Below are 288358 nucleotides of genomic sequence, written 5' to 3' on the forward strand. Positions count from 1 at the left end.
TGCTTTTGGATATTGAAGTGTCCAATGCATATTGAGAACCCAAGGTTTAGGGGCTTCCAGAGTGCACATGAAGAATAACTGAGGCGTGTAGGGACCTCTAGTACTTGTTTAAGGTCCTTATAGAATTTGAAACAGCTTAAAATGATGGATTTGCTTTGACATGACTCTGTATGCTGAAAACAATTATTTTTGTTATACTTACATTAACGTCTATTGTCGCCCCATGGCAAGAGCCCCTTTAAAAAAACCTGGTAATTATCAGTGTGGGGCTCTTGCATAGAGAGTTTAAATGACTGATAGCCAGGGCACTGTGTCCTTTTAGAGTTGGTATTTATATACCAATTTCTGGGGAGCTCCAGAGGCGAATTGGGACAGCATGGGACACGGAATAGGAAGTAGCAGGCACAATGCGTTCCTTTGATTATTGTTTTTAAAAGGTTTTAGTCTCTTTAAGAAACAGGAGAAGAAAAGGAAAAGTAGAGGTGTTGTTTGTAATAACCAGTCACGTTCTTTTATTTTCAAACCTGCTTTAGAAAAATGGCAATTAGAATTTGATTGATTGCTTCGGGCAACATGTCTCTCCATTTCTCCTCTTTCATAGAATACCTCTAAGTGTAGATACATGTAGTTTGAAATCCTATAATTCAATGTTTTATTTTTTCGTATGTACAATATGATTGAAAATGTAAATTCGAAAATTTATATAACAGCCGAATGAATACATATATATATATATATATATATATATATATATATATGTGCGTGTGTGTGTGTGCGCGTGTGTATGTATGTATGTATATGTATATATATATATATATATATATAGTGTTTATCTCACAAATGTATGTACACCCCTCATATTTTAGTAAATATTTTATTATATCTTTTCATGTGACAACACTGAAGAAATTACACTTTGCTACAATGTAAATTAGTGAGTGTACAGCTTGAATAACAGTGTAAATTTGCTGTTCCCTCAAAATAACTCAACACCCAGCCATTAATGTCTAAACCGCTGGCAACAAAAGTGAGTACACCCCTAAAATGTTCAAATTGGGCCCAAAGTGTCAATATTATAAGTGGCCACCATTATTTTACAGCACTGCCTTAACCCTCTTGGGCATGGAGTTCACCAGAGCTTCACAGGAGTCCTCTTCCACATAACGACATCACGGAGCCGGTGGATGTTAGAGACCTCGCTCTCCTCCACCTTCCCTTTGAGGATGCCCCACAGATGCACATATGGTTTAGGTCTGGAGACATGCTTGGCCAGTCCATCACCTTTACCCTCAGGTACTTTAGCAAGGCGATGGTCATCTTGGAGGTGTGTATGGGGTCATTATCATGTTGGAATACTGCCCTGCTTCCCAGTCTCCGAAAGGAAGGGATCATGCTCTGCTTCAGTGTGTCACAGTACATGTTGGCAATTATGGTTCCCTCAATGAACAGTAGCTCCCCAGTGCTGGCAGCACTCATGTAGCCCCAGACCATGACATTCCCACCACCTTGCTTGACTGTAGGCAAGACACACTTGTCTTTGTACTCCTCACCTGGTTGCTGCCACACACGCTTGACACCATCTGAATCAAATAAGGTTAACTTGATCTCATCAGACCACAGGACATGGTTCCAGTAATCCATGTCCTTAGTCTGATTGTCTTCAGTAAATTATTTGCGGGCTTTCTTGTGCATCATCTTCAGAAAAGGCTTCCTTCTGAGATGACAGCCCTGCAGATCAATTTGATGCAGTGTGTGACGTATGGTTTGAGCACTGACAGGCTGACCCCCCACTCCTTTAACCGCTGCAGCAATGCTGGCAGCACTCATAAGTATATTTCCTAAAGACAACCCCTGGATATGACGCTGAGCACGTGCACTCAACATCTTTGGTCGACCACAGCAAGGCCTGTTCTGAGTGGAACCTGTCCTGTTAAACCACTGTATGTTCTTGGCCGCTGTGCTGCAGCTCAGTTTCAGGGTCTTGCCAATCTTCTTATAACCTAGGCCATCTTTATGTAGAGCAACAATTATTTTTTTCAGATCCTCAGAGAGTTCTTTGCCATGAGGTGTGATGTTGAACTTCCAGTGACCAATATGAGAGAGTGAGAGCTATAACACCAAATTTAACATGCCTGCTCCCCATTAGCACCTGAGACCTTGTAACACTAACGAGTCACATGACACCGGGGAGGGGAAATGGCTAATTTGGCCCAATTTGGACATTTTGACTTAGGGGTGTACTCACTTTTGTTGCCAGCAGTTTAGACATTATTGGCTGTGTGTTGAGTTATTTTGAGGGGACAGCAAAGTTATACTGTTATACAAGCTGTACACTCACTACTTTACATTGTAGCAAAGTGTAATTTCTTCAGGGTTGACACATCAAAAGATATAATAAAATATTTACAAAAATGTGAGGGGTGTGCTCACTTTTGTGAGATACTGTGTATATGTATATATATATATATATATATATATATATATATATATATATATATAGCAATATGCCCTAGATCATTTTATGCATGAACTTTGATAGGGTGTTGTAGGCACATATTTACTGCTGTTTCAATTCACAGCACTATATTGTAAATTGATGTCTTATTTTGTGCACTCTTCCAATTTTTGTTTTGTATCTATTCAGAATCCTAACTACCAAGGCTTCAGCTCTCTACAATGGGTAGAATAATATTTAATAAAAACCAAAAAGTGCAGCGCTGAAATCAGTATACAATTATATAGCTGAAAAGCTCATATAAAGAAAACAAAAAAGGAGAGGGGATAATGTCCAAATGAATAGTCCCAATATTAAGTGCAGAGATGTGAATCCACGTGCAAAATAACTTTCTTCCAGTGACACCAGGGAAAAGTGTAGGAAGGGGACACCCTTGTGCTCAGGTATAACAAGCAGCTTACCGAAATTCCGTGGCTGCTCAATTTAATGAGACAGCCTCTCCCAGCTAGTAGTAAACCAGTAGGTCAACCGATATCAAGCTCAGGTGCTTCGAAAGACTCCAAAAGCCGAAAGCCGTTTCCGGTGTGTTGTTAAACCGATCACATTAATATGTGGCACACTTGGAACTTCTCATATACTCCATTGAACGTAAAGCCATATGTAGAAAGAAACAGAGGCCCATAGCGTAATCCCGTAAACCAATAGGTAAATTTATTAAAAAAACTACTTACAATTTAAAAGACAAAAACAGGCATGTAGTATGTGCCGGTCATGGATTTAACCGCGGCGTCTGGGCGCCCAGAAGAAGTCTTTCTTATGACGAAACGTTGGCGATCCCAGACATAAACGTCCACACGCCCCCCAACGAAGCCGGCTGTTTATCCATATGCTGATCTGGAGACTTGCGGGACGCCGCGGTTAGATCCATGACCGGCACATACTACATGCCTGTTTTTGTCTTTTAAATTGTAAGTAGTTTTTTTAATAAATTTACCTATTGGTTTACGGGATTACGCTATGGGCCTCTGTTTCTTTCTACATATGGCTTTACGTTCAATGGAGTATATGAGAAGTTCCAAGTGTGCCACATATTAATGTGATCGGTTTAACAACACACCGGAAACGGCTTTCGGCTTTTGGAGTCTTTCGAAGCACCTGAGCTTGATATCGGTTGACCTACTGGTTTACTACTAGCTGGGAGAGGCTGTCTCATTAAATTGAGCAGCCACGGAATTTCGGTAAGCTGCTTGTTATACCTGAGCACAAGGGTGTCCCCTTCCTACACTTTTCCCTGGTGTCACTGGAAGAAAGTTATTTTGCACGTGGATTCACATCTCTGCACTTAATATTGGGACTATTCATTTGGACATTATCCCCTCTCCTTTTTTGTTTTCTTTATATGAGCTTTTCAGCTATATAATTGTATACTGATTTCAGCGCTGCACTTTTTGGTTTTTATTGTATTTTTTGAATCACTGTTAGTTGATTTTGTGCCAGCTGCTCACTATTGTTCTTAATCATTTGGTTTTCTGTCACATCTAGCGCGGAAATTTCTCTTCTATTTATATTACATAGAATAATATTTAGTATATACGTAAAAAATCTTCCTTTATCAAATAGTCCAAAGCCCACCACACATGTTTAGTCTAAAGCTCAGCACGTGTTAGAATCTTTTTGTAAAATCTCCTGTATATCTACCAACAACTATCTAGTGTATACAAATTGATTGGATAAAAATGGATTGGACAGAGTTAGGTCTTCTAATTTTCGTAAATCTAAAGTTGATTTTACAAAGAATGTCCGATTTTAACCGGTATGGTGACCCCAAGATTACCCAAAGAAAAATCAGGCCAATATGAAATTCCTTGAGAATTGTCCTTTGGTATCTTTTCTAATTGTAAAACTATGTGGAATCCATCAAACCAAAGAAGCTGTACCTAGGTATTGTGGGTGGAATAAATAAATACTGTATACACTTTAAAAACTGGAGCAGTGACCAGTCCAAGCTGGTTTTACATTTCTCTAGTACAGGCTGGGACAGCTCTTTATTCTCTGTATTAACTTTGTATTCATCAACCTATTGCTTTCCAGCTATTTAGTAATACAACTGGCCATATATTGAAGTGGATCACTTGAAAGATCAAAATTACCAGATCTTATTTAGCAAATGTTGGCTAAACTTCACTCATTGAACTACTTCGATATTTGCTTGACAAAAAATATCTCCCTTTTTTTATTTATTTAGAGGGTGTGAATAGAACAGTTTATTTAATGTTGTGGGTTTGTTTTTTTAAATGCTTTTCTATTGTTACTTGTGCACTGTTGCTTTAACTGTTTTATTTGACTTTGTTTCCACTGTCTGTTTTTTTATTTCTGTAAAAAAAAAAAAGGAAAAGATCGGGTATTAAAAAGCTGTTTTTAGCACAAGAACGGGTCCAGAATAGTGGAAAAGAACCTCTATAGCCCTCAGGAGTACACCCAAACACCAAAAGCCACTTTAATTTCTCTTTACCAATTTGTCTTCTAAAGCCTAGTACACACTACTAGTTTTCTTTTTCGTTCAACCCAGCAGGGCTGAAAAAAAAAAAAAAAAGACAGCTCGGGAGGAGCCACTGTACTAACTATCCTATGTTAGTACAGCAATCTCCCCTTCTGTTCTATTGTGCTCTGACTGGGGGACGCCCCCCCAGCAGAACACTCCAGTCAGCGCTCTCAGCTATTGGCTGAGAGCACCGATCGGCAGACCTTTTTTGGTCATGCCAGCTTCTGTTGGAACGACTGAGGTCCACACGGGCCGAATGTCGGCCGGTTTCTATTGATATAACCAGCCGATGCCATCTGACATTTGGCCTGGGTGAACTAGGCTTTAGGCTGGCCATACATTAGTCTTTTTTTTTTTTTGTTCATTCAACCAGTAAGGTAAACAAAAAAAAAAAGATGGCTCTATTACCCAATCCACACACACAATGTGGATGGGGGAATTCTTTCCGCTGAGTTATTATATTCTGACAGCGAGGAGACTTCACTGCTGTCAGAATACTCTGATCAGTGCTGCGGGCTATATCCAGGGATCGATTGGGAAAAACCCATCAAGCTGGCGGTACTGAAGTCAATCGGTAAATCAACTTCCATACAACCAGCCTGCCCATGCATGGATAGAAATTCGGCTGTTCCCTTCCGCACTGGCCAAATTTAAATCCATGTATGGCCGGCTTAAGGGTGCATTCACATTTGCAAATGCACATGCTTGATGATTAGTTGCGAGAGCCTCAGGGGGGGTCCCTGCGATTACCTGCAAGTAAGCAGACCCAATGAAAGCAATAATAAACTGCCAGCTTTCACAGCTAATCATGTGAATGTCAATGCACCCTAATGCATATTTTTAAAATGACAAAATTGCACCAAAATTTCATGATTTTCACCAAAACATTCAGGGAAATTAAAACCCAACCCTGCTATGCAAATGCATTCTCCTGCATTCCGCTTATTGGGATGAGGATGGCAGTGAGGTTGTCACATGATTCTGCCACAGTTATTTGTATTACTGTATGTTCATCTTGCTCCACATATGATGATTTCACAAATCGGTGCACCAGCTAAAAAAAATTTAAATGTGCTGTAATCTACAGTCAAAATAAAAAGTTTGGGATTCCCTGGTCATGTTACATATTTTGTTGATTTCATAAGCAAAAGGTTCTTTTACATTGATGTTAAAATTGCAGTACATGCAACATGACCCAAGAATATTCCTAAACTAAACAGCAAGGAAGAGTGGGAAAGATCTTCTTAGCAAAAACGCTTTGGACGCTGTGATTTCTGTCTTTATATTTTCCAATGCATGTTGTAAACTCAGAATATAAACAGTTATTGTGTGCCTTAAATTATAGCACTGTGTCACATTTTAGGGCGTTGCTTGCAGAAATAAACATCTTAATGCTAAAAATCAGCAAAATATGTCATGTGATCATGGGGTACCCAAAATTTCGCCATGTACTGACACAGTCACCATACTCTATACCCGTTTATTGTGGTGGGATAATAAATATTTGACTGTTTATTATTTCAGTCCTTAAATCGTAACTCCGCTTTTGTTGAAAAAAACATTCCCATCTGGGTGATCTATGTACATTGCAAGAATTATAACAGCCTTTGTTGCAGATTCCTACCTGTTTGTTTCTCTGTGCTGAGTGGGTCTAATGGAAGTGGTTTCATAATTATCTATCAGCTGTGGCAGCTGCGGGGCTCTAATGAGGAAAGCTGCTGGGTCTGCATCCCTTTAGACATGTTCTTATTGGGAGTATCTCACCAAAAATGACATTTATGTTGCAGGGGATGCCTGAAATCTGACTTGTATCTTAGGCAGACTTCTGGGAAAATTGGTGAGCCAATAACACAAGCAGGAAATTATGTTTCTGGGGTGTGGTCAGTACACATTTTGTGACTCCAGGTAGCCATATTGCTTTGCATTTTCAGAAAATGACAGAGCTGCAGATTAAAAAGGAAGGGTCATTTTTAATAAGATTCAATTACAATATGACTTGTGTCACAATTGTATATGCTATATTATTTTTTCTTTATTTGCTATTTTTTTTCCCCACAAAAGTGGAGTTACCCTTTAAATCACCTCTGTTCATCTTACATTAGCCAATATGCTATACTACATTGTAAAATGACTGTCGCATTGCAATACTCAGAAATACAGTAAATACATGACTTCTGCTCAGTTAAAATAATTTAAGCGTTTTGTGTTTATTTTTATATTCTGTATAATACTCGCTCTTAGGGATAGCGATTACAATCATTTGTTTGTTGAGCAGAATAGAATACGGTACATTATTTGAATAGGTTTTCCTATGTAACCTTTTCACCCGTTTTTTTTTTTTTTCCTTTGCTTTATATTTAAGTCTTGTTTTCTCAAATTTTTGTAAATGTCTTAGTTCCCTAGAGCAATGTTTTATTTAAATTGTTGAGTATTTCAGTGAAGTGGCTCTTTTTACTCATTTTATCTTCCCTAACAGATAAATGTGCAGACCACCGTGAAAAAAAAAAAAAAAATTCTGAAAAACAATAAACCTATTTTTTAAGAATGTTTGTTTATTTTTTTTCTGCTTTCGCTTAGCTGTGTTGTTTTCTTAATATGCCTTAAAAAAATTGTTATATAGTAAATGCAATCTAAGGGTTAGCTCACATGGGTGTTAACTTGCCTTTGTGATGTGTTTGACAGATTTTTTTATTTTGATATCTATCAGTACAAAGCTCTATGAGGGTTCATTCTTTTACATAAACTTTGCTCTCTAAAGAGCGAGCCACATTTGGATCTCTCTTCAGAGAGCATTTGACAAGCGGAGTTGTTGTACCACCTGCTTTAACCTCTTCAACCTTGCGGTTGCAGGGGGGTATAATTCCTGCTGCGGCCATGAAGCAGAGCATTGTGGCCGCAGCATGTGTATGCCGCTGGCCGGCCACTGCCTCTGCAGCTAAAGGGAGTAGCGGTTGGGGGGCATTAAAAACACAACTCAATCATGGGGTTTTTCTGCCCTCCCAACTGCTAGTGTGAATTAGCCATTACACATCGCCTTCCAGAATCATAGAAAAATTATATCAGCTGCTCACAAAGCCTCCCAATGCTATAAGGTTGTTCAGAAGCATTTGAGAAGTATTCTCTTTGACTTCTGTTACAGACATGGGGAAGTGTCCACCGGCTCCGACGCTCGGCACCTTCCATTCCAAGCACAGAGATGCAAAGCAATGCAAGCAGTTGTGTCAAATAAGCAAGCAACCGTTTCATGAATACAGTCCATGCATTTACATTTACAACAAAGAAAATGGCCTCTGCCCCCACCTATAACTGGCCTTCATAGCAAAGAACACATGGAAGGGCAACGCACATGAAACAAACAAAGATAAAATTCCCAGTTCAATTTGCCAACCAGTCTGCTTACCAACCAAATTGGCCTGTCTAACAGTTTGCGTCAATACAGGGGTTTAGTTAGCACACATTTGCAAACGCATGTGAAAGCTGCAGGGCCACGTCAAGGCTCCCTGTTACCTGCAGTCCTAACTCTAATGAATTTTAAAGAGTCTCCACAGTGGGAGCACATGCAAGCTAATGGATAGATAGGGGGCAGGTGAGCCTGGAGGTAGCCCATCCCTCCTGAAAGGTAATTGGGGGCATAATGGAAGCCCAGCTGATAGTATTACAGCAAAGGCACCCAGTATGTCCACTCACCAGTACACATATACAACAAAGAAAATGGCCTCTGCCCCCACCTATAACTGGCCTTCATAGCAAAGAACACATGGAAGGGCAACGCACATGAAACAAACAAAGATAAAATTCCCAGTTCAATTTGCCAACCAGTCTGCTTACCAACCAAATTGGCCTGTCTAACAGTTTGCGTCAATACAGGGGTTTAGTTAGCACACATTTGCAAACGCATGTGAAAGCTGCAGGGCCACGTCAAGGCTCCCTGTTACCTGCAGTCCTAACTCTAATGAATTTTAAAGAGTCTCCACAGTGGGAGCACATGCAAGCTAATGGATAGATAGGGGGCAGGTGAGCCTGGAGGTGGCCCATCCCTCCTGAAAGGTAATTGGGGGCATAATGGAAGCCCAGCTGATAGTATTACAGCAAAGGCACCCAGTATGTCCACTCACCAGTACACATATACAACAAAGAAAATGGTCTCTGCCCCCACCTATAACTGGCCTTCATAGCAAAGAACACATGGAAGGGCAACGCACATGAAACAAACAAAGATAAAATTCCCAGTTCAATTTGCCAACCAGTCTGCTTACCAACCAAATTGGCCTGTCTAACAGTTTGCGTCAATACAGGGGTTTAGTTAGCACACATTTGCAAACGCATGTGAAAGCTGCAGGGCCACGTCAAGGCTCCCTGTTACCTGCAGTCCTAACTCTAATGAATTTTAAAGAGTCTCCACAGTGGGAGCACATGCAAGCTAATGGATAGATAGGGGGCAGGTGAGCCTGGAGGTGGCCCATCCCTCCTGAAAGGTAATTGGGGGCATAATGGAAGCCCAGCTGATAGTATTACAGCAAAGGCACCCAGTATGTCCACTCACCAGTACACATATACAACAAAGAAAATGGCCTCTGCCCCCACCTATAACTGGCCTTCATAGCAAAGAACACATGGAAGGGCAACGCACATGAAACAAACAAAGATAAAATTCCCAGTTCAATTTGCCAACCAGTCTGCTTACCAACCAAATTGGCCTGTCTAACAGTTTGCGTCAATACAGGGGTTTAGTTAGCACACATTTGCAAACGCATGTGAAAGCTGCAGGGCCACGTCAAGGCTCCCTGTTACCTGCAGTCCTAACTCTAATGAATTTTAAAGAGTCTCCACAGTGGGAGCACATGCAAGCTAATGGATAGATAGGGGGCAGGTGAGCCTGGAGGTGGCCCATCCCTCCTGAAAGGTAATTGGGGGCATAATGGAAGCCCAGCTGATAGTATTACAGCAAAGGCACCCAGTATGTCCACTCACCAGTACACATATACAACAAAGAAAATGGCCTCTGCCCCCACCTATAACTGGCCTTCATAGCAAAGAACACAAGGAAGGGCAACGCACATGAAACAAACAAAGATAAAATTCCCAGTAAACCCCTGTATTGACGCAAACTGTTAGACAGGCCAATTTGGTTGGTAAGCAGACTGGTTGGCAAATTGAACTGGGAATTTTATCTTTGTTTGTTTCACATGCATTTACATTTGCAAGATTATTCAAAGTATTTGGAAAGTCTGGATTCATATGTGCATAAACGTGTGTTGCGTTAAGGCCACCCAGCGCGGTAACATGCTTGCATTTGTGCACTAACATTTTTATGGTCAATGGTACCCCAACCCCATATACAGTATAAAAATAACACACTTTTGCTACAGCGCACCACAATGTGCACAATTAAACATTTAGTGCATTATTTTTGTGTACCAGGCATACAAGGACTGCATTCTAAAAATCATGCAGCTATGTGTTTTCCTTGAGCGCAATGCATGCATTAACACATGCAAGGTGTGGATGGACCTTAATAAATGTTTTTGGGAACTTACGTGAACTAAGACATTTGTTATAAAGCTGTGATTGTGGAGGATACATTTCAGTATACAGTGGGTATAGAAAACAATCACTTCCTTTAAAATAATCACATTTTGTTGCTTTGCAGCCTGAAATTAAGACACAGTTTTTGGTTTATCCAGCTGTATTCACTCATTGCAACTTATAACATCCAAGTGAAAGATATAACATCAACATGTCAAAAAAAATTAAAAAAAGAGACACAGAGTTGGAAAAAGGATCACCCCCTTATGTTAGTATTTTGTTGGACCACATTTTACCTTAATTACAGCCTTTAGGGCTCTTTCACACGGTCCGCCTCCGTAGGCGGATCCATGCTGCTCAGCGGGGATCGATCCGCGATCCCCACTGAGCCGGCGGATGACAGCTCCGTCTCCGCTTGCAGTGCGGAGAGGGAGGTGTCACAGCCCCCGCTGCTCTCTATGGGGAATCGGATGAGAGCGGACCGCCTGTCCGCTCTCATCCGATCCCATCCGATCCCATCCCCAGGACGGATGGAAAATAGGGTTTCCATCCGTCCGGATTTCACGGACAGGATCGAATGCGGATGACAGCGGACATGTCACCGCTGACATCCGCTGCTCCATAGGGCTGAATGGGGCATCCGATCAGATCCGCCTAAAAAACAGGCGGATCTGATCGGACCGCCCGTGTGAAAGAGCCCTTAGTCAGTTGGGATATGTCTCTACTAACTATAATCTAGACTTTGCAAAATGTCCCCACTTTTCTTTGCAGAATTGCTCTAATTCAGTTCAATTCGATAGTAACTGTTTGAACATCTGTGGAGGGCAGTAGATTTTCCTCAAAAATTTGATGGAACTTTGCCCCATCCATCCAAACACCCTCAATATAGGATATTACCACCTCCATGCTTTACTCCATGCTTTAGGAATGGTGTTATTTGGATGGATTTCCACCAGACATATTGTTTGGTGTTAAGGCCAAATAATTCAATTTGAGAATCATCTGACCACCTTAAAAGCGCCTTGAAGATTCTGAGGCCACATGGAAAAAGGTGTTATGATCAGATGACAAAAAAATTCTGTAGGAAAATCTGCTTCTCAAGTGTGAAAGTATGTGAAAGTTACATATAAAAATGTGTTAAAAATACCCAAATAAATACAGTAACTCACAAAAGTGAGTACACCCCTTACATTTAAAAAAAAATGTATTATATCTTTTAATGTGACAACACTAAAGAAATGACACTTTGCTACAATGTAAAGTAGTGAGTGTGCCGCTTTTATAACAGTGTAAATTTGCTGTCCCCTCAAAATAACTCAAACAAACAGCCATTAATGTCTAAACCGCTGGCAACAAAAGTGAGTACACTCCTAAGTGAAAATGTCCAAATTGGGCCCAAAGTGTCTATACTTTGTGTGGCCACAATTATTTTCCAGCACTGCCTTAACCCTCTTGGGCGTGGAGTTCACCAGAGCTGGAGTCCTCTTTTACTCCTCCACAACGACATCATGGAGCTGGTGGATGTTAGAGACCTTGCGCTCCTCCACCTTCCATTTGAAGATGCCCCACAGATGCTCAATAGGGTTTAGGTCTGGAGACATGCTTGGCCAGTTCATCACCTTTACCCTCAGCTTCTTTAGCAAGGCAGTGGTCATCTTGGAGGTGAGTTTGGGGTCATTATCCTGTTGGATCATGCTCTGCTTCAGTATGTCACAGTAAATATTGGCATTCATGATTCCCTCAATAAACTGGAGCTCCCCAGTGCTGGACCATGACACTCCCACTGTAGGCAAGACGCACTTGTCTTTGTACACTTCACCTGGTTGCCATCACACACGCTTGACACCATCTGAACCAAATAAGTTTATCTTGGTCTCATCAGACCACAGGACATGGTTCCAGTAATCCATGTCCTTAGTTTGCTTGTCTTCAGCAAACTTTGCAGGCTTTCTTGTGCACCATCTTTAGCAGAGACTTCCTTCTGGGACAACAGCCATGCAGACCAATTTGATACAATGTGCGGCGTAAGGTCTGAGAACTGACAGGCTGACCCTCCACCCCTTCAACATTTGAAGCAATGCTGGCAGCACTCAATTGTCTATTTCCCAAAGACAACCTCTGGATATGATGCTGAGCATATGCACTCATCTTCTTTGGTCGACCGTGGTGAGGCCTGTTCTGAGTGGAACCTGTCCTGTTAAACCGCTGTATGGTCTTGGCCACCATGCTGTAGCTCAGTTTCAGGGTATTGGCAATCTTCCTATAGCCTAGGCCAGGGATCCTCAAACTACGGCCCTCCAGCTGTTGCGGAACTACACATCCCATGCGGCATTGTAAAACTCTGACATTCACAGGCATGACTAGGCATGATGGGAATTCTAGTTCCTGAACAACTGGAGGGCCATAGTTTGAAGACCCCTGGCCTAGGCCATCTTTATGTAGAGCAACAAATGTTTTTTTTATAGATCTGTTAGACTTCCAGTACGAAATAGAAATACATTTTTATTATTACAGGTCAAGAACTGTGAACTTTGAGGCCTAAAAGGACCTTGTCACTGATTCAGTCAAAATACCTTCAGTTTGAAGCACACATTGCGTCCATTGTTGAATTTGTTTTATTTACATGTACTTTGAGATGAGAAGCTATGTTGTCTGCCCCCAAAAGGAAATTGTGTTCGGTAAACTTTGAATATAATGCTCTGGAGAGGCAGGCGACTAAATTGCTTATCCCAGGTGGAACGGCCTTGGGGGGAAGGTTTACATACAACGGACCTCAAAAGATAAAAAGACATTTTTCCCCTGGTCATGAAAGGAGAGAAACCGGAGATCATGAAACATTATGTTCTGGCCATGAGATGTTTTAACACACAATGGCCAAAACTCAAATTCAGGGTCACACCTGTGTTCACCCATTCCCTAGCAAATAAACTATTGTTTCTACCCTGAGAAGTCAAACAAACGGAAAACAGCCTGGACAAAGACAAGAACTTGTAATTAATTTACCTACACACCAAGATGGGGGTAGAGATTGTGTCATACAGACAATTGTCCATTGGAAGCTCCATGGTGTCAAATAAACATTGTTCACTTAGACTGATTAGAACTGCATCTTCAAATGAATTTAATATAATCATAAGCTTATACAACATCCTTGTCCCATCATATACCAAAGGGGGTGTGGAACTTATGATTTTATGACAATCTTCTATTGAGAATTACATTATATCTATTATACAGTAGTGTATAATGGTCAGAATTTCTCCCATATTTTATAATCCAGTCCCAAATCATGATTGTATTGTTGTTAACATAATAATCCCTTAATGGATAATATTCTGATTGGAAATAACCCATGTGTAGAAAAGTTTACATATACAAGTTGTTGTGTAGCAATATATATATATATAATTGTCTATGTATCTATATAATTTTTACTGCTACTAAATGTAAAGTATCTGTGTAAATCAGTCATTTCCAATCAATATACATATCATATTAATAATATATCCTTATTAAATGGTGTTACCAGGTTCAATCCTTATCTAGATACATGATGGAGATATTAGATGGACATGTATAGAAGATGAGAGTATGGATAAATTATTATGTTGTTTTTATGATATTCTTAAATGGAGAAATTATCATATAGTTTTAAATATCCAATATATTGGTTAACCAGTAGAGGTGTTGCCCAATTACATCACCAGTTAATGGATAAGTTAGCCCAACCAATGGGGATAAAGTTACTCCTTCTGGGTTTGACTTATGGTAATTTTACAGCCCTTTTGTTCAATACAATATAAAAAGGGAACCCCAGATGAGAGAGAGACACATTACATTACACAACATTCATTACACATACAACACACATGCTACTCACATCCATATATATATATACTCATCTATACATACTCCATCTTGCGCCATCATTTATCTGAAACTTTGAAGGACGCCAAACGAAACTCCTCCCTAACTGGCCACCATTTTGGGAAGGCAGCCATCTTAAGGACTCTGGTAACGACCATTTAAGCTAGCAGCCATCTTAAGTGTGGTAAATATACCTTGTTGTTTATTTGATTATTATTAAACAATTGTTTATTTCTTTCCTTATATGTTTTATATTGCATATTTAAGGGTAAAAGATTACAACCCCAGCCGTATAAACCATGGTAGATTTTTCTCTAAAAAGCTGATTTTTGTTTTTATACATTTTTATTAATATCAGATTTAGCGCATATTGGCGTATTAGTCTCACGTTTTGCATGGCCTATTCCCGCTCCATCTGCAGTGGAGTGACTGTCGGCTGCGCAATTCGCAGACAATTGTGGTCTGATTATATAGTATACTTATCTATGGTTTATGCTACTACATCTGGGAAAAACGTAATCTTGCTATATTTTTACTTTCATTATTGAGAAACACATCATATTGCATTTATCGTTTTAAATTTGTATTTGATGTAAAGTTATCTCTTTGTGTTACCTCAAGTCTGATCATTTATTGTGAATACATGTCTTGTGAATAAATATTCTTATATATATTCCCTACTGTAGACTGTTTTCACTAAGATTGGTATATGCTTTTAAAAAGAAATTAATCGATTAAAAGAACTTGTTACATATTGATTTGTGGAAATAAGTTGAGATTCTCCTACCTTACAGATCTTTGCTTATTTACATAAATGGAGACACTGTTATATTCAGAGCAGTATAAATATTCTGACAGATCCTCAGAGAGTTCTTTGCCATGAGGTGCCATGTTGACCTTCCAGTGACCAGTATGAGTGAGAGCAATAACACCAAATTTAACACACCTGCTCCCCTTTCACACAGACCTTGTAACACTCACAAGTCACCAGGGAGGGAAAATGGCTAATTGAGCTCAATTTGGACATTTTCACGTAGGGGTGTACTCACTTTTGTTGCCAGCGGTTTAGACATTAATGACCGCATGTTGAGTTATTTTGAGGGGACAGAAAATTTACACTGTTATACAAGCTGTACACTCACTACTTTACCTTGTAGCAAAGTGTAATTTTTTCAGTGTTGTCACATGAAAAGATATACCGGTAATAAAATATTTACAAAAATGTGAGGGGTGTACTCACTTTTGTGAGATAATGTAAATTAAAAAAACAAACAATCACTCCTGCTACCCCACCTATATCCATAAAATATGTAACCAAACAACAAAGTGCCCAATTACTAGTAGAGCTGTGAATAAAAGTGTCCATGAAACATGTAAAGTGCTTGTCTAGAAATAAACTTATGCATATAATAAATCATCAAAAAGTGAATTTGCAAACAAGTCCTCAGTCTCCCCACACAGGTGCATTTGGGTATCAAAGTCCAACAGTGTGTCCTCTTCTACCAGACTGCAACACCACTGTGCTTCCAGTGATCGCCTTTCCTTGCCCCAATCCAGTGAAAACTCAGCTCAAGTTGCCTGTCATATTTCAAATAGGTAATACCGACTCAGAACAGCATCTAACCGATGTAACTCCAGATTACCAGGCACCTTTCCACCTCAAATTTGCTTCATATAAGGTAGGTATATATCATGCAAAGAAAAAATGCTGACTGTGTTGATGGGGGAAGTGATTTTCTTTCCTGCAATCCATGGTTGCAGGAAAGAATATTGCACCATCTCTTATATTACAGTGCCCCTAGCAATTACAGCCTCCACCATCACTGAGTGCCCCTGCCCTCCTCCCTCCTCTCTAACATGACAGTTCCCTATTCTAATGTCTGCCTCTCCTGCACAGGACCCTTACCTTTAGCAAGGCAGAGTCTATGATCAGTCCGTGTGTTCTCTCCTGGCTCCTACCCCCCACCAGACAATGTCATCCAATCAGCAGGGCAATGGGCTGTAGCTGCCCTTTATTCCAATCCGCAGCTGCTCCTGCCCCCTGCCCTGCTGATTGGATGGCATTGTTGGCCGGGTGGACGGGGGAGGACAAACAGGCATGGGCGCACAGCAGGAGGTGAGCAGTGACCACGATCCTGTGTTAGCCCTGTTCGGACCGCGGTCGTGGCTCATCTCCTTCTGTGTGGCCCTGCTCCAGGTGATTTCACCAGAAGTTCTAATCCCACCCCCACCCGCAACCTTCTGGGATATGTCTTAGGTCCCTGTAACATGCGCAGTGGGAAGCTGGCTGTAAAGCTGCAAGGAGTCACAGCCAGCTTCACACAGTTAACATGATGGCGCAGGGAAGATCAGCAAAAAATCAGCACAGGTGAGGATAGCACTGGATCCCTGGACAGGTAAGTGTCCCTTTACTAACAGTCAGTAGCTACAGTAATTTTAGCTGCTGACTTTTTTTTTTTTTTTTCCAAACGGTTAAGAACCTCTTTAAGTTGGCCATACACTGTTAAGTTTTTTTGTTCAGCCAACAGCTTTCACAATCCACGCAAGTGAGGTTCATGTTGGAACCAATGGCAGAATACATGGAATTTGGAGGATCTTAAAAAATCAATTTAAAGAATTAGGCTGCAAGTTGAAGGAAAAGACCTCCAAGATTACATTTTCTGGATTATTGTCTGGGCCATGCTCAATACAGGAAAGGTAGGGGGAGCTTAGAGAACTGAATGCATAAAGACCTGGTGCAGGATGGAAAGATTTTCTACAGCACTGGGCTGACTTTTATTGTGGTACAACCTTAATGCACTTAAAGTTAAAAGGGTCTACTGTGTTGGGGAGAGGTTTATGGGAAGGCTGTAGAAGTGTTTAAACTAGGATTGAGATGGAAGAAGTAATATAATGGGCAGACAAGTCAAATAGGGGTCAGCCACTAATGGAGGGTGGAATGAGGGAAGATGGGCAAAAGATATGTAAAACACAAGTGCAAAATGCAACAACGGATTAAGGTGTTTGTTCACCAATGCCAAAAGTCTGCCAAGAAAAATATGAGAGTTGGAAGCTTTGAAGAAAAATATGCATTAACTTGTTTTGCTTAAAGGATAAGTTCACCTTTTAACAAAAATCAATAAATGCACATTTCTCTTTTATTCATTGATGGACACAGCTCTCTATATTCAGAACTATAGGGTTATATTGCCCCCCTACGGGAGAAGGACACTAGGCAGAAAAAAGACTTGGCTACTCTTATGGGCAGTCCTAGGTGGTATACATCCCCCTCTCTTCTATAGGCCTCCAGTTTTTTTTTTCTTCCTAGTCAGGAGTAGAGACCTGGTTCCCTGCTGGGATCTCTGGTCCTAGCACTTTTCATTTTTACATTTTTTTTCCTGTTAAGACAGGGCTAGATAGCAATATAACCCTATGCTTCTGAATATAGAGAGCTGTGCCTGTCAATGAACTCAGAGAAATGGCTTTTACAGTAATTACAAAAATCCAATTTTTTTGTAGGTAAAAAAAATGTGCATTTGTTATTTTTTGTTTCTAAAGCCTCTAAAGCATGGCACCAATGATCAGCAGAGAACTGGAGAAAGTGCAGAGGAGGGCAACCAAACTGATAAGAAGCATGAAGGAGCTCAGCTACTGTATAAGAAAAGATTAGAGGAACTGAAATTATTCTCTCTTGAGAAGATGAGAATGAGAGGTGATATGATCAACATGTATAAGTGCTCCCTATAGTAAACTTGGTGTTCAGTTATTCACTTTAACCACTTAAGCCCCGGAGGATTTGGCTGCTCAAAGACCAGGCCCTATTTTGCGATCGGCACTGTGTGACTTTAACGGACAATTGCACGGTCGTGCGACGCTGTACCCAAATTAAAATTGACTTCCTTTTTTTCCCACAAACAGAGCTTTCTTTTTGTGGTATTTGATTACCTGTGCAATTTTTATTTTTTGCGCTATAAACAAAAAAATAGCGACAATTTTGAAAAAATAACAATATTTTTCAAATTTTTTTATATGAAATTCTCAAAAAAAAATGTAAAAATCTAAATTTTTTAGCATTTTAAGCCTATTTGTTTTCTGCTACATATGTTTGGTAAAAAAAATCGCAATAAGCGTATTTTGATTGGTTTGCGCAAAAGTTATTGCATTTACTAACTACGGGAAAGATTTATTTCATTTTTATTGTTTTTTTTTTTTACTAGTAATGGCGGCGATCTGCGATTTTTCTTTTGCAGGACTGCGACATTGCGGCAGACAGATCGGACCCCTAACTGACATTTTAGACACTTTTGGGAGTACCAGTGACATTACTACAGTAATCAATGCTATAAATATGCTCTGTTACTGTAAAAATGACACTGGCAGGGAAGTGGTTAACTTTATTGGTGATCAGTGGGTTAAATGTATCCCTAGGGGCGTGATTCTAACTGTGGGGGCGTGGCTTGTGATGTAACCACAGAGACATATACGATCCTACATAGCAGGATCATATAGTCTCTGCACTTACATCAGGGAGAATGACAGACGGCTGTGTTTACATCAGCTGTCTGCCTTTCTCCCTCTTCTGCGGGAGATCGCGAGTGACCGGCGGACATCGGAGCCGGCGGTCACTCGCGCGGGGATCTCAGTGAACGAGCGGGGGCGGGAGTGCACCTCCGGCGGGGCGCGCTCGCCCCCCACAGGCGGCTGAGCGAGTGACGTACCCCTACGTCACTTTGCCCAGCAGCGTCTGCCTGACGCAGTATATCTGCGGTGGGCGGTCGTTATGTGGTTAAGGTAATCAGAAGAGACAAGGGGGCACTACTTACATCCAGAGGAAAAGAGATTTAACTTCCAGATATGGAAAAGCTTCTTCACAGTAAGAGCTGTGAAAATGTGGAATAAACTCCCTCAAGAGTTGGTTCAAGCCAGCTTAGTAGATTGTCTTAAAAAAGGCCTGGATGCATTCCTGAATACACAAAATATAATTGGACATTAACATACAGTATATGAGTTATAACCCAGGGATTGTTGATCTAGGGCAGTGTTGGCAAACCTTGGCACCCCAGATGTTTTGGAACTACATTCCCCATGAGGCTCATGCACTCTGCAGTGTAGATGAGCATCATGGGAAATATAGTTCCAAAACATCTGGGGTGCCAAGGTTCACCATCACTGATCTAGGGAATATCCCCTTGCCTTAGGGGGGATCAGGAAGGATTTTTTTTTTCCTGCTGGAACAAATTGGACCATGCTTAATGTAGGAGTTTTTTTTTTGCCTTCCTCTCGAGTACAGGGTTCTGTATATGGAGGTTTTCTATTGATTTATTCTGGTAATTTTTTTTTCTAGTGGTTGAATTATATGGAGGGTGTTTTTTTTTTCAACCTAACTATGTAACCATGTAGCAGATGGCAATACAAATGTGTAGTACAGTAGGGAGAGCCTAGAACTTCTGTTGGGTGTTTGCTGCTGTTTGGGCCCTCCTAGGGAAAATTCTCTTCACTTCTTTTCCATGTGACCTCTGTAAAAGAGGAGAGGAAGTGAGGAGAAATCTTTTAAGCAGAGGTCTGAAGGGAACTTTCCTAACACGTTCATCCAGTGCATGTGCTGCTAAACCCCTGTTTTGCTGTGTGATTGATTAGGTCAGACAGCAAGTCTGTTTTATCAGGGTAAATAATACTGTAGACTCTATGTAGCCAGGGCCAGGACAAGGTGTGGGCAGGAGGGACAGCTGCCCTGGGCACTGTGGTATCATGTAAGGTGAGAGGGCACCATACGGAGAGGATTTGTGTTGAAAGGGGGAATATGGGGAAGACAGGGGCTACATATTATTGTACAAGAGAAAATGGAGGGGGAGGGGTGCTAAGAGTGGTGATTTATGTTGGGGGGGGGATTTGTGCTAGGAGGAGGGATCTTGGGGGCATTTGTGCTGGGAGAGGGGGTTTGAAGTAGGGGAAGATGTGTACCAGTAGAGAAAATTTCAGGGGTAGAGGATTTGTGCTAGGAGGGATGTATTTTTTTTTCTTTTTTGGAGGGGGGAGGGCATTTGAGCTGGGGGGATTTGGGGGATGGGTGGGGCAAAGATTTGTACTGAGAGGAAGGATTTCAGCAGGGGGGCAGATTTGTATTGGGAGAAGGGGGATTTATGCTTAGGGGGTAGGTATGCAGATTAGTGCTCATTGTTTTTGTCTTTGTATTCATGGTGACACATAATGCAACTTGGGGGGGGGGGGGGGGCACAGTTTGGCATGTTTGCCCTAGGCTCTAGATGACCTTGTCCGGGCACTATATGTAGCACTAATGAGTATGAAGGGCACTACTTTGTACATTTTTTCAGATCAACATTTTTGACTTTTTTTCTAGCTGCATTTTATACTTAGCAAATGACAAAGTTGGTCCTATCTAACAGCACTTCTAGCAGAAATCTTATTAAACATAATACGTATCTGCCTCAGTCAATTTTTATAACGCATATCTTGCTGTAGGGTGGCCACTTTTTGCTCCAAGAGCCAGAGGGCTGGTTCTTGCTGCACTGTACTTCAGAAATATTAAATGTCATTGCTACAGTGATTCCTTGTTTCTCTTTAATAATCTAACATGTTGATTTCTTGGCCAACTTAATTAAAGTAGAGTTGACAGGAATTGTACAATACAACTGCTTTGGTGTTCACATTTAGTGTTAGTATTTTACATGTAAAAGGTATAAGAAATTTTTGCTACAGGTTACATTTGAGTTGTTTGCTAAGAAAATCCGTCATCTGTGGTCAGTGATTTGTCCAGCAGGTGGCGTAGCTGTCCTAGTTGTTTCAAAGTTCTCATTTGGTTTCTCTTATATGTGCTTACAGCATACAGTGTGTGTACTTCAGAACACATAAGCAAAATCACGATTAGGTAACTCTTAAAAAATATATTTATGTTACTGACACTAGTGCTGAGAACTCCCCAACCAGTGCAAATTAACTAAATATAACTTTCAGTAATTTTAAATCATAACTCCATGGGACTGTCGGTTGTGGTCCACCTCTCTATTCTAATCCAGGAGGATTTCACTCCAGTGGGCTTGATTGATGATCCTGACTCAGACGCTAAAATGTACTCCACACCTTTCTTTGCAGAATCATTACTTCATCTGCTTGCACTCTTGGCGGTCTTTGAGCCTTCTGCTGTGGGATTTCTTTCTGATGAAGAATTTTAGAAATCCTTGACTGATGATGCTAGCCCTGAAGAGTTGCAGTGGACCCTGATTGTTTCCAGGCTTAGGGAGACCATTAGAGCATCTACAGTGGAGATCGAAAGTTTGGGCACCCCAGGTAAAAATTTGTATTAATGTGCATAAAGAAGCCAAGGAAAGATGGAAAAATCTCCAAAAGGCATCAAATTACAGATTAGACATTCTTATAATATGTCAACAAAAGTTAGATTTTATTTCCATCATTTACACTTTCAAAATAACAGAAAACAAAAAAATGGCATCTGCAAAAGTTTGGGCACCCTGCAGAGTTAATATCTTGTACTGCCCCCATTGGCAAGTCTCACAGCTTGTAAACGCTTTTTGCAGCCAGCCAAGAGTCTTTCAATTCTTGTTTGAGGTATCTTTGCCCATTCTTCCTTACAAAAGTCTTCCAGTTCTTTGAGATTTCTGGGCTGTCTGTCACGCACTGCTCTTTTAAGGTCTATCCATAGATTTTCAATTATGTTGAGGTCAGGAGATTGTGAAGGCCATGGCAAAACCTTCAGTTTATGCCTCTTGATGTAATCCCCCGTGGATTTCGAGGTGTGTTTAGGATCATTATCCATTTGTAGAAACCATCCTCTCTTTAACTTCAGCTTTTTCACAGATGGCATCAGGTTACCATCCAAAATTTGCTGAAATTTTATTGAATCCATTTTTCCTTCTACTCGTGAGATGTTCCCTGTGCCATTGGCTGCAATACAACCCCAAAGCATGATTGATCCACCCCCATGCTTAACAGTTGGACAGAGGTTCTTTTCATTAAATTCTGTGCCCCTTCTTCTCCAAACGTACCTTTGCTGATTCCGGCCAAAAAGTTCAATTTTAACCTCATCTGTCCACAGAACTTTTTTCCAAAATGCATCAGGCTTGTCTATATGTTCATTTGCAAAGTTCAAGTCTTCAAGTCAAGTGTCAAGTCTTCAAGTCAATGACACACCTGTATACACTCAAATATACAATAGAAAGGTGGAGTACATGATCGTGAATGAGCAGAACAGTGTGCACAGCTTCCTGCCATTGGTGCGTGGAAATCCGCACACTGTAGTTAACAATGAAACCCACATGTAGCAAAATTCGCATCTTAACACTACACAATGAAACCAGCGTGTAGAACCGTGAACGCTGCTCTAATCAGATTCGTGCTTGCATTCTCGCCACTACTACTGGCGCGCATCTTGCTCAGCAAGGCTCAGAGAACAATGCCTACTAGGATTATACTACTGTTCCCATAGACGTGAGGCTATTTGCAGGGAAAGAGCCATGCTGTTTCCACTATAGTGATCAGGCACAGTAGAAAGACATGAGCGTGTATCCTTTCATAAAGGCAGATAGATATCAAAATGATATTGACTTCACAGAGCAAACATATCCCCTCCGAGCGGACAAATCTGCACATTTTACAGGGGCCCCCACTGGTGGTCATATCCTTGCTGCTTGAACTCCGCACCGCAATACACATAGCTCTCTACCGGCAAACAGACGCGCGCATAGTGCATGGAGTGTTCGCCGGCAGAGGTGTCTATGTAGAGTGAACGCGTCTACACATCTAAGGGAAGGTTTTCACTGCCAGTAGTCTTTCCTCAATGCCGGTTCGTCCGCACACATTCTAATGAGCGTATTGCAAGCAAACCAACAACAGGAGCCATTATGACAAGCTAAATAAAACACATCCTGAAAAATGTCCACACTAGTCCTAATAACATTTCTACAACACAGTTAAAGACAGAGGTTTTCTTTATCAAATTAAACTTCAAACTCTTCACTCGCAGACTTGGGCTCTTCAGTGCAGGAGTTGACAGACTCTTTGCTTCGGCATGAGAGTCCTGGGGTTTATGGAAGTCTCCTTTAAGGCGGTTCCATATGCCTATTTTCACTCCACATCCCTACAACTCAAAATCCTGTTATCCTGGGACAATCTGGTTCAATCTCTGGACAAACTTATCTGCCCAACACCAAGGAACAGATTTTCACTCCACATCCCTACAACTCAAAATCCTGTTATCCTGGGACAATCTGGTTCAATCTCTGGACAAACTTATCTGCCCAACACCAAGGAACAGATTGTCTCTGGCCTGATGGTTCAGAAACCCAGCTGTAGTTTGGAAAATCCTTCCTTACGATTTCTCGTCGGTGCTGGGCTGAACACAGGAGGAATCCTCTTCTGATCAACATTCTGGAGCTTGCCACTGTGCATTCACCCAATGAGGATCCAGACAGACAATGCAACAGCAGTAGCATGCATCAACGATCAGAGAGAAACTTAAACTTGCAGTAAGAGAAGTAGAAAGCATTCTGCCGTGGGTAGAACTTTACATTCCAGGCTTGTCTGCTATTTACATCCTAGGTGTGGATGAATGACAGGCAGATTTATCTCCCAGTGACACCTGGATCCAGGAGCGGTGTTTCAAAGTTAAAAAACAAATGAGACCGGTTTGTTTACAGATATCATTATTATCTGGTCATACTGTTCCACAGACCACTAGCCTCACATTCTTTAATTAAGACCTTTGATTAGGATGTCTTTTGTCTGTGCTATCATTCCAATGGATTTGAATCTGGTTCTCTCAAAGGTTTAAAAAACATTGTTTGAACGATATCAGGGATATTTGCCTTTCTACGCTTACGTTGTCTTCCTTGTATCCATCATTTTGATGATGTGGGTCTCTGAACTGGCAGATTTGTCCTGTTCAGAACCATTTCTGGTCTTGTACAGGGACAAAGTAGTGTCAACCTTTCACCTCAACCAGGGCATTGTGCTTTTTTATCTTTCTTTAGCCCCAGTACATGAGAAGGAGTTTTCCCTTACTTCTCTAGATGTAGTTTGAGCTTCTGCTAGAAAGACTGACACACTATGGTTCCTGATGGTCCCAGCAAAGGAGAACCAGCTTATCATTTCACCATTTCTCTGTGATCAAGCAGATCATCATTCAAGCTTATGGTCTTAACCACTTTTATATCAGCACCGTTTTTTTAAATAGTGGCCTGTAACAATCGCCTTTAAACACACAGTCCTGCCACTATAAGCAAATCCCATTCTGCTGTGAAAAAGTTTTGTCACTTTCTGTTAGTACCAGAACTTGCAGTTGCATTAGACCCCTGAACATTGCCTTGGTCATTGAGACAACCTATTATAGTAAGTAGAGTAGGCCAATGGGAATGTGTGAGGGCAAGGTGGAGTTGCAAGTTTCACACTACCAGCAAGTGGCACAGCTTTGCCAATTAGAATGGCACAGAATTCAGCCATAGTGACCGTGAACCTTTGAGCAGTAAAGAGGTAAATGATCTAACAAGTTGTCTTTCACTCTGTCTTCTAAATCTCAACAGGTTTATGTTTGAATAAAGCATTTGGATTTGAACATTCCTAGCCAATATGTGCCCTTTAATGAACAGATTATTTTAAACTGCATGGTTTATGGCCTTCACATGATTAAGAGCACTGTTTTATAGATTATTATAGATTTAGGTTTGTTAAGCCTTTTTCATGTGATAAATGTTTTTTGTAAAGCAATAATTGTATACTCTCTCACCTGTGGTATTGTTTGTGGGAAAATATGCACATATCCAGGAAGGTTGAATATGAATGAACACACCAGACTTTCTTTTACAATGGCTGCTCTGGACCATTTACCAAAACATAAATGTCTTTGCTGTGTAAACAGTATTATCCGGCATCTCTGGTTTGAAGGGGAGCAATATGAGAAAGGCAGGGATTCCAAAGTATGTAAGGCTGGCCATAGATGGTGCAAATTTCCTTCCTGCAGCCACAGGTTGCAGGAAAGAAATTTGCAGGATTCCCCCATCAGCACAGACAGCTCTGACAGGTGAATCCCTCTTACCGAGACATTGTCTTCTACTGGCGGGGAAGACAGTGATTATTGCTATAGCAGCCACTTGCGATAATGGGAAATGAATCAGGCAGCCTGGTTGTACATTCAGCCTGCCCATTAATGGCTCGAATCACGGGCAGAGAGTGGAACCATATATGACCAGCCTAACTTTCAGGTAATATTTTGCACCCCTGCTCCTCTTTAGCTTACTGTCTTTGGCAGCCAAATCTATAGTGATCGGTTTCCTTTTTCCAAAACATATACAGACATCTCCTTTAACAGTAAGGTTTTACACTAATAACCGTGTCTGAGCTATATCCTGACTTTGCAGCTTGGACTTTTAGCTGAACTAGAAAAAACTAATTTCGTTGTTGAGGAATCAGCTGTCCTTCAGAAAATGCTAATTCCTTGTGAGTCACAGACCCAGGACAATCATTTAGAATATGAAAGTCAGACAAGAGTCAGTTCCTTATTTTTATGCTCTTCATAATCAATGACTCAGAATGTATGGAAGGTAATGCTCTAGCATTACAATTAGCTTTTTTAGACAGAAAGATCAGCAAGGGTAGCTTACATATTACAATTATGTGTTCACGTTCACATTTATATCTAAAAACTGTTAAAATACTAACATTTTGTGCAAATTAACCAACCTGAGGTAGCTATTTCTAAGATTTTGAGCTCTTATGTGGCGTACACACTATAAGAAAAACGGATTAACGATCATCCGATTTTCCTTGTTGTTTCACAGCAAATCTGAACCAATGAACGAAAATTCGTACGAAAATTCTCATACGACAAAGGTTCTTTTTGTTGTTTATGGCTTCTGATCATGAGCAGTCTTTCTTTTCTGATTTTTCTTGTACGAAAACGGTGCACATTAAAAGAAAAATGTTTCGTTCTGTTCCCGTATGAGAAAAAATTTGGTGTTTGTCCCTTTGGGATCGGCTGTCAAAAGTTGTTGTACACACTATACAAAAATCACACAAACGTTCCTCGGACAAAAATGTTCAAATAATTTTCTTTAAGTGTGTGCAAGCCTTTACAAATGCCCAGAGCTGTTGTATGAAATGTAATGCTTCCTCTGACTGCTAAGCTCAGGAGATTTGAAGTGAAATGTTGTGATTTCACTACTGTGCTGCTCACTGTTTTTAATACTGGTGGCTCTGACTTGAGGAAGCAAAACCCTTCCTCTACCAAATGGCTGCCTCCAGAGAGACAAAAGGGAGCATAAAGCGGGAAGCAGAGAGACCACAGGTAACACTGGTAACTATTCATTTTCCTCTCCCCTTCTTTTTTGAGCACAGCTTCCACAGTTTGGTTCCCCTTTCAAAAATGTATTTAAAATGATTGTAAAGTCTCATTTTTTTTCTATAAAAATAACAAACATGTTATATTTACCGTCTCTGTGCAGTGGTTTTACACAGAGCAGCCCAGATCCTTCTCTTCTCATGTCCCTCTTTGGTGCTCCTGGCCCCTCCCTCCTCTTGAGTGGTCCCACAGCAAGCAGCTTGCTATGGGGTCATCAGAACCGAGCTCCATTCAGACACGGAACTGCGGTTCGTCCCTGCCCCCTCTTTCTCCTCATTGGCTCACTGACTTTAATTTAGAGCAGTGGGAGCCAATAGCACTATGCTGCTGTCTCAGCCAATAAGGAGGGAGAGTCCCGGGCAGCCGAGTCTCTCCTGCAACATCGCTGGATAGAGATGGGCTCAGGTAAGTATTAGGGGGGCTGCTGCACACAGAAGGTTTTTTATCTTAATCCATAAAAAGCATAAAAAAATTCTGCCTTTACAATCACTTTAAACTAAAAAAAAACATGCAAGTCCTTAGATGCGGTAACTGCATCAGCTTTCTTTTAAGATCTTTATTCCCGATTTTCTTCTGGGGATCCTGCAAGTTACACACTTTCTTTCCTAGGGTGAAAATGCTCATTTACTGAACTGTATCTTTGCAAAAGCAGTGTTTTAAAACTAGGCTTCCAGCTCCTGCCTTTAATGGGACCTTTAAAAAGCACAGCTTTTTTTTTAGTTTTGGATAGAGTGGAGAGGGATTAGAAAGTTTGGCAGTTTTTAAAGCCGTCTGTGGTCCCCATTTGGGAGATTCACCCTCTTAATTTGTCCTGTTTACTATTATCATTCAAAGTGAAAGTAAAAAAAAAATCACCAGAAAAATTAGGAGAAAAATTCCAGTGGGGATACTAGTTATGGTGACCCACGGGTCCCTACGGAAGTCCCTTAGTTTGTAGGGATTTCATCTCACTTCCTGTTTGGCCATGAGACAGGAAGTGAAGGGAAATCTACGCAATGGGACATGGTGAAATGGTGATCTATCCAAAATAAAATAAAAAATAAAAAATGTTTGCCTATAGTTCTACTTTAACCACTTTACCACTAGAGGATTTTGCTGTCTTACGTCTGGGCCACTTTTTGCGATTCGGCGCTGTGCGACTTTAACGGACAATTGCGCAGTCGTGCGACGCTGTACCCAAACAAAATTTACGTCCTTTTTTTCCCACAAACAGAGCTTTCTTTTGGTGGTATTTGATCACCTGTGCGATTTTTACTTTTTGCGCTATAAACAAAAAAAGAGCGTTTATTTTGAAAAAATAACAATATTTTTAACATTTTTTTATATGGAATTCCCCCCCAAAAAAATGTAAAAATCAAAATGTTTTAAAATTTTTGGCCAATTTGTTTTCTGCTACCTATGTTTGGTAAAAAAAAATCACAATAAGTGTATTTTGATTGGTTTGCGCAAAAGTTATTGCGTTTACTAACTAAGGGAAAGATCTTTGTCATTTTTGGTGTTTTTTTTAACGCGTAATGGCGGCGATCTGCAATTTGTTTTGTGGGACTGCGACATTGCGGCGCACAGATCGGACCCTTGACTGACATTTTTGACACTTTTGGGGGTACCAGTGACATTACTGCAGTAATCAGTGCCGCTGCTCCTCCCCTGGCCCGACTCCCGCTGTGACTGAAAACAGCGGGAGGGCACCTCCGGCGGCGCGCGAGCACCGCCTACAGGGGGAGGAGTCTAGCGACGTACTAGGTAGCTAGACGATAACGAGCCACATTGCTGCAGTAGCAGCAATGTGAGCAGACGTTAAGTGGTTAATGGGGTACATCTGCATAATAAAAACTATACATAAAACCTTTTATTTTTTTATTAGATATCTACAATTCAAAATGTATTCTTGTACAAAGCACCTGAACTTGTTAAAAATGCAGAGAGGAAATAGCTAGTTAACAATGAAAGAATTGCTCTTTTTTACAGTTTATCACAAAATCTCAAAAATATATTTCATAAGCTTGCAACATAGCACAGACGGATGGAATGCATCACAAAACTCAACACATTTTGTGAAAATAATTTATTTAGGAATGGATTTTTACTGACAGGGTGCCTAAAACTGAAAATTAGACTACTGTTGGAACAACCCTGGATTCATCCACATTGGGTGGAAAAAAAACACCAGTACTTACAAATTAGCTGTAAAAGAAGATGAAAGCCCAAAAACGTTATGGATGGTGCCTGCCATGCCATTGCCATTGGATCCAGTATTGGATCACTCAACACTGGAATATAATTTTTCCAACTCCAACATATTTTTATGTATTTTTACATATTTCTAGTAGTATGAATAATAAACCAGGTTGCATAGTTCTCTCTGGTGGGATACCCAGGACACAGTTTACAATTTTCACAACTTTCCAAAATGTATGTGTCATTTTTACAGGTTTACCTTACAATATTTCCTTTAAATATTTTTCATGAACTGGACTAAACCTATTATACATAATGTTCTGTATGCAGTTCTATGGGAGGTTCAGCATTTATAACATGTTCAAGAAATTTACCATCAAAATGAAAAACCTATTGAAGCATGAATGTGAACAAACCCATGGAAGAACCAAGGATACCAAGAGAGAGGTTTTCCTGGCCTACATTTTATCCTATGGATCTATGAGGGACTCCAAACTTTTGGTTTTATTTCCCATAGAATTCAGGAGGACTCCATAGTGTGTAATTTGCATGGAATGTTGTGGTCATTCTCTTAGATCTGAGAATAGTTAGCGCTGGCCTCATGGTGTCTTGGGTTTTTCTGGAAGATGGAAGCATGATCCAGCTTTAGAAAAGTGATTTAGAACAGAAGGGAAAACTTGGGCATGCAACTTGGCTGTTTTTGCAATTCTTGTACATACATTTTCAATGACAAATAGTTCAACTTAATTCCTTGTGGCAAAAAACAATTGTGTCAAAAGGGCTCTACCAAACAGTATATCAAAAAGGGAAAAGTTTCTCTGGACCCCTGGGCATGTGTCTGATAGATTTTAGCAAAAGAGGAAGGCGCTGCATCCATGAGTTGTGTCTGTTCACACATCATAAGCTGAGTATAAATGTACCGAAAGTCAGCTGGCTCAGCAGGAACTGGTTGACTTTCAGTATGTGTGTACCACTGTCTGTTCAACAGAAGCCGGTCTGGCAACCAGCTTCCTTCAAGTGGTCATGCTGGAAAATCCAGCATTTAATCAGCATGATCTGTGTATTCTAACATGGGGGGAGTTCCAGGATACAAAGATACAGTGGGCGAGGAGATCTCTGCATCAATTTTGTTTGTGTTGATGCAGGGATCTGTGAGGTTTTCTATTCGTTCAGCCCACAGGTTGAATGAAAAAACTCAGCATGTATATCCTGCTATAGCCAGAACCTTTTCTAATTACTCTGATACATCTTTAAACTTGTTCTGATGCATGATGTGTGAAACTTTTGTTCAAACTAGGAGCCTTCTATAACTTGACTCATAAAATGACTATCACAGTCTGGTTCCATGAAGCCATATCTGCACATAAATCCTTAGCTGTGATTGAAGTAGTGGCATTGGCAGCAAGCCAAGCTTCTACCCATTCAGAGAGCATATCTACACACACAAGAACTTAACTGGATTGTTGACATTTTGGTAACTGACTGTAAATAATTTGCAACCTTTAAAAAGGGTACTTTAAAGGTCTCCCAGAGTAATGTACTTGACAGTTTCACACCCTTGAAAAGCTGTCCTACATCAGTTGAGAACCCTGGGACATTATATTGCATAGTATTAGTGAAGATCATCTGAGAAACCTCAGCTAGGTATGTATACAGCGTAAGAGGTGCAAAGAATCTGGCATCCTTATGGGCCCAAAGTCATTGTTTCTTTGCACTTTACTCTATACTTTTTCTGCATCATCTTTTAATCAGGCTTCAATTGCAAATTATTTAGGGCTGTTAGGTCTATTTGATCACTTTAGGTTTGAAATGGTTTAAGGCTGCTAATATTGCTGCAATGTCAGCTTTCACATTTCCAATTTAAAATTTTATCAGTGCCCTTATTATAGGCATCACATTTTACAATTTCTACCTTATTTGGAAGCAAAGACTTTAGGAGGCATTATAGGCTTTCCACTTTCCATTGGCCAAAACCACGATTTATTCCAAAAGCATACCATGAATCAGTTTTCTTTCCTGTATCGATTATGCAGGTGTGCATTAGAGCCATTACCTGCCATGTTTGCTGACTGATTTCTATGTAATGTCTCTCCTCTGTATAGAAATGGGACCTATCTACAGCAACAACTAAGTCAGCGTCCTTGATGAACCAATTCTTCACCCTCTCAGCTTCCTAATGAAAACAAAAAAACGAAACTGAAACTTGTCCATGGAGGCTGTAATCTTCTTTATTTCTTCAGGATCAAAAATAATCAGACAAGGACTTTGATGCCATTGAGTACAATCTAAAAAGTATTAGCCTAAACAAATTAGTTTGGTGGTACATACCAATGTTTTTGCTAGAAATAAAACAGTGGTTAGACACATTTTAAAAAATCATAAACTAAATTATATTACACAAAACCCTTTGTGCCGGTTCACACTACTCCGACTTGTCAGTCGTGCTCCATTCTGTGCAATGGGAACCGTTCTAATAGGAGCGACTCAAGTCGCTCCGACTTAGAAAATGGTTCCTGTACTACTTTTGGCCGAAGTGGGAGCGACTTGCATTGACTTTCATTATGTGAAGTCAGTGCAAGCCGCACTGAATAGTGTGAAACTACCTTATTGGTAGTTTATTGTTTATTTGTAACTTCTCTTTTCTGTTAAAAAAAAAAAAGGAATACACTCATATCAGGTAATACCATGTGGACTTTCTTTGTTATGGTATACCATTTCTTTTAGGGACATTCGACCAAAGATTATTATTAGTTCTATTATGGTTGAATTGAGCTATTTGAAATGGATTGAACAATAAATAATTTACCATAAGTTTTACCAGACCTTTTATTTAGACTATGTCATTCAAAGGATTTTTGTTGATTTCACTTAATTGGAACAGATATGTTAGATCCATTAATAAAGGTATTGCATCTTTTTTACTTAACCAACTAGTTTTTTATGCTTCCGAGTTGAACATGGATGAAAGGAATCCTTTGGTTAGAGTTATGAGTTAAGATTTAATTAAATGTTTTATTTCCACATTATAGTTCATAATTTGCAAGTCAATAAAAATCTATGTTGAATGTTTCAGCAAGTCTCCAAATTTAAATGTGCAAATGATTACAAACTACATCAATGGTACGATGTATAGTTAACTCACATTCCTGTATCCTTGCTGATGATTGGGACGAGGGTGCATCAAATCTGCACAGTTGCTTGTCTTCTTCCCACATGATTTCTGACTTCATGAAGGCTGCATTTATACTTTAGTAGTGTGTGAACATAAACACAAAAAACACTGCAGTAGTTTGTGAACATAAACACAAAATCACACGACATTTACATTTATGAAGTGCATGTCGCGTTTGTGACAAAATGTTACAAAATGTGAAAAGCTTAAAAAAGGTGCATGAGCTACTTTGTTGAACATAGGGCAGCCTGTTGAAATTAAGGGGCAGTCCTATACATGTAGCGTGACAACGCGACACCTAACATTGCACAACATAGAGGGAATGGGGCCTTACTTTAACCAACCTTAAACATACAAGATAAGCTCCTTATGGCAAAGGCACTCAGTTTATAGAACTTTTTCAATATTAATAGCCCAATAAATTCCACTTGCCTAAACCCATGAACACATGCAGCATAAACTCACTATTGTATATCAAATTAGTGCAGCGCTAAAAACAACTCAAATAATAAATATATCACATTGGTCATGGGTGCAGTGAAGAAAGACAAAACCAAAAAAAGAAAGTCCATATGAGTCATGAATCCCAAAAAATGGATCTTAGATGGAGAGTAAAAATCCAAAAGAAGGTTGAGTCCCAAGGTTTGGTGAACAGGAGGAAGACACCCGTGGTAGATGAATGAGAGATGGCTGCTTACCAGAGGGAGTGGCCACAAAGGCTATGGAAATAAACCACTCAGGATAAACTCTTTCCTCCACACACATAGGGATATGGACTGCTTGTAACCACTCTTGACATTCCAAGGTACAACACACTGTAGCAGTAAGGCTCATATACAGCTCCGGTGTAAAGTGTTAACCATATGGGAAGGAAGATAGAGGGAGACCATAGCGTAATCCAGCATTTGTAATCAAACAAGTGTATTAAAAAAACGGTCGGGCGGTTCCGGACACCACGTTCGTCACACCCCTCTCAACGCCGGCTCATCTTACTTCCGCTGGACGCCGCGATTTTATGCTGTTTTGCCTGTACATGTCTACTAAGATGTAAGGGGAACTTTTAATAAACTTGTTTGATTACAAATGCTGGATTACACTATGGTCTCCCTCTATCTTCCTTCCCATATGGTTAACACTTTACACCGGAGCTGTATATGAGCCTTACTGCTACAGTGTGTTGTACCTTGGAATGTCAAGAGTGGTTACAAGCGGTCCATATCCCTATGTGTGTGGAGGAAAGAGTTTATCCTGAGTGGTTTATTTCCATAGCCTTTGTGGCCTGTCCATTAAGTTGGGGGCCCACTCCCTCTGGTAAGCAGCCATCTCTCATTCATCTACCACGGGTGTCTTCCTCCTGTTCACCAAACCTTGGGACTCAACCTTCTTTTGGATTTTTACTCTCCATCTAAGATCCATTTTTTGGGATTCATGACTCATATGGACTTTCTTTTTTTGGTCTTGTCTTTCTTCACTGCACCCATGACCAATGTGATATATTTATTATTTGAGTTGTTTTTAGCGCTGCACTAATTTGATATACATTACTGTTTGGATTTCTATAGGTCCAGTGTTTCAGCTGCTAACATTTATTACCTATTTATCATTACTTTTCAACATTTAGCGCAGGTTCCCCCTTTGATTGTATAAACTCACTATTGATTTTCTAAATACTTTACAGTTTCCAAAGCTGCCATATATATTAGCTCTTTCCAAGAAGTTTGGATGCTGAACCTGAACCCCTTTGAAAAACATGGAGGTTGAATGTGCCCAATTAAAAAAGCCCATTTTTTGTGCTAATAGGCAATGGGGGTATCAAAAAATAGCATGGGGGGGGGGGGGGTACTGCCCTTGGTTGCATGCACCGATGAAGAACATATTTTAGAAAATTCCATTCAGCCAGGAGAAGTGATTTTTTTAAATGCTTAAAGGCAAACATTAGAAAAGCATGCTTTGGGAGTGCCTTAAATCTGCCTGTGAAGGAGATCTCTCTGTAATGTACAGAAAGTGCTGCAGCAGCACTGACATTTACAAATAAAAAAAAAAAGTTTAAAAATTGCAGGCAAATTATATTTCAAATTATTATTTTTTTTTTGTTGTTGTTGTTTAGTTTCAAAATATTTTTTATTTAAGGAAACACACACACAGCACACATACTCCTCCGATGATCTGTTATGTAACTTGGGGAGAACTCTGTGGGGGTCTGTGTGATGCTCTTTTTTTTGTAGTCATTAAACTGCATCCGTTTATTTCTTTGAAAATGTCACTTTTGTTGTAACACATCCTACAGGAAGAAAACAAAAAATGTACGTAAAATCACCCCCCTCCCAAAATACAGATCAGACCCTTGGTGTCTGGTAAAGATTTTAACAGGGTACCTCAAAATGTGTGAGGCCCTTAATCCAAATATGCAGCCTGTCTGGCCAGGAAGGGGTGGGATGAGCGTGCGCTCCCTCTCCTCACCTATGGATCCATACCAGGCCACATGCCCTCGACATGGCCCCATGCAAAGCACCTTGTCCCCATGTTTAGGAGGACAAAGGCCTCTTCCCCCCAACCTTGGCTGGTGGTTGTGGGTGTCTGCAGGTGGAAAGCTTATCGGAATCTGGAAGAATAAAAAGGAGGGTCCACCGTAGCCTGGTTTGACCATGTTCTTCTCATCTCGATTGCTGCTTGTCCAAGTGGTCAGTTTTTCTTCATGCAGAGACATCATTAAACTGTTCCTGCATGAAAGGATGTTTTGCTTTTCAGGAACAAAGACCTCTTGCTATAGAAGATAAAGCCTTATTTAACAAATGAGTGAGAAAAAGCAAATATGGATATTCAGAGGATTTACTTATACTGTAGGTCTAATAGATTAGCATAAAGAGGAAATACATTTCAGAAAAGGAGTAAGAGTTATACCAAAATACAGTATAAATGATACAATTAAAATATATCATATTCATAAAGGAAACTGTTAAGTTCAAATCTCAGAAATGTTAGCATAAGGTAACCTCCTCTTTTGGCCTTGACCAGAGCCAAAGAAGCACTTCTTTAAACAGTTGTCTGGATTGCACAAGCTTGATAAGAGTAAAAATATCCAAAAGAGTTGGGAAAAGTATAGTACATGTTCATATATATTAGGCAAATTGATACTGCACATGAAATTGCAGATAATGGCTCTAAAAAAAATGGAGACGAAAGCTTTGCATTGTACATTAGGATTTTGCTTTTCACTAAATAAAATCATAAATTCCAAACAGGTGTGGCCATTGGGCTGCATGTCTGTTGTGGCCAAAGTATTCAAGACAAGTTCATCAAAGATATAGATGAATAGATTTTGCATCTCATCCATGCATGCATTATACAATAAAAGTTCACTTTGGATACATATGGTAAAATGAGGCGATGTAAAGTAACATAAAACTGTAAGTCTAATAATGAATATCTTTATTTTCAACCGTTTATAGAAAAACATGCAAGCTTACAGTACTTTTAAAATCTGTTTGTTAAGCAGGCGCTTAAAGAGGAAGTAAAGTCAAAAAAAAAAAAAACGAGAAAAAAAAAGCCCTGTAAAGAGAAAGGCATAATGAGCTAGTATGCATTGCATACTAGCTCATTATGTAGTACTTACCTTAAAACGAAGCCCCCGCCGTGCCGCCACCTCAGTGACAGGACGGCGACATGTCCTGCCGTCCCTCTTCCGGGTTCGTGTCCTCCGGAGGCGCGATTACATCACTCCCGCGCATGCGCGCGGGAGCCGCCGTTCACGGCACTGAGCTCTGAAGGAACGGCACGGGTGGCCGTTCCCTCAGAGCGCCTGCGCCGATGATGTCATCGGCAGTTTGCGCTGTAAATATCTCCTAAACGGTGCAAGTTTGGGAGATATTTATAGCACCTATAGGTAAGCCTTAATATAGGCTTACCTATAGGTAAAAGTTATACAAGAGGGTTTACAACCTCTTTAAAGTGGAACAATCACTTGTCTTTCGAAGTTTACATCCATCATTAAAACACTAATGTTCATTTTGCTGTAAATATTGTTATATTGACCTAGACCGCTACCTACATCAACATGTCATGATACAAACTATTTTATGAGCTTTTGAATAGAAGACATTGCTCTTCATCTGTCATTTATAAATTAGCCTAGCATAAAAGGGTTAGTGCGCTTTTTCAATACAACCCATAAGCACCTACCCCGCCTTCCTCATCAAAACTCCCTATAAGATTACAGACCTAGTATTTAGAAATTGTGCTGAACTCGAATTCACACCCTGCCCAGGCAATGGTTTTCCTGGCAGCCTGAAATATTCCTGTGTTCTTCTAATAAGATTTGTCTGTATCTGACTAATCATAGAGATTAGAGTTTAACCTTGGCCAATATCATTTCTATTCGGATAAAGTGAGGGAAGGGCTGCAACTTGTGTTATATTTGTATTCCTCTCTATGGCCCTGTTGGGAAGATTCCCCTCGTGTTCTTCCCAGGATAGGAAGCGAAGAAAGGAAAATCCACAATGGGGACAATAAAAAGCTGCTGAAGTTTAAAGCCTTCCCCCAGGAATTGACTCTTCCTGGTGTAGTCCAAGCAAGTTTAAAGGCACATTCAAGAGGCGGCGGAATCGGAGGTTGGAGCACATGGTTGTGTAGTGAGAGTGCTCCGAGGCACCGGGAGGCTATTTAGATACTCACAGCGATGATACACAGGTATCAACAGGATCTAAAGCGTGGGAAGACTGCAGGGAGCCTGCCCGAACATCATGAGCATGAGGAAGAACCGCAATGGCCCAAGAAAATGAACAGCTTCATCACCCTGGCAGGGAGACACAGCCAAAACTGCACCGGCGCCATGGGCCCTGCTTGCACAGTGGCGTTGGCCAGTGAGAATCCCCACAGTGATGCAGCCTCAGAGGAAGTAATGGACAGAGGTACCCACTGTGTTTCCTCCACATAAAACAGTCCCCTAAAACAAAAAAGAAGGCTAGCAGCAGAGGGTGATCAGGCATCAGAGGGGTGTCAGCCAGAGGCAGATATGGAAAAGGAGCAGAGTGAGGAACACCTAGATGCCTTCCCCACAATAGGACAGCCTGTACTAGACACCACACTAAAAGATGATATGGCTAGCTTCAAGCGGTCCACGCACAGGGACCTAGATGACCTGGGAGACAGGGTGGACTATATGGAAAATAAAAGTTTACCCAAGCCCACAACAATTTAGTGGACGTGCACTTTGAAGTGAAAGATGAACTTGCGGCTAAAACTTAAAGTGGCAGACTTGGAGGATAGATCCCAGAGGCATATTGTTAAATTTTGAGGCATCCCAGAATCTATTAAAGCAGCAGACCTCGGCTCCTTTTTACAAAATTGATAATGGATGACCTCCCTTCGCGGTCTTCCAGTGACATTATTGATAGGGCTCATAGGCTTCCCAAACCAGTGCACCTGCCTGAAAGAGTTCCTAGAGACGTCATTGCGAGGATCCACTTTCATATAAAAGAACAGCTGATGCGTCTCTTAAGGCCGCAACCATCTCTACCTGACCCATATGGCGGCATTACCTTATATGCCGATCTGTCGCAAGCCACCATGAGGGCGAGGAGCAATTTGGTGTCTATCTCTAAAATCTTGTTTAATCACAAAATCACATATATATGGGGATTCCAGTCAAATTATTGGTGGATAGAAACAATGAAACCTTCACTATCACATCTCTGGAAAAAGGCTTGGAGTTCATATGTTCATGGGGCCTAATGCCAGGCAGTCATGGCAGTATCCTGGGTACTTCTTAGCATAGAAAGAACCCTATGCAGAGTGATAATACCTGAAACGACCGTTTCCGTCTGAGTGGTTCCAGAAGAGCCCTACTTTCATCCAATGGCGATTGTTCTACAATTAGTGCCTTGTACCGTTTTAATTCTAATCTCTGTATGGGATATGCCTTCTGATGTTCGACTGAACTATTGTGTTTCTTTTTTATTTCTTCTTCTCCACCATGTTTATTTACAGGGGAGTCCTGTATCCAGTTTCTTCAAGGCAAATTGCTGGATATTTCTACAGTTACAGACAGTTCCATTTTTTTTGGGGTTCCTTTAGTGTTTTAGAAATGCTACAGGCATGGATCTCATCCCTAAATAATTCGCTCCCATGTGAACCACTGGTTCCATAGATGAAACTGGGTGGACTGGTGTCTTTTTTTTTCAACCTCACTATGTAACTATTGCTGGAGCCCTCAACACCAGATGGCAGTGCAGTACTTCCTACCATCCTAATGTCACTTAAATTGTTATCCCTCAACTTACAAGGTCTGAATAGCCAGACCTCCTTCACATCCGTGCCTGACCTCACAAATGCGCTTCTGGAAGAATGGTCAAACATTCTCATAGACACACTCCTAAACCTTCCCAGAAAAGTTGAAGCTGTGAAAGCTGCAAAGGGTGGGCCAACTCAATACCGAACCCTGCGGACTAAGAGTGGGATGGCATTAAAGTTCATGTGCGTGTAAAGGCAGGTGTCCCAAAACTTTTGTTAATATAGTATATATATTTATACACCGTATCTCACACAAGTGAGTACACTTCTAACATTTTTGTAAATATTTTATTATATCTTTTCATGTGACAACACTGAAGAAATTACACTTTGCTACAATGTAAAGTAGTGAGTGTACAGCTTGAATAACAGTGTAAATTTGCTGTGCCCTCAAAATAACCCAACACACAGCCATTAATGTCTAAACCGCTGGCAACAAAAGTGAGTACACACCTAAATTAAAATGTCCGAATTGGGCCAAATTAGCCATTTTCCCTCCCCAGGGGCATGTGACTTGTTAGTGTTACAAGGTCTCAGATGTGAATGGGGAGCAGGTGTGTTAAATTTGGTGTTATCACTCTCACTCTCTCTTACTGGTCACTAGAAGTTCAAGGATGTGAAAAAAAAAGTTGTTGCTCTACATAAAAAAGGCCTAGGCTATAAGAAGATTGCTAAGACCCTGAAACTGAGCTGCAGCATGGTGGCCAAGACCATACAGCGGTTTAACAGGACAGGTTCCACTCAGAACAGGCCTCACCATGGTCGACCAAAGAAGTTGAGTGCACATGCTCAGCGTCATATCCAGAGGTTGTCTTTGGAAAATAGATGTATGAGTGCTGCCAGCATTGCTGCAAAGGTTGAAGGGGTGGGGGGTTAGCCTGTCAGTGCTCAGACCATACGCAGCACACTTCATCAAATTGGTCTGCATGGCTGTCGTCCCAGAAGGAAGCCTCTTTTAATGATAATGCACAAGAAAGCCCGTAAAATAGTTTGCTCAAAACAAGCAGACTAAGAACATGGATTACTGGAACCATGTCCTGTGGTCTGATGAGACCAAGATAAACCTATTTGGTTCAGATGGTGTCAAGTGTGTGTGGCGGCAACCAGATGAGGAGTGCAAAGACAAGTGTGTCCTGCCTACAGTCAAGAATGGTGGTGGAAGTGTCATGGTCTGGGGCTGCATGAGTGCTGCTGGCACTGGGGAGCTACAGTTCATTGAAGGAACCATGAATGCCAACATGTACTGCGACATACTGAAGCAGAGCATGATCCCCTCTTTACGGAGACTGGGCTGCAGGGCAGTATTTCAATATGATAACGACCCCAAACACACCTCCAAGAAGACAACTGCTTTGCTAAAGATGCTGAGGGTAAAGGTGATGGACTGGCCAAGCATGCCTCCTGACCTAAACCCTATTAAGCATCTGTGGGGCATCTTGAAATGGTAGGTGTAGCTCTCAGCTCTCTCAGCGCAGAGTCAATCATATAGGAGGCAAGAGTTAAGAACCATAGTGCAGGCCTGCTGATGGAGCTGATCCCGACGGCCTGCTGAGTCTCTGAGTGCGAGGGAAACCCCCAGAGAGGTTGTACGTTTATTTCTCAACATCAGATCTTCTTGAAAAGCACTGTCTTATTATCATCTATAAGTATGCAGCTCAATAGAACAGAGGGACTAATCTGAAAAAAGTGCGAGACTATGCTTACTTAAGCGAGAGGGGAAATCCCCTAGAACCCTCCTGCGTTGGATCATAAAATCAGCCTTCCTTGAAGCACTGTTAAATTATCACCCAGGAGTATATGGCTTAAGAGTCAATGAGACTGTTGAGAAAAAATGTGCGGGACTCTGTTTACCAAAGTATGAGGGGAAACCCCTATAGAATTGCACTACACTTGATCTCATTCCCAGCCCTTCATGAAAGCATCTGTATATTTTCATTTATGAGTTTACAGTTTAATGAGTCAGAGGGATGGTTCTGAAAATTGTGCGGGACACTGCTTACTTATGGTAGAGGGGAAACCCCCCAGGACTTTATTGCACAGGATTTCAATATCAGCCCTCCTTGGAAGTACTGCTAGATTATCTTTCATGAGTGTATAGCTTAAGAATTATCGGGACTGTTTGGAAAAAATGTGTGGGACTCTGCTTACTTAGGGAGGGGGGAAACCCCCCAGAATCCTCCTTTATTGGATATAATATACCGGCCCTCTCTGAAAGCAAAGACATATTGTCATCTATGAGTATAAGGTCTAAGAGAAGGCGGGTTTGTGTTGAAAAGGTTTGGGACTCTGTCTGTTTGAATGAGAGGGGAAACCCCCCAGAATCCTTATATGACCAATCTCAAATATCAGCTTTCTTAGAAAGCACTGCTACAGTATTTATTTACAAGTGTATGCTTAAGAGCTAGTTGAACGGTTCTGGAAAAAGTGTGGGACTCTACTCACTTGGGTGAGGGTGGAAACCCCCCAGATCTTACTTACGCGCATTGAGAAATGTGCGGGAATCTGAGTACTTAAGTGAGAGGGGAAACCACCAAAATTTTCATATGTTTGACTTCAGCAACAGCTTCCCCTGGTAGCACAGCTATATTATCATGCGTGAGTGTATAGCTTAAGAACTAGTGAGACTGTCGTGCAAAAAGTGTGGGACCTCGCTTACTTGAACCACAGAATAAATGTATATGATATTTAGTTCATACTGAAAATAGAGACATAAGAGGAAGCTATACTGAGGGCTTATTCCCCAGAGCCGAATCCACAATGAGAGGTAAACCGGCAAAGGAAGTGGCAGGGAAGCCTCCAAAAACCACAGCAAGCCCAGGAACAATTAAAAAATATATGACACCTGAGGGAAAAGGTCAAAACACACAGCCAGAGGATCAACCGGTTGTTAGACCCAAACAAAATACAGAGGGAACCAAGAAAACTAAGAATCAAAAGCATATAGGAGTAAGTGGAGAAGAAAGCTTACAAGTGTCAAGAGAAAGCAGTATAACAATAGAGGATGGAGACATGAATAGAGAAGATGAATTCAATGAAAAAGATTATCCACCATCAAAATCAGAAATGCGGGAAATGTTTGCCAGCCTTGAAAGATCCATCAAAGCCGAGATGGCCACATTACATGTCGATTTTGGGCATATTCTGGGCAGAGTAGAAGAAACAGAAGAAAAGGTGGAGTCCCAAGGAAAAGAACTAAAAAATCTAAAAGAACAAATGAGAAAAATGAAAATGGAGCAGAGAAATATGTTATACAAAATCGAAGACCAGGAGAATAGAAATCGAAGAAAAAATCTGAGAATAAGAGGATTACCAGAGAAAGGGCCAACAGAAAATTTAGAAGAAACCCTGGAGAAGTTATTTAACCCTCTGCTGGGAAAGGCGACCAAAGATAAAATTGAGTTTGAGAGAATTCATAGGTTGCGTAAACCAACCAACCTACCAAAAGAGAAAACAAGAGATGTGATTGTAAGATTCCATAAATATGAGACAAGGGCCCAGATCTGGGGGAAAATGAGAAGTAGACCGGAATTAAAATATGACGGGGAGGACATTCAGATTTTCCCAGACCTGGCAAAAGAGACAATTAATAGAAAACGCATTCTTAGACCAATGGTAGAAATATTAAAGAAAAAAGATATACAATACTTTTGGAACTTCCCAGCAGGCCTAGGAGTGAGAAGAGATGGGAGGACAGTACTCCTTAGATACCCAGAGGAAACCAAAGACTTTTGTGAAGCAGTAAACATCCCACTTATGGATATTCCAGGCTGGACCGACCAGGAGTGCCCAGAGGAAGAAGTTGATGAAGGAGAATTGAATCAGTGGAAACAGAAGAAAAAGATGAAAACAAAAGGATGAAAAAGGACTGGGGGGACCGGGGGGATTGGGGGAGGGGGGGGGAGGGCTGGCGGGAGAAGGGGAGGAGGGGAGGAGAAGCAAGTAAGAATAAAAAACGGGTGGCCCTTTGGAGATCAGCGGGCCGTCACCATTAGACCCTATGGTAGGGAAGATGGGAGGGAACGGTGACCACTAGCAGAGCTCGACCTCGGCCACAAGTCGATTGGAAAGGGAGGAAGGAGAATCGACAACCCTGATGGAGGGACCGGGAATAGTTGGGGGAGGGGAGGGTAGGGGTGGGAAGAGGAAAGGGGAAGAAAGAGGGAAAAAGAAGTTAATAGATCAAAACGTCTCCTATAAGAAAATACAAGAATTAAGAGAACCCACAAGACAAGAAAAATCAGAGGGATTAATGCCATCTCTTAGGGATCCCTGGTGTTGGTTGAACAGTTTTTATGGCCACTTTAGAGTTGAAGAGATGATAGAGAAAGACAGTAATGAAGATTAAGAAACAATGGTTATAGTTAACATATTATCTTACAATGTCCGAGGTTTAAACTCTCCAGAAAAAAGGAAAAAAATTTTAAAAGAAATTAGTTATTTGAAAGCAGATTTGACATTCTTACAGGAGACTCATTTATCTCATGCATCTAATATCAGATTGTATTCTAAGAGCCATCCTACCTGGTATTACGCGGACTCACCCGGGAGGAAGTCCAAGGGAGTAGCCATTGGCATTTCTAGGGGCCTTGGATTTGTTCTAGAGTCGAGAAAGGTAGACCCAGAGGGAAGATACCTCTTTTTAAGAGGAAAAATAGGAGATGAAGATTTGACCCTAGTAAATATATATAGCCCTAATGAGAGACAAGTAGACTTCCTAGGTAAAGTACTGGGAAAATTAATGGAGTTTAAAAAAGGAGGAGTCATACTGGCAGGGGACCTCAATCTCTGCCTTGACCCTAAAGTAGATACCACATCAAAAACCCTACGGATAAATAAAGTACAGGCAAAGAAAATAAAGGAAAAATTATTTACAAATCAACTGGCAGATATTTGGAGAATTCTCCATCCGAAAGATAGAGATTATACATGTTACTCAAGTGTACATGGAACATACTCAAGATTGGATTATATACTAATCGAACATAGGTGGATCGAAAGGGTAAGCGAGGCAGAGATTGGGGTCAAGACTTGGTCGGACCATACCCCCACTATGGTAAAAATAAAAATGGCGAAAGAGCGACCTAGCATGGATGCTTGGAAAATAAATGAGGAGATTTTTGGAGATAAAAAGTGGGAAAAAGAAATAGTGAAAGAGTTGGAATTCTATTTTCAAATAAACGATACAAAAGATGCACCAAAAGACATAGTATGGGAAGCTCATAAGGCTTATATGAGGGGCATATTTATCTCAAAGGGGACCCAAAGGAAAAAAGAAAGAATAAAAGATAAGATTAGGCTAATGACAGAAGTACATCAATTAGAGCAAAAACATAAAAATACACAAGATATATTAATAAATAATTTACTTGAGGTGAAGAGAGAAGAATTGAAAGATCTGCTAGAACAGGAAATAAAGCAGGAAATGAAAAGATGTATAAAAGAAAAATACATTGAAAGTAATAAGGTTGGGAAAAACCTAGCAAAAATCCTGAAAAAGAAGAAAGGAAAAAATTTTGTAGATAAAATTAAAAATAAAAATGGGGAAATAATTCAAACAACGACAGGAATAGCCAAAGAATTCCAAAACTACTATGCTAATCTTTATGCAGTAAAGAAAGGTGAGATATAGGGGAATGAAACAGAAAGGAGGGAGAAAATCAAAAAATACCTTGTAGACGCAGGACTGACAAAGATAGATGAGGAAAAGTTAACATTCTTAGAAAGACCAATCTCAGAACAAGAAATAGAGAGAGCCATTAAAGAAACGAGCCTAGGTAAAAGCCCAGGACCGGATGGGTTTACCATAGGTTATTATAAAAAATTTAAGGACATTTTAATCCCAAGATTTAAAGAATATATAAACGGAATAGGGACTCAGTACGAGATGAGTAGAGAGGCCCTGTCAGCATCAATCACAGTTATATGGAAAGAGGGAAAAGATCCGTTACTATGTTCTAGTTTTAGACCCATCTCCCTACTTAATGTTGATACTAAATTATTCACAATAATTTTGGCCACTAGAATGAAGAACTTAATGGGGGAGTGGATACACAATGATCAAGTAGGATTCATCCCGGGGAGACAGGGACGGGACAATGGGATAAAAACTATACTGTTGATAGACCATATGGTAAAAAGCAGAGCTCCCAGTCTACTCCTGTCAATAGATGCGGAAAAAGCATTTGACAGGGTAGACTGGGAGTTCATGATAAACACCCTAGTGGAGTTGGGAATAAAACCTAGAATGTTGGCCTGGATCAAAACTTTGTATAATCAACCAACTGCAAAGGTAAAGGTCAATGGAACTTTGTCAGACTCGTTTAAAATGCTCAATGGAACAAGACAAGGATGTCCCTTGTCTCCGATGTTATTTGTCTTATCTTTGGAATCACTACTGGCAACTATTAGAAATAGTGTGGACATCGGGGGCATAAAGGTGGGACAAGTGGAGCATAAGGTATCTGCCTTTGCAGATGATATCCTGCTTTACATAAGTAATCCGAGGATCACTTTGCCCAACATAATTAAAATAATGAAACAATATGGAGAACTATCCAATTTAAAAATTAATCAAAAAAAATCAGAAATATTAAATATTAATATCCCTAAACAAGAAGAGGAGATGTTAAAAAAAGAATTTCAGTTCAACTGGAGAAAAGATGAGATTAAATATTTAGGGATAAAATTAACCCCAACTCCAGAAAAACTCTACAAAACAAATTTTCTAGAACTTCTGAATGAAGTAAGATCAGAATTAAATAGATTATCCCCGAGAATCTTTTCCTGGATAGGGAGAATAAATACGATAAAAATGATAATCCTGCCCAAAATTATATATAAATTCCAGATGATTCCGATTTCATTACCTCAAGTATTTTTTAAAACACTTAAAAGATTAATATCCCGCTTTATTTGGAAATACAAAAAGCCAAGGGTAAAGTACACTACACTATGTAAAGGTAAGGGACAAGGGGGATTAGCCCTACCCGACTTTAAAAATTATTATTTTGCAGCAATACTCACAAGGGTGATAGAATGGACAAAAAAAAATAATGATAGAAATTGGGTGGTAATAGAAAGCACGATGAGTGGTACACACCTAGCAAAAGTTATATGGATACCTGAGAGATTCAGAAATCTGGACACTAACACGCATATAATCACAAGACATGCTATTAAGGTTTGGGATAATATACATAAAAAAGAAAATTGGAAACACAATTCACCACTGATCCCGTTACAGGGCACAAAATTTTTTGCACCAGGGGAAGAGAAGGAATTAGGTAAATGGAAAGAAGAAGGAGAAGCACAATTAGGGGATATAGTAGAGAAGGGGAAAATTATAACCTTGGCGGAGCTGAAACAAAGGAAAGAAAACTGGAAGATAAATGAGTGGAGGTACATCCAACTAAAGCACTTCACATTGTCACTACCGCAGCCATTGAGAGATATAAACGACCTCCGCCCTTTTGAGCAATTATGTCTTAAGGATAAGATGATAAATAATATTTCGAATGTGTATAAAATACTGTTAACAATAACAAAAGAGAGAGGAATATCATTAAAAGAAAAATGGGAAAGAGACCTCGGCCCGTGTAGTAACAACAAACAGTGGGATAAGAGCCTTCAATTAGTACATAAATCCGCGATAGACACCAACACGGAGGAGATGAACTATAAACTGATTACAAGGTGGTACAACACTCCTGATAAGATGGGAAGAATTCAGGTGGAGAGTTCAAGACTTTGCTGGAGGGGATGTCAGATGGTAGGGACTATAGCCCATATATGGTGGGAGTGCCCAAAAATTAAAGTATTCTGGAGTGAAGTTATAGAATTAATAAGTAAAATTACTAAAATAGATATTCCCTTGGATCCTTGGAAATGCATGTTTCATGGAACCCATATGTCAGTGAAGCAATATAAAAAAACATTACTCCCCCACTTATTAAACTCAGCTAAGAGCTTGATTCCCTTTAATTGGCAAAAAGAAGAGGCCCCCTCCAGGAAAGATTGGCTGTTAAAAGTAGAGAAAATAAGAAAGTTGGAGCAGCTGAGGACCTGGGAGGAGGAGGAACAGGGGAATGAAGAGGAGATTTGGGATGAGTGGCAAGAGTTTAAGGACACAAGGGAATACAGAGAAATAATAGGAGTCGAATGATAAGAAGAGACGGGGGGGGGGGGGAGTGATAAGGAAGGGAGGGGGGAAAAAAAAAAAGGGAAAAAAGGTAATATGTGTAAAATGTATATGAAAAAATTCTCCAGCGATTGGAGTATTGTAAATAATTTTTTACCTGGAAAATTTAATAAAGAAAAAAAAAAAAGAAGAAAAAAAAAGGAAAAAAAAAAAAAAAAAAGAACCATAGTGCAAATCGCTAAAAAAAATATTACAAATCACTCTGGGACTAGGACTAGTGGAGCTGTGTATGCAGAGGATTGTATTGTGAAATGCTTGTTTCTTACTTCTGAAATGTGAGTGGATTTTTATATGTAAATACATTTTATTAGTGATTTGCACTATGGCTTTCTCCTCTTGCCTCCTATATTATTGACTATGCGCTGAGAGCCACAGATTTGGAGTGTACGGCCAGTGGGAGCGGTGCCACTTATAACACTGTGCAAAGTGCATATAGAACTCCTTTAATTAGTAAGGTTCATTCAAGCAGGTGAGAAGATACCCATAGGTGGGGTGAAGGGCACTGAGGTAATCAGAGACAATTACTGAAGAGTTTCTGGTGTATGGGGCTGCACCCCTTTTTTTTTTACGGACATTGAATCATTTTTTGATGGATTGTATACATATTTAAAAGAAAAGATGAACTTACATTATTAATTTATTATACATAAATGATTTTTACACTGTTTTCAGATATTTATTTAAGCACTATAATTTGAATGCACTTTATTTAAGGAGAGCGCTGCACTCTTTTGTGTCATTATATACAGACCATTGGAAATATCTCCCAAAAAATACTCCACAGGTGGTACATAACCCCAGTGAGGCTCTATACATTTTACCCATAAGCTTCTCCATTGTGCTGAAGAAATTGCAACAAGGCAGGAAATCAAATCTATATCCTTTGGGAGTGCGATAAGCTCCAAGCATTCTGGAGAGATATATCTGAACTTATTTCACAGATTACAGGCCCAACCAAACCTATCATACCAGCCTTAACTCTTCTCAGCATAGGAGTGGACAGCTTCCCATTGAATATTTTTTTTGCTGCTTGTATTACTATAGAATAGAAGTCACAGTAGTTTATAATAGGGTAAATATTCAATGCCATTTTGAAAAATGATTAGCTTACAAAGAGCAAAGGGCATGGGGATAAATTGAGGGAACACTCAAAGTCCTTGTCACAAACTTGATACTTGATAAAAAGGGTCAGTTCAGACCTGGTGGGATTTAAGCTACTATTGCTGTAGGGAGTAATTATGTAATGAATAACTGGATTTTTGACTTACGGTAAAATCCTTTTCTCTGAAGTTCATTGACAAACGCATCTCCATATTCTTCTTAACCATTAGGTTATGCTGCCCCCTACAGGAGTAGGACACTAGGCAGGAAAAACTTTACCACGTCTATGGGGTAGTCCCTGAAGGCATATACCCACTCACTCTGCTATAGGATTCAGTTTTGTTGCAAGCAGAAGTAAAAAAAACCCAACCCCCTCAGAAATAGAGGTGCAGGTGCTGCGTCTGTCAATGAACTTCAGAGAAAAGGATTTTACGGTAAGTCAAAAATCCAGTTTTCTCTATTGTTCATTGACAGACGCAGCTTCATATTCTTCCTAACCATTGGGACGTCCCAAAACAGTATTTGCATGAGGGGTGGGAAAACAGAAGAAAGAACGTAATTCCCCAAAGGCTAAACTTAGCCAACCAGGTAACATGGAGCTTAACCAGGAACACCTGGAGCTCACCTAGAAACAACATACACCCTCAAAGAGAAAAAATTGCTCTTTTAAACAGCAGCCTGCAAAACCTTGCAGCCAAAAGAAACATCCGAGGATGCCAACACATCTACTTTGTAGAATTTAGTGAACGTGTGCACAAACAACAAAGTTGCCACCTTGCATATTTGTATTACTGATGCCGGATGGCAAAATGCCCAAGAGGCACTCAGCGCCCTAGCAGAATGCACCTTCACAGGGAAAGGTGGAACCTGACCCTTAAGTGAGTACGCCTGTACCACCATCTGCCTGATCCATGTGGAGATGGTCACAGCAGACGCAGCCAATCCCTTCTGAGGTCCTTCCCTGAGGACAAAAGGAGAGTCTGATTTCCTGAGAGACTCAGTTACCACCAGGCAAACCATAATTGCCCTAACCACAGCCAAAGAATGCAAGCCAAATTCCTTGGGATGCTTGGGCTTAGCACAGAGTGAAGGCAGCACAATGTCTTCATTCAATGGAAATCAGAAACCACCTTAGGAAGAAACGACTGATTAGGTCAAAGTACCACTTAATTTCTGTGGACCACCATAGAAGGAGAACGGCAGGACAGTGCCGCCAATTCAGACACTCTGCGGGCAGAGGTAATAGCCACCAAAAAGGCTACCTTCTGTGAAAGTGTAAGCAGAGGAATCTACCTAAGTTTTCAAAGGGAGGTTTTTGAAGAACAGACAATACCAAGTTACGATCCAATGGAGGTAACAGGGACAGTATAGGAGGAGCCACATGATGAACTCCCTGAATAAAAGTGTGAATCAAAGAATTTGTAGCTAAAGGGCATTGAACAAACACCTCCAAAGCCGACACCTGGCCTTTAATAGTACCCAAGACCAACCGCTGCTCAACCCCTCTTTGGAGGAAAACCAATATCCTAGCCACTGAAAAGGAGTGTGGATGCACCTTAATCGATTCACACCATGAGATGTACGATTTTCACCTCTATTCAGCACAGAAGCCTCGGCAAAAGTTTCAGTGGAGGAAATGCATAGATCGCCTGATACTGACCCCAAGGAGCCACCAGTGCATCTGTGGCGTCGGCCAGAGGACCCAGAGAACTGGCTACAAACCTCTGTACCTTCTGGTTAAGCTGAGAAACGAACAGGTCTACATCAGGTGTCCCCCACAACAGGTGAAACACCTCTGGGTGCAGGGATCATGATCCAACACCTAATGACTCAAGTAATCCGCTCCGGGTATATGCACGGCGGAGAGGGCTGGAACAAAATTTTCTGCCCATATTATGATCTCTGCCACCTCCTGGGCCGCCAGGACACTCTTGGTGCCCCCTTGATGATTGACATAAACCACGGCCATGGTATTGTCTGATTGATCTGAACTGGACAACCCTGCAGACGATTTGACCAGTGACTCAAGCAAAGCTTTATTGCTCTGAGTTCCAGAATATTGATTGAAAGTCTGGACTCTTTCAGAGTCCAGGTCCCCTGGACACACAGCTTTCCAAATACTCCACCCCTCCCCCCCCCCCAGCTGGATAGGCTGGCATCAGTGGGTACCACAGTCCAATACAATGGAAGGAAGGATTGGAGCCACCACAGAAGAGCACTTCTTGCATTTTGACTCAACCAAATCAGATTGTCCAAAGACTTTGGATCCTTGTTTCACTTGACAAGAATACCCCTTTGCAGAGGTCTCTTGTGAAACTGAGCAAACTGAACCGCCCCGAAGGTAGACACCATCAGGCCTAGAGCTCACATGCAAGTCCACAATGAGGACAGAGTGCTGAATAACAGCAACCAAATCGCCCTATGCAACTTTTTCAGCTTTACTGGGGGGAGAAACACCCTCGTAGAGGCTGAGTCCAGAGTCAGTCCCAGATAAACGATTTTGGAGGCTGGGACCAGAGCAGATTTTCTGAAATTCATGGTCCAACTGAACTCTTGCATAGTCCGTACAGTGATTGACAGATCACCCACCAGAACTGAGTGGGAGACTGCTCTTAAGAGGAGATTGTCCAGGTACCCTAGTACTGATATCCCCCGCTGTGACAGCAATGCCAATACTGGAGCCAAAATGTTGGTGAAGACCCTGGGGGCAGAGGCAAGACCAAAGGGTAACACCACAAATTGATAATGTTCCTCTCCTACAGCGAAGTGAAGAAAATGCTGGTGTCCAGAGTAAATAGGGATGTACAGATCTGTGTCCTCGATATCGATAGAGGCCAAAAAGTCCCCTTGGTGTAGGAACATCACTACCGCGCGAATGGACTCCATTCAAAACCTCTGCACCCGAAGTGATTCAAAGCCTTGAGCTCCAGAATTGGAAACACTTTCCCTTCTTTCCTAGGAACAGTAAACGGGTTTAAATAAAACCCTTGAAAGCCTTCCTGAGAGGGAACCAGCAGAATCACCCTTTGCGACAGCATATCTTGTACGCATCTCATAGATTCCTTAACCAAATATGAAGATAAGCGTAGATTGGATGGGAAGAATCTGTCTGATGGTCGGGACCTGAATTCGATCTTGTGACCTGATCAGAGCAGCTCATGGGCCCATTTGTCCTGAAGGGGGAGGTCGCGGACCACAGTTCCGCAAGGAGAAGCCGGCTAAAGTTCCACAAAAAGACCCCTATTAGACCTAAGGGTCACCCACCATAAATGACATAAATGGACATAGCCCCCTATAAAGGGAAAGAGAGTACCCACACACAACAAGGCCCCCACGGAGCCCCTCCGGTTCAAGGGGGCGCCAGCCAGTCCATATTTCCACCCCCCTGAGGGGGGAGGAGGGGGGACGCCCATCCGCTGATCTATGACCCCGGTAAGCAGATCAAACAGCCTGGTCAAAAGCTCGGTCAGCTTAGTCAGCAGCTCAGACAGCCAGCCACAAGTAGGCCCCAAAGCCGCGGCCTAAATTTGGGGCCCGATCCGGTCGGGAGTCTGCTGTCAGCTCTGTCAGCTTGATCAGCAGCTCGGACAGCTTGGTTAGGAGCTTGGATAGCCTGGTCAGTTGCCCGGACAGCTTGGTCAGTCACTCAGACAGCCAGCTCCGTCAGCTGGGAGTAGGCCGCAAGCCGCTGCCTCAATTTTTGGCCCGATCCGGCCGCATGAGGCATCTGCCGGTCAGCTTGGTCAGGCACCTCATCTCGGTCACCTCAATTAGGCACCTCATCTCAGTCAGCTAGGTCAGGCACTCGGTCAGCTTGGTCAGGTACTGGGACAGCCGCGAGTAGGCCGCAAAGCTGTGGACTAGATTTGCTGCCCAACCCAGACATGTGAGGTGCAGACCCGCGGATGAAGAAACATCCGCTCTCCCCCAAGCCTATAACCACTGCAGGGAGCCCAAAAGACATCCCTGCCCCAGTCACTAAACCCCGGGGTCGGGAACTTGCTCAAAAATCCCCATGTGCCATCCGGACAGCCCGTCAGCAACAACCACACCCACCCCCCCCCCCCCTTACTGGAGCAAGTGGCAAAGCCAGCTCCTACCTAACCCCGGGAGAGGGGGCACAGGGCTAGGTTGGGGCCAAAATACCACCGTGACTGTTAGAGGGGCTGGGGGAAATTGAAGGGAACCCTGGGGGTCCGACCATCTCGAGACCTCAAGAGCTGTGGTCGGACACTACTCACCATACCAATGACAATTGGGTGGGCGCCACTACCTCTCCACTCGGGGTGGGGGTGCTGACGGCCAAGGGGCATGCTGCGACTCAGGCCGAACCAGGTCATGTGCATCCTGGCGAGGTGTTTCACTCATGTCCCTGTCCATGTCATGGCGAAGCCTAGCGTGGGGCTATAACCAGCAAAAGCTCACTGGCTAGACTGGGAGACCTTAAGGATCTAGGATATCCAGTCCGAAACCCAGTCCGGATGTTGATTGCAGTTCTCTCAGAAACATAACTAGCTAAAAAATTTAAATTTTAACAAAGGTTCCCATTAAAATAAAAAACAAGCTAAGACGAAGTCCTAGCCTGGAGCCAGGTCCTACTCCTAAACTAGGCAGAAACAAACTGAATCCTATAGCAGAGTGAGTCGGTGTACGCCTTCAGGTACTGCCCCTTTGGCGTGGTAACGTTTTTCCTGCCTAGTGTCCTACTCCTGTAGGGGGCAGCATAACCCAACTGTTAAGAAGAATATGGAGCTGCACCTGTCAATCAATGATAGAGAAATCACTTTGTTAGCTATTAGGTCTATGTTTTTACTGCATACCTGGATAAGCACTTGGTGGCTTTAAGTTTAGTGATTGCTGGGACTCCAACTCCCCTCCCCCGAGGAAGGGCTTTGGCACTCTGCCACCTTTTTAAGCCACTAAGACAAGTGCTTATCCTACACATCACCATTGTTGTTATACTGAAATGTTTGGCACTACTTAGGCTAAATATATATATATATATATATATATATATATACACATACACACACACTGTATATATGTGTGTGTGTATACAGTATCTCACAAAAGTGAGTACATCCCTCGCATTTTTGTAAATATTTTATTATACCTTTTCATGTTTTAACACTGAAGAAATGAAACTTTGAACAATGTGAAGTGGTAAACCGCTGGCAACAAAAGTGCGTACACCCCTAAGTAACAATGTCCAAATTGGGCCCAAAGTGTCAATATTTTGTGTGGCCACCATTCTTTTCCAGCACTGCCTTAACCCTCTTAGGCATGGAGTTCACCAGAGATTCACAGAATGCCACTGGAGTCCTCTTCCACTCCTCCATGACGACATCACAGAGCTGGTGGATGTTAGAGACCTTGGCTCCTCCACCTTCCAATTGAGGATGCTCCACAGATGCCTAATAGGGTTTAGGTCTGGAGACCTGCTTGGCCAGTCCATCCCCTTTACCCTCAGCTTCTTTAGCAAGGCAGTGGTCATCTTGGATTTGTATTTGGGGTTGTTATCATGTTGGAATACTTCCCTGCGGCCCAGTCTCCGAAGGAGGGGATCAGGCTCTGCTTCAGTATGTCACAGTAAATGTTGGCATTCATGGTTCCCTCAAAGAACTGTAGCACCCCAGTGGAGGCAGCACTCATGCAAGCCAAGACCATGACACTCCCAACACCTTGCTTGACTGTAGGCAAGGCACACTTGTCTTTGTATTCCTCACCTGGTTGCCGCCACACACGCTTGACACCAACTGAACCAAATAAGGTTATCTTGGTCTTATCAGACCACAGGACATGGTTCCAGTAATCCATGTCCTTAGTCTGCTTGTCCTTGGCAAACTTTTTTGCGGGCTTTCTTGTGCATCATCTTTAGAAGAGGTTTCCTTCTAGGACAACCAATTTGATGCAGTGTGCGGCATATGGTCTGAGCACTGACAGGCTGCCCCCCACCACCTCTGCAGCTGGCAGCACTGATATGTCTATTTCCCAAAGACAGCCTCTGGATATGACGCGGAGCACGTGCACTCAACTTCTTTGGTCGACCATGGCGGGGCCTGTTCTGAGTGGAACCTGTTCCGTTAAACCGCTGTATGGTCTTGGCCACCGTGCTGCAGCTCAGTTTCAGGGTCTTGGTAATCTTCTTATATCCTAGGCCATCTTTATGTAGAGTAAGCATTCTTTTTTCAGATCCTCAGAGAGTTCTTTGCCATGAGGTGCCATGTTAGACTTTCAGTGACAAATATGAGAGAGTGAGAGCAATAACACTTTAACACACCTGCTCCCCATTCGCACCTGAGACCTTGTAACACTAACGGGTCACATGACCCTGGGGAGGGAAAATGGCTAATTAGGCCCAATCTGGACATTTCCACTTAGGGGTGTTTTGTTGCCAGCGGTTTAGACAGAACGGCTGTGTGTTGAGTTATTTTGAGGGGACAGCAAATTTACACTGTTATACAAGCTGTACACTCACTACTTTACATTGTAGCAAAGTGTCATTTTGTCAGTGTTGTCACATGAAAAGATATAATAAAATATTTACAAAAATGTTAGAAGTGTACTCACTTGTGTGAGATACGGTGTATAAATATATATACTATATTAACAAAAGTTTTGGGACACCTGCCTTTACACGCACATGAACTTTAATGCCATCCCACTCTTAGTCCGCAGGGTTCAGTATTGAGTTGGCCCACCCTTTGCAGCTTTCACAGCTTCAACTTTTCTGGGAAGGTTTAGGAGTGTGTCTATGAGAATGTTTGACCATTCTTCCAGAAGCGCATTTGTGAGGTCAGGCACTGATGTGAAGGAGGTCTGGCTTGCAGTCTCCACTCAAATTCATCTCATAGGTTTTCTATTGGGTTGAGATCAGGACACTGTGCAGACCAGTCAAGTTCCTCCACCCCAAACTCACTCATCCATGTCTTTATGGACCTTGTTTGTGTACTGGTGCGCAGTCATGCTGGAAAAGGAAGGGGCGGTCCCCAAATTGTTCCCACAAAGTTGGAAGCATGAAATTGTCCAAAATGTATTGTTATGCTGGCGCATACCCCTTCGCTATGACTAAGGGGCCAAGCCCAATCCCTGAAAAACAACCCCACATCATAAGCCTCCCTCCACAAAATGATTTAGACCAGTGCACAAAGTAAGGTCCATAAAGACATGGATGAGCAAGTTTGGGGTGGAAGAATTTGACTGGTCTGGACAGTTCTGACTTCAATCTGTTACAACACCTTTGGGAATAATTGAACGGAGACGGTGAGCCAGGCCTTCGCGTCCACATCAGTGCCTGACATCACAAATGTGCTTCTGGAAGAATGGTCAATTATTCCCACAAACACACTCCTAAACTTTAAGACAGCATTCCCAGAAGAGTTGAAGCTGTTATAGCTGCAAAGGGTGGGCCAACTCAATATTGAACCCTACGGACTAAGATTGGGGTGCCATTACATTTCATGATGCCTAGATGATAACCAATGTATATATACCAATGTAAAAACTACCAGCAAGTTAAGGGGTTTGGTGTACATTGCCTGAGCTACAGAGAGTCTTGTAAATCCTCCTAACAGCTGCTTTTTTGGATTTATAACAGCTTTAAAAGTTAGCCATGCAAAGAGGACAAAGAAAGTTATAATTTTTAAATATGTGGCTTTTTGCTGTCCCCTTTACCCTCCCTGCTCTACAACCAAAACTGTGAATGCCCTGCTGGCTGTCCTCCACTCACTGTTGTTCCTAGTGCTGCTTCGTTACCACAATGTTGACTACATTGTTTACCTATAGTCACAGTGATTTGTTGGACGCATATAGGAACAGACGTAAAGGCTTACGTTTAGGACAAATCATGACACCCTAGCAGCAAGATCTGGTATACCAGACAGATGTGAACTGAAGTAATAAGTGTAGCCGTTATTATGCTCTACTGAACGTGCAAAAATAAGGCGGAAGAGTCAATTTCTATCCAATGATCACCAAAATAGCCTGTTCAGTAGAGGACTTCCTTTAACCTTATGCAGCATTAGGTACCCTACTTGGACTTGTATATTACTAAAGATTCAAGGGTTTTTTGATCCCTAGAGTCAAACCTGATGCACAAAGGTGGACTAGTTGTTATGGCAAGTCCTAGAAACAGCCTAGGCCAGTGATGGCGAACCTTGGCACCCCAGATGATTTGGAACTACATTTCCCATGATGATCATGCACTCTGCAGTGTACATTTCCCATGATGATCATGCACTCTGCAGTGTAGCTGAGCATCATGGGAAATGTAGTTTCAAAACATCTGGGGTGCCAAGGTTTGCCATCACTGGCCTAGGCCATAGACAGTCATAGAATACAACAGATTTGGCATAGGAGCAGGGCTACCTTTTTTTTTTTACTCTTTTTGGAGAGCCTCTGAAAATGTTATAGTGGCACGGACAATGAATGTTAATTTTTAATGCTTGGATCATTCCAATCATGTAACATAAACTAAGTGGTAAGTAGAGTTTATATGTTTTCCATATGTCTCAGTGAGTGCTCTCTTATAATGATTTTCAGGTAATTGCACAAACTGGGAAAAAAAAAGACATTATCACCTGCCTATATACCACACCCACTCTTAGCTAGCCTCAGTTTTGTAGCAAGCAGTAGAGAGATCATAAAAAAATGGGAGGGACCGGTGTCCCATACTGTACACAAAGAAAAACATTTTACTGGTAAGTTAAAAATTGTATTTTATCAGTCGTGCATTACGGGACATGGGATTTTAAGTCATTACCATTGGGTAGGAGCCATGAACATCCACCTGACTGAACTTGACAAACGTGTGAATAGAAGCCCACATGGCAGCCTTGCATATCTGGGAAACAAATGCCTCATCCTAAAAACCCCATGAAGCATTAACAGATCTGGTGGAGTTAACAGGGAAGAAGCTTAAGGTTACATGCACACAGAAAGCTGTGCCTCTGTTAGAAGAAATTTTATTTTTTGCCTCTAAACACAGCTCAGTATTGGCTAGTGTGTTCATGCACATTGTGGCATTTACAGTATATTGGTATTGTAGAGCAGCATTTAAGGATGTAAAAAAAATGCCCCAAACCTGCATTCAGAATGAAGAGTGTCATGTCTTTGGAGTAAAGGGCTTTCCAGGGCTGGGCTAAAAATCTAACACGCCAAGGAGAGTTTGGCCCTGAGGGGGGGGGGCTCAGATGCATGGAGCGGTCTAAGGACTGAGTCTGTTTTTCCCATGCTGCCATAATGTTCAATTGGAATGGTCTTGAGTGAATTTGGGCATACAGCACAAGTGAAGACTTCCTCTGGACCTGAACAGCATGGGCATGAGAGAAGAGAGACAGGAGTTTTTGCCAAGGCAGGAAGCTTCTGGACAGGGCCATGTCTCAATCCCAGGTACTCTAATTTGTGACATGGGACAAGTGATGACTTTCTCAGACTGAGGAAGCAGCTGAAACGCTGCAGTGTCTGCACTGTCAGTTGAATGTTGGCTAATAAAGACACAAAAGGCTGGTCCTTTCAAAGCAGATCATCCAAGTACCCAACAATATGAATCCCCTGCGAACAGAGCCAAAACTGGGGGAAGGCATCAAGGCCATAGGGCAATAAGTTGGTAATGCTGATCACCCAATGCGAAACACAGATATCAATGAAGCAGAAAGATAGGAATGTGCAAGTAAGAATTTCAGATTTCTGTTGGGGCCAGAGAATCCCCCAGAAGGACAAAGTAAATGACCAATCTGGCAACTTCCATGTGAAACTACGGCATGTGTAGGAACAAGTTGTGAAGCCTCTGGATCCAGGATCCAGAATATGACTCCTCAATTTTGGTTTTGGAACCATAAAAAGGTTTGTGTAGAAGCATTGAAAGTGTGCATAGTTTGTATGTATAGCATTCTTGTTTAGTAAAGCACATTAATATACAACAGAGATTTATGCTTTCTTGCTTTTACTGTAAAGTGAACTTAAAAGACGCAAAGCAAAACAAGGAAAGAGAAAGCTGGTGTGGCAGACGGACCAGTCAAGTGGCTGATTGGGAAGAACTGTCAGAGGTAAGGGTGTTAGGGACCTGAGTGGAGAAACTCCCACACCCATTGGAGCTAAGTGCTGAGCTTGAGCTAGTGAGACTATCTGACTCTTTTACCCTAATCTTGTGATCTGCCCTATATGTAAAATATTTTCCCCGAAGGCTGCTATGAAGCCAGATAGTGCGGCGAAACTGAATAAGGAAGAGGCAGGACATGCAGCCTCAGTAAACTAAATGAAAAGGAGGTGGCACAGGTACGATAAGCACCAAGGCTCAAGGGCTCAGTAAGCACCTGGGCACACAGGTGCACTAGGTGCCACAAAGGAGAGGTTGCACAGGCCCACTAGCACTAGACACAGGCGTGCTAATACATGCAATGGCACCATTTTGCTTTTAAAAAATAGCACTCCTGGCTCTCAGCTGCAACCACCAGAAGGGAAGTGGTTGCTGACTCCCCACACCCCAAGGGGGTTTTGGAGAGAATTGATTTAATAAATACTTTTGTTTTTTTAATGAATTCTCTATTTTCCTCATCAGCCCAGAGCAGACGGCTATAGGAAATAGTAGCATGCTAACAAACAAATCAGACATCTTCCATTAAAAGGTAGACATTAGGTATGAAAGGCATATACAAATTCACATACTATGAGCTCTGAGTGATGAATATAAAGGAATAAACTTGATGACACGTAAGTAACCAGTGTTCTATTTCCTGATTTCCATTTTCTTCCACTGCCTATCACCCAGAGGTTTGATCTGTGTGTTAACTCTTATGGTCTCAGACTCTGTAGATGAACCAACGGGGTCCAGATTTAGAAGTGTTTTTCCATTTGTTCTCTCAGATTGGCCATTAACTGCTCCATCAGCTGTATGTCAGGATTTCTTCCACATAGCCGGTATTCAGGCCTTAACTGCACCAAAAAAGAGGTTAAGAGAGTTTTTGTATGTGTTACTGACATTGGGGTAATGTGCAGTAGGCTTACCTCAGGATCACCTGCAAGAGACACACCCTATGTATCACAGTGTTTACTGCAGTCAAAAAACTCTGTAGGAGGGACATTCCCAAAGTTCTGTAGAGAGGGACATTTCCAAAATATATGGTACAGTGTGCCTTCTGCTTAGTTGCATCTCCAACAGTGAGGTGGTATTTGGGGGTCAATTTTGTGTAGGATTTGTGGGGTCTTTTACCATTGTGCCATCATTTTGTATCCATTCTCTCGGCAAGTGTTAGGTAGAGAGGCTTTGTGGGCAAAAAGGAGTATTCTGGCTTTTTGGAGTTGTGTGAATGACCTCAGTAGGTCCTCCTCTAATTTCTGGAAGAAGGAATGGTCACATGATTGCATGTCTGAGGTTAGCATGGAATAGGAGAGATAGAGTATGTCTCAAAGGAGTTTTATCTAGACAGAAACATTCCAGAGGAGTGGATGTAAGGTCTGGTTGGGGAGAAAATTAATGTTAGGTGGTCAGGGTGGTTTTATTGATCCAGGTTTTTTCCCCTTTCAAAGATGTGAGAGAAATTAGGCCCTCAAGTCTCCCAGAAAGCTTGGTGGGAGTTTAACCAGAAGTGTCTGCAACAAATATAGTGAGTGTGGTAAAATATTATTTTCAGGATGACATTTTGCCCAAATCAGGTAAAAGCTTCCTTGTCCAATATCTAGAGGTCGGTCTTCATAGTTATTGCTAAGGGAATGAAGTGAAGCTCATAGATTCTCTCCAGGCACACAGGTACAGTGGATTTAAAAAGTCTACACACCCCGGTTAAAATGTCAGGTTTCTGTGATGTAAAAAAAAAAATGAGACACCCTTTTATAACTGGTGATGTAGCTGTGTTCAGAATTAAGCAATTACATTCAAACTCATGTTAAATAGGAGTCAGTACACACCTGTCATCATTTAAAGTGCCTCAGATTAACCCCAAATAAAGTTCAGCGGTTCTAGTAGGTCTTCCCTCACATTTTCTTAGACGCTTCTTTCAGCAAAATCCATGGCCTGCAGAGAGCTTCCAAAGCATCAGAGGAATCTCATTGTTAAAAGGGATCAGTCAGGAGAAGGGTAAAAAAGAATTTCCAAGGTATTAGATATACCATAAAACACAGTGAAGACAGTTATCATCAAGTGGAGAAAATATGGCACAACAGTGACATTACCAAGCACTGGATGTCCCTCCAAAATTGATGAAAAGACAAGAAGAAAACTGGTCAGGGAGGCTACCAAGAGGCCTACAGTAACATTAAAGGAGCTGCAGGAATATCTGGCAAGTACTGGCTGTGTGGTACATGTGACAACAATCTCCTGCATTCTTCATATGTCTGGGCTATGGGGTAGAGTGGCATGACGGAAGCCTTTTCTTATGAAAAAAAACATCCAAGCTTGAATACATTTTGCAAAAGAACATCTGAAGTCTCCCAAAAGCACGTAAAAAAATGTGTTATGGTCTGATGAAATCAAGGTTGTACTTTTTGGCCATAATTTCAAAAGATAGGTTTGGCGCAAAAACAACACTACACATCACCAAAAGAACACCATACCCACAGTGAAGCATGGTGGTGGCAGCATCATGCTTTAGGGCTGTTTTTCTTCAGCTGGAACAGGGGCCTTAGTCAAGGTAGAGGGAATTATGAACAGTTCCAAATACCAGTCAATATTGGCACAAAACTTTCAGGCTTCTGCTAGAAAGCTGAACACAAAGAAGAACTTCATCTTTTAGCATGACAACGACCCAAAGCATACATTGGAATGGCTTCACAAGACAAAATTAAAGTTTTGGCCCAGCCAGAGCCCAGACCTGAATCCGATTGAAAATCTGTGGGGTAATCTGAAGAGGGCTGTGCACAGGAGATGCCCTCGCAATCTGACAGTGTTTTTGCAAGAAAGAGTGGGCAACTATTGCCAAGTCAAGATGTGCCATGCTGATACTCATACCCAAAAAGAGTGCTGTATTAAAATCAAAAGGTGCTTCAACAAAGTATTAGTTTAAGGGTGTGCATACTTATGCAACCATATTATTTTATTTTTTTATTTTTACTTCCCTCCACCTAAAAGATTCTAGTTTGTTGTTCAACAGAGTTGTACAGTTTATAGGTCACATTAAAAACAAACAAAGAAAAAGTTCTGAAATGATTTATCTTTGTTTCATTTCTTTACATCACAGATACCTAACATTTTAACAGAGGTGTGTAGACTATTTATATCCACTGTATATTCATCCCGAGGTATTGAATATGCAATTTGGACCATTTATTTATTTATTTTTTTGGACCATTTAAATGGGAAGGTTCAACACTTGTATGTTGGAAAAAGTAGCTATAATATTCAATCGCTTCTGATTTGAAATATTAATTTTAAGATTGAAAAGCAAATTATAGTGATCTAGCTCTTGCGGTAAGGATGGGGTCAACACTGTGGGTGAGGAAAGGAAGAATATAAGGTTATCTGCATAATCAGCTAACTTATGTTGACCCAAGGTAGTTGAGAGGTCAGAGATCTCCTCCTTTGCTTCTATTATATGAAGAAAGCATTCCAAGCAGAGGAGAAAGATTAAAGGGGACAGGGGGTATCTCTGATGCGTGCTGTTGAAGATGGAAAAAGAGGCTTATGTTGATTTGTTGACTTTTACAATTGCTGTAGGGTTTGAAAAAAATGGATCGTATCCATTGTCTCATGTTGTCCCCCAGTCCTATGTGGGATAGTGTTGCATAAATGAAATCCCAGTTGACACTATTAAAATTGCATTAGGGACTCTCTGGGTGTTGTCCCTAGCCTCTTGTTCCGAGACAAATCCAGACTGGTCTCGAGACTCAGAATGTGGGAGATCAGTCTAGGGATCAAGATTTTGGTAAAGATCTTAAGATCTAAATTTAGGAGAGATATGGGGCAGTAGCTGGAGCAGAGCTGTGGGGCTTTCCCCTCTTTAAGTATAACAGTTATGAGGGCTCTTATGATTGGCTTTGCCTGATGGAATAAAATTACAAATTTGCCTGCCAGGACATCTTGGAAGATCCTATAGTAAGAAAGAGTATACCAATCCAGGCCTGTTGATTTCCCTGGTTTCATGCCTTTGATTGCTTGTGAAAATTTGACTGTCATAATAGATTTGTCTAGCTTCTAAACCACCTCAGTGGGTAAGGATGGCATTTTGGATTCCTGTAGGTCTGTTTTTATCATAAGTGCAGACTGCCGACTAGGATGGGCCTGGAGGTACTAAGTTATAAAGCTTGGCATAGTATGTTCAAAAGAGCACCATCATTTCTGGGAAGCTTCTAGCAACAGTGACATCATTGTTTCGTGGGTTATTACCCTGAATTCACAGCTAAAATTCTGTAGATAGGATCAGCAGGGTACTTTACCCCATACCGACTTTGCCCTCCATGATAGGCATACCCCCATGGGGGGCTTCAGTAACAGAACTCTGCTTCTGGCAGACCAAAACCCTGGACTGGTAAACACCCTGTGGCTAACTACAATTGTTGCACTACTTGGCATGGGGAGTGCCTAAAACAGAATTCATTGCATGTCAGCAACATTACAGGCTGGCCTAGCTTCTTCAGTCTGGTGGGGTCTTGAGCAAGGTCCCCCAAGTCTCTGCCCAGGAGTCATCTTGGTTGAAGAGATATCATATTAGACAGAGAGATAAAAACCTGCATAGAAGAAGATATGCTTCTTTCAGTAGAGAGACAGTACTCCATGTTGAAGAGATCCCATGCCCACGGGACTGAGAGTTGGGACAGCCGAGAGAGTCTGGGAAACTAGGAGAGCGAAGGCAACTAGGAGAAAATCTAGGGGACAGAAGGAATCTGAGTCTCAGAAGACTGAAAGAGCCTGGTGTGTCAGGAATACTTCTACCTAGAGGCCAGGAGTGGACCCATGCAGCAAGGTGCTGTAGCCAAGGCTGAGTGAGCCTAGAGAGCCAGATGGCTAGATATTTTTGTTACCAGTTTATGCTGCGTGCAACCGAAACCACTGTGTGGGCAGTATGTTAACTTTACATTTATCTTTTTTAGTTAAAGTGGGCTAACAGGTCCTTAAAACACAGTTCGGACTGGCATGGACTAAGCTAGCCAACCCACATTTCACAATATATAAATGTTTATATATAATATTCAATTATTCTGCAATAAATTATTATGAACACCAGTAAAACTTGAGTACCTGATGTTAAAATTTAAAGTGTACCTGTGCTTATTGGGTATACTTGATGAGGTTATACATATATGTCAGGGATGCTGTGTCCAGAGCACTGTTCCAAGCTCAAAATCTGCACCATGGGATCTCTCAAACCTCTCCAACTTTAGAGATGTGGTTAACCAACATGGGATCAACTTTGAGATACGAGCGCTTGATATATCAGAATAGAGGCAACCCCATCCGGTTCCATAAGATCCGGGGATGCTGGCTAGCTAGCCCTGGCTTGCCTCCATTGGACCTAATTCTTGATAGGCTATTGACTTAAAGTGGGAACTCAAAAACTCAGTGTGTCTTCATTCTGGGAGTGAGTTTAATTTAAAGTACTGGGGAAGAGCTATGATGAGAATGTCTTCCTAAACCATTTCTAGGGATGCATATACTGTGAGATAGAATGACGTCTCAGGTTCAATTTGTTTTATAAACCTGCTTTGGCTATGTACAAGACTGTTATTCTACTTTGTATTCTGTAAACGTATTGTATATTGTAAGACTTTGGAATGCGCATTGTTTATTGTACTGTTAAAAGTTGTTAATAAACTTTATTCTTATTTAAGAAAAAAAAAATTAAATTACACAGTACCTATGGTCAAAATGTAAAATCATATATTTATTTTTCACATTGTATATCAATTATTTTTTACCCTATTCTGATTAATCTGAATGATCTTAAAGTTTGTAAACTTACTTTGTGAAGAACCCTCACACATTTACTTCCTTGAATTCTGGCACTTATTCTTTATACCCTGTGAGTAGGTACTGCAGTGGCCATAAGGAAATGGTGTTGGACCACACACTGTCTATGTGAAGTTCCCAAATGGCTTCAGCACTCCTAGATGTTTTCCTATGGGTGAAGACAGCGTTGAAGCCATATGTCAGTTCCTTTAACTGTGGTACATAGAGTGTTCAGCAATATTTTCTTGTGGACATTTCACTGAGCTCCTAGTGCTTACATTAACAGACCGGCACCTGCTAGCAGGAGATTGAATCAACCAGAGGATAACACAGGGGCATCGAAGAGGTACTTTTCTATAAAGGTCATGTAGACACTGCAGTGTCACAGATTTCATAGAACCTGCCTTCTGAACTACAGAGGTGCTAAGAGGGAGAGTTTCAGGAGGAGGAGGCAGGAATTATTTCTTGCAGGCAACAAGGTACTATGGAATATATAGTCCTATGAAATTTAAAGTAAACATCGGAGGAGAAAATTCTACTCACCGGTTTCTGATCCAGTGAGATATTGCTGCTAATTTTGCACAGTCACTTGTCAAAGGTGGGGGCCCATGCTTGCACTCTGCAACTCCAATAATTCCTATTTACTAGCTAGTACTTGGAAGTTGATAGAAATGAAGGAGTTTGGAGAACACAGGAAGATTTTTGACATGCTGCCAGACGATCTAGGAAGTGATCTCCCGCTGGATAGGTGACAGTCAAGTACAATACTTGGGAGGTGGGGGGGTTAACCTGATTTAGGTAGATCAACATTACTTCTATCAATGGAGTTTATGTGTGTACACAGAAAAAGAAGTGTCATGAATAGTATTTTATAGTGTAAATGTCATGCGTTGACGTACAAACATTGATAGTGACTTTACAAACCTTTCGACTTTACCTGACAATATTTAGTATAATCTATGAGAATAAGCCATGCCCGCAAAGAAATAACACAAACTAGATGAACAACATCCTCTTTTTGCCACAATGAACTGTGAGCTTCCCTTTTAAAATTCTATTATAGAACAATGTGATCTAGACATGAGAAATATGATATTCCTGGATAACCACTTTATTTGCCATTTGTCACATGGTCTACGAATTTGATTCAATGCTCTCCTAATGAACATAGGTTCAGAGATTTATACACAATTACACCATCAAATCATGACAGCTAGGTAATAAGAAAAATCCAAGGTAATTTGGGGTAAGTCATGTATTGCAAAAAGTAAGTGGCGTGACATCTACATCAACAGATACGAAGTTAGATCTGTGTTAAGCCCCTAGCACCCATGTAATGGGGATTTATACAATCAGTGCAATTTTATAAGAAGTTATTAAAATTAATAATCTATGAACATCTGGATCCTAAACACAAAAAGAAGAAGCTATTTCTGCATTATAATAAGAGCAGTACCCAGTAGTGCTTTGTATACATAAATGCTATTTTTTCTAATTCTATTCCAGGTTTGCTGTGCATGGTTTTGGCCAATACACAAAGTTCAAGTATACCAGGAACTGCATGCCCATAATACACTTTATAATATACGCCTTCTATATATTTCACTTTCAGAGTTTGCAGTTTTTTCTCCAATTTAGCAGGTTCATTTGGAAACAACTTTGGCTTTGTAGTTACTAGCATTTGTTAATATACTTTGTCTCATGCTTGTAAAAGTGATTTTGCATCATACATACCCAGGTCCAAGACCTTTCCTAACCTTCCTTCAATCTCTCTTTACCTAGGTGCCTGAGAATTGTTTGATGTTTCATATCCCAAATGCTTCCAAAGTTCAACTCTTCATACTTTAATATTTTCTTTGCGAGAGGCCAGCTAAACAAATCAGAGCTGTTCTTTGTCAAAAAGTTATTTATTTTCTTCAGAATTAAAACTTCTGGTACAAGTTACTTTTCATCTTCATCTCCCTCACTCATGCTGCTTATAGAGATAGAGGCGGATGCAGCACCTTTGGGGGATAATGGAGGAGAGGGTTTATTCAGCATCCATGGTAAAGGTGGTGATGGGGAACGAGAGGGTGAACGTTCTCGAGTGGGGCTACTGGTAGGACTTTGTCTCGGAGATAGTGCTTGCAGCATCCGCCCACTCCGCTCCTGAAACATCTGCTTCTGGAAGAAAATAAACACTGTTAATAAAATGCATTCTGGGCATATTCGTTTGAAAAACAGCCCAGACTGTGCCCTTTTAATAATGGTCTTAATCTCTTCTAAACAGTTGATTGGTCAATAAACAGTTTGTGTTTGTTGACCAAAAGCTTCTGCTGAGCATTTCATAGGATTATTAATATTGCCTCTATTACCCTTGCACAAAAACACGCAAGATGCTTTTTTCATACCAGGTTACCAAGCTTTTTGAAGTACACGAAGGTATTCACAACACCTCCTTTGAAAAAATGAATATTTAATGTAATTTACAGTTTATAAAAAAATTTGAAACTGAATTTGTATTCAGGCTGCAAAAAGTCTTAAAATAAGAGGTTTCCTCTATGTTTGACAACCCAAATGCCCTGGCATACATGGTAATTTACCTGGAAAGGCTGACTCAATGGAATGGACAAGTCCTATGAATAACAAAATCTATGATTGTATAACATTTTTGTTTTTCAAACAGAACAATATCAAACTTAATTTTAATTATACATCTTACCCTCCCTCCTATTTTATGGTCTAATGGCTTTGAATCTAGTCCATGAACCTTGCTAGGACTCGTTTACATTTAATCTGGACCCATAACATAACCCCTATGTAATTTCGGAAAACCTACAGTCATACAGCAGGCACCAAATACACACATTAAGTATTCTAGCTGCTTTGCTTAAGAAATACATTTATTTGCCATCATGAACACTGCTGCCAGGCTCATCCACCTTACAAACCGCTCTGTGTCTGCTACCCCTCTTTGCCAATCCCTCCATTGTCTGCCACTCAACCTAGGAATTAAATTCAAGTTACTAACCATAATTTACAAAGCCACCCCCTCCTCAAAAAAAACTCCACTCCCTTGGTCTCCATGACTGTACTCTTCACTGGTTCTCATCCTACCTATCCCAACACACCTTCAGTGATACTTACAACTCTAGTACCTCCTCTCCTCTTCCTTTCTCTGTCAGGGTACCCAAAGGTTCTGTTCTTGAACCGCTTCTTTTCTCAATCTACACCTCCTCCCTGGGTCAGCTGATTACCTCCCATGGCTTTCAATATCATTTCTAAGCTGAAGACACCCAAATCTATCTCTCCACCCCTCTGCTCACTCCATCAGTCTCCTCACACATCACCAACTTACTAACAGACATATCAGCCTGGATGTCACATCACTTCCTCAAACTCAACCTATCCAAAACCGAGCTCATGATATTTCCTCCCCCACGTTCCTCTTCCCCAATTTCTCTGTCAAAATCAACGGCTCAACAATCAACCCGTCCCCCAATGCCAAGGTGTAATCCTGGACTCTGAATTATCCTTTCAGCCACACATCCAGTCACTGTCCAAAGCTTGCGCCTCAACCTCTGCAATATCTCCAAGATATGCCCCTTCCTAACCAATGACACCACAAAGCTTCTAATCCACTCCCTGGTCATCTCTTGTCTCGATGACTGCAACTCCCTTCTCATTGGCTTACTTTTAAAAAGGCTATCCCCTCTTCAGTCCATCATGAACGCTGCTACCACGCTTCCACCTTACAAACCGCTCTGTGTCTGCTACCCCTCTTTGCCAATCCCTCCATTGGCTGCCACTCAACCTACTTACTAACCAAGTTACTAAAAATAACTTACAAATCCATCTATAACTTGGCACCTAGCTACATCACTAACCTGGTCTCAAAAATACCAACCAACTCATTCTCTTCATTCCTCCCAGGACCTCCTGCTCGCTAGCTCCCTTGTCACCTCTTCCCATGCTCACCTCCAGGACTTCTCCCTAGCCTCTCCCATCCTCTGGAATGCTCTATACCAATCTGTCCAACTATCTCCTACTTTGCCCACTTTCAGAAAATCCCTGAAAACACATCTCTTCAGAGACACTTATCTGGCAACCACCTAACAACTGTACTTATTTGTTCCACAGTGTTACGGTCTACCCTCAGTTAGTAAAGCGCTGCGCAAACGGTCGGCGCAATATAAATCCTATATAATAATAATAAAAATTTGCATATCAGAAGCCCTTCCCAGTGAAGAAAGTATAAAAAATTAATGTAAACCAATGAGGGAGACCTCATTGGTTGGATATGCATATAACAATTTTACTTCTGGTGAGTAGGTATTTCATTTATCAGTGGTGGAAGATTACTCATCACAGCTCACGGTTCTTTAGAGGAGTTGGAATTCTCACAAATACGTCACCATTTTTAAGCACATTGGTGTTGATGGACAATATGCCTATTAGCACATATTAAATAGTGTTTGAGAGCGTAATTTATTTTATAGCAATATATACTTTTTACTGAAAAATGAATATGTTCTGTGAAATCTAAGCAACTCTGAACTCAATCACCACCATCAGCATTGCAAAGAATATCTGTCAGAAGAATCCCTATTTTATAATACATGTTATGTGGTATACATAATGGGTTAATAAACACCGTTTAATTTATAAATAAGTTGTATTTGCATAAAAAACAATAGTTAAAACTCATAAAAGGGATTCACCATTAAATTAAGTTGTAGCCATGAAAAAGAGCACATTCTCATAGGAAATTGAATAACCAAAGGGATGTCATATGTAAGAGGGCCAAATTCAGTGACACTGGATATTAAAGAAACAGCAAAAACCCAGAAAATGGATCAAGCAGACCAAATGAATATGGGGAGTAACTGGTGGCTTGTTTGGCCGTGGTCACATGACTGAACAGTTTAATGGGCATAGATATGATGGGGTTGATTTATTGAAACTGGAGAGTACAAAATCTGGTGCAGCTGTGCATGGTAGCCAATCAGTTTTCTAACTTCAGTTTGTTCAGTTAAGCTTTGACAAAAAAAACTGGAAGCTGATTGGTTTTTATGCAGAGCAGCACCTGATTTTGAACTTTCCAGTTCTAGTATGTCAACCCTGATGTGTTTTTGTAGAGTACTTAAGGCTACGTTCACATTTGGGCATAGCTGATCGCGGGCAGATTCACCGTGATTCTGCCCGCAATCCGGAAATCATTGCAAATCGCGGGACGCCTGTGCGATGCCCGTGATTTTCAATGGCACCCCAAACGCTGTGCGATGTTGCCGCGATTTCAACCTGCCGAATCGCGGTAACATTGTGCAAACAGAATCACGGGACGCATGACGCCCAAAAAAAGGTGCAAGAGCTTTTTTTGTGCGTCATGTGTCCCGCGATTCTGTTTGCGCAATGTTATCGCGATTTGGCAGGCGGAAATCGCGGGTAAATCGCACAGCGTTTGGGGTGCCAATGCAAATAATTTGCCACATAATTTCTTCCTGTTTTTTCCAGTATGTCTTTAGGTTATAACAGCAAACAAGCAAAATTAAAAGGGTGAATCAAAATAAATAAATAATTTCTATTTCCAGGCTTTTCCCTATTTTCAGCCAGTAATCCTGCAAATAACATACTTTCTATCTACACTAATTTTTCAATTGTAAGGCAGCCATAGTTGCCACACAGTTTGGACATCAATCACGTCTGCCTTTGTTCTCATCTCTATTACATAGTTGCTACATGGGCCTACGAACTCACACAATAAACCTTGTCTTCTTGTTATCTAATGTTTTTTTTAAGCTAACAGTAAATAACAAGGCATTTCTGGCAAGATCATCAAGTATTTTCTGTACTTGCTGAAAATTTGCTTAGCTTGAAAAGTACTCTTTTGCAATCTGTTGTTTATTTTGAATTTTTGTGGCCATGATTTCCATTTTACATATTCTGTTATATTCTTTGTAATGTTTAAATGAGAATAGTGTTCCTTTATTTTTATATTTTTAAAAGCTGTTTTCTTACTATTTACAGTGGGGATCGAAAGTTTGGGCACCCCAGGTAAAAATTTGTATTAATGTGCATAAAGAAGCCAAGGAAAGATGGTCAAATCTCCAAAATGCATCACATTACAGATTAGACATTCTTATAATATGTCAACAAGTGTTAGATTTTATTTCCATCATTTACACTTTCAAAATAACAGGAAACAAAAAAATGGCGTCTGCAAAAGTTTGGGCACCCTGCAGAGTTAATATCTTGTACTGCCCCATTTGGCAAGTATCACAGCTTGTAAACGCTTTTTGTAGCCAGCCAAGAGTCTTTCAATTCTTGTTTGAGGTATTTTTGCCCATTCTTCCTTACAAAAGTCTTCCAGTTCTTTGAGATTTCTGGGCTGTCTGTCACGCGTTGCTCTTTTAAGGTCTATCCATAGATTTTCAATTATGTTGAGGTCAGGAGATTGTGAAGGCCATGGCAAAACCTTCAGTTTACGCCTCTTGATGTAATCCCCCGTGGATTTCGAGGTGTGTTTAGGACCATTATCCATTTGTAGAAGCCATCCTCTCTTTAACTTCAGCTTTTTCACAGATGGCATCAAGTTACCATCCAAAATTTGCTGAAATTTTAATGAATCCATTTTTTCTTCTACTCGTCAGATGTTCCCTGTGCCACTGGCTGCAATACAACCCCAAAGCATGATTGATCCACCCCCATGCTTAACAATTGGACAGAGGTTCTTTTCATTAAATTCTGTGCCCCTTCTTCTCCAAACGTACCTTTGCTCATTCTGGCCAAAAAGTTAAATTTTAACCTCATCGGTCCACAGAACTTGTTTTCAAAATGAATCAGGCTTGTCTATATGTTCATTTGCAAAGTTCAAACACTGGTTTTTGTGGTGAGGACGTAGAAGAGGTTTTCTTCTGATGACTCTTCCATGAAGACCATATTTGTACAAGTATCTCCATAAAGTGGAATAGTGTACCACAACTCCAGTGCCTGCCAGATCTTTCTGGAGGGATTGTGCAGTGAAACGTGGGTTTTGAATTGTTTTTCTCACAATCCTGCGAGCTGTTCTGTCTTCCAGATCTTGCTTTAACTTCCACTGTTCCCGATGAGTGCCATTTCTTAATTACATTCCGAAAAGAGGATATTGACATCTGAAAACGCTTTGCTATCTTCTTATAGCCTTCTCCAGCTTTGTGAGCGTCAACTATTTTCAGTTTCAGTTTTCTAGACAACTGCTTAGAAGATCCCATGGTGCTGATGGTTGGGGCAAGGTCAGATGAGTCTGGGCATTTAAAACCTTTGAGATTGACATCACCTGGTCTTCCCAGACGATGATTGAGAACAATCCATGACACTGGCAGGTCTCAGCTTTGCAAAGGGGGCAGTGCATGCTATAAATTCTGCTGGGTGCCCAAACTTTTGCAGACCCTATTTTTTTGTTTTCTGTAATTTTGAAAGTGTCAATGATGGAAATAAAATCTAACTTTTGTTGACATATTATAAGAATGTCTTATCTGTAATTTGATGCCTTTTGGAGATTTTTCCATCTTTCCCTGGCTTCTTTATGCACATTAATACAAATTTTTACTTGGGGTGCCCAAACTTTCGATCCCCACTGTATAGCTTTTTTTAACTTTGGCCGCGAGCCACATAGGTTTTATTTAGACCTCACTTACAGAAAGATATTGATAAAATAGAACAAGTCCAGAGACCGGTAACAAAAATGGTGAAAGGTTTGGAGGATAAAACATATCGAGAGCGACTTCAGGAACTTTAAATGTAAAGTCTGGAGGAAAGAAGGGAAAAGGGAGACATGATTGAAACCTTTAAATACATCAAGGAAGTGAAAAAGGTTCAGGGAGGGCAGTTTTTTCAATATAAAAAAAATCAAGAACACAGGGATATGACCTTAAACTAACAGGAGAAAAGTTCAAAACAAATCTTAGAAAGTATTTTACTGATAGGGTGGTTGAAGCTTGGAATAAACTACCAGCAGGGGAGTGAGACAGTTAACAGTAAATGGCTTCAAACATGCTTGGGACAAACATAGATCTATACTCAGACAATGGAGTTACAGAGAAAAAAAAAAAGAGGCAGACTTAATGGACAACCCTGTCTTTTTCTATGTTTCTATTTTTAGCCTTTTAAAATTATTGCCCATGGGAATATATTTTGCAGTGTGTTCACATAGTGGGCATGAACAGCTGGCTACATAAATCAGTCCACAATAGGCACGTATGGGCATGATTTGCAATGGCCACAGTGGAAGGAACCTTTTGGTTTTTCTGGTAACCATGTTTGCAGCTGTTTAGGTTTTTTTTTTTAAATGGCTGTACACCAGCAAATCTCCCAAATTACTGGCCCTACGGTAGGTCACTGGTGGAACATGTGGTAAAACCTCCCTAAGATCTTTATCATCTAAAAGGATAGGCTCTAGACATGTGCATGATGAAAAAATTAGTTTAGTTAATCTAGTTAGTTTGTTTTGTTAAATTTGGTTGATTCGTTCAGTTTGTATTTGGGATTTATATTTGGAATTCGTATTCAGAATTAAATTTATGTCTTTTTCGAATTTTCTTCGAACTTACCATTTTTTTCTATTCAAAACGTTTGAATCGATACATTTTGAATTGGTCGAATGGAAAAAACTTTAGATTTTTTTTTGTATTTGAATGTGGCAAAGTGAACAAACAAAAGAAAAATCTTCATCGAATGATTACAATGACTCTTTAAATCACCTTTGGCTTAACAAAAACAGCATTATTTCAAAATGGTACTCTAATAACACACACAGTCTTTGATTTCAGAAATATGTTTACAGTTTGATCTCGACTGGAATTCAATATAAAATTTAAATTGGAATTTCAATTCAAATTTAGGAAATTTGGACGAATTTTGTGTAGTTATTCGGAGCATTTGGTAAACTTCCAAATCTCAGAATAACGAAAAATTTGTCCAAAAATGTATTTGGAATTAATTGAACCACACATGTCTATTAGGCTCTATGGATCTAGGGAGATTGCTTGTCCAATGCAATAGATGTTGGTTTTAATACATGATAGTTTCTAATTTTTCTATCTTCACTGTACTTATCTTTAGGTCTAGAAAATTGATGGCATCACTTTGTTATATATTTGGCATGTACTTCACAATTGAAATTCAAACTGTTTGAATGCTAAACTGCTATAATTCCACAGCACGGGCACATTATCTATGAATCTTTCCCAAAGCAAACTCCTAGATGTATGTTCCTGCATATTTACAGTTAATATATACTGAACAGTAGACTGGATTTTCAGATTCAATGTCGTCCCTGTCTTTTACGGCTTAGTTTTGATATGTCTGATTTGCAGGATGTTCTTTTTAGCTGATCACACACACTTCTACACTCTGTTGAAGGTCGGCTTCAAGGTGGACTTAACACTGTCTTCAGGTGTAAAAAAAAAAAAAAATCTGTTTGCACATACTATATGTGGATCCAAATGCAAATGCAGAGATTGATGCAAAAGCTACCTTTTTTAAAATATAGGAATTTTTCTGGTCACTATACTACAGACTTAATAATGTTTAACAAACTTTACTACAGTTATATTTTAATGAGAAATATCAAATAATTTTGTAGACATGTGACCACTGATCTTTTAGGTGCCATCGACAATGGCTTTGCGTGCCAACTGTGGCATATGTGCATTAGGTTGCTGACTCCTGATTTTGAAAGTATTTAAGGCAATAATGAAAAATACAAATTTAAGGGCAATACAAGGAATAAAACGTACCCAGGCGCCATCAGGACCAAATAACTCCAAAAAATTCCCGATAAACTCTCTAGATTTTTCTTCCCACTTTTGGATTAGATCATGGCTCTTTTCTTCCACCTTGTAGACAAATTCTTTTGATCTTTCTTCCACTGTTTTCACCTTTTCTTTCATTTTGTCCACTTGGTTTTGAAACCTGTATTTTTTTTCCTACGATGATGCAAATGTGAAAAAGCGCCCATCATACATTTTGCAATTTTAATAGCATCTTTTACCATTAAAAACATTAATTAGGTTTCAGGCTTGTGATTGTGCCTAGGCTTCAGAGGTGCAATCTAGGAGAAATAGGACATCAGTGTGCTGCAGGCAATAAGAAAGGATTTTTTTTTTTTTTTTAACAGAAAAGTTTTTATTTATAAGCAAAACAAAGGACATACAATACAAGGGAAGTCCAAAACAAGAAAAACAAAAACAAAAAACAAAAACAAAGAAAGCAAAAAAAACAAAAAAAAAAAAAAAACGTGGGGTCATCAAGGCAAATGGAAATCAGGGTAACATGATGAAGACAATCTCAAACGAGTAATAGGACTCCAATACAACAATTATCGCAATCCAAGAAGAGTCAGTGCTGAGAAGCGAGGGGGGGGGGCACCACTCAGAATCTTAAGGTACACAGTGCATAGCTATCAAAGGGCAAATGATTAGAGCGGAAGGGGAGGGGGCCAGACAAAGACAGGCATGGGGGGGCCGAAGGGCAGAAAAACCACCCCCAACAAGGGGGGCTTAGCGAGCCAGCCAGGGCTCCCATATCTTGTCAAACTTCTTAGGGCACTTTTTAGCCATGTAGGTTAGTTTATAAAGAGGGAGGGCCGCATCTACCATCTTCTTCCACTGGGAGACAGTAGGCGGATCAGCTGTCTTCCACTGGGCAAGTATGGTCTTCCTGGCATAAAAGGCAGCATAAAAGATCAGGAGCATAGTATGTTTACCGGCAGGGAGGTCGTCATCAATGCCCAAGAGGAGAACCTTAGGGTCCAGGGGGACATCCAAGGTCGTCATAGTGGACAGCTCACCCGCAACCACCCTCCAGAAATCCTGGACCAGAGGGCACGACCAAACCACGTGCATGAAGGAGCCCAAAGCTGTCTGGCACTTGGGACAGCGATCAGACCTAGCGGGATATATCCGGGCCAGCCTTTGCAGTGTAGTAAACCCTGTGCAGGAAGCGGAGTGGAGTATAATGGTCCCTGACCGAGATAACCCGGGGGATATAGGTCTGCAGGCCGTCTTCCCAGTCATCTGCCGTCAGGGAGGGGATATCCTCCTGCCATGCGTTACAGAGTCGAGTCAAAGCTACAGGGTTTTGAGTCGAGATCCTAAGGTAAAGTGAGGAAAGCAACCTATCAGCATTCTTGGAAATAAGAAAACGTTCTACTGTGTGGGTAGTCACCTGGGGCGGAGTGGGAAACTGCGTGGAGAATGCATGTCTGAGCTGAAGGTAGCGAAACAGCATAGAGGGGGGGCAAAGCAAAGTCGGATTTAAGCTCATCAAAAGAGCGCAGGCCACCCTCTTGCACGATATGGCCCAGATTCTTGATTCCATACCCGGCCCAAAGGGCTTTATCGGGAACGGAATTGAAGTGGGGCAGACGAGGGTTGCCCCAAAGAGGAGTATGGGGAGAAACGGCTCCACGGTCCGAGACCACCTCCGACACCTGTTTCCAGACCGCGACTGTGGTGCGCATCGGGGTAGTCGCAATAGGGTGTGCCTTAGGCCCTCTAAACACCAAGTTGCTGAGCGCCGCATAGGATCCCAATATAGCCGCCTCAAGGTTAACCGCAGGATTGGAACGAAGTTGGGCAAACCACCATCTCACAGTCACCAAGACCGCCGCCCAGTAGTATTGGCGGAATGAAGGCAGAGCCAGACCGCCTTGCGAGGGTGGCAGCTGAAGGGTAAATTTTGCAATATGTGGGACAGAGCCCAACCAAATGAACGCGGACAATATCGTATCCAATTTACGGAAGAAGGACAGGGGAATGGGAACCGGGGTGTTCCTGAAAATGTAAAGGAACTTCGGGAGAAAGGTCATTTTTATAAGATTAATCCTACCCAGGGGGGAGAGCGGGAGCGTCTTCCAAGCCTGGCAGCGAAGTGTAAGTTGGTGAAGTATAGGGTACAAATTATCTGCCAGGTAGGAGGAGAGATCCCTCCGTATCTTAATCCCCAGTTAACGAAATTTCGGACAACGGGAGGGAAGGCAAGAAAAGGATTTTTAATATCTGTCTCCTGCAGTTATCACTTACCTAGACTGTACATTTTAGCCCAGGGAGAGGCTGCATCAGGGGGCTGATCTGTGTGAGTGACCAAGAGTATAAAGTCTACTCTGCAGGCACTAATGTTTATATAATGTACCTATGGGCTAAGCATCTTAGTGCAGGAGTAGATGTTCATCTTGGAGGATGCCTAAACAAAGATGCTGCTGGCCTTCTGAAAAACAAAGGCATTGTCAGGGGATGTACTGTAATCTGTGTCAGAAGTAATAAATACCTGCAATGATGTACATCACTTAAGCTGGCCACACACTGTTATATTTTTATAAATTTTTTATAAACTATTTAAGAGTTCAAACTCTTGCATGGAGAATGCAAAACGAAGAGGACATACCCTCCTATGTACAGAAGTGACTTACATCTAGAATGGCAACACAGTTCAAAGCAGGATGTATTAGATTTTTTGTGTTCAGCCTGTGTATGAACACATTTCTCTGCTGGGTCATTGTATTCAGACAGTCGTGGCTGTCAGAATACCCAAACAGCTTGATTCAATCCTGTTTGGATGCAGCCGCTGTTCTGTCTAATTTTTTTGGGATGTATGACATCATTTGCCTAGGCATGGAAACCAGGAAGTAACTGAAGAAATGTAAAAAAAAAATTAAAAAAAAACAAGTAAATATAATATACCTTTTGTATCTATTTATTAATGCTAGTAGCATAAGGATTAAAAATAGTCAATATTGACTGAGAGATTGAAGTTCCACTTTAAGGAGGTCAGGCGGGAAGGTGCCAACAGAGCACCCACTAAGTTCGTCGGTATCCAGAGGAAATTTGAACTGTGTATGATCAGCTTTAGTGTCTTGCACTTAACATGGATACATATTCCTGATGTTTGCTTGCTTTAACAACTTCCTGCAAACCGACTTACCTGTACATCGGCTTGCAGAAATGGTTGTACCAGGATGATGCCTGCAGCTGCAGGCATCAACCCAGTACCAATTTTTAGATCCCGCGGTCAGCTTTCAGAAGATAACAGCTGATGCAGCTCAGCAGCCGCTCGGCTGTTATCCCAGCGAGCGGGAGAGGATGACCCCCGCCGCCTTACAAGGCTATGCCTGGGTCTCCCGTCCCACCGGGAGGCTCGAGCAACCAGCCGGAACATCCACTAGCTGGTTGGAGTCCCGAACAAAGCCGGATTCGGCTTTGATCGGGTCTCTGATCATGTAACCCAGAAGCAATGTCACAACAACCCTTTCCGGTTTACCCAGCTACCAATGGCGCTGATTTAAAAAAACTGTCAGTATTAAAAAAATTTAGATTTCTGTGTTTTGAATGTTTTAAAGTGGAGTGGAGGGGTCTGGGGTCTTTTAGACCCCAAATCCCTCCATAAAGAGTACTTGTCACTGCCTTTTACTGTCACAAGGGATGTTTACATTCTTTGTGACAGCAATAAAAGTGATCAGATTTTTTTTTTTAAAACCGTGTTAAAAATAAAAAAAATAAAAAAGAAATAGGAAAAAAAATACATTTTAAAGCACCCTTGTCCCCATGAGGTCACTCAAGAAAGAAATCGCATACGTAAGTTGCGCCCGCAAATGAAAACGGTGTTCAAATCACACATGCGAGGTATCGTTCCAATTGTCAGGAAGAGAGCAATAATTCAAGAAAAAGACCTCCTCTGTAACTCTAAACTGGTAACCGTTAAAAATTTGAAAGCATCGCCTAAATTTTTAAGTAACGTAGTTTGTCGCCAAACCATGAGTGTGCGCAATTTTAAACCGTAACATGCTAGGTATCTATTTACTCAGCGTGAATTCATCTTTCACAATTTACAGAAAAATTAGGCTAACTTTACTGTTTCGTTTTTTTTTAATTCAGTGAAATTTTATTTTTTGAAAGACCGCTGTGCAAATACTGCGTGACAAAAATATTGCAATGATCGCCATTTTATTCTCTAGAGTCTTTGCTAAAAAATATATATATATATAATGTTTGGGGGTTCTAAGTAATTTTCTAGCAAAAAATACTGATTTTAACTGGTAAACAACAAGTGTCAGAAATAGGCATGGTCCTTAAGTAGTTAACCTCTTGGTGTGGACAGCATGCAAACATGTGGCCTCTCGGCAGCTGGGCCTTGGTGATGGGTGGCCACATATTTGCGTGTAATATTGCAAAAACAGATGTGCCCAGAGCGTGCGCCCTGTGGGCTCCCGAAACAGTCAGCCAACGAAAGGTCCCGATTGCTGCTTTCTGATCATGTGACAGCCAATCGCGGTGGTCACATGATCATAAACCCCGCCCCGGCATCTTAAACCACTTAAAGGGCTGGAAGGCACCGGCGCCAAGGGGTTAAAATGATCTCATACTGTGTGTAAGCATACATAAAATGATTATATACAGTGAGGTTGAGCTGAGTGAATGAAGTGAAGCTTCAGTTTGTAAAAAATACATTTATCAGGTGCAAAAAAAAAAAAGCACAGCATTTTTGCTTACACGCTATAAGATGATGGAAATCAGCAGAGCTTCACCACATTCACTTACATTAGGTCTGTTTGCCTATAGTAAATCAGCTCCACTCCTAGATCTCATTGCAATATGTTACAGAAACAATAGTAGTCCTTCTTGACATGCTCTTTAAAAGAATTGGTCACCTAAAAAACATTGCCTGGATATGCAATGGTTCAGTAATTAGATAAAGTAATAAGGCTGCTAGGCTCTGTGTTGGTATTCTATTCATACATACCGTAGTAGTGTATTCATACATTCAGTCTAGGTGCTTCTTGAATAATTCTCACAGCATCCAGGCACAGGGTCAAAAGGTCTAACTTCGAGCAGTTTCTATGCAACTAATATGCTACTTCTTGAATAATTATTAGGGATTTTAAGTGCACCTAAACTGTCGCCCAGTGAAATAAAGGAAAACGGTTCACGAATTTGCATGCCAGGAACAGATGGTTTATTGTACATCAAGCAACAAGCATCAGTAAGTATCACATGAGGGCTTCTTTTTGGATTTAGAGCAACCTGCCATGCAGGGCTTGGGTCGGCAAGAATTTTGTGAGGTAGCTGAATTCCCTGGGAGCAGCAGTATACAGTGCCTTGCGAAAGTATTCGGCCCCCTTGAACTTTGCGACCTTTCGCCACATTTCAGGCTTCAAACATAAAGATATAAAACTGTAATTTTTTGTGAAGAATCAACAACAAGTGGAACACAATCGTGAAGTGGAATGAAATTTACTGGATATTTCAAACTTTGTTAAAAAATAAAAAACGGAAAAATTGGGCATGCAAAATTATTCAGCCCCTTTACTTTCAGTGCAGCAAACTCTCTCCAGAAGTTCAGTGAGGATCTCTGAATGATCCAATGTTGACCTAAATGACTAATGATGATAAATAGAATCCACCTGTGTGTAATCAAGTCTCCGTATAAATGCACCTGCACTGTGATAGTCTCAGAGGTCCGTTCAAAGCTCAGAGAGCATCATGAAGAAAAAGGAACACATGAGGCAGGTCCGAGATACTGTTGTGGAGAAGTTTAAAGCTGGATTTGGATACAAAAAGATTTCCCAAGCTTTAAACATCTCAAGGAGCACTGTGCAAGCAATAATATTGAAATGGAAGGAGTATCAGACCACTGCAAATCTGCCGTCCCTCTAAACTTTCAGCTCATACAAGGAGAAGACTGATCAGAGATGCAGCCAAGAGGCCCATGATCACTCTGGATGAACTGCAGAGATCTACAGCTGAGGTGGGAGACTCTGTCCATAGGACAACAATCAGTCGTATACTGCACAAATCTGGCCTTTATGGAAGAGTGGCAAGAAGAAAGCCATTTCTTAAAGATATCCATAAAAATAAGTTTGCCACAAGCCACCTGGGAGATACACCAAACATGTGGAAGAAGGTGCTCTGGTCAGATGAAACCAAAATCAAACTTTTTGGCAACAATGCAAAACATTATGTTTGGCGTAAAAGCAACACAGCTCATCACCCTCAACACACCATCCCCACTGTCAAACATGGCGGTGGCAGCATCATGGTTTAGGCCTGCTTTTCTTCAGCAGGGACAGGGAAGATGGTGAAAATTGATGGGAAGATGGATGGAGCCAAATACAGGACCATTCTGGAAGAAAACCTGATGGAGTCTGCAAAAGACCTGAGACTGGGACGGAGATTTGTCTTCCAACAAGACAATGATCCAAAACATAAAGCAAAATCTACAATGGAATGGTTCACAAATAAACATATCCAGGTGTTAGAATGGCCAAGTCAAAGTCCAGACCTGAATCCAATCGAGAATCTGTGGAAAGAACTGAAAACTGCTGTTCACAAACGCTCTCCATCCAACCTCACTGAGCTCAAGCTGTTTTGCAAGGAGGAATGGGGAAAAATTTCAGTCTCTCGATGTGCAAAACTGATAGAGACATACCCAAAGCGACTTACAGCTGTAATCGCAGCAAAAGGTGGCGCTACAAAGTATTAACTTAAGGGGGCTGAATAATTTTGCACGCCAAATTTTTCAGTTTTTTATTTGTTAAAAAAGTTTGAAATATCCAATAAATTTCGTTCCACTTCATGATTTTGTCCCACTTGTTGTTGATTCTTCACAAAAAATTACAGTTTTATATCTTTATGTTTGAAGCCTGAAATGTGGTAAAAGGTCGCAAAGTTCAAGGGGGCTGAATACTTTCGCAAGGCACTGTATGTATTCTACTAAAAACGAATGTAATCTCTAGCTATAGTATTTCCCCCAGCTGCTCACTCACTTATACTAGCAATATGGGTGCCAGGATCTGCAGAAGTAGGGCAGGATCCATGTGACATCAAGGTTCTGATTTACTCTTTGTAGTGGAGCAGTCAGAGCAGGGGGGTATCATGAAATCAGTGGGCCTGTGTGCAAAATCCAAAGTGAGCAGTGTCAAAGGAAAAGCTGAGTCGTGCCGCAGCAAAAAAGCGGGGGTGGCTTAAAGGGGTGTGGTTAGAGTCTGAGATTACTTACATAGTTCAGAATGTGTTAATGTTAAATAGGGAGTACATGGGTCCTGGCATCCCCTCCCTCAGCCCAGGTGTATAGAGTGGCAGTGGAAGTACCTGGGTCCTGGCGCTGCTGAGTTACTCCAATCAGCAGGACCAGGACCCAGGTTCTTCCACTGCCATTCTATACACGTGGGCTGGGGGGGTGTCTCTTGCCAAAGAAACATGTGCACCACTTCACTCAGCAGGGCCAAGACCCAGGTACTCCCACTGCCACTCTATACACCTGGGCTAGCTGGGGGGGGGGGGGGCTCTCTTACCAAAGAAACACGTGTGTGTGTGCAACTCCACTCAGCAGGGCCACCAGGTACTCACGAGTCTGCCATTCCCAGCTGCCACAGTTGCCATCAAGTCAGTACAGGCTGGAGCAGCTTCCAATCCAGTTCTCACATCGACACCCAGCTTTCTCTCTTCACAGCTCTGACCTTGCAATTTATAGAGTGCGCCAATGCTGGGACAAGGTCATCCAGTGCCCAGGGCAAACTCCTCACCCCCATATCCCCCTTACAACATATATCCCCCCAAAACCCCTCCATTCACAAATTCTCTTACCCCCAATCTCCCCTCTCAGCAAAAATCCCTCCTCTCAGCACAGACCCCCCTCCATCTCCCCCCTAACAGCAAAAATCCCCCCTTCTAGAAAAAAATCCTCACCCTCATAAACCCTTCCAGTACAAATCCAACCACTCAGCACAAATCCTCCCCCATCTCAGCCTCCCAGCACAAATCCACCATCTCAGCACAAATTCTCCCCCATCTACTCCTCCCAGCATAAAATTCTCCCTCTTACCAAAAATCCTCCCCATCTCCCCCTCCCAGCGTAAACCCCCTCTCTGCACAAAACCCCTCCCATCTCCCCCTCCCAGCATAAATCCTTACTATCAGCAAAAACCCTCTCCCATCTCAAATCCGTCCTCCTTACGCCCCCCCCCCCTCCCCCGTCAGCTCCTTCTCATTTTATGTTAGAGCAGCATGCTATGTTGTGACTTGTAGTGCCCTAGACTACAGGGGACTGAAGAATGGCAGCCCACTATACTGGGACTGGTAGTGCCCTCTGTGGGGGACTGAGGATTCTTCAGTCCCCCTACAGTCTAGTGCACTACAAGTCCCAGCATAGGAGGCTGCCATATCTCAGTCCCCCACAGAGGGCACTACAAGTCCCAGCAGAGCAGGCTGCCACCAGTCTCCAAACACAGCATGAGGAGACAGCAGCCTTCCACCCCCATATACTCTCTCCCTGGCTGCCATACACTGCGCCCCTCCCCACTCTCCCCTTACAATAGTGTCCTCCTGGAGGCCCCTCTCTGGAGTCTGGGCGGCATGCTGGGGCAGTGGGCGGGGGTTTCCCCATGTCATAAGACAGGTTCCACCTCCCGGACCCTGGACCTGCACACAAGGCTGCAGATCCCTCTGCCACCAGCCAGGCACCTCAGTAGCTGTGGGCAGCGGCAAGGGCCGGACTGGGCATCGGAAAATACAGCCACCCCATATACACTTCATGTAAGCAGAGTGTGACAGGGCACAGTGGGCCCCCCTGGCCTTGGGGGCCCGTGTGCACTGAACACATGGATGATACGGCACTGAGTCAGAGGGTACCTCTGCCTCACACAGATCCCAGGCACAGACAGCTAAAATAAAATAAATAAAAAATGAAGATTGAAAGCTATAAAAAGAGAAGACTTCTGCAGTCCCTGGGGCTTGTTTAGTACTAGTTCAGTGGCAGTTTAGAAATAAACTGTAAGATGAAGCAAAAGTAGCTGAGAAATCTGCTAGTGGTAACAGTGGTCCCAGGTGGGATTACCCCTCACTTTAAAGAGGCATCCTTTCACTTCCTGTTGTACCTTTGGTACAGGAAGAACTGCAAAATCTTCCACATGGGAACACAGACAGCCAGGGCTGCCTTGGGGGGGGGGGGGGTAACAACCCATACAAATGTATGAGGCCTAGGCATCCCGGGCTGCACCTACTATTAGTGCACTCGGGTTGATTTCCAGAGCCCAGTGCCAAAAAAAGTCCTGGCACTGAGCTCCAGGTACTGGCCTGACAGGGACGTGCTTGCGTGGGTACCCGGGACACCTGCCACCCGTGGTCCCACATGAGGCGATCGCCCTTCTGCAGCCAACACCAGCATCTCCCTACACTGACAGCTGCACACCACACAGAGCTCACTGAGGATCCTCCTTCCCCTCCTCTGCTTCAATGTTCTCATGTACACAGACAGGAGGAGGACTGCAAGAGCTGCGCTGATGATCTGAGGTCTGTGTATTGCTTATGGAGGATACAGTGGAGGGGGACACAGTAACGGGGAAGGGGGGAAGGTAACAAGGATGCACACATGGTGGAGTGATGGGGGGGTTAAAGGATATGCGCTAGGGGATGTTTTGGGAGGGGAGAGGACTTGTGCTAGAGTCCTCTCCACTCCCAAAGCACCCCAAGCACATATCCTCTTATCCCCCCCCTCTCCCCCAAATCAAAGAAATGCTGCCTACCACAGAGAAGCAATGGGCATGGGACATGCAAGAAGGTTCCCGCTCTGTCCTTATCCCAGGGGACCCTTTTGTCAACCCTCTCACGGTGTCCCTCTCTTTCCTCCTCCCACAGTGTCCCTCGCTGTCCTTATTCCAGGGGACCCTCTCTGTCTGTCTTTCTCCCACGGTGCCCCTCTCGGTCTTTCTTCTACGGCGCCCATTTCTTTCCTCCTTCCATGGTGCCCCTCTCTGTTCTCACCCCACGGCGTCCCTCTCTGTCCGCATCCCAGGGTGTCCCTCTCTGTCCCCATCCCGCAGCATCCCTCTTTTCCCTCAACCCACAGCTTCCATCTCTGCCCTCAAACCACTGTGTTCCTCTATGCCCTCATCCCAGGGGTTCCCTAATAAGCAACTATGATAGGGGCTCAGAAAAGTAAGGACTTGCTTACATTTGCAGTTTGGGTGCGGGAAAAAAAATCCCATAGTTGAGCCCTGTTTTTACCACCCCCAAGTGCACCCCCTTTAACTACAGAAGCAAGGGGTGTACACATGCCACAGCAGGAATTCTACACCCTGTATAGCAGGTGTAGCACCTGCCAAGTTAATGGGGCCGCTCTGCAAGCGCTTTGCAACCTTGTACAGTACATCGCCAGTGATGTACTGTACAATATGAAAATAGGTGGTGAGGAGGAGTTTTATCACCTCCTCACCACTTGCTTAAAACCCCTTTGATCCTACACTAGCATACTGCAACTGCATGCATTGCACACAGTTGCAGAGCATTTGCAGAGTGGCCCTATTAACTTGAATGGGTCAGGCTTGGCAGGCGGTACACCTGTTGAGTGTGGTTGGGTGTATAATTCCTGCTGCCGCTTGTGTACACCCTGGCCACTGCAGTTAAAGGGGGTGCGGTTGGGGGTGGGGGGTAGTAAAAACAGGCCCCCAAACTGCAAATGTTGTGTACACCCCTAGCCAGTGGGTGGATTTGGTGGGGCAGCCAGTAAGCAGGCCCTGGGGATTGTTGTTGGTCAGGGCCAGGGGGGAAGGGGGGTCCCAGGCTGTGTAAGGGGCCCCAAAATTTCGTATGGCTGCCCTGCAAGTCAGCAATATGATATATGACAGAGAATTTCCCAAAATCTACCCAAAACCCCAACATTTTTACCTGGTGCTCCACATTAATTACAGCATGCTACCTGGGTTCCAATTTTTTCACACAATTAACCTATTTAATAGAGCTTCAGTAAGTAAAGTTTAAAAATATGTGGTATTTTACATTTTGTGTTAAATGTGTTCTGTAATTGTATTTTGCTAAAGAGTACACCCACCTTCCCGCTAGTTTATCAGAAGTCTTAGCAGTCAGTAATTGTATTCTTAGGTACTTAGATGGCACAGTTTATTTCCACACATCACAGTTCTTTTTATATACCTTTTGAACACATATGAATAGCAGGTGTAATCTTATGACTTTCACTCTTTATAGAAATCAGTTTATTTCTAGACAATAGTTTGACTTGTATTGCTTACCTATGTTTATAAAGAAGAGAAATTAAAAAGGTAACATTACATTGGAACCTCCTCCAAAAAACTGTAACCAATGCTGTTAGCTAATATAATTAGTTTATTACCCCTAATATCCATCCAAGTATACCAAAACATAGACCGATTTCAAGATGTATACCTCTAATCCAAGTCATTGTATAGCTACTAACAAGTAGTCACAGTCAACTGAACTTGTCTTGTAATTTTAAAAGATGAACTTGTCCAAGCCACTTCAGTCTTATTAGATGTCAGAAGGTACCCCAGTATTTATATTCACACAGGCAGCACAGACACCTTATTCACGTCACCATGGATTGTTGTCCAAAAACAGGATGGGAGTTGTGAAAGTTGTATTAGATCTACATTTACTTTAAATCCACACAGTATTTACGTTCACATAGGTAGCACAGAAACTTTAGTCAGATCACCATGGATTGTGTAGATGTTGATTGTCCAAGAACAGGATAGGTCCTGTGAAAGTTGTGGAACCACCATGGTCTAGTTACATAATCCCATCCTTGGTGTCACAAAGTTTGCATAGGTGTTAATGCTTTGATTTACATTGCTTGTTGCATGAATTTCTTGACAAATTTCTTGACAGAAATGTTAACATAGCATTATATGTAGAAGGCAGATGGTGTTTAAAGCCCTGTTCCAGGATGGCTGCCCCAATTTGACGTAGATAGTCCCTTTCAATTCTGTATAAAATGTGAACCTCACTGGTTTCAAAAAAGCGTCCCTTTTCATTAAGATATAGGAAGACTGTGGAATTCTCCCATCCTGTGCTGGGCCATTCAATTACTAAGAGGTTATTTTGTCACCCCCATCCCCCTCCCCCCTAGTCTTTGTGTTTTCTTACTACACTGCTCTGTATATTCAAAGTTACTTTGCTCGTGTTTGGGTGTTGGGCCTTTTGTATGTACACACTTCAGTGTATTGCTGGCCCTGAAGAACACAGCAATATAATGTTAGTTAATACTGTGTTCTAACACTCCCCTAATACAAAAACACATGGAAATTTTAAGACACCACAAAGAATTCAAACATAAATAAAAAAATTGAATATGTATTACAAATACACATAAGATAAATTGTTTAAAATCTTCCTTTCCTTCCCTTGATAAGGCCTAGCGATTTCCACACTGCTGATCCCTTACAGTGTGTGCGGAATACAGTGTGTTTGCGGTGCCTCTCCAGGATTTAGGTGACATCACTAATGTGCCACAATGCTCCGGATGTGACCCTGCTGCAAGCTGGAAGTAGATGGGGGAGCACCAGCCTAGTGCATTACCTTAGGAATCCTTAATAATATAATAAAAATATATAGCAATATACTCACAAAGAAAATACAGTTAAGTGCATGTAAAATAACTTTTTTATATAATTTTATTAAATAGTCCTACGGTAATGCATTAGGCTGATGTGCCTCCTTTTTATGTTTGTTTTTTAGTACTGGTTTTCTCTGAATTGGAGAGGGCAGCCAAGCTGTTAAGTGGGTGCAGTGGAGGTTCTTGGTGGCTGCTATTTCCAGTGAACTTTATTGACAAGATTGAAGAGATGTGAATCTGAACCTCTTATAGACCAAACCACCTGGAAGGCCACCATTCCTGTAGCATGGTCTACAGGCTCAGACCTGTTCTTTGTTTTTTGGAAGTAGACGGGGTCACATCAAAGTAATGGAAAGAGCTCTACTTCTGTCCTCGCTGCATTCTTTTGGTGCCCTTGGGTGGTTTTGGAGCCAAGTTATTTCATGAATATTGCTTTTTTCCAATCATGTAATGGCTCTTCCTTTTTGGGAGTTAAAACCTGCAGTTTGTGGTCTGAAGCATTTGTTGCTATTGGTGTAATGGAGTGATTAGGGGAACCATCAGCATGCCAGGTGGTGAGAAACTTTGGAACTTATGGATGCCAAATGCTTTTTGAAACTTATGGTTTTCTTTAATAATGGTCTCTTATTATATACCTTTTAGTCTATTGCACTGACAGGAACTTTCGGTGATCTGTGTGTCCACTTCCAGCCCTCCTTGCTTGGAGTTGTGGCAATCTCTTGGACTTTCTGCCTTTAATGGCAGGCTGATAATGTTTATGCAAGATAATACACTGTGCAATGTAAGCATTATGGATAATTTATATAGTACAAAATGTGTTTATTATCTACAGCACATGTGTCAAACACAAGGCCCGTGGGCTGAATCCGGCCCTCCGGGCCATTTCATATGGCCTTCGCACCTCTCCTGCAGCTGCAGGAGAGCTCCAGCCCTTCTCCAGACCCTGTGCTTTCTGCTTTCCAGCAATGCCTCCAGCTTCTTCCCAGCAGCAGCACAAGGTCAGAGTGGTGCACAGTAATGTAAGGGAGGGTGGGGGACTCAACATCTGATGGTGGGGAGGCTCCTGACGTATTATGTAAGGGTATGGGATGCTCTGAACATCTAGTCCTACAGATACAACCGGCCCTTTTGAGGGTAATCGTATTGCTGATTCGGCCCTCGATTAAATTTAGTTTGCCACCCCTGATCTACAGTTATCTGTGTGTAAAGCTAAACAGCTACAGAAAGACTACCATCTAAGATAATTATTGAAATGCTTTGGTTTCCACATGTGACCTTCAGTCCAAATTTGACACGTTTAGGTGACAGTTATGTGGATAACTGAACATTCTCTAATGGCTACATGACTGCTAGAGCATTGTATCTGAGTAACAAATGTCAGCCATTGGATTTTAAACAGTATCTTATGTGTACTTGTGTTTATTTATGTTTAAATTCTTTATAGTGCATTAAAAGTCCCATTTTTTTGTATTGGGAGCGTGTGTTTTATATATAAGAGATGTGACAACCTTAGCCACGCGGAATTTTTTGCCAACACTCCAGCTACAAATGGGATGACTATAATCTGCGTTGTGCTTCTTCCCATTCATGTTCTCATTTTTTCACATGACCTGGACATTTTAACAAAAGCCCAGACACAAACTTTCAAAGCACTCCTGAAATGTTGTTGTTCTTTATTTGAACAGAAGTGAAGGCCTTCAAAATCTCTATTCCACATACGGTATGATACCGTTTTAACATATCTACCCTGGAGATTTGGCGGTAATTCGGGGAATTTATACCTATTCAGGCTTCCTGACACCAAGGATGGGGATTATGTAACTAGAACAGCGTAGTTCAACAACTTTACGCCTCCCATCCTGTTCTTGGTCAATCAACATCTACACATTCCATTATGATTGGATTGAGGTTTAGATAAAAATGCTGGAGTACCTTCCTGACATTCATTGGGACTAAAGAAGTGGCTTGGAGAAGCTGTGGAACGTTACAAAGCAAGTCCAGTGTGACTACTACTTAATGAGTTTTAAAATAATGCTATTTAACCATCTGTTAGGTATCTTTAGGTTATCTACACATAAGGTTATTAACTGTAAGCCAATTATGTTCTATTGTAAACTGAAGGGGATGCGTTTGAACATATGGCAAGAGGTAGAGAGCATAGGGTGTATCTCATAAATGTGATAATATTATTTTCATATTCCAGTAAACAGGCTTTTGACACAAAAGCTGCAAAGCTGAAAAGGAAATGACAGACAATGTTGTCCTGTTGGCTTTGCAGTGTTGCAGGATTGTGTGGCTGTAGAGAATTAATTTGGCAGGTAGAACATTTGAACTGTGTGTTCAGCTGTTTGGCTGGAATTCCACTTTAAATCCAGCACTAACTAAAGGATTTTTAACACAGAAACATTATTACAGGGAATAAGAAATGAATATTGGTATTAAACATGGAACTCATTCAGTCTTAAGAGGGGATTATAGTACTAATCTCCCTATAATCCATCAAACTGTTGTAGCAATTTATGATTTCAAATGACAATGAGGATTTATATTTGATATTGTATTCAATAGTCTGCCGTCCCTATTGTATAATTCTGGCCAATGAAATGGGAGATCTGTCATAAAGACAGTGTTTAAGGCTAGGGAAAAACGCTACTGATATAACCCACATTGCCAGCTGTTTTTATACTTACATTTATGAAACTAACATTTAGCTCTTTTGCAGTATATCCTCTCTGGAGGTTGCGTCTGGCATAAACATCATAATCACGGACGATTCTAGTGATTATGTCCGACGTTGAAATACCTTCTGTCCTCTGTGTTGGTACAAACATGCCTGTCACAAAGAAGAAAAGATAGCCAGTATCACAGCTTTTTCTATGACATAGCATGTCTTAACAAAACAAGGCAAACTACCGCCTGAAGAACACATTAGCTTTACTGGCATGACAATGATTTTATAAAATGTGTGCTCTATTTATGTTAAAGGTGAATAGAAGGAAAAAACACAAAAAAGTTATTAAGCTTTAAAGTGTAACTGCATATTTGGTGCAGTAACACTAAAAAAAAAAAAAAATCACCACGAGCCCATCGCCCAATCCTAAACTCACCTGTACCTAATCTAGCAAGATATGGCAGGCTAGATCATTAAACCACTTCTCAAAATCTTCCTGGCTGAGCTTACTATTCACATTCCTATGCAGCATATGAGCCTGTACTCTAATTAACTCCCCATAGGTATGATAAAAGTAGGCAAGGAATGGGGAAATTTTGACCAGCAGTTCTGGATCGGGGCAAGTGAGTATAAGATTGTGAGAAGGGCTGGGGATGGAGGACCAAGGTGAACTCAGGCAAGCCATACATGGTGCAAATTTCTTTCCTGCAACCATGGGCTGCTGGAAAGAAATTTGCATGATTCCCCCTATCAACACAGGCAGTGCTGACATGGGAAACAGTAATTGTCTCTTGGTGGGGAGGCGGGGGAAGCCAGTGATTATCGCTAGCAATTATAGCACCTGCTAGCGATAATTACAAGAGAATTCGGTAGGCTGGTTGTACCCAAGTTGATCGATCGATTAACTTGGTACATTCAGCCTGGCCATTAACAATTCGAACCGTGTATGGTCAGCCTTAAATTTTGAAGAGGAGCTACAGTCTCCAAACCCAAATTTTAATAAAACCTCTTCGTGATGCTTAATAATCTCTGCATTTAATTTGGATAGTCTCATATACCATGTAATATTTACTTGCCAAATCTGTATTTTGTTCTGGCGACAGCCATCACCTGCCCCTTCTGGTCTTGTGCCTGTGCAGTAATACCATGGTGATAGAAGCTTAGGTTGCCCAAAGACTAATGGGATGGATGACACTAATATCCCAGGAGTCTTTGGGATCTCCTGAATAAATCATTCTCTTAGTTGGCCGCAAACGGAGGTTCACAAAAATTGAATTCAAATATTTACTTTTGCAGGAAAAAAAAAAAAGTTAAATGTCCAAAGCTTACATATGTATGGGTGGCCTATTATCATAAGCTTTACTTGTAAAGAAAAAAAGGGTGAAGCAACGCTTTAAGTACAGCTACTGGCACAAGAAACACAGAAAGCCTAATTATCCACTGTTCCTGCCACAGTGGTCTGTGAAAAAAAAGTAAACCGACTCAAACCGAAACGTGGTAATGGCAAGTGAATAAAATCTAATACCGAGCCAATTAACTGACAATTTTTACTGTTCAAGAGATCTATAAAAAGTGAAATATATAAAACAGCAGCCTTTTTTTTACCAATCCTCTGAAATAAAAATGGTCTACATTGTACTACAGTCACAAGGCATTTTTAATTTTTTTCCCAGGAAATGTAATTCGCTTAGCGAATATGAAGACACAGATTTAAAAGACACATTGAAAAATGAGGCCCAACCTGAGTTCATATTCAGTTACTGTCCCCTCTTAGGTTTTTTTTTGTTCATCAGCATGTGGAATCCAGAAACAGCACTTCTAGCATGAAGTCAAGTAAAGATGTTATGGCTACAGCATTGGGTGGAGCCAAAAATGTGGGGTGAAATGTTTTCCCAACTATGACCCTCCAAGGATTTAAAAGTGTATGTATAGCTAACACTTTTTTGTGTGTATTGGATAGAGTAGGGAGGGGTTCAGACACCAATCATTTTATTTTTTTGTATCTGTGTCCTGCTGGTGAGATTTTCCTTCCCTTCCTCCCCTGGTGATTCAACAGAAAATGAAAATAAATCTCACCCAAGTGGGGGGAAATTCCCAACTCGTACAGCTCTCAACAGTCGACAGAGCATTTCTCCACCTTAGAAATTTTTCCTTAACTCTTGATCTAGTGACAACTCTGGTGACCATTTTGAATTTTCCCCTCTCTTTTTGTCTCTGGTGGGGATATAGCAATACAAATCCAACAGAGGGTCTAACCCTTCACCACTCTATCTAAAACTAAAAATTCCCTTTAACAACACTTTTGAAAGATGATTAAGCACGCTGGCAGCATTATGCAAATAGTTGCAGTTGGCTGGATTGTCACAGTTTTCAGTTCCTGAAAATGTGACCAAACTATAGCTTTTTGGGGGCAGACTGGTAGTGACTCTTTATTTTGGATGCAATACAAACTCATTGATAAATAATAATTTTTAAGGTAACGTGTCACAATGCGGTTTATGCTTCAATCTGGCCGTATTACAGATCACAGAACAAAATTTACCTGCCTCCTTTATGTGCTTGTATACATCATCAGAGCCAGCTGATGAATATGGGATGTCATCATGAGCCACAAAATCAATCTATGCAAAAGGGATAATATATTACTGTTCAATACAAATATTAGACAACAGCATTATACAACATTATTAATGCTCACTGCAGGACACAGAACTCATTAAAAACAATTGATTTGTAGCTCTTGGGTTTCACAGTACATTAGCTTCTTTCCATATTTGCGTAAATACCAAAATATATCAGCCGAACACCAAAATCTTAATTCGTAAAGTATAAAAAAGAGAGTTTTGCTGGAATATACAAAATTACATAAAGTATTATAATGCTCAAAACTGAATAATAGTATGGCAGAAGGCTGCTTAGTATAGATCTAACCTATAATTATCAGGTTAATGTACAGTAGGTCTAAACTCTAGATTAGGGGTAGGCAACCGTTTAGAGGTTGAGATCAATCTGGACAACATGGAGGAAAGCAAATATCCCCGGGTTGGTAGTGGGGAAGGATATTGGGTGGCACACTTTAAAAAAAAAAAAAAAAAATGATATACAAGTATATATATATACACATACACACACACACATTATCTCACAAAAGTGAGTACACCCCTCCCATTTTTGTAAATATTTTATTATATCTTTTCATGTGACAACACTGAACAAATGACACGTGCTACAATGTAAAGTAGTGAGTGTACAGCTTGTATAACAGTGTGAATTTGCTGTTCCCTCAAAATAACTCAACACACAGCCATTAATGTCTAAACCGCTAGCAACAAAAGTAAGTACATCCCTAAGTGAAAATGTCCAAATTGGGCCCAAAGTGTCAATATTTTGTGTGGCAACCATTATTTTCCAGCACTGCCTTAACCCTCATGGGCATGGAGTTCACCAGAACTTAACAGGTTGTCACTGCAGTCCTCTTCCACTCCTCCATAATGACATCATGGAGCTAGTGAATGTTAGAGACCTTGCACTTCTCTACCTTCTGTTTGAGGATGCCCCACTGATGCTCAATAGGTTGTAGGTCTGAAGACATGCTTGGCCAGTCCATCACCTTTACCCTAAGCTTCTTTAGCAAGGCAGTGGTCATCTTGGAGGTGTGTTTGGGGTCGTTATGTTGGAATAATGCAGTGCGGCCCAGTCTCCGAAGGGAGGGGATCATGCTTTGCTTCAGTATGTCACAGTACATGTTGGCATTCATGGTTCCCTCAATGAACTGTAGCTCCCCAGTGCCGGCAGCACTCATGCAGCCCCAGACCATGACACTCCCACCACCATGCTTGATTGTAGGCAAGACACACTTGTCTTTATACTCCTCACCTGGTTGCCGCCATGCACGCTTGACACCATGTGAACCAAATAAGAGGATGGACTGGCCAAGGATGTCTCAAGACCTAAACCCTATTGAGCATCAGTGTCTCCTCTGTCCCCTTCACTTTATACCTGCCAGCGTGTATACGGCAGAGCGAAGGTTACAGGAGACAGTATAGTGCTGGGTGGAAGGCAGGAGCTGCCAGAGTTCATAATACCAAGCTGGTGATTGGTTGCTAGGACCGCCTAGCAACCAATCACTCAGGCAGCTCCTGCCCCCGCCCTCCATCCATCACTATGCTGCCTCCCGCTCTCCGTTATGCAGTTCACTTCACATGAGTGCGTCAGAGGATGGGGAGAAGCAGAGCCATGGTCAGAATCCACTTGTTGGCTCCTCGCTGTCGACTGGCAGATCACAATCAACAGCTTTCAGGCCCCCGCTCTAGATTACTAAATATCATATAATCTATAAAAGGTTAAATTGGTTGCCAAAGTTGTGTTCAAACATTTTGTGTTACAGGATGACAACTACCAGTTGTGTTGTGTTTTGTCTCCTTATCACATGCACCCTTGGTGGAAACTACTAGCGGCTGTACAGACATGTAGACAGAGTTCACTGTTGCCACTATCAGCATGCTGATCCAGTGCAACAATGTGCTTTCAACAATGAAGTGAATGCACACAGACAGGAAATGATCAAATGAGGCTAAGAATCAAGAATAAATCTTGCTCTATGATATAACATAAGCCTAATTCTACTAGTATTCCTCAAAATGTATCAAACGTAAAAATCACAAAAACAATCAACCACAGCACAAAATAGTGATAATAAAATTCATCCATTAAAAGTCATTACATCCTTATACAAATATTGAAGAAATCATAATCAAAAAATTCCATGCAACATACAGTAAAAAATAATCCCAAAAATGTCAGTCCATAATAGGTACTCTTCATCCAAGGTGCTCTGTTCAAAAAACAATAACTGTAAAGTGCTGAAGTGCTCCAAACTGTCACTCCCAGTGAAAAGTACTCCACAAACCCTTTTGTGCCCTTACTCCCCAGATTGTGTGGACCCACAGCTAGTGTGCTTGATAACTGGTAAGGAAGATAATAGGAGGAACAGCTCTTCACACTCTTCCTATGTGGGCAATATGGTATGAAGTCTGTTTTTTGTGATTAAAAGAGGCTGCTGCATTTAGTAAAAAACGTATTCATCCTGGACACCACTATAACTGCTGAACTTCCAGCACAGAAGTCCCGGCTCTACTACACTGATCAATTATGGGAGTATAAATTGAAAACAAACTATACAATTATGCCACCATATTGTTTACTGACACAACAATTGTCAACTGCTTGCAAATTGATACTTCGGGGCCTACTTATTAAAAAAAAAAAAAAATTACTGTGTGAATGTTACAAACGTTTGCACAGGCGTCACTAAGAATACCCATAATTTTGTCTAATATGTTTATTTCCTATGATCAGGTCCATTTAGCGCACATAAGAGATTTTCAAGAAATACCTCAATCAGGAAAGTACCACATTATGGCCATTAGACGGAGCTAATTATCATAGAAAGTAAACATATCGGACACATTGCAGAGATTTCTTAGTGATTTCCCCCATGGTTTTACTTTATGCAGTAATAAGAATGTTTCTCAGGGACGCCAAAAAATCAAGATCCCAAATCTTTTTTTTTTGTTTTTTTTACAAATCAATATACAAATGAACTTACTAAAAAGGACTGTGCTGAAGATTTATGAAAACAACAAGATGTGTACTGTTCTTGCCTTCTTTTTAAATAGTGTACAGTTATTTCCTTTTTAAATAGTAAACACGCTAATTTAAACATTGCACCTTGAAAACATGTAATTGTTAAAGAAAAGCATTCTGCAAAATCAATGAAAAATGTATTGGAAATTTAGCAAAAATAGCCTTGACAGATGTTCAAGCACACCGATGGATTTAAAATCAAAGATTTTGAATAGTGCACTTAGTAGGCGTTTGGTTCATCTTCATTGTTCGTAAAGGGGTGTTGAAAGTATAATTAGAAAAATTGACCTTGGTTTTGTGGATTAAGGTGCCTGGTATTGAGATGATATTGTGAACTAAAGAAAGACTCAAGAATGTGTAGCAATTGATAGCAGTTGGCACAATACCCTAATACATGGTATACACAAAATATAAAATACAGTAGTGCAGCGCTATAAAAAATAAAAATCACATTAGTGTTTCATTCAGATAATAATCTTATACATACAATGTTTGAAAAGTGTGACGAAAATTGTAAAAACATGTAAGTGCATAAAAGTAATAAACCAAAAGTCCTAATGAAGAGCGAGAAGTTAAATTGAGCAATCTTCTCTGTGGGTGACAAGAGGAGAATAGATGTGAATCCCAACAGCCTCTGGGCTTCTCAGCAATAAGACCTTAAAAAAGGTGTTTAAAAGGGTAGGGGCTTACCAAAATTAAAAGACCCTTTATCAAAAGTGGTCAAACAGTGTTTTTTTACACTCCACAAGACCTCCAACTTCTCTCAAACACCTTGCCAAACAGTTGCAACGTTATATTTCCCACAGATCAAAGCACAATCAAACTCAATATAAGAATGATGCCATAACAGGAAAAAGAAACCAACGCTCTCCATAGTATGCAATCTTATTAAAGTAAATGCACTTACCATGGATGGGTAGTATACAGACACTACATATCCCATGCACAATCCGTTTGACAGAAACCAAGATAGCTGGTTCATGCATGTGCAGTGGCGTGTGTTCTGGCTCTATCCAAAGCGTTTCATCATATGTGACGTCATCAGGGGCTCAGTTTACCTTCTGCCTCTTTATTGGGGTTTATTACCTTTATGTACTTAAAGGTTTTTACAATTTTCTTCACAATTTTTAATAATTGAGATATTATTCTATTAAAATAAAAGACTTGAAGTTTGTCAGCAAGTCATTTGGTATTCCCCAGGTGTACCACTGTTTTACCTATGTTATATTAGTTACTTTGTATATACCACATTGTGTAACCAACTTTTCTTGTCAAACTTCAATAAAGTGTGGTTAAAAAAAAAATAAATAAAAGACTTTACCTTATGCTTCTCTAAGAATTCTGGTGTAAGAGTCCATGGGGCATCAGTGATCACTTCATCCACATAGCGACAGTGACGCAAAGCCTCGTAGCGCTCGCTCTCAGTCATTACTGTGAAACCTTTGTACTTGTGGGTTAGCTCATCACTGCAAACTGACAGGAACCATTAGAAAACTAATTCTGCAGTTATTTCTCAGAATGTTTTAAGGACTAGTAAATCTGCAACTCAAAATGCACCTTGTTCCCTGGGGAACAAAACACATTAATAAAAATGGAAGTAAGACTTCTTCAAAGCAGATCTTCAGCTTTAAGTGAAGTTTAAATAGGTTGTTTGGACCAAGCTAGCCCAAAAAAACTATTACCTTCACTACTAGATGTGCTTTTTGTGTGTGCTGTATAACCTGTATATAGCCTCAACTATATACAGTATACAGTGCAGTGTTCTGGCAGTAGGATGGGAACTGCCCATCCAGCTCCCAGAACAAAATCGAGTTGGGCCGAAGGCTGCGCTGCCAGTCACATGGAGCTTTGTAGCCTATGAATGATTGCAAAGCTTTTCCTGAAATCTGAGATTATGATGTCCTTTGCTCACCTCGCTGCCTCAGCTAATCAGAGAAAGCTTTGCATTTATTCAGAGAATATAAAGCTCTCTGTGAATGGCTGAGCAGTGCTCAGCCCAACTCAATTTTGTTCCGGGAGCAGGACAGGAAGATTACAACCCGCTGCTGGGACATAACTACATACAGGTTATACAGCACACATAGCAGGTACAACTAGTAGTAAAGGTAAGCGTTTGTTTGGACCAGCTTGGTCCAAATTAACTTTTTAAGCTTCACTAAAAGCTATAGATCAGCTTTTATATATATTTTACATACTGTAGGCCAGTGTGTAGCTTACCTCCCACTAGCAGGTAACTGTTTGGGAACAGGTTTTTCGCTTGCATAAGGGCTCTTGCATGACCTGAGTGGAAAAGATCAAATATTCCATCTGCATACACCCTGACAGGTCGGTCAACTGGAAAAGAGAAAGAAGAGACATTAGCTTGCTTCTTGGGAGCAATGTGATTTTCTCTTCAAAGTTTTAACATTTCAGAATACATCTACATCCCTACAGAAGATAAAAAAACAATATTCATTTATTGTGGTTCTTTGGAAGTTGCCAAGTAGAACCAATTAACTCATTTAATCTATAGATTTGCAGACTTACCCACTAATAGCAGTTTGAATAAAACTGCATTTACTGAGCCTCCCTGCTTAACAACTAGTGAAATTAAAAAATATAAGTCACACATAAACATATATACTGTAGTCTATTAAATTATGTTTAATTATTTAAAAATAGCCTTGCTCTGAGACCAGACTGTATTCTCCCAGTATTTCAAAGGCTTGTCTAAATGTTGTGCAGCAAACGCTAAACAGGCTTCACCATGCTTTTTCTTCAGCAATGGAGTCTTGCATGGTGCGCATGCATAGTGGCCTTGGCGGTTGAGTGCATTACTTATAGTTTTCTTTGAAACAATTCTACCTGCTAATTCCAGGCTTTTCAGAAGTTCTCCATAAGTGGTCCTTGGCTCTCGGACAACTCTTCAGAAAATTATTTTTACTCCTCTGTCAGAAATCTTGCGAGGAGCACCTGGTCATGGCTGGTTTATGGTGAAATGATCCGTTTTCCACTTTCCAGATTATGGCCCCCAACAGTGCTCACTGGAACATTCAGAAGTTTAGAAATCCTTCTGTAAACCAATGCCATCAGTATGTTTTGCAACAATAGGGTTGCAAAGGTCTTGTGAGAGCTCTCTGCTTTTACCCATCATGAGAGGTTTCCTGTGTGACACCTTGGTAATAAGAGACCTTTTTATAGGCCATCGGTTGAGACAGAACCAGCGGATTTTAATTTGCACCGACAAGGGGCAGGATTGCTTTCTAATTACTTATAGATTTCAGCTGGTGTCTTGGCTTTCAATGCCTTTTTGCACTTCCCTTTCTTATGTGTTCAATACTTTTTCCCTGTGTCATTCCATTTTACTACACATAACATTATTTCTAAATGTATTTGTTTTGCTTTCTTTGTGTGTATAGATTTCATGGGTTGTTACTGACATGTGGTGAAAATGTCATGTTATATATACACTGTATATAAAAAACAAAAACAGATAGCGTCACGCGCACGGGTCTTGAAAGGTGAACACACGATAATGATTTTATTTGACGTTTCGACGAGGCGCTAGCTCGTCTTCCTCAGGGTAACAAACAAGTGAAGCAACACAACATATATACCCTAAAACCCCTCCCATCATTATCACCCACATGTGATGACATCAACAAGTGCAAATGTCAAAGTTCCAGCTAAAAAAAATTATGGGAAAATGTCCAAATTCAGGGGAACAGAGAAACAACAAACATATCTGCAAAATAGACATAGAAAAGGGAACAAAATGCAGGCAGTAAAGAGAAAAAATAAAACTGCATGACAGAATATCATCCTACCTATGGCTGCCCATTTTGAGGCAGAGCTGGAGTGGGGGAGCATGATGGACATGTAATGTGTATAAGAAAAAGAACAAGGGGGCGCTGCAGAGCAGCCTGCAGCACCAGGAATTAAGATTGGGAGACCGGCACAAAAACAGACATGAACCCAGTGTAAAGTCACTAAATTAATGTGCTGAAGGTGGAAATAAACAGTTAAGTGATAAATTAAAAAAATTTGAACTCAGAACAGGGAAAGCACCAAAGGTGCCAACACCCATAGCATAGTAGTCCCACTGGACGGAAAGAAAATAAATAAGGAAGAGACTCCACAGATATGTAGCATGTTCCATCAGAAAGGAGATCACAGAAGAAGGAGAAGAAGGAGGCTGAGCCCATGACTGGGGGTGGGGGGGGGGGGCTCCAGAATGGACAGCAAGCAGGAAGAAGTGGTTGGAAACAAAAAGTGTGAGAGCCAGAATAAAGGAGAGCAGAAAATGTCTGCAAAAAGTGTACGGTCACATGATAAATATACATAAAGAGTGTAAATCGCAGTCAATCACCAGTACATATACTCTCATGTAAAGAAGGTAGTGTCAACGAAAAAATATCTATGTTTCCAATCCCATAATAAAAACAAATTAATATATTGGATAAAGTTCAGGCAGATTGCATGGCGTATGGGGCAACAGAGCAATCAGCATCTGAAGGACTGACCATAAACAGTGCAATCATGCCACCAATCATCTCCAAAGGATTACTGTCAAAAACAAGGGAACAAAACATGATTGTAAAGACTGTAAATGATGGTGATGTTTTTATGAGAGAAGGTATGGGGACAGCCAGTGAGGCCATCAAGAGGAGGGAAGATACATTGGCAAAGGTGGGGAACCTTCTAAGTAGGGATCAGGGAGAACCTTCTAAGTAGGGATCAAAGTCAGTCTGGATACAAAGTGTGAGGGACCCCAGGGGCAAGAAACACTCTCGATGAGACAGCCACACATAACTTGAGATCACTACTGCCAATCATCTCCCCAAAAAAGCTGCAAATAGAAAGGCAGTCAATCAATCATATGGTGCAGAATCAAGTTGTAGTGAGTCAGATCACAGGAAGCAATTGTAACTCAATTGTTCGCTAAGGCCTTTTGGCGCTGCAGTTTGTAAGTCATAAATCCAGCGGCATTTACGTTGCAGTAGTAGGCGATGGGAGATCGCCACCTCTGGTCAGTGAGGGAACGTGGTCAATCATCATGCATTTGAGAGTGAGTAGTGGATGATTCATTTAAAGGAAATGACGTGTGACCGGGGGTGTGTAACGGATCTTGAAGACAAGGCCTGTCGTATAGCTGATCCATGGTTATTAAAGCGAACTCTAAAGGGAGTAATTGTTTTCCCTACATAATACAAGCTGCATGGGCAGCGTAATAGATAGATCACATATTCTGAAGTGCATGTAAGTCTATGTTTGATAAAAATCCAATTTCCCAGACTGAGGGTGTAAAAAGTACTGCCCAACAAGCATGTCTACATGTGCTGCAGCCAGGACAGCGAAGGCAGCCCAATTTGGCTGATGGTAACCAGGAATGGGAAACTAGAGCAGGTGGCAGTTCAGTTCGGACCAGCAAGTCCTTAAGATTTCTCCCCCTGCGATAGCTCATAAGCGGTTGGGTTGACCCAGCGAACGATAAATTGGCATCACTAGAAGCAATGGGCCAATGGGCAGTCACAGCATCTTTGACCAGCCTGCTGCCACTTGAGTGGGAAAAAATCCTCGGTTCAAAATGTTCTTGTCTCTCGGCTTGTTGGTGTCAGTAACTGCAGCAAGAGCCTGCTGTTTTTGCTTCAGGAGTGCCTTCCTGGAATATCCATGTTCTGTGAAACGCTGAACCAGATCATCCAATTGTATTGCTGCAGTGTCAGGATTGGAGTTACTCGTAACCACTCTGCATTTGTGCAAACGGAATTCCCCTAATTAAAGATGGAGGATGTGCATGAAGGAGAGTATTCTTACCTGTGGATTTACGACACAGATGGGTCCCCAGAGTAGTTTGGTCATGTGAGGTAACTTTGTAGATGTTTAAATCCAGGAAAATAATATCAGAGGTAGAATGTGTCAGAGTCAATTTCACAGGATTGGGCAACCTATTAATTGCATTAATTCTCTGTATCAAGTCCTCTGTAGTCCACAAGAGTAGCAGGTCATCAATATAGCGCCAGTAATAAAGAGTGGACAGTGAAGGTAATAGATAGGTAATAGGTAACTTGTTCAAAGTAGTACATAAAAATATTTGCAAAAGAAGGTGACATATTTGAGCCCATAGCTGCCCCAGTGCATTGTAAATAAAAGGTATCTTCAAATTTGAAGTAATTCAATGTCAAAATGAGCCTTAATAGTTAGTGCAAGGAGAAAGCTGGTAGGTGGCCTTTCCAAACCAGAATGGCTTAATGCTTGATGTACCCGCTCAATGCCATCTTCATGTGGGATAACTGTGTAAAAGTTTTTGACATCCAAGGTGGCGACTACACAGTCGGGGGATCAGCTTAGTTGTTTTAAAGAGTCAATAACCATTCAGGAGTCCCTCGGATATGAAGGCATCTTTTGTACTAGTGGTTGTAGAAAAAAAAAAAAAAAACTGCAAGAGGTTGTAACACTGACCCCCTAGCAGAAATAATAGGACGTCCAGGTGGATGAGCTGAATATTTATATATTTATGGTAGAGTGTAAATAGTGAGGTACTGAGGAAAATTGGTGGTGAGAAACCCCAATTCATCCTTAATGATCCAGCTATGAAAAAAGCCTTCACGGAGCTGGTCATCGACTATACATTTGAAACGCAAGTGGGATGTGTCTGTCCTGGAGTTGTGCGAGTAATTCCTGCAGGTAATCGGATACATTTTGGATGACAATAGCACCCCCCCCCCCCCCCCCCGTCAGCAGGGCGAATCACAATGGATTGATTTGAGATCAAAGATTTAATCACATCACGTTCAGCCTTAGTAAGATTGGATTTGGAATGTTCGTACTGAAGGAGGAATTTCCAAAGCTTCGGCAGTGCTGTTTGGCCTGAAGGGAGTAGGTTGTGTTGCTGTGGGGGAGTCTTTATAGACCTCCTTAAATGCTCAAACTTATAAAGATCCACAAGGAAATCAAATTCATTGAATTTGTTGGTAGGAATAAAGGACAGACCCCTATTAAGGAGACTGATTTCTGCAGGGGATAGTTAGTGTTGACTCAGATTAAACACTACTGTGTCCTTCCTGCTCATGGTCGGCCCCTTAGGCGAGTGGCAACCCCTCCTTGTCTGAGGTTTCCTGATCCAGAGAGGGGAGGCAAACTGTGTGCGTGGCTGTTTGTTGGGAGCTGGGCACATGCCTAAAAAAAGACTACAGTTGGCTATCAGAAGTGGTGATATGTGTGGCACTGTCAGATTCAGAGGATGTGTTCCCAGAACTCACATCAACTGTATGTTGGGCCGTCTGGCCCTTCTATGGCTAGAAAATCTGGTAGTAGGGTCTATAGCCAGTTCACAGGTCCAACCATAGACTCGATTGTTGTTATAGTCCTCCCTAATCTTGGTACGTTTTTCATCTTTAAAGGCAATAATCATCCGTTGGTAATTGTTAATATTCTCAAGTTTTTTAAGCCAGTCAGTGTCAGAGCTTAGAATGGGAGTATGTCAGTTCCTCCCTCCTCTGTTCCTCAGATTGAACAGTTAACAATTGTTTCCCCCAAAAAGTCTACGGTAAGTAAGATTAAGTCAAAGCTACATTTATTCAGAATAGCACACCATTTATAGCAAAATTTGATATCAGTGCGACCGGTTTTAGGAATATTTTTGATCCTGAACCCCCGGAGGATGTGTTTCTGTTGAAAATATTTGCTAAGATGTTGACCATGTACTAGCAGATCAACTTCATGTTTTTTAAGTCTTGCTAGGACGCTGTATGAATCTTCAGGTTTATACAGGCGGGGGGTCTGTAGGGAGCCAAGAGCAAACAGGATGCGTGTAGCATCAGCTTCAGTATATGATAATTCCTTAGTGGTATCAATAAATTTGCTTGATCCTGAGGGTTCCTCTGCCATGGCTGAGGATGACAATAATACAAGTTGTTTCAAGGGGATATTGTGAGATTTCGAAAATATTAAAGTTCATCCGTGGTGCTGGTGACCAGAGAAAATTCTATGATATCCAATGGTTGCCCCCGCACACAAATCAGGGATCAAAAAATGGGCCCGGATGCATATATTATATATATATATATATATATATATATATATATATATATATATATATATACACACACACACACACACACATTTTAGGATTTTATAGATTACTAGGCTGGCTGTACAGTTTGCACAGGCGTGTGTTTACTGCACTGTACAAAATTAGTGACAAGAAGCTACAGTCCAACTCATGAGCAAAAGCAATCATATGAAAATAGACTAAGTGTAAACCACATTAACTTAGTGAATTTAGCGCAGTTGAAGTGCTATACCTGTATTGGCAAATCACCAATTGATTTTACATAATACAGTACAACATTGGAATTATTGTTTAGGATCGAGCAAAGAAGGAAATTGAATTCTTCTCTGACCTTAAGTCATTACTGCCCTCTTTCTCTCATTCTCTATCAGCATTTTTTCTGCCTCACCATATCCAAAGTTATATTCTTGACCCCTTGACAGTGAACTGTGACCTTTTTCCAGATTGATTTTTCTTGATGGCTTTTAAATATAAAGAAGCCAGATTACTGGAAGTGCTCTGGTCAAAAAAAATAAAAAAATGATATATATATATTAGTGATGCACCGAATGTTCGGCAACCGAAATTATTCGGCCGAAAATAGCCAAAAAAAGCACTTTCGGTGCTAAATACAAGAACAATGGAGTTCCCCTTGGGGTGGGACTTTTAAGGCACTATATAATATCAAGATACACAATTTATTTGAAAACTTTATTGAAGAAAGTAGATAAATACAAAAAAACGTTTTGTTAAAATACTTGGCAAGTTATACAGACATAATGTACACAGTGAAATGCACCACATATGAACCGCGGGTATTCACCCGATGCGTTTCGGAGAGGAACCCCGAACTCCTTCTTCAGGGGTGCCCGCAGGAGGTGGTCTAAAAATAATTAGTATGTAAGTAAAGTGTCAATCAAACAAAAACGTGTACATTGTAATACTTTCACAAAATTTCAAAGCACTTACATGTTCACTGTAAAGAATGGAGAAAACTTGCCTGCCTATAAAGGCTAAAAACAGGAGATCAATATGCCGAAAGGCGCCAACCTAGAATGCCGTGTAGAAATGCTCGATGTTGGACCCAAACTCTTTTGGGTCCAACATCGAGCATTTCTACACGGCATTCTAGGTTGGCGCCTTTCGGCATATTGATCTCCTGTTTTTAGCCTTTATAGGCAGGCAAGTTTTCTCCATTCTTTACAGTGAACATGTAAGTGCTTTGAAATTTTGTGAAAGTATTACAATGTACACGTTTTTGTTTGATTGACACTTTACTTACATACTAATTATTTTTAGACCACCTCCTGCGGGCACCCCTGAAGAAGGAGTTTGGGGTTCCTCTCCGAAACGCGTCGGGTGAATACCCGCGGTTCATATGTGGTGCATTTCACTGTGTACATTATGTCTGTATAACTTGCCAAGTATTTTAACAAAACATTTTTTTGTATTTATCTACTTTCTTCAATAAAGTTTTCAAATAAATTGTGTATCATGATATTATATAGTGCCTTAAAAGTCCCGCCCCAAGGGGAACTCCATTGTTCTTGTATTCCAATTTGGGATGTGGCACTCAGGGGACCACCCCACATGAATCAAATTTTTCTTTGACTTCGGTGCTAAATAGGCCGAATAAATTTTGCAGAACAATGAAGTTCTGTAGTAAATGATTTCTTTTTACCACTAGGAGGACAGTGCACACCTCGGGCTTTACCCGGCAGTTAAACTTCTCCACATATCCTCGTCACTTCCAGTTGCTCTCTTCTATACACAACAGAGGACGGCTCAAGTCTCGCGATGTTTCCTGAAGAAATCCTTTCTGTTTGGGCGGAAGTTGTGTTTGTAGCCTGAGAGTGATAGAGAGATGGATGCGGGGGGAAGGAGGTTGGAAGGACGCTGCTGGTTCGGCATCTCCCAGCTGAGCTGAGTCCCCAGGAGCAGAGAGAGCTGCTGGAGAAGAGCGGAGCATGCAGTGTGCGCATGTGTTGTGGGAGGATGAGGGGGAGCCTGGTAAGAGCGAGCACAGATACTGTGCATGAGCCCCTGTGTGTTTCATGTGTACAGTGATCGCTGTGTGTAATACTAGTACACTCCGGTTAGGAATAAATAACATTGAAGCCGACATGTGGGTATGATTTGTATTGGTCCAGACTGGCACAGTGTACTTACCTGACGGATCCCTGGGGAAGCTGGAAATGCCCCTCCTCCACTGATCACCGCAGTCTTCTGGGTCCAGTGCCTGAGCAGCTGCATAGTGACCACATGGAGAGGTTCGCTGGCCACCGCTACCATTTACAGAATATTTTGAAATTGTATTTTTGTTATTTGATTTATTTATCTGAAAAGCAACACAAAATAGTAAAAAGCAATTTTTTACCATTTAATTATTGTAATGGTGAAAAAATTGGCAAAATAAATGGAAAAAATGCAAAACACCGCGTTCGGTATTCGGCCTTCGGCCAAGCATTTCATTATTATTCGGCTTCGGCTTCGGCCAAGAATTTCATTTCGGTGCATCCCTATTATGTATATATTGTGCAAGAATAGGCAAATGTGACACGGGGTTCACAGAAATGCAGAGTGAGAGGCTCCAGAAGTTCTGTTCAGAGCTAAGAAAGTTGATCTTGCAGCTTACTCCATATTTTGTAATTCCCAGATTAGGGTCTGGAGTCCAGAGACTTCAGAGAGTTTTTAGAGACCGGCAGGCTGTGTTTGCAGGTTTGCACAGCCTTTATAATCATAGGCTTGGGCATGGTTCGAAGCTCTGCCTTCCCAAGGAGACTGAGGCTACAAGGAAGCAGCCAGGGTGTGCATGTTGATTTTGCAGCTTTTTTCTGGTTTTGTAATTCATGGAATAGGGTCTGGAGTCCAGAAGCTTCAGAGAGCTTTGGAAGGGAAGAAACTTCTAATTTTGTGCCCAGGTCTTATTGGAGACCAGCAGGCTGTGTGTGTGTAGGTTTGCACAGCCTTTACAATCATATCAGGAGGCCGTGAGGCTACAAGGGTTGCTGTCAGGTGGTCTGAAGGACCCAACCATAGGTCTAAGCTTGAGACCTGAGCAGTAATGCGTCAGGAGAGAATCAAGAGCCTAAGCATAATTTATGACGGTGGAAACCCCTGAGAGTGCAACTGTTTGTTTTGTTGGACTTTCCTTTTGTTTTTTTAATTAAAAGTGGGCTGCCAAGCCCTAAGTCTGGGTTCACATTTATGTAAAGCAAATAGGTGCAATTCTCATGTGGAGTTTTGCTGGAGATTAGTGCAAATTTGCGCTGCGATTTGTGCTAAAGACGGGATTGGGCACAGCTGTGATTGGGGATAAAATATGTAAAAAATCTACACAGAAAAAGCAGTATTCGCACACATCTGAACTCAAGATGTGATTTCATGTCAGCTCCGATTGATGTCTATGTAGAGGAAAATCCCACCACAACGCAGTAAACTCACACAGGACCCTTTTTGTTGCCGCATCGTATTCACGTAGCAATTGCAACACATGGTGTGAACCTGGACTAAAACAGATTTCCTGACTGGCATGGATCCACTACAAATGCAGATCGATCGATCGATCGATCGATAGATAGATAGATAGATAGATAGATAGATAGATAGATAGATAGATAGATAGATAGATAGATAGATAGATAGATAGATAGATAGATAGATAGATAGATAGATAGATAGATAGATAGATAGATAGATAGATACCTCCCTGAGCATTTTTGCCAGTCTTAATAAATAATTTCTGGAAGAATTATGACAAAGTATGCTAGGTGATGCATTTCTTAGTGGCACCCCATTTTTCTCTACATTCAGCTCTAAACACAAAGAATGACAGTCTGTGTACACTATTTTGATTTGCTATAATGCAGTGGTCCATTGAAGTATAATCATTGAGAAGAAAATTGCAGTATCAGCTGTGCTGTTGAAAAGAGACATTTCCATGGTACAATACAGTTTGTATTATCACAAAGCCAGGACTATTCTTCTTTTATATGCCTGTAATTTGTTTGTCACCTAACAAAGAAACTTCTTCCCAAATGAGAACTTGTGTATCATGTACGACTGCTATTCTTGGCTCTTTCTGCCATCTGTGTTCTCAGTCTGAGTACATCCCTGAGCCAAGTCGCATGTGTAGACTTCACACTCATCTCCCTCTAAGCTTTAAATCCTTCATAGATCTGATTCTCAAGTTCTGCATATGCTGGAAATGATGTTACCTTTTTCATGTAATAATACTAGTCTTTGCATACAGAAAGGATAGTCGCAATGAAAATGATTCAGGTTGCAGATTACCATTTCTTGAGCACGATGATGATTTGAAGAAATCAAAGCAATATGTATAAAATAACTATAACTGTTGCCAATAACAACCATTACAGATCATGCCTAGCCAAAACTTTCTTTCTTTTTTGGACAGGCTTGGGAAGGGAAAAGGGTAAGTCTGTAACCCCTTTAGGTTTTATTCTTGCATCTTGTCCCTGTGACAAGAAATGAGGGAAATGGTTGTAACTTATGGCACTTTTCCACTGCAAGTACCGGCTCAGCTCTACTCGGCCCTGCTTGGCCCAGTTTGCTTTTCCACTGCTGGTACCGCATGGTACGGTGTTGGAACGGTTCGATACGGTTTGGTATGGTTTGCTTTTCCACTAAAGTAGTACTAAAGTTAAGTGGGTGGGATAACAACGATTCTCTGACCAATCAGTGGCTAGTAGTGACTGCATGCAAAGGATTGTGGGATATGGTACCGGTATGGTACCTCTTGGAACCACAATCGAGGTGGTACTGTTTTAGAGAGCCATACCATTCGGTTCCATGCAGTGGAAAAGCGCCGCCGTACCGTACCGAACCGTTCCTACACCGTACCATGCGGTACCAGCAGTGGAAAAGCACAAAAGCGAACCGAACCGTTCAGTTCCATGCAGTGGAAAAGCGCCATTAGACAGGGGGATATGGACAGTAATGGAAACCTTATAGATGTACTAACACTTTTCCATTTTACAGAAAGCAGTGCTTTGTTGCAGTATTAGTCTAAATAAAAACCTGAAAAAAGTTCTTTCCCAGGTGAAAGCTGGGCTTGAGGGCAGAGGGGCATTTGCCCCTGGGCCAGTGCTCATATACAGTATGCTGGACTGGTGGCCCTGAGTGGATATTCAGGTACTCTGCAATTCTGTCATCAATCAGCATTGAGACCCCAGTCAGTATCACATGCTGGGCATTACATACAGTAACTATGGGATTCAATGTTGCTTGGCAAATGAACCAATCAAATTAAATGAAGGTGAGAAAGTAAAAAACCTGACTGCAGCACTCACTGATATTCACACAATTATTGAAAGACAACTAAAAAATTGTGTTGCACTTTTAGGAAAATTTATAATTCTATATATAGTTAGTGTGTAACAAACAAATCAAAAAAATAAAAACAACATAGTTCTATAAACGAAATTTCACAACTTCCAACGTCGGCTTATTTAGCTACCCTCTGTGTTCAGTCACATCACATGTCAGATCTGCAAAGGAAGCTGGTGCAGGAAGACCTCCCTCTGCCAGGACATAATCACAAGTCTGAATAGGGTGCAGGTAGCTATAGAATGTATAACAAAACAATAAAACAATAATAATGTCCTATAAACGAAATATCAAAGTCCACCATAAGTGTGCAAAATCTTCATGCAGCTGTTGTGCACCAACCACCAAGTGATTGTAATGCTACTTACCAAATCCTTAGACCACACAACTCAAGAGGCCTGAATGAGCATTTAGAACAGGGGTAATGAATTAAAATTCAAGGAGGTCCGGTCGCTAAAATTTTCATTGGGCTGAGGTCCGAATCTCAAGTCTGTGCTGACTCTGAACAAAATGTGCCCACCAGCTTGACCCTTAACATAAAATATGCCCATCAGCGTGCCCCTTAGCATAACATTTGCCCGTCAGCGTGACCCTTAACACAAAATAAGGGGCACGCTGATGGGCATATTTTATGTTAAGGGTCATGCCGATGGGCACATTTTATGTTAGGGGGCACCCTGATGGGCACATTTTATGATGGTGGGATTGCTGATGGGCAAAAAAAACTTGTAAATCAGCGTTGCTCTTAACATAAAATATGCCCATCAGTGTGTACCACAGCATAAATATGCACATCAGCATGCCCCTTAACATAAAATATGCCCATCAGCGTGACCCTTAACATAAAATATGCCCATCAGCGTGCCCCTTATTTTGTGTTAAGGGTCACGCTGATGGACAAATGTTATGCTAAGGGGCACGCTGATGGGCATATTTTATGTTAAGGGTCACGCTGGTGGGCACATTTTGTTCTGTCCATCAGAGTGCCCCTAACATAAAATGCGCCCATCAGCTTGCCCCTTATTTTATGTTAAGGGTCATGCTGATGGGCATATTTTATGTTAAGGGTCATGCTGATGGGCATATTTTATGTTAAGGGGCATGCTGATGTGCATATTTTTTGCTGTGGTACACACTGATGGGCATATTTTATGTTAAGGGGCACGCTGATGGGCACATTTTATGTTAACCTCCCTGGCGGTATGATTCTTTTGGATTTTAGGTGCTGAAAGCGGTACCATTATTTTAGGTGCTGAAAGCATGTAATTCTTGTGAATGAGCAGCCCAAACCAACTGTATACATTTATTATACATATTATATATATATATATATATATATATATATATATATATATATATATATATCTATATATATACATATACATATATATATATATATATACATATATTATGTATACATATATTATATATATGTATATATATATATATATATATATATATATATATATATATATATATACGTATATATATATATATATATATATATATATATACGTATATATATATATATATATATATATATATATATATATATATATATATATATATATATATAATGTATACAGTTGGTTTGGGCTGCTCATTCACAAGAATTACGTGTATATATATATATATATATATATATATATATACACGTGTATATATATATATATATATATATATATATATATATACATACATATATATGTATATATATATATATATATATATATATATATATATAATATGTGTGTGTATATATATATATATATATATATATATATATATATATATATATATATATATATATGTATATATATATATATACGTATATATATATATATATACTGTATATATATGTATATATATATATATATATATATATACATATATTTACATAAAAATTACAGTAAAACTGCAGGAAAGGGCACTGGGGGGCAATGTAATCTGATTTTATTTTATTTTGAACGATATCAGTGTGTTTGGTGCATTTTACATTCAAATTTGCCGCCGGTTCCACCCCCCGGCGGACGTCACGTCGCCGGAGACGGAAGCCGGGGCTCGCAGACGATCGGGAGAGAGCTCCGCCGCCGCACACCGCTCGCAGTCTTCGCTGGATCCCGGAGAAAAGGTAAGTAAAACCTCCTCCAGCATCCAGCGATCTTCTTAGCGCTACCCCGAGTGTGACTCGGGGTTACCGCTTTTGGCACTAAAATCTTACCCCGAGTCACACTCGGGAATACCGCTAGGAAGGTTAAGGGTCACGCTGATGGGCAAAACAAAACGTGTAAATCAGCGTTGCGCTCAACATAAAATATGCCCATTAGCGTGCCCCTTAACATAAAATGTGCCCATCAGCGAGTCCATTAACATAAAATATGCCCATCAGCGAGTCCATTAACATAAAATGTGCCCATCAGCGTGTCCCTTAACATAAAATATGCCCATCAGAGTGCCCCTTAACATAAAATATGCCCATCAGCGAGTCCATTAACATAAAATATGCCCATCAGCGAGTCCATTAACATAAAATATGCCCATCAGCGTGTCCCTTAGCATAAAATAAGGGGCACGCTGATGGGCACATTTTATGTCAAGGGAGCAATCTGATGGGCATATTTTGTTTCTTTTATGGGGCACTCTAATGAGCACAACAACACATGCCAGTCTGCACACTTCAGGGTTTTTTTTTTTTTAAATTGCATTATTCTCCTCTAAAAATGTGCTCCACATACCTGGAGCCAGCTGAGTCAAAAGCCGCGAACAGGGGGGCGGGGCGTGCACATAGTGTCCGATGTGAGGGAGCCGCAGTCAGGAGCAGAGGGCGGGGCGCGCGAGTGACGTCACGCCCTTACTCGCGGCCCGACAGGACACCGCGATGTCCATTAGTCAGTTGCAGGGGGCGGGGCGCGCGCGGGACGTCACTCCCCTACTCGCGGCTCGAGCGGGACGTCACTCCCCTACTCACGGCTCGAGCAGGCCGTCACTCCCCTACTCACGGCTCGCGCGGGATGTCACTCCCCTACTCGCGGCCCGACACAACAACGGCTGCTAGTGAGCCGGGAGCCGCAAGCGGTCCGGGCAGAAGCATCTCGCGGGCCGTCAATGGACCGCGGGCCGCCATTTAGTGACCGCTGATTTAGAAGATGACAGATCCAGCATGGATGGATAGCGCCAACTCTTTTTCTCTCACAGCTCATCAAGCCTCAAGACACACTCTCTCATGAATGGCATGCCCAAAAAGTGGTCACTGGTTCGCTTCTCATACACTATATTACCAAGTATTGGGACACCTGCCTTAACACGCACATGAACCTTATGGCATCCCAGTCATAGTCGATAGGGTTCAATATTGAGTTTGCCCACCCTTTGCAGCTATTACAGATTCAACTCTTCTAGGAAGGCTGTCCACAAGGTTTAGGAGTGTGTCTATTGGAATGTTTGACCATTCTTCCTAGAAGTGCATTTGTGAGGTCAGGCATGGATGTTGGAAATGTTGGAAAAGAAGGCCTTACTCGCAGTCTGGGCTCCAATTCATCCCAAAGGTGTTTTGTCGAGTTGAGGTCAGGACTCTGTGCAGGCCAGTCAAGTTCCTCCACCCCAAACTCACTCATCCATATCTTCATGAACCTTTGTGCACTGGTGCACAGTCATGTTGGAACAGGAATGGCCAACCCCAAACTGTTCCCACAAAGTTGGGAGCATGAAATGGTCTAAAATGTCTTGGTATGCTGACGCCTTAAGAGTTTCATTCACTGGAACTAAAGGGCCAAGCCCAACCCCTGAAAGACAACCCCACACCATAATCCCTCCTCCACTAAATAATTTGGACCTCTGCACAAAGCAAGGTCCATAAAGACATGAATGAGCGAGTTTGGGGTGGAGGAACCTGACTGGCCTGCACAGAGTCCTGACCCCAACCCGATAGAACATTTTTGGAAAAAATTAGAGTGGGGACTGCGAGCCAGGCCCTCTCATCCAACATCAGTGCCTGACCTCACAAATGCGCTTCTGGAGCTGTTGTAGCTGCAAATTGTAAGCCAACTCAATATTGAACCCTGCAGACTAAGACTGGGATACCATTCAAATTAATGTGTGTGTAAAGGCAGGCATCCCAATACTTTTGGTAATATAGTAAGTGTATACCGATCCCAGCAGCAAAAACATACCAAGAAAAGAGCAAGGAAATCCCACAGTGAAGTAATGTTTAAACATTTATTAATAAACAAAGTGGGTACTCACAAAACAGATAGTATGACAAACCTATCGCACAGCATCACGGACTCTCCGTGTGGGCGTGATAACGTCACTGCTAATCTCTGCCCATTTCGTCTAGCAGGACCTTTCCCAAGGGGCAACAGAGATTTGGTAAGAGACATTACAATCACTTGGTGGTTGGCGCACAGCAGCTGCATGAAGATTTTGATATTTCATTTATAGGACATGTTTATTTTTTTATTGTTTTGTTATACATTCTATAGCTACCTGCACCCTATTCAGACTTGTGATTATGTCCTGGCAGAGGGAGGTCTTCCTGCACCAGCTTCCTTTGCAGATCTCACATGTGATGTGACTGAACACAGAGAGTAACAAAATAAGCCAACGTTGGAAGTTTTTAAAAGGGTGTGTCAGAATAAACCATGTCCTTTAGAACACCTAGTGCTCACCATGCACACCAATCACTTAAAGCGGAGTTCCAGCCATTTACTCACCTGTCCAACGGTCCAGCGATGCGGCCGCCGGAAGCCTCGATCCTCTCCCTCGGCGCTGGCATCACTGCTGTGGGCACCCGGCTGTTACAGTTTGCGGCTTCACAGCCGGGTACCCACTGCGCATGCGCGAGTCGCGCTGCGCGCCGTGATTGGCCGGCAATCTTCTGGGACCTCTGACGTGTCCCAGAAGATTGCAGGGAGGGAGGGGGAGAGGAGAACTTCCGCTCAGGGCGCCGCGGCGCTCCGAGCGGAAGTGGGAGCGGGTACCTGTCAAAACTAGGTACCCGCTCCCCCCCCTAAAAAATGACATGCCAAATGTGGCATGTCGGGGGGTCAGGACTCCCTAAAGCGGAAGTTCCACTTTTGGGTGGAACTCCGCTTTAAGCACTATGAAAGCATGGTACACAGAAATCTGTCCATATTTATCAAAGGGCTAGTTGGTTGTGTTTGCCCCTCAGACCAAAGGCTTCCATTTCTCTTCAGTTATATCTCTTCCCCATGATATAAATTTTTTTTTAAACTGGTTAAACACAATTAGACTAGGTTTCAGATTTGATTTTTAAGACATGAAAATGTACAAACATGTGTGTAGTGCGAGTGTGGCTCAGGGGCTGACTGGCAACTTTCAGCCCAGGGGTCAAGTACAAACCAGAGGCCCGTGGTGCAGCAACTTGGCCCCCCTCCCACTTTCCCTCTTCCCGGCCTCCTCCTGACCCCCATTCCAGGCTGAAGCTCCACTCCAGGTACTCTATACTCACCGGCTGAATCCAGGTTCCTGACCTGGCCAGCAGACGGCAGTTAGGGGGGGCTGGGACAGCTCAGTTGGGGCTGGCGGGGGAAAAAAAAGTCTCCAGAAGGGCATGGAACCGGCCTCTGCTCAGAAATCGTTTACACCATCCATGCTGGGGGGAGAGCCCTGCGCTCTGTCCTTGACTTCAACCCACACTCATTAGGTCAGCAGCAGGTAATTTTTACTTCTCTTCACCAGGAATCCTTTAGGCATGTCTTTGGCAAAATCAGTGTATCCTTTTTTATGGAGCATCAGAGCGGCCCAGGGGGCAATTGCCCCCCTGCCCCCTGGCCAAGTCCTCCCCTGGTGTGACTAGATATAAACTGAATGAATTTCTTAGATAAGCCCTTGTACTACACAAAGAGGTTGATTTACTAAAACTGGACAGTACAAAATTTCATGCAGTTCTGCATGGCAGCCAATCAGCTTCTAACTGGACCATACACAGACCAACGTCGGGCAGATTAGAGCGAATACGGACATTTGGCAAAGATAAGAAATCGCTAGCTATGTAATTTCTTTGTGAATTGGTGGTTTTACTGATGCTCTAGACTAGGTCTAATTGGATGCTTGGAATATTAGGAAAGAATGGAATGCAATTAATTGAATGCATTTAAGACCAGTTATGTGGAATGCTTCCTGTAACACCTTCTTAGGACGTCATCACTACGAAACGTACGTAGTGGCATACAGGAAACAAGCTAATCTGTCTGTGAGGTGACAGTTGGAAGTGGGGAGAGTACACATGGACTGTGCTCGTACTGTCACAGAGTGGAGCCACATGGCAATGACATAATGTGTGTAAATCCAGGTGCAGGGTGAAATGCACAATGAAATTTGAGCGCATTATCTAATGTTGTATGTCACATATTGAAGCTAATAAAAGGTTAAAATAAAAGGTAAAAAATAAGGTTATAATAAAAGGTTTTACACTATTGGAGCTCTTTCTCCTCTAATTCTATGGCATAGAGTAAGAGTAAAGCAGAAGCCCTGGATGTTTAATCCCTTGGGGAAAAGCACATTGAGACATTGCTCTTAAATCAGAGGTCATGGCCATCTGGTGAGTTCTCCAGAGTGGTGGTGTTTCACGGTAGTGGATTTACAGTGCAATTTTTATAAATGGACACTTTCAATAATTTTTATGTGGACACATTTATTTGGACATTTTGATATTTTATAATATTTGATAATGTATGGATGCACTTGATGAATTGGGGATTGATATATGCACTGCAGCACTCTATATGTAAAAAGAGAGTGATTTGTTTTTATAACAAATTATTGGCTGATATGTATTAGTTTGTAGCATATATATGCAAAGGGGAGTGATTTATACAACCTGTGACCAACACAGACATGTGGCATAGGCATTTGTAGTTGAACGCAGCACCACTATATCACTAATTAAAGGGCAATGAAATATTTAGTGCTGCATACTAAGGTTTATTAAAGGGTAACTCCACTTTTGTTGAGAAAAAAAACATTCCCCTCTGGGTGATCTATGTACATTACAAGGATTGTAACAAACTTTGTTGCAGATTCCTACCTTTTGTTATTCTGAAGAAATCATTGTTTGTTCCTCTGTGCCAAGTAGGTCAAATGGGAGTGGTTTTGTAATTATCTGTCAGCTGTGGAAGCTGCAGAGCACTAATGAGGAAAACTGCTGGGCCTGCATCCCTTTTGATGTATTTCTATTGGGAGTATCTCACCAAAAATGAAATTTTTGTTGCATGGAATGCCTGAAATCTGACTTGTATCTTAGGCAGACTTCTGGGAAAATTGGTGAGCCAATCACACAAGCAGGAAGTGATGTTTCTGGGGTTTGGCCAGTACATATTCTGTGTATAAAACAGCTCCAGGTAGCCATATTGCATTGCATTTTCAGAAAATTACAACAGGTGCAGATTAAAAAGGAAAGTTAGAGGTTAACATTCAATTACAATATGATTTGTGTCGCAATTGTATACGCTATATTGTTTTTTTCTTTATTTGCAATTTTTTTTCCCCCACAAAAGTGGAGTTACCCTTTAACAGTTAACACTTTGTGTGTTTTTATACAGGAGCTGTCTTTAGAGTATGGGTATTGGTTAAGCTTCTAACTTCAGCTTGTTCAATTAGTCTTTGGGCTTAGGTTTCTATGCAAAGCTTCACCAGATTTTGCACTCTCCAGTTTTAGTAAATCAACCCCAATTTGCAGATCCGACAGACAGCAAAGCCTCACATCTGAAATGAGAACCTTTAGTCTTACCCTGACCCTGTTGTATTCATTTATACACAAAATGTTGTAAATCCTTTGTTTTATTTGGTCATGCTTGGTTGCAGTGCCATCTCAAGAGCATTAAAGGGCCCCGGGCAAGGCAGTGCACTGGGGCCCTGCCTACACTATCACCCATGAGAATAAAAATTCTAATTATCGATAGGGCTATATTTATTGGTACAGCAGTGCCAGGCTAATGACAGCTTCCAACTTCAGCGGCTGGGTTCGATGGACATACACACGGACGGGAGTCAGACTCGACTGTCCTATATTTATTGGTACAGCAGTGCAAGGCTAATGACAGCTTCCAACTTCAGCGGCTGGGTTCGATGAACATACACACGGACGGGAGTCAGACTCGACTGTCCTATATTTATTGGTACAGCAGTGCCAGGCTAATGACAGCTTCCAACTTCAGCAGCTGGGTTCGATGAACATACACACAGACGGGAGTCAGACTCGACTGTCCTGTGTGCGCCTGTTCCCATAGAGGCGGACAGGCATCCCTGCAGTTGTGGGCTTCCCCTCCACGGCCCAAGTGGCCTGACAGCAGCGCAGGGCCGACAGGCACTTGCCACCTGCTAAGTTCGGCAGCGGGATGCACACGGGAATCAGGACTAGTGCTTGGCTGGGGCACTGGGCAGGCTGGGCCCCCCGGGCAAGTGGGGCCCCCGGGCAACTGCCCAGCGCGCCCATTCGGTAAGATGGCCCTGCTTGGTTGCCTGAGTAAAGGCCTCTAGAGAAGCCCAAAGCCTAAGGTTGGCCATGATATTTATCACCCACCCAACTGAACATTTCCAAAGACTTATTGTGATAGTTTTGGCTGATAACATAGAGGACAGGAACTTGTTACCATCTAGTCAATTCACTGTTAATCTGAAAATAGAGATTACTAAGACTTTCTCAACAGCTATTGCTTTTGGAAATTGCTCATTACAGGAAGACAAGAATCTAAAAGCTCACCTGGTGTTCCTATGTGGGCCTGGGCAATGGTTAGCTTCTCATGGGGAGCTTTACACTGGCAGCTTGTTTCTACAGAGAATGGAGCAGGTGCAGCAATTGTCTAAAACAGAGAGAAGAGAATAAATAACCATTCACTGTCCACGTGGCTATTAATATTATACAAACATCATTGAATTACAACCTGTTATTATACGTTCAGACTTCCCTGCCTAAGCTGTGTTTCAAATTGCCAAATAATAAATAAGCAAGCAAATAAATTAAAATAATTAGGATTATGGTTAAATTTATTGGTTTAATTTGTTTTTTGAACTGGTTTGTTGACAAGGTAAATACAACATTTACACTTCATGAGGTCTCATTATTGTTCTTTTGGTATTTACTTATTTTTGCACCTTTGGTATCAGGAACAGCTTGAGACATTCACTGCTGAGTGCAAACTAAGTTTCCAGCTCTGCCTACAGAAAATATGCCATAGCGTAGAAACACATGTTAAAGAAGAACTTAATTTGACAGATCCCCTGCATTCAGCCAAAAGGCATTGTAGATGAATGGTAACGTCAACAAAGTGCACACAAACCTATATATGAGCTGTAAAAAAACTGGTCACCTAACCTGAATCCAGTATGTTAGATCAGCAGCCCAATAGAATTCTTATGTCATGACTAAAGGTCCCCTATGATGTCAAAGCTGTCACATACATGACAGATTACATGATAAGCAGATAATCCTTAAAAATGCAACTTGTTCCACATGAAATACTACATCTATGTTGTAAAACAATGCCAACAATCCTGGACAGTGCTTACTCACACTAAACTGGATCCATACTAATTGGACCCCGATCATGTAATTACCAATCATGGTAATCACATAAATATGATTACAATCAACCCTACCAGTTCCAACTCTCATTGTGCCTCACACTGAGAAAAGCAGAATGACAGCTGAAGCCTGTAGGATGCAGCTGTCCCATTTCAACACAAGCTCTTAAAACAAATAAAAAATCTTAAAAACTTTTTTTTTTACATTTATATCTATTTGTCAGCTTAAAATAAAACTAGACTAGGGAATTTATGAAAATGGTGTTCTGAAATAAAGCCTACCATTATTTAACATAATGGATCCAATAGGTGCTGAGTTGGGGTGGTAGTCCCAAGGACCCAGATGCACCAAAATGGAGTTGAAGTAGACTTTGCAGTTGTATTGAGATGTTAGTTTATTAACGTTTTTCTAATCAAGGAAAAGTAAGCAAAGGTTGTCTACTTTCCCTATGCTTCCCTCCCACCAGGTCTTGCACATGGAGTTAACCAAGGGTGATGGACAATGTAATATATATGCAAAAGTCCTGCAATGGGAAGATGGGGTACTATACAGGAATGAAGGAGGGGATAAAAAGGTGGGTAATTAGGGGGGCATGGTGAAGAATGGAAGGCTGAGAACGCTCGGTGTTGAGCTCTGTGTTCCTCTGGCAGCTATTGTCTGCTTTACTGCCTGCTTCTGCCCACACAAAACATGTCTGCGCAGAGCTCTCTCCCTGATGCCATCCCCGAGCCTCAAAGGGGGATACATCAAGCATTACTTTCTGAGGACAGCCCTGCAGGAATTCTGGTCAAAGAGGGTTTAAGATGGTGCCAGCAAAAACTCCTGCACAGCAAACGGTGCTCCTACAACCTTCCCCTCTCTGTGAAATAAACATACAGTGCCTTGCGAAAGTATTCGGCCTCCTTGAACTTTGCGACCTTTTGCCACATTTCAGGCTTCAAACAAAGATATAAAACTGTATTTTTTTGTGAAGAAACAACAATTGGGACACAATCATGAAGTGGAACAAAATTTATTGGATATTTCAAACTTTAACAAATAAAAAACTGAAAAATTGGGCGTGCAAAATTATTCAGCCCCCTTAAGCTAATACTTTGTAGCGCCACCTTTTGCTGCGATCACAGCTGTAAGTCGCTTGAGGTATGTCTCTATCAGTTTTGCACATCGAGAGACTGAAATTTTTGCCCATTCCTCCTTGCAAAACAGCTCGAGCTCAGTGAGGTTGGATGGAGAGCATTTGTGAACAGCAGTTTTCAGTTCTTTCCACAGACAAAGTTTGAAATATCCAATAAATTTCGTTCCACTTCATGATTGTGTCCCACTTGTTGATTCTTCACAAAAAAATACAGTTTTATATCTCTATGTTTGAAGCCTGAAATGTGGCAAAAGGTTGCAAAGTTCAAGGGGGCCAAATACTTTTGCAAGGCACTGTATCTAGCACCCCAACAGTGCTCCAAGCTCAAGTTCAGGCTTATCTGTCAACACAGAGGACATGTCAGCTCCTAATAGTCAGAGGAAAGCCCTACAGCAGATTTGACAAACTTGGCTCTGAAATTACAGCTCTCATCGCAGCCTTCCAAGCCAATTTTGATACTTGAGCTTGGAAAAATGAAAACTTCTTTCCGCAAAGAAATGGATGCCCTCCATCAACCGGTAACAGCATCTAAATCTACCATGTCTGCACTTGCCCTTACTCAGGCAGATCACACCGCCTGCCTCTCAGCCTTAGAATCATACAGCAGCAGCTCTGCATAGAGGATAGTAAAAAATCATAGCCCCAGAAATATTCGGTTAAAGGGGATCTCGGTTTTCTATAGGGGCACTTGTTGAAGATGGAGGAGCCATGAGCAGAGGATTGGAGCTACTCTGTAGAATACTATTGCACAGAGCAGGAAAGAATGACACGTTAATTATTTTAATAAACATAAATTAAGGCTTTACAATCACTTTTATCTTTTGCTGGGAAGGAATGCAAATGATCCAATTGAACTAGACAGGGTTTGCCATGTTACAGGCCCTAGAGAAAACCGCCAATCATCCACGAGATGTGCTTTGCTGGGTGCATTATTACATGCTTAAAATTTTCTAAACCCACAACAGTAAAATCAGTCTATATATGGAGTAAAGAATGCTTGTTATACTAACCTAAGGGGTTAAGCCTCCGCATTGTGTAAAAAGGCTGTTTGATCATGTCTTCTCTGTTCCCCCCCTTCTTCCACCGTACCCAGTTCATCTCCTGATAGAACAGAGGCTAGGGGACAAGCTGCACATGCTCAGTTTGGTGTGTATTGCTAGAGAGTTTTTTTTTTTTTTTCTGATGAGAGTGCATGTGATCAGCACAGTGTCGGTCAGGGGTTCAGAAAGCCTCATAGGACAGTCAGAAGAGAATGAAAACTCCTCCTACAAGCTTTTACCAGACACTGATAGAAGTCACAAGACTGCTCAGACTGCTGATGAAAAAATGTATTTACCCATTAAAATTTACTAAAACTATTGCATTTCCATGTTCTGTGTGCTGTGGGTACAGGGCCATAGGCGTGCGCACAGGGTGTGCCGGGTGTGCCTGGGCACACCTTAATCACCTAGGGCACATTAGCATTATCGCTCTGTTTGCCAGTGAGGAGATGGGAAAGATCTCCCTCGGACCTGCTCTGCCATAAGAGAAGTGCCACACACTTCTATTTCACTTTGCCAGCAGGGAGAGTAATGTACCGGGCCATATACATGTAGGCAAACACATGCATGTGTATTTAAACTTTGGGGTGCACACCCTAATGCAATAGGCTGCGCACACCTATGTACAGGGCCCCCTTTATGGTTTCCAGAATTATGTTGCTATACTCCTCAGCTTCAGCTAGAATTAAGTTAATGGCTCTCTTTCCCCTACTTTTCCTATGTTTAACAGTTGCTACTAGGTATGTGCCCTGTGCCCTCTTCTGTATATTCTGACAATGGAACATTTAGTGATGGCTTTGTGACAAAACCCCAGTGTAACTGGTATTACAGTAGGCCCACTCCACTCAAAACTAGCCCCTTTTGATTACGATTTGCTGATGCACGTGACACAAACCCATACTTCTTTGCCTTCGATCCTCCATGAGTTCCAGAGGTGTGGCACACTTAGTAATTTCAATGTTTACACCACATCTGAACTTCACAACGTCTTCTTAATTTCTCACCATATACAACAACTGAAAAACTTCCCATTTAAAATTTGTACCACATCTATACGCTATCTGGAATTCATCTACCCACTACAGTTTCCTGACTATACTCTGAATTTCCTCTCGCTTCTTCGTAAAACCCAATTGGACCTAGATACTTACACAATGAAATGCCTCTTATGGCTTGGTAGAGTCAATGTTCTTATCTAGTCTCCAAATTTATTTGGACTATATTCTAGGACTCTGACTCTCCCGAAACCTCAGGGCAGGGGTCCCTGTAACCTCTCTCGATCATTAGGGGGTGGGTTTCAACAGGATTCTAGACTGGTTCTACCACTCTCCCTCCAAACTATGGGTCCAACTAGAAAGCCCTATGAAGCTCATAAATCTATATGCACAATCCTGGATACTTCCCCTGATGTGTGAGAGCTCTCTATCTCTTCCAGAACGTAAGAAGCAGACACTGTATTTGGGATCGGTCCATCTCTACACTTCATATACAGTCAGGTCCATAAATATTGGGACATCGACACAATTCTAATCTTTTTGGCTCTATACACCACCACAATGGATTTGAAATGAAACAAACAAGATATGCTTTAACTGCGGACTTTCAGCTTTAATTTGAGGGTATTTACATCCAAATCAGGTGAATGGTGTAGGAATTACAACAGTTTGTATATGTGCCTCCAACTTTTTAAGGGACCAAAAGTAATGGGACAGATTAACAATCATAAATCAAACTTTCACTTTTTAATACTTGGTTGCAAATCCTTTGCAGTCAATTACAGCCCGAAGTCTGGAACGCATAGACATCACCAGACGCTGGGTTTCATCCCTGGTGATGCTCTGCTAGGCCTCTACTGCAACTGTCTTCAGTTCATGCATTTTCCCTTCAGTTTTGTCTTCAGCAAGTGAAATGCATGCTCAATCAGATTCAGGTCAGGTGATTTACTTGGCCATTGCATAATATTCCACTTCTTTCCCTTAAAAAGCTCTTTGGTTGCTTTTGCAGTATGCTTCGGGTCATTGTCCATCTGCACTGTGAAGCGCAGTCCAATAAGTTCTGAAGCATTTGGCTGAATATGAGCAGATAATATTGCCCGAAACACTTCAGAATTCATCCTGCTGCTTTTGTCAGCAGTCACATCATCAATAAATACAAGAGAACCAGTTCCATTGGCAGCCATACATGCCCACGCCATGACACTACCACCACCATGCTTCACTGATGAGGTGGTATGCTTTGGATCATGAGCAGTTCCTTTCCTTCCCCATACTCTTCTCTTCCCATCACTCTGGTAAAGTTGATCTTGGTCTCATTTGTCCATAGGATGTTGTACCAGAACTGTGAAGGCTTTTTTAGATGTTGTTTGGCAAACTCTAATCTGGCCTTCCTGTTTTTGAGGCTCACCAATGGTTTACATCTTGTGATGAACCCTCTATATTCACTCTGGTGAAGTCTTCTCTTGATTGTTGACTTTGACACACATACACCTACCTCCTGGAGAGTGTTCTTGATCTGGCCAACTGTTGTGAAAGGTGTTTTCTTCACCAGGTAAAGAATTCTTCGGTCATCTACCCACAGTTGTTTTCCGTGGTCTTCCGGGTCTTTTGGTGTTGCTGAGCTCACCGGTGCGTTCTTTCTTTTTAAGGATGTTCCAAACAGTTGATTTGGCCACACCTAATGTTTTTGCCATCTCTCTGATAGGTTTGTTTTGTTTTTTCAGCCTAATGATGGCTTGCTTCACTGATAGTGACAGCTCTTTGTATCTCATATTGAGAGTTGACAGCAACAGATTCCAAATGCAAATAGCACACTTGAAATGAACTCTGGACCTTTTATCTGCTCCTTGTAAATGGGATAATGAGGGGAATAACACACACCTGGCCATGGAACAGCTGAGCAGCCAATTGTCCCATTACTTTTGGTCCCTTAAAAAGTGGGAGGCACATATACAAACTGTTGTAATTCCTACACCGTTCACCTGATTTGGATGTAAATACCCTAAAATTACAGCTGAAAGTCTGCAGTTAAAGCACATCTTGTTTGTTTCATTTTAAATCCATTGGTGTGGTGTATAGAGCCAAAAAAATTAGAATTGTGTCGATGTCCCAATATTTATGGACCTGACTGTATCTAACTATTTGGGTCCTATGCCCCTTCTTCAGTAACCCTGCTTTCCTGCCTGCCTTCCGAACCTCCCCTTTTGGTCCCCGTAATAAGCTCACTCACCGTCGGCTCTGTCAAATACTCCAATCTGACCCACCGTTGACAGCCGTAGGCCTATCCAGTGGTTGCCCACACATTTCTGCACATTGGTTACAGAGACAACAAATCTTGTCCTAAATATGCTCCATCAATAAAACTTTCTAAAATCTTTGTGGGTCCTACTACAAATAATAATAAATAAAATTACCAACTGCTTGTTTTTTTATTTGAAAATGTTAGAAAACATTAATTTAGGAGTGTGCTTCATGATAAGTTTGGAAAATAAAATTCTATTTTCCACCAGGTAGTGACGTGTTTTTGAGAGGGGCATTAGAAAAAAAGTCTAAAAACCTACATTATTTTCCACATCTAGTTACAGAATATTGTTTATCTTTATCAACAGCAGGTTATTTTATTTTGTTTGGTGCCATTTCAATGATATTGTTATATCTTATCTACAGTTTCTCACCTCTAACTTTTATTGTAAGTGTAAAAAAAAACAACGCATACACGATATAAGTATAATAAAGTTCAGTAATACCTATCATATTGTATATAAAATATAAACAACCTTAACAGGCATTTCTGTATGGTTTTTATTTTATTTTTTATAAAGGCGATCAAAGATCACAAGTCTACAAGAAAAAAACTGCTAAAACAACTACGGATGAACACGCTTCCATCAGCTGAATTTCTATTTGGACATTTTTACTACTGTTCTACTGATAGATAGTTTTGTTATATTCCTTGTGATGACCTAAGGAACTGCTCCTGTATGTTTTTTTTCCAGTAACTCAGGGCATTTAACTTAGAATCAAGCTTACTACAGCTCAATCATAGGGCATGGAAAAATCAATCACTTGAAAACAGAACTCTAAAAAAAAACTTGAGAAACTGGAGTTCCTGGAAGAAGATCGCAGCAGGGAATTATTGTCTCCTGAAGTATTGTCCACGTAATCAGGAAGAGAAAAGGAGAAAAATGACTTACTACAAATATAACCAAAGAGGTTTTTCTTTTCTTCTACAACTACTGTCTGCAGACAGAAAACTGAATTCCTCAGTATCAAAAACAGTTATAATCCTGAATTTTCATTTTAGGATAGAACTACTGATTTTCTTGAAAGTATAAGCTGGCCTAAAGTGTATTTCCACTTTTGCAGTCAAATTGAGATAACAACTACCTTATATTTTTAAATTAGGGTATGGTAATAGGGACATTAAAAATATATATTTTAAAAATGATTACAGCTTACCTTTTTTTTAGATGCTCCTGTCTGGAAACTTCAGCAAGGAAAAATCCTACTTTGTTTTCTTTGTTTATGAAGGGACAAGGAATTGTGTTCACCATAATTAACCCTGTCTGTACTGTCCTGGTAGACCTCATCATCAGTTATAAACTAGACTTGAACACTGTGTGTCTTAACATAGAGTTAAATATTTAGAACCTGAGCTTCTATTGTATGTTAACGAGAGGGAGCTCATCCTGACTTACAGCTTTCTGTTGGGACAGATTACACCGAATTTGTTGAGAAGTACCTGCAGTCAGCCATGAAACATTCTACTAAGACCAAGTGATAGTGGTAGAGGAGCACTGGGCACGGATTTTCACAGATTATAAAAATGTGGACAAACTCATTACTTTGAGCCCAGTTGGCCTGTATTCAGCAGCACACTACAAAGATGGAGATCCCACAAGAGAGGACATTCACTTGATGGAGAAATCCAAGAGTAATAGCAAAATGTTAAATGGACTCAAAATTACTTCTAAGCAGACCAATCTGCAGGCAGGGATGTTACAGAAAACAGTCAGTGCTGGTGTTTACAGTAGGAGTAGCAAGAGAATCCCTCCCCCCCTGCATTCTGTCATTTCACCAAGCCCTGATAGAGGATGGTGTGGCCCCCGAAATGCATTGGCTGTCATTTTTGTTTGTTTTTGTTTTTTTGTTTTTTATAACAAGAAGGGCAAACAAACATTTTTGGCTGTGGAAATGGGAACACTTATCAAACATATAGTGCCACTTTCTCAAATATGACTTCAAAATTAGAAATACACTTTAAATGGCAACTTTAAATGACAGAAAAAACTGGTAAACTTCCAAAATACCAGGTTATGAACATTTTTAGCATGAGGCCTTTAACCACCTAAGGACCAGGCCTATTTCCGACACTTCTTGTTCACAATTTAAAATCATTATTTTTTGCTAGAGAATTACCTAGAACCCCCAAATATTATATATCTTTTTTATCAGGGACGCTAGAAAATAAGATGAAGATGATTGCAAAAAATTGCGAAAACAGTAAAGTTAGCCCAATATTTTTCTAGAATGTGAAAGATAATGTTACGCTGAGTAAATTTATACTTAATAGGTCATGCTTTAAAATTGCGCACGCTCGTGAAATGGCAACAAACTTTATACTTAAAAATCTTCATAGGTGATGCTTTAAAAATTTCTAAAGGTTACCAGTTTAGCGATACAGAGGAGGTGTAGTGCTATAATTATTGCTCTCACTCTAACAATTGCGGCGATACCTCACATTTGTGGTTTGAACACCGTTTACATATGTGGGCCCGACTTGGGTATGCGTTTGCTTCTGCGCATGAGCTTGGAGGGATGGGGCGCTTTAAATTTTTCTTATTTATTTTACTTTTTATCTTTTATTATACTGTCCCTTTAAAAAAATATTTTTTGATCACTTTTATTCCTATTACAAGAATAGTAAACATCCCTTGTAATAGAAATAAGCAGGACAGGTCCTCTTTAATGTGAGATCCCACATTTACACTTAAAAGCAATAAAAAAATAAATAAAAAAAAGTGATTTAAAAAATAAATAAAATAATTGACCCTTTAAGGCCAATAGGCATAAGTGACGTTTGACGTCGCTTCGGGCCTCCAAGGGCACAGAGTCGAGTGGGGGTCATCTTGCCCTCACTCTACTTCCTGCCCATCCACAGGGTGGATCCGATAGTTTTCCCCGCTACCAACGGCTTCGGTAAGTGGAGAAAAAGACCGGGAATCAGTGCGAGGGGGTGGGCACCTCTCCCGCCGCCCTTAAAAGTGATCCTGTGGCGAATCCGCTGCTGGGGCCACTTTTATGGTAAAGTGGAGCGCCTGCCGTGTAAAAAAAATACAGGGTTATGGCAGCCATCTGCTGCCATAACTCTGATATTTAACATCAAAGTAGCGACATAAATATACAGTGGGTGGTCTGGATGCTGTTCTTGGGCCCAGGCAAACAGGAACCTGTATATTTAAATATTAGTGCTCCTTTTCTCTGTGTCACACTGACCAAATAGCTCAAATTCATATAAACTGTATACACATTAAAAAAAAAAAAAACTTCTATACCCATTATATAAACAAATCATCCAGTATATGTGATCAAACCTGCTAGGAAGGTATATAACCCCTCCCTTGATTTGCATCAGTGTTTCAGTGTTTTGCCTGTTAGCCACATCCCTGCTTGCTGATTACCCTGATCTCTGCCTTATCCTGCCTGCTTGCTGATTAGCCTGATCTCTGCCTTAACCTGTATCCTGTTACCCCATCTCTGCTACCCTTGTTCCCAGTCCTGGTCATGCCATGCTCAGTATTTAGATTAGATTCCCTCTGTTTGTATATAGTTTAATATAGTTAGGTTGTTGGTTTGGTTTTGCTACACTGTCACATTTATTTTTCACTTTTGCTTTGCTTATGGTCTTTTGGTGTTGGATAGGTGTGTTAAACTTCATTCCAATCATATTCAGTCTGATTCCAAATTCCTACAGTAAGTACAACTGAACTGGTCATCCCTGCCGCCACTGGATACCTGCTCTCAGTATGCCTTCTTCTCACATTTACCATGCTTGTTAAAGTGCTGGGAGGACACATAACTTGTGACTGAGACAGACAGACATCCTTTCCAACACTGGCCATTAAGTTTCACTTTTAGAATGGTTTGATTACATACAGTGCCTTGAAAGAGTATGCATGCCTCTTGTAATTTTCCACATTTTGTCATGTTACAACCAAAAACGTAAATGTATTTTATTAGGATTTTATGTGATAGACCAACACAACGTGGCACATAATTGTGAAGTGGAAAGAAAATGATAAATGGTTTTCAAACCTTTTTTCCTATAAATATCTGAAAAGTGTGACGTGTATTTGTATTCAGCCCCCTTTACTCGGATACCCCTGACTAAAATCTAGTGGAACCAATTGCCTTCAAAAGTCACCTAATTAGTAAATAGAGTCCACCTGTGTGTAATTTAATCTCAGTATAAATACAGTTGTTCTGTGAAGCCCTCCGAGGTTTGTTAGAGAATCTTAGTGAACAAACTGCATCATGAAGGCCAAGGAACACACCAGACAGGTCAGGGATACAGTTGTGGAGAAGTCTGAAGCAGGGTTAGGTTATAAAAAAATATCCCAATCCCAATGGAGCACTGTTCAGTCCATCATCCGAAAATGGAAAGAGTGTGAAACAACTGCAAATCCACCAAGACATGGCGGTCCACCTAAACTGACAGGCCGGGTAAGTAGAGCATTAATCAGAGAAGCAGCCAAGAGGCCCATGGTAACTCTGGAGGAGTTGCAGAAATCCACAGCTCACTCCACAAACCTGGCCTTAATGGAAGAGCGGCAAGAAGAAAGCCATTGTTGAAAGAAAGCCATAACAAGTCCTGTTTGCAGTTTGCGAGAAGCCATGTGAGGGACACAGCAAACATGTGGAAAAATGTGCTCTGGTCAGAGGAGACCAACATTGAATTTTTTGGCCTAAAAGCAAAACCCGATGTGTAGTTGAAAACTAACACTGCACATCACCCTGAACACACCATTCCCACGGTGAAACATGGTGGTGGAAGCATCATGTTGTGGAGATGCTTTTCTTCAGCAGGGACAGGGAAGCTGGTCAGAGTTGATGGGAAGATGGATGCAACCAAATACTGTGGAGATTCACCACTCTGTGTGTATTGATGACCGTTGTCACAGAGAAGGAAAGTAAGGGGAAATTCCAAAACTGACAAGTAAGGGAAAATTTTGCAGTGGGGACACCACTGCACTCTCGTTGGGAGATTATCCTCCTGTTATATCTCTGGGACAGGAAGTGAAGGGGATTTTATTTTAAATGATACAGAGACACCAAAAAATAAAATTGGTAGGGGATTTTTTTTTTTACATATTTAAATTTTTATTATTGAACTTCATTAAAACTTTGCAAAACATTTCAGAAGCATAGAAAGAAACACCATATATAATTTTCCAACAGATTTTCCAAATTTTGCCTTACGGTGCATTTCTTCCTTTTTTTTTCTATCTTCCCTCTCCCTCCCCCCCCCCCCCCACTTCCCGTCTCTCCTCCATATTCTTCCTTAGCCTCTACTCTGTTGATCTCTCTGTTGTTTTTCTTTGATTAATATGTAAGTATTAATTTCTACATATTTGTTAGATTTTTTGAAATCTATCAATCTTTCCCATTTTCTTTTTATATTAATTGGGTTTTCCTCCTGGCTATTACTAATATATTCCATATTAAAAACATAGTTTATCCTAGTACACCATTCTTTTAACTCTGGGGATCTACTTCATGCCACTTCTTCGGTATTGTTCCCTTTGCTGAATTTAGCAGAGTTGGGATCAAAGTTGCTTTATATTGTTTTAGTGGTATTGTCGTTTTATGAAATAGGCAGACCCATGGGTAATTGGTAGGGGATTTAATCCTTAGAAACTCTATTCCAAAAATGTTTTTGTCTATACATACTCCTTAAGAAGTGTCTGTTTTTCAGAGCCACAAAAAGTTTGATTGCTTAAAATAAGAAAGTCATAAAGCAAAGTTAACACTAGTGAGCCAAAGCCTCTAAAACCAGCACTCACACAAATCGATGAATAAGAGCACAAATAACATTGGAAGTCCATATACAGATTAAAGGAGGAAATAGCAGCTAAAGGATGGTGGAAGATCCGCAGGAGAACCCCACCAGTCTATCAGATGTAGAGAAATAGCAGGGGAAGCAATCCAACCATATGCACAGATTACCAGATCTGCAGCTTTTAGAAAGCATAGATCCAGGGGAGATCCATAGGCATGCAGAGAAAACAGAGCACCAAAGTTCTGGATCAGTAAAGTGCTGAAGTTTATAAAGAAAAAATAAATCAAAACTTACATGTAGGTGAAGATAAGCCAGCATCGAGGTGGAGGAAAAAAAAAAAAAAAAAAAGACTGTGGAGCCTCAGAGACCAACAGTGGGCGGGCAAACACGTTTTGGGGCCCCACCACTTTATCAAAAGCAGGACAGTCTGATTCATTGCCAAAAGTGTTAATTACAGAACTCTAAAAGGGACAGGTGGATTATAGAGAGAGGTGTGTCCAGTGTGCAGAGTTCTCTTTACTAGCATGATCTCACCACAAATATCTGATTTGCAGCATTAAGTCCTGGAGAAAGCTCTAGATTTCTCAGCCTCCACAGTAACGATAGATTTCTCGGAAACAGAGATCAAGGAGCTGAATGCAACTACCAGAAGAAAATTCGAACTGGGACTAGGATAATGGATCAGGGAGATGTTAGGGGGACAGACCCCTTGAAACAAGGATGGTCCTTGGTAAATGGGGATGGGTGGCATCTTTAGTGTAAAACACACTACATTTACCTCTTATTTGCACTTGCACCAGTACTAATTTAAAGCTGGACTTACAACTGAAATACATAAAAGGTGAATTTTTTTTTACACTCTAAAAATAGATGATACTGTTCAGCCAGTCTCATGAACAAAACACAATCATATAGCCAGACCCCCTGGAGCTCCTTTCAGAATATCCTGCAGCTAAGAAATACAGGTGTGTCTAGGACTAACCCCAGTCTGTGACTGGAATATGGAACAACATCTGCATATTGACTCTTTTCAGCCTAGGGATCTCCACCAAAGTTTATTGGGATCATGCATAACATGCAGCATCAAAGGATCCACGTTATAGAAAGTGTACCTTTAAGCAGGGGCGTAGATAAGGGGGGGGGAGTCAGGGGGGTCCAACCTCCCCCCCTCCGCAGAGCATCGGTCAGTTTCACAGCAGCTAGGCTAGGGTAGCCTATCAGCTGTGGGGGCCACACTCGCAACTGGGAAGACCACCTGTCTCATCCACGAGGCTGACAGGCAGGGCCCGGCTGACATTGAAGCCATATTTACTATTTGCTTCACTAACAGATGTGCCTGCTGGGGGCGCTGTATTTACTGTTTACATACACACCACAATTTGTCACAGCGCGGCAAGTGTGATAATTATTGTTCTCTGGGTACTTAAGGCAGAACCCCCCCAGAAAAAAAATTATCTACGGCCCTGACCTCAAGTGAACCTAGGATCAAACATTTACTGACTAAGTGTATTTACTATAAAACATAAAACAATGCACTTATTACATAAAACATTATACATTTAAGAGATGCAATAATGGACTTCATTCTATTATTAAAAGGACCAATACAAAATAAATACTGCTTTATATAATCAATGTATGCATGCTAAAATTTGGAATGGTGGAACAAAATATTGTGAATAAATTATAAAGACAAGTGTCAATAATAGCCTGATCCAAATTCAAGTTATTTTCTAGAACAGAAATGCTAATGTTGTTTACAATCTTTTGTATTTGTTCCCATACAGAACCAATTATATCAGCTATTTTGCTGAGCACATTCCTTGACTGTTTGCTTTCACCCATTCTATATTAGGAAAGAGTCACTAGAATAAGCTGTTTTCTTCCTATGATATCATATTTATAGATATATTAGCACAGTATTTTCTTGTCTCCCTAAGTCTAAAATGTTGGAAAACACGGGTTTTACCTTAATCTGAAGAGTCTAATGCACATGAATAATTTAAAAAGCAGCTTAGCACAGCTTTCTGGAGTCCCTTTAACCTCAAGCAGGTAAATACTGAGAATATATATATAAAATTTATACTATATATATATATATATATATATATATATATATACATATGTGTGTACACACACACACATACTCACACACACACATATGCACACACTACTCAAAAAAATTAAAGGAACACGTTTTATTCAGAGTATAGCATCAAGTCTATTGAACTCCTGGGATATTGATCTGGTTAGTTAAGTAGCAGAGGGGGGTTGCTAATCAGTTTACCTGCTTTGGTGTTAATGAAATTAACAGGCGTACTAGAGGGGCAACAATAAGACAATCCCCAAAACAGGAATGGTTTTACAGGTAAAGGCCACTGACATTTTTTCCCTACTAATGTTTTCTGAATGTCTTTTACTAGTTTTGCATTTGACTAGGGTCCTTGACACTACTGGCTGCTGGAGGATGAATGAATTGATACCATTGAATGGCCCCATGCTCGCCTCACCTAAATCTAATAGAACACCTCTGGGACATTATGTTTTAGTCCATCTGACGCAGCCAGGATGCACCTCAGTCTGTTCAGGAGCTCAGTGATGCCCTGGTCCAGATGTGGAGGAAATACCCCAGGACACTATCTGTCGTCTCATTAGGAGCATGCCCCGACGTTGCCAGGCATGCATACAAGCACATGGGGACCATACAAACTACTGAGTACCATTTGGAGTTGCTGCAATGACAATTTTAGCAAAATGGACGAGCTTGCTGCCTCATTTTTCACTTTGATTTTCGGGGTGTCTTTGAATTCAGCTCTCTTTAGGTTAATAATTAGAATTTTTCCATCAAACGATGTGGCATCCTTTTGTTCCTAACACATTACCCAGTCTATATCAGTATAGATATTCAGCATGATATTTTTCCCCATTGAGATCTGATGTGCCAGTGAAAACACAAAATTTAACACACCTGCTCCCCATTCACACCTGAGACCTTGTAACACTAACGAGTCACACGACACCAGGTAAGGAAAATGGCTAATTGGGCCCAATTTGGACATTTTCACTTAGGGGTGTACTCGCGATTTAGACATTAATGGCTGTGTGTTGAGTTATTTTGAGGGGACAGCAAATTTACATTGTTATACAAGCTGTACACTCACTACTTTACATTGTAGCAAAGTATCATTTCTTCAGAGATGTCAAATAAAAAGATATAATAAAATAAGGTGGAATTCGGTCCAGCTTTTACCAGCGACCTTGGCAGGTGTGCTTCCGGACCAGATTTTACAGTCCACTTGAGACCACCAGCGGGTGGTGTAAATAAAGCATGACTGGAGCAAGAGATGGCTCTTGGCTTGGAACTCAGGAAGCCATACCTAATAGAGATAATTATGTGAAGTTTACTTTGGGAAAGAAAGAAAAAGGTTTGCATTACCTTTGTTTCTGTGGGTTACTAGGAGAAGCTCTTCACCTATGAGTTAGGAACCTGAAATGTTTAGTTAATGCCTGGATGGCAAGGATTTTTTCTGTTTTGTTTGTTTGATTTTTCATGCAACCTTTTAAATAAAACTGGCGAGGGGCTTGGATTGGCGCATGGAGCTGTAGGAGGTGCTTTTCCTTAGCTACAAGACCTCGCAGCTCTACAGGGCTTTCACCCACCAAGAAACCCTGCCGCCATCATCGCCTAAATGTGGAGGAATCAGCCCGGGGGCAAGAATGGGACAGGTGAAAGTCGCCAAGGAGGAGATTTGGGGCAATTCTTCACCCGATATTCGGCCACGACCCAACACCAGCCGGAATCAATGATGGCGCCGGTGCCTTTTCTGGCCCTCTCCGAGTCTGTGCTGGATATCCAGGTGAGCTCCCATGCACATCACACATCTCCTGAGGGTCCAGATCGATCCCCCAGGTGCTCCAGGAGCCATTCACATACTTCCCTGGGCTCAGGGGATTGATGGGACATGGAATCTTGGCTTAAGTCCCTACACAGTTATATCAGATCTCTGCCCAGTTACATCTGACCTCTGCTTAAAAGGGACATTTGGGTCCATATTGAGGATATAGAAAACATATAGAAATATGAATATATAAATATAGAAACCACAGATGGCCTTTTCAGTGCTGTGCAATCGAATGAGAAAATATCCAACACTCATACGGTTATTCTGCAACAACTCTCCAAGAAGCAGGATGTCATAGAAAACAGGAATCGCCGCAATAACATAAGAATCCGTGGGTTACCTAAATCTGTGGACCCAAAAGATTTACCCATGGCAGTGACTGCAATCTTTAACCAATTACTACAAAAGCCTAAGGAGGATCCCATCGAATTGGACTGTGTCCATAGGACCTCCGCCCAGCGTAATCCAGATCAATCCTTTATACATGACACCCTCTTTAGGGTCCATTTCTACAAGGTCAAAGAGGCATTATGCGTGCTGCCAGCGATCAAAATACTATACTCTTTAATGAAACTTCAGGTCATGCTTCTCCCGGATTTTTCCGGTCAAATCCTGGCTGTGCAAAAGGCCCTGAAACCACTCACACAGCTCCTGTAGGAACGCAAGATAATAAAAACCTGTGGCGTTTCCCCTTTCACCTCGAGGGAATGAGGGGAAAACGGCTCTGTTCCGCACCTTAGGAGATTTACCAACCTTCTTCAGCACTTTGGAACTCTCCCAAGTCTCCTTGCCTGACTGGCCATTTACTCAAACTACCCCTGGGGTGCCCTTTGCTCCGCAATGGCAGAAACAAGGTGGCAAACGTAGATCTAGATCTTCTTCTCAAAGTTCTGAATGACTAAACTCTACTCCGGGATCCTCTCAGTCTTCTCCCCTGCTCAGGAGTTGCTCCTGCACATCTCCAGGACCCTGGCCTTCTTGTCTATGTAGCTCGTTTGCTCTACCTGTTGAACTCTTGTTTTACTGTTTGCATTTGCTTTTTTCCACCCTCATTGTCCATTTATTTGTTATTAATATTTTCTTTGATTTTTTTTTCCTTTTGCACCTGTCCTGACGGGTCTGACTGAATCATTCTTGGAAGCTGTGTCCAATCTACATTGTTTCTATGTGTTCTGCTTTATTAATTTTCCTGTTATCTAAGCTTCCCATGACCTTATGATTATAACTGGTTCACTTCTTTAGAGTTTTCTTGGCTTACCGATATATAATTAGGTTTCTCCCAATTATTTACCCTGTTGGCCGGGGGGGGGGGGGTTCGGGAGTTGCCCTATGCCTCTTCCATGTTCCCCCATTAGGCCTCTCAGTGCCAGATTATGCATTGTATTTTGCCTAGATATGTTTTCATCTGTATAGCTTTGCATTTATGGAGCCACCTAGTGCCCTTTTTATTTATTTTTCATTATTTTGTCTACCTGTTTCTGTCTCAGCCTTTTTTTTTTTTTCTCACTGTTATCTCACTTCTGCATACTTTTTTTGGAACCTGGGGACAGAAACATTGGTACGCATTTCCTTTTTATTCTTGGTTCTACTCTATTTTTCTCCATGTCCTTTTTCCTCATACCCCTTCTTCTTAACCTTTTCCTTTTGCCCTGTCTTGCTGGGATGTTTGGGTTCAAGAGAGGTTCACATTCATTGGCTTCCCTTTCCCCCCTACCCTATACTCTATACCATGGCGGCTAACTGTCTTGTGAATTTGGCAAATTTAAATTGTAGAGGGATTAATACACCAGGGAAGCAGAGCTAAATCCTATATCACTTTCACAAAAGACACTCTAACATATTTACTCCTACAGGAAAAGCATTTCCGTACGGTTTCCGTGCCAGTCCTGCGTAACCGTTATTATCATACGTAATTTCACAGGTCTAACCCACAATTTTAATCCTAAGGGGTACTGCATTCCCTTTTATAAGTAATTTAACCCTGAGGTCCTCGACTCCTTTATAGATGATGCTGGTTGCTATATAATCCTCAAACTGAAATTTAACAATTTTCATTTTACAGTGGTTAATATCTACGTTCTCAACCAGGATCAGGCTCATTTTCGCTCTTCCATTCTGACCAGATTGTCCTCCTTCGGTGGTCCCTGTTTTATCGTGGGTGGTGATTTCAATGTTGCCCTCTCCCCGTCCACGGACACCTCCTCTAGTGAGTCATCCATACCCACATCTTCACTGGCACGCATTAGGTCATTATTACACTTCACACACTTGGTAGATGTCTGGTGCATCCAACATCCCATGGAACGGGGCTACAGCCATTATTACTACAGCCAGTAGCCCACAATACCTATAGTAGACTGGACTATTTTTTAATATTCCAGTCTCTATTAGATACCCCACTGCAAACCTCTATCAGCCATCTCCTCTGGTCATATCATGCCCCTGTCCATTTGATGTTAGCGGCACCACCAGTCACCTATAGGGGAACATCTTGGCACCTTAATCATTTACTTTGAGACTCGGTATGCATGGCCGATGTCACTAAGACCATACGGAATTTTGTGGCTGATCATTCTTCAGACACCACCGCCCCTCTCATAAAATTGGAGGCTCTGAAATGTGTTTTACTTATCCAACACCGTTACTGCTTCAAAAAGATTAAGGTGGACAAAATCTATCATCTACTTTCCACCATAGCAGAGCTTGAATCACTTTATGAAATGGAACTAGGACCAATGTACCTATGTTACCTTGTACAATGCCCGTTAAGACTTGCTTCAGCTTTTGGACTCTCATTCTTTAATTGCTCGTGACAAGGCACGCAATTAATATTATTCTTTAGCAAATAAATGTGGTCAGCATCTGGCAAGGATTATACACCCTAGGCCTCCTTGTCACCTTATCTCATTTATTGACCAACCTAATAAGGAAAATATTTTTAAAACCCAAGGTATTTTCTCTTCCTTCAGGAAATATTATTCTCAGCTCTATAATTTGTCCCCCTCAATTATTCTCAGCTCTAGGATTTGTCCCCCTTGGTGACCGGTGGTACTATACCAACCCCTTAAGATTATATGCAGGCTTATATCAACGAAACAGCCCACACCGAAATTGAAATCCTTAAAATGCATTGGATTTAGACGAGCCCTTGGTTGAACACAAATTTTTGGTTGCAATCAAGGATTTGAAAATTGGTAAATGTCCTGGCCCGGATGGGTTTTCCCCTAGATTTTACAAAATGTTTGCACCTTTATTGACACCGATACTTACCCGAGTATTCAACTCCATAGCCTACTCTGTCCATCTCTCTAAAGGGCTCCTATCAGCCAACATCTCTATCCTCCCGAAACCTGGCAAAGACCCCTCGCAATGCAATAGCTATTGTCCAATATCTTTATTGAATATAGACATTAATCCCTTTGCTAAAGGGACTAGCCAATCATCTATCCCCTCTCTTACCTACGGCCATACACAGAGACCAGGTCGGTTTTGTCCCGGGCTGTGAGGCACGAGACAATACGTCCAAGACAATACACCTCATCTCCTACATTTAATGCCATAACCTGAAAGCATGCTTTTTATCATCGAAAAGGCGTTCGATAGGGTTAACTGGCAATTTTTGCATCTCTCCTTGTAACAATTGGGTTTAGATACCTCCTTTATTACTAAGGTAATGTCCCTCTATTCTAAACCCTCTGCTTCCATTCTAGTGAATGGTACATCTTCGGAACCATTTGACATCTCGAACAGCACACACCAGGCTTGTCCCCTTTTTTCCGCTTTTGTTTGTTCTCGTCATAGAACACCTGCCTTGTGCCATTCGTCAGAATGAATCAATACAGGGCATTCAAACATTCTCCTCTCAACATAAACTATCTCTTTATGCAGATGACCTTTTGGTCTATCTTTAACGCCCCCACACCTCCTTGCCTTCACTCTTCCAAGAATTTCAGCGATTTTGGTCGTTCAGCAACTTTAAACTCAACATTTCTATAGCGAAAGCCCTCAATATATTTTTGCCGGCTTCTGTGATGTCTTTGCTACGTAATAATTTCTCCTTTCAGTGGAAAGCAAAGAGAATTTTTAGGGTCACTGTCCCCTCTAATTTGTCAGATTAATCTACCCTGAACTATGCTCCTCTTCTCCCATGTATCCGGAAGGACCTGGATTCCTGGGGGGGGGGGGTGGCTGGGGGGCTTTTCTTTACCCTGGTTTGGCCGCATTAATATCCTAAAGACGGACACCCTACCCAAATTACTGTATCTATTTCAAACTATCCTTATCTTGGTCCCCAAATCATTTTTTTTACTTTGCGAACTCTATGTATTAGTTTCCTCTGGAACCGTGGCCTCCAGGGTCAAATATAAACTACTCACCCTTCCAAAACTCCGGGGGGGGGGGGGGGGTGGGTTTACCAGTTTTTGAACTTTACTACAACTCTGCCATCATGGCACGTACTCTAAAAAGGTTCCCTCGCCCCTTCACAAAATCATCTATCATGGTTGAACAAGACCTGTCCCCTGTTGACCTTCGAGCCCTTATTTGGGGCTATAATAATGACCTACACTGCTTATCCTCTTCCTTCCCGTTGACATTAGCTGCCCTTAGATTATGGTACAAGAGAGGATTATGCTCGGTTTTGTCTTTGGATCCCTCTCCTCTCACTCCACGTTTTGACAATTCTGCCTTCCCCCAAGGCATGGGAGTCACTTCTCTAGGTTCCTTCCTGCGCTCTACATGGTCAAGGGTGAATATGTTCGATCATCCTCAATGGAGAACCACGGTTGTCCCTGTGGGACCATGTGATTGGCTCACCACACTCTACTTGTAGTCCTTTGCCCAACAGCTTTTACTTTCTTCCCAAATACATCGCCCCTATACTGAATTTGAGCGGCTGTGTTCCCTCCATGAGTTGCCTAGACATCTACATTCTTCCCTTTCCTATTTAAATTCATGCACTCGCACATGATGACTTGCCAACACACACTAGGACAGTGGAGGGGAACCTTGGCACCCCAGATGTTTTGGAACTATTTTTCCCATGATGCTCATGCATACTGCAGAGTGCATGAGCTTCATGGGAAATGTAGTTCCAAAATATATGGGGTGCCAAGGTTCCCTATCACAGCACTAGGATATGGTCCACGGATCTGAGAGAGGAGTTTGAGGGTGGACTGGCAGACTTCATTCCATTTTACACACAAGTCCACTATCTCCTGCTAGTTCCAAAATAACTAAGATCCTATATCGCAGTGGTATAGAGATCTATCAACACTACATAAGACTTTTCCTTCCACCCCTGCTTCCTGCTGGCACTGTGGCTCAGCTTTAGGTACATACCTACATATCTGGTGGAAATGTGAGAGAATACGTCCCTTCTGGACTCAGGTATTTAAGCTTTATAGCACCATTTATCAGGAGTCTTTAACACCAACCCCAGCAATTGCCCTTCTCTCTATGCTTTCTGGTTCTATGGCGTCCCAGAAAAGGAGTCTTCTCTGCATCATTTTATCCGCAGCACGCCAACTCATCCCTTTATATTGGAAGTCTGAAACCACACCACAATTATCCTTGTGGGTTTCTACTGTGAACGAAATAATGCACATGGAGGAGATGTTGGCTCTTGATAGTAATACTTTTGACAAGTACAAGGTCTTGTGGTATATTTGGATCCACTTCTTTTCCTCCGACACCCTCGCAGCTATGCTCTCAACCCCAATAGGGTCATCCCTAGTTCCTCCTTGACCCCAGGTTTTCTGTGGTATGTGTTTGAGATATTGCTCTCCCCAATTTTTCATATCAGTTCCTTCTTTAGGCCTTATAACTATTGTTGTGGCATCCCTCCTGAACCCACAGATCCTGCTAACTTCAGCGTTCACAGAGTATCATCCCAGCGCTCCCACTTCCTTGTTTCCCCTCTTTTCTTCCCTTCCCCTTTTCCCCTTCTCTTCTCTGATTTCCTTAGTTTCTGTCTCCTGTCTTTTCTATTTTTTCCTTTTTATCTCTAAGTATAACATGACAAAAGGTTTAATTGCCATATTAACACCATATCAGGTTGCCTGCAAATTGACCATTTTGATGGATTGGAAAACGGTCCATGCCATATTTTTGTTTTCTATACCTTTCATATTTGGTTCTTTTGCTTAGTGCATGATGGAGTACAGTGCCTTGCGAAAGTATTCGGCCCCCTTGAACTTTTCGACCCTTTGTCACATTTCAGGCTTCAAACATAAAGATATAAAACTGTAATTTTTGTGAAGAATCAACAACAAGTGGGACACAATCATGAAGTGGAACGAAATTTATTGGATATTTCAAACTTTGTTATCAAATAATAAACTGAAAAATTGGGCGTGCAAAATTATTCAGCCCCTTTACTTTCAGTGCAGCAAACTCTCTCCAGAAGTTCAGTGAGGATCTCTGAATGATCCAATGTTGACCTAAATGACTAAATGATGATAAATACAATCCACCTGTGTGTAATCAAGTCTCCGTATAAATGCACCTGCACTGTGATAGTCTCAGAGGTCCGTTCAAAGCGCATCGTGAAGAATAAGGAACACACCAGGCAGGTCCAAGATACTGTTGTGGAGAAGTTTAAGCCAGATTTGGATACAAAAAGATTTCCCAAGCTTTAAACATCCCAAGGAGCACCGTGCAAGAGATAATATTGAAATGGGAGTATCAGACCACTGCAAATCTACGAAGACCTGGCCATCCCTCTAAACTTTCAGCTCATACAAGGAGAAGACTGATCAGAGATGCAGCCAAGAGGCCCATGATCACTCTGGATGAACTGCAGAGATCTACAGCTGAGGTGGGAGACTCTGTCCATAGGACAACAATGAGTCGTATACTTTACAAATCTGGCCTTTATGGAAGAGTGGCAAGAAGAAAGCCATTTCTTAAAGATATCCATAAAAAGTGTAGTTTAAAGTTTGCCACAAGCCACCAAGGAGACACACCAAACATGTGGAAGAAGGTGCTCTGGTCTGAGGAAACCAAAATCAAACTTTTTGGCAACAATCCAAAACATTATGTTTGGCGTAAAAGCAACACAGCTCATCACCCTGAACACACCATCCCCACTGTCAAACATGGTGGTGGCAGCTTCATGGTTTGGGCCTGCTTTTCTTCAGCAGGGACAGGGAAGATGGTTAAAATTGATGGGAAGATGGATGGAGCCAAATACAGGACCATTCTGGAAGAAAACCTGATGGAGTCTGCAAAAGACCTGAGACTGGGATGGAGATTTGTCTTCCAACAAGACAATGATCCAAAACATAAAGCAAAATCTACAATGGAATGGTTCACAAATAAACATATCCAGGTGTTAGAATGGCCAAGTCAAAGTCCAGACCTGAATCCAATCGAGAATCTGTGGAAAGAACTGAAAACTGCTGTTCACAAACGCCAACCTCACTGAGCTCGAGCTGTTTTGCAAGGAGGAATGGGCAAAAATTTCAGTCTCTCGATGTGCAAAACTGATAGAGACATACCCCAAGCGACTTACAGCTGTAATCGCAGCAAAAGTTGGCGCTACAAAGTATTAACTTAAGGGGGCTGAATAATTTTGCACGCCCAATTTTTCAGTTTTTTATTTGTTAAAAAAGTTTGAAATATCCAATAAATTTCGTTCCACTTCATGATTGTGTCTCACTTGTTGTTGATTCTTCAGAAAAAATTACAGTTTTATATCTTTATGTTTGAGGCCTGAAATGTGGCAAAAGGTCGAAAAGTTCAAGGGGGCCGAATACTTTCGCAAGGCACTGTATATCAATATTTCTTTTACTCAACCTGTTTTCTCTAATGTGACACTACCCATAATTTCTATGATATACTATTGGTTTGCATGAGGCATGCTATGGGCGATAGCCCAATAGCCATTGAGCCGACTTGATGTTCTCCTGCATTACTAGTGTTGTTGGAATGTTGATATAATAAAAGCATTTTAAACTCTAAATAATACTGGCTACAAGTCAGATTTTAAGAAAGACCTGCTGTCTGTACTACCTTTTTCCCAGGGAAGGTGATCCCCATTTGAGATAATCCCCCACATATAGTGGATTTGGTAAGCAACTTCCAGAGCAAGTGAAAAGATAGAGGATGTGATAAGAGCCCTGATGCAGTCTGCTGCAGTCCACTGCAACCCAGCAGGAATCCAATCGCTAGTAGAGATGTCCCGAACTATTCGCCGGCGAACATCGCTTGTTCGCGTTCTCCTCGGCGGGCGAACATATGCAATGTTCGGTCTGCTCCCTATACATTATCATTGAGCAAACTTTGACCCTGTATCTCACAGTCAGCAGACACATTCCAGCCAATCAGCATACCCTCCCTCCCAGACCCTCCCACCTCCTATAAAAAAGCAAGGACAGCATCCATCTTAGATTCATTCTGAAGCTGCAGAGTTAGTTAGAGCAGGGAGAGTGCTGCTGTTGCTGAATTAATAGGGAAATCATTAGCTAGGCCAGTGTTCTGTGTCCACTCCTGCTGTAAGGACAGCGTCCTGACAGCACCCCAAAAAAGCCCTTTTTAGGGCTGGTATATCAGTCAGCTTTTATTTATTTTTTTCTATATATATATATATATATATATATATATATATATATATATACACATACACACAGACTGTACTGTGTGCAAACCTCTCATATCGGGTGGCACAGTACCTTGCAGATAAAAAAGTCATTTAATTTTTACCCTTTAATATAATTGCAGTTGCCTGCCAGTGTGTGTCAGGCCCACTGACTGAACTGTGCCCACTGCCAGTGCCCACCACTCCTATAGGGTGGCACAGCACCTTGCAGATAAGAAATGCATTTAATTTTTCCTCTGTAATATAATTGCAGTTGCCTGCCAATGAGTGTCAGGTCCACAGACTGTACTGTGCCCACTGCCCAATACTCATATAGGGTGGCACAGCACTTTGCAGATAAAAAAAATAAAGTTTTCCTATAATAAAAAATAAAATTCTTCCAGAAAAAACAGGAACTGGCTTTTCATTCGAATTTCAGTAGCGCTGTTGTTGCCTAGTCCATGAGAGTGGTTAGGCATAGGCGTCTGGTGAGTCTGAATTTCAGATACTTCTCCCAGCACTGTGTGGTGGTGGCAAGCAAGGGTGGTCCCCATAAGTTGCACCTGTGACCCTTCATGCTTGCACTTTCATTGCTCTATGCACTTTATACCTATGAACCATTTGGACTCCTATTGATGTGATTTCATGCTTTTATGTATTTATGATTTTATGCTTATATTTATCACATCTGATTCATATATTTTGGTATAGGTTATCATCCTATTTATTTGGTAAGAGGTTATCACCATCCCTGCACTACTGAAATTCGAATGAAAAAGCCAGTTCCTGTTTTTTCTGGATGAATTTTATTTTTTATTATATTTATTCATTTAAGTAGCAGCAATTTGTGGTATTTGTGTTATTCTGTTAGGTTTGTGTTACCTGTATTTCCTAAAGCGCAGTGGATTACAACATCGTCTATTAATTTAGTACATTTAGTGATATTTATATATTTAATTTTTCCTCTGTAATATAATTGCAGTTGCCTGCCAGTGAGTGTCAGGCCCACAGACTGTACTGTGCCCACTGCCCACCACTCATATAGGATGGCACAGCACCTTGCAGATAAAAAAGTCATTTAATTTTTTCTCTGCAATATAATTGCAGTTGCCTGCCAGTGAGTGTCAGGCCCACAGACTGTACTGTGCCCACTGCCCACCACTCATATAGGATGGCACAGGACCTTGCAGATAAAAAAGTAATTTAATTTTTTCTCTGCAATATAATTGCAGTTGCCTGCCAGTGAGTGTCAGGCCCACAGACTGTACTGTGCCCACTGCCCACCACTCATAGGATGGCACAGCACCTTGCAGATAAAAAAGTCATTTCATTTTTTCTCTGCAATATAATTGCAGTTGCCTGCCAGTGAGTGTCAGGCCCACAGACTGTACTGTGCCCACTGCCCACCACTCATATAGGGTGGCACAGCACCTTGCAGATAAAAAAGTCATTTAATTTTTCCTCTGTAATATAATTGCAGATGAGAGAGAGAGGGGGGTGAGGGAGGGGTGGGAGAGAGAGAGAGAGGGGGGATAAGAGAGAGGGGGGGTGAGAGAGAGTGAGAAGGGGGGGTGGTGAGAGAGAAAGAGAGAGGGGGGATGAGAGAGAGGGGGGAATGAGAGTATGAGAGAGAGGGGGGATGAGAGAGAGAGAAGAGGGGTGAGAGAGAGAGAAGAGGGGTGAGAGAGAGAGAGAGAGAAGAGGGGTGAGAGAGAGAGAGAATAGGAGGGGTGAGAAGGAGAGGAGGGGGTGAGAGAGGCGGCTCTAGCAACCAGTGGCCAATGGAGTCTCAGGTGGAGGGGGGGCAGCTGTTTTTGCTGCCCCCCTGCAAAGTGCTGCCCTGGGCCTGGGCCTTGTCGGCCTAGGCCAAAATACAGCACTGCTTACACTACCTGATCGATACAACATCATACCTGATCGTATTCACACACTGGATGATTTAAAGCATGTTATTCCAAACAATTTAGGAATGTTAGGTGATTTATGCCCTTTATGGATTAAAACCCGACTCTGCGTCAACTAATTTTCCATGGGAGTTTTGCCAAGGATCCCCCTCCGGCATGACACAGTCCAGGTGTTAGTCCCCTTGAAACAACTTTTCCATCACTATTATGGCCAGAAAGAGTCCCTGTAGGTTTTAAAATTCGCCTGCCTATTGAAGTCTATGGCGGTTCGCCCGTTCGCGAAAGTTCGCGTTCGCAAACATAAAATTTTATGTTCGCGACATCTCTAATCGCTAGCAGCAGGAAGCCAACTACCAACAGAAGGAGATGAATCGCCAGTTTGTGGAAGGCCCAGCAGGAAATCATCTGCCAGTTCGGAGGCCACTGCAGTACAGCAGGAGGCGAATCGCCAGGTCACTGCAGCCCAGCAGTAAACCAACTGTCAGTTTGCAGAGGCCCTGGTAGAACTATAGAAGGGGTCCGCATGTCCTTTGCCAGTGGAACAGAAAATGATGCATGCCAGCTATTACCTGCAGAAGATGACACCTGCAGATGATGTGGAAGTAACCTCGCAACTTTTGAAAGGATCGCTGTTCACGAAGGATGGCAAAAAGAGCAATGGGTGAGACTGTTAGCGCCTTTTCTGACAGGTGTACCCCCAAAAGGCCTATTTTGACCTGGAAGCACATGCTGTCTGGGATTAGGAGACGCTAAAGGCTGAGATGCTTGCATGCCTGGGCATCACCATTGCGGTCCAGGCTCAAGGAGTGCATCGGTGGTCGTTGTGTATGGACAAGCCACCCCACTTCCAGATGTTCGACTTAATACACCTCACCAGGAAGGGGCTGCAGATTATTATTAATATTGTGGAGCGTGTAGTCATGGGCTGCTTTTTATGAGCTCTCCCTGCCACTTTGAGGAAGTGGGTAAGCCATGGGGACCCTAAGACTGCAAACCAGCTCGCGGACCTGGTGAAGAGATTTATTGCTGCTGAGGACTTGCTGAACCCATCTGTCCCCCACCCTAATGTTTCTAGGAGTGAAAAAATGCCCGGAGGATCCAGTGAGTTTCAGGGTTGAAGGGCTTGGAGAAAAAATTACATGACTGTTGCTATAGATAATGGGACTGTGGGCTCAGGCACTGGAGACTGGCCAAATAGGTCAGCAAGGTCTCTGAGGCCATTTAGAGAACTAGATACAGAACACATAAAATGTTATCGTTGCCATGGGTTAGGTCATATTGCTGCTAATTGCTCCCTAAATGATGAACCAATGCAATGTGATAATGCTTATTTGAAAAAAAAAAACGCTGGAATCCAGCCCCCAACTTAAGGATAATGAACAAGAAATTATCTCTGACTCTAATAGTGAGAGTGGACGGAATTAGGTGCCTGACTTAGAAGTCAGGAAAGATTATTTTTGGACTCCACACTCAGCCAGAGAAAACATTAAAATTATTGAAAGGGGAACCTGTTGAACCTAATGTACCGGTGTCTTTTCTGGGCCTAGTTTACCCTGCATGCAGGGATACCTTTCATATGGAGCGAGCTCATCAATGCTCGGTAGGCCAGGACTGGGATAAAAAATAGGCCCGTCATTTTAGACTGAGCAGCCAATTTTTTCAGGGACCAGGGAGGGAGGATTTGCGGGGATGGCTGGTGACAGGATATTCAGAGTAGGTCCTCTAATGTACAGGGGACACTGTGATATAAGGGGGTCTGCACTGTAAAGAGGCACTGTAATGATTACAGGAGCCCCCTTTTAATCTCTGCTTACTGTGCAGATCTCCAGCTCCTCCCGCCCCTGCCCCCTTACATCAGAGTCCAAACGTGTCACCTTTACATCAGAGTTTACAGAGAGCCCCCCTACATCAGAGTCCGCATAAAGCCCCCCTTACATCAGAGTCCACACAGAGCCCGCCCATTACATCAGAGTCCGCACAGAGTCCCCCCTTTACATCAGAGTCCTCGTAGAGCCCCCCATTACATCAGAGTCCCCACAGCTCCCCCCAACACAGCCCTACCTTACATCAGAGACCCCCCTCGAAGCCCCACTTACATCAGAGACCCCCACAGAGCCCCTCCTTACATCAGAGACCCCCCACAGAGCCCCCCTTACATCAGAGACCCCCGTGCAGAGCCCCCTTACATCAGTGACAAACCCCACAGAGACCCCCCTTACATCAGAGACCCCCCCCACAGAGACCCCCTTACATCAGAGACCCCCCTTACATCAAAGACCCCCACAGAGCCCCCCATTACATCAGAAACCCCCAACAGAGCCCCCCTTACATCAGAGACCCCCCACAGAGCCCCCCTTACATCAGAGAACCCCCACGGAGCCCCCCTTACATCAGAGAACCCCCACAGAGCCCCCTTACATCAGAGAACCCCCGCAGAGCCGCCCTTACATCAAAGACCCCCACAGAACCCCCCCTTACATCAGAGAAGGTGACTCACCCAAGGATGGAGGCTCAGGCACAGGCTGTCTGGGGTTTAAACTTCCCGCCCACACATCCCCGGAGAGTGTAGGCGGGGCAGACCCAGGAGGAGAAGGGGCGGGAGGAGGAGGAGGAGCAGACGATCTCTCTCTTCTTGCGTCCCTGCAGAGATGAGGAGCGGGATCTGTTAGCGGTGGCTATGAGGCTGAGCTGTGAGACATACACAGCTCAGCCCTGCAGCCGGAGGGGTCACAGGCACAGCCATATAGTGGGAGGTAAACGGCGGCCTGTGTTAACCCTGTCCGGGCCGTGGTTGCCACTTACCTCCTGCTGTGAGGCCTGATTATCAACCGGCCACAGAGCGGGTGGCCTCAGCCCACCAGGCAAGTGCCCGGTCTGCCCGATGGCCAGTCCAGGCATGATGCTCGGTACCAGAAAGAGACTGCGGTCATGTAAAAAATCTAATATTAAAGGCAGTTCCCTAACTTAGAGATGAGCCTTCACTGTGTGCAGTAATAGGATAAAGAGTTCCTCTGAAAGTTCTGTCCCCTGTCAGTACACACTGTAACTTGGTGGATGTTGCATTAGAAGAGACATGCTGAGCTTGCACCCACTCTACTAGTCTAGCGTACCTCACTTCCTGTAGGGAGTCCTGCCGTGCACATAGCACAGAGCTCATGCATGCACTTAACTCCTTCCTTCCCATACCTTGTGACCAGGCCATGAGTCTCGGTTACCAATAGCAACCAGAGTCAAACCAACGTTACAGACTGCTAGGGAGGAAGCCAGACAATGACCCCCACATTATTGGAGGACCTGTCACCTTACCAGATACCATGCCTAACGACTGGTTGCTTTGTGCCTTGAACTTTTACTTGGTGCCTTGAACTTTTACTTGGTTACTCTTAGCATCTACACTCCTCTCCCTTGTCTTGCAAAGTTAACCCTTTGTTGTGTTATTTCATATCCCTTTGTGCGTTGCAGACCCTGGTTCTTTAGATACACCAGAACAAACATGCAGCCTTTTATTAACTTCAGACCCAGGCTTAGAACAGTTTATGCAGCTTTACTGAAGAGACTTCAACATTACAGTCCAATATAAACGAAGTCCAATCCCTAACCCTAACAATAGCTGTGTGGCTGCCCAAACATACTTCTACATGGTAGTAGTCCATATACTGGTGTTTCTCAAGTTTGGATGTCTTCTGGAACCCCGTTGCCTCCAATGAACTACAAGGCGCAGTAGTCCCTTTGAAAAGTGTGCTCCAAGAACGCGAGCCGAGCCAAGCCGAAATCCATGGACCTAGCCTTCCCCCTTTTTATACCACAGGTGAACTGGCTGGGACAAAAAAGCCCGGGAACAGAGCACACGTAACTTAACCCTTTTCCCCCAGCCTGGGCCACTCTTTAACTCACCAAGACAAGCAAATCACAACCTGCCTTCATGCGTAGTTACAGTGGTTCAAGCTGACCCAAAGTAACTATGTATAAAATATCCATACCTGGAATTATTCTATAACCACTTGCCGACCGGCCGGCATCTATATACTGTGGCAAAGTTGTGCTATTGTACGAACCACAGAACCTGTACGTGGTTTCGTTCGATAGCCACTAGATGGCGCCATTGCGTCATCAGAGGCACAATCGTGCTGTGATTGGCTAGCAGGGATGTCAATCAACGGGTTCGGGGGACCCGATGTCCGTCGGCTACCCGCGATCATCCCAGGTAGAGGCAGAACTGCGATCTACGTATCTAAACAAGGCAGATCGCTGATCTACAAGGGGACAAGATGGAGATCTTGTGCTCCTGCTAAGTAGGAACCAGGATCTCTGTCTTCCCCAAATCAGTGCAACCCACCCACAGTTAGTAAGCACCCCCTAGGGACACACTTAACCCTTTGATCAACCCTGATGTTAACCCTTTCCCTGCCAGTGTCATTAGTGCAGTGACAGTGCATTATTTTTTTACCACTGACCACTGTAATAATGTCACTAGTCCCCAAAAAGTGTCAGATGTCTGATTTGTCAGCCGCAATATCGCAATCCTGCTAAAAATGGCTAATCGCCGCCATTACTAGTAAAACAATAAATAAATAAAAACAAATTCCATAAAAATATTGCATCGTTTGTAGATGCTATAACTTTTTCACAAACCAATCAATATACACTTCCTGGGACTTTTTAAAAAAAAAATATTAAAAATAAAAATATTTTTAAAAAAATATGAAGCAGAATACATATTGGCCTAAATTGATGAAACACATTCATTTTTTACATTTTTCTTTAAATTGGCTGTGTTTTATAGCAGAATGTAAAAAATATTGTTTTTTTATTTTTTTCTCAAAATTGTCGCTTTTTTTTTGTTGATAGCGCTGAAAAAAAAAAAAACACAGAGGTGATCAAAAACCAAAAGAAAGCTCTTGTGGGAAAAAAAGGAAATACATTTTATTTGGGTAAAGCGTCACACGACTAATTGTCAGTTAAAGACCCGCAGTGCCTCTATCGGAACAAATGGCCTGGTCATTGAGGGTTTACTGAAGAGACTTGAAGAAGACTGGTCCAGAAGTGGTTAAGATGCCATTAAATTGAGGTGTCTACTACATTTCGTGAAATCACTATTCTGTTTTATCATTGCACCTACATTTTCAGTTATAGAGTTTAGCTTTTTTTCAGACTGACAAAACTGAAAGCACATTTTCTACTCTTTAAAGCTGGGCTGTTTTGGCAGCAAGAGTTAAATAGCAAAATTGCTATTTCGAACAACAGGTAAGTAGAAAAATTACTATTTCAAGTCAAATTCTATATTTCTATATTATACTGCGCACACCAATAAACATATGCCTTTGAATTGTTTAAAATCTAAAAATATGAGTGACACATCTCATAGTTTGTAAAATACTGTGAATTTGTAATCTCAAGCCTTTATTATATGGAGTGTTGACAATCATTTTAGTAACACAGAACCCCTATTGTTTTAGATTAAGCAGAGTCAGTAACTGCTGAATTATACAGGCAGGCACAGCTGGGCATTTCTATAGAATATCAGTTTGCTAAAAATGTAAAGTTCCTATTAAAAAAGGATAATCATGTTTTTTTAGATACGTAAAAAGCACATAAAAAAAAAAAAATGGGATATTTATGCACCACAAAGAATGCACTATTTGAAATACACACTGCCAGTGGTCTAATATCTATACTTTTTACCTGAACCCGGAGTTTGCAGTTACAATTGTTTTATTACATAATGACTATATTTTTCTTCTCTCTCTTTATGAATAGTCCTCAAAGCGTGTCTTTATCTCCAAGCAAGGTCAGGTAGTATGAGATATCTGGTAGACCCGTACATGCTGGGATAAAGGGGAAGGCTGGAAACTTAAACTAATAATAAGTATAGTTTTGGGGTCTGCAGCTAGTAATCAGTTTGTAGCCAGGCAGAGGATGCACCCTGGGGGATTATTGAAAGAAAATAGGCCTTGGATCTAACCTTTTGTTTTCAAACCGAGCAAATCACCACGGCACTATTTGGGGCTATTTTTCTATTCTAAAAAAAGATTTATCTGTAGGGCTAAGTAGAAATAATTCAGGAAGCCAGACATGCCAGTATCATTTGCTAGGTGGGACTGAACAGTTACCTCTAGGAGACTTCCCTAGAATATATTGGACTACTGCTGATCCATTTAGAGGAACTGGGATTTTATCAGCTTCCATTTGTGCCAGAGGACATGAACCATTTATATAGCACTGAACCAATTCAAGGGAAAGCACACAAACACAAAACACTGTCTTTCTTTTCATAAAAGCTAGCAAACTATTGTCTAAGTAGACAGAAAAAAATCATAAAAATGAAAGTTATTTAAAATAAGTAACTCCACTTTCCTGGGATAAAAAAAAAAAAATGTATGTATGTATGTATGTATGTATGTATGTATATACATACATACATATACACATGCATACACGCACACATACATACATATATCACATACATATACACATATACACACATATATATATATATATATATATAACACATACAGAGTATCTCAATATGACTTGAGTTGCGTTTTTATGTATATTATATATATATATATATATATATATATATATATATATATATATATATATATATATACACATATACATATACACACAGTATCTCACAAAAGTGAGTATACCCCTCCCATTTTTGTAAATATTTTATTATATCTTTTCATGTGACAACACTGAAGAAATTACACTTTGCTACGATGTAAAGTAGTAAGTGTACAGCTTGTATAACAGAGTAAATTTGCTGTCCCCTCAAAATAATTCAACACACAGCCATTAATGTCTAACCGCTGGCAACAAAAGTGAGTACACCCATAAGTAAAAATGTCAAAACTTGGCCCAAGGTGTCAATATTTTTTGTGGCCACCATTATTTTCCAGCACTGCCCTAACCCTTTCGGGCATGTAGTTCACCAGAGCTTCACAGGTTGCCACTGGAGTCCTCTTCCACTCCTCCATGACCAGATCACGGAGCTGGTGGATGTTAGAGACCTTGCGCTCCTCCACCTTCTGTTTGAGGATGCCACACAGATGCTCAATAGGGTTTAGGTCTGGAGACATGTGTGGCCAAGGCATCACATTTACCCTCAGCTTCTTTAGCATGCCAGTGGTTGTCTTGGAGGTGTGTTTGGGGTTGTTACCATGTTGGAATACTGTCCTGCAGGCCAGTCTCTGAAAGGAGGAGATCATGCACTGCTTTGGTAGGTCACAGTACATGTTGGCAATTATGGTTCCTTCAATGAACTGTAGCTCCTCAGTGTCGGCAGCACTCATGCAGCTCCAGACCATGACACTCCCACCACTTGACTGTAGGCAAGACACACTTGCCTTTGTACTCCTGACCTGGTTGCCTCCACACACGCTTGACACCATCTGAACCAAATAAGTTTATCTTGATCTCATCAGACCACAGGACATGGTTGCAATAATTCATGCCCTTAGTCTGATTGTCTTCAGCAAACTGTTTGCGGGCTTTCTTGTGCATCATCTTTAGAAGAGGCTTCCTTCTGGGACGACAGCCATGCAGACCAATTTGATGTGTATGGTTTGAGCACTGACAGGTTGACCCCCACCCCTTCAACCTCTGCAGCAATGCTGGCAGCACTCATACGTCTATTTCCCAAAGACAACCTCTGGATATGACGCTGAGCATGTGCACTCAACTTCTTTGGTCAACCATGGCGAGGCCTGTTCTGAGTGGAGCCTGTCCTGTTAAACCGCTGTATGGTCTTGGCTACTGTGCTGCAGCTCAGGGTCTTGGCAGTCTTCTTGGCCTAGGCCATCTTTATGTAGAGCAACAATTCTTTTTTTCAGATCCTCAGAGAGTTCTTTGCCATTAGGGGGCCATATTGAACTTCCAGTGACCAGTATGAGAGAGGGAGAGCGATAACACCAAATTTAACACACCTGCTCCCCATTCACACCTGAGACCTTGTAAGAGTAATGAGTCACATGACACAGAGTAGGGAAAATAGCTATTTGGGCCCAATTTGGACGTTTTAACTTAGGGGTGTACTCACTTTTGTTGCCAGTGGTTTAGACATTAATGTCTGTGTGTTGAGTGTTTTTGAGGGGACAGCAAATTTACACGGTTATACAAGCTGTACACTCACTACTTTACATTGTAGCAAAGTGTCATTTCTTCAGTGTTGTCACATGAAAAGATATAATAAAATATCAACAAAAATGTGAGGCGTGTTCTCACTTGTGAGATACTGTGTGTATATATATATATATATACACACATACACATATATATATATATATATATATATATATATATATATATATATATATATATATATATATATATATATATATATATATATATATATATATATATATATATATACACACATATACAGTGGGTACAGAAAGTGTTCAGACCCCCTTAAATTTTTTACTCTTTGTTATATTGCAGCCATTTGCTAAAATCATTTAAGTTCATTCTTCTTCCTCATGAATGTACACATAGCACCCCATACTGACAGAAAAACACAGAATTGTTGACATTGTTGCAGATTTATTAAAAAAGAAAAACTGAAATATCACATGGTCCTAAGTATTCAGACCCTTTGCTCAGTATTTAGTAGAAGCCCCCTTTTGATCTAATACAGCCAGGAGTCTTTTTGGGAAAGATGCAACAAGTCTTTCACACCTGGATTTGGGCATCCTCTGCCATTCCTCCTTGCAGATCCTCTCCAGTTCTGTCAGGTTGGATGGTAAACGTTGGTGGACAGCCATTTTTAGGTCTCTCCAGAGATGCTCAATTGGGTTTAAATCAGGGCTCTGGCTGGGCCATTCAAGAACAGTCACAGAGTTGTTGTGAAGCCACTCCTTCATTATTTTAGCTGTGTGCTTAGGGTCATTGTCTTGTTGGAAGGTAAACCTTCGGCCCAGTCTGAGGTCCAGAGCACTCTGGAGAAGGTTTTTGTCCAGGATATCCCTGTACTTGGCCGCATTCATCTTTCCCTTGATTGCAACCAGTCGTCCTGTCCCTACAGCTGAAAAACACCCCCACAGCATGATGCTGCCACCACCATGCTTCACTGTTGGGACTGTATTGGACAGGTGATGAGCACTGCCTGGTTTTCTCCACACATACCGCTTAGAATTAAGGCCAAAAAGTTCTATTTTGGTCTCATCAGACCAGAGAATCTTATTTCTCACCATCTTGGAGTCCTTCAGGTGTTTTTTAGCAAACTCCATGCGGGCTTTCATGTGTCTTACACTGAGGAGAGGCTTCCGTCGGGCCACTCTGCCATAAAGCCCCGACTGGTGGAGGGCTGCAGTGATGGTTGACTTTCTACAACTTTCTCCCATCTCCTGACTGCATCTCTGGAGCTCAGCTACAGTGATCTTTGGGTTCTTCTCTCTCACCAAGGCTCTTCTCCCCCGATAGCTCAGTTTGGCCAGACGGCCAGCTCTAGGAAAGGTTCTGGTCGTCCCAAATGTCTTCCATTTGAGGATTATGGAGGCCACTGTGCTCTTAGGAACCTTAAGTGCAGCAGAAATCTTTTTGTAACCTTGGCCAGATCTGTGCCTTGCCACAATTCTGTCTCTGAGCTCTTCAGGCAGTTCCTTTGACCTCATGATTCTCATTTGCTCTGACATGCATTGTGATCTGGAAGGTCTTATATAGACAGGTGTGTGGCTTTCCTAATCAAGTCCAATCAGTATAAGCAAACACAGCTGGACTCAAATGAAGGTGTAGAACCATCTCAAGGATGATCAGAAGAAATGGAAAGCACCTGAGTTAAATATATGAGTGTCACAGCAAAGGGTCTGAATACTTAGGACCATGTGATATTTCAGTTTTTCTTTTTTAATAAATCTGCAACAATGTCAACAATTCTGTGTTTTTCTGTCAGTATGGGGTGCTATGTGTACATTCATGAGGAAGAAGAATGAACCTAAATGATTTTAGCAAATGGCTGCAATATAACAAAGAGTGAAAAATTTAAGGGGGTCTGAATACTTTCCGTACCCACTGTATATATATATATATATATATACATACACACACACACACATACATACATACACACACACACATACACACAAACACACATACATAAAAATGCAACTCAAGTCATATTGTAATTAAGTGCTATTAAAAATTACTTTTCCTTTTTAATCTGCAGCGCTGTCATTTTCTGTAAAATGCAATATACTATGGCTACCCGGAGGAGTTCTGTACACAGAACATGTAATTTCCTGCTTTTAGGATTGGCTTACTGATTTTTTCAGAAGTCTGCACTAAGATACAAGTCAGATTTTGAGCATCGCCGGCAACAAAAATGTAATTTTTGGCACGATATTCCTAAAGGGAAAACACATCTAAAGGGATGCAGACCTTAGCAATTTCCTCATTAGAGCCCTACAAGTGCAGCAGCTGATTGATCATTTTAAATCCACTCCTATGCAGATTCATCCTGCACATGGACACAGAGAAACAAACAGCTTTTTCTTCAGAATAAAGGTAGGAATTGCAACAACATTTGCTAAAATCCCTACAACGTACATAGATCACCCAGGGGGGAATGTTTTTTTCTCAACAAAAGCGGAGTTACTCTTTAAAAAGGTTTCTCATGACCTAAAAAACATGAATTAAAAAGTAAATAATATATAACATATACAGTATCTACTTAAAGTGACAAACAGTTTTTTTTTCTCCAAAAATAATCTATTCATATCCACTTCCTTATGGCCCTGTAATCTATTGTTCATGAGAGAGCTTGTTCACACTAGTAGTTGGGGAGCAGTAGAGCCCTGCAGTTGAGCTGCTCTTTTACCGCCCTTTAACCGCTATCCTACTTTAGCTGCAGAGGCAGTGGCTGTGGTTGCACACATGCTGAACCCCTTTGTGCTTTGAAAATTATACCCCCTGTCACTTTCAACAGGTTTAGTGCCAGTCGAGCGTGACCCATTCAAGTAAAAGGGGCCACTCAGTGTGCAATGCATGTGGATGCGGAGTGCTATTGCAGCGATCTTTGAGTTAAAAGCAGGCATTAAGGAGGAGATACAATACCTCCTTGCCACCTGTCAAATGCTTTTTGAAGAGCAATGTGAACACCAAATGCTAAATAAATCATCTGCCCCTTCTCAAGATGGTTATGGCCAAAAATGATAGCAAGGGTGATTTTCAAAGTGATTCCTTAGCAAAATACAGTGTGGAGAAATGGATGGATAGATGGCTGAGTTTGCTTTGTATATTAAAAGTTATACTAAACACACAATATTTAATTTGTATATTAAAGTTATACTAAACACACAATGTTTAATGTACATGATCTATTCTCTTTCTGCATAAGGACGATGACACTGTAATTACTTTATTTAAAAAAAAACCTAAGTACCTTTCTTCCTAATCAATATACAGCTGTCATATAACCCAGCTCTTTCCCAGCCTGTCTGCCGGGAAACAGTGGCAGGAGGAGCTTCTAGTCCTCTGCTGCTGGTCCCATGTTAAAAAAAAAAACAGCCTTTGGGATACAGAGTATAAATAAATACAGTGGTGATTGAAAGTTTGGGCACCCCAGGTAAAAATTTGTATTAATGTGCATAAAGAAGCCAAGGAAAGATGGAAAAATCTCCAAAAGGCATCAAATTACAGATTAGACATTCTTATAATATGTCAACAAAAGTTAATTTTATATCCATCATTTACACTTTCAAAATAACAGAAAACAAAAAAATGGCGTCTGCAAAAGTTAGGGCACCCTGCAGAGTTAATATCTTGTACTGCCCCCTTTGGCAAGTATTACAGCTTGTAAACGATTTTTGTAGCTAGCCAAGAATCTTTCAATTCTTGTTTGAGGTATCTTTACCCATTCTTCCTTACAAAAGTCTTCCAGTTCTATTTCTGGGCTGTCTGTCACACACGACTCTTTAAGGTCTATCCATAGATTTTCAATTATGTTGAGGTCAGGAGATTGTGAAGGCCATGGCAAAACCTTCAGTTTACGCCTCTTGATGTAATCCCCCCAAGGATTTCGAGGTGTGTTTAGGATCATTATCCATTTGTAGAAGCCATCCTCTCTTTAACTTCAGCTTTTTCACAGATGGCATCAAGTTACCATCCAAAATTTGCTGAAATTTTATTGAATCGATTTTTCCTTCTACTCGTGAGATGTTCCCTGTGCCACTGGCTGCAATACAACCCCAAAGCATGATTGATCCACCCCCATGTTTAACAGTTGGGCAGAGGTTCTTTTCATTAAATTCTGTGCTCCTTCTTCTCCAAATGCTCATTCCGGCCAAAAAGTTCAATTTTAACCTCATCGGTCCACGGAGCTTGTTTCCAAAATGCATCAGGCTTGTCTATATGTTCATTTGCAAAGTTCAAACGCTGATTTTTGTGGTGAGGACGTAGAAGAGGTTTTCTTCTGATGACTCTTCCATGAAGACCATATTTGTACAAGTATCTCTTTATAGTGGAATAGTGTACCACATCTCCAGTGTCTGCCAGATCTTTCTGGAGGGATCGTGCAGTCAAACGTGGGTTTTGAATTGTTTTTCTCACAATCCTGCGCGCTGTTCTGTCTGATATTTTTCTTGGTCTTCCAGATCTTGCTTTAACTTCCACTGTTCCTGATGACTGCCATTTCTTTATTACATTCCGAACTGAGATATTGACCTCTGAAAACGCTTTACTATTTTCTTATAGCCTTCTCCAGCTTTGTGAGCGTCAACTATTTTCAGTTTCAGTTTTCTAGACAACTGCTTAGAAGATCCCATGGTGCCGATTGTTTGGGCAAGGTCAGATGAGTCTGGGCATTTAAAACCTTTGAGATTGACATCACCTGGTCTTCCCAGAGGATGATTGAGAACAATCCATGACACTAGCAGGTCTCAGCCTTGCAAAGGGGGCAGTGCATGCTATAAATTCTGCAGGGTGCCCAAACTTTTGCAGACGCCATTTTTTTGTCTTCTGTCATTTTGAAAGTGTCAATGATGGAAATAAAATCTAACTTTTGTTGACATAATATAAGGAATGTCTAATCTGTAATTTGATGCCTTTTGGAGAGTTTTCCATATTTCCTTGGCTTCTTTATGCACATTAATACAAATTTTTACCTGGGGTGCCCAAACTTTCGATCACCACTGTAATTATCAATAAACTGTTTTAAATTGTATTACAAAAATATATATGAAATCAAATCTTTATTATTTTTGGCAAGAATGCAGTTTTGGCGGATTTCTGCCAGTCACAGGCTGTGTCTCTCCCCTCCAGCTTGTATCCTAAGGCCCGTACACACGTACCGATCGTCGGCATACAAACGTCGGTGGACGAAGGATCTGCCGATTGTACGTGTGTTAGTATGGTGCCTCCGACAGATGTCTGCGCACAATCCGCGGACAAAAGTCTTTCGTGCAAACATGAAAATATTTGTATGCCGACACCAGAACGGACGATTGTTCGCCTGTCAGTACACAATTCGGCCGACAGACCGCAGATTTGCAAGACTGGGCATGCTCAGAAAATAGAAAACACAGGGAAAGTTAACCATTACATGACATCACTTCTGCAGTCGGCGGACAAAATTCTTGTGCTGTCCTTGTGCTGTCTTTGCACTTTTCAGCAGACACCGACATCCCGGGGAGAAAAGAGGAACATTTGTAAGCCGACCATCGGTACGTGTGTACGGGGCTTTAGAATAACAGGGAGATGAAGCCTCCATCAGTCAAGATGTAATATCCCACCACCAATGTGTTTAGCTGGTTAGTGGGCATAGAGGAGGAAGGAAGGAGTGGGCTGTCCTTTAACACTGTGTATACACCCACATATAATCACATGGGCTGCTCAGATGTGATCAAGGAGGAAATGCTCAGCATAAAAAAACACGCTGAAAACTGAGCATGTGCAGAGCTGTCTACACTGCTCTGCAAAATCCCCATCTGCAGTGGGAACTTGGACAGTAGGGGGGGGAGACAGAAAATAGCAGGTTAAAATAGGATTTCTGCAGAATACAGAACGTGTAATCCCATAGTGACTGACTATGAACAGCATATAAATACATCATTTATTTTTAATAGGGATGAACCAATATATCAGCCGCTGAAAATGAACAGCCAAAATAAGGTTATTGGCGTTTTGTCGCTTTAAAAAAAAAAAAAAAAAAAAAAGCACCCACGGTTTTACCGCGTTTTTCATAGTTCAAAACGGTAGCGCAACGGACCAGTATGAAGACTACATAGAATTTAAAGGGATGCATTTTTCTTGCGCTTTTTTTAAATGCAAAAATCACTTCAAAAGCAACTTTTTAAAAAGTCGAAAATAATACAATTATATGTAAAATATATATATATATATTTTTTTTCTTTTTTAACTTCCATTTTGGTTTCAGTTTTCCTAAAGAAGTACATCCTAAATTTTCAGTTTCAGGTCAGAATTTTCATTCCAGTGCACCACTAATTTTTAATGATGTGGGTTTAATGACACTTTAAAATCGAATTAAATAGCATTTTGGTTTGTAGATGCAGTATAGTTCTGCTTTAAGAGCTAAAAGACAAGTAAGGAGGTTGTCCGTCCACTGATTAATTCAGCTGTGTGGTGAATAGAAATTAACAGCAGGAGATCAAATAACTAACATTCTACCGAAACTGCACCTTCTGCTGGATGCAAATGGTAAATATAAAACATTGATAAGAATTTCTTTGAATATACCTGTCTAAAACACAAAATATTTTTTCTAACTTTCCTAAGAGCCCATTCACACAGGGGCGACACGACTTGCTGGGGCGACGCTGTGCACCGCGACCTCTGCGCGACATGCACGGACTTCATATAATTACGAAAAATAAAACGACTTATGTCGCTCCTATTAGAACGGGTCCTGTGCTAATCAATGGCAGGCGACCCACCGCGACTTGTCAGGCGATTAAGTCGCCAGACAAGTCGCGTTAGTGTGAATGGGGTCTAAGTGTAATAAAAAAATAAAAAATATATATACAAAAAATATGATGGGGTTAAATTACTAAAAGCAAAAATGTTGTTACTTTGCAAGGGAACTTGCCCCAGAGCTTAGTGAATGTAGTAAGGTTCCACTCTCTAAAGAATGCCCAATCATGTGCAAAGAAAACAATAATTAAAAAACAGCAGTTTTGCTTGCGAATGATTGGCGAATGTAAGGCAGCAGACTTTCAGGCAAATTCCCTTGCAAAGTACAACGATAGATAGATAGATAGATAGATAGATAGATAGATAGATAGATAGATAGATAGATAGATAGATAGATAGATAGATAGATAGATAGATAGATAGATAGATAGATAGATAGATAGATAGATAGATAGATAGATAGATAGATAGATAGATAGATAGATAGATAGATAGATAGATAGATAGATAGATAGATAGATAGATAGATAGATAGATAGATAGATAGATAGATAGATAGATAGATAGATAGATAGATAGATAGATAGATAGATAGATAGATAGATAGATAGATAGATAGATAGATAGATAGATAGATAGATAGATAGATAGATAGATAGATAGATAGATAGATAGATAGATAGATAGATAGATAGATAGATTTTCTAATCTTGCAAGACTGGTTATAGTCCTGTAGAGGGTTTTAATAGCTCCCAATAAACACATTTTTTTCCTTTTCATATTTGCTTTACAATCAACAGTCTCCAATATTTAGCACAGATTGTTGGAATGGAATCTAAAATGAGGTTTAAACTTGGCAGAAATATCTTTATATGCTGTTGAAGAAAATAGCACTGCTACTGACTCATTGTCAGTCTGTTCAGAAATAATAAATCTCAATTTATAAATGCAATCCATTCTTTCTTAATTCAAATTGAGAAAGGTTAAAAATTAAAAGATACTGTATGTATGGGTTTATTCTTTTTTTTTTTTTTCATACTTACCTAGGTGGATGCAGCATCGATCGGATGCTAACATCTGTCCCCTGCTGACTCTAACACTGAGAACTGAGTAATCAAACACGGCTGATTGCTCCGGTTCTCACAGCTCCCCAAATAGAGAGCTGATGACTGTCAGTCAGCAGCTCTCTGCTCTTTTCCCCCTTGCTCACTGGAGAGCTTGGCTGTGGGGGGGGGGGGGGGGGGGGAGAGCAGCCAGGCAAGCTCTCAGCAGCTCACTGAGAGGCTGAGCGAGTGCCAGTCCAGGCATGTCCGGGTGCCGGCCCATTGTTGCGATCTTGCCCCAGCCTGGACCGGCTCGATGACATCAGCCAACAGCGGGCTTCAGCCCGCTGTCTGCTGAAAATGGGTCACAGAAGTGCAGAACGAACTGCACTCTTGTGATCCACAGGAGAGGTACAACCAAACTACCTTTGGCTGTACTTTTCCTTTAAGAAAATTTAATGCAAGAACATTAAAAAAAGATAGGAACTGTGGAAGCGGTTCCCCAAAAAAGGTAGGCAAGGGGTAAAGAACTAGACACCAGTGTAACCCGAGGTCACCCTGCAGCTAATCTTTTCCCCATCACTGACTGCATGGTGCCTCTCTATAAATCTTGTAAGAGGCAGGTCTTTTCTTTTTTTTATGGAATAGCCTCCAGCAAGGAGAACAATGAGCAGCATAGCAGTGGCATCACTAAATCTTACCCTAAATCTCCTAGGGCTAGAATTTGGAGGCAGAAGCACCTGATATCTCACATTGCAGATTACCAACTACAATGCTGTAGGCACAGGAGTGCTTAGACATATTTAAATACTAGGAATTCCTGTCAAACGGTTACATTTTTTAAGGAACTAGGTGTTCTTTACAACATAGCAAAATGTTCAGATTTTGGGTTCAGGTCCACTTAAAGCGGAGTTCCACCTAAAACAAAAAAAAAAAAAATTACATAAAAATACCCCCGGGACAGTCAGGGCTAGTGCATTCCACAATGGCTAGCCTCTGAACTGTCCTGGGTTGCACTTACCTTTTAGAAGAAATACTTACCTTGAACATGCATTGTCCAGCGCTGCCATCTCAGGTGTGGGCAGCTGAAGCCAGCGCGATCCTCTTCTGCTTTCTCTTCCGTCCTCTTCGGTCCAACGATGCACTGCACCGGCCCCGCCGTCACTTCCGGGGCTGCAGCGTCATCCCTGCACAGCTTCTGGGCATGCCCAGAAGCTGTTTAGCAAGGTATGACGCGCCTGCACCGGAACTGACGTCGGGGCCGGTGCAGGCGCATTGATTCCTGGGAAAGAAAATGTTCAGCTCCCAGGAATCATTGCAAGCCAGGAAGTGACGACGCGCTGTGGCCGCCGAGTGAGGAAGTAAGGTAAGTATATTATCTTCTAAAACAAGGCAAGTAAAAAAAAAAATAAAAAAATTGCGATTATCCATTTGTTTTTCAGGTGACCCGGAGCGAGAAGATGGACCGAAGATAAATTTTAGGGTGGAATTCCACTTTATTAAGGACAACTTTTTTTTTTTTTTTCAAAGGCTTGTGTGTTGGATAAAGGTCAAAACTTTTTTAGGATTGTCATTTGTTTTTTGTGTCCTCACCAAGGTTGGACTGTCCCACCAGGGGGCCAGAGATCCTCCAATGGGCCTCCTTCTAGCCATTAAATAGTAGCTCAAGCATGCGGCATGACCAAACATGTCACCTGGCACCAGAATAAACAGTGGTGATGCCCACTGTTTCCACATAGGCTAAAATCAGAGTTAGACTGGTTCAGAAGGCCTCCTACTCACCACCTCAGGCCCCCACTAATTCCTCCTTTAAGAAGCGATTAGTGTTAGTGGAGGCCAGCAGTCCCAAGAAGATGGGCCAGGGAGCACAGTCTAAGCAGTGGATACAGCAGCAGCATCTAGTAGTGGCTAGTGATGGCAGACGTTATCTCAACATCCAAAGAGAGCTGCGGCCACTGTCAACCTGCCATTGCTTTGTACAGGATAAAGGCCCGTACACACGTACCGATTGTTGGCCGTGAATTTTTGGCCGCCGCCCGATCGGCCGATTATCGGCTTGTAAGTATGATGCTTCCGACAACCGACTGCGATTTTTTAGCCGAACAAAATCTGGTGTGCAGGCTATAAAATTTTTGTTGGCCGTCAGCAGAACGGCCGATTGTTCCTCAGTTAGTACAGATTTCGGCCGACAAAAATCAGATGATCAAGACTGGGCATGCTCAGTGAAGAAAAACACACAAAAAGTAGACCAGAACATGACATCACTTATGCAGTTGGTTGTTGTTGGCCGACAAAATTCGTGTGCAGTCTAGAGCACATTTCAAACAACACAACAACACTGGACAAAAGACGGCCGATCGGTCGGCCAACAATCGCTGCGTGTGTACGGGGCTTTAGTGGCTGCCTGCATCTACCGGTGGATCCAGCCACAGGAATATACTGGATTCAGTCACAGCTGACATATAAATGCTATGTAAATGGCACCTAAGACTTAAAATTGAAGTAGAGGCACCAGTACATGGACACACAGGCCCCTCCTTTATATGTTACAAAATACAGTATTTGGAGAATATATTGCGTTTGTGGTTTTGGTGTTTTTAGCATGGTAAAAATGCAGCAAAAACGCATGGTTGTCCAAGCAGCTTTCACAACTATGTGCTGCAGTTGTAGGAGTTGCAGTGCAGCTGGGGCTTAATCTGATTCTCAGTGTAATTTGGTACTGCATTTTTTAAGCATTTCTCATGTTTTTTTTTTTTGTAGGAAAAAAAATATTTATTTTTCACAAAACTCTGCCAAAAATTAGCTAAATTATGCATGTATGTGCATTTTACATGCGCTCTTGATGAGTTTTTATTGAAGTCTATGGGGCCAAAGTCACACCAAAGTACACATGTACCTGCTCTACTTCCTTAAATGAGTGTCCCATAAGCAGGAGGGTCTATACATTTATTTCTGCATGGCTGTAGTTAGCCAATGCCAATTTGTAGTCTGTGGTTTGTGCAGCTTCCCTTAAAATGGTTGTAAATACTTCCATATACCCAGTGAAGTGACTGGCCTCAGAGGATACACAGACATTAAAAACACATCCGCCTACATAAGTTGTACTTGTTTACCTGCAGTCTTCTCTTCTTCACATCCGTTCAATTGCCTGAATATATAAAGCTTGTTTGAAAGTTCAGAAAAAAGGGGACAGAGAACTGAAATTGCACTCTGCAGAACTGATTGGAGGAAATAAACACACACTCCTCCACACAGCTCACACAAGCAGAGCTGAGGCTGTCAATCAGTAGGAGGTCCCTCTCCTGTCATCATTTTTCTCTTGGTGTCAGGAAAACTTGTCAGAAGTGATTCATGCTAATAGAGGAACTAGTCAGCAGAAAAAAATGGTACTATAGAGGGATATGCTTTGTTCATATTTTATGTCTGAGGCAAACAACTACTTTAAAGTTAAACTTCACTCTCCCAATTAACATTGGCTATTTTTAATTCTCATGCTGCTAGCATTAGTAAATCAATAGGAAAGTACAGTGCATTGCGAAAGTATTCGGCCCCCTTGAACTTTTCGACCTTTTGCCACATTTCAGGCTTCAAACAAAGATATAAAACTGTAATTTTTTGTGAAGAATCAACAACAAGTGGGACACAATCATGAAGTGGAACGAAATTTATTGGATATTTCAAACTTTTTTAACAAATAAAAAACTGAAAAATTGGGCGTGCAACATTATTCAGCCCCCCTTAAGTTAATACTTTGTAGCGCCACCTTTTGCTGCGATTACAGCTGTAAGTCACTTGGGGTATGTCTCCATCAGTTTTGCACATCGAGAGACTGAATTTTTCGCCCATTCCTCCTTGCAAAACAGCTCGAGCTCAGTGAGGTTAGATGGAGAGCGTTTGTGAACAGCAGTTTTCAGTTCTTTCCACAGATTCTCGATTGGATTCAGATCTGGACTTTGACTTGGCCATTCTAACACCTGGATATGTTTATTTGTGAACCATTCCATTGTAGATTTTGCTTTATGTTTTGGATCATTGTCTTGTTGGAAGACAAAACTCTGTCCCAGTCTCAGGTCTTTTGCAGACTCCATCAGGTTTTCTTCCAGAATGGTCCTGTATTTGGCTCCATCCATCTTCCCATCAATTTTAACCATCTTCCCTGTCCCTGCTGAAGAAAAGCAGGCCCAAAACATGATGCTGCCACCACCATGTTTGACAGTGGGGATGGTGTGTTCAGGGTGATGAGCTGTGTTGCTTTTACGCCAAACATAACGTTTTGCATTGTTGCCAAAAAGTTCGATTTTGGTTTCATCTGACCAGAGCACCTTCTTCCACATACAGTATTTGGTGTGTCTCCCAGGTGGCTTGTGGAAAACTTTAAACAACACTTTTTATGGATATCTTTAAGAAATGGCTTTCTTCTTGCCACTCTTCCATAAAGGCCAGATTTGTGCAGTATACGACTGATTGTTGTCCTATGGACAGAGTCTCCCACCTCAGCTGTAGATCTCTGCAGTTCACCCAGAGTGATCATGGGCTTCTTGGCTGCATCTCTGATCAGTCTTCTCCTTGTATGAGCTGAAAGTTTAGAGGGACGGCCAGGTCTTCGTAGATTTGCAGTGGACTAATACTCTTTCCATTTCAATATTATTGCTTGCACAGTGCTCCTTGGGATGTTTAAAGCTTGGGAAATCATTTTGTATCCAAATCCGGCTTTAAACTTCTCCACAACAGTATCTCGGACCTGCCTGGTGTGTTCCTTGTTCTTCATGATGCTCTCTGCGCATTAAACGGACCTCCGAGTCTATCACAGTGCAGGTGCATTTATATGGAGACTTGATTACACACAGATGGATTCTATTTGTCATCATTAGTCATTTAGGTCAACATTGGATCATTCAGAGATCCTCACTGAACTTCTGGAGAGAGTTTGCTTCACTGAAAGTAAAGGGGCTGAATAATTTTGCACGCCCAGTTTTTCAGTTTTTTTATTTGTTAACAAAGTTTGAAATATCCAATAAATTTTGTTCCACTTCATGATTGTGTCCCACTTGTTGTTGATTCTTCACAAAAAATTACAGTTTTATATCGTTATGTTTGAAGCCTGAAATGTGGCAAAAGGTCGCAAAGTTCAAGGGGGCCGAATACTTTTCGCAAGGCACTGTATATCATGGTTGTATAGTTACATAGTTTGTGAGGTCGAAAAAAATTCATCAGTCCATTTAGTTCAACCTATGATGTGCGCCTGTGTTTGATGTTAACCGTATATTGTATACCCCCTTATGTTGTGGTCTTTAAGGTGCCCATCTAATAGTTTTTTGAAGCTATCAATGCTCCCTGCTGATACTACTGCTTGTGGAAGAGAATTCCTCATCCTTACTGCTCTGACAGTTAAGAACCCCTTACGTATTTTAAGGGTAAACCGTTTTTCCTCTAGTTTTAGTGAGTAGCCACGTGTCTTATTGTATTCCCTTTCTCTGAAAATTTGGTTCCTCATGCTAGGGTCATCACAGTACAGTATTTGGTTAACATTTTTTATTACATTTATTCAGTTGCTTCCTGGTTTCTTGCCTAGGCAAATGATGTCATACATCCCAGAAGTCTTCAGGAGAGGATTTTTCTCAGCTAAGCACACTCTCCCGCATGCATGTTTGCGCTAAGGGCAGATTGGTTCCAGGAAGTAAATGCTACATTACTAATTAGCCCTTACTCAAGATGGCCACGCCCCCAGAAATACTAAGGGGTGTTTTTAAAAGTGATTTTTCAACAAAATAAGGCAAAAAGATATGGATTGATGGGAGAAATTGGTTTAAATATTAAAAATGATTAAATCATGTTTTTGGTTTGTGGTGCTCAGATGCAGCGAAGACCCACTTTAAGTTCAGCCTGGCTGTTAGTTCTCCCTTCTGTCAGTAGGTGGCACTGTCACTTAAGGCATCTCAAAGTGAGTCTGGATCAGGAACGTTAAAATCTTTTCCCAGCCCACCACTAGTAGTGATGAGCCGAACACCCCCCCCCCCCCCCCAAATTCGCTTCGCACCAGAACACCGCGAACAGAGGGAAAGTTTGTTCGAACAAACAAACTCCATTGAAGTCTATGGGACTCGAATGTCGAAAATTAAACGGCCTAATTTTGAAGGCTTAAATGCAAGTTATTGCCCCAAAAAGGTGTATGGGGGTCCGGGCACTGACCTGGGGAACATGTAGCAATGAAAAAATGTTTTTTTAAAAACAATTGTTTTTTCAAAGGAGCAGTGAATTACTGATTTTAATGAGGCTTAAAGTGAAACTATAAAAATGAAAAATCCCTTTAAATATCGTGCCTGGGGGGGGTCCCCTTAATGTGCCTGTAAATTAGCGCATCTCTACGATGCATGTAGCCTGCTGCAGCAATACTGACATTTCTAAAGGAAAAAAATGTCATATGCAAATATACATAGAAATTTCAAATCCCATGTACTTGTCATACAAGTGCAGAAAAATTGGGCCTTGGTTGTTGGTGGTGCCTGAATACTGCAAACCCTCACAGTTACACTTGCTGGGCGCAGGAACGGGACCTGCTGGTAAGAATTCCATACAGATTTGAAATCGCATGCATTTGTCATACAGGTGCCAAAAATTGGGCATTTGGTGTTGGTGGTGCCTGAACACCGTAACCCCTCACAGTTACACTTGCTGTGCGCAGGAATGGGCCCTGCTGCTAAAAATTCCATACAAATTTGAAATTGCATGTACTTGTCATACAGGTGCCAAAAATTGGGCCTTTGGTGTTGGTGGTGCCTGAAGACCATAGCCAACCCCTCACAGTTACTCTTGCTGGGCGCAGGAACAGGACCTGCTGGTAAGAATTCCATACAGATTTGAAATCGAATGCATTTGTCATACAGGTGCCAAAAATTGGGCATTTGGTGTTGGTAGTGCCTGAACACCGTAACCCCTCACAGTTACTCTTGCTAGGTGCAGGGCACAGGGACAGGGCCTGCTGTTAAAAATTACATACGACATTTAAATTGTATGCACCTGTCATAAAAGTGCAGAAAAATTAGGCCTTGGGGGTTGGTGGTGACCTAAACCAAAAACATTGTTGGAAGCTAGCAGAATCAAGGTAGAGGAATAGGATAGGCAGCATATGCAGTCTTCAAGGGATGAAGCAAACTCAATCAGTTACATCAGCATCAGGGGCTTGATAGCTCTTGTTGATGCAGGACTGGTTCATTTTGAAAAAAGTCAGCTGGTCAACAGAATTTGTGGACGACGCACTCTTTTGTCTGTCACAAAACCTCCAGCAGCACTAAACATGTTTTCGGAAAGCACGCTGGAAGCAGGCCAGCCCAGTAGCTCCATTGCATATTGAGCAAGTTCTGGCCAGTGGTCCATCCTCAAGACCCAGTAACCCAGTGGATGCTCAGCTGGAAAGGTCTCCAAGTCTGCTCTTGCGCCTAGATAATCATGCACCATATGATGGAGATGGTGCCGATAGTTGCTTAAACCTAACAGCCCTGAGTGCTGCTGAGGACTAAAGAACTGTTTAAAGGCATTGGTCAGCCGGCCACCTTCTCCACTGCTCCTCCTTTAGCTGAACAATGCCTCAGAAACATGTCCAGAGAATGTTGACCTCCCAGTGTCTGGAAAGGTGGTACACAATTTTTTTTTAAGGCCTCCTCAAGAGGTTTCCTCCTCTGCTCCCTCTGTAAAGGCAGGATGAGGTCTGCAACTTTACCCTTGTAACGTGGATCAAGAAGGGTTGCCAACCAGTAATTATCCCTTTCCTTGATAGCACAAATCCTTGGGTCCTGTCGCAGGCTTTGCAGAATCAGGGAGCCCATGCAACGTAAGTTGGAGATGGCATTAGCTTCTGAGGTCTCTGGGTCACTATGGATGACATTGTCAGGAGCAATCTTTCCCCAACCACGTACAACTCCTGGGGTTTCTGGGGAATCCAAACTATCCCTTGAAGACTGCTGTATGCTATCCTCTATATCTATGCTGCCGCAATCCTCCTCCTCCTCTTCCTCCTGTGTGTTTTGTGTCCCTGCAGGCATGATATCTCCATATAGGGGGCCTAGTGAGGAAAGAAGGTCCTCCTCTTCCTCCCGCTGTTCTACCTCAAGTGCCCTGTCCTTGATTCCACGCAGCGTGTGCTCCAGCAGGTAGACAAGAGGGATAGTGTTACTGATACATGCATTGTCCCGGCTCACCATCCTTGTTGCCTCCTCAAATGGTGACAGGACAGTGCATGCATCGTTTATCAAAAGCCACTGGGGTGGCAAAAAAAAGCTAAGCTCCCCTTACCCTGTCCTTGTCCCATACTCACACAGGTACTCTTTGATGGCCCTCTGCTGCGTGTGCAGCCACTGCAGCATTGCCAATGTTAAGTTCCACCTGGTGGGTATGACACGGTTGGTGGGCAGGTTGAATTCCCGTTGCATGTCAGATACGCAAGCACTGGCTTTGTACAAATGGCGGAAATACCCACAGACTTTTCTGGCCTGCCTCAGTAGATCTTGGAAGCCCGGGTATCTGCTCAAGAAACGCTGCACCACCAGATTCAGTACATGTGCCAAGCAAGGAACATGTGTCAAGTGTCTCTATCGGAGGGCGGAGAGAAGGTTGGTGTCATTGTCACATACAACCATTCCTGGCTCAAGCTGTCGTGGCCTCAACCATCTCTTAGCCTGAGCCTGCCACTGCAGAGCTGACAGAATCTCTGCACCAGTGTGACTCCTATCCCCTAGACTGACCAACTGAAGCATGGCATGGCATATTTTAGCCTGACTGCTTGCGTAGCCCCTTGAATGCTTAGGGAGCACTGCTGCTTCAGAGGAGAATTGAGCAGAAGAGGACATGGAGGAGGAGGAGGTGGTGGAGTAGCCAGATGTGGCAGAATCAGCACCAGATTTTTGGAGGCGTGGTGGCAAAACAAGCTGCAACACTGAACCCTGTCCTGCATCCTTCCCAGCTGCCAGCAGAGTTACCCAGTGCGCCATGAACGAAATGTAACGTCACGGTCCATGTCTACTGGACCAAGTGTCAGTAGTAATGTGCACCTTCCTGCTGACTGCTCTGTCCAACGAGGCCAAAACATTACCTTCCAGGATGGCCTGACACGAAAATAAATTCCTTTTTGTTACCTGCCACTGTTTTTCTGCACATTCCACAAATTCCCGAAAGGGAGCAGTATTTCTTTCTACGGTTCAGCAACTGGAGTAGTGAAATTTGCCTGCTGCTCAAATCAAGCGTTGGTGTACTGCTAGCAGATTGGGTGCAAGTCTCTGTGGTACTCATTGCTATACCATCATCCCTCTCAATGCTGGTATTTGAGAAGGCATGAGGTATAGTAGGGTTAGAGATCCCAGATGAGGAGCAAGGTGATGTATGCTTGTTTTGACCTGGCAGGTCATCATATGCCTTGTCAAGCATGTGGTGCCCAAGCGGCTGGTTTTCTGGCCTTGCTTGATCCGTTTCAGACAGATGTTGCAAACAGCAACGCTGCGGTCTACTGCACATGTGCTGAAAAAAGCCCTGAACTTTTTGAAGTCCGTGGGGAATTTTCAGCACCCTGCACCTGTGGAGCTCTGTGCTGTGACGCAATAGGTTGGCTACTCCTATGGCGGCCCCTGGAGCACATCATGCCTCATTGGAGTTGTGCCTCCTCCCCCTCACTTTCCTCCTCTATCCTGTCAGGCACCCAAGTACAGTCAGTGACCTCATCATCCCCTCTCTCCTCGCCACTGGAGCAAACTTGGCAGTATGCTGCAGCTGTGGGAACAGGACTGCTAGTTTCCTTCCATTATTGTCACCCCCTCTCTCTAGGCTCACGTTATTCCCTTCATCAACCTGGGAACCAACATCACAGCTTTCAAATTGCTGCACATCCTCCAGCAGCATGTCACTGACACTATGATCAAATACTTTAGATGACTCCTACGTGCATGATGGTGGGGTGACAGAAGGAGTAGCTGTGGAAAAAGGAGATTGTGGAACGGGCCGCTTTGGCAGCTGCAGTGGAAGGCAAACTACTGTGAGCATGGGTGTCAGAAGACGAGGAGGATGAGGACGGCTTATTTCTCCACTCCACCAAGTCTTCCATATGTTGTGGCTGAATAATACGGGAAGCACCGGAAATAAAGGAGGGGCGTGCCCCGCCTGCAGAGGATGCACCATGTGGACTGTGACCACCACTCTTCACTGTGGACACAGAGGCTGCTTGCCCTTTTTTCGTGTCCTGTGAGGGTCTGCCTGTCCTTGTCGGCCTTTGGGACATGATGTGGATAGAGATCAATATAGGGTATACGTAAGTGACCGATAGATACTCAATGGCCTTATATCTAATCAATAGCCCTATATGTAGATAGAGATCAGATCAATATAGGGTATACGCAAGTGACCGATAGATACTCAACGGCCTGATATTTAATCTATTGCCCTATATATAGTTAGGGATCAATGTATGGTATATGGTCTATGGTATATACTACACTACTGAATATACTTCACTATCTGATCTCTTAACTTGTAAAAAGCACAAATCTCTCTCGCTGCCTAACTGCTGGCAATGTCTCTAATTAGACTACACTGCACTGAAAAACTGTAAATCACTTTGCTCTCCCTGCCTGAAAAACCCAATCCTCTCCCTCCCTAAGTCACTGCTAGCAAAGTTTCACTGCACTGTCTGTAAAACTGCAAATCACTTTACTCTCCCTGCCTGAAAAACACAATCCTCTCCCTCCCTATACTCACACTGCTAGCAATGTCTCACTGCACTGTCTGATGCGCGCGCAGTGCATTATGGGCGCTCAAATTTCCCGCGAAGAAGCACATTTGTTCGTCATTCGATGAACGATTGATCGGCCGATATGTGAGTCGAACTTACGTTCAACTCGACCTCTAAACTCATCCCTAACCACTAGGAATTTCCTTTAGTGCACCATGGGAATGGGTATAAATAGTTGAGGCGGCTGGTGCAAGCTCTTCTCCCAGACTCTGGCCTGGGGAGAGTGCATGTGACGGAGCTGCTTCCTTAGGCCTGACATGCCTGAGTGGGCCTGGATGTCTTTAGGCCTGGAGCTACCACCTGGTAGTGTAAATGAGCCCCTGGAATTTAGTACTACTATAGCATCCCCCATCCAACCCCTGGAAGCGCGGTGGTACCCCCAGAGACAGGGTGGGCAGACATTTCACCTCAGGGGTCACCTAAGCATAGTTAGACATGTAGACAGATGGGTGTCAGTCACTTTTAGGCAAAAAGATAAAGCTGATTTTATTACTCGCAGTCCTTGAGAGAGAGAGAGAGGGATAGGGTTGCAAATCCTCAGGACTAAAACGGAACTCAGTTACTTCACTAGTCATAGCACAGCAAAAAGAATATGTTACCCCAACATTTGATATCCCTGATATGTGCCTGCTATACCATGTACTTGTATGCAAAATAGGGATAGACTGATTATCGGCAAGGCTGATATATCGGTAGCCGATATGCACTTTCCCCGATATATCAGTATCGGCTCCGGAACTGGCCGATATTGCCGATATTTTTGTGACGTTATCCTGCCTTCCCAGGCCTCCTCCCTCGCCTTGGACAGCCTCATCTGGAGTCGGGACTAGTCTCGCCGGAGTGTATCACAGCCATACACCCACAGCAGCCCGGGGCCAGCCAGCCACCCACATCCACAGGCCTTGTACCAGCCAGCAAGCCACAGGCACTGTACCAGCCAGCCAGCCACTCACAGACCCTGTGCCAGACAGCCAGCCACCCACCACAGGGTACCAGACAGCCAGCCACCCACCACAGGGTGCCAGACAGCCAGCCACCCACCACAGGGTGCCAGACAGCCAAGCCACCCACAGACAGGGTGCCAGCCAGCCAGCCAGCCACAGGCCCTGTACCAGCCAGCCGCCCACAGGCCCTGTGCCATCCACCCACCACAGGGTGCCAGCCAGCCACTCAGACCCTGTGCCAGCCAGCCACTCACCACAGGGTGCCAGACAGCCAGCCACTCACCACAGGGTGCCAGACAGCCAGCCACTCACCACAGGGTGCCAGACAGCCAGCCACTCACCACAGGGTGCCAGCCAGCTAGCCAGCCACAGGCCCTGTGCCAGCCACCCACCACAGGGTGCCAGACAGTCAGCCAACCACCACAGGGTGCCAGACAGCCACAGACCGGGTGCCAGCCGCCCACAGCCCCTGTGCCAGCCAGCCGCCCACAGCCCCTGTGCCAGCCAGCCACCCACAGCCCCTGTGCCAGCCAGCCACCCGCCACAGGGTGCCAGCCAGCCACCCACCACAGAGTGCCAGCAAGCCAGCCATTAAGCATTAAACAAAGAGTAACATATTCCTTACCAGATTTGTGTCAAAAATTGTCTTTATTTTTCAAAACTTTAAATATACAAAATATCGGCCCATATCGGCCGATACCAATATGTTGTGACCAAGATATCAGTATCGGTATCGGCCCTGAAAAAAACATCAGTCTATCCCTAATGCAAAAGTACCCTGTTCTCTTTGTAATGCTTCTCTTGTGTGAAATCCCTGGTGTTCCTGCCAGTCCCTCTGCTTTCCTATGAATAACTGACCACACTTAGCAGGAGAACACACCATGGTCAGTTTTCTAGCTGTGCTTGGAACTTCGTGTGCTCTCCTCCAATTATCAGAGTTGTTCTGACATGACCCCCCCCCCCCCCCTTCCCCGCACAGGCTTTCATTGAAGTCAGCGTACTGCAGTTTCTTCCCCCCCCCCCCCCAGCTCTTTGAGCTCCTTATGCAGCTAAGAAAAGATTGTAATCACCTATAAAAGGGAAAAATATATTTATAATGTTTTTATATGTATATACAAAAGTTTTTGCCTTTCATTTCTATTTCAAACTGATCGGGTTGTCTTACAAGGTGATCGTTTACATATACTTATAAGTCGAATCTGACGCTCCTGTGTTTTATTATCGTTCTGTGAACAACTTGATCAGCAACCATCTATCTCCAGAACAGGCACCCAGCTCCCACACATGACGTTCTACCACAAAGCTCTACAGGCACCTTCAGTAAGATCCCCCTTTTGGATCTCTATCCTGTTTCTAATCTTCTGCAGGAGAGTCACCCAACCTCCATGAGACTCCATCCTGCCTGCAGTTAATTTCAGCAGCACCAAGCCTCAGCTCCAGGCCTAAAGACATCCAGGCCCACTCAGGCATGTCAGGCCTAAGGAAGCAGCTCCGTCACATGCACTCTCCCCAGGCCAGAGTCTGGGAGAAGAGCTTGCACCAGCCGCCTCAACTATTTATACCCATTCCCATGGTGCACTAAAGGAAATTCCTAGTGGTTAGGGATGAGTTTAGAGGTCGAGTTGAACGTAAGTTCGACTCACATATCGGCCGATCAATCGTTCATCGAATGACGAACAAATGTGCTTCTTCGCGGGAAATTTGAGCGCCCATAATGCACTGCGCGCGCATCAGACAGTGCAGTGAGACATTGCTAGCAGTGTGAGTATAGGGAGGGAGAGGATTGTGTTTTTCAGGCAGGGAGAGTAAAGTGATTTGCAGTTTTACAGACAGTGCAGTGAAACTTTGCTAGCAGTGACTTAGGGAGGGAGAGGATTGGGTTTTTCAGGCAGGGAGAGCAAAGTGATTTACAGTTTTTCAGTGCAGTGTAGTCTAATTAGAGACATTGCCAGCAGTTAGGCAGCGAGAGAGATTTGTGCTTTTTACAAGTTAAGAGATCAGATAGTGAAGTATATTCAGTAGTGTAGTATATACCATAGACCATATACCATACATTGATCCCTAACTATATATAGGGCAATAGATTAAATATCAGGCCGTTGAGTATCTATCGGTCACTTGCGTATACCCTATATTGATCTGATCTCTATCTACATATAGGGCTATTGATTAGATATAAGGCCATTGAGTATCTATCGGTCACTTACGTATACCCTATATTGATCTCTATCCACACAAATCCCCTTCCCCCATCCCCCCAGCACAAACCCCCCAAATTCCTCCTCCTAGCACATCCCACCAAATTCCCCCTCCTAGCACAAATACCCCCAATCATCCCTCCTAGCATAAATCTTCCCCATCCCCATTTCTAACAGCCCAAAAATCCCCCATCACCTCTTCTAACACAACCCCCCCCCCCAAATCCCCTCCTAGCCCAAATCCCCCCCATCCCATCAGCAAAAATCCCCCCTCCTGGCACAAATCCTATTCCCTCCATCCCCACAGCAAAAATCCCCCCTCCTGGCACAAATCCTCCCCCCCTCCCTTCCCACAGCACAAATATCCCTCCTGGCACAAATTCTCTTCCCTCCATCCCCACAGCAAAAATCCCCCCTCCTGGCACAAATCCTCTCACCCCTCCCCCATCCCAGCAGCACAAATCCCCCCTCCTAGCACAAATCCTCTTCCCCCATCCCACCCACCCCCCCAGCACAACCCCCCAAATCCCCCTCCTAGTACTGCCCCCCCCCCCCCCTCCAAATTTCACCTCCTAGAACAAATCCTACCCCCATCAAAATTTTCCCCTTAGCACAAAAAACTCCCATTATTCCTACTGGCACAACCCCCCCCCCCCCCAAATACTCCTTTTTAACAGCCCCAAGACTTCTTGTTCTGGCACAAATCCATCCCCCACCCCATCCCAATAATCTCTTCAAGGACGATCCCCAAATCCCCCCTCCTGGCACAAATCCTCACCCCCCACCCCCCAGCACGAATCACTCCTCCTAGCACCCTCCCCCCCAATTCCCCTGCTAGAAGAAATCTTATATTGTCACCTCTCAAATTCCCCATCCCAGCACAACCCCCCCCCCCCATATCGATCCCACCTAGAAGTAACCATCTTCTCCCCACCCCTCCTAGTACAAATACTTTTTGGGGTATTGTCCTTGGGGGGGGGTAAGAGAATTTGTACTAGGAGGGGTGAGGAGAAGATGATTACTTCTAGGTGGGATCAGTATGGGAGCGGGGGGGGGATTGTGCTGAAATGGGAGTATTGGGGGGTCAACAGGATAAGAGGTGTCCCCAGTGGGACATATGGGCATTCCATCTCCATGTTAAAGTCTATGGGCATTCCTTTCTGTCATTCCTTTTAGTATGTCCCGTCCCCAGTGCAGTTCTCCCTCCAGCATGCAGACCTCAGATACAGTGCGGCACATCGATCTGTGATCCTCCTCTTCTGAGGCTCCTTCTCATCTTCATATGTCAGAGCGGAGGAGGAGCCTAGGAGAAGCCGATTCCTAAACCTTTGCATGGACAGCTGGCGGGAGAGATGCCGCTGCAGAAAGGGAGAAGATTGCGGCTCAGGAATGACACTGAATGTCAGATCGGGACTATACAGAGTTTGTTACCTGCCCCCTTTCTACATTGTTTGCTGGGAGGAGAGGGGGTAACAAACTCTGTATAGTCCGGATCTGACATCCAGTGTCATTCCTGAGCCGCAATCTTCTTCCCCTTCTGCTTCTGCAGCCGCATCTCTCCCGCCAGCTGTCCATGCAAAGGTTTAGGAATTGTCTTCTCCTAGGCTCCTCCTCCGCTCCGACTCTTTAAGGTAAGGAGAAGTCCCGATCTGATGACCGCTATACTGACAGCAGTGTGAAGCCCGGCGAGAAGACAGAGAGCACATCCCGCTCTCTCCTGTCAATAGTCACTGAAACACTCCTGGCAGCGCCCCCTCCACCTCCCATGACACAGACGCCCAGGGCAGCCATCCCTCCCGCCCACCCCTTGTACCGGCTCTGGGTTTTGCCATGGGTTTTTTTCTGTGTGGGTTGCATGAGCAAGCATCCATGAGTGCCCTCTTAGCAAGCGGTGGCAGGAGAAGAGGAGAATTGGGGCTGTTCTCTGCAAAACCATTACACAGAGCAGGGAAGTATGACAAACCATTACACAGAGCAGGGAAGAATGACAAACCATTACACAGAGCAGGGAAGTATGACAAACCATTACACAGAGCAGGGAAGAATGACAAACCATTACACAGAGCAGGGAAGTATGACAAACCATTACACAGAGCAGGGAAGTATGACAAACCATTACACAGAGCAGGGAAGTATGACAAACCATTACACAGAGCAGGGAAGTATGACAGACCATTACACAGAGCAGGGAAGTATGACAAACCATTACACAGAGCAGGGAAGAAGGACAAACCATTACACAGAGCAGGGAAGTAGGACAAAACCATTACACAGAGCAAGGAAGAATGACAAACCATTACAGAGAGCAGGGAAGAATGACAAACCATTACATAGAGCAGGGAAGTAGGACAAACCATTACACAGAGCAGGGAAGAATGACAAACCATTACACAGAGCAGGGAAGAATGCAAACCATTACACAGAGCAGGGAAGTATAACAGACCATTACACAGAGCAGGGAAGTATGACAGACCATTACATAGAGCAGGGAAGTAGGACAAACCATTACATAGAGCAGGGAAGAATGACAAACCATTACACAGAGCAGGGAAGAATGCAAACCATTACACAGAGCAGGGAAGTATAACAGACCATTACACAGAGCAGGGAGATATGACAAACCATTACACAGAGCAGGGAAGTATGACAAACCATTACACAGAGCAGGGAAGTATGGCAAACCATTACATAGAGCAGGGAAGAAGGACAAACCATTACATAGAGCAGGGAAGAATGACAAACCATTACACAGAGCAGGGAAGAATGACAAACCATTACATAGAGCAGGGAAGAATGACAAACCATTACATAGAGCAGGGAAGAATGACAAACCATTAAACAGAGCAGGGAAGTATAATAAACCATTACACAGAGCAGGGAAGAATGACAAACCATTACACAGAGCAGGGAAGTATAACAGACCATTACACAGAGCAGGGAAGTATGACAAACCATTACACAGAGCAGGGAAGTATGACAAACCATTACACAGAGCAGGGAAGTATGACAAACCATTACACAGAGCAGGGAAGTAGGACAAACCATTACACAGAGCAGGGAAGTTGACAGACCATTACACAGAGCAGGGAAGTTGACAAACCATTACACAGAGCAGGGAAGTATGACAAACCATTACACAGAGCAGGGAAGTATGACAAACCATTACACAGAGCAGGGAAGAAGGACAAACCATTACATAGAGCAGGGAAGAATGAAAAACCATTACACAGAGCAGGGAAGAATGACAAACCATTACACAGAGCAGGGAAGAATGACAAACCATTACACAGAGCAGGGAAGTATAACAAACCATTACATAGAGCAGGGAAGTATGACAAACCATTACATAGAGCAGGGAGTAAGGACAAACCATTACATAGAGCAGGGAGTAAGGACAAACCATTACATAGAGCAGGGAAGTATAACAAACCATTACATAGAGCAGGGAAGAATGACAAACCATTACACAGAGCAGGGAAGAATGACAAACCATTACACAGAGCAGGGAAGAATGACAAACCATTACACAGAGCAGGGAAGTATAACAAACCATTAAGAAATCCTCAAATTTTGGCCCAAATTTATGGGGAAAAAAAATTACTTATTTGCAAAACTTTATAATAGAAACCAAAAATGTTTTTTTTTTCAAAATTTTTGTGCCCATCAAACCACACAGCCTTTGAAATAATGAATGAATATATGTGGCTCACCTACCCAGAGGCCGCATAGTTGCGTGCGGCTGGTGCAATGGGGTTAAAAAAAAAAAAAAAAACAGAATAAAAAATTTTTGCATTTGCCTAAGAAGGAGAGGGGAAAGATACAATTAGAAATAAAAACAACATTTTTGCTGCAGGGAGTTTAGTTCCACCTTAAAGTGGAACTTCACTCTCACAATTAACACTGACTATTTTTAATCCTCATACTGCTAGCATTAGTAAATAGATATAAAAGTATATCATATTTACTTGTTGTAAGATTTCTTCGGTTAATTCCTGGTTTCCAGGCCTAGGCAAATGATGTCATACATCCCAGGAGTCTTCAGGAGGGAAGGAGGGTTTTTTTTTTCAGCTAAGAACACCTTCCTGCCTGCAAAGCTGAGCTAAGGGCAGATGGATTCCAGGAAGCAAATGCTCCCATTAATCATATGCCCTTACTCAAGATGACCACGGCTAGAGATGCCTGGGGGTCTTTTTTAAAGTGATTTCTCAGCAAACTAAATTGCGGAGACATGAATAGATTGGTGAGTTTGCTTTGAATATTAAAGTATAAATAAGGGCAAAACTTTTTTTTCCAGTTTTTGATAGAGGGGAGAGGGATTAAATGGCTTGTCAGTTTTTATTGCCCCTCTCTATTTTGTCCTATTTCCCATTACTACAGAAGGTAAAAATAAAAGAAAATGCCAAATGTTCGGTTGTCCCCATAAAAGTAATGGGGAGGAAATCTTCCAATGGGGACACTAGTTCTGGTGACCTGGGGGCCCCCAAGGAATTCCCTTAATTTGCAGGGATTTCCCCTCACTTCCTGTTCGGCTATGGGACAGGAAGTGAAGGGAAATCCCTGCAATGGGATACAGAAAACAAATCTGACTGGGGTTAACCTTCCCTATCCAAAATGAAAAAAAATGTTTTGCCTATAGTTCTACTTTAAAAACGAATTAAAGTGTTACTAAACCCAGGACCCTGCATTCACTATATCTGGTCTCCCACAGTACACAGAACATGGAAATGCAATTATTTTATTAAATATAAATTGCTAAATTCCTTTTTGTCATCATATCAGTATATAGCAGTCTTGTGACTGCGATCAGTGTCTGGCAGAGCACTGGTTAAGCTTGTAGAAGGAATTTGTATTCTCCACTGATTGTCCTATGAGGCTGCAAGACCCCTGATTTTCTGTGTGGCGAGTGCTGATTGGCCCTGTGCTGATCACATGCACCCTCCCAAAAATAGAAGAACTCCCTAGCAATACACACCAAACTGAACATATGCAGAGTGCCTTCAAGGCTCTGTACTCTCAGCAGATGGATTGGGAACTGTAAAAGAAGGGGAGGATCAGAGAAGACAGACAGCCTTTTTACACAATGTGAAGGATTACCCATTAGGTTCCACAGTGAGTAGAACATGCATGCTTTACTACATACTGATTTTATGGTTGTGTGTTTTAGTGAGACTTTAACCACTTAAGCCCCGGAAGATTTTACCCCCTTCCTGACCAGGGGGTATTTTGCGAATCGGCACTGCGTGACTTTAACGGACAATTGCACGGTCGTGCGACGCTGTACCCAAATGAAATTGACGTCCTTTTTTTTCCCCACAAACAGAGCTTTCTTTTGGTGGTATTTGATCACCTGTGAGATTTTTTCATCATGCGCTATAAACAAAAAAAGAGCGCCAATTTTGCAAAAATAACAATATTTTTCACATTTTTTATATATGAAATTCCCCAAAAAAAATTTAAAAATCAAAATGTTTTAGACCCCGTTCACACTGGGGCGACTTGTCAGGCGACCTGGTCGCCTGACAAGTCGCCGTGGGTCGCCTGCCATAGACTAGCACAGGACCCGTTCTAATAGGAGCGACACAAGTCGCTCCGACTTAGAAAAAGGGTCCTGATCTTCTTTGGGGTGACCTAGAGGCAACTTGCATTGACTTCAATGATATGAAGTCCGTGTCGGCCGCTCCGAGGTCGCGGTGCGAGCTGCGCACCGTGACTTCACAGGTTGCCCGGCAAGTCGAGGCGCGCCTATGTGAACCGGCTCTTAACATTTTAGGCCAATTTGTTTTCTGCTACATATGTTTGGTAAAAAAAAATAAAAAATCGCAATAAGTGTATTTTGATTGGTTTGCGCAAAAGTTATTGCGTTTACTAACTAAGGGAAAGATTTCTGTAATTTTTATTGTTTTTTTTTTTTTTTAAACGAGTAATGGCGGCGATCTGCGATTTTTTTTGCGGGACTGCGACATTGCGGCAGACAGATCGGACACTTGACTGACATTTTTAACACTTTTGGGGGGGACCAATGACATTACTACAGTAATCAGTGCTATACAAATGCACTGTTACTGTAAAAATGACACTGGCAGGGAAGGGGTTAACTTTATTAGAGAAGGAGGGGTTAAGTGTGTCCCTAGGGGTGTGCTTCTAACTGTTATGGGATGTGGCTGTTTGTGTAACTACAGAGATATACGATCCTGCATAGCAGGACCGTATGATCTCTGCACTTACACAGGGGACAATGACAGGCGGCTTTGTTTACATTAGCCGCCTGCCTTTCTCCCTCTGTAACGGACGATCGCACGTGACCGGCGGACATCGGATCCACCGGTCACACGCACGGGGGTCACAGTGAGCGAGCGGGGGCGGGAGCGCGCCTCCGGCGGCGCACGCTCGCCCCCTATTGGCTCGCAGGCGAGTGACATACCCATACGTCACTTTGCCTGCACGGGGCTGACCGCCGCAGTATACGTACTTACAGCGGTCGGCAAGCGGTTAAATAGCGTTTTTGGTTTGTGGTGCTCAGATACAGAATAATTCCCTTTATACAACCCCCTACTTTTCCAAGGGCCTTGCTAGGTTATCTCCTTAAAGTGGTTGCAAACCTCAGATATGAAATATGAGCAAGGCACATCCCTCTATAGTGTATACTTGTCTCAATTCAGAGCACTAAGTGCCATTTCTGTCTGCTGTTTTATTCCTCTGCTGTCTGTATGAGTTTTCCAGGGGGAAAAAAGGTGACAGGGATGGAAGCTCCAGCACACAGCCTGTGATTGAAGAGAGGTGTGACCTTCCCCTTCTTTCCAATCAGCTCTCACTGAGCTCGGCAGAGTGTAAATTCAGCTTTTTACACCCTTTTTTCAGACATCTTAGACAAGCTTTATAAAATCCAGACTTTTAACGGATGTAGAGAAGGACTGCAGATAAACAGGTAAAACTTGTAGGAGGCTTTGTTTCATCTCTGTATCACCTGAGGTCAGTCACTGACACTGAGTATATCTAAGGGTTTACAACTACTTTAAAGCTCAACTCTGGCCAAAATCTAGTTTTGTATATTGCACATTAAAAATAAATTACAACTAATGAAGTGTGCCCCATCTCTGACTGCTGCAGTGTTTATTAAAGTGTTACTAAAGTCATGTTTTTTTGGGGGGTTTTTTGCTTAAAAATAACAAACATGTTATACCTTCCTGCTCTGTGCAGCGGTTTTGCACAGAGCAGCCCAGATCCTCCCCTTCTCTGGTCCCTCGCTGGAGCTCCTGGCCCCTCCCTCCTGAGGAGTGCCCTCACAGCAAGCTAGGGGGGCACCTGAGCAGAGCCGCTGCTCCTCATTGGCTCATTGACTTTGATTGACAACTGCAGGAGCCAATGGCGCTCCGCTGCTGTCTTAGCCAATGAGGAGGGGTGTCCCGGGCAGCTGGATCGAGATAGGCTCATGTAAGTATTAGGGGGGCTGCTGCACACAGAAGGCTTTTTATATTAATGCATAGAATGGATTGAGAGAAAAAAAAACCTTCTGACTTTACAATCACTTTAAATCTTTAAAGACACAATGTATTGTATTCTGTGAAAAGAAAGCAAGATATTGTGTGATTGGAGGAGGCGCAGATGAACATCACAATCTCCTCCAATCACAGAATGCCTTGTATTCTGTGAAAAGAATGCAAGGTTTTTTTCTGAGCAGAGGATGGGGTACAGTCAGGGCCGTCTTTAACACAGGGCAAAAAGGGGCATCTGCCCCAGGCCCAGTCATTGTTGTGAGGTCCAAAGCAGCTGCTTCTTGAGCCCACATTGCTTGCAAATAGTTGATAAGTGAATTCAGGACGGCCCAGGAAAATGTTTGCCCAGGGTCCAATCGATATTAAAGACAGCCCTGGGTACAGTAAGCGACCAACTGTGATCAGTGTGCTACAGCTGGAACTGGAAATCTCAGCACCAGACATTCAGCCCTGACAGGACAGTGTGGACTGAAGAAAAGTAGGAGATGTACCAAGCGCAGCCAGAGATGGGGCACACTTCATTAGTCTTCTTTTACTTTTGTCTGCAAATGTACAGAAATTGTTTGTTTGAGTTAGGCCTGAAAAAAGAAGCATACTGAACCCTGTTGATCTTTGACACCTCCATGTTGTTCATACGATCTCCACCTCTCCAGAGCTATCCACCACTGTAGCTGAATTGCTGGTATAGCAACTTTTACATAGTTACATTGGTCCAGCTATACCAATGTAAGTATGTATGTGCCATACCTATGGGATTCCCATGGAAGCTGGGCAACACTACTACAGTGTATTGTATAAGTCGCGCTAAATTGAAAAAACAAACAAATAAATGTCCAACTGTTTAAAGTCCCAAATATCATAAGGTGACTAGTGATGTATGAGAATCTTGTGCTGCTTCCAAAAGATCCCGTAGGAATTGTGCTTACCAGAACGGCAATTTTAAATTGCAGAATTCATGTGATGAGATGAGTTCACGTGCCCAGGTGATCCAATGGAATTCTAGCGCAAGGAACTCCCGATATAATGGTCGTGTATCATGTGGAGGAAAAATATATAAAAAATAATAATCCATAGCGTGATACCGTACAAAAATGTCAATATTAAAACTGTGTAGGACTACAAATACTGTAAAATCCTTCACCAATTGTGCAGCCGCTTACAAAAAATAACTAGTAAAGGGCATGTATTCAAAATAGAGGAAAAAAAAGGACCGCCACCAAACGTAGAGCCTCTTACCAGATAGATCTGTATAGGTATATTCTATCCAAGTATAGAAAAGGTGAACCACCACCAGACATAAGGCCTCTTACCAGATGGAAATGGAAAGTCAGCAGAACATTGAATCCACATGCACCAATAACAGCAAGCCACCCAAGAGCGTATAAAGCCTCTTACCAGACCATAAGAAAAATGCTCGATAACACTTGGTATATTTTCCCAATGGAGAGGTAACCTCAGGGTCCCAATGACAATCCAGGCAAATCGCTCATAGATACCACGATGTACCACTTGTTGTGCCTAGGTGGCCTCTAGGACCCCCTAATGCCGCAAGCTGAGCCGCTGTGGTTCTCAGGGTACAACGCCAGACCAGCCAATAAAGGAAAGAGAAGGTGCCAATAGTGTATAAACTTCCAACAGATTTATTCACATGAGAATATCGTGGTATCTATCAGCGATTTGCCTGGATTGTCATTGGGACCCTGAGGTTACCTCTCCATTGGGAAAATATACCAAGTGTTATCGAGCATTTTTCTTATGGTCTGGTAAGAGGCTTTATACGCTCTTGGGTGGCTTGCTGTTATTGGTGCATGTGGATTCAATGTTCTGCTGACTTTCCATTTCCATCTGGTAAGAGGCCTTATGTCTGGTGGTGGTTCACCTTTTCTATACTTGGATAGAATATACCTATACAGATCTATCTGGTAAGAGGCTCTACGTTTGGTGGCGGTCCTTTTTTTTCCTCTATTTTGAATACATGCCCTTTACTAGTTATTTTTTGTAAGCGGCTGCACAATTGGTGAAGGATTTCACAGTATTTGTAGTCCTACACAGTTTTAATATTGACATTTTTGTACGGTATCACGCTATGGATTATTATTTTCCTCCACATGATACACGACCATTATATCGGGAGTTCCTTGCGCTAGAATTCCATTGGATCACCTGGGCACGTGAACTCATCTCATCACATGAATTCTGCAATTTAAAATTGCCGTTCTGGTAAGCACAATTCCTACGGGATCTTTTGGAAGCAGCACAGGATTCTCATACATCACTAGTCACCTTATGATATTTGGGACTTTAAACAGTTGGACATTTATTTGTTTGTTTTTTCAATTTAGCGCGACTTATACAATACACAATTTTTAAGGGTGTGGTCACACTTGAAGTCGCAGCTCACTACCTGTCACCTTTAGCGCGGTTACAACCTTCTTTTTATCAACACTACTACAGTGATCTCCACTAGCTTTTAGGTCCTGTGCCGAGCCTCTGCTCTGCTACAGTGTGAACACAAGAGGTCACACACTTGGCACAGGCCCCATTCAGAGAAAACTTTCTATTTTCTCAATAAATGCATAGGGTGGATATTGTGACATCATTGTCCCACCTCTCAACCTCATCCTATCAGAAAATGATTTGCATTCATTGAGAAAATAGAAAGTGTTCCCTGAATGGCACCTGTGCTGAACGACCTCCTGTGTTCACAATGCAGCAGGGCAGCTGCTCAGCACAGGACCTAGAAGCTAGTGGAGATCGACCGTTTTTTGCATGCTTATCACATATAAAAAATGAAGAGGTTACTAAAGTTCTGAAAATTCTTATACGACAGATTAAAAATTTCGGAAGTGATGTTTTGTATTGTATTTTATTTTGTATTGTATTTGTATTTTATATTGTATTTTTGTATCTGGTATTGTACAAGAAAGATTTTCGTGTTTGTGCCTTCGAATAAGATCGTGATCGGCTCTCGAAAGCTGTGTACTAACGGCCAGATTATTGTATGATCAATTCAAAAGCAGTATTTTTTGTACGATTTTCTGATCATGTGTATGTAACTATGTGAACCTATCATACCTGAAATTCACATAATTCGTCTTAACTAAAAAAACGCCTGTGCAGGTAAAGCAAGCCATACGTTAAACTATTTTCTTTCTTTCTTTTATTTATGGGTTGAAGGAAAGAAAATTGCTTGATTCGCACCCATCAACACAGCCAATCAGAATACAATATTGCAGCGGGAGGTTTCCCAGCTGTCAGAATGCAATGATCACTGTTGGCCACTATAGCCACCAGCAGTGATAGCAGGAGAAGAACCTGACAGACTGGTTTTACTGAAGTCGATGGATGGACTTCAGTACAACCAACCTGCTCACTGACAGATAGAAATGTATCCAGTTCCTGCTGAACCAGCCCAATTTCGATCTGTCTATGGCCGTCCTAAGAGACAACTGTAGATAAGAGCAAACTGTGTGGCTTTGACCAAAAAATTTAATAATGCCCTTGCTACAGGTTTCGGCCATTTACATACGTCATAAAGCCTAACCGGAAAACTCCCATTCATGGTGCTAAGACAGTGGTCCTCAACCCTGGCCCTCAGGGCCCACTAACAGCCTAGGTTTGCAAGATAACTGAAATACATCCCAGGTGATATCATTTGCTGCTCAGTGATTGCAGTACTCTAGTCTGCATCTCCCCAAGGTAATACTAAAAATCTGGCCTGTTAGTGGGCCCTGAGGACCGGAGTTGAGGACCACTGTGCTAAGAGACACCCAGCCATTAAGCCAGACTAGATGTAGACAAAGTGAGTGGTTGCAGGAAAGAAAGTTGCTTGATTCCCCCATCAACACAGTCAGTATTGATGGGGGAATCCCTTCCCGCAGAGCCATTGTGTTCTTCCGGTGCGGTGAGAGGGGGGCGGTGGAAGGGGTCCCCGCCGGGATAACCTAGTGATTATTGCTAGTGGCTATACAACCGCTAGCAATATTCACATGTAAAGTCTGACAGCAATTTGATTGATTGATCAACTTAGGTACATTTAGCCTGCCCATACACGGTTTGAATCTCATACGGTTCCTGCTGAACCAACCTAGAGTCTAGCCATCTTTACTGTTCATCTCCACAATCACAGGAGCTCATTCACACCCCCACATCTGCTTTCCCTTCCTTCATGCTGTAGCTCACAGCTCAGTATTTCAGAGTTTGGTCTTGTGATGATAAAGGGGAACGGCAGAGGCGTAACTAGAACCTTCAGGGCCCCGGTGCAAGAAACCATGAAGGGCCCCCCGGACCCCAGCCGGGGCCCTTTCCTTCAAGCCTGGGGCTTTTCCCACTGATCCTGGGGCGCTTTACTCTCGTTGTGAGGTCCTTTATTACGGTCCCACAGCGGGACCCTTTCACAAGTTCTGCAGTGGGTCCCATTCCTGCCATCTTGGGGCCTCCCCACGGTGGTGGAATGCCAGGGCCCGTTTGCAAGTGTGATCTTTGCGATCCTTCAAGTTCACCCACTGGTGTCAGTAGTTTTTATTTTTTGGTATTTTATTGTATTAAAAAAAAAAAAAGGACAGTAATTTCCCTACATGCTGCCCCCACCCCCCTCCTATCCAGGTGTACAGGGGAGCCACACAGGCCCCCTGGAGCATGGGGCCCGGTTGCAATTGCAACCCCTGCAACCCCTGTAGTTACGCCCCTGGGGAACGGTAACAACTGGAGTCTCTTACCAACGTCCTTAGAAACGTGTCAACTTTGGACAAAGGTGCAGAGTTTGTTTTTGTCTACAGACCCCATTATCTGTATAGGTAGTTTCTTGGTAAAAGTGAACTAACCCTTTAGACCCCTTTCACACCAGTGGACCATTACGATCCTCCTGTCCATTTTTCAGGCAGATCCGGTCAGACCACACCGCGTTCTCTATGGGGCTGCGGATGTCAGCAGACATGTGTCCGCTCTTACACACCGGTATCCGATCTGCTAAAAACAGACGGCTGGGAATATGTTTGCCATGGCAGATGGGATCGGATGACAATCAGATGGAAAGGAACAGGCAGTCCGTTTTCATCTGACCCCCCATACAGAACAGCAGGCTGTGCCAGTGTCCATAGAGCGGAGCAGACACGGACCGGTCATCCGCCTCAGTCACTGAAGAAATCCCCCTCTGAGCAGGCGGATTTGCTTGGACGGATTCTGCCCCATGTGAAAGGGGCCTTAAAGGGTTAGTTTAACTTTTACCATAAAACTGACTATGCAGATAAGGGGCATCTGTGGGTAAAATCAAACTGATCAGCTCTGACTAAAGTTGAGTAATACCCTTGCTATAGGTGCAGGCCATTTATGGCACTTTTCCACTGCAAGTACCGGCTCGGCTCTACTCGGCCCTGCTTGGCCTGGTTTGCTTTTCCACTGCTGGTACCGCATGGTACGGTGTTGGAACGGTTCGGTACGGTACGGTATGGTTTGCTTTTCCACTAAAGTAGTACTAAAGTTAAGTGGGTGGGATAACAACGATTCTCTGACCAATCAGTGGCTAGTAGTGACTGCATGCAAAGGATTGTGGGATATGGTACCGGGTATGGTACCTCTTGGAACCACAATCGAGGTGGTACTGTTTTTGAGAGCCGTACCGTTCGGTTCCATGCAGTGGAAAAGCGCCGCCGTACCGTACCGAACCGTTCCTACACCGTACTATGCGGTACCAGTAGTGGAAAAGCACAAAAGCCAGCCGAACCGTTCGGTTCCATGCAGTGGAAAAACGCCATTACATAACTTTTGAGGCCTGACTGGGACCCAAGACATTGCTAAGTACTACCAGGACGTTGCTAAGTGAGGCCTAGTTGACACTGCTCATCTCCACCATCACAGGAGTGAGCTCTCAAATGCTGAACTCAGAACTACTGCATAGGGGAGAGAAAGGGTATGTGAGGGGGTTTGATTCAGAGAAATAGCTCACTCCTTTGATGGTGGAGGTGAGCAGTGACGACTAGGCCTCACTTAGTAAAGTCCTGGGATTATTCCACTCAGGCTTCATAAGGTATGTAAATGGCCTGCACCTAGAGCAAGGGTATTATTCATCTTTAGTCAGAGCTCAACGGTTTGTTTTAATCTACAAACATCCCTTACCAGCATAGGCAGGTTTTTTGTAAAGGTGAACTATTCTTTTAAGCACGTTACAATCTGATTGTACGATCTCCTACAAACTATGTAGTGCAAAAGCCTGCCTGATTGGCTACAAAATGATTAATTGCACAGAGATTGTAATGTGTATGATGACCCCTGGCGTAAACAAGAACGAGCGTCACAGGTTACATTAAAAGGCATGGAGAAACAAAAAAGAGCTGGGGGGGACTCAAGAAGAATTATTTTTCTATGACCTTTGATGGAGGAATTTGGACAGCGTAGTGTCTCATCAAGAAGTAGTTTGCTGGTCCGCTGACGATCAGCAGCCAGTGTGTATTGGAAGATGGATGAGAAGCAATCTCAGGAATCCTGTCTCAGCACCGCCACAGACATGGTGCTTTGTAATGCAACTTTCCTCACTGCAGATCCTGTAGCAGACACCCAGCCCAGATGGATTAGTCTGCAGCTAAGTTGTTTACACCAAGCCTTTGCTCCTGAAATCCCTTCACTTCACTCCCGCCCGAGCACATGGAACATACGTGTGTACTTACCAGGCGAGGATGAGGACAAGTGTGCTCCAGTTCTTCCATGCTTTCTAAGGGAAGATCACCACAAAGGGAATATGGGATACCTGTTTCTGACTCAGCATCAAGGCTGAGAACTGGCATGGCCAGATGAGGCTCGCCGTAGCTCTCGGAGCGATGGAGAACTCCTCTTGGGGATTCTAGGCAGTGGAGATTTTTCCCAGCTTCATGGCCTTTTCCCCTAAGAGACAGAAGGTGCTTGTTTAAATCTTATAAGTAGAAGCCGTGATGCTCAAGGCCTTGGTTTATCACTATAACAACCAGGCAGCAGTAAAGCACACAGCACAGAATGCACTGGCCTCATTTGCATGGTGCTTTGTGGTTGGATCGTGTCATCTCAGTCCAGCTTTAAGTGAATGATGATGCATCCTGCCAATAGCACAAGTCCTGCGAGTTTGCTGCCCTTGAGATTTTATTCCGGGAATGCAGACATGCCTTGTTTATCATTTATTATTAAAATGACAATTAAGAGAAATTAAAAAAAAAAAAGAGAAATTAAAAAAAAAAAAAAAAAAAAAAACAGATTTCAAGAGACAACTCTTTGGCTGCATATTTACATTGCATTGTATGTACTAAACAGTGCTATGACATATTGTAGAAACACTGCATACATTTTATCTGTGATTGTATTCACTACAAGTAGTAAGGTTACTTTAAAAAAAAAAAAAATTAATTTAGGGCTCATGCAAACAGACATACACTATATTGTCAAAAGCATTGGGGCGCCTGCCTTTACACACACACACACACACACACACGAACAAACCTAAACCTCTTCGCACCCACGCCATAGCCAAAAGACGGGTACAGTGCGGACCCAGATTGCCGGGATGGCCTCCATGTACATCCTCCCATGCTCCGCTGCTTGCACACCCCCTGCGGGACATGGGCGACGCGCTCTGTGATCTGTGTCTAGGAGGCTCGGCTGATCACAGATCGGAGTAAAGGGCCGATCCAACCCCTTACCACGTGATCAGCTGTCAGCCAATGATAGCTGATCACGTGATGTAAACAGAAGCCGATAATCGTTTTTTTTTTCCTAACGCTAATAGTACAAGGAGAAAAAAAAAGCAGATTACTGGCTTGTGTAAACAGGATATCGGTCCTGCACACTGAGAGTCCCTGCCACCTCATCAGTGCCACTTACATCTCCTGTGATCTATAGGAGAAGCACAGCCAAATAAGCTTTGGCTGCACTTCTCCTTTAATGGCTATATACACTATATTGCTAAAAGAATTGGAACGCCTGCCTTTTCACACACATTAACTTTAATGGCATCCCAGTCTTAGTCCATAGTCCATATTGTTCAATATTGAGTTGGCCCACCCTTTGCAGCTATAACAGTTTCAACTCTTCTGGGAAGGCTGTCCACAAGGTTTAGATGTGTGTCTATGGGAATGTTTGACCATTCTTCCAGAAGCGCATTGGTCAGGTCAGGCACTGATGTCGGAATAGAAGGCCTGGCTCGCAGTCTCCGCTCAAAATCATTCCAAAAGATGTTCCATCAGGTTGAGGTACACCATAATCTCTCCTCCACCAAATGATTTGGACTAGTGCACAAAGGGAATGAATTAGAGCAGAGACTGTGAGCCAGGCCTTCTCATTCAACATCAGTGCCTGACCTCACAAATGCGCTTTTGAAAAAATGACCAAACATTCCCATAGACACATCTCTAATCCTTGTGGAAAGCCTTCCTAGAAGAGTTGAAGCTGTTCTAGCTGCAAAGGGTGGGCCAACTCAATATTGAACCCTACGGACTAAGACTGGGATGCCATTAAAGTTCATGTGTGTGTAAAGGCAAGCGTCCCAATACTTTTGGCAATATAGCGTATATAGGCATTAAAGGAGAAGTACAGCCAAAGCTCGTTTGGCTGTACTTCCCCTAGGGATCATAGGAGTGCAGTTCGTTCTGCACTGCGGTGACCCGTTTTCAGCAGACAGCAGGCTGAAGCCTGATGTCAACTGACGTCACAGTGCCTGTTCAGGCCCAGACAAGATTGCTACAATGAAGTCAGGATCCACCCACATGCCTGGACTGGCACCCAAGTCAGCCTCTCAGTGAGCCACTGAGAGCCTGAACCAGCCACTCCAGCCTCCTCCACAGCCCATCGCCCCAGTGAGCGCAGGGAGGCAGAGCAGAGAGCCAGTGGCAGTCACCAGCTCTCTGCTCAGGGAACTATGAGAACCGAGAAATCTGCAGTGTTCACTCGCTTGGTTCTCAGTGTTAGAGGTGCTGGGGGACCGATGCTGCACCCATCTAGGTAAGTATGATCCTTAAAAAAAAAAATGGAGAAGTACCGCCAAAGCTAAAGCTTGCTGTTGCTGTTGGCTGACATCATGGAGCGGCTCCATTCTCTGGAAGGATCCTGCTCATATTGACAGGACCCTCCCAGGTGCATAATTGGCAGATGGCTCTGGTCCCAGCTGCACCCGCCTCCTCACCAGCATGGCACTCCAGTGAGCGCTAGAGGGAAAAAGCAGAGAGCGGTGAACTGACAGTCACCGCTCTCTGCTCAAAGCTGACTGAGAACTGAGCAATCAGCAGTTATGTGATTGCTCAGCTGTTGGGCTTAGAGCCAGCAGGGGACAGATGCAGCATTGAGGTGTGAAAGTTAGATTTTTATTCAGAACCCCATACTTCTCCTTTACACCTTTTGCAACATGCTACACCCATATTCAGGGTGTAACTGGTAACACGTTGCAAATGCACCAGCAACCCCCTCCAAGTCCCTGCTGTTTTCATAGTGACCAGGGAAACACCCCCGCCCCCCCCGCTGTTACAAGCATCATCCATAAACTGCCAGAGCGCTGTTGTTCGCTTTAGGTAGTCTTTTAAGCTTCCTGTCTGAGTGTAAGCCCCCGTTGACACAGGTGCGACTTGCCATGCGATTTGACAGTTCCAAATTGCATGACATACCACATTGCCAGCAATGGGACTGTTCATATCGCCACAACTCATGTTGTAGCAATTATGTAAATGGCTCCTGCACTACTTTTTACCGACTTTTTACGGTACTATAGACTTCTGTTAAATGAAGTTGCAATCCGCAATGAAATCGGCAGTGCAAATTGCACTAGTGTGTGGCTTTGAAATCATGCGTAAGTAGCGAGATTTCAACGCCGCACTGGTGTGAATTGGGCCTAACTGCCTGCTCATACAGGTCCAGGAAGACAGCTACACGGGCAGTCTGCAGAACCGTGGCATTACACCCACGATCTGATAATCATTGGTGCAATGCTTTAAAGGTCCCGAATGCATATTTTTTTACCTGCATTTATTTTATTTTTTTGTAAAAGTGAACTTATCCTTTCAATTTAATAGATTTCCTCACTCTGCACTAACGCCAATTTTAAACTGCTGTGCTGTGGTTTGTACCTGTGGTTTTCATGTGGTTAACCAGTGGTTTCCCGTAGACTTTATATTAGATGGGGTGTTTTTGGTGCATTTCCTGAAAACAGATTTTGTTGCACCTGCTCATCTGCGGGCCCAGGAACTGGCATTGTAGGTGCTGCCAGGTAGAGGAGTAGGTCCAATCTCCCCTTCTTCTTGCTAACCTGGAAGCGATGTGTAAAACATTACGTCCATGTCCCCCTTTCACTTTCCCAGATCTGCGATAGATTCTTTGGAGCACAGGTGAGACATTCAGGGTCTTTTAGGCCCCTTTCACACTTCCGTTGACGGATGAATAAACGGACATCAATGCATCTCTATGTAAAAACGGATGACAACGGATGATCATCAGTTAACATCCGTTTTCATCCACTTCCGTCAATGTCCATTTTTTTGAACGGATTAATGCCCTATTTTTCATCCGTCATAAAACGGATCGGACGAAAAACGGATGACAACGGATGAAGATCAGATAAAAACTGACGAAAAACGGATGACAACTGACGAAAAACGGATGACAACTGACGAAAAACGGATGGAAAACGGATACATTTTGACGTGACTGAACTGATGAACTGAACGGACCGGATGTGTGAAAGGGGCCTTAGGGGCCTTTCACACATGCTGTCCGTTTGTCCGTTTTTCATCCATCCGTTCACAGATGAAAAACAGATGACAACGGATGAAAAATGGATGACAACGGATGAAAAACGGATGACAACGGATGATAAAACGGACGAAAAACGGATGACGACTGACGAAAAACGGATGGAAAACGGATACATTTTGACGTGACTGAACTGATGAACTGAATGGACCGTATGTGTGAAAGGGGCCTTAGGGGCCTTTCACACATGCTGTCCGTTTGTCCGTTTTTCATCCATCCGTTGACGGATGAAAAAGGGATGACAACGGATGAAAAAGGGATGACAATGGATGACAACGGATGAAAAAGGGATGACAACTGGCGAAAAAAGGGATGACAACTGACGAAAAACGGATGGAAAACGGATACATTTTGACATGACTGAACTGATGAACTGAACGGACCATATGTGTGAAAGTGGCCTTAGGGGCCTTTCACACATGCTGTCCGTTTTTCATCCATCCGTTGACGGATGAAAAACGGACATCAATGTATCTCTATGTAAAAACGAATGACAACGGATGATCATCTGTTAACATCTATTTTCATCCACTTCCGTCAATGTCCGTTTTTTTGAACGGATGAATGCCCTATTTTTCATCCGTCATAAAAACGGATTGGACGAAAAACGGATGACAACGGATGAAAAACAGATGACAACGGATGGAAAACAGATGACAACGGATGGAAAACAGATGACAACGGATGGAAAACAGATGACAACGGATGAAAAACAGATGACAACGGATGGAAAACGGATGGAAAAACGGATGGAAAAACGGATGGAAAAACGGATGGAAAAACGGATGGAAAAACGGATGGAAAAACGGATGGAAAAACGGATGGAAAAACGGATACATTTTGACGTGACTGAACTGATGAACTGAACGGACTGTATGTGTGAAAGGGGCCTTAGGGGCCTTTCAAACATGCTGTCCGTTTGTCCGTTTTTCATCCATCCGTTGACGGATGAAAAATGGACATCAATGTATCTCTATGTAAAAACGGATGACAACAGATGATCATCAGTTAACATCCGTTTTCATCCACTTCCGTCAATGTCCGTTTTTTTGAACGGATGAATGCCCTATTTTTCATCCGGATCGGACGAAAAACGGACGACAACGGATGAAAAACGGACGACAATGGATGAAAAACGGACGACAACAGATGAAAAACAAATAACAACTGACGAAAAAAGGATTAAAAATGGATGTAAAACTGATACATTTTGACGTGACTGAACTAAAGAACTGAATGGACCTGTCAGCGGACATGTCTGGGCTGACATCCGATCCCCCATAGAGATGCATGGAGGGACCGTTCAGATCTGCCAAAAAAATGGACAGGCGGATCTGAACGGTCCGCCTGTGTGAAAGGGGCCTTATTCGGTTGTCTCATTAAAGATAACCTGTCACCAGAAAATCATCAGATAGGGAGGGTTTATCCCCTATGTGATAAAAAAAAAAAAAGTAAAGTAAAAAAAAAAAAAAAAGTTTAAATAATTGTTAAAAAAAAACTAACACTACACCCAAGCACATAAAATAACCCCCAAACATTTTCTTTTGAGGCACCCCCCACATACACGCACAAATGTAACTGAACCTGTCAGGGGTGCCTACGCTCAAAAACATACTGTAGATTGCAAGATACACGTTACCTATTGCTGAGCACGTCAAAGTGAGAGCAATAATTCAAGCTAGAGATGAGTTCGGCGTGTTTGAGTTCCCACGTGCCCGATCCCGCCAGGAAGCCAACACAGCAGCTGCTAATCACAGTCACTGAGACATTTTCTGACCCGCAGCTGCACAGAACGGGAAATGTGTCAGTGCCTGTGATTAGATGTGTGCAGTGTCGGCTTCCTGGCGGGATCGGGCACGTGGGAACTTGGACACGTCAGAGCCTTAAGCCCCGTACACACATACCGATTGTCGGCCGTAAATGTTCGGCCAACGTCCGATCGGCCGATTGTCGGCTTGTTAGTATGATGCTTCCGACAACCGACTGCGACTTTTCGACCAAACAAAATCTGGTCTGCATGCTATAAAATTTTTGTTGGCCGTCACCAGAACGGCCGATTGTTCGTCAGTCAGTACAGATTTCGGCTGACAAAAGCCAGATGAGCAAGACTGGGCATGCTCAGAGAAGAAAAAACACACGGAAAGTAAACCATCATATGACATCACTTCTGAAGTTGGTTGTTGTTGGCCGACAAAATTTGTGTGCAGTCTTGAGTACTTTTCAACCAACACGACAGCACTGGACAAAAGACGGCCAATCGTTCGGCCGACAATCGGTACGTGTGTACGGGGCTTAATTCTAATTCTAGCACCAGATCTCCTCCATGACACTAAACTGATGACCTGTAGGGGGCTTTTAAAGTGTCATCCATTAAAAATATGGGGTTGTCACCGTGTGCCAAAAAAAAAAAAAAACAAGGAAAGAAAAAAAACTCTGCTCTGGCAGCAAAAGGGTTCAACTGGACCGCGCCCGGGTTTGATCCCCTCCACCAGTCTACACTCACACTGAATTACTTCACAACATGTTTTATACACGTTTTCAGGTGCACTGCCAATAAATTCTATTAGAAGACACATTTCATGAAAGCACATCAAAAATACATCATGCAGGACTTTCATGAAAACGTGTCTTCTAATAGAGTTTAACCACTTTACCACAGGAGGATTTTGCTGTCTTACGTCTGGGCCACTTTTTGCGATTCGGCGATGTGCGACTTTAACTGACAATTGCGCGGTCGTGCGACGCCATACCCAAACGAAATTTACGTCCTTTTTTTCCCACAAACAGAGCTTTCTTTTGGTGGTATTTGATCACCAGTGCGCTTTTTACTTTTTGCGCTATAAACAAAAAAAGAGCGTTTATTTTGAAAAAATAATATTTTTAACATTTTTTTATATGAAATTCCCCCCAAAAAAATGTAAAAATCAAATTTTTTAAAAATTTTTGGCCAATTTGTTTTCTGCTACCTATGTTTGGTAAAAAAATCACGATAAGCGTATTTTGATTGGTTTGCGCAAAAGTTATTGCGTTTACTAACTACGGGAAAGATTTCTGTCATTTTTGGTGTTTTTTTTTTTAACGCGTAATGGCGGTGATCTGCGATTGTTTTTGCGGGACTGCGACATTGCAGCGGACAGATCGGACCCTTGACTGACATTTTTGACACTTTTGGGGGTACCAGTGACATTACTGCAGTAATCAGTGCTATACATATGCACTGTTACTGTAAAAATGACACTGGCAGTGAAGGGGTTAATTTTATTGGAGAGGGAGGGGTTAATGTATGCCTGGTGCTTACTGACGTGTGGGGGGGGAGGTGACTGAGTGACAGAAGGACAGATCGGATGTTCAGCTATGTTGAACACGCCAATCTGTCAGTCCCTGTCACTTAGGAGATCCGCCCGCTCTGTTTGCACAGGCGGGCGGATCTCCTCACTCGATTCCCCGACGATCGGGGCAGAGCAGCGGCGATCGCCGCTGCTCCTCCCCTGGCCCGACTCCCGCTGTGAATGAAAACAGCGGGAGCGTGCCACCTACAGGGGGAGGAGTCCAGCGACGTAGGTCTACGTTGCTGGAAGGAAACGAGCCACTTTGCCGCAGTACGCTCCATGTGAGCGGTCGGCAAGTGGTTAAAGGCAGTGCACCTGAAATGCATGTAAATGTGGCTGAATAAAGAGGACATAAGGTCTGCTTTTTTTTTTTTTTTTACCTGCAAAGTAAACGCATGATGTCCTAGTATGCATCGCATTGCTGGAGGCCGCATCCATCTTTGCCCGTCTTCCTTCTGGGTCAGTGGATTTCAGCTGTGCTACTGGCCAGAGCCACGTGACGTCACTCCCGGGCATGCGTGCGGGAGCTGCTGGTCACAGCATGGGCGGCAGTTCCTTTAGAGCGCATGCGCCGATCGCGTCATTGGTACAGTATAAAATAAATATCTCCTAAACAGTGCAGGTTTAGGAGATATTTACAGTACCTATAGGTAAGCCTTATTATAGGCTTACCTATAGGTTTAAAACGCTAAAGGGAAGTTTACAACCACTTTAGAGGTAATTGAACTTAGTGCCTTATCTGCATTAAGCTAGCCTCAGAACCTGTGATAAATTATGTGTTTGGTTTTAAAGGGATGAGGTGGCAACCCCATGTAAACAAGCATAAAAATGTGACGTGGAAAAACGACCACACTGATCCAGTATGAACAGAACTCCAAAGCTGGATACACACTATACAACTTTTGTTGTTAGATTTACCTTCAACTATGTAATGCAAGGGCCTGCCAGATTACATACAAATTGAAAGTGTTTAGATTTGACCTCCTATTATATGGTTTTGGTAAATCTAAAGGAAAAAGTCTAAAGACAATTGTATAGTGTGTATGGCCCATTTGGGAAGTATTCCCGGGCACAGTCCCCTGCTAACCAGACCAGTGATCCTTGTTCAGTACACAGTCTTCTATAGATGGAAAAGTGCTCCGGTCAGGTTTGCAGTCAGGTGCACAAACAGTACTGGACAACAAATGAACCGCATCTGTGACCACATCTACCAAGTGGTTCCAGGCACAGTACGCCTAGCCCATCCAGGGCGCAGCTCCAAGCACCCACACTACACTAACTGACTGACCCAAGGGAGGGACTGAACCGCATCCAGCATCGGTGCTAGTGTGAGTGCACCCTAAGAAAAAATATCACATAACTTAGGTATATAACGCTGTGCATTAAACAAGTTACATTACATTGTGCATCCAAAAAAAAATATATATATATATATAGATATCCACCACTGTGTCAGTATGGGATCCTTACTCAGATAAAAAGGTGAAGTAACAACATGTAACTAAACAAATGACTTTAAATTGTATCCACTGATGTCTGTGCATAAAGTTCTGATGTGAAATGTTTACCCCCAACACATCACCTACAATTGAAACCACACTCACCCTCTCTTTTGCCTCTCTTTTTCAAGATAGGCAAACATGCTTTCTCCAATCTAGTAAACTGCTAACTTGATTGATTAATCCTCAACATTCATTAACAGACCTTTATATATAATCTTCCAGTTCAGATTAGGAGGGATTGCAGATATTGTAACAAAGCTTTGGCAGACTAAAAAAAAAAAAAAAAATTACACTCACATTTTTTTGGTGCACAATTAACAAATGCATTGAAGTTTTTCAGATGCACTCCCTCTCAATGTCTTGCAGTTGGTGCCGATCTCTTCTAAACACTCACCCTGCAGCAGAGAACTTAAGGCCTCATGCACACAGGGCGTTTTTGCAGCTGCTTTTAGGAGCGCCAGACTTTTTTTTTTTTGCAGCTTAAAAACGCCCCTCCATGTTATTCTATGGGTTTATGCACACACATACTTTTTGAAGCTGTAAGTGGCATAGGAGTTTTCAAGCTGCAAAAAAACCCCAGGCCAGTGCGTTCTGAGGACCAGCGTTACAGCTGTAAAAACGTCTTAGGCTGCTAAAGGCTGCTTAACATTGCTTAACATTGCTTATACAGTGTTAAGCTGCGCCATGCGTTTTTTTATGTGAAAATCGAAAGTTCCATATAGAAGCCCATTGATTTGAATGGAAGTTGCATCCAAGTCGGATCATGACGATCCGACTTGTGGTTCGACTTAAGCTCTGAGGATCTTAAGGGAACTCCACGCCAAGATGAGAAAAAAAAAACGGTTTGGGGGTCCCCCCCAGGTTCCAGACCAGGCCCTTTGGGTCTAGTATGGATTATGAGGGAAACCCATGCAAAAAAATGATGTGAGGTCCCCCCAAAATCCATACTAGACCCGGCAGGTCAGGAAAGGGGAGGTGATGAGCGATCGGCCCCACCCCCTCCAGGATTATACCAGGCGTACATGCCCTCAACATGGGGTTGTGGGTGCTTTGGAGCAGGGGGGCTCTGCACCCCCCCACCCCAAAGCACCTTGTCCCCATGTTGATGAGGAAGGGCCTCTTCGCAACAACCCTGTTCGGTGGTTTTGGGGGTCTGCGGCCAGGGAGTTTATCGGAATCTGGATGCCCCCTGTAACAAAGGGGCCCCCAGATCCCAGACCCTCCCCCTATGTGAATGGGTAGGGGGTACATTGTACCCCCTACCCATTCACCCCAAAAAAAGGCAGTGTAGTGTAAATAATGACGATACGGTTTTTAGAAGTCCTTTAACAAAAAATCTTCCTCCGATCTTCTCCCTCCAGTCTTCTCCCTCCAATCTTCTTCCTCCGATCTTCTTGCTCCGATCTTCTTGCTCCGATCTTCTTCCTCTGGTCTTCTCCGCTGCCAACCCGGGCTCCCCTGCCGATTTCTCCTGTGATTATGCTGGCTCCGCTCCTCAAGGGGGCGGGGTCTCTGGGTGACATCACCGGGTGGCCACGCCCCATGACTATATAAGAAGCCGCAAAGAGCGGAGACTGCATAATCACAGGAGACATTGTTGCAGGAGGAGGACCGGGTTTGCAGTGGCGAAGATCGGAGGGAGAAGATCGGAGGAAGATTGTTAATAAAGGACTTCTCAAATCCGTCTCTTGTCATTATTTACACTACACTGCCTTTCTTTGAGTGAATAGGTAGGGGTACAATGTATCCCATACCCATTCACATAGAGGGGAAGGGTCCGGGATCTGGGGGCCCCCTTGTTAGAGGACCATAAGAGAAAGAAAAGGAGGCGCAACACCTAGTGCATTGCCCGTGGTCACCGTATAAAATGTTTTTTCTCTTACGTCCTCTGACAGTCGCCACCCACTCATACAATCTGCATGCCTTGGTATTGTTCTTATCCACAGGAGTAAGCTAGGCAGAAGATTTTGTAAGAAAACATTCACAAAACCTTTGTATAGACACACCCACAGGGGTCCATCCCTCTGGTCCAATACCCCCATCTAGCTGCATTCCCAATTCAGTTTGTCTCTGCCTAGCATAGGAGTAGGCTGGCTTTTCCCTGGCTGGGACTGCAGTCTCAGCCTTTTTTCTTATTATTATTTTTTTCTCTAAGAAAGTGTTTTTTCTTTACAATGATAGCTTTTTATTTGTTCCTGCCCTTAGTTAGTCGGACTTCGTAAGACTACAGTATTTGCGGAGCTGGAATTTGCACTGGTTATCCTAGAGCCTTATGGAATCCCGGCCTGCCATCGAGCGCTAGCAGGCTATGTGTACGCCCAGGCCTCGCAAACGACCATGTCCCTGTCCTCAGGGACGTGCCTGCGGAGTGGTTACTACGCTGGGATGTCTCAACTGCGGTACGCTGCATGTTGCTAGCGTCCCTTTCGGCTAACAGCACCACCACACAGAGTGGGAGGCTTCCTGTCACAGAGCGTTTTTCGCTGGACCGGTGAGTACCATGCTACCCCTCTGTCTATGGCATTGTCTGTCGGGGTGTGTATGTGGGCCCTCTGTTTATGGGCATGGCAGTTCGGTATGGATCTGTAATGTCCCCCTCATGTCTGTCAGTGTGGTCCCTGTGTGTCCCTTCCCGGTCCCTGCAGGGGGCGCTGTGGCGGTTCTACCGCTGTATGGGGGGTTGCGGGGGTCCCTGATGTCCCTGGGGTGCTTCTGCATCTATTTGGGAGTACAGACATGGTGTGTGGGGGCCGCAATCAGCGCCCGCCATTTTAGGTGTGGGCAGGCTGTTCTGGCCTCATTGTAAGGGCAGCAGCCATTTTCTGCAATACTGTTGGCACCGATCGGGCGCCATCTTTGTTGTGGGCACTGTGTCTTTATGTGGTCAGCAGCCATTTTCCCGGAGCTTTCTCCATAGACTGGTATTGGCAACCATTTTTTTGTGACTCAGGGCTGTGTTCTGCCTCTAGAGGCGTGAGGTCACTTCCTTTCTTCTCACATGCAGATTGAGTTGGCAGCGCGTGGCAAGTATAGGCACACTTTGGGGGGATTGTATGGTGTTTCCTGGCCTGCATTCCTGCTAGCATCCATTTTCCTGCAGTTTCCTGTAGCACAGGACGTGTTCCTCATTGCGGTTACATTTGCGGTGGGAACCGCGGAAATCGCAGATTTAAAGGACCAGTGTCATTTAAATTTGAGATTGCTATTATGGAGTCCCAGGATAGCAAATTCCCCCCAGATCTGGTGGAGGGTTCAGGTACTCCCAAATCCTCTGCTATAGTCTCACTTACTGCTGCACTTGCGGCTTTAGCGTCTAAAGTGGATTTGTTGATGTCTGACCGGGCTTCTAAGAAAAGGCCTATGCCCTCTCAGTAGTCTGACTCAGAGCCAGATTCGGTTGCCACAGACAGTGTACCCCCTGAGGGGTCTCAGTCAGATGTGGAGGAGGAGGAGGATTCCCCCTCCGGATCAGCAAGAGAACGCGCTGCAATGTCTGCGCTTATTAGCTCTGTGAAAGACACTTTAAATTTGGATGATGAGCCCCACCTTTCAGGTAAGCGGTCTTCCTTTGGGACCCGCAAAGCCCAGAAGTCAGGTCAGGTTTTTCTCTGTCCCGCGAAGTTTCACAATACCGTGAATGACCAATGGCGCAATTTAAAACGTAATTTTGTGGTGCCCAAGAGATTTCAGTTCCGTTATCCCTTTGTGGATCTGGTGGATTCTCGCTGGACTGCGGCTCCTAAGGTGGACCACACTGTGTCCAGGTTGAATAAAGCCACTTAAATGCCCGCGGAGGATTCTCCGGTGTTTCAAGACCTGGCGGATAGGCGAGTGGAAACTTTTACCCGCCACATATACATGGTAGCGGGTTTCTTACTGAAACCCGTGTTCGCTTCCGTAATGGTCTCTCAGGCTGTTGTGGAGTGGGCCAAGGCGCTTAAGCGCACTCTGATTGCTGACTCCGCCCCTCCTGCTACTCTGGAGATGGTGGATCAAATTGGTCAGGCTGTCTTATACCTGTGTGACGCGGCCTTAGATAAGGCCCCTTTAGTCGCACGACTGTCTGCAGTCGCAGTTACGATTCGTCAGATCGTTTGGTTAAAAAGCTGGTCGGCTGACCAGTCTTCCAGGAAGACGGTGTCTGACATCCCTTATGCAGGGAATCGTCTTTTTGGGGACTCTCTGGATGAACTGGTGAAGGGGATCACGGGGGCAAGAGCACTCTGCTGCCTAAGGTGTCCCGGGGCAAGTCCTTCCACGGTAAGCGGGGCCCTTCCTTTAAACCTAACCAGGGGTCCTTTCGTGCCTTCAAGACACAAGACAAAGGTAAGTCCTTCAAGGCCTCTGGTGGCCAGAAGAAGCCTTCGGCGGGCAAGTCAAAAGCTGCCTACACTGGCACGGCGGCTCAGTCCGCCTCGACCTGAAGGGGCGCCCTCACCCGTTTCAGGGGTGGGGGACGTCTATGCTGTTTTCCCGAACCTTGGCTGGCCAAGATTCAGGACAGGTGGGTTCAAGAACTCATTCGGTCAGGGTACAAGATCGAGTTTCGATCATGCCCAGCAGACAGATTCTTTCTTCATCTTCATTTGACCCCAGATGTTTCCGAGATCTCCATCGGGCGGTTCAGGATCTCCTCGCCCAAGGGGTGGTTGTCCCGGTTCCACACAGGTTTCGGGGTTTTTACTCAAATCTGTTTACAGTGCCCAGAAAAGAGGGCAAGGTGCGTCCGATTCTGGACTTAAAGTTTCTAAACCGCTTTGTGCGGGTCCAGAAGTTCAGAATGGAGTCCCTCCGGTCGGTGGCGGCATCCCTGAGTCCAGGAGATTTCCTGGCTTCCATCGACCTCAAGGATGCGTATCTACACATCCCTATATACGAGGGTCATCAGCGGTACCTCCGATTCACAATAGCGGAGGAGCACTATCAGTTTGTGGCGCTGCTTTTCGGCCTCGCTTCGGCTCCAATGGTGTTTACCAAAGTTTTGGCTCCTGTTCTAGCCTTGTTGCGGGTACAGGGGATTGCCGTCCTCGGTTACCTGGACGATCTCCTATTAAGTGTATAACTGAGGGGCCCTGCGCTTATGGATATTAAAATAAAGTACTGTGCATAAAGCTGCTAGCTGCAGTGAAAAGTGCTGGTGCTCTTTTTATAATGAGGGATGTGAGTGCAGCGCTGCTTTAAAATTATAAATCTATAAATATATATAAAAAATATAAAATTGTGCAATGACTTATTACATCTGTGCTAATCTTCAAAAAAAATATGAAGTGTACAATCATAAAAATCTAATATTTATACACAATGTGCTCCAAATAAATAAATATATAAATAATTGTCCATAAATAAATCTTTCCAGAATGCTGTGACTTTTTCCGATATTCATAAAGTGCTTGAGTGCTCAAATTGTGCAATAAGCGGGGTTTCCCCCTTAAGATGTCTGCTTACCATCAACTGGATGTAATCAGGCATGGAAAAAAGGCTTTACACTCTGTTTTTCAATTGGTGAGTGAGGAATATTTGCTGGAACCTCAAGATTCATCGCCCCCGTATCCTCAAAAAGAGAAGCTTTTCATGGTGAAGTTTGTTTCAAACAACACATTTATTGGGTACATGGCGGGGATTTATACTCACAAACAACAAAATATAACAAGCAGAGAGCGGCTCGGTGGTGTGCTGCTCCCGCAGCATACGATCCTCCGGCCGGGGATCACGTGGTACTCGCTCTACCTATCGCTAGACGCGTTTCGCTGTGACACACAGCTTCATCTGTAGCTGATTTGTAAGAGGTACCACTCGGTTAAATATGCTACATTGCCACTCCTCCTTTCTTTCAAGTCCAGAGACTTGATACATTACGTTTAATATGTTGCAACCCTTCGCTACTAGAATGGGTACATCGGAGTGTGTGCTATCTGAAAACATGCCATTTAAAAACAATGCTAATCTTTAATTGACTACAAGAAGTTTGTTTAAAAACAATGGCTCAATTATAATAGGTCAATCAGGTGTGCAAAAACACTCCCTGTTCACTACTTCTAATGAGTCTTATGTGTTTTTGCAATTACAATTGGTTGTAGCCCATACATCTTGCGATTGGTCATGAGCGATTCCATGAAAAATATATTACATTACAATATAGCTCATAGTTCAGAAAATATATATATATACTGTTTACAAGGCTGGAACTCAGTTTAATCCATAGTAAAATACATTAAGGCTTCTAAAACACTTTAAAATGTGCTAAAATTAATAAATACTACAAAATTATTAAAAATCATTAATAAAACAATTAATGTCTATTTCAACATTCAAACCTTTAGGTGTCATACTATCTAATTTATGGATCCACCATGTTTCATTTTGAGATATGGCTCTCCTCATATTGGTCCCTCTCCAATGTTTTTCTATCGTGTCTATCGCACAGAATTTTAATTTGCTAGGGTCTTTTTTTATGTACAATTCTAAAATGATTGGACAAACTGTGCTTTTTAAAACCTTTTTTGATATTCGCAATATGCTCTCTGAGCCTGATCCTTAGTTCTCTGGTGGTACGTCCTATGTACTGGAGTCCACATTCACACTCCAGTAAATAGGTAACGTGGGTGGTCCTGCATGTAATGAACTTTTCAATTTTATATTGTCGCTTGGTGACATTCGATTTAAAGTGCGTTTCTTTTTTAGATTTGTTGTTCTTTCTACATGTGCGGCAAATCACACAATTGCCGCATCTATAAAATCCTTTTTGATCTAGGAAAGTCACTATTTTCTTCGGAGGGTCGGGTATGTTTTTAGCGATTTTGTCTTTCAAGATAGGCTCCTGTTCTAGCCTTGTTGCGGGTACAGGGGATTGCCGTCCTCGGTTACCTGGACGATCTCCTATTAAGGTCGAGCTCCAGTGCCACTCTGTTGCGCGATCTGTCGATCACGGTTCAGACGCTCCAGGAGTTCGGGTGGACCATCAATTTTCAGAAGTCGACCTTGTCCCCTTCTGTTTGTCTCCCTTACCTGGGGATGATTCTGGACTCTGCCCAGGCGAAGGTCTTTCTTCCGGAGGACAAACTCCGGATCCTGCAGGCCGAGGTCAGGTCCCTCAGGGACAACGAGTCCTCCTCGCTTCGGACCTGCATGCGGTCTCTGGGCTTAATGGTGTCAGCTTTCGAGGCGATCCCATTTGCACAGTTTCACACAAGATCTCTTCAAGTGGAGATTCTCGCCAGGTGGGACAGACGTCCTCACTCTTTGGAAAGGATTTCTTTGAGCCCCCTAGTGGGATCGGATCTCCTGTGGTGGCTCCAGTCTCCGGCTCTGACGGTAGGCAAGTCCTTTCGACCGTTGCTATGGACATTGGTCACCACGGACGCCAGCCTGTCGAGCTGGGGTGGGGTTCTGGGCAATTTGTCTGCCCAGGGCACCTGGTCGGCAGGAGAATCCTCCCTGCCAATAAATGTCTTGGAACTGCGAGCAATCAGGCTCTGTTTGCTCCGTTGGTCGGATTGTCTGTGGGGCTGCCCAGTGCGGGTGCAGACGGACAACGCCACTGCGGTGGCTTACATCAATCACCAAGGGGGCAGCAGGAGTGCCCGGGTGGCCAAGGAAGTGGCCGAGATTCTGTCCTGGGCCGAGAAGCAGGTCCCGGCGATTTCGGCAATTCACATTCCAGGTGTGGAGAACTGGTAGGCGGACTATCTGAGTCGCCAGACCCTGGACCAGGGGGAATGGTCCCTACACCCAGAGGTGTTTCAGATGCTGTGTGCGCGGTGGGGATCCCCGGATGTGGATCTATTCGCGTCTCGGCTCAACAACAAGGTGGAAAGATTCGTGGCTCGCACGCGCGACCCTCTGGCAGACGCGTTGGTGGTGCCCTGGTATCGCCTGATTTACGCACTTCCACCGATTCAGTTGTTATTTAGATTCCTTTGCAGGTTGGTCTCGGAACCGAGATTGGTGATTCTAGTGGCACCAGACTGGCCGCGCCGGTCTTGGTACGCGGACATCATGCAACTGGTCGTCGAGCATCCTTGGCGGCTCCCACTACGAGGCAATCTTCTGTCTCAGGGGCCAATTTTCCATCCTGCTTTACAGTCGCTGGCTTTGATGGCGTGGCTGTTGAAAGCCAGGTCTTGAGAGACAGAGGTCTCTCGTCGGCGGTCATTCCTACCTTACTCAAGGCCAGGAAAGCCTCGTCTGGTAGGATTTATTATCGTACCAGGAAGGCTTATTTCGCCTGATGTGAATGGCAGGGGTTCCATCCCCGCTCCTTTTCAGTGGCGAGGGTGTTAGCTTTCCTGCAAACTGGTGTGGAGCAGCGTCTAGCGCTGACCACTATTAAGGGCCAGTTATCTGTGCTGGCCATTCTTTTTCAGCGCCCTCTGGCGTCGAATTCCTTGATCTGCACTTTCATTCAAGGGGTGCGTCATCTGGATCCCCCTAGGAGGGCACCCTTGCCTCCTTGGGACCTGAATTTGGTTTTGTCCGTTTTGCAACATGCTCCCTTTGAGAACATCCGGGAGATTTCTCTGCCGGTGCTGTCACAGAAATTTGCCTTTCTGGTGGCAGTCACATCTGCTCACAGAGTGTCGGAGTTGGCAGCCCTGTCTAGCTGCTCCCCCTATCTGGTTGTTCATAGGGACAAAGTGGTCTTGCGACCTCATCAGTCCTTTCTTCCGAAAGTGGTTCTCAACGAGGACATTGTCTTACCTTCGCTGTGTGCGAAGCCTAAGCATCCTAAGGAGTTTGCCTTGCATTCCTTGGATGTGGTAAGGGCGATCAGGGTTTACCTGTCCTCTACTGAATCCTTCAGAATGTCGGATTCTCTTTTTTGTCCTTCCTGAGGGACCTCAGAAGGGTACGGCTGAGTCTGCGGCAACCATTTCAAAATGGATCAGGCAGACGATTGTGCAGGCCTATTCAAATAGGGATCAGGTTCCACCTTTCCCTGTCACAGCGCACTCTACCAGAGCGATTAGTGCGTCTTGGGCCTTCCGCCATCAGGCATCGGTGACTCAGGTGTGCCAAGCGGCGACCTGGTCGTCCGTGCATACCTTTACAAAATTTTACATACTTGATGTCTTGGCATCAGCAGATGCCTCTTTTGTCCGCAAAGTTCTGAGTGCGGCAGTGCCTTAGGGGAGACATGGAGGTTTTAGCCTGTCTCCTCCTGTTGGGGTTTTTTTCCCCTTGTTTATTTTGCTTTCCTGCGTTTGTTTGCTCCTGTTGAGCTTTCTTGTTACCCAGTGTTTTACCTTTCTGGTTCAGAAGAGGTTCTTTTCTCTGACCTGGGTGCTGCGTTGCCTTTTTGACGGTTACGTTTCCCACCCCTCACATCTTCACTGCTTTAAGACGTCCCAGACGTGCAGATTGTATGAGTGGGCGGCGACTGTCAGAGGACGTAAGAGAAAATAGAATTTTTGTAAGAACTTACCGTAAAATTATTTTCTCTGAGTCCTCTGATAGTCGCCGCCCCCCCCCCACCCCTCTTTTGGGGTTCATGGATCTCTATACTGCTTGCTACCAAACAGAATTGGGAATGCAGCTAGATGGGGGTATTGGACCAGAGGGACGGCCCCCAGTAGGTGTGTCTATACAAAGGTTTTGTGAATGTTTTCTAACAAAATCTTCTGCCTAGCTTACTCCTGTGGATAAGACCAATACCCAGACGTGCAGATTGTATGAGTGGACTGCGACTGTCAGAGGACTCAGAGAAAAGAATTTTACGGTAAGTTCTTACAAAAATTATATTATTAAAATGCTGAATGCATACTCACAGACGAGAAGAATATAAAATTGCATTAAAAGATACCACCACAGATGGAATGGAACACGTCCTTGTAGATCAGACTGCTAACGTGTTTCGGGAGTCAAGCTCCCTTCATCAGAGCTGATCTTATCAACAGCAAACCCAAATATATACTAGTATCAATTCAACCGGTTCCTCTCGCCTCCTACGGGCAGTAAGCGGAGCCATCCAGTGCACAGTTGAGCCCCCTGTCTTAATTTGCCTCAAAACAATCACAAGTGTCTCATGGTATCCACTGGCCTGTGGTCAATAACAGAACCAGACAAAAAAAAAAAAAAAAAAAAACACAAAAAGCAAAAAACATACATACAACAAACAGAAAACAGAAAAAAAAGTGTACAATTCTATGTCCTAATGCTAAATGCACCAAAACCACCACCCAGGGTTGTCGGGAAGAGCCCTTGTCCTTATCAACATGGGGACAAGGTGCTTTGGGGTGGGGAGGTGCAGAGCCCCCTCGTGCTCCAAAGCACCCACCCCCCCCATGTTGAGGGCATGTGGCCTGGTATGATCCAGGAGGGGGTGGGGCCGCTCATTCGTCACCTCCCCTTTCCTGACCTGCCGGGCTGCATGCTTGGATAAGGGCCGGGAATGGATTTTGGGGGGACCCCACGCCATTTTTTTGCATGGGGTTACCCTCAAAAAATTCATACAAGACAGGAAGGGCCTGATATGGAACCGGGGGGGGGGGACCCCCACGCCAGTTTCTTTTCCCATCTTGGCATGGAGTTCCCCCTCAAGATCCTCTCAGCGCAAGTCGCACCACAAATCGGATCAAGACATGGAGCTACTGTTTGGCCCCGCCTCATCTCTCTCTCTTGATTGGCTAACTGAGTTTGATTGACAGCAGAGGGAGCCAATGGTGCCACTACTGTGTCTCAACCAATAAGCAGAGAGAGTGCCAGATGTCTGAAGCACTCATGGACATTGCTGGATAGAGATGGGGCTCAGGTGAGTATTAGGGGGGCTGGGGGGGTTGCTGCACACAGAAGGCATTTTATCCTAATACATAGAACCGATACACTACTTTTGCTCCAGTGCATTTCAAATCTTAAGGAAGGCACTTCTCCCCCCCCACCCTCCCCCATCTAATTCACAAAAAAACATATTCACATGCCCATTTATCCAGTGGTGTTCTGTAGGGTTCCATCGTACCACTACTCCACACTGGATTCCACGCAGCAATCTCCTTATGTGATGTCATCAGGGGGCTGGCAGCAGCCAGCTTCTTTTGGACACATTCATGCATCACAGTACATCATCAGTGGGAGTGGCTAAAAGTATTGGGGGCTGTGTGCAAAAGAGAGCCTAGGAAAAAATCCAGAAAGTGGGAAGGAAAATTCCCCAAGAAAAAGCTAAAATTTTAAAAATATAATATAAAAATATTAGCAACTTTTAGAGCAAAAAAGAGATGAGATGAAACAGCAGAGGATGGCTGGGGAGGGTGAAGGTCTGTGGTAAAGCTGAACTGCAGGCAGACAGCTAAATACAAATTCAAATAACTATTCTGTATGCAAACGCCGGGGCCTGCAGCTCACGCATGTATTTGCAAATGTGTACAACCAAACCCCTGTTTTTAACGCATACTGTTAGACAGTTCAATTCGGTTAGTCGCTGGCTGGTTGGTAAGTTGTGACTGGAAATTTCTTTGTTTTTTTGATATGCAAGTTTTGCCTGCCATACAGGGGAATCCCACCTTTAAAAACAAGTCCCTATTGGACAGCATAATATTTAACAAGGAGGATCCCTCCACAAAATACTAGTTGAGGTGTACCATCGACATAGGGGGTCAAAACAAGAACCAGCACATATCCCCTTACTGGGGAGTAGAAAAACGTGGTGCTTTAAGCAACAGTACGGGAAAAAATGCAACAAAGGGTGTCTTCATCACTAGCCTCTATAAAGTTATTGATAAAAAAATGGATTTGCAGTGTGCAGCCTAACACTCTTGCATATGTAGAAACATAGAAACACAGAAGAGTTGTGTTTGTTATTGTTTGGCCAATAACTTGCATATAAGCCTTCAAAATGGGGACTTTTGATTTTTCAAATTCATGTCCTATAGACTTCAATGGGGTTTGCAGGTTGGGTCCGGACTTTTGTAAGGTTTGGAAGTTCTGTCAAGAACCAAACCAGGGAGTGTTCAGCCAATCTCTAGTCCTCAGGATCGCCACACCAGGAGGTGAGCAAGCCAGGGTCCAGTAGTAGATGTTGCAGTTAGGAATCAAGCAGAAGTGTGCAACGTCCCACTCAGGACACGTGGGAACTGCAAATGTATTACTACTTTGTCATTGCTATATTGCATGTGCATTGCTACACCTGTTGTATTCCTGTTCATAGGCTGGTCAAGTGTGCTTCATACTTCCCACCACAAGATGGGGATAGCACCACTTTGGGATATCTATCCCAGCTCAGGTTTATCTGTGGTCAGTTGTGCAGTTCAGGAAGTCAGTGTCCAGAGAGAAAGCACCATGTAAAGGTTAGAGAAGGTCAGTCCTAAGAAGGGACAAATTGGAACTGCTCAAATCAAAGGGTAAAAGCCACCAAACGGCAGCAAAGACCTTTGAGAATAAAGGTGAAGGATTTCTTAGCCACCGGCAACCTCACCAATTTCACTGGATTCAAAAGGTACCAGAAACCAAATCACTTACAAGTAAGCATTATACTAAACCACAGCCTGAGTCCAGAGTTACAAAAGCCTATTAACAGTGGATCAGCAGAATTCCTCTATTTACCCAGAGACTGTATTCTAACTGGATGTTTATGCTGTAATCAAAACCAGTCACAGTAAAAGTTGTGAGTTGTATCCTACCACTGTCTACCTCATTCTTCAATATTGCTATTACAACTGGTTGTACCACCATTAACGGTACTGGCGTCACGACAAATACCATCAAGGGAACCAGCCGCCACAAGCACTCTAAACACCCCTGTCATCACGGGCACCTCAACCACCATCTTGGCTGGCGTTTCCCTATCACAAAGCGTGCCCCGGAGGATTTCGTGCTGTCTTCCTCTTCACTGTGCGACCAGCCCAGGGAGGCTTTCTGCTAACCGTGAGTAAACCGATGAACTGTATTATTGCTGTCTCTCATCGGCCCACCGTGCACCTCACGTGTCGCCCCTGCGGTTCTGGGACGTTGCATAAAAATTTGGCGTCACAAACAGGATATTAACCCCTGCGCCTTATCTAAAAGACTGTCGCATCAGAATAAGCCCCTTTGCTTTATTGAGAGACTGTTTACTTATTGCACACTGTGTGGGGCCACAGAACTGTTTAAACTGTTTCAAAGTCGCATGGAAGTGTTATCCCAGTTATCAGCATAAAAATCGCAGCATCCAAAGAGAGGAAATCAGACATTTGTGAGTCAACAAAACTGCTTGCTGTATTTGAATTGACTGTTTCTATTCACTTAAAATGGCTGCCGGAAACCTTCTTGTTCAAAAATTTCTGCGCCATCACTGTGGATAAGTTAGTGACACCCCCTGAAGAGCGGGAAATTTTGGTGCCACCCATTTATGCAAAATTGTCCGGCCAGCCCCCCTTTCCTTTGCTGTGTCAATCCTGGGAGGAGAGTGTGACAAGCGCACGCCACAGAAGTCACGAGACTTTGCAATGCGAGAAAATAATCGCATTGCTTGCCGTCCGAACAGTAATCGCAACCTGTCAGCTGCCTCTACTAACTATAAGCAGCACTAATAGCAGGAACTCTGCCAGAGTCCCAAAATCAACATTGCTGCAGCATTGTATTCAGCCGGCATTAAATTCTTAAAGGGCCATACACCCGCAAGGCAGCGGTCGCCCATAGCAACACCGCACAAAAAGTGTCTAAAAACACATTTGACTTCCCTAAGTATAATTCACCTGCTGTTACCATGTCTGTGCAGGAAGATGTCGTGCAGCCTGACCTCAGCGGACCCCCTGCAGCAGCCGCAGTCGGTCCCAGCGCAATACCAACCGCTGCAGCACCAAGCTTAATGCCTTTAACCATGCCTTATTATTTTGGGGCCCCCTGGTTACCACGATATTCTGGAGAAATTCATACTTTAAGGGACTTTAAAGAAAAAGTTCTTGCTGTGTTCAGATTGTACCCTGTATCCTCAGAGCAACAGATGGAGATTCTTCTTGCGCAATTGGAAGGAGCTGCGCTCAGAGAAGTGAAATCTTGGCCGAGCTCAGAGAGAAAGACCATGGAGAAGATTTTTGACCGTCTCTACACCACCTTTGAACCCAGAACCGTGTCAGAGGTCAAGATGAGGTTCTTCAGCAAGAAACAGCAATCTGGTGAGTCACTCAGAGACTTTGCATTATCTTTGCAGGAATCCCTTAGAGCTGTTATCCAAGTAGACCCCCGTGAGGCAGAGAATCAGGACAAAACCCTGAAAGAACAATTTATTGAAGGCGTCAATACAGACAATCTAAAGAGCCAACTAAGAATGTTAGCCGCCCAACATCCAAGAGCTACCTTCTTAGATTTCAAAGAATTAGCTATCAGCATACTGGGAAAAAGCCCACCAACAGAACCTGTTAGATCTGTTGAAGTGCCTGTATCCCAGCTGGTTACCCCTGTAATGTCTTTACCTATAGTCAGTCATGCAACCCAAGCTCCAGTTCCTGACGCAGTTGCTGCCTTGACTGAGCAAGTCCATTTCCTGACTAAAAGTCTGGAGAAAGTCCACCAAAAATTGGAACAATGGGAGAAACCATTAATGCTAGAGGATGAGAAACCTGTGTCCAGAAGACTCTTCCCCTCTAATTATAGAGAGACTTATTCCAGAAATTCTGGCGAACGCCCCCCTGACCGCACTAGTACCCCTAAGCGGCCAATCTGCACGTACTGTCACAAACCAGGCCATACAGAAGCAACCTGCTGGCAGTTAAACGGGAAACCCCCGAGGCCAAGGACCACCCCTCGGGAGGTAAACCAATAGGTCCAGAAGATCCCCACTGGATGCCAAGGTACGTAGGATCCCGTCCTGAAGTGGCACTTCAAATAAATGGAGTTCCTTTTGTTGCCCTATTTGACACAGGATCCCAAGTCACCACCATCCAACAAGCAGCCTTTGAAAAATACTGGGATCAAAATCAGCTTACCCAGCCTCCAGAATCCTGGCTGAGTCTCATAGCCAGTAATGGCAAACCCGTACCAGTCCATGGTTATTGGGAACCTACCATTCAAGTAGGAGGAACTACACTACCTCGACAAGGCCTTATTGTGGTACGAGTCAAAAACAATAACCCTAACCCTCCAATAGTCCTAGGAATGAATGTCCTCAGGAACTGTTATGTTGAGATGCTAGAAGCCTTGCACCAGTCAGTGCCTACTGCCTCTCCTGTTTCTAAGAAGGTGATCCAACAAACCATCTGTGTACTAAATGCGCAACAGAGATTCGCCAAGGAAAAAGGAGAAATTTGCTGTGCCCGCATCCGGGATAAGCAACCTGTGATCCTCAAACCCAACACCGAAACTCTCTTGTGGTGCCGAGCCGTAGTCAGAATTCAAGGTCAAGACTACCAAGCCCTGGTAGAGCCTGTTGTTTTGGAAGACTATCCTCTAGTTAGAGCTGCAAGGAGCCTAGTAACCGTCTCTGAAGGTAAAGTGCCTATACGACTCCTAAACTTGAGTGATAACAGTGTAACACTAACAAAACACCGTCCTATTGCACAGCTAATCCAAGTCACTTTTCAAGATGTCATCAGTGTGGCTACAGCTACCACAGAGCAAATTACCAAGAGACAGAACCCACAGGACCAAAATGTAAACACATCCTGGTGGAAAGAACTTCATGTGGGAGATGCTTCCACACCAGCAAACCAAATTGAGGGAGTACTAAAAATTGTGAAGGAGCTTCACAGTGCCTTCAGTAAGCATTCTACAGACTATGGAGAAGTGGATATCATCAAGCACTCCATCCCTACAGGTTCACACCCACCGATCAAGGAAAGATATCGGCCTATACCACCAACTATGTACCAATCCGTAAAGCAAATGATCCAAGAGATGAAGGACTCCAATGTCATTAGAGACAGCCATAGTCCATGGGCTGCACCTCTAGTCCTTGTCCGTAAAAAGGATGGTAACATCAGATTCTGTGTGGATTACAGAAAAATTAACCAAATCACCCACAAGGATGCTTACCCTTTACCACGCATAGAGGAATCTTTGACAGCTTTAGGATCTTCAGCCTACTTCTCTACCCTTGATTTAACCAGTGGATACTGGCAAGTACCAATGACACCTGAAGATCGTGAGAAGACTACATTTACCACTCTTATGGGCCTATTTGAGTTCAACTGCATGCCTTTTGGACTTTGCAATGCGCCCGGAACTTTTCAAAGATTAATGGAGCGTTGCTTAGGACACAAAAATTTCGAAACTGTCCTGTTGTACTTAGATGATCATCATCTACTCCAAATCTTATGAAGATCACTTGAAACATTTGGCCAAAGTTTTTAAAGTCCTCATTAAACATGGACTCAAAGTCAAACCATCTAAGTGCTATCTACTGAAGTCAGAAGTCAAATACTTAGGGAATATTGTAAGCTCTGAAGGTGTTAAACCAAATCCAGAGAAGATAGCCGCAGTCCGAAATTGGCCTACTCCTACTACAGTGAAAGAAGTGAGGAGTTTTCTCAGTTTCGCCGGATACTACAGGCGCTTTATTCCTCCTTTTGCCCAAATTGCAGGGCCAATATTAGAACTTCTGAGAGGACATCCTAAGAGGTACCAAAAGTCTCCAATACCAGTTGAATGGAACACAGAAAGAGAAATCGCCTTCCAGCTCCTAAAGAAGAAGTTAACAGAACCACCAATCCTAGGCTATCCAGATTACCAGCAGCCATTTCATCTTTACACAGATGCTAGTAAGAAAGGTCTGGGAGCTGTCCTGTCGCAAGTACAAGAAGGTAAAGAAAGAGTTATTTCCTACGCTAGTAGATCTCTTAGAGGTACTGAAAGAAAAGACCAAAACTATAGTTCCTTCAAATTGGAATTCCTCGCACTCGTGTGGGCTGTTACGGAAAAATTTAAAAATTACCTTGCCGCAACACCATTTGTGGCCTTCAAAGATAACAACCCGCTAGCGCATCTTAATACCGCCAAGTTGGGAGCATTGGAACAAAGATGGGCCTCACGCCTAGCTAACTACAATTTCACCATAAAATACAGAACCGGAAAAGCAAATGAAAATGCGGATGCATTATCCCATCTGCCTACCTAAGAAGACCCTACTACACAGGTAGATGTTTGGGAAGAGGTAGAAATGCCAGCTTTTTACAAAAATTTTGCCCAACAAGACATTATCACCATCAAAGGAAGAAAAGTCCTTAACCTTCAACAACAAGTGGATCCAAGATCCCAAGTGGACAAAGAAAGGTGGATCAAGCTGCAAAATGAAAGCAGAGTGTTGGGAGAACTGCAAGATTTCTTCACCAGCGGAAGAACACCTGAAAGAATTTGCAGAAGGAATGCTGATCCAGAATTGTCAAAACTTTGGAGACACAGAAAACATCTCTTCCTACAGAAGGGCCTACTATTAAGAAGAACTTTAGACCCAATTACCTGGGATTGCCTATACCAAATCTTAATACCACGCCGAGATGCAAGAATCATTCTTGAGATGTATCATGATCAATGGGGACACTTTGGTGTGCAGAAGACAGAAGCTACCATCCGTAGAAGATTCTATTGGATTGGGATGAGAGGAGACATTGAAAAGTGGTGTCGAGAATGTTCCACCTGTTCTGTTGGAAGAAATGAAAAACATGACCAAAAGGCACCCTTACATCCCATTGTAAGCCGAACACCGCTAGAAATAGTTTCAATTGACCATGTGAAGCTGGAACCAAGTCGCTCAGGTTACACATACGCCATGACCATCATTGATCATTATACCAAATTTGTTGTAGCCGTACCTGTCAAGTACTTGACCGCTAAAACAACTGCAGATGCCTTCTGGAAACATTTCCTATTGCCATATGGATGCCCGGAGAGAATCCTTACAGATCAGGGATCTGCCTTTGAGTCGCAACTCTTCAAAGAACTGTGTACACTTCACAATTGTCAGAAAATCAGGACCACAGCCTACCACCCCCAAGGGAATGGACTTTGCAAGAAAATGAACCAAACTTTAATTGAGATGTTAAGAGCAGTACCACCTGCTACAAGAAGTGATTGGCCTACTCTATTGCCTGAATTGATGTACACCATTCACTGTTCTACTGGATATACACCTTACTATCTCATGTTTGGCCGACAAGTTAAACTACCTGCTGACCATACTTTGGGTGTACAAGTGCCTGATGCAATCAACCCTCTACCAAAGACTGATTGGGTGAGTGAGCACCAAAGACGTTTAATTGATGCACAAGAAATTGTTCAACATCGCATGGAACATGCTCATGAAAAGCAACAAAAAGATTATAACCAATCTGCCAAAGCAGAACCTCTCAAAATAGGTGACCATGTGTGGTTAAAGAACGACCATCGCACCAGCAAGTTAGATAGCAAATGGGAGAGAGAACCTTACACCATTACAGCTATTGTCAATCCAGAGACTCATACTTATGAGATCACTAAAGAAAACAAATCACGTGTAGTACATCGCAATCGCCTTAAGTTATGTCTCAAGGAAAGTACTCAAGAAGAAACTCTTCAAAAAGAAGCTGTCCGAGAGGAAACTCAATCCATGGAACCAGAGCCTACAAAATCATCTGATTCAGAGAATCCACTACAGTCTTTTGGAAAAGCATTATTAGACTCTGATCCTTTACAATGGTTCCTTACACCATGGCTCAATATCTTAGTGCCTGCCAAGACCAATACAACCGCACTTCAACCAGAGGAGCTATCTCAAGAAGTGTCTACTACAGCTCAAGAGACACCAAGTTCCCTTGAAACAAGGCCTGTAGAAACTCAGCCACTACGAAGATCTGACAGGACTACAAGAGGACAACCACCTGTCTGTTATAAGGATTTCCTACACCAGCAGCCGAGAAGACAACTACCAGCCCTGCCATCAAATCGTTGAATGCACCCTTACATCGTCTGAAGTTCCAGATTGAGAAGAAGACTTACTTGTGATATCATGTTTATTTCCTTTAAAGGACTTTTTAAAAGGACTACTTACCTACTGTTTTGCAACGTTCAAGCCTGCACCCGGAGATAGACTTTCACGTACCTGAACCTCCGTGATATTCTTCTGTTGACATTCTCCTGTGCCCAGGGAACAGGCTCATACCCTGTGAGCCTCCTGAGATGTTATTTTTGTTTTGTTTTTCTTTCCTTTTTCCATCTCATCATGGACTATTCTGGTTTTGCCATACATCACCAGTCTTCAGAGGAAAAACTACACCCCTTTTTGTCACATTTCGTTGTTGCCTGAGATATGTTTGCCTAACCCATTTTACTTGCAGATACAAGAAGTACAGGGATGGGGTTATGTTGTTATTTCCTATGCATGCATGCTTTTCCCTTTCTCTTATATCTTACAGGAAGACACAACATCGAGTCAAAAGTGTGTCGAGGTCGACACACATTTTACCATGGGGGTATGCAGCGTCTCACTCAGGACACGTGGGAACTGCAAATGTATTACTACTTTTTCATTGCTATATTGCATGTGCATTGCTACACCTGTTGTATCCCTGTTCATAGGCTGGTCAAGTGTGCTTCATACTTCCCACCACAAGATGGGGATAGCACCACTTTGGGATATCTATCCCAGCTCAGGTTTATCTGTGGTCAGTTGTGCAGTTCAGGAAGTCAGTGTCCAGAGAGAAAGCACCATGTAAAGGTTAGAGAAGGTCAGTCCTAAGAAGGGACAAATTGGAACTGCTCAAATCAAAGGGTAAAAGCCACCAAACGGCAGCAAAGACCTTTGAGAATAAAGGTGAAGGATTTCTTAGCCCCCGGCAACCTCACCAATTTCACTGGATTCAAAAGGTACCAGAAACCAAATCATATGTAAGCATTATACTGAACCCCAGCCTGAGTCCTGAATTACAAAAGCCTATTAACAGTGGATCAGCAGAATTCCTCTATCTACCCAGAGACTGTATTCTAACTGGATGTTTATGCTGCAATCAAAACCAGTCACAGTAAAAGTTGTGAGTTGTATCCTACCACTGTCTACCTCATTCTTCAATATTGCTATTACAACTGGTTGTACCACCATTAACGGTACTGGCGTCACGACAAATACCATCAAGGGACCCAGCCGCCACAAGCACTCTAAACACCCCTGTCATCACGGGCACCTCAACCACCATCTTGGCTGGCGTTTCCCTATCACAGAGCGTGCCCCGGAGGATTTCGTGCTGTCTTCCTTTTCACTGTGCGACCAGCCCAGGGAGGCTTTCTGCTAACCGTGAGTAAACCGATGAACTGTATTATTGCTGTCTCTCATCGGCCCACCGTGCACCTCACATGTCGCCCCTGCGGTTCTGGCAAGTCGCAAGTGTAGTCAGTAAACAAACCAAAGGTCAGTAACAAGTGGTTGCAGGTTGGAAGCAAGCAGAAGTGTAGTCGAGGTACAAGCCAAAGGTTGGTAACGAGCAGTAGTGAAGATACCGACAGCAGCAGGAGTGACAAGAGCAAGATATTGGCTGGAGAGAACATAATAATCTGGCAATCTGGAAGTGCTAAAGCATGGCTTAAAAAGGAAGTTCATGGGAGGAGCAAAGAGTTCAAGATTTAAGACACAAGGCTAGATTGTCTATGTAATCAGGCAGGGAGCTTTCCAGCATCTCAGGTGGTTCAGCAAAAACATACTTGCCAACTGTCCCTTTTTTCCTGGGACAGTCCCTGCAAATAGGACCCTTTCCCAGGTAATTTATATGGTCCCTGGAAGCGCCTGTTAATCGGGCTGCCCGTAAATGTTATGCAGAAGTAGTGAAGCTGAATGGGAGACTTATTCCAACTCTGCTACTGTGGCCTTAAGTTTGAAATTGCCTTTTTAATTTCCTGTAATTCTCTATATTGAGTAGACTCTATATTCTGATAAATAGGCGAGATTAATTATGTAGAGTAGGCGGGGCTTCAGGGAAGTGGGTGTGGTAAGTAATTGATAGCTGCGCTGCAAAGTGTCCCTGGAAATTGTTTTTAAATGTTGGCAACTATGCAAAAAGAGATACTGCCAGACACAGCAGAGCTTGTAGGTTTAGATCTTGGTTCTGACAGTACTACCCTTCCCCTGGGACATCCACTGGACATCTTAGGGCTAGATTTGTGAGAAAACCTCTGGTGGGACTTTTTTGGTAATCTTGGGGAATGAACATTTTCCCCTGGTTCCCAAAAATTTTCATCTGGCCCATACCCTTCCCATTGAACCAGAATTTGTAATATGTTCCTAAAGATCCTGGAATCAAGAATTTTCTCAACCACGATTTCTTTTTCACCTGGTACCTCAACATCATTAAATGGTTTGAGCAGAGAAAAACAGGGTGAATCCTCATACTGTCATGAAGGTTTAAGCGAAAGGTGACCGGGTTGAGATCTGACGGGTCTCTCCGGTTGAGAGGTGACCGGGGTCTGAAATGGTTCCTTCAAATTTGACTGAACCTGTCAGATGGAACATGAACCTTCAAATTTTTGGTAGATAACCAAACTGTCACCCACATGAAAAGTAGAGAGTGATCTGTGATGTCTGTCAGTTCTTGTAATATTCCTGAGCCTCCTTCAAAGTATAAATTCATTTCTCCTGAATCTCCTGTAAAGTAGTTAAAGCAGTATTAAACCTAAAAGCAAACATTTACTATAGTGTAGCTTACCAATTCTTAGATGTGATGGCTGTATTATTTTCCTTGTTTATTCTTTCTTCTTTTTTATCTGGCGATCTGGCCAGTTAGTCTGTTGTTTTCCTCAAGCTCCCCAGCAGAATGTATCAGTTTACATGGATGAGACAAACCACTGGCAGGGATAAACTAAAATGATAACGTTTTATTTATTCATGCATCATAAAAGGAAACTGTAACTGATTATACAGTGTGAGCTGTAGTTTGGCCTTCAGTTTCTTAGTATCTTAGTATCTAAATTTGCTTATACATTTAACCCCCCCCCCCCCCCCCAGACTGACAAGGCTGCTGTATTCAGTGCCTCATGTGCTCATTCCTCCAGAGTTGTGTCTCACTAATACATGAGGTGTGTTACTGGTCAGGTGAAAACAGAGGGGAAAAAAGCCCAAAAAAAAATTAAACTGATGCAGCCACTGCCTTTAATGATTGCTCAGCTGCAATATAATGCCATTTTGGTTTAGGTTTTAAAGTGATTGTAAACAATCACCATGTAAAACAACCCATTCAGTTTAATATAGAAATGAAAGGCAAAACATTTGTGTATAGACATAAAAAAAATTATAAATACCTTTTTTTCCCTTCTTTTTTAAAGGTGTTCATATTCCTTCTCTTCTCAGCTGCATTAGAGCTGGGGGGAGGAGAAGCAGCAGCACACTAACCTTCCCAGTGAATGGCTGTGCTGCAGGGGCATGTCAGGACAAGTCTGATCATTGGAGGAGAGCAGGCTGAATTCCGAGCAAAGCTAGAGAACTGACCACATCGTGCTCTCCTGTTTAATGTGGTCAGTTTTAATAGAAAAGCAAGGGCACTGGCAGGAACACCAGAGATTTCACATAAAGGAAGCAATACCAAGAGAACAGGATACTTTCTCTTACGTTCTTTGACAGACACAGCTCTTAATGCTTCTTTACCATTGGGTTATGCGCCATCTACAGGAGTAGACTAGGCAGTGAAAAGTTTTCACTCGACAAGCCTACAGGGGCTGTCCCTCACGACATAACCCCAGACACATTGTATCACGTACCTGGAGATGAGCCTGACACTGTGAGAAAGGCCTCCCTTGCGCCTCCGACTCGGGACCCCTGATAGTGCAGACAGGGGACACCGGAGTGTAGAGTAGTACGAGTGCCTGGAGGTTTGCTTGAAGCGGACGATGGCCACTGGTGAAGGTCGCCAGAGAAGTCCGATGAGCAGGGTGTTAAGCAGGCACCAGGTGCTGGAAGCAGGGGTTCCTGGGTAACAGGAGGAGCCTCCTGGGCAGGATGGACAGATCTGGGAATGACAGAAGCGTGGTAAGTAAGACAAGCCAGGTCAGGAGCCGATCGGGAACGTAGAAGCCAGTAGGAGCAGACAGGAAGAGAGGTCATGGGAGAAGCCAAGGTCGGTGCAGGTGGAGAGCAGAGAATCGTCAGGACAAGCCGGATCTGGAACTAGGAACAAGATGCAGGTAAACAGGTAACGGGTATCCAAGGCTGAAGACAAAGCAGCACTAGAGCAGTGTAATGGATGGGTTTAAATAGTCCCTTTGGCACCAATGTCTAACGCGGTTGCGCGAGTTCGCACATGCGCATTGGCCATTGTCAGGTTTCTGACAGGAACACGTCTTTGCACAGCAAACGTTCTCTTACACACTGTGCTCTCAAATCCGTTTCTTGCGGACCGCGATTTAAAGGGGAAGTGCACTCTTTTTTCTAAAACTTGCAAAATGTGAAGGTGAAAAAAACCCTTAGACTTTATTGATGCGTATGCCGGACCATCCAAATCACAGTCTCTCATGTTTCTGTCTGCCGCTTTGAAAAATCTGGCGTCAAAGGTGGACTTTGTAATATGTCGCTATCCAGAAACGGTCACTGCCTTCTCAGTCTTCTGATTCAGAGCCTGATATGGTCGTCACGGACAATCATGAGGGATCACTGTCCTCGCAGTCAGATGGTCAGGAGGAAATGTCCTGCTCGGCTGCAGGGTGGGAACGCTCTAAGGTGGAAGCATTGATTCTTTCAGTAAGGAAAACATTGCAAATGGATGATGAGCCCACACAGTCAGGACAGCGGGTGGTTTTTGGCTCCCGCAAAGCCCAGAAGTCAGGTCAGGTGTTCCCTTGTCCCGAAGACTTTCACAATATGGTGAATGAGCAATGGCGTATTAAGCAGGTGCTAATGGCGCAAAAGCGCTTTAAACGCCATTATCCCTTTGCTGACTCAGTCTCAAATAAGGTGGAGAACCCTGTCTCCAGAACAAATCTACTGTGGTACCTGTGCAAGTCTCCGCAGTGTTTATGTCTTGTGGACTGATGGGTGGAATCCCTTTCCCGCCACCTGTATTTGCTGGCGGGCTTGATACTTAAACCTGTATTCGCGTCCGTCCTGGTTTCTCAGACGGTTACAAAATGGGTTGCAGTGCTTAGGGGTAACTTGAACGCTGAGATGGTTCCCCCCGACTCTGAAGAGCTTGCGGTCCAGATAGCCCAGGCCCTGGTGTACCTGTGTGCTGCGGCCCTGGACATGGCTCCTCTGGTTGCCAGAGTGTCAGCGATGGGGATAATCATATGCCGCATGGTATGGCTGCAGAGCTGGTCGGTAGACCAGGCTTCTAGGAAGGCCTTAACTGATCTCCCATTTTTTGAGTAAACGCCTGTTTGGGGACTCTTTGAATGAGTTAATCTAGGGTCTAACGGGGGGTAAGAGTTCTCTGCTACCCCAATCCTCAAGAGGCCAGTAAGAGGAGACCCTCTTTCTCGGCTCACAGGTGTTTTTTTTCGTGCCTCAAGGGCGCAAGAAAAAGGTAAACCATTCAGAGCCTCTGGAGGTAACTAGAAGGCTTAGTCGGGTAAGCCCAAGACTAGCTGGTCCGGTTCGGCGGAAACATCTTCTTCTGCATAAAGAATTCTGGGTTGGGGGGGGGGGGCGTCTGCGTTACTTCAGGAACCCTGGACGTCTGATTCAGGCCGAACTGATTCGTTTGGGGTACAAGATTGAATTTCGGTCTCGTCCAGCAGGCAGATTGTTTTCCTCAATTCTCCCTTTGCCAGAGGATGCCACATTTTTACAAATTCTATAAAGTTGACTTCATGGCATCCTCGGATGATGTTTAAAGAGTATCTGCACATCCCTACCTACGAGGGTCTTCAGCGATCTCTCCGTTTCACAGTGGCGGAGGTGCACTTTCAATTTGTGGCTTTACCTTTTGGTCTAGCCTCCGCTCCCCGAGTCTTCCCCGAGATTTTGGCTCCGGTGTTGGCTTTGCTCCGAAATAGGGGATTGGGATCCTCGGATATCTGAACGATCTTCTGTTGAGAGCAAGTTCTCACCCAACCCTGTTGGGCGACCTGTCAATCACGGTTCAGACCCTTCAGGAGTTCAGGTGGACCATCAACTTCAAGAAGTCTGCGCTGACTCCGTCGGTGCAATTTAATTACCTTTAATTACCTAATGATTTTGGACTCCTCGCTGGCAAGTCTTTCTCACTGGGGACAGACTTCAGATGTGGCATAGCAAGATCAGGTTGCTGCTGGGCAACGATCTCTCCTCCCTGCGGACATGCATGCCAGCTTTGGGACGCTTTGTGTTGACCTTTTGAGGAGGTCCCATTCGCTCAAATTTACACAAGACCTCTACGGACAGAGATTTTTGTCAAGTGGCACAAGGATCTGCAGGCCTTAGACAGAATGGTATGTCTGAGCCGGTCCACGAGGTAACCCCGTGGTGGCTTCTGTCGCCCGCTTTAAGCCAGGGCGAGTTTTTTTCTACCACTGTTGTGGACGGTGGTCACCACGGATGCCAGTGTAACGCTCCTGCGTTTTCTGAAACAAGATGGATTTGCAGCTGCAGAAAAACTCCACTCAGCAGTCATGTAGAGATACGTTGAAATACCAATTCCAACTCCCAAGACTCATCACTGTGGTCTGTCTGATTCAGCATACAAATATACACACTCAATAAGATGTTCCTGGAGTGATAGATGTATATAGCAGTATAGTGGTGATGAGCTGAAGAGACAGGTATGAACAGTGTCAATAGGTGAACAGCACTTGAGAGAAATGTTCATGAGAGTATAGATGGTAACAGGTAGGATGCAGATAGGTTAGCAATCATGTATGGTAGTAGGTGGTAGGATAGCAGATGACATACAGGAGAGACTAACCCAGTGCAAGGATAGATGTTAGTAGGCTCAAGAGCTAGCAATCTAAATAATAGTGCAGATGATAGTAACAGTCCTTAATATGCAGAGCTAGATAGTGTAAGCTTAGTAGGAAGGTTATGGAGGATTCCCCTGCGGGGTACTTATCACTAATAGCAAGCAGTAGTAGAGAGGTTCGGTATGAGCGAGTGATCCGGTAGCGGGATACAGGGATCAGTAGCGAGGTTCCGACAGCGAGGTACGCTTGTAAGCATATGAGCTTCAAGGCAGGTTGAACGAACATGTGAGTGAGAACGCCGGCGGTTGAAATAGCCGCTCTGCGGCGCTCAGTGATGACAGCATCGGTCTTAAAGGTGTATGCGCACCTACCAGAAGAGAATGGTGGGACGCATACACTGAATTGGAAAGTGGAATAAGGGCACCAGAGGTACCAGAACATTACAGCCAGCCCCTTAGGCTGGGGTGGAGTGTTGCACAGTCTCTGTGCCCAGGGACTCTGGTCAACTGAGGAATCCTCCTTGCCGAAAAATGTCCTGGAGCTCAGGGCAATCAGGCTCTGCCTGCTCCACTGGACGCCTCGGCTGCACGGCTTTCCAGTTCGGGTACAATTCAACTATGCCACGGCTGTGGCTTACATCAATCATCCAAGGGGCACCAAGAGTGCCCGGGTGGTCCAGGAGGTGGCAGAGATTTTGACTTGGGCCGGGGTACATGTTCCGGCTCTCTCTGCAGTTTCCCATTCCAGGAGTGGGGAACTGGCTGGCGGAGTACCTGAGTCGTCTGGTTCTGGATCAGGGGGAATCGTCTCTGCATCCAGAGATTTTTCATCTCCGGTGTGCCTGGTGGGGAACTCTGGAGGTGGATCTGTTTGCGCCTCATCTGCGCAAGGTTAAGAGGTTCGTGGCCAGGGCTCAAGATCCTCTGGCCAACGCCGCAGACGTTTTAGTGGTTCCTTGGAGCCGGTGTCGGCTGGTTTATGCCTTTCCTCCGATACAGCTATTGTCAAGGTTACTCCGCAGGTTGGCGGTGGAATAGGTTCCGGTGATACTGGTAGCCCCAGACTGGCCTCACCGGTCTTGGTACGCAGACCTGGTAATGATGGTCATCGAGCTTCCCCGGCGACTGCCTCTGAGAGAGAATCTGCTGTCTCAAAGGCCGATCTTCCATCCTGTTTTACGGTCGCTGGCCTTAACGGCATGGCTGTGAAAGCCAGGTGTTGAGAGACGGAGGTCTCTCTGATTCTGTGATTCCTACCTTGCTGAGAGCTAGGAAGGCAACTTCTGGGACAATTTCTCATCGTACTTGGAAGAGGCCCATTGCCTGGGGTGAATCGCAAAGTTGCATCCTCGCTCGTTTTTTCGGTGCGAGGGTCTTAGCCTTCTTGCAGAAAGGAGTTGAGCAACGCTTGGCTTTAGGCACGCTTACAGGTCTGGTGTCGGCCTTAGCCATTTACTTCAGACGCCCCTTGGTGACTAATTACTTGCTCCACACCCTTATTCAGGGGGTGCATCATCTGGCTCCGCCGAGGAGATCCCCTTGGCCTCCATGGGCTCTGGATTTGTGTTTGTCTGTTCTTTAACCGCCTCCCTTTGAAAATATTTTTGGAATTTTCTCTGCCTTTGTTGTCTCAGAAGGTTGCCTCTCTGGTGGCTATAGCTTCTGCCCGCAGAGTGTCTGAGTTGGCGGCTTTGTCCTGCCGTTCGCCTAATTTGGTGGTTCATAGGGATAAGGTTGTTCTACGACCTAATCACACTTTTCTTCCTTAGGTGGTGTCTGCCTTCCACCTCTACGAAGATATTGTTTTGCTTTTGCTTTGTGCTATGCCCAAGCATCCCAAGGAATTTGCCTTGCATTCGCTGGATGTGGTTCAGGCGATCAGGGTTTTCCTGTCAGCCACAGCATCCTTTCGGACATCTAAATCCTTGTTTATCCTTCCTGAGGGATCTCGTGGGGGTTTGGCTGCGTCTGCTGCGACCATGTCAACATGGCTCAGGCAGACAATTGTTTGAGCCTATTTATTAAAGGGTCAGGTTCCTCCTTCCCTGTGAGGGTGCATTCTACTGGAGCGCTGATCACCATCAGGCTTCTGTTGCGCAGGTGTGTATTGTGGCGACTTGGTCGTCTGTACACATTTTTACAAATTCTATAAAGTTGACTTCATGGCATCCTCGGATGATGTTTAAAGAGACTTGGTTTTTGCTCTTTAAGGGGTTGTATTTTTTCTTTTGTGGGTAAGCTCCTGTTGGTATTGGTTGAGCTTTTTGTTGCCCAGTTGGCTAAGTCTTTAGCCTTGGAAATACGTTAACAGTTTTTGGTTCTTCCCACCCCTCATGCCTACACTGCTTTAGGACGTCCCAATAGTGAAAAAGCATTAAGAGCTGCGTCTGTCAAACAACGTAAGAGAAAATTGGATTTTTGTAAGAACTTACCTTAAAATCCTTTTCTCTGAGTCCTTTGATAGACGCAGCTCCCGCCCCTCTTTTTGGGGTTGGTTGTGTCTTTCACTGCTTGCTACGAAACTGATTTGAGAGCACAGTGTGTCTGGGGTTATGTCATGAGGGACAGCCCCTGTAGGCGTGTCGTGAAAACTTTTCACGGCCTGATCTACTCCTGTAGATGGCGCATAACCCAATAGTGAAGAAGCATTAAGAGCTGCATCTGATATGAAGTGTTAGGGTAACAAACGCTTTATTAGCTCTATAATCTGTTGGCACCAGCAGGAATTGGAGTTGAGATAAAGAGATTAGGAATAAAAACTGGATGATACCTGGTATTTAGGAAAAAGAGGCTTGTGGAAAGGGAGCCATGTTTAGAATCGTTATAAGCAAACTCTGCCGTAGGAAGATAATCCATCCAGTTGGATAACTAACAAAACATTGAAGGTACTGCTCCACACTTTGATTGGTCCTCTCAGTCTGACCATTAATTTGAGAATGAAAAGCAGAAGACAGATTATAAATGTTAGCCCTAAAGTTGAGCACAAGCTTTTCCAAAACTTCGACGTAAACTCTGTCAGGCTCCACATTATCATGAATTCCATGTAGTCTTTCATGTAGTGAGAAGTAGACTTCTAACAGTTCTTGACATCTTTCTTGTAACCAGGCCACCAAAAGGAATGTAATAAAATTTCTTCCATCTTAGAAACCCCAAAATGCCCAGCAAGTTTAGAGTATTGCATCAACCTAAGGGCTTCTACCCGAGCCAATTCAGGTACATAGAGACAGTGTGCTTAATTCCAAAAGCTGTTCTTGTACTTGAGGTTAATGTCCTAATGGATGATTGAGGAGTGGGTCATTCTCATACCACTCTTTGAGGAGACTTAAGAATGTCTTGGAACCTATTGCCCCTAGGATGTTTTTCTGAAACACGGTTATACTTTCAGGGTTGCCCTCCTGGAAAGACTCAGACAACATACTTGATAAGGCATCAGTCTTATTGCTTGACCCACATCGATTTGAGATAATAAAATTAAACCTGAAAAAAAATAGAGACCAACATGCTTATTTAAACGGCAATCTCTTGGCAGAATGAATGAATTCCAAATTTTTATGATCAGTGAGAACCGTTACAGGATGAACAGCCCCTTCCAACAGATGCCTCGATTCGGAAAAGGCTTCCCTAATTGCCAGCAACTCTTTATTCCCAATGCCTTAATTCCTTTCTGCTGAAGACATTAAGTGAGAGAAAAAAGGACAAGGTTGAAGCTGCATCTTTTTTCCTTTTTGCTAAGAAAGGATAACTTCCACGGCAGAGTCTGAAGAATCCACTTCAACAATAATAGAAGGTCCAAGATCGGGATATACCAATATTGGTGCAGAAGTAAAAGGAGTCTTTAGCTTACTAAAGTCAGTCTGTGCCTCAGGTAACAACACATCCTTTTCTTTGTCAGCTGGGTAACTGGTTCTATCATCCTTATCAAGTTTTTTATGACTTTTCTGTAGAGGTTTTCGGTGTACCGGAAGGACAGGGTAGGAAAAAGAGGGGGAGGGGTATGTCTCTATGTCAAGAACAATATAAAGGTGATAGAAAGGAGTGACATTACGGATGGGATGAGCATGGATTTAGAATCTGTGTGGGTTGAACTCCATAGGGAAGGAGAAAAGGGGAAAGTAATTGTGGGGGTTTGCTATAGGCCACCTAACCAAGGGGAGGAGGTAGAGCTGGAATTCTTAGCACTAATGAGTAAAGTGGCAAAATTGGGATCAGTCATCATATTGGGGGACTTCAATTATCCCGACATTGACTGGGATGAGGGGACTACACACTCTCAGAAGGCCCGCCTATTCACGGAAACCTTACTGGATAATTACATGTCACAGTTGGTGGATTCTCCGACTAGAGAAAATGCAGTCCTGGATCTATTGATCACTAATGACCCAGACATAATCTCGGAGGTAGGAGTCCAGGACAACCTGGGCTCTAGCGATCACAGGATGATCACATTTAGTATAAATAACAAGGCAAGTGGGGAACATAAGAACCCTAAACTTCAGAAGGGCAAACTTTCCAAAATTGTACTCATTGATGGAAAGGGTAAACTGGGACCAAACCCTGGGATCACTGACCATAGAGGAAAAATGGGAATGCTTTAGGAACATATTAGGCAAAGGCATCTTGCAGTGCATTCCTATGGGAAATAAATTTAGAAGAGACAAAGCCAAACCTGGCTGGTTAAACCGTAGCGTCAAAAAACTTATTAGGGGAAAAAAATTGGCCTTCAAGAAGTATAAATCAGAGGGCACAGTATCGACTTTCGAGCAATACAAGGAGGCAAATAAGAAAAGTAAACAAGAAATCAAGATGGCTAAAATCAACTTTGAGAGACAAATAGAGGAGGATAGTAAAAAAAAACCAAAGAAATTCTTTAAATATATCAACAGCAAAAAAACTAGGGCAGAGCATATTGCACACATAATTAACAATGATGGGAGGATGGTTACAGAGGACACTGAAAAAGCAACCGTGCTGAATGCTTTTTTCTCGTCAGTCTTTACACAGGAAACGGAGGGGTACACTGACCATGACTGTATGGTTAGTAGTAATACACAGGACTTGCCACTATGGCTAACAGAGGGTGAAATCAGGGAAAGGCTGGATAAACTTAACACAAACAAATCACCAGGCCCGGATGGCGTACATCCGAGAGTACTCAAGGAACTCAGTAAGGTTATATCCAGACCACTGTTCCTGATCTTTGCTGACAGTATTAGGACAGGAGATGTACCAGGGGATTGGAAGAAAGCTAACGTGATTCCGATATTCAAAAAGGGCCAGAGGCATATCCCGGGAAATTATAGGCCTGTCAGTTTGGCATCAATAGTATGTAAACTTCTGGAGGGGATGATAAGGGACTATATCGTAGAGTTTGCTAAAGACAACAACATCATCAGCAGTAATCAGCACGGGTTTACAAATGGGCGTTCTTGTCAAACCAATCTATTAACATTCTACGAGGAGGTGAGCTGTGAGCTAGATAGGGGGAGACCAGTGGATGTGGTGTACTTGGATTTCGCTAAGGCGTTTGATACAGTTCCCCACAAGCGCTTAATTTATAAAATAAGGTCTGCAGGTATCGACAGCAGGGTTTGCTCTTGGATACGGAATTGGCTTAAAGGGCGTGTCCAAAGGGTGGTAATAAACAGCGCATACTCAGACTGGTCTGAGGTTGTAAGCGGGGTGCCCCAGGGCTCAGTCCTGGGACCAACCTTGTTCAATTTATTCATAAACAACATTGAGGTCGGGATCAGTAGTTCGATATCAGTTTTTGCAGATGACACAAAATTGGCCAGGGCAATAACTGCACAGCATGAAGCAGATATCCTACAGAATGACCTGGACAAAATTACAGAGTGGGCAACGACATGGCAAATGAGGTTTAACGTGGAGAAGTGTAAGGTTTTGCACTTGGGGACTAAAAATATAAAAACACAATACACGTTAGGAGGGGAACCCTTGGGGGAATCAAAAATGGAGAAGGATCTGGGAGTCTTGGTTGATGATAGATTAGGCAACAGCATGCAATGTCAAGCGGCAGCTGCCAAAGCCAGCAGAATATTAGCATGCATAAAGAAAGGGATGTATTCCAGAGATAAGACTATAATCCTTCCACTTTATAAAACTCTGGTCCGACCGCATCTGGAGTATTCTGTCCAGTTCTGGTCGCCAGTCCTCAGGAGGGATGTGTTGGAGCTGGAGAGAGTCCAGAGAAGGGCAACTAAACTAATTAGGGGATTGGAGGACCTTGACTATGAAGAGCGTCTACAATCGCTTGATTTATTCTCCCTGGAGAAGAGACGTCTGAGGGGGGACATGATAGCAATTTATAAATATCTTAATGGGGATCCCAGCTTAGAAAAAAAGCTGTTCATTCAAAGGGATTGCATGAGGACTCGAGGGCATACAATGCGATTAGAGGAGAAGCGTTTTAACCTCAGGCAACGTGTGGGGTTCTTTACTGTTAGGGCTACAAGATTGTGGAATTCTCTACCACAAGAAGTGGTTTCTGCGGGTAGTATGGTGGCTTTCAAAAGACTCTTAGACTTACATCTCAAGGATCAGAACATTCAGGGGTATGAGAGATGATTACAGCCACACACACCTACACAGGTTGAACTGGATGGACTATTGTCTTTATTCAACCTCACCTACTATGTAACTATGTAAGGTTGTCAAATCCAAAAAAATGTTGTATTTTCTGAACTAGTTCCAGTCTAGGCCAATTCTGACATTCCTCTTCTACATGTAAAGATTTTGTTGCTAGAAAACTACTTACAACCCCCAAACATTATAAATACTTTTAAGGTCCTAGAGAATAAAATGGTGGGTAATGCATGTTTTTACTGTATGTCACGCAATATTTGCGCAGCAGCTTTTTAAAACGCAAAATACATTATAATTAATCATTGCTTAAAAACACAATATAATACCCAATTGTTTGGTAAAATATAAAAGATAATGTTACCCGGGTAAATAGATACCAAACATGTCACACTTTAAAATTGTGTAAACCGTGGAATGGTGCTAACTTACGATACCTAAAAAACCTCCATAGACGATGCTTTAAAATCGTTTACAGGTTACCAGTTTAGAGTTACACCAGAGATATGGTGCTAGAATTATGTTACTCACTCTGACAATCGCGGTGATACCTCACATTTGTGGTGAAATCGCTGTTTACATATTGTTGAGGAAATTTTATTGGGACTAGTGTGGACATTTTTCAGGATGTGTTTTATTTAGCTATTCATTATGGCTCCTGTTGTCGGTTTGCTTGCAATACCCTCATTAGAGCGTGTATGGACATTGAGGAAAGACTACTGGCAGTGAAAACCTTCCCTTAGATGTGTAGATGTGCTCTCTCTACATAGACATATCCGCCAGCAAACACTCCATGCACTATGCGCTTGTCTGTTTGCCAGTAGAGATATATGTGTATTGTGGTGCGGAGTTCAAGGATCAAGCATCAAGGATATGACCACCAGCGGGGGACCCCTGTATAATGTGCAGATTTGTTTGCTCAGCGAAAATATGATTGCTCTGTGAAGTCAATATGGTTTTGATATCTCTCTGCCTTTATGAAGGGATACACACACGTCTTTTTACTGTGCCTGATCACCATAGTGAAAACGGCATGGCTCTTTCCCTGCAGATAGCTTCCCGTCTATGGGAACAGTAGTATAATCCTATTAGGCATTGTTGTTCATCCCTTGTGATAGCAAGAACATTGAGAAAACAAATGTAAAGGTACTTTTTTTTTTGCTAGAAAATTACTTAGAACCCCAAAACATTATATATTTTTTTTTTTTAGCAGAGACCATATAGAATAAAATGGTGTGTGTGCAATTTTTTATGTCACACAGTATTTAGGCAGCAGTTTTTCAAACGCAATTTTGTTGTTAAAAAAAACTTTCATGAATTAAAAAAAACAAAACACTAAATTTAGCTCAATTTGTTTGTATAATGTGAAAGATGATGTTACACTGATTAAATAGATACCTAACATGCAATGCTTTAAAAAATTGCATTTGCTCATGGAATTGCAGCAAACTAAGGTGCTTAAAGTTCTCCATAGGCGAGGCTTTAAACGCCTTTACAGGTTACCAGTTTACAGTTGCACAGGAGGTCTGGTGCTAGAATTTTTGCTCTCACTCTAACGTTCGCGACACTACCTCACATGTGTGGTGAGATCACCGTTTAAATATGCGTGCGGGCTAACATTTGCACTCGCATTTGCACGTAAGCACTGTGGGACGGGGGCGCTTTAAATTTTATTTATTTATTTTTTTTACACTTTTTTTAACTTTTATTTTTTGTAATCATTTTATTGATGTTGTTCATCCCTTGTGACAGTATGGGCCATGACAGGTCCTCTTTATGGAGAGATTTGGGGGTCTATTAGACCCCAAATCTCTTCCCTGACCCCCCATGCAGTGATTCCCCCATGCAGCCGATCAGACCGAGATTGGTCCAATCTGCTGCTTCTCTATCCACTGGTGGCCAGGTAAACAAAGGTCCAGAACCGGAAGTGATGAATACTTGTCACTTCTGGTTACCAGGGTTACAGAGAGAGGGGAACAAGGTCAGTTCCTGTCTCTCTGTACCAGGCAGCCATTGCCACCAGCCACATCGCTCTCTGCCTTCGCAATGGGACCGGAGAGCCCGGGAGAGGTAGGTGGGACCCCCTTCTGCCACCCGCAGAAGTGATCGAGTGGCTAATTAGCCACTCAGATCCCTTCTGCATTGTAGAGAATCGCTGACCGCACTCTGGGACCCAGCCAATGCCCATGTGCTGAAAAGTTGGGAAGAGACTGCCAAAAGCCTCTTTCTCTATTGTCACTGTTGCCTGCCACCAAATTGCCTTTACTGTGCATTTAACCACTTTAAGACCGGAAGATTTTGCTGCTCAATGACCAGGCCACTTTTTTCAACTTGGCCCTGCGTGACTTTACCTGACAATTGCACGGTCATGCGATGCTGTACCCAAACTAAATTTACTTTTTTCCCACAAACAGAGATTTCTTTTAGTGGTATTTGATCACCTCTGCGCTTTTTATTTTTTGCGATATTAATAAAATAAGAGCGAAAATTTTGCAAACAATTGACATTTTCTACTTTGACTGTTAAAAAATATCCAATATATCCAATTTTTGTCATATATTTAGGCCAAAATGTATTTATCTACATGTCTTTGACAAAAAAATTCTCAATGAGTGTATTTTTATCCACTTTAAGACCGGAAGATTTTACCCCCTTCCTGACCAGGCCATATTTACGATTCGGCACTGCATTACTTTAACGGACAATTGCACGGTCGTGCGACGCTGTACCCAAACAAAATGTACATCCTTACTATACCCCCACAAATAAAGCTTTCTTTTGGTGGTATTTGATCGCCTGTGCGATTTTTAATTTTTGCGCTATAAACGAAAAATGCGACAATTTTGAAAAAAAAATATATATTTTTCACATTCTGCTATATAACCTCCCCTCCCCCCCCCCCCCCCCCCAAAATGTAAAAACCTAAATTTTTTTACATTTTAGGCCAATTTGTTTTCTGATACATATTTTTGGTAAAAACAAAGTTGCAATAAGCGTATTTTGATTGGTTTGCGCGAAAGTTATCGGGTTTACTAACTACGGGAAAGATTTATGTCATTTTTATTGTTTTTTTTTTTTTTTTACTAGTAATGGTGGCTATTCGCGTTTTTTTTGCGGGACTGCAACATTCGAACCCCTGACTGACATTTTTGACACTTTTGGGGGGACCAGTGACATTACTACAGTAATCAGTGCTAAAAATATGCACTGTTACTGCAATAATGACACTGGAAGGGAAGGGGTTAACACTGTTGGTGATCAAGGGGTTAAATGTATGCCTCATGCTTACTGACGTGTGGGGGGGTGGGGGTTCTGTGACACACACAGAGATCGCAGGTTCAGCTGTCTGTCAAAGAGAGGATCCGCCTGCTTTGTTTACACAAGCAGGAGGATCTTCTCACACTTTCCCCGATGATCAGGGAAGAGAGGCGGCAATCGCCACCTCTCCTCCTTCGACCCGACTCCCGCTGTGTCTAAACATGTGCCCTGAGGTCACTAGGAGTCCAGCAATGTAGGTCTACGTCGCTGGACCCGGGGAGCCAACCTGCCACAGTAGTAGTACTGTGAGCGGTCGGCAAGTGGTTAAAAAGTGACAAGCTGCATCTTGTATTTGTGGCAGGCAACAGTAGGAAGCTTCAGCTGGTGGCAGGATAGTGACAATCCGCATCTGGTGGCAGGGGACATGGCAACTGGCAATCCACATCTGGTGGCAGGCGACGTGGCAAGTGACAATCCGCATCTGGTGGCAGGCATTGTGGCAGGTGACAAGCTGCATCTGGTGGCAGGCGATGTGACAAAATTACAAGCTGCATCTGGTGGCAGGTGACGTGGTAAGTAGCAAGCTGCATCTGGTGGCAGGTGACGTGGCACGTGACAATCGGCATCTGGTGGCAGGCGACGTGGCAAGTGACAAACCGCATCTGATGGCAGGCGACGTGGCAAGTGACAACCTGCATCTGGAGGCAGGCAACGTGGCAAGTGACAAACTGCATCTGGTGGCAGGTGATGTAGCAAGTGACAATCGGCATCTGGTGGCAGGCGACATGGCAAGTGACAATCGGCATCTGGTGGCAGGTGACGTGGCAAGTGACAATCCACATCTGGTGGCAGGTGATGTGGCAAGTGACAAACTGCATCTGGTGGCAATTGACAATCTGCATCTGGTTGCAGGTGACATGACAAATGACAAGCTGCATCTGGTGGCAGGTGACATGCTCAGGGCTTCTACTGATTCTGCATTATGGTGAGTTGAACTATTTCATTTTATATTATAGTGTAATAATAGAAATAATTCCCTTCAATCATCCTGACACCATATTAACCATGGTGCCGCGATGATTGAAGCTCCAACATCAGCTATTGCCCTTGAAAACATGCAGCTGGTACCCGGGGCCAAAAAGGTTGGGGACCGCTGTTTTAGAGGATGTAATTCTAGAGGAACTTTATTACACATCTGGAGGGAATACTCTGTTGTCGGGAAACTATGGACACAAACGTATGATATGATTAACACATTTTTTAAGAAACCCATAAATCTAGACCCTTAGGAAGCCTTACTACATAAACCACATTTAGGCTTTAAGAAACCCGGGAGGAAATTGATTTCTTTTTTTTTATTAGCCACACAACAAGCTATTGCTAAAGCCTGGAAAGCTTCATCCCTAAACATTAGAGAAGTAAAGCAAAGAATTATGGGCACCATGATTCATAAAAAACGAACATCTATCCTACTTGATAACCCATTCTAACTTTTTAAAAATCTGGTCTCCATGGCTCGACTATACTAACAAACTTAATACTGATAGTTCTTTGCTTTCTCTCTAAATGTACTGTATATGGCTTCATTCATCATTCCCTGAACTCAGCAAATTCTCATCAATCTTTTCTTATACGCTTCCTAATTTCTTCTCCCTTTCCCCTCTTCTCCTTATTTTGCTTTCCATTTCTTATTTTTTTTTTTTTTTTGTCAACTTTTCCTAATATATTTAAGTTGTTTACATATTATGCACATTTATTTCTGGTTGATGACTATGTAATATTTTTTGTTTAAATTGTTGGTATTATATATAACATATCTGAATAACCCTGTTTATGTATTCTTAACTTTCTTAATTAGAAATTTGTAATACACAGAAAAAAAAAAGAAAAGGATCGGTTTAATCTGATGCTTTCACAAGCCGGTAATGGCTTGTATACATGAGATAGAAACTGGAAATGACAAAATCCTCATTGCTTCTGACTTCTAACATCACACAGTGCGAGGAACAACATGAGTTGTTCTCACTGTGTGCCTGGAACCGAATGCCGCCGGTTGCATCCTCACCAGGTTCCTCAATTGAATGGGAGAGTCCAGTAAAGGTGACAGGGAATCCCTCTTCCACCACTTATAAAAGTAATCCAGAAGCTGTATCACCACTGGATTACTTTTACTAGAAAGAGTATCGCCGGCTCCAAAAAACGATACCAGGATCATGACTGTAGCTGCAGTCATGATCCCGGTATAACCACTTCAACCTTAGGCCGTTTAAAAATGGCCTAGGGACGGGACGTGGTTAACATTTCTAGGGGCAGGCCAATCCACCACTGCTTTGATCTTCTCGGGATCCATGTTCACTCCTTCTGGAGAAATAATATATCCCAAGAACTGGATCTGGGTTTGTTCAAACTCACATTTCTCCAGTTTGATGTGTAGCACAATTCCTAGCCGTTTTGCTGGATATCGGTCTCCCTGTGTCAATGGGTGCAAAAAAAGTACATTTGTGCATATTCTCTAAGTGTGAGCACTGAGACAATGACCAGTCCAGTATCTTTGGTTTTTGTATTTATGGTGAACTTGGATGGAAGAAGGGAATGAGTGGGATACTCCTTTGGCTCAACTATGCACACATTGCTAGGGACAACTGAAAAATGCAGATTGGCGCTGACTTGGCGCTGGCTAGATGCTAGTCAACGCCGGTTGACACTGGTTAACGCTGGTTTGCTGCCTGTTAATTCCAAACTGACTTTGGACTGCTTTCTTGCATAAAGAAGTCCTCTTTGAGCTCCCTTAAGCACTCCTTGCTGAGGTAGCTACTTGTACTACTGCTGCGCTGCTGAACACTTCAGGGCCCACACTGGTGCCCCCTTTCACTCACTTATCTTCAGGGTTTAGACTCTGGCACCCCCTTTCTAAGTCTTCTCCACAGTTTAGCTGGCTCCCGGATCCCTCTGGCCTTCTGGAGTGGTCCCCTCTCCTAGGAAGACCCCTGGCAGTTTTGAGTACTCACGATACTGTTTTTCCTGGAAACTTCTGCCCAGCAGCTCCACTCGGTCCACAGCACTCTGGGTCCCTCTCTGCAGCTCAGCTCAACCTTCGTCCTCTAGGCTGACTGCCCAGGATACCCTCACTCATGCTGACAGCAGGAGAGACAGCCTTCACCCTCCTCCTGGGACTCTGCTTCCCGCCAAAGACGCCCTGTCACGTGCTCTCCTCAGACTTATAGCTCATCCCAGGGTGCACTGCGGCAAACTCCGCCCACTGAGATAGCCACAAGCCCTGGTGTGCTATAGGCTAGGTTTCCTCCACTGTCCAATAAGAGCCCTCATTGGACACAGTGGGGAGACTCCCCAAGCACAACAGGTCTCACCTGGAAGCATGTGACAGCCTAACTAAATGTTCAGGCCCCCCTGATATGCAGACAGGGCCACCTATATGCTTTTCCTAGCACCTACCTAGGAGGGTGCTACAGATGTAAAGTTAATACTTCCTTAATCTTTCAAAGACAGTACAAACATGCTTGTGATGTTCCTCCAGGTTATCAGATAAGATGAGAATATCATGTAGATTTGCAATCACAAACTGGTCTAGCAGAAAAACATAATTGATGAAGTATTGAAAAGTTGCAGGAGTGTTTCATAGGGCAAAAGGCATAATCAAGGACTCAAAATGCCCATATCTGGGTCTAAAGGCAGTTTCCTGTTTGTCTCTTTGACGGATGGGTTTATGCTCCCACTAAGTCTAGTTTTGTAAAGATTTTGGCAGAATGGAGTCTTTCCAACATTTCAGAGATTAAGTGAAGGAGATAACAGTATTTAATGGTAATTTTATTCAAATGCTGGTAATTGATACACAGACGCAAGGTGGAGTCCTTTTTTTTCAACAAAGAACAGGGCTACTCCTGCAGGGGATGTTGAATGTCTAATAAAACCTGTGATGAGACCAATCTCGCACTGGGCATTGGAGAAGCCTGGTTGCTTGCCCCCTGCAATGTGACTATGGACCCTCTTATCAGCCCATGCTAAAAGTAAACCCCATGGCAATTTGACCGTGTTTGTGGCATCTGAGCGCTGTTTGGATATGTTGAGCGTTCAGATCCAGGCTATCTGGGGATGGGTTGAATGTGGGGGTTCTGTTCAGTAGACTGGCAGTTATGCATTTTTGTGTCTTTTTGTGTTTCTTTAACCATGTGGCTAATGGAGTCTTGCCTCTATCCTGGAAGCTAAACCTTATTCCTGTAAACTGTAAGGCACAGGAAGTGCACTCCTAGTATGGTCATTCCAGGAAGTCCAATGAGGAGACGGACTGTCTAAGGTGGCTCTCCATTCACCTATTGTCGGGTGTGCTAATGAACTTGCCTGCTGTCTGCTAAAAGATGTATTGACACTCAGAGTAATGTGTATTGAGGGCTCGTTAGGGAACCATTGTTCTGTGTCTGGCTATTGTGTACATTGATTACCCCCTGGGGGCTTCTGTCTCCTTGCACATGGCAGTCCTTCTGGTCAAGCTATCTGACTAATCACTGCTGACTCATTTTCAAGCCCTCATTTGCATGGCTGGAGAGGACCTTATGGGGAACTGCAGGTACTGTGCAATTGACCAATGGGAAAGCGGTTGTTGGGGGAAGGATGTTCCAAATTCTGTATAAAAGTGTGCTGTGTTCTTCCAATAAATGTTGTTCCTGTTTTAACCTCAACGCGGAGCCTTGTCTCGTTATTGGGGGGGATTTATTGTATGCTGTTCCAGTTTGACTGCTAGGAGTGTAAACCCTTCATAGGGTTTTTCCTATTCAGCTGTATGCAGCATTCATAAGGTTCCAGCTACACTGTTTGCATCATTCCTTGGTTTCCAGTTCGGGAGTTTGGTGTCCTGCAAGTAGCTGTGCCTGTAGCTCTGGAAGGGGAAGATCTCCTAAACGGTTTTAACCCTTTTGTGTCCGGGGTGCCGTTACAAAACCATTCTTGAAATTCTCATCAAGATACTCGCCAAAGAAAATGCAACTTAAAGGTATTTCTACCCCGGTAGCAGTTTAATAGGACAATCATACTGGCAATGAGGACATAACTGATCAGCATTCTGTTTATCACAGACATCCTGGAACATCATGGTATTGAGGAGGCAGGTTGTCATTTGACTGGGTACTACCACATCAACTTGTGATTCCTTAATTGGTGGAGAATGTGTTCGACAAAGTTCTCTACAATGTTCCTCGCAATGGGGGGGATGTATAAATTTATATTTACACACCAACAATGTTAACAAACACCTGGCTCTTTGGTTAGCACCGTTGCTCAGGCTTTGTGCCTCAGTGCTCTTGACCATGTAACAGTGTCCCTGTACTTCTGTACACACTCTGTACCTCTGCTGGCACTTGTCCCTGCTGTTCTGACCCTCAGGTTTGGGCCCTCTGTCTGCTCTGTCAGACTGCACCATGCAGAGATGCATGCTTGTGGCTGCTCCATTGCACCTACATGGACTCCACAGGAGGTTGAAGCCCAGAAACCTGGTCCTGACTCTATAAAAAGCCCAGAACCCACCTGCACAATCAGTGTCCTGGCTATTCCTAAAACCTGGTCTCAAGATTGGAGATTTCCTTCCACCCTGATCACTACGAATTCTCTGGGCTCCAGATCCCAAACAGAGTTTTAACAAGCACAGTGAAAACGGAAAAAAACAGTTTCTTCCAGATTAGACAAGCACCCTGGACTTGCCTAGTTGATAATCCTGGGGAACTCACACCATGACAGATAACTGCACTGTCACGAGGGATTATGGGTAGAAAATGAAGGCATGCCCAGGATGACAAGAAATTTGGATGTCGTAATCAGCCGAAAGCTGATCGTCTCATGATGGTCAGCCTCAAATTGGAGTATCAGCGGAGCCATTTCATGGTTAATAGGTTCTAACCCTAAAGGTGAACCATCAACCCTCTCCATAACCACATCTCCATATCAATAAGGGCAGATTTATTTCTTGTTTGAATATTATTGCTATGAGCAATAATGTCCATAAAGTTTTCCCCAGAGTCAAGCATAGCAGGGCAAGGTATTTCACGGCTCTTGGTAATAAGTTTGATATGAATGACAAAATGTGACAGTACAGAATTAACTTCTTTTTTTTTTTCATGAATCAATGGAGCTATAGACTGGGTAATGGAGTTTATTTGTTCAGGCACTCTAACACTTGTTCTGTTAACTATGTTAGGAAAATTACCTGCGTAATGCCCAGAGTCCCCACAATATAGACATAGGTTCTCCAACCATCTTCTCTCTTTCTCCTGAGTAGAAATGGATCTCTTCATAGCATCAACCTGCATAGGTTCAGGAGTGTTAGAATCTGGAGAAATCTTTGGATCCTTCTGAAATAACTGAATAGCAGGGAAATGTATGCCACCAATACTTCCAACGATTCCCAGTCTTTCCTTCCTCTGTATGTCTCTGATTAAGATCTCAAGATCATTAGGAGTCTCTGCTCTTATCTTTTATCTGTTCAGAGAGTCCTTGGTGGAACTGACTTTTTTGCGCTGCTGGGTTCCAAGTGGCATCTGCAATTGAAATTCAGCTGTGTACTCATTGATGGAATGTGTACCTTGCCGCATACTATGTAACTTTGCTTTGGGCAATAGCGCAGCAGTTGGGATCATAAAAAATTGATTAATGGCGATTACCAAAGTCTAAAAATTATTCAGAGTCAGGAAGCCCAAGCTAGAGCTTCCTCAGTCAGGGGGTTGATAACAAATAATACCTTATTGTTCTATATATTTGAACATATATGCAACATTGGTTAAAGATACCCATGTAAGGGCGGTGATCCCCAATAAATTTGAGTGATAGGGGCATATGTGCATTAGTTCATCTCAGGAAGTAAATCCAGCAATTGTCTCTGCAGAGCATAGATTTCCTCACTTTGCCCTTTACCACACTTTCTAGTTCAAAATATGTGTTTTGGAAGACTGTAGAGAAGAGAATTCTGCAGATAAACAGGTATAACCCATGTAGGAGTAATTTCAATGATTATATGTAAGAATTTACAACCACTTTTAAAGGACATTTTTTAATTGATTCCACATGAGCAAAAAAAGGTTGTACAACTTGTATAAACAAAGAAAAGAAAATAAAGCATATAACAGATATCCATTCAGTAAATTAGTCCTGTACAGTAAAGCACCAGCTAATCCTATATTTCTATCATAAAGGTGCACATCAGCTGGTGAATACAGAAACAAATTAGAACAAAATTTAGGTGGATAGGAAAGAAACCTATGATGAACATAGAAAACAATAACAAAGAAAACCCCAACCTAACCCACCCAACATCCAAGCCCCAACCTTTGAGAGCTTTATTCCAATAACAATAACATTTTGTTGGGTGTGTGTGTGAACCATCATATTAAAAAAAGGGGAAAATATACAGCATGCCTAATGAGCACACCCTTTGTTATGTAAAACTATTGTCTGGACCCTAATCAGAGTCAATCTCTCTACAAATAACAGAGTAAAATTTCTAGAGGAATTATCGATGGAACATGCAGAACATCAGTGCCTCTCAATGGTATCTTGAATGTTGCATAGTAGGGTAACTTGGAGCATCCATCCAGACCTCCTCAGAAAGAAAGAAAATAAACAACTGTATGTACATATTTCAACTGGCTAAATTTTTGTTTCTTGGTATATATTTAACCACTTTACCACCGGAGGATTTTGCTGTCTTCCGTCCAGGCCACTTTTTGCGATTCGGCGCTGTGCGACTTCAACTGACAATTGCGCGGTCGTGCGACGCCGTACCCAAACGAAATTTACGTCCTTTTTTTCCCACAAACAGAGCTTTCTTTTGGTGGTATTTGATCACCTGTACGATTTTTACTTTTTGCGCTATAAACAAAAAAAGAGCGTTTATTTTGAAAAAATAACAATATTTTTAACATTTTTTTATATGAAATTCCCCCCAAAAAAGATGTAAAAACCAATTTTTTTAAAAATTTTTGGCCAATTTGTTTTATGCTACATATGTTTGGTAAAAAAAATCGCACTAAGCGTATTTTGATTGGTTTGTGCAAAAGTTATTGCGTTTACTAACAAAGGGAAAGATTTCTGTCATTTTTGGTGTTTTTTTTTTAACGCGTAATGGCGGCGATCTGCGATTTTTTTTTTGCGGGACTGCGACATTGCGGCGGACAGATCGGACCCTTGACTGACATTTTTGACACTTTTAGGGGTACCAGTGACATTACTGCAGTAATCAGTGCTATAAATATGCACTGTTACTGTAAAAATGACACTGGCAGGGAAGGGGTTAATTTTATTGGAGAGGGAGGGGTTAATGTATGCCTGGTGCTTACTGACGTGTAGGGGGGAGGTGACTGTGTGAGTCATGGACAGATCGGATGTCCAGCTATGCTGAACAGTCCGATCTGTCACTCCCTGTCACTATGGAGATCCGCCTGCTGTGTTTACACACAGCGGGCGGATCTCCAGACTCGATCCCCGACGATCGGGTAAGAGCAGCGGCGATCACCGCTGCTCCTCCCCTGGCCCGACTCCCGCTGTGAATGAAAACAGCGGGAGCGAGCCTCCGGCGGCGCGCAATCGCCGCCCAGAAGGGGGAGTGTCTAACGACATTAATACTACGTCGCTGGACGATAACGAACCACTCTGCCGCAGTAGTATTACTGTGAGCGGTTCTAAAGTGGTTAAAAGAAGGAGACTTGTCACTTGATCTCACTGCAGACCCTGAGGAACCACGATCTTAAACAAGGCCAAACATATTCAAAGAAGAACAGGGGAGGATAGTGCTGGAATACGGTAGGTTTACGGAGCTTTATGCCCCAGGGGCTGATGGTTTATGCATAGGCGTGCGCACAGGGTGTGCCAGGTGTGCCTGGGCACACCCTAATCACCCCATGTACATTAACATTATGACTTTTTGTGCTGGTAGGAAGATGGGAAAAATCTCTCTCTTACTGGCTCTGCCATAAGAGAAGTCTTTAGGCACTTGCCTTTCAATGTGCCGGCAGGGAGATAAATGTGCTGGGGTCATATATATGTAGACACACACAAACACGTGTGTTTGAGCTTTGGGGTGCACACCCTAAATTAATAGGCTGCACACGCCTATGGGTTTATGGCAGAGTCAAAAGTACCTACCCAATATACTGCCTCCTTGGGTTTAACAAAGAAGTGAGTTTTCCCCTGATAGATGACCCACATTCTATCAGGGTAGAACATACTGTACTGTATAAAATCTGCATGTCCCTGAGCTGCCTCTTAATAGACAAGAAGGCTGCACAATGCTTTTGAGTGGCTGTTAAGAAACCCGGAAATATGGTAACAGAATTACTGTTATACTCTAAAACATATAAATCTCTTTCAGCTTTAAGCATAACTTCTTTTTTTCATGAAAGTGCAGTACTCCATTCAGGATAGGCCTAGAAGGAAGTGACAATGGGTGTAAGACATTCAATAAGCCCTATTAATAGCAAATAATGGGAAACAGGTTTGAGTGCCAAAGGTTGTAATAATTAATAGCCTCCATAATTTGAGATAATGTAGACTCAGTACTGTTATCAGGAGAAAGAAGCACTTCATGGCTCAATTCTGTATCAGAGGACTGTGATAAATTGGGGACACTGGTAAATCTTATGCAGCTTGAGAGGGTGGCTCACCCAGCCAAGGAGCATCTTGTGTTGCTGCTGAAGTCAGAGCTGAGCTTGTCCTTGTGGAGCTTCAGTGCCATCTGCTTGAGCTTCTGGCTAGCCCTGTGGTCAGTGTTTCTAATATGGCTTTAAGTTCAGCAGGTAGTTTCCTGAAAACTCCTGCAAACTCTCCTGGCCTATAGCCACTGCCAACTCCTGCCACCACTGTTAGACTGCCATCATCCTACTAACATTGCCTGTTCCTATCAGCTCTGCTGGACTGCCACTGTTACCAGCTGCTGCCACTTATGCTGGCCTGCCACTAATATAAACTCCTGCAACCTCTTCTGTCTTGCTTCCATTACCAGCTCCTGTAACCTCCTCTGGCTTGCCACTGCCACCATTGCCAGTTCCTGCCACCTCCCCTGGCCTGCTGCCACCACTGCCAGCTACTTCCAACTTTGCTGGCCCCCCAAGATTAACAGCTCCTAAAAACTCTGCTAGCCTGCCACAATTCCCAATGCCTACCACTGCAATCAATACTAACTCCTGCCACCTCTGTTGGCATGCCACCTCTCCTAGAATGCTTCTGCTACCATTACAAACTCCTGCCACCTCTTTTGGCCTGCCTCTATTACCAGCTACTGCCACCTTTCCTGACCTGCCACCATTACTAGCTCCTGTCGTCTCTCTTGGCCTGCCACTGACACTTTTACCAGCTCTTGTCATCTCTCTTGGCCTACCACTGCCAATTTTACCAGCTCTTGCCCCCTCTGATGGCCTGTCATCATAACCAGCTCCTGCCACCTCATCTGGCCTGCTGTTGCCATCTTTACCAGCTCATACAACCTCTTCTGGATTCCTACTGTTATCAGCTCCTGCCATCTCCTTTTGCTGGCTACTGCCATCCTTACCAGCTAATGCCACCTCTCCTGCTGCTGCCACCATTACCAGCTCCTACCAACTCACTTGGACTGCCACCATTTCCAGTCCATTGCACCTCTGCTGGCATGCCTCCATTACCAGCTCCTATCACATTTTCTGAGCTGCCATTATTAGCAGCTCCTCCCACCTCTGCTGGCCTGCCACCATTACCAGCTCCTGCAACCTCTGCTGAGTTGCCACAAATACCATCTCCTGCAGCCTCTCCTGCCCTATTGTGGTGCCCTGGTACAGGAAGGGTGCCACCACAAGTGCTTTCCAAGCTGGGCCATCTCTCCTAGCCTGCCACTGCTACCATTGCAAGCTCCTACTACCTCTTCTGGCCTGTTATCATAACTAGTTCCTGCCATCTCTCTTAGCCTGCCACTGCCACCTTTACCAGCTCCTGCCTCCTCTGATGGCCTGTCACCCTAACCAGCTTCTGCCCCCTCTTCTGGCCTGACACTGCCATCTTTACCAGCTCATACTACCTCTCCTGGACTCCCACCATTTCCAAATCCTGCCATCTATTTCAACTCACTGCTGCCACCCTACTAGCTAATGCCACCTTTCCTGGACTGGAACCAATATCAGCTCCTGCCACGTCTAGCCTGCTGCTGCTACCATTACCAGCTCCTACCACCTCTTCTGGACTTCCACCATTACCAACACCTTGCACCTCGGCTGGCTTGCCACTATTATCATTTCCGGTTAGAGCTTCTGGGTTGTCATAATTAGCATATTTCCTGCTGCCTCAGCTAGCCTGTCACCATTACTAGCTTCTGCAACATCTGCCTGACTGCCAACAATATGAGCTCCTGCAGCCACCCATAATGTTTTCTTAGCTGGGCCATCTCTCCTAGCCTGCTACTGCTAGCATTACACACTTCTGCCACCTCTTCTGATCTGCTATCATTTCCAGATTCTGCTATCTCTCTTGGCCTACTGCTGCAATTTTTACCAGCTCCTGTGACCTCTCCTGATCTGTCATCGTTAGAAGCTCCTTCCATCTTTACCAGCTCATACCACCTATTCTGTCTACCCAACATTACCAGCTCCTGACAACTCTTCTGGCACACTGCTGTCAACATTACCAAATAATGCCACCTTTCCTGGCCTGCAACTATTACTAGTTCCCACCACCTCTCCTGGCCTGCTGATGCTACATTATCAGCTCCTTCCACCTTTCTTGGACTGCCACTATTAACAGCTCATTGCACCTCTGCTGACCTGCCACTAATAACAGCTCCTGTCACATCTTCTGGGCTGCCATCATTAGTGGCTCCTGCCATCTCTGCTAGCCTGCCACCATTACCAGCTCCTGCAACCTCTGCTGGCTTGCCATCAATACCACCTACTGCAGCCCCTGTTGTTCTATTCTGGTGCCCTGACACAGAAAAGGTACAACCTATAATGCTTCTTAAGCTAGGCCTCAGCTGAAAATATTCTAATGTTTGCCGCAGGGTAAATCATGCTTCATGTCCCTTAGCTTGGATAAAAAAGGAAGAGGTTGGAACTTTGAGTGAGGTAAGTGGCATACAGCTGATAAAACAATGTTGTACAGTGGCATATTTATTAATTAATTCATGGATGACAAAGTTAGACATGGCAAATTACAGAAATTAAACATGGTAATTATTGATATGAGCTGATATACAGGCCTAGGCATCAGATAGATTAAAATACATAATTACAAACAATTGCAGAATTTCATATATTGAATCAAGATAGAAATGCATGATTATGATATGGCTGCATCCAGTAAAGGCTCAACGCGTTTCGTGCGCTAAACACACTTCCTCAGGAGCAGATGCAGGACATAAATTTGCAAAACAATATGTGTATGAATTCCTAAAAGATCTTCCAATTTGCCCAAAAATAAGAGGGGGGGAGAAAAATCTATCCACCCCTGGTGACTTACAAGTCAGCTCATGGTTCGAGATGGTGCTGAAAGCAGAGGATAGCTGAGAATGTGTCTATCTCAGGAGCTGTGGGAGCATAGTCTGCGGAAGTCCAAGGCACACACATAACACACCCCAGGCGGAGAGAGGTCCCAAAAAGTTGTAAATAATGCATGAAGCAGCTTTGAACATTGTCTGTAAAGGAAATATGTAGTATATAGAATTAAATATTGCTGCTTGCACATAAGTATGAGACCTGGGAAGCCTAATCAGACCAGAAGTGGGATAAAGAACAAGTATGGAATAAGAGTTAAACCAAAGGACCAACACCCAAGAAAACAGAAAGTGATGTAGTGTAAAAAGTGAATGAGTTTGGAAGAGCATGAAAATCTAACTCCCAAAAGATTGAATAGACCGGATGAAAGGCACAGCCAGTGAAGGTCCCTGGGAGTCAAGGGCCGAACTAAAGCTGAAAGGGGGGTCTAAAAAATCCAGTGGTAATTACCATATTAAGTAATGTGTATTGCTGCTTATTGGTATGGGGCTATGCTCTTGAGGGGTAGGTGAAAAGCCTAGGCGACACATCGACACTCTTCCAAATTCTGCCAGTCAGTACCTCACATATGATAAAAACTGCCTTGTGTTTCTCCTTATATTGCTGCTTAACCAAGCTGCTTACATACTCTCCAGTGATTGTACAATCATTTTGTCTGCTGTCTCTGTATAAGTACACTCATTTTTATTTCATGAAAAAAAAAAAAAAACTGTCTCACCTTTCCAGCTTACATTGCGGCCTAATCAAGCTGTTCAATCAACACTGTGCAATGGCTAATTTTTGAAGAGATATTGCTAGAGATGAAGCAAGAGGCACCACATCCCATAAATTGAGTAACTACAATAGAGGGGGGCAAGTAGGACTTTAACGGTGCTAAATGATGGAGAAAAATCTGAATTCTCAAAAATTATACATTTTATTACACATAGAAAGTGAGGACAAGATAATACATCAATATAAATATATTGTATAGGCATTGCGGATATTTTCCTTGAAATCTGGTCTTCGGCGATGCTGTCAGTTTCATTTTGGATCCTTTTTAGATTGCCTCTCGGCAACCTATTACCTCCTCTGCTTACATTCATGTCCTGACCGGATGTTGTCATCCCCGACCTTCCGGTTCCGGCGGAATCACGTGATGTGGTCGCGTCTTAATGACGAACTTCCTTCTCGGCCTCCATTGGACCACTGGGCGTACCTCGCTCTCACTCCCTCGGTGACGTCAGACGCCGAGGGAGTGGAGGGGGTGTATAAATGCCGGCGCCACATGGTCAGTATTACACTAGACCACCGGGGAACGATACATGATCTTTGAGACCACTTGCGGTAAATGAAATCTTTTAAACCCTGCTTCTCTCCATACATGTTTGGTGGATTCCAACGCTGATGATGTTCTTCCATGCCCTCTTTCTCTTTCTTCCCGTGCAGTCTTCTCCATTTTTGTGCACTATTGGAAAACTTGTTGAATTGAATTGGCGGTGAACTTTTGAATACTGCATGACAATTTAGGCGCTGAATCTTGTCAATTTTGGGTAAGTATTCATACCCTCAAAATTTGACAGACCCTTATTATATTTATTACTATCTTCAACAAATTCCATTTTCTTTTGTTTCAAGGGATACCTCCCATTTGGGGGTTATTAAGGGGACTTCATTTTCCCTTCCTGTCTTTGTTACATTGAGGTACCTAAGGAATCAACTGCACATTTATTCATAATCAGGTGATTATTCTGGTAACTTTTCCTACCTGATATTTAGCCTCATACCAATTGGAGAGATAGCAAATTTTGGGTTGAAATGTATTTCTATACTCTGGTTTTATTATCTCTATCTATCATCTCTAGCCTGGCTGTCACCCTCTCTATGGGTCAACTCTAGGAGTCTGAGGGTCTCGGCTCCCCTCCCCCTCTGTGCTTGCTTTGGTGGCGTCACCTCTATTACCTCCACCTTCGGCATAAGAAAGGGCTCAGGTCATCTTAAGGTACTTTATTGGTATCATTGTCTTTATAATTATGTAAATAAATTGGGCACTCAATATTAGGACCATTGAGATAAGCCCTATATACATACACATGTCATGTTTTTTATGTCTTTTCCCTTTGTTACCTAGAAATGTTCACTCTCGAGAAATGTCTATGAAAACTCCTGAAGAAGCTATTATGAAGATGGCGAAACATGTAGAGTTGATATTTTTGAGTGCATTTTCTTGATTTTATCATTTTATATTGATGTATTATCTTGTCCTCACTTTCTATGTGTAATAAAATGTATAATTTTTGAGAATTCAGATTTTTCTCCATCATTTAGCACCGTTAAAGTCCCACTTGCCCCCCTCTATTGTAGTTACTGTGCAATGGCTGTACAATTTTTCTGGCTATTGTCTGTAAAATAATACACTCTAATGTAATTTCATGATAAAACTCAAACTTTACTTTCATAATAAAAACTGCCTCATCTCTCCATCTTACATTGGGGCCAAATAAAACTGCCTACATCATCTCCCTCAACTGTACAACATTTGTGTCTATTTTCTCCGAAATAGTACACTCTCATTTTGTTTCATTATATAAAAAATACCTTGCCTTTTCTGCTTACATTGCGGCCTAATCAAGTCGTTAAGATACCATGCAGCAACTGTACAATATTTCTTGCTATTCTTATCAAAATAATGCACTCTAGCATTTTATTTTATAAAAAACTGCCCGTCTTCCTCTTAATTGCAGCCAAATCAAGCAGCTTACATGCTCTCCAGTAAGTATATGATATTTGTGGCTGCTGTCTCTGAAATAACATGCTCTAATTTTTATTACATAATAAAAATTGCTTCACCCCTCCCTGTCAGGGAAACTGTGCTCAAGCTCGTGCTCAAAGGAATGCACATGCGTGCAGAACAGTCCACGGACACAGAATTAGGACCTTTTGAGTGTACATGCGCATTAGCATGCATTTTTTTATAGACGTTGGTACCCAGTGGCCTATTTAAAGCCCTACAGGACTCAGGATCATTGCTGAGTGGTTGTCAGCTCCTTCTGCTTGTGACCTTATTCTGTGAACATCAGTATCCTGACCAGCTTGTTGAGCCCTACTTATTCCTGAGCCTCTGTTGCTGACTCCGGCTTGTAACCCAACCTTAATTCCTGCCTGCTGTTCCGGTACCTCCTTTGCTTGCTTGATACTGACCTTAGCCTGGCTGTGATTCCGCTCCTGGTTCCTGACTCTGTACTCCTGCTGCCCAATTGTTGCCATCCCCCTGGCGACCTGACCACACATTTGAGATCCTGCATCTGATTCCTGTCAACTTGCTTTGCTTTGCATCTTCTACCAGATATTCTAAGCTGGATCTCCTACAGGCACCCGTGCCAATCTTTGCCCTGTTATACCCTGTCACCATCCTCAGGAGAAATAGGACACGTGTAAGGGAAGCCTTTTCATCAACTCGACCGCAACCAAATACATGCCAGTACCACTCAGCCATGTCTGATGCCAAAAGAGGTGCTGCTCCTTTGGAAATGTGCCAACAGATTTCTGCATTTACTCAAGCCATCAAGAATCTTCAGGACAGGTATTGTCTGTTAGAAAACGGAGTTTAGACTTTCACTGCAGCAACCTCTGTACTTGTTTCTTCTTCTTCTGGGTCTTCATCTACAACTGAATAGGGTATGCCACAACACTCCACAACTGCAACTACCATGGTAATGCCACTTGCAGAACTCCAGATCCCCACTTCAGAACATATTCTGGGAGATCAAAGTAAATTCTGGGCTTTCAAGAATGCCTGCAGTCTGTATTTGCATTGCAACCAAGAACATTTTCATTTGAATCAACAAAAGTGTGGTTTGTGATCTCTCTGCTAATTTGGGAAGGGCACACCAATTACTAGAACAATGTAGTCCAGTTTTGAACACTCTGACCACATTCATTGACTCAATGGCCCAGTTCTAAGATGGTCCTCAAGGAGCCGCTACAGCTGAATCCACTCCTAGTGTACTACAGCAAGGTTGAAGGCCTGTAGAGCATTATTTCTGTGAATTCCGCAAGTGGAGTACTGACACTGAGCTCATGCAGCTTTACCTGTCTCCTACAGATACTAAAAAAGACTATACTGGTCTGAGTCATCATTGATTCTGGGGCCTGTAGCTGTTTTAAAAACATTAATTTTACTAAGATGGACACCATCCCTCTGAAAACAAAGAGAGAAAGACAGTACACTTAACTTATGGACCTGGACTTAAAATGGTAGTCGCTATTGTTTTTTTTTTTTGTAGGGTTCCCCATGTAGGTTATACCATAATGTGCTATTATGCACAGCATTCTAGCATATTATGGGAGACTTACCTGCCAAAAAAGCTCTCCAGCACTGCAGTGTGATTGAGGCAGCAAGCCCTGGGAGCTTCCATCTTCACGCAGGCTTCCTTGCAGGTTTTGTATATTCAGCCGCTTGAATGGCTGGGCTGCAATAGCATCATGCATTCACACAGGAGTCACATTGCCGATGCACAGACCTGGGGCCATAAATGTACACTGAGCTGTGCATGCATTTCTCAGTGTACATTATGGCCGGCAGGTAGGAGGAAGTTTTTATGACAGAAGATACTGAGAGGAACTCTTCTGTCATAAATGACCTACCTGTCAGTAATTTTTAAAAAGTAAGTCTGGGCCTTCAACTCTTGAAACTGATCTGTTTCCCTTCTCCTTTAATGACATACATCATCCTTGGGGTTCCTTGACTCCAAGCTCACAACCCCCATATTGATTAGAGTACATCCAAGGTAACATTCTCATCAGCCTACTGTCCGCAATCTTGTCGTCCTCCCTCAGCTATAGAAGCTAATTCATTGTTGGGCCTCCACATTAACTCAGATTCTGCTCAGTTCATCCCAACTCAATACTATGATTTCTTTTATGTGTTTGACAAGAAGAAGAGTGACACTACCACCTCATCAGGTATACGATTGCCCAATTTAAACACCAGGAGTCCAGATACTGACTGATAATAATGATTAAGCACACATTCAGTGTGTGAAACGAGTCTACCTTGTCACAATTGTCATATTTGGATGTCCAGTCAATAAATCTGGATTTTGACTCAGCCTGGAGTTCTGCCAATTCCTTTTCCTTTATCAAGTTTTCACGGAGGCAAGCCGGGGCATGCACCGGTGTGAGTCATCAGGCAATCATACCACCTTGAGAAGTGAGTTCTTGTCTTTTCAATTGCTTGGTCAAATTTTTCCGTTGTCCAAGCTAGAGTTAGAGAACTTGAAGAAAGGCTTAATTCGACTGCTTACTTTGCCTGCTGGAGCAGGTATGTATTTTGTTGAAAAGAAAGGTCATACGCTACACCCCTGTGTGGACTACAGAGACTTAAATAAAACAGATCTCTAATGCCACTGGTCCCCGAGTTGTTCCAGATTTTCAGAACAGCAATATCTATACCAAAGTACAGTAGATCTATGAGGAGCTTACAGTCTGGTCCATATCAGAGAAGGGGATGAGTGGAAGACAGCATTCAGAACTAATTTCAGACATTTGGAGTATTTGGTGATGTCATTTGTGTTATGCAACGCTCCAGCTATGTTTCAGCACTTTGTAAGTGACATTTTCTGGGACTTTCTTGACTTCTTTATGATCGCGTATCTAGATGATATATTGATCTTCTTGCCTTAATTGGAGTTTCACCGCAACCAAAGCAGTGAAATGGGAATTCAAGTGACAGGAAATCTCATTTCTGGGTTTCATACTCTCGACTGGGAGCATCATCAAAAAGTGAATGCCATGCTAGATTGGCCTGGACTAATCAACAGAAAAGGAGTACAGAGTTTTTTGCCAACTTTTATAGGAAATTTGTCAGGGACTTTTCAGCCATTACACTTCCCATTACACGACTTACCAAGAAACATACTCACTTCCAGTGGTGCGTTTGACAAGCTGAAGCTTGTGTTCACCTTTGCATCTATACTTTTTTTTTTTTTTTGTTTCAATGTGTTTATTAAAGTTTTTCATTTTACAACAATGCTAACATGTAGGCAATATAAATCTCAACAAGACAAAGCATTAGAACTATAACTACGGAAAAAAACAATTGCCTTCAAGGAAAATACAGTAAAGGGTTATACATAAGTGGCATGAGATACAATCATTGCTGACATCCATAAACCTTACAAGGGAAACCTTCTCTGCACCTATACTTTGACATCCTGATCCTGCGTTGCTACCATATGTTCTGGAAGTGGTTGCCTCTGAAAACACAATTGGGACTATTTTGTCTCAGCGACAAGGTTCCAAATCCTTAATTCATCCTTTGGCTTACTTTTCCGAAAAACTCACCCTAGCTGAAAGGAACTAAGTTGTGGGAGACTGTGGGCTGCTAGCAATTAAATCTGCCCTTTAAGAATGGCTGTATTTACTAGAAGGTGCCTCCCATCCAAGCCTAATTTTCACAGATCATAAAAACCGAGAATACCTCAGGTCAGTCAAGAGATTGTGTCCTTGTCAAGCCAGGTGTGCACTATTCTTTTCAAGATTCATATTCCATATCATGTATCACCCAAGGTCAAAGAATGTCAAGGCAGGCGTTCTGTCTCACATGATCCCCGAGGAAGAGGAAGCATACCCACCTGACACCATCTTATAGGCCCAGAATTTCTTGCTTCTTCAAACAGATGTAATGACCTGCATCAAGCAAGCATCTGGGCAGAAGTCACTTCCTCAAGGTGACATTAAGGAAGTGTCTCTTCTTATTCCAGGATAAAATTCAGAGACTCTTGGTTCTCAAAACCTGTCATGACCACCCCTTGGCAGGGCATTTGGGAATACAAAAAACAATCAACCTTGTTCAGTGTTCCTTGTAGTGGCCTAAACTAAGGAAAGACTGTGAAAGTTGTGTGAGATTGTGTGTAATCTGTATCACCTGTACCCAAAGTAGGAATGATAAAGCCAAGTCCTAGAGTCTATTAATACCACTTCCAGTTCCCAAGAGACCATGGGAAATGGTTTGCGAGGATTTTATTGTGGAATTGCCAGTTTTGGATGTTTATACTGCCATCTTTGTGATTGTGGATGGACTAAATAAGATGGCAATTTTGTGCCTATGAAGGGTACACCCTTAGCGAAGGAAACAGCTCAGGACTACATAACAGAAGTGGTGAGATTTCATGGAGTGCCCATCAACACTGTGTCAGGGGTGCAGTTTAACTCAAACTTCTGGAGGGAACTCTGAAGGACCCAGGATATCAAGTTTTGTTTCTCTTCTGCACACCACCCACAAACAAATGAGCAAATGGAATGCACAAATCAAACTCTTGCACAGTATCTTAGCTTAAGCTGACGTTGCCACACCTGGATGCTTTGTTTACACTATCTGGATGTCCTCTCTACATAGATTGTGAGCTCTAAATACATACAGTGGTATTTTTTACCAGTCATATGTGAGTAGATTTAACCATTTGTGTTAATAAAAGTTCTTTATGGATTTACACTATGTGGACTTTTTCCATCTTGGTTTTATGATGATACCCTGCATTGGCAATATTGTCATACAGTAATGTATGTACCTGAGATGTCCCTGAATTATCTGTGATTCCCAAAGGTCCAGCATATTGGAACAGGATACTTACTTCAGGCACAATTGGCTCTGTAAAAGAGTCCACTGGTTCAAGTAAGGATCCGTCTTTACATTGGTGGCGGACCATGTGGTGAATCTGGATTACTAGCATAATTACATTCCCTGTCACACGGTGGGTGGTGTACACATGTCCAGATCAGGATTCTTGTTACTACTACTACCAATATTTGTATTATCATTGGACTTTTAAGTCATAATTTTTTGGTTCATTTGATGATACTGCATATTTAATGATTATTATTAGCACTGCAAATATAGTTTTTAAGTGATCAATTGTAGTGGTAGGAAGGAGCTGCAAACTGGTAAACAATGTACTGCCATTGACTTTTGCTGTGTTGAGGTACACTCTTAAATATAGATTATTCGTGCAAAGGTCAAGGGCGGAGAAAATACTGATTTTATATTAGAAAATCAACTTTTCCTTTCACATGCTTGATAATGCAGCATCATAAATAATGCACATACATCATAAAACACAGTAATATTATAAAAAAAAAAGAAGAGAATTCTGACTCTGGTGAGTACCATTCCACTTCCAAAGCTGTTTATTTCACAGCATACTTAGACAGCTGAGTGACTGCTCTGTCAGCTTTCTTGAGAAATAAATGTATTGTGCAGACTGCACTTAAACAAAGTTATAAAAAATGAGCACTGCATTGTTAAAAATTTGATTTTTTATTCTGATGCTAACATGTAAATCAAATTAAAATGTCAAACTGAACAAGCACTCTACTTTCGATTTGCTTACTCAAACAATATCAACCTGAAAGCCTTTTATGCTCCTAAAATAATTTGTCCTGCAGCTGCAATGGGAGAAAGGCCCTCTAGTGTGAAGAAAGATAACTGCCAATGATACAATGCAGATTGCACAATTTCTTACATTACATTTAGGATTGACGAGGAATCTTTTTTCTTATCTAACAGTGTCTTTATTTTTATATTTTGAAATATTTATATAGAGGGGGAATCAAAGCATGCTTTTTCTAATTCCTACATTGTTGTAAATATTACATTTAGATCCAAAATATAGATATATAAGCAGCCCTACTATTTAAAAAAAATATAGATGCAAACGTCATCCCTAAAATCTAATATAAACTTTAGCATGTGTTTAGAATTATTAAAAAGCAGTTTTCATTTTTACTATTTTTTAATATGCATATTCCATTAAAAAAATACTTAGTCATCCTGTCATAAAAATCCTTGTTTGTATATTTCCTGTTTCGTGGAGTGACAACTGTCTTCCAATTCTGCTAATGTGTTGTAACCCTGTTTCATGTAGCCCTGGTGAAGACTAACACAGATTGCATGTGCATGGTCCATAATTATCAGGAAGCCAGGCCAGAGAAATAATTTTCAGCCACAGCCTGAGAGAGTACGTGTAGACAGAAAGTCACAAAAAAATGCTGGAGAATGGAAGAACCGGCAAGCAAAAAATATAAAAAAAAAAAAAAAAAAAAAGGTAAAACCCTATTTCATCCAGTAAGGGTTTAGATCTAATTTAAAGCAACTTTGTATTTTGCCTGGAGTAAGCAACATTAAGGGTTCAGTTCAGTGGCGGTTCTACATTAAATTGCTCCCCGGGCAAGACTCCCTCCCGGCGCCCCCCCCCCCCAAAGAAAATAACATGACAATATAACAATAAATGCAGAGTGCCACAGCATTGCCCCCAATAAATGCAGAGTGCCACAGCATTTCCCCCAATAAATGCAGAGTGCCACAGCATTGCCCCCAATAAATGCAGAGTGCCACAGCAATGCCCCCAATAAATGCAGAGTGCCACAGCAATGCCCCCAATAAATGCATGGGGTTTGCCTTTCGGCCAATCAGGAAGCGGGAGGAACCGCTCCCTGATTGGCCAGGAGGAGGATCAGTGTGACAATAGCGAATTTTCATTCGCTATTGTCACACAATGGGCGGGCTCGGGGGGAAGCAATGCTCTGCGCCTCGGCTCTGCTGCCACAGTGAAATTATTCAAAGTTCCTCCATATGCCCGATACCATTTGATCCACGGACCGGTACCGGTCCACGGCCCGGGGGTTGGGGAACACTGTCATGCCGCCCCCCACGTGTCATGAAAAAATGCCGCCCCGGGCGGCTTCCCCGTTCGCCCATGCCTAAAACCGCCACTGGTTCAGTTAATAGCAGACACCCCTATGTGGTGGTAAAACTTACCTTTCTGTGCTATCCTGCTGCCCCAAAGTTCTTCTGGAACTCACCAAAAAACAGTACTTACAGGTATGGGGAAATATGTGACATTGCCTTCAGCCTTCCACAATTCAGTGTTTGGTACTTAAGCAGCTAATCACCAGGTCCGAGTTATGTTATGTTAGGATTGTTGGAAGTTTAAAGTAAGTTGAAATGCTCACAGAAATGTTCCTGGGTTTATTTTGATATCCTCGTAAGAATAAATATATGTAGAAATATATATTGATTGCAGATGAACTTGACAATGTCTTTTAACAATGTGCAGGTGTTTAAGTCTTGAATTCGTTATCTACCCGGTAGATTATATTAAGTAATTTTATGAGGACTCTTAAGAACATTGGTGGCTCGTTCATTTGCATTAGACCTATACAATACAGAACCGCTGGTCACATTTTATGTAGTATTGATGGACATATTTACAATGGCAATAACAGGTTTGTTCACTGTGACAGTGATACTCATTCATTGTGGTCTGGTCTGGGCACATTCACCAAGCCCCGATGTGAGAATATTATATTGATATAAATAATAATAATAATAAGATAAGATAAAAATAATGTACAAATTGTATGCCAAAATATCAAAATGTTAATAAATAATAATTTGGTACCCAATGACCTTTATGTTAAATCACTTTAGGAATCCAGTGATTTTTTCTATTCCTAGGAATTTATTGTACTGCTGCCACATAGCATGTTACATTGAATCTAAAGCACAAACTCATTTAAAAAAATGTTTTTCGATCTTATCACGTGCAGTGCAGTGCAGTTATTTTGTGTTTGTGTCTCCCACTGACCGACTGTAACTGGATGTCCACTTTAAATGGAACACAACCTCTTCCATACAGAAACATACATAAGCACTGGTCTTTAGGGACCTCCAGTCCAGTTTTATTAGTGCACTGTACAGAAACTCATTCCAGGGAAACATATTTAATAGAAATATAATATTCCAAAACACAGTTTCAAAGCATTAGAGTAACTATTATGTCAACTCTGAACAGGCCTGACCAAACCATGATTTAATAAATGTAAAGGATGGGGGGGGGGGAATTTAAGAATTGTCTCACACTGTGCCATTTCCCACAGGGAATGCATTAGTGCTTTGCATTACCTAGCCATGTCATATCAGCAAAGAAACACTTGGTGAAATTTTCCTATTTGTACTGTAGATTTGCTGATTATAATTCTACCACTCAAGAACATTTTTGGAAACCCTCTTTAGCCAATAATGTGATTATAATGACATATATTTGGTGTGCCCCAACCCTATTCCAGCGATGGCTTGCAGTTTCGAACTAGTAAGCCTATTAGTAAACCAATGACTGAACATCCTATACAATATTCTATAGCATCTGTTCTTTTTTTTTTTTTTTTCTTTTATTCTGTTGCAATGCAATTTTACGTCCATGCACTTCCATGATTGGTGCTACTGGGCAAATTAGACTTGAGATCAAAGCGAGCTGACCTTTCTGTAATTGGCTGAGTGGCTAACACCGAATCCATCACTGTTTATTTCAATTTGGAGGGGTTTCTTTTATACGATTGCCCATGCAGACAGTTAACCCATCATTTTAGAAGACAATTTGGACAATTGTGGTTTCAGAATAAGAGCTGTATAGAAGAAGAAAACTCAAAGGCTTGCCACTGAAAAGAACTCAAACCAGCAACTAATGGAGCATTACAGTAACCTCGTCCTGGATATGCTGTACCGTTATCAGGAAAACTGCACGCAGGCTAGTTAGAAAGTAAATAAGCCATTCAAAAGCATAGAAGATAGAGCTGAAAATACTTAGTTGATTTGCTGATTCGAAATTGCTTCCCAATAGCGCTTAATGGTGATCTCCCACTGTGCTCAAATCATTCAGAACCTCTTTCAACTGAGAAAACCTTTGTTAATGTTAGAGTGTGGCGAAGAATACAGCACCATTCTATGTGTGACCTGAATATGTGGAGTCTGCAGCTTTGTATGGTCAAAAGGAGAAAGCGTCTTATTAGTTAAAAGCATTTTGAAGAAAGATAAAGAAGACATAGCTGGATTGGGGATGAGTCAAAATATTTCCAGTTGTTGCCATTTACGACACTTTCCCAGTTACTATTTCTTCATCTACCTTTTCCTTCTCGTTTCTGGGTGCTGAATGATATTTTTTTTCTTTCTGTACTTCATGGCCACTACAGAGAAATCATATATTTTCTGTATCTCGTCCTTGATACAGCAATAATGAGATAATTTCCTTAAAAAAGGGCATGAGTATTTTTTTGAAGATAACATTTCATCAATTTGCAAACTAGAACACTTACTGTAAATTATGAGATATTAACTTTAAGTGGAACTAGGTTTCCAATATATGTCCTCAAGCTCCACCAACAGTGAATATCTTGTATGCAACCTTACATATGCGAAGGTGATGTTATATTAGTTTAGGAATGTAAATTAGCTACCAGTGTGGATAACCCTCCACCCAAAAAAAAAATACAGCCGGGACACTTCACCATAGGTACATTGTAGCAAAATGAGGAATAAAAAAAAAATACAATTTAAATAACAATCTTATGACAAACATACTGTTCGTAATCAAATGGTAGATAATATATGAAACATATCGCCTTTGTTGCAGTGTAATTGTAATGAAAATACTAAATCTAAATAAAAAAAAAACCTAATTTAATATTTTGTTTTAAAAAAGATATTAAGTTAAATAATTTGTGTTGAAGAAAGGTACAATGAAACAAGTATATTCATTTCTAAAATAAACTGGTTATATAAACTTTTTGGCAGCATGCAAATGACACATATAAACAGATCTAGTTTTTTTTTTTTAATATACTGAACAAGTATACATCCTATCCTATTACAGTACTTAAGTGACCTAATCTAGAAATCTTTCTCTCTTGCATGTGTAGAACTGGGGTATCATGTGCTTGTAATCAGCAAGTCAAAACTTTACGATACATTTTTATGTGTGCATGGCATGGCTATCAAAAAACAAAAATACACCAGAAAACTAACTAGTACATTTTTATTTTTTAAAGTGACCTAGAATTAAGTTAATTTAGGTAAATAGCCTGGTATTATGATATTGTTTGATATTAATTGCAAAAGCATAGTAAACACTGGTTTGCTGCTCAGACACAATACAGCAGGTTATGATTACATTTCCCTTTTTAACAGACAAGCAAAGAACTGTGAAGCACAACAACCATTCAAAATTCATCACGTGACTTCATAAATTGGATTCCCTGCTATGGGTTACAGCACCTATCACTTCATCTTTGTGCATTGCAATAGCTTTCAGCTTGGACTCTGTAGATTTATGTGTATTTCAAAATCAAATTTGTGAAAAGGAACACAGCTTTCAACATCAGTTTTACATATAACTGCATAATAAAAAAAATATATAAAGGACTGATAATGTTTATGAACACAGTACCATGGAAACATAAATCTGTTCACTATAATCATTATGTTCTCTTTACTAACGCAACACAAGGTTGATAAAGAATTAATTAGGTTTTGATGTTATAAAATGTGCGCCAAATAAATATATCTGTCTACATCAGATTAACACTCTAGTAACACTGCAGTTGGCTGATATTGAAACAACAGGAAATGGTACTGTACTTTTAAATCAATTTATGGATAATAATTAAGAAAAAAAACTTGTCATGAGAAATATGTAGGCTATTATTGCTGGCCTTACCTTCTGATAATGTAGTTTGGGTGGCTGTTATGCTGATACTTTGGCTTTAGTACTATATACAGTAAATCACTGACAAGAAAAGTATAAAGATAAGAAATTTGGGTTTTTATCAGGGTTCCAGGTCTATGAATCTTAAATATTTAAAGCTGAAATCCGGGCTAAACATTATTGTCTAAATACAAAAAGCATGCATATTCTTACTTAAATCTTGGTGTTCTTTGTGTACTTCTTCCAGACCTGTGCAGTAATGCAGCATGAAACAACTCCTGTGCAGGAGCTTCCTGTAATAAACTAAAATGACAACCACCCACATCAATTTATACATAGCATAAGTAAGGTGTACTTGGGCAAGGCAGCTTATGGAATAATACAATACAAAATGTGCCCATGCACAATTATCTGCTAGGCAGAAAAAAAATCAAGACTGCTTTAACAATTTATAAAAAAATAAATGCACTTATCCAAAACAACAGTGTTATAACAGTTACAGTTACACACAGCGTCTGGCGTCCTTACAGACGATATGCAAAAAATATGCTCGTGTTGGACTGCTCCTAAGAGTGCCACATCCCAGGTAAGAGAATCCCCCTAGTTGTGTGACTTTTAAGGCACTAGTTCAAAAAAATTGTTGGTATAGACAACAAAAGATTTTATGAAAATACAATTTATTGAAAAAAATACATAAGGTTAAAATATGGCAAGCTGTATACAATACATAGAATCAGCAGGTAGAAAGTGACCACAAGACCCCAGGGTATAGACCCAACGCGTTTCGAAGTGACAATTATTACTCCTTCAGGGGTGACCTTGGGTAGCGGTCTGTGGATAGTTAATTGTACAAATAAGTCATTTTGTAATGTTACAAACATGGTACAATTCTATCAAAAAGTTTGTAAAAAGACAATGTCCTAGAAACAAAATTTAAAGACAAGAAAAACTTACATATTCTGCTGTGTTGATTTAGAATTGTGGGCCTGCCAGCATAGTGTTAAAAACAGGTAATCAGAGTGCTCAAACCATTGACCAAGAAATGCTGTTTAGAAGTGTCAAGAAAGATTCTTGAAATGATCCACAAAAAGAGATCTCAGGAGTATGTGCTATCCAGCCAGCGGCTGGTTGGGAACAGCTGAAACCCAAAGGTTGGCAGTCCTGCTGGATGAAGATTAAGGAGGGGAAATCAGAAACTCAGTATCAATAAAAGATCAAATTGATAAAATAGATGTATGATCCTGCAATTGTCTGTTATATTGGACAAAGAAAAATAAGGGCAAATGGGTCCCTGTATTGAAATTCCCACGACAGGGTCTATGTTATTCTCACATGTAAATATTAGTATGTAAGGACAATATTGCATACCAAGCCAGGGCTGGCATTCCACAATGATGTTATGGGGTGGACAGTTCTATAAGGCTGGGATGCATGAGGTTCATAAGTATATCTATCGATTTGTATGTTCCTATTAGCCAATTAAATGGAAGAGTGTTTGGATTTTTAGTCCCATTGTGTTGTATAATAAGGTAAGTATAATCAGAGGAGCCATTACCTTAGGGATGTTCAGTGACGCCAAAATCATAAGTTAAGGAGGATCATCGTATTCCTGGCAGATGAGCAATGCAGCTCATGGCCAGGAAGTTGGAGTTTATATTACCTGGATGATTGGATTAACAAGTCACAGCCCTGTGTAATTGCCTAATGATCGATCTTCGTCAGCTGGTCACCATAAGGATTTCCTGGTGCATAGGGGCCGGTCGCGGCCCCTACCGCGCTTGCGCACCGGCATGACGTGGCGGAGATGCGATCGGCTCCTGCGCTCCACCGGCATGGAGTGATTCAGTCGGCGTGGAGCGCAGGCGGAATAGGGGCGAGCATGCGCAATAGATCTCATAGAGATCTAGATGATTAGACAGCTTCTCGACCAGCGGACAACCACTAGATGGCGTCCGCTTGCCCTGCTGGGCATGTCCCTAACAGGCACATTCATAAAGAAGGGAAGCATCTATATGTAGAGGTGGCGTGCTTGATGTGCATAAGCAGCAAAAAAAAATGTTTTAAATAATAAAGCCAGCACGAACAATAGAGAGCATGGCGCTATTATCATGAGATCAGCAAAGCATAATTTCTCATGAATTAACCAAATTAAATTTATAACCAATATGGCATGGAACAAAACTTTTTCAGCATTTTGTCTTGATATGCAGATGAGAGCAGACTCATAACCTGTGTTACGACAGTGTGAGAATAAGGGAGAGTTAGTGAATAATATACATATACATTATGTTAACAACCATCAACATATATAACAATATATAAGTGTATTGTAATAACATACAGAAAAACATACACTGTATATATAGCAAGAAGATTTTTTTGCATTACTAATGGTGAGCAGAAACAATAAGAAAAAAGAGAGAAAAAGTAGGAGGGGAAAATTGTTTAAGTTTATTTTTCCATGCCTCCTCATGTTAATCCCTCGAGGAAAGGCTTAAATTATACCATTTAGTTTAACCTGGGTATAAATCCAACGCAGTTCCATTGTAAAAGGACTTTGTACCAGTCCCCACCTCTGGGACTGGGATGGAACCTGTCCAAGATGAGGAATTTAATTTTTGGGAATTTCCCGGCATGAACCAAGCTAGTGGGGCGACCAAGGGGTAAATCAGGGTCGCAGGATTTCATACTCTTAATGTGTCTGTAGGCGCGTTTTGAGAATTCCAATTTGGTCTTGCCGACGTAGAAACAGCCGCACTCACAGAGGAGTAGATAGATCACTCCGTGAGTGCGGCAGTTGGCGAAATGTTTTGGTGTGAATGTGTGCCCATTGTGTAGTATGGGATTTTTTGTGGTAAGCATAAAACGGCAATAATTGCAGCTCCCACACATATAGGTCCCTTTGTATTTACATGGATCTTTGTTTTTCTGTGTTTTAAATTCACTTTGTACCAATTTGTCTTTTAATGCTGGTACTTTTGAAAGTGAAGTGGGGACATTTGGGAACATGTTTTCCCAAAGTAGGATCCAAAGTCAGCATGTGCCAATATTTGGAAACAATTTTTCTGATATCTGGGTATTGTTCAGAATATCTGGTGATTATTCTGAAAATATGGTCACCTTGCTTGGGAGCTCATGATGACTTTTTTGTAAGCCTTTTTAAGGGGGGTTTTAGTGTATCCTCTTGCAAGGAGTCTGTCCCTTAGGTTATTTGCAGCCTTTTGGAAACTCTCCATGTCAGTGCAATTGCGTCTGGCTCGTAGGTATTGGCCAAACGGAATTGAACGGATGAGGGTCTGTGGATGGAAACTCAAGGTGTGAAGGATGGTGTTCCCCGCAGTGGGCTTCCAAAAAAGGCCACTGCGGAGAGCACCACCAACGCTCCTATGGACCTCAACATCCAAAAACGTGATGTAATTCTGATCAAAATTCATTGTAAAAGTTAGATTGAATTTGTTTTTGTTCATTCTATCCAAACAATTTTTCAAGAGTTCAGATGGGCCTTGCCAAAGCATGAATATGTCATCTATATATCGGGCCCACATAACAATGTGGTCCGTATATATAGAGGCTGCTTCATCTGTCAGAAAACCTTGCTCCTACTCCCCCAGGTACAAATTGGCGTAGGATGGGGCACAACATGTGCCCATCGCTACGCCTTGCACCTGGAGGAAGTGGGAGCCATTAAAGGTAAATACATTATGGGAAAGTATTTATTGCAAAATAGACAAGATAAATTCCCCATAGGCGTCAAAACTTTCACCATGTACCAATCGCGTGGGATCGAGCTGTATAGAGCTTCAACATCTATTGTGACTAATAAACAGTTTTCAGAGATGGTTACATTGTGAATTTTTTGTAAAAAATGTATGGTATCGTGTACATGTGAAGGTAAAGAGGTGACGAAGGGTTTCAAATATGTATCAACTAGCTTGCTGGCGTTATCCGAGATCGAGCCTCGGCCTGAGATAATGGGCCGCTCTGGTGGATTCGTGGCATCTTTGTGGATTTTTGGGAGCGCATAGAATGTTGGGGTGACTGGAAAAGTTATACGAATGAACTCCCAGGTGTGTTTGGGGATGGTGCCATTGAGATATGCTGTGTCTATTAGTTTTTAAAATTCTTGTTGGTACTTTACAACAATATCGGCTGTGATTTTCCTGTACCAGTTATGGTTTTTGAGAATTTTTTGGCACATTGCTACATATTGAGTATTATTCATAATGACTGTTTGTCTTTTTACAAACTCTTTGATAGAATTGTACCATGTTTGTAACATTACAAAATGACTTATTTATACAATTAACTATCCACAGACCGCTACCCAAGGTCACCCCTGAAGAAGGAGTAATAATTGTCACTTCGAAACGCGTTGGGTCTATACCCTGGGGTCTTGTGGTCACTTTCTACCTGCTGATTCTATGTATTGTATACAGCTTGCCATATTTTAACCTTATGTATTTTTTTCAATAAATTGTATTTTCATAAAACCTTTTGTTGTCTATACCAACAATTTTTTTGAACTAGTGCCTTAAAAGTCCTTACAGATGATAAGACGTCACTACTACCACTAACCCAACGTACATTTCATTCTAATGAACAACGTCACTGAGGCAACATTAATAGCAGTGCTCACAGAAGGCAGGCTTTATCTATCTTTTCATCAAAATATACATAAGAGGGCATTGTACAGCTTGTTAACAAATACTCCAGCCGCCATATTTGTGAAGTCTGCACCTGTCTGTTCATACCATAGGTTATAACTGAGGTGTATAAAGCAAAAGAATAAAATTCTGGTACAAGGATATTGTCCATTTTTCAAACTGAACTGACAAAGGTGGTCAGTTAGATCAAGCACCTCAGGGTAGATTATTATATTAGAATTAGATAAAATTAAAAATAAAAACACCCTGGCTTTGTGCTCACGAGATGTGCATACCTCCAAACACATCTCATAGAGCAGGGACATGCAAACTGCGGCCCCCCAGCTGCTGCAAAACCACAAGCCTCATCATGCCCCTGCCTTTGGATATAATGCCCGCGGCTGCCACAGTCCCGCCATGCCTCATGGGACCTGCTGCTCCGCAAAAGCTGGAGGGCTACAGTCCACACATCCCCGTCATAGAGCCACAATGACAGGCATGCATTATAAGATTATGTACAATAAAAAAAAATGACAGAGAATAATATCAATATTTTGCCCACTAAAAATGAATCAACCTGGTAAAAATAATTAATGTAAAATATTATGAGTCAAAAATTACAAAATAAAAATTAACCACGACCATAAACGCACAATCTAGCTGCTATTAATAAAACAATTAAAATCCCAATCAATATTCATACCTTTCGGGCAATGGCTTTTTAATTCATAAATCCAGTATGTTGTGCACCTGGATATATGACGTACAGGGTTGCAACCTCACCAGTGAGGGGAAATAAGATTTTATCCCTATTATTTTTAATTGGGAAGGGTCTTGGTTGTACTTTTGAGCAAAATGTCTTGATAAGCTATGTTTTTTAAAACCTGTCCTAATATTAGTAAGATGTTCCCCTATGCATACCTGTAGGGCTCTTCTAGTTCTACCTACATATTAGAGCCCACAATCCTATTGTAAGAGGTAAATGACGTTCTTAGTAGAACATGTAATGAAATTCTCAATTCTATATGACCTTCCTGTGACTGTGGAGTCAAAGGTTCTAGTTCTAATAGTACTGATACGACAACCTTTTTTTTTCGACACAGGGCAAGGGTAAAAATCCTTTAGGTTTCCAAAAATCATGGATTTGGTTGGTGGTTCTTAACATCAGGTGCCACTAGATGTCTCAGACCTGGCGCCTTCCTGAAAATGACTCCAGGTCAGTCTGGAAAAGCTGGGCCTATTACCTCACCATTCTTCAGGATATGCCAATGCCTATTCAGCATTCTATGTATTGTTTGGTATTGGCTGAAATAAGTGGTAGAAAAAGACCACTCATACCCTGAGTTGTTGCCCTCTTTGACTTTGGGCTTTAGTTAATAGCTTCTATTCATAGAAGCCACCTGTTGGATGGTATCTTCTAGTAATTGGCTATCATATCCTTTTTCTATGAAACGTAGTTTAGTTGTTTCGGATTGTTCTAAAAAAACTTGTGTATCTGAACAATTCCAACTAATTCTTACAAACTGACTTTTGAGGATTCCCTTTTAGCCTTTTGCATTAAAAAAAAGCTTTTTGTTGCATACATTAGCAAATATATGTAAAAGCCACATTGCTGCACCAAGGCACCTCTGTCATGTGTGGTCCCTAACTCTCCATTAAGAAAGCTCCTATCTTAGGACTTATATAGCAATTCATAAAAATAATTGCGGCTAGGTATTCCTTGAAGGTAGCCCATTCCTCCTTCTGTAATAAAGACTGGTAACTGCTGCTCTTTTTCTTTTTGCAGGGTATGTGGTCTTGTCTCCGTCCCCCTCTTGTAGTTTTCTGCAAGAAACTGGAAGTAGGTAGAACTGTTAACTCCCTCCCACAGCTCTGCTGTCTGCACAGGCTACGTACAGCACACAGTGATGATGTCACTTCTACTTTTACAAGCTGTTATCAAGGTTTAGAAAGGCTTTTGGTGCACACATATTAAATTTATATATATTGTGCAATATATGCATATAAAAAAATGCAGATTTGAAGCCAAACACAGCTAGGCAATTATTTATCTGAATTAAGAAGAAAAGTTCAGTTTGAGGGCAATAGTGGTGATAATGCAATGTGAGAGGCTAATAGAGAGAGACACCACCATGTTATAGACTACCCTGTGGAGAGCGAGAGAACAAATGGATAGCTTGCTCTGCCAGATACTGTCCACCTATGTGAGAAACAGCCATGGCAGAGGCTAACTTGTGATACATAGGTTTTTTTTGGGGGGGGGGGGGTGGAAGATACTATGTAAAAGACTTCCATTTTTCTATGGGAGTGTGTTTGGCTGGTTGGAGTATAAATGGCCTCTCAGACTAAGTGTTCCTGTTTAGACAGACTGCTGTGTTCAGCCGGCCATAGATGGTTTGAATCTCGGTCGTTTTGAATTTTATATGGGCAGGCTGATTGTACCCAAGTTAAAACGATCAACTTGGGTACAACCAGCCTTCTCATGTAATTATTGCCAGAAGCTATAGCTACTAGTAACATTCACTGTGTGTTTTTCCTGTTGGGACAGCCCCGGCCAGGAGAACACAATAGCTTCACGGGCAGAAAATCAAGCAATTTGCTTTCCTGCAACCTGTGGAAAGAAATGGAGCCAGATATAATCACAAGAGAAATCAGAGCCACTGGCAATAATCTTGTGAAAAATCTGACAGGCAGGTTGTACCCATGTTGATCGAGCGGTCCCTGCTGAACTGGCTGGGATTCTAACCGGCTGGAAGCAGAGAAGAGACTGGCTTGTTAGGCCGGCCAAAGATGGAGTGATTTTCTTTCCTGCAACCATGGGTTTTTTCCCGGTTGAGGGGGGGGGGGGGAGCAGCTATAGCTGCTAGCATTAATAGCTTTAAATATCTGACAGGCTGGTTGTACCCAAGTTGATCAATTAATCAACTTGGGTACAATCAGCCTTTTCATACATAGTTCACATCTCAGCCGGTCTCTGATGAACTGGCCGAGATTCGAACCGTCTATGGCCAGCTTTAGAATCTAATCGACATCACCACAGGGCACAGAGAGAGGTTTTTATATTAGAGACTGCTTTCCTGGAGATAAAGATACTGCCCTGTTGAAGAAAAACTGCATTAATAAAAAGTAGGGTGCCATAATAAAGAGATCACCTTCATTTCCCTTGATAAATTGATCCAGGGAATTTCAGATTGCCTTTTGGGGGATCAGGAAGGATTTTTTTCCCAAACTGTATAATGCTTTTTTGTCCTTTTGGCCTTCCTCTGGATCAACTGTCTTTATGACTGGCTATTTCCTTGCATTCAAGTTTTCCACAGCCAAAACCCTTTAAGACCTTTGCCTCACTAAGCACTGCCATAAGGCATGTGTCTGGTCCTGATCCACAGTACCATGCTTTATAATTAAGTGGTTGTAAACCCTATTCATGAAATTTGAGCTAAGCACATATATTTGCAGTGTTTACCTATCAGTCTCCAAAGCGCTAAGTGCCGTTTCTCTCTGGTGCCTCATTTCTCTGTTATCACTTCTGACAAGTTCTCCAATACATGAGACAAAAGTAGCTGAAGATTTGTGTCATAGAGGGAGCTTAGAGGGAGATAAGCAGGGAGCTAGTCTATTCAGAATATAGAAAAAACAATGGACGAACGTCCTCCCTGCGCTATGTATCTATTACACCAAAACCAAATGCTGCTGTTCATCACCAAGTGACTAAATTAAAATAAAGCAAATGCCACAGCGCAAACCAGTGAAATAAAAATGTGCAATATATCCACGCTATATAAATCCCTTATAACCAAACTCAATCAGTGGATAAATAGTGAAAAAATCACGTGCATAGTGTTTCTATTAGCAAAGAAAAAATTCCCCCAAAAAATATGGGAAAAAAATGAAAAGTTTTTGACAAGCACGTATCCAGTGAAAGTCCACGCACAAATCTAAAACTCAACACAAAAAAATTCACCAAAATCATTAAATGTCCAAAAAATAAAAATCAAGCATGTATCCAGTGGAAATCCCTGCACAGTCCTCCTCTGTAAAGTAATCTGTGCCAATCTGTGACTTATCATGCAATATATTGTGTTCCACACCCCAAATGTGAATCCACTTACCAGACAATGTGGACCCCCTAGCAATATTGCATGTGGGTCTATAATGCTTGATCTGGTAAGTATTGGCACTTCCTGCAGTTCCCCAATGATCGTCACTCAGGACAAGGAAGACAGAGAAATCCGATAGTGTAATACATTCAAATTTAATTAAAAGATAATACGAAATATCACTTACAAACATCAGGCATATGTTCGCATTTTCAAATTCCTTTCAGATAGGCAAAATGCTGTAGTGGCTAAATGTCCATGTCCTGTGAGAACTCTATGGCATGCGCACTTCGGTTTGCGTTTCACCCGGACCAGAAATTACATTACTGACAACCGGAAATTGTGTTAACGCATTTCGTCCCTCCCAGTGGGCGTTTTCACAGACAGAAATCTCCGGCTCTACAGTACGTTCTTATATTGCAAAGCTGCTGGTCACATGACCTACCACTAATTTCCTGTTGGGTTTACATGGCTTCACATGCCCCCAAAAACTAAATTTCCTTAACCAATCTACTTCCTGGGGATATATACTGCCCAAGAACGTTTAAACAGAACATCTCCTAAAAACCTTTTTATTTGTACATAATCTTAAGTAAAACATTTATTCCCCGTCTCCAGCTATATAAATCTTTAGATATATCAATATTAATAAAAAATATCCAAATTCTTTATGAATCTTTAAATATATAAATTAAAAATGTTAAAAATTCTCAATTTATTAAAAATAAAAAAAATTTAAAATGTAAAAGATTGACATAAATGTATAATTATTTGTGTCTATATCCCTAAAAAATATGTGTAAATTATATATAAGGATAAATGAAAAAAATATAAATAAATAAATATAAAAATAAAATAAATGAACTGAAAAAAAACAAACAAACAAAAAAAAAACAATGAATAACAATGAATAATTAAAGAAAAGGGATAGACACTTAACAGTTAAATATAAAAGAGTAAAGGTAAAAAAATGTTATTAAACCTTTACCAATTCGATATAAAACGATTGCGGTCTAGTTCTATATTTAATCCCTTAGGGCTCATTGTATTTAGCAAATATACCGTATCCATTTTCCTTCATTCGAGGAATATACCCTTCTTAATATTCCCTCCTCTCCAATTGTGCAATACTCTAACTATTCCACTGAATTTAAGCACCGTGGGATCCCTATTATGGACCAATCTAAAATTATTAGATAGACTATGGTTTTTAAACCCCTTTTTTATGTTGGCAACATGTTCACGTAATCGAATTCCCATTTTTCTTGTTGTCCTATCCACGTACTGAAGCTTGCATGGGCATTCAAGAAGGTAGGTTACATGAGACGTCTCACAGGATATGAATTTATCAATCCTGAAGGACATCCCCTTGCTTCTTGACTCAAAATGGGTAGTTTTCTTGATTCTATTGCGAATAGTTCTACAGGCCACACACCTTCCACATGTGAAAAAACCCACCTGGTCCAAAAAAGTGGTACTCCTTTTAGGTGGGTCAAACACATTCTTGGCCAACCTATTTCTCAAAGTCAAAGGCCTGGTATATATGAATTGTTTTTTTTTTTTTTTGGCAAAATCTTTTCAAATATCTGATCCTTACGAAGTATGTGCCAATGTTTCTGGATAATGTTTTCCAATTGTTTATATTGTCTGGAAAAGCCTGTCATGAATGCCATTCCATACTGAGTATTACCTTTCTCCCTTGTTTCCAGCATTGTCTTCCTTTCATACCTACGTATTTCATCTTTGGTTTTATACAATTCTTTTGTTTTATACCCTTTTTCTGCAAATCTATTTATAATTGTGGTGGCTTGGTTCTCATAGTCTTCAGCATTATCACAATTTCTCCTTATTCTTATTAGCTGGTCAAAAACTTATTTTTTTCCCATATTTTTGGGGGGAATTTTTTCTTTGCAAATAGAAACACTATACACATGAGGTTTTCACTATTTATCCACTGATTGAGTTTGGTTATAAGGGATATATATATAGAGTGGATATATAGCACATTTTATTTCACTGATTTGCGCTGTGGCATTTGCTTTATTTTATTCAGATTATAGCTCTGCACGTTCTTTCATTCCTCTGCATATGTGGAGGAGGGACGGTGTCTCTCCACCTACTCTTAAGTACTGCTGAATAATGAAGAAACATTTTTAACACAATCTGCACTTTTCAAAAGGTGTAGAGGAGGGAAGACTGCAATTAGTAAATAAAAGTAAACTTTATGTAGGAGGATTTGTTTCATCTCTGTGTATCATCTGAGGCTGTTCACTTCACTGGTTATATGAGGGTTTACAGGAAACGAGGAAAAGAAGAAACAAGGTCCTCATGTGAGCAGACAGAGAACTGCAAAAAAGATAAATATGTTTGGTGGGGAATGGGAGAGGGATGTCTGGAGTTAGGCTGTCAAGATGCTGACTGGAAGAGAGGTGCACATGCGCCAATACAGAGGTTGGGAACTTCTGCCAGTAAGTTACATGGGCACATGCACTTGTGCGGCAATGTGTGTACGCACATTGCATTGACTTCTGCATGTACTAGCACACATTTGATGTAAGTAGAAAAGAAAGTGGCACTTCCAGACCCATGAACTTGGAAACTTGAGTTTTATTCTTCAAATCAAAGGTACAACATCAGACAGGGACACAAGACAAACTGGACAGCAGACGCGTTTCACACCTTGTGCTTATTCATTGCTAGCACACATTTGCGCACGTCCAATTCCAGAACTGTGGCCAAACACTCTATTTAAGAAAAGGAGTAATGACTTTAATTGCTGGATGATCTTCAGCTAGTCTGTGATCCATATTTCTGTGTATTCCCATTCTGTGTTTCTCTGATTGCCTGTTACCAATTCTCTTCCACAAGCAGTTGTATCAGCAGGGAGCATTGATAATTTCAAAAAACTATTAGATGGGCACCTTAAAGACCACAACATACAGGGGTATTCAATGTATGGTTAACAGCAAACACACACATACATCATAGGTTGAACTGGATGGACTGATGACTTTTTTTCAACTTTACAAACTATGTAACTATGTAACCAATTTAGCTTGCCCTTTGACTTCTCTCTGCCTGACTCCTGATTGTTATCTCAGCTTGTTGCATCCATTTGATCTACCATCAAAGGTGTGCGCAGGGGGTGTGCCAGGTGTGCCTGGGCATACCCTAATAACTATGTGCGATGCCGACTCTCCCTACTGCCGGGCGCCACCCCCTTTGTTTGCCCCTTCTGCCCTGCAGTGCTGCTAGCTTCTCTCCTCTCCCCTGGCTGCTGCAGGGGATGTTTCAGGATGGAGAGTGGGGGAAGGGGCTAGTAAATATGTAATTTACCTGCATCTTCCTTTTCTTAATGAATACAGTGTACACACTCACTCACTGTGTCCATTCATAACTGAAGCATGGTAAATTGTGTTTACTATGCTTCATTTTGTGATTGAATAGGAAGCCACTCAGCACAGACCAATTCATTCACTGCCCCTTGCAGCTGAGGCTGAAAAAAAGGCATGTGTGTTTGAGGTTGGGGGTGCACACCCTAATGCTGTAGGCTGTGCACAACTATGTTTATTGTGTATGATCCCGACTTGCCTCCTGACCTCTCTTTTTTTTTAATCAAAAGAAATGTTTATTGTGCCAAAGAACAAAATATACAACAAATGGTTACACATACAGCAAGGGGAAACCATAATATAAAAGAAGAATATAGTGCTTACAGAAACAGATGAAACACTTCACCCACTAGATCAAAGATCCACAATAGATAGGTGTACAAGAGTAGTAGAACATATACCCAGTGTGGGAGTACATCTTGGCACCAGACTCTAACAGCAGTAGAATTGGTATCTCTTTTTTTTTTTTTAATGAGGAAAGAGAAAACAATGGCCAACTGGCCAATGCACAATGGAAGATTATACTTTCCCATGAAGACAAGAATTCTCCAAATACCTTGCACAATATCATAATTTACTAAGTTTTAACTCCTTTACATAGGATAACTTGTTAGAAGATGTACCTCCATACCTATTCCAGGGGTGACCAGCCATGCCTGCCAAATCAAGCTAAATTTTCTGTTAGCGTTTCTATGCTGATAAGTTAACTTTTCACAGATAAGTGTCCGATTAACCTGTTCGATCCAATGTTTCGCAGAGGGGATGTTTAAGGACAGCCAAAGTCTGGCTATTTGTTTTCTGGCAAGGTATAGATAGTCGTATTACAGCGATATTCACTGGAAGGTGGAAAAGCTCTTTGTCTATTACTCCAAATAAACAAACTATGGGATCCAATGGGACCTTGATCATATATACTCTAGGGATGTATCAGTCACTCCCCTCCAGTATCGGAAGAGCTTAGGACATCACCACAACAAGTGTATAGGCGTTCTCCCTTAGCTACAACATTTCGGACATATAGGAAAATCTCTTCTCCCGTCCAATGATAAAACTGCGATGAAGTCGGATATGCCCTGTGCAATAGAAAAAGTTGTGACAGTTTATGTGAAGGCGAGACGGATGGAATGGATTGTAGATAAGTCTTCCATGTCACATCATCAATAGCACCCAAGTCCCGTTCTCAACCTCGCCTGTACGGTAAGGTGGATGAGTCTTGTATTGTTGTTGTCAGAGTAGAATAAATTAGGGAGATCATTCCTTTTTTGCTAGGTTCAGTGAATGCAGTATTTAGGAGTGGGTGTTTAGACAACACTAGGTGAGAGTGCTGCTGTTGAGCCTGCAGTGCATGTTGTAGTTGCAGATATTTGTAAAACTGATGCTGTGGTATCTCAAATACAGACTGCAGCTCTGAGAACGATTTTAATACATCTTGACGGAATAATTGAGACATGTACCCGACACCCAGCGTCTCCCATGTTTTAAAGCCCACCAATTTATCTAATTCTGCATAAGTGGGATTGCACTATATAGGGGTTTCCAGAAGAAAACCAGACAGCTTTAAGCTTCTCCTATGGAATGCCCAAAGCTTTTTGAATAGGAGTATTGTGGGTTCTGAACCTGAGAAAGTAGGGAATCCGGCCTCTAGGTAAGACAGTGCTGTAAAATGTAATTCATCAGGAAGCAGAACTGCCCGACTCGGATCAGAAGCTCCCCCAACTCTGTTGGAGTTGGGGGGCCACAAAGTACAATCTAGTATTTGGTACCGCTAGTCCCCCCTGATCCTTACTATACTGTAAAGTGAAAAGGCATATTCTGGTAACCTTCTTCTTCCAAATAAGGGATCTAAATAAAGATTATATGTATATAAACCACCTCCGAGATACCCATTGAGGGGAATTGTGCAGGATAAACAATAGTTGTGGAGTCCAAACCATTTTAATTAAGTTCACTCTACCTAAGCCCGAAAGTGGCAATTTGACCCAGGAATTACATTTAGTTTGAAATTTTTTGAACAAAGGGAAAAAAATTCAGTTCCAGATATTTAGTTGGATCGGGAGCGATAAGGACTCCTAAATATTTGAATGACGTGACCAGTTTAAGAGAACTTGCGCAGTCTGAGAGAGGGGCATGCAGCTCATCCAAGGAGAGAATGACTGACTTGCTCCAATTAATGGAGAATCCAGACAGGGAACCAAAGTATTTTATAAGGAAAATGACATTTGTAAGGGAGGCATCGGTGTCGCCCAGGTAGAGTGTGTCATCCGCATATAGCAAGATTTTGTCCTCCCTGCTACCTCTAAAGAAGCCTAAAACAGCTGGGGAAGATCTAATTGTCACTGCCAATGGTTCAAGGGCAAGTGCAAATAGCAGGGGTGGCAATGGATACCCTGCCTTGTACCCTATGGATGAGCTTAGAAATTACTCTCGCCAGACGTGTAGCAAGGGCTCTAGCTAAAAGCTTGACATTGGTTGTTAACAGCAAGATGGGTGTAAGGTTCTGGCACTCTCAGTGCCTCCTATCACATAATTTGCGGGTGCTTTCCATCTACCTAGATAGATGAAGCACATATAGGTGTGTTTCCCTTTAAGAGTGCTGACATCATCATGAGGCGCCGGACTGAACAGCTATTTAAATCACCAGCTTTCACTCACATGTGCTCGATCAACCTGCTTTGTGCCTTGATGCTAACCTGTCTTGAAGCTCTCATGCTTGCAAGCATACCTCGCTGTCGGAACCACGCTGCGCTGATCCCTGTATCCCGCTACCGGATCATCCGCTCTTGTCGAACCTCTCCTCTGCTACATTGCTACTAGTGATAAGTACCCCACAGGGGAAACCTCAATAACCTTCATACTAAAGCTTACACTGTCTAGCTCTGCATACTAAGGACTGTTACTACATCTGCACTATCTAGATTGCTAGCTCTTGAGCCTACTATCATCTGCTCTTGCACTGGGTTAGTCTCTCCTGTATGTCATCTGCTATCCTATCATCTACTACCATACATGATTGCTAACCTATCTGCATCCCACCTGTTACTATCTCATTCTCAAGAACATTCCTCTCAAGTGTCTGTCACCTATCGTCTCTACTCAACCTGTCTCTTCAGCCTATCACCTCTATACTACTATATACATAGATCACTCCAGGAACTTCTTATTGAGTGTGTATATTTGTATGCTGAATTGAGATCATCCACACATGATGAGTCTTGGGAGTTGGGATTGGTGTCTCAGCGTTTCTCTACATGACTACTGAAGTGGAATATTTCTGCAGCTGTGAATCCACATCATACATAAAACGCAGGAGCGTTACAGATTGAACGAACCAGATAAAATGGATTCAGCAGAAATGACCACTCAGGTGACACAGTTAACACAACAAGTAACTGCGTTAATACACGCACTTACTGAATTAAAAGAAGACAATCAGGCTCTGACGCAGCAGGTGGCCAGACTGACACAGCCTACTGCTGCTCAACCCCCAGAACCTCTTGTCCTTCTACCAGACAGGTTTGATGGTTCCCGTTCCTCTTTTCTTTTTTTTCGTATGGATTGTGAGCTCCTATTTATCCTTAAGCCTAGGACCTATCATAATGACTTTATTAAAGTGCATGCTGCCATTAATTTGCTTTCTGGCAAAATGAAAACGTGGGCATACCAGAAACTGCAAGAAAAAAGTCAGATCCTAGACAATTGGGAATCATTTGCAATTGCGATGCACTCCCAGTGTCTCCCCTCCCAAAAATCTACTCCTAAACCTGCTCCAGGTAACCGCAGACCCCGGCTACCTAGGGAAAAAAGGAATCCAAATGAATATGGTGATCCTGCCTGGTCATGGTCCAAGCCTGCCTTAAACAGTCAGCCTTGTCACTCTGACACATCTCATTTGAACCCTGATCCTACAGAGATGGATGAGGAGCCTATGGAGATTGGTGCCGTACAAGTTGTCCTTAAAAAAAAAAAAAGATCACAGGAGAATCTGTGGCCTTTGTTTTTATTGTGGAGAAGGGGGACATTTCATTACATCCTGCCCAACCCGACCCCATAGGCCTAAGGCTCTCCCAATGGAGGTCAGGCGAATCCGAACTGTCTTCCCTGAAAAACAGCCTGGAAATTACCAAGGCTGTTGCCAGCCCTGTCCCCGTTCTATATCAGAAAAGGACACCCAGAAATTGGCAGATGTTGGTATAGATACTGCTATTTTTGCAAGCACATTTCTAGCTTCCAATGAAAACATTGAGATTCTTGCACCTGACTGCGTACGCGCTTCTAATGGCACGGTGGTATGTAGGAAGGATCTGAGGATGTTTGAAGAAGCATTGGTTGCTAGGACTACTTTGGATGGTTATGCGTCCGATTCTAGTGAGGGGTTCATGTAGCAGACACCCTAACAAGTGATCCGATTCTCACATCGGTTACCAACCTGATCCGATTCTCATATCGGCAACAAGTGATCCGATTCTCACATCGGTTACCAACCTGATCCGATTATCGTATCGGCAACAAGTCCTATCCGATTCTCAGATCGGTTACCAACCTGATCCGATTCTCATATCGGCAACAAGTGATCCGATTCTCACATCGGTTACCAACCTGATCCGATTTTCATATCGGCAACACGTGATCCGATTCTCGCATCGGTTACCAACCTGATCCGATTTTCATATCGGCAACAAGTGATCCAATTCTCAGATCGGCTACCAACCTGATCCGATTTTCATATCGGCAACAAGTGATCCGATTCTCAGATCGGTTACCAACCTGATCCGATTTTCATATCGGCAACAAGTGATCCGATTCTCACATCGGTTACCAACCTGATCCGATTCTCGTATCGGCAACAAGTGATCCGATTCTCGCATCGGTTACCAACCTGATCCGATTCTCATATCGGCAACAAGTGATCCGATTCTCACATCGGTTACCAACCTGATCTGATTTTCATATCGGCAACAAGTGATCCGATTCTCACATCGGTTACCAACCTGATCCGATTTTCATATCGGCAACAAGTGATCCGATTCTCAGATAGGTTACCAACCTGATCCGATTCTCATATCGGCAACAAGTGATCCGAATCTCACATCGGTTACCAACCTGATCCGATTCTCATATTGGCAACAAGTGATCCGATTCTCACATCGGTTACCAACCTGATCCGATTCTCAGATCGGTTACCAACCTGATCCGATTCTCGCATCGGCAACCAGTCTTATCCGATTCTCATATCGGCAACCAGTTTTTTGTTTTTTTTCTCCGATTTTCATATCGGCAACCAGTCTTATCCGATTCTCGCATCGGCAACCAGTCTTATCCGATTCTCGCATCGGCAACCAGTCTTATCCGATTCTCGCATCGGCAACCAGTCTTATCCGATTCTCGTATCGGCAACCAGTATTATCCGATGCTCGTATCGGCAACCAGTCTTATCCAATTCTCGTATCGGCAACCAGTCTTATCCGATTCTCGTATCGGCAACCAGTATTATCCGATTCTCGTATCGGCAACCAGTGTTATCCGATTCTCATATCGGCAACCAGTCTTTTCCGATTCTCACATTGGCAACCAGCTTTTTCCGATTCTTATATCGACAACCAGCCTTAGAGGCCTTCCGGAGCCGGCCTTACGGGGGGGGGGGTACTGTAAGGTTCTGGCACTCTCAGTGCCTCCTATCACATCATTTCCGGGTGCTTTCCATCTACCTAGATAGATGAAGCACATATAGGTGTGTTTCCCTTTAAGAGTGCTGACATCATCATGAGGCGCCGGACTGAACAGCTATTTAAATCACCAGCTTTCACTCACATGTGTTAGTTCAACCTGCTTTGTGCCTTGATGCTAACCTGTCTTGAAGCTCTCATGCTTGCAAGCATACCTCGCTGTCGGAACCACGGTGCGCTGATCCCTGTATCCCGCTACCGGATCATCCGCTCTTGTCGAACCTCTCCTCTGCTACATTGCTACTAGTGATAAGTACCCCACAGGGGAAACCTCAATAACCTTCATACTAAAGCTTACACTGTCTAGCTCTGCATACTAAGGACTGTTACTACATCTGCACTATCTAGATTGCTAGCTCTTGAGCCTACTATCATCTGCTCTTGCACTGGGTTAGTCTCTCCTGTATGTCATCTGCTATCCTATCATCTACTACCATACATGATTGCTAACCTATCTGCATCCCACCTGTTACTATCTCATTCTCAAGAACATTCCTCTCAAGTGTCTGTCACCTATCGTCTCTACTCAACCTGTCTCTTCAGCCTATCACCTCTATACTACTATATACATAGATCACTCCAGGAACTTCTTATTGAGTGTGTATATTTGTATGCTGAATTGAGATCATCCACACATGATGAGTCTTGGGAGTTGGGATTGGTGTCTCAGCGTTTCTCTACATGACTACTGAAGTGGAATATTTCTGCAGCTGTAAATCCACATCATACATAAAACGCAGGAGCGTTACAATGGGTCGATATGAGTCTGGTAACAGGCAGTCTTTGCCAGGTTTAGGTAAAAGAATAATAACTGCCTCATTCATAGATGGGGGAAGGCGTCCCAATTCCAAAGCTTCTAAGAAAACATAATTGTGGTAAGAGGGTCTCGGCGTATTCCTTATACACCTCTGCCGGCAACCCGTCTGCACCCGAAAATTTGCCGGGTGGAGAGAGGGACAAAGCATCAAGCAATTCATCAATAGTCAAAGGCGCATTCAGCATGTCTCTATCGGATCGTGAAAGTTGTGTTATTCCACTCTCTTTTAGGAAGGACTGAATGGCTTCCGGTGTAGGTGAGAATATAAATCAACATAGAAATCCTGAAAGGTCGTATTTCTGAATGAGTAGGAAACCACTAGACCCGAAATGTTAGTGATTGAAGTAATCGGGGACGAACCTCTGTGGGATTTTACTAGCATCGCCAACACATGTCCTGTGTTCTCCACTTCCTCAGAGAACTTTTGTTGCAATAAAAAAACGTTTATTTTCGGCTTTGTTCAACACCACCTGTTTGGCTAGTGGGCTTCTACCCATGTCCTCTCAGTATGAGAGGATGGGAGATCCACAAAAGCGGCGTCAGCTTTTTTGACTTCCCACATTAGCAACTGCTCCCAGGATCCGGTCTCGGTCTTAATGGAGGAGATTGTTTTTATAAATTGACCTTGTAAAAAAGCCTTTAACGCATCCCAGAAAGTTCCTGAGGAAGTCAGGCCTTTGTTAAATTTGATAAAGGTGGACAACAGTTTTGGTATGGGGGTCAGGATCTGGGAATAATGATAATCAGAAAGGGTTAATTTTCCAGTACGTCTGTTTTGAAACGCCCAATGTTACAATGCGGGCACAGAGGGGGGAATGGTCGGAGATGGTCCTCGACTCATAATGAGATGAAGAAATCAGGGGAAGGATTTTCTCGTTACAAAGACCAAGATCAATTCTGGAGAGGCTCTTGTGTGAGGCAGAGTGACTGGAGAAAACCTTGGACTGCAAGTTATGTGTACGCCAAACATCCCTCAATCCCATCTCTGCCAAAAGTTTAGCGAAGGGTGTCTGACTTTCTATTGGTCCCTGACCATAGGATGAGACAAAGAATGTGTCAAGGGTGGCATCCAGATAATTATTAAAATCCCCCGTGACATATACTGGGATGTTTGGATGATGGGCCAAAAAGTTTGCCAGGGTATTAAGTAATTCTGTAGAGAAGGGATTTATATATTGACTAGTACACATTCCAGTCCATCCAGGTTGCATAATAAAAATATATAATGACCATATGGGTCAGAAACCAACAGTGTACATGAAAACGGGACATTTTGGTAAATTACTGTGCTTACCCCCATGAATAGGCAGAGTATGTAGAGTGAAATTGATGGCTGAACAATCTGGTAGAGAATGGTGCTTTGATCTGAGCAAAAATGGGTCTCCTGTAAACACACTACAGAAGAGTCTAGATGTTTAGTCATGTGCAAAACAGACAGTTTTTTTCACTCTGTTACCCAACCCTCTCACATTCCAGCTAATCATCCCGTGTGATCTAGACATAGCAAAACAGCAAATAAGGCATTACAGTAGGTGGTTGAGACTTGAGAATGCTAGATATAACCCGCTCATGTAGCTTGCCTGCGTCTCACAGCATATTCCCGAAATGATCGTTACTCTCTGTCCAGCCATTGGGAAACAAAGGAGGGTTTTTCAAAGAAGTATGCTTCTTCTTTAGCAACCACACGTAGACGAGCAGGATACAGTATAGCATATAGTAACTCCAGACCCTAAGGCGTTTTTTCACCTCAGGGAATTGTGCCAACCACTAGAGCATCCCTCATAGACCTGGCTTTGGAAAGGATCGCATCACAATCTTTGTAGTTGAGCATCTTAAAGAGGAATAATCTTTGAAAATTGCCTGGTGGTAGAGGTCTGGGAGAGACCCTATGGGCCCTTTCCACCGAGAACATTGGTGAAAAGGAGTCTCTACTCTCTTCCAAACACAAAAATTAGCCATTGTTCGTTAAATAAGACTGGGTTTTTCCCCTCACTTTTTTTCTGGGATGCCTATCCCTTTAACATTGTTTCGCTGCAGCCAGTTCTCCATGTCATCAAGGCAAGCTGCATGTTTAGTGGTGAGAACTTGCTGATAATGTACATCACACTGCAAAGGCACACAATTGTCTTCTAAGGTTCTAAGGTACTCAGGCACCCCTCCAGCGATGTTGTACAATCCCCCAACTGTTGCATATCTTGGCAGGTGAAAGTAGCTTCTGTCGTCATCCCCTTAACCCCTGATGCAAGCTCTGTAATGGAGGAGTTACAAGTGGTGAAAGCCACTAGAATGTCCCTCAAAGTGGGTTCCGATCTATCCAGGCTCTGGGCCTGTTCTGCACGGCCGGCCAAATTAGTAGACGGTGTACTCACTGTGTCCCACGAGGGTAAGGAGGCAGAGGAGTCTTCCAGTGGTACAGTGTCATCAGCCTCAGATTGATTGCCACTATGGTCTCCTTGAGTATTGTGCGGTGAAAGAGCCTCCCGTGCCTGCAGCTTGGCAAAGAACTTTGGAGACGCCTCTTTATATTTCTCCTTGGCCGGCCGCAGGGGAATGGCGCCATCTTGCCCCATGCTGTTTGAGGCCGAGCGGGAGGTAGATCCACGGTTTACATGTCACCGGAGGTGGGGAGAGGTATCACCGGGTAGCCCTAGAACTCAGCTGTCGCCTGGTGTAGGTAGCACGGCAGGAAGAGGAGTATGGTAGGTGCCCAAAGGATTAATGCACGCATGTTTGGCGGAGCTAGTAGACCATGCGTCCGTCTACATTTGCTGCCACGCCAAGCCGCTCTCCTGACATCTCTACTGTCTCCCCCTGAACTGCTCACTTGTGCATAACCTCAACTCGTCTCCAGATTACATCTCCCTCATCCATTCCTTGTTGCTTACCTTTATGTGACCTTGCCTTGGCTTCAGACAGCAACTTTATTCTATTTACCTGTGCATGACCTCAGGTAGACCTGGACCTCAACACCACTGTCTTCCAGACCTGCCCTACGGTCCTGCTCTGCATCATCCCTCAATGGGTTTATGGACAGCCAGGTGCAGATCCCCCTCGGGACTCCTCTAAGACTCCTGTCTGCTGCCTAGATACAGACCTTCCTGACCACCTTCATGGGCAACTATCAACAACTAGGATCCCTAGCACCCATGCTACTTTCTGCCTTACACGCCCTGCCACCATATCCAGAGATGTTCAGACTAGAGCCACAAAGGCAGCCCTTTTGTTACTTTGGCTTCTAACCATGTAAGTAACACTAAATTATATAATTTTCATTAACAAATATTATATACTCATCAATTACTTAACAGCCCTGTAAGTTAGTTTTGAAAATTGTTTGCTACTGTGTTTTTCTGCCTCCATTTAACATCCCCCGTGAACTGCAAAATCTTTACTTTCCCCGTTCACTTTCGTTTGTTTGGAATGAGCAGTGCACATTAGTTAAGACCATGGGCACTGCTCTATGGCCACTACACATCCTTTAATTCATAGTCCATAGTCCTCAGTCCATTGGGGGAGTGAGCAAGAGAGTCATCAGTCCATCTAGGGAGTGAGCAAGGGAGGTTGGCTATGGTCTACATACAGTGAGACCATGGAGAAGGAACGTAGCCGCCCTGTAGCAGAAAGTTGGATCACAGCATTAAAAAGGAATTCAAAGGATTGGAGGGGACATAAGCATTAGAATAAACCTTTTGAGTTAAAAAACATGGTTGAATAGAATTTTCTTTTTTTAAAACCAAAGTTTAGTGTCACTTTAATTACTCAAACTGCACAATTTACATATGCACTTTTACTAGCTAATGAAAGGATATCAGTCTTTGTGAACATTTTCGTTGTTTTGTGGATTTTAGGAATGCTGTATATTTTAATAAGTCAGATTTGCCTTCAGTTTGAAAGTTTGCAAATAGTCGCTACAAGCTTTTTAAAGTTTGCCGGTTATGAAGTCCCAAACATGCTAGGCATCTTAAAAAACCCAACTTGAGAAGACTTCAAATGCCTCCTCTCCAAAAAGCTTTTAAAGTATCTCACAAGAGTGAGTACACCCCTTACATTTTTGTAAATATTTTATTATATCTTTTCATGTGACAACACTGAAGAAATGACCAGGGGCGGACTGACCATTCGGGCACTCGGACAGTGCCGAGGGCCCGCGGTCAGTTGGGGCCCGGCAGGGGCGTCTTTTTGTATGGGCACCTGGGCACATCTGATCCCCGGGCTGCCGCAGTAGTAGCTCAGTTGAATGCATATCACGTACCTGATCAGAGGCCGAGGTGCTGAGAGGGCTTCCCTTGTGGCTAAGTGCAAGGCACCCCTGGAGGTGGAGACAGGGAATGCTGTGCCCAAAGGAACAGGGGTCGCCAGCTGCGGCAAGCTCCGGTGAAGAGGTGACTGCGGTGGTTGTAGACACGTAGTGCGTGCTGAAATGCAGGATGCCTTGAAGGTGACTGGAGAAGGTAGCCAGGCGTGCGACAAGAGCGAGGTCAAGATCAAGCCAAGGGGTCAAACACAGTTCATCAAGCAGTAGAGGAGTCCGTAGGAGCAAGCCGGGGGTCACACACGGGAACAGCAGACTGAAGCAGAGTGGGTAAACAAGCCGATGGTCGGAGCCAGGAGGAGAGACAAGACAGTGGAGATAAGCCGGGTCAGTAACAGGTAATCCAAGTAAACAGGAACAGGAACTCAGGAAACAGGAAGCTGAAGATCATCCAGCAACTAATGGCTGGAGCAGGCTGGTTTAAATAGGCCACTGGGCGTCGCTGCATTAGTGTGGGCGGAAGATCCAGCTCTCTTGTGGGAAGTTCCCTGACAGTGCCCCCCCCCCCCAAAGGGCAGCCTCCGGATGCCCAATTGGGCCTGCTTCTCAGGATGCTTGTTGAAAAATTCTCTAAGAAGTTTGGGGGCATGAACGTTATTTGCAGGCTCCCATGAACTTTCCTCAGGTGAATACCCTTTCCACTTAATCAGGTATTGGACCTGTCTTCCCCTCTTTCGGCAGTCTAGGATGGCCTCTACCTCATACTCAAATTCCTCACCCACTGAGATGGGAGGTGGAGGTGGATCACCCCTTCCTGAGAAAGGGCCAGAAGAGGCAGACTTGAGCAAGGAGATATGAAAAACAGGATGGATCCTGTAGGAATCCGGTAAGGAAAGTTCGAAGGCTACAGGGTTGATTTCCTTCTTGATTTTGAAAGGGCCAATGTACCTTGGACCCAACTTCCGTGATGGGCAGGGTAGTTTGAGGTTTGCCGTGGAGAGCCACATTTCATCCCCCACTTTCAAGGCTGGATTCTCCTTTCTCTTCTTGTCATATGACCTCTTATAATCTTCCTGCGCTTTACGCATGGTTGTCTGGAGGGTTAGGTAGTTCTCTTGGATAAAGGTTAATCTATCCTGAACCGCGGGTACCGTTGCTTCTGGTACAGAGTTGGGTAAAAAAGAGGGGTGAAAGCCGTAATTGGCCCAGAATGGGGATTGGTTGGTGGTAGCATGAATAGAGTTATTGTAAGCAAACTCTGCGCAGGGCAGTAAGGCCACCCAATTATCCTGTGAGAAGGAAGAAAAACAAAGAAGGTATTGTTCCAATGTTTGATTTGTTCTCTCCGTTTGGCCATTGCTCTGGGGGTGATAGGCAGAAGATAGGCAAATCTTGATATCCAAAGCCTTGCAGAGGGCCCTCCAGAATCGAGAGGTGAATTGTACCCCCCTGTCCGAGACAATACTGTTTGGTACGCCATGTAGCCTTACAATCTCCTTGATGAAGATATGTGCTGTGTCCATGGCTGAGGGAGTGCCCACCATAGGCAGGAAGTGTGCCATCTTTGATAAGCGGTCTACTACTACCAGGATAGTGGAAAAACCTTCAGAAGGGGGCAGTTCTACAATAAAGTCCATAGACAACATCCTCCAAGGCTGGTCCGGAACAGGCAGAGGTCTTAGCAAGCCCCAAGTCTGCGTGAGACTTCCTTTACTTCGGGTACAGGTCGTACAAGTACTTACATAGTCTTTGCAGTCCTGTCTAAGGTTGGGCCACCAATAGGAACGTTGGATCAGTTCTAATGTCTTGCGGACCCCAAAATGTCCTGCCAGCTGGTGGTCGTTGAACGTTTTAAGAACCTGGACTCTGGCTCCCTCGGGTACAAAAATCTTATCCCCGTGCCACAAAAGACCTTCCTACCTTCTAAGTGTGGGGATTTCGGACTCAGGGCACCGGGCAGAAACCTGTTCCAGGGTGGCCCTTAGATCAGGCTGGATAAGAAGAAAGTTCTGGGGAGACAGAATGGTGCTGGGGGTGGCAGTATTTGGGGTCTCAGGGAACATTCGTGACAGAGCATCCGCTTTACCATTCTTGGATCCTGGGCGATAGGTGAGGTGAAAATTAAATCTTGAGAAAAACAAGGCCCACCTGGCCTGTCGTGGTCTCAAGCGCTTGGCAGATCTGAGATACTCCAAGTTCTTATGGTCGGTGAATATCATAATTGGGTGCGCTGCACCCTCTAGGAGATATCTCCACTCCTCCAGAGCGACTTTGATGGCCAGCAGTTCCCGATCCCCAACATCATAGTTCCTTTCCGGCTGAGAGAGCTTTCGGGAGAAGAAAGCCACTGGATGCAATAGTGCTTTAGGGCCCAGACGTTGAGATAGGACGGCCCCTGTGGCGACTTCAGATGCATCAACCTCCAGTACGTAGGGCAGGGCAGGGTCGGGATGCTGCAGGACAGGGGCAGAAGTAAATAACGCCTTTAATTTATCAAAAGCCTCTTGAGCCTCTTGGGACCACTGGAAGCGGCAGTGTTGGCGGGTTTGCTGGGTAATCGGGGCGATAATGCCAGAAAAGTCCTTAAAGAACCTCCGATAGAAATTCGCAAACCCTACGAACCTCTGAATGCCCTTTTTGTCCGTGGGAGCTGGCCACTCCAGGATGGCAGATACCTTCTGGGGGTCCATGGCTACCCCATCAATGGAAATGATCAGACCCAAAAATTGTATAGAAGTCTTTTCAAAGGAACACTTCTCTGCTTTTGCATAGAGTCCGTGTACCCTTAGTGTGGACAGCACTTTCTTGACATGGATTCTATGTAGTTCCAGGGTAGGGGAGAAGACAAGAATGTCGTCCAGGTACACAATCATGAAGTTATCCAGGTATTCTCTAAAGATATTATTCACGAAGTGCTGAAAGGTAGCTGGAGCATTACATAGACCAAAAGGCATAACCAGGTACTCAAAATGCCCAAATGTGTTCGAAAGGCTGTTTTCCATTCATCGCCCTCGCGAATGCGTACTAGGTTGTAGGCACCGCGCAAGTCCAATTTAGTAAAGAACCGGGCGGTACGGAACCTCTGAAAGAGCTCAGGAACAAGCGGAAGAGGGTACCGGTTTTTAATTGTGATTTTATTGAGCTCTCTGTAATCCACACAGGGTCTGAGGGTATGATCTTTCTTTTCTACGAAGAAAATTCCGGCGCCAGCTGGAGAAGATGAGGGGCGGATGAATCCCTTTTTTAGGTTTTCATCAATGTACTGGCGCAACACCTCAAGCTCAGTCTCTGAAAGTGGAAAAATCCTTCCAAAGGGAACTTCTGCACCAGGTAATAGCTCGATAGGGCAGTCGTAGGGGCGATGAGGTGGTAGTATATCGGCCTTCTTTTTGTCAAAGACGTCCAGGAAATCATGGTAAACTGGAGGAACGTCCTGGCTGGAGTCGGAGACTGGCTGGACGGTCAGGCAACTGGAAGGAGACACAGGTTTGGGCATCAGACAGTGCTGAAGGCAGAAGGGGGACCCAAAGGAGATCTCCCTTCGGATCCAGTCTATCTGCGGGTTGTGTGCCTGCAACCATGGTATCCCCAGAATTATGGGGAACATGGGGGAACATAAAATATCAAACTTCAGGAACTCTTGATGGCCAGAGTCAGTAATGGTAAGAATAGGTATCGTCTCGTGAGTAACAGGCCCGGATCGAGGAGTGGTACCGTCGGCCAACTGGACCTTGAGTTTAAGTTCTTTAGTCTGAATAGGAATCCAGAAGTCCTTAGCAAGGGTTACATCCATGAAGCAACTACATGCCCCAGAGTCAATTATTGCTGGGAGTCGGACCTCCCCTTTCGCTACCTGTAGGGAGACATGGAGAACAAGATGAGTAAGGGAAGATCCTGGGACTTGCTGATACATGGAGTTGTGTGGGGAAGACTTACTGGGCAACTGCTCACAGGTCCTCTTACCCTATCCTCTCCCCCCCCACCTAAATTCAAAGATGCTGGATCTCTCAGTCTTCCTCCCATGGAGTCCCTCACTCCTCCTCCCACATCATCCCTCAGTCCTCCACCCACGGTTTCCCCAGGGGCCCCCTAAAAAGTAACTATGACAAGGTGCTCAGGACGGTAAGGACTTTATTACATTTGCAGTTTGGGGTCGGTAAAACCCCATAGTTGAGCCCTCTTTTTACCCCCCCCCCAACCGCATCCCCTTTAACTGCAGTGGCCAGCGGTGTACACATGCTGCAGCAGGAATTATTCACCCTGTCACACTTAACAGGTGTACCTGCAAAGCGTGACCCATTTCAGTGAGTGGGGCTGCTCTGCAAGCGCTCTGCAACCTTGTGCAGCACAGTGACCAAGGGGGTAAAGGAGGTGGTGAGGAGGCATTTTATCACCTCCTCACCAACTGCTTTACCCCTTTGGGTTCAACGCTAGCATGCATCAACTGCATGCATTGCACACATTTGCAGGGCCTTTGCAGAGTGGCCCTATTCACTTGAATAAGTCACACTTGGCAGGCGCTACACCTGTGTGACAGTGTGTCTAATTCCTGCTGCAGCTGCAACATGTGTACACTCCTGGGCACTGCAGTTAAAGAGGGTGTGGTTAAAATAGGGATCAAATATGGGGTTTTACCGCCCCCAAACTGCAAATGTTGTGTACACCTCTGGCCAGTGGGTGGATTTGGGGTAATGGCCAGAGACAGGCCTAAAGCTGTGTAAGGGCCCTCAAAATTTCTGATGGCTGCCCTGATCACACAGTTTAGTGTGTATCTATAATTACCAGCCAGGCTGAATGAGTGTTCCTTCTTGCCCAGTGCCACTCATGTACAGATACCGATGTTTTACACACTGCTCAAAAAAATTAAAGAAACACTTTTTAATCAGAGTATAGTATCAATCAAACTCCTGGGATATTGATCTGTTCAGTTAAGTAGCAGAGGGGGTTGTTAATCAGTTTCAGCTGCTTTGGTGTTAATGAAATTAATAACAGGTGCACTAGATGGGCAACAAAGAGACAACCTCCAAAACAGGAATGGTTTTACAGGTGGAGGCCACTGACATTTTTTTCCCTACTCATCTTTTCTGACTGTTTTTCACTAGTTTTGCATTTGGCTAGGGTCAGTGCCACTACTGGTAGCATGAGACGATACCTGGACCCTATAGAGGTTGCACAGGCAGTCCAACTCCTCCAGGATTGCTCATCGATATGTGCCATTGCCAGAAGGTCTGCTGTGTCCCACAGCACAGTCTCAGGAGCATGGAGGAGATTCCAGGAGCCAGGCAGTTATTCTAGGAGAGCTGGACAGGGCTGTAGAAGGTCCTTAACCACTTAAGCCCCGGAGGATTTGGCTGCTAAAGGACCAGGGGTTTTTTTGCGATTTTTTACTGCGTGACTTTAACGGACAATTGCGCGGTCGTGCGACGCTGTACCTAAACAAATTTGACGTCCTTTTTTTCCCACAAACAGAGCTTTCTTTTGGTGGTATTTGATCACCTGTGCGATTTTTTGATCACGCGCTATAAACAAAAAAAGAGCGTAAATTTTGCAAAAATAACAATATTTTTCACATTTTTTTATATGAAATTCCCCAAAAAAAAAAGTAAAAATCAAAATTTTTTAACATTTTTCGGCCAATTTGTTTTATGCTACCTATGTTTGGTAAAAAAAATCGCAAAAAGCGTATTTTGATTGGTTTGCGCAAAAGTTATCGCGTTTACTAACAAAGAGAAAGATTTTTGTCATTTTTGGTGTTTTTTTTTTTAACGCGTAATGGCGGCGATCTGCGATTTTTTTTTCGGTACTGCGACATTGCGGCGGACAGATCGGACCCTTGACTGACATTTTTGACACTTTTGGGGTTACCAGTGACATTACTGCAGTAATCAGTGCTATACATATGCACTGTTACTGCAAAAATGACACTGGCAGGGAAGGGGTTAACTTTATTGGGAAGGGAGGGGTTAAGTGTGTCCTAGGGGCGTGCTTTCTACTGTGTAGGGACATTGCTATTGGTGTAAAAGCAAAGATCAACCGTTCTACATAGTAGAACGGTCAGATCTTTACTTTTACACAGGGAGAACTGACAGGCAGCTTGTTTACACAAGCTGCTCTGTCTTTCTCCCTTCACAGGAGCGATCGTAGTGTGGCCGGCGGACATCGAGTCCGCCGGTCACACGCACTGACTTGCCTGTGAACGAGCCGCGGCGGGCGCGCGCCTCGGCGGGCGCGCGCCCGCTCGCTATAGGCTCGCAAGTCAGTGACAGGCGAGTGACGTACCGATACGTCACTCTGCCTGGCCGGGGCTGACCGCCGCAGTATATAGTCGTGCGGCGGTCGGCAACCGGTTAACCAATCAGCAGGACCGTTATCTGCTCCTTTGTGCAAGGAGGAACAGGATGAGCACTGCCAGAGCCCTACAAAATGACCTCCAGCAAGCCACTGGTGTGAATGTAAAGGCAAGAGATGACCAGCGCTATGGAGTGTGCGGTGAAGCGTGAGAGACTGACAGGTGTAAGCAGCCAACAACCAAACCCCAAAAAGGGTCAGGATATGTGTAAAGTGCAAAGAGAGGTTGTAAACGGCGCTACCTTTGTGCAATTAAAAGAGATAAAGTGCATACATTCAATGTTAAAGAATTATAAAAAGGGAGTGTCCCATAAAATTGAAAAAATATATGTGCTATATATCAAGTGGGTTCAGGTCATAAAAGATCAAGATATCCTAGTCTGTGATAAAATAAAACCCAAAAGGTGCTGAAGTGCAATAAATAAATTTAATACCATAGACAGTGTTTTTATTGTGATGTACAAATAATAAAAATCAATCCAGTGTAGAAATAAAATCAGATGTTAGTGATATTTCGGGCACTGTTTATTGCTGAAAATGCACCATGCCCGCAGAAAAACAAATCAGTGAAGTGAAAGTGATAAAGGTTACCGGGGAAAAAATCCCTAAAAATAAAAAGGAAATAATGAAATGAAAATGCCAGCTGCAATCACCCGTGTGACCACTAGGTGTCGCGCTGTAAATACAACCTGCCCTGCACGGAAGCTTTAGGCAAGGATGGATCTCCAGGGGTCCCCCTCCACGGTCAAAGCACCAGTTGGCGTGTTTCCATATGGAGAGAAAGAAGAGGGGAGCCTCATGAAGTATCAGATCGTATAAATAAAGAAGAAACGTAGCATCCACTCACTGTGTGAAACCGTGATAGCTGCCTCGGATCAGTAGTACTCGCCAGGAAGCTTCCGCGTTCCACGGCGGTGGAATCTCAAAACCGGAAGTGACGCTGTGACGCAATGGACCCGCCCTACGCGTTTCGTCATCCAGCCGACGTCTGCCGCTCCAGCAGACGTCGATGACGAAACGCGTAGGGCGGGTCCATTGCGTCACAGCGTCACTTCCGGTTTTGAGATTCCACCGCCGTGGAACGCGGAAGCTTCCTGGCGAGTACTACTGATCCGAGGCAGCTATCACGGTTTCACACAGTGAGTGGATGCTACGTTTCTTCTTTATTTATACGATCTGATACTTCATGAGGCTCCCCTCTTCTTTCTCTCCATATGGAAACACGCCAACTGGTGCTTTGACCGTGGAGAGGGACCCCTGGAGATCCATCCTTGCCTAAAGCTTCCGTGCAGGGCAGGTTGTATTTACAGCGCGACACCTAGTGGTCACACGGGTGATTGCAGCTGGCATTTTCATTTCATTATTTCCTTTTTATTTTTAGGGATTTTTTCCCCGGTAACCTTTATCACTTTCACTTCACTGATTTGTTTTTCTGCGGGCATGGTGCATTTTCAGCAATAAACAGTGCCCGAAATATCACTAACATCTGATTTTATTTCTACACTGGATTGATTTTTATTATTTGTACATCACAATAAAAACACTGTCTATGGTATTAAATTTATTTATTGCACTTCAGCACCTTTTGGGTTTTATTTTATCACAGACTAGGATATCTTGATCTTTTATGACCTGAACCCACTTGATATATAGCACATATATTTTTTCAATTTTATGGGACACTCCCTTTTTATAATTCTTTAACATTGAATGTATGCACTTTATCTCTTTTAATTGCACAAAGGTAGCGCCGTTTACACCCTCTCTTTGCACTTTACACTGGTGTGAATGTCT

At 42.7% G+C, this 288358-nt stretch overlaps 1 protein-coding gene across 2 annotated transcripts; it reads right to left on the bottom strand.

The window, feature by feature from the left end:
* Positions 1 to 64362: 64362 nt before the first annotated feature.
* PCYT1B (phosphate cytidylyltransferase 1B, choline) lies at positions 64363 to 187104 on the bottom strand. 2 transcript variants are annotated; one of them, XM_082247181.1, is made up of 8 exons: positions 186764 to 187104; positions 116350 to 116449; positions 96464 to 96580; positions 95568 to 95719; positions 91143 to 91221; positions 88620 to 88762; positions 73305 to 73493; positions 64363 to 65709 (listed from the first exon to the last, which is right to left on the bottom strand). In XM_082247181.1, the coding sequence occupies exons 1-8, from the start codon at positions 186878 to 186880 to the stop codon at positions 65491 to 65493; spliced, it is 1116 nt and encodes a 371-aa protein (XP_082103307.1). In that variant the 5' UTR covers positions 186881 to 187104; the 3' UTR covers positions 64363 to 65490. The 2 variants fall into 2 exon arrangements, with proteins under 2 accessions (XP_082103307.1, XP_082103306.1); XM_082247180.1 differs by having other exon boundaries at positions 64363 to 65712.
* Positions 187105 to 288358: the final 101254 nt, after the last annotated feature.

Source organism: Pelophylax lessonae (genome assembly GCF_965119305.1).
Source record: "Pelophylax lessonae genome assembly, chromosome: 2".
NCBI classification, from domain to species: Eukaryota; Metazoa; Chordata; class Amphibia; order Anura; family Ranidae; genus Pelophylax; species Pelophylax lessonae.

Excerpts from the sequence above, each read along its gene's own strand:
- PCYT1B (XM_082247180.1), bottom strand. The coding sequence starts at position 186,880 with ATGCCAGTTCTCAGCCTTGATGCTGAGTCAGAAACAGGTATCCCATAT. Across the intron at positions 116,450-186,763 it reads CTTGTCCTCATCCTCGCCTG|ACAATTGCTGCACCTGCTCC; the intron begins GTAAGTACACAC and ends TCTCTGTTTTAG. Across the intron at positions 65,713-73,304 it reads TTGGTCCTGATGGCGCCTGG|AAGCAGATGTTTCAGGAGCG; the intron begins GTACGTTTTATT and ends ATTTTCTTCCAG.